This window comes from Pelmatolapia mariae, linkage group LG15, assembly GCF_036321145.2.
Source record: "Pelmatolapia mariae isolate MD_Pm_ZW linkage group LG15, Pm_UMD_F_2, whole genome shotgun sequence".
NCBI lineage: Eukaryota > Metazoa > Chordata > Actinopteri > Cichliformes > Cichlidae > Pelmatolapia > Pelmatolapia mariae.
This window is the reverse complement of record NC_086240.1, coordinates 12,230,774-12,519,131: the sequence shown is the minus strand read 5'-3', so window position 1 is coordinate 12,519,131 and position 288,358 is coordinate 12,230,774. Positions and strand designations below refer to the sequence as shown.

The 288,358-nt window shown below is 40.6% G+C and overlaps 14 protein-coding genes across 28 annotated transcripts in view; 7 read left to right on the top strand and 7 right to left on the bottom strand.

Moving 5' to 3' along the window:
- fam110c (family with sequence similarity 110 member C) overlaps positions 1-312 on the top strand; it is a 1,050-nt gene extending 738 nt beyond the window's left edge. Inside the window, exon 1 of the mRNA XM_063494799.1 lies at positions 1-312. This exon is cut by the window's left edge and continues 738 nt beyond it. Within this exon, the coding sequence (XP_063350869.1) occupies positions 1-312 (312 nt within the window).
- A 9,600-nt stretch (positions 313-9,912) lies between these two features.
- On the top strand, positions 9,913-27,143 carry fbxo25 (F-box protein 25). 3 transcript variants are annotated; one of them, XM_063495445.1, is made up of 11 exons: positions 9,913-10,014; positions 10,792-10,972; positions 18,603-18,706; positions 19,430-19,479; positions 19,599-19,691; positions 19,790-19,883; positions 20,465-20,646; positions 21,540-21,722; positions 22,180-22,323; positions 24,007-24,033; positions 24,680-27,143. In XM_063495445.1, exons 2-11 carry the CDS (start codon positions 10,845-10,847, stop codon positions 24,767-24,769), a joined length of 1,095 nt encoding a protein of 364 aa, XP_063351515.1. In that variant the 5' UTR covers positions 9,913-10,014; positions 10,792-10,844; the 3' UTR covers positions 24,770-27,143. The 3 variants fall into 3 exon arrangements, with proteins under 3 accessions (XP_063351515.1, XP_063351514.1, XP_063351516.1); XM_063495444.1 differs by having other exon boundaries at positions 9,926-10,014; positions 10,776-10,972; XM_063495446.1 differs by lacking the exon at positions 24,007-24,033 and having other exon boundaries at positions 9,926-10,014; positions 10,776-10,972.
- A 334-nt stretch (positions 27,144-27,477) lies between these two features.
- Positions 27,478-42,524, bottom strand: si:ch211-225h24.2 (uncharacterized protein LOC564539 homolog). Its single transcript, XM_063495502.1, has 4 exons — positions 42,154-42,524; positions 35,796-35,852; positions 30,789-30,904; positions 27,478-29,361 (listed from the first exon to the last, which is right to left on the bottom strand). The coding sequence occupies exons 1-4, from the start codon at positions 42,238-42,240 to the stop codon at positions 28,908-28,910; spliced, it is 714 nt and encodes a 237-aa protein (XP_063351572.1). The 5' UTR covers positions 42,241-42,524; the 3' UTR covers positions 27,478-28,907.
- Positions 42,525-59,252: 16,728 nt separating this feature from the next.
- Positions 59,253-73,066, top strand: cmtr1 (cap methyltransferase 1). Of its 3 annotated transcripts, none has more exons than XM_063495788.1 (24): positions 59,253-59,315; positions 61,413-61,517; positions 64,185-64,351; positions 64,512-64,670; positions 64,794-64,886; positions 64,974-65,045; positions 65,185-65,279; positions 65,487-65,559; positions 65,662-65,860; positions 65,965-66,083; positions 66,198-66,294; positions 66,417-66,549; positions 66,850-67,029; positions 67,117-67,173; positions 67,273-67,330; positions 67,443-67,511; positions 67,711-67,842; positions 69,709-69,834; positions 70,044-70,135; positions 70,299-70,367; positions 70,578-70,625; positions 70,762-70,874; positions 70,989-71,097; positions 71,960-73,066. In XM_063495788.1, exons 2-24 carry the CDS (start codon positions 61,418-61,420, stop codon positions 72,093-72,095), a joined length of 2,496 nt encoding a protein of 831 aa, XP_063351858.1. In that variant the 5' UTR covers positions 59,253-59,315; positions 61,413-61,417; the 3' UTR covers positions 72,096-73,066. The 3 variants fall into 3 exon arrangements, with proteins under 3 accessions (XP_063351858.1, XP_063351857.1, XP_063351856.1); XM_063495787.1 differs by lacking the exon at positions 59,253-59,315 and adding an exon at positions 59,322-59,767; XM_063495786.1 differs by lacking the exons at positions 59,253-59,315; positions 61,413-61,517 and adding an exon at positions 61,584-62,568.
- A 1,645-nt stretch (positions 73,067-74,711) lies between these two features.
- hebp2 (heme binding protein 2) lies at positions 74,712-79,478 on the top strand. Of its 2 annotated transcripts, none has more exons than XM_063496181.1 (5): positions 74,712-74,788; positions 74,979-75,115; positions 76,306-76,441; positions 77,063-77,243; positions 77,407-79,478. In XM_063496181.1, the coding sequence occupies exons 2-5, from the start codon at positions 75,041-75,043 to the stop codon at positions 77,591-77,593; spliced, it is 579 nt and encodes a 192-aa protein (XP_063352251.1). In that variant the 5' UTR covers positions 74,712-74,788; positions 74,979-75,040; the 3' UTR covers positions 77,594-79,478. The 2 variants fall into 2 exon arrangements, with proteins under 2 accessions (XP_063352251.1, XP_063352253.1); XM_063496183.1 differs by having other exon boundaries at positions 74,730-74,788; positions 75,022-75,115.
- A 1,965-nt stretch (positions 79,479-81,443) lies between these two features.
- Positions 81,444-183,733, bottom strand: nhsl1b (NHS-like 1b). Of its 8 annotated transcripts, none has more exons than XM_063496412.1 (9): positions 183,322-183,732; positions 101,768-101,920; positions 97,830-97,957; positions 95,325-95,529; positions 92,773-92,904; positions 87,777-91,091; positions 86,611-86,743; positions 84,824-84,853; positions 81,444-83,944 (listed from the first exon to the last, which is right to left on the bottom strand). In XM_063496412.1, the coding sequence occupies exons 1-9, from the start codon at positions 183,641-183,643 to the stop codon at positions 83,269-83,271; spliced, it is 5,094 nt and encodes a 1,697-aa protein (XP_063352482.1). In that variant the 5' UTR covers positions 183,644-183,732; the 3' UTR covers positions 81,444-83,268. The 8 variants fall into 8 exon arrangements, with proteins under 8 accessions (XP_063352482.1, XP_063352487.1, XP_063352483.1 ...); XM_063496417.1 differs by lacking the exon at positions 183,322-183,732 and adding an exon at positions 129,768-129,989; XM_063496413.1 differs by lacking the exon at positions 183,322-183,732 and adding an exon at positions 122,858-123,191.
- A 3,058-nt stretch (positions 183,734-186,791) lies between these two features.
- acbd3 (acyl-Coenzyme A binding domain containing 3) lies at positions 186,792-194,363 on the bottom strand. 2 transcript variants are annotated; one of them, XM_063495696.1, is made up of 8 exons: positions 194,064-194,363; positions 192,534-192,675; positions 192,152-192,292; positions 191,737-191,895; positions 191,321-191,495; positions 190,322-190,565; positions 189,455-189,742; positions 186,792-188,137 (listed from the first exon to the last, which is right to left on the bottom strand). In XM_063495696.1, the coding sequence occupies exons 1-8, from the start codon at positions 194,329-194,331 to the stop codon at positions 187,923-187,925; spliced, it is 1,632 nt and encodes a 543-aa protein (XP_063351766.1). In that variant the 5' UTR covers positions 194,332-194,363; the 3' UTR covers positions 186,792-187,922. The 2 variants fall into 2 exon arrangements, with proteins under 2 accessions (XP_063351766.1, XP_063351767.1); XM_063495697.1 differs by having other exon boundaries at positions 189,455-189,739.
- Positions 194,364-198,318: 3,955 nt separating this feature from the next.
- mixl1 (Mix paired-like homeobox) lies at positions 198,319-199,811 on the top strand. The gene is made up of 4 exons (XM_063496092.1): positions 198,319-198,415; positions 198,537-198,757; positions 198,931-199,057; positions 199,231-199,811. The coding sequence occupies exons 1-4, from the start codon at positions 198,319-198,321 to the stop codon at positions 199,809-199,811; spliced, it is 1,026 nt and encodes a 341-aa protein (XP_063352162.1).
- Positions 199,812-199,989: 178 nt separating this feature from the next.
- On the bottom strand, positions 199,990-209,590 carry lin9 (lin-9 DREAM MuvB core complex component). Its single transcript, XM_063495105.1, has 15 exons — positions 209,539-209,590; positions 208,599-208,631; positions 208,195-208,286; positions 206,248-206,361; positions 205,409-205,539; positions 205,094-205,219; positions 204,828-204,985; positions 203,712-203,845; positions 203,437-203,565; positions 202,982-203,083; positions 202,811-202,891; positions 202,588-202,713; positions 202,251-202,436; positions 201,890-201,987; positions 199,990-200,964 (listed from the first exon to the last, which is right to left on the bottom strand). The coding sequence occupies exons 1-15, from the start codon at positions 209,567-209,569 to the stop codon at positions 200,859-200,861; spliced, it is 1,647 nt and encodes a 548-aa protein (XP_063351175.1). The 5' UTR covers positions 209,570-209,590; the 3' UTR covers positions 199,990-200,858.
- Positions 209,591-210,457: 867 nt separating this feature from the next.
- On the bottom strand, positions 210,458-221,585 carry parp1 (poly (ADP-ribose) polymerase 1). Its single transcript, XM_063495850.1, has 23 exons — positions 221,354-221,585; positions 220,069-220,231; positions 219,397-219,512; positions 219,069-219,283; positions 217,176-217,266; positions 216,959-217,075; positions 216,630-216,806; positions 215,995-216,157; positions 215,715-215,855; positions 215,383-215,622; positions 215,212-215,277; positions 214,994-215,126; positions 214,669-214,864; positions 214,452-214,580; positions 213,683-213,766; positions 213,345-213,467; positions 213,106-213,234; positions 212,864-212,962; positions 212,572-212,724; positions 212,304-212,431; positions 212,144-212,205; positions 211,761-211,875; positions 210,458-211,163 (listed from the first exon to the last, which is right to left on the bottom strand). Exons 1-23 carry the CDS (start codon positions 221,474-221,476, stop codon positions 211,082-211,084), a joined length of 3,045 nt encoding a protein of 1,014 aa, XP_063351920.1. The 5' UTR covers positions 221,477-221,585; the 3' UTR covers positions 210,458-211,081.
- Positions 217,027-219,015, top strand: LOC134643504 (adenosine receptor A2a-like). The gene is made up of 2 exons (XM_063495906.1): positions 217,027-217,036; positions 218,084-219,015. The coding sequence occupies exon 2, from the start codon at positions 218,095-218,097 to the stop codon at positions 219,013-219,015; it is 921 nt and encodes a 306-aa protein (XP_063351976.1). The 5' UTR covers positions 217,027-217,036; positions 218,084-218,094.
- Positions 221,586-227,613: 6,028 nt separating the features above from the next.
- si:dkey-206f10.1 (adenylate cyclase type 8) lies at positions 227,614-240,213 on the bottom strand. The gene is made up of 21 exons (XM_063494821.1): positions 239,371-240,213; positions 237,703-237,914; positions 235,823-236,563; positions 235,093-235,242; positions 234,842-234,972; positions 234,550-234,661; positions 234,339-234,466; positions 233,731-233,889; positions 233,238-233,472; positions 232,914-233,084; positions 232,722-232,822; positions 232,146-232,347; positions 231,604-231,696; positions 231,268-231,428; positions 230,902-230,983; positions 230,583-230,741; positions 229,632-229,778; positions 229,323-229,415; positions 229,084-229,198; positions 228,780-228,982; positions 227,614-228,299 (listed from the first exon to the last, which is right to left on the bottom strand). The coding sequence occupies exons 1-21, from the start codon at positions 239,420-239,422 to the stop codon at positions 228,084-228,086; spliced, it is 3,663 nt and encodes a 1,220-aa protein (XP_063350891.1). The 5' UTR covers positions 239,423-240,213; the 3' UTR covers positions 227,614-228,083.
- Positions 240,214-246,516: 6,303 nt separating this feature from the next.
- LOC134643829 (protein EFR3 homolog B) lies at positions 246,517-279,400 on the top strand. 2 transcript variants are annotated; one of them, XM_063496410.1, is made up of 23 exons: positions 246,517-246,976; positions 259,508-259,584; positions 262,483-262,610; positions 263,277-263,427; positions 266,612-266,733; positions 267,088-267,237; positions 269,827-269,961; positions 270,991-271,069; positions 271,529-271,664; positions 271,755-271,916; positions 273,053-273,164; positions 273,244-273,295; positions 273,621-273,793; positions 273,908-273,980; positions 274,170-274,331; positions 274,624-274,755; positions 274,833-274,900; positions 275,009-275,136; positions 275,749-275,840; positions 275,933-275,981; positions 276,185-276,291; positions 276,405-276,454; positions 276,586-279,400. In XM_063496410.1, exons 1-23 carry the CDS (start codon positions 246,892-246,894, stop codon positions 276,689-276,691), a joined length of 2,529 nt encoding a protein of 842 aa, XP_063352480.1. In that variant the 5' UTR covers positions 246,517-246,891; the 3' UTR covers positions 276,692-279,400. The 2 variants fall into 2 exon arrangements, with proteins under 2 accessions (XP_063352480.1, XP_063352479.1); XM_063496409.1 differs by having other exon boundaries at positions 246,518-246,976; positions 273,905-273,980.
- Positions 279,401-281,147: 1,747 nt separating this feature from the next.
- LOC134643175 (pro-opiomelanocortin-like) lies at positions 281,148-287,657 on the bottom strand. Its single transcript, XM_063495437.1, has 3 exons — positions 287,525-287,657; positions 283,240-283,401; positions 281,148-282,275 (listed from the first exon to the last, which is right to left on the bottom strand). Exons 2-3 carry the CDS (start codon positions 283,357-283,359, stop codon positions 281,553-281,555), a joined length of 843 nt encoding a protein of 280 aa, XP_063351507.1. The 5' UTR covers positions 283,360-283,401; positions 287,525-287,657; the 3' UTR covers positions 281,148-281,552.
- Positions 287,658-288,358: the final 701 nt, after the last annotated feature.

Below are 288,358 nucleotides of genomic sequence, written 5' to 3'. Positions count from 1 at the left end.
AACTTTGCAGACTTTGATGGTTTTTTCAAGTACTGCGGGCTGGACGGTGAGGTCATTGAGTCTTTGGGGAAGGAGAACTTCTCGGCTCGCTCAGATGAAATTGCAATAATGGTTCGGAGTGTCAGTGTTTCCACGTCAGATGATGGCTTCTCCAGGAACAGTAGTGACAGCGATGCGCTCATGGAGGAAAAGCTGCACGAGAAGATACGTCAAGAGACCTCAGTTATTGAGCGCAACGCACGGATTATCAAATGGCTGTACAGCTGTAAAAATGCTAGTGACACTGGAAAAAAGTTACGAGATCTTCACTGATTGCGCTTTTTCTTTTTACCAAGTGATGTTACATAAAAGTTATATTTTGAGGACAAAGATGGAAGTAGTTTCTTGTTTTTGGCCTTAGAAAACATTGAATGATACCCTACTTGTCCAACTGTACCTAAATCTTAGGTTATGTATTGTGTATGCTGCACATGTGTGTGTCCTTTACTGATGACTTTTCTGAGAGTGATTTCTTATTTTTTTCTTTTTTTTTTGACTTGCACAGGACCATCTATGATCTCAGTTACACTGGAAACAGATGAAATACAAAGTCATAAAAGCTGTACAAAAACAAAAAGTATTTTCATTATTCAGCTTCAACATTTTTATGATTACTGGCTTATTTAATATAATACTTTTGCGTTCTATTCAGACTCTATAAAAAACATTTCTGTATTAAATATGGTCAAACGTGCATACAAGAAGGCAAGCAGTAATTCAAAAGAATTCAGTGAAGTGCTGTGATATGAAGCAAAAACATACTAGTATGAACTAGTTTGGGATTATTTTCTTTTTCTATAAAAACTAAAACACTTTTAAGTTCAGTGATTTTGGTTGTAAGCCTTTTTAAAGTAAATGGGCCACAGTCATATAGAATTACATTGTTTATAAAAACTATACTGTATTTTTATGCAACTATAATTTAAATCTTTTGAAAATGTACAAAATTTGTCAACATGACATACTTCCTGCTAATGATAAATCAACGTCTAACAATGCTGCAGCAATTCTAGCTGTAGCTTTTTGATGAGTTATCATCAATGTTACATAATTTATCTACAAAACATTAGTGCATTTATTTATTATTCATTAAAATGCAATTATTTTATACGATCGCTTATAAAATGTACTATTTGTAAAGAGTGGTACTATTATTTTAAGATAAAAGGCTCACAGCTCATGGCCTTTTGATTCTTCCCAGGAACATTAAAAGGAGTCTCACACTGATGCTCATAAATTCTGCTCCTCTGCGAATACCTTTAGGCCACCTCAAACATGAAAGCATCCCTAAATCAGAATTTGTACAACCTGCCTTTTAAGTTTATAATCCAATAATGTGCACTCCCATTTCTCTCAGGGTGAAAGGTATACATTCCATCACACCAACACACATGAAGACACACACACCCACACACAACCTGGAGACTTACTCTGAGTTTACCCATAACTACTGCCTGCCAAACTCTGACCATAACTTACCCTAATGTTAAAAGATAGCTTTACTTTAAATTTGAATGATTTAGATCATGAGGATTTGTTCCCTTGTCCACATACAAGAAAAATGTGCATGTAAGTGTGTAAACAAATTTAGGTCACCACAACAGGAGTAATAACTGCTACCCCTCAGACACTCAAATACAAGCCACAGCGACTGATACAAAAACATTTACATAAGGAAGATCTGCTTATATTTAACAGATGTATGAAAAAACATTTGAGGAAGTGCTTATTTTCCTCGCAAACTTTCCCTTAGATCTGTGTGAGGGGAATGTGCTTAATAATCTGATCGGCTTATGTCCAGTGACCCGTTGTTGTTGTATCTCTCTCCCAAGCTCCGTCTGCTTTGTCTCTTCATCGCTTTTTCTCTCTTTTTGTCTTTTAGCCAAGTTTTTTTTTATTCTTTGAAGCTCAGTGGCTGAACATGAGCTGGGGGAAAGCAATGGAAAGACTGTGCTTGACGCAATATGTTAAACGGTATTACCACCTATTCAGTTTCATTCATTCTCTTCTTACAGAGAAAGAAACAAATAATATACAAGTTTATGAGTGAGCACAAAGTAGTTAGCTGGTGCAGACACATGTTTCACTTCTCCAAATGCCTGACTGACTGTTTAGTACAAGCCTCCACTTGTTGGTTGCCAAAAGTAGAGGTTACCTGTTGATAATGATTTGTTGAGTGAAAAGGAAAAAAAGCAATTACTGTATGTATGTATATATATATATATATATATATATATATATATATATATATATATATATATATATACATAGATAGATAGATACAGATATGTATAAAGTAATACAGTTTTCCTTTCTCTGTGAGAAGAGAGATCTTTAGAAATCTTCATGATCTAAATCAAATCATCAATATGTGATTATTGATTGTGAATGTGAACTCACTATTGCTACAAGTTTGTATTTAATTTTGTTTTTTACATGTAAAACTTAAAATTTTTGTACTCCTAGATAATTTGTATATCTTTACCACCTTTTGCCCAGTTTTACTGTTACTGAAAATGTAAAACACAAATAAAACTGTTTTTACAAGTAAAATGTTGCATGAGTATACTCACAGAGGGTGGAGTGGAAATGTTTGCTAAAGTTTAAAAGTTTTAAGGGTGAAAATATTGTCTTTGAATTACTCCCCTGCGACCCTGATAAGCGGAAGGGAATGGATGGACTGATGGATTGATGTTAAACTACTTACTCTTTTATTAGTTGTTCTGTTGGTTATGAGAATTATCAATTACCTATACACTGCCACTTCATCAGTTACACATTGCTAACACTGGGTTACCTTCAGAGCTGCCTTAATTCTTCTTGGTGATGTGATATCATTATTATTATCATATCATTACATTACATTGCTGCTGATTTTTCAGCTGAAGATCAATTATGAGAATCTCCTGCTCCACCACATGCCAAAGGTACTCTAGGTGTCTATTAACTGTTTCTTATATTGTGTTTTTCCACTGTACTTGAGCCCTCCAACTGCTTTATATACAAACACACATTCATCAGTGGCATGCCGTGACTTTTACAGAAAGGCAAGCAGAGACAATCGTCATCCCTCACACCCACTACACACACAAACAAACACACCTTCTTCAAAAACACCAATTTAACAAGATAAACTGGATCAGATTAAAACATGCCATTTGTGCTGTCCATCTGCACATCTTCACGTTTCTACACTCCTTCCTGGCTGAAGAGATGTAAAATATTGCTAATAACTTAGTTAAATAAATATCTACCATATTCCCCCCACTTTTTTGTATTGTTAACTGACAATGACAAGTGGTGGAGGAACTTTTCAAACCAAAAAGCAATAAAACACTATGGAAAAATCCTTACTATACATAAAACTGTATTATTGAAACATTGTATATAAAGTATCAAAACTAAAACTATTCTGCAGAAAAATGTCACTAATCAGTGTTAAATATTATTTTATCACTGCTTCATATGTTTAAGGTTGATCACATTTTAAACACTGTATTTCTGTTTAATTTTCAGCATCAAATTCTATAAATCACACATTTGTCGAGGCTGTCCTGTGAGGACCGCATATCTATGAAAAAAAAAAATCATCTGTTCGTTGCCCATCTTTTCTACATCACAAATGTTCTCCAAGGTGGTCAGTAAGACAACACTCATATGTTACAATGCTACATTGCTGAAGCTCATTTACTTGCTAATGCTAGTTGTGTTTCCATACGAAGCATATTACTGATCTCAGAGCAATGAAAGCTCTCCTCAGCTTACCATGAAAGACCAGTGGTGTATCCAAAAAGGACATGCACAAATCACCTGAAAACAAACTGCTGGCCTCCTAGCTCCAGTCATTGTTAATAGGAGACAGACACGCCCTCAGAGATGGAAACAGCTACATGTTTCTGTGAGATGAAATAAGCACAGCTTTCAGCGACAATAGCCAACTGCGGTCACAAGATAGCAGTAATGTAAAGGACAGATTAACTGACAGGAGGAGCTTTATGATGAGGGATCACTTTACTTTGCTACATTATAATTTACGTTTATTTTTAGATTTGACAAGGCAAGCACTACTTGCTTTGCTTGTCCTGATGGAACATCACTGACACTACCAGTCTAAAGTTTGAACACACCTTCTCATGCAATGTTTTGTTTTTATTTTTGCTACTTTCTACATTGTAGATACATAAACAATGTGGGCTTTAAAGATAATTAAGAAACTTTCTGGAGGAAACATGGGCTTGTTAAGAGAGACGCCATCCATCCCACTTTGGATGGAGAAGCTCTCATTTCTAGGAATCTGGCCAAATATATTAGGCGCCCCAAAACGTGACGATCCAGAGTTGGGACCAGGAAGCAGAGTTGCAGTCTTACACGCCTCTCTGCAGCTTCTCTCCTCCCATTATCCCCCCAAAACCCCATCCCCTAAAGGTCTGTGTCAGCTCCCAAACAGACAAAAAAATAAACTAAAAACCGGCAAAAAACAACTGAAACATAAAAAAACACAAAGAAAGAACAATACAGTATCCTCAACAGCACCAAAGATTAAAACAGTGAAATGTGGATTGTTAAACAGGTCTCTCTCTCTTCCAAGTCTCTGTTAGTTCATGAGTTAATAATTATTCAACAAATCGATTTACTCTGCCTTACAGAAACCTGATTACAGCAGGATGATTGTTTTAGTTTAAATTAATCAACAACCCCGAGTCATTTTAACCATCAGAAACCTCGAGGATCAGGTTGAGTGGGCGGTGTGGCAGCAGTTTTCCACACCATCTTATTAATATATCAAAGACCAAGACAGACTTTTAATACGTTCGAAAGCCTGATGCTCAGCCTTGTCCACCCTAGCTGGAAAACTCAAAAACCAGTCTTATTTGTTATCATCTATCGTCCACCTGGGCCTTACACAGAGTCTCTGTCTGATTTCTCAGGCTTTTTATCTGATTTAGTGCTCAGCTCAGATAAAATAATTATTGTGAGTGATTTTAACACTCATGTCGATGCTAAAAATTGACAGCCTCAACACAGCATTTAATCTGTTATTAGACTCAATTTGCTTCTCTCAAAATGTAAAAAAACTCACAGACCGCTTTAATCACACTCTAGATCTTGTTTTAACATATGGCATAGAAACTGAACATCTAGCAGTGTTTCCCAAAAACGCTCTCTTGTCTGATCATTTCCTAATAACATTTAAATTTACAATAATTGATTATGATTATGACAGCACGGTGGCACGGTGGTTAGCACTGTTGCCGCACAGCAAGAAGGTCCTGAGTTCAATTCCAACATCAGGCCGGGGTCTTTCTGTGTGGAGTTCACATGTTCTCCCCGTGTTTGCGTGGGTTCCCTCCGGGTACTCCGGCTTCCTCCCACCGTCCAAAGACATGCAGCTTGTGGGGATAGGTTAATTGGATAATCCAAATTGCCACTAGGTGTAAATGTGCGAGTGAATGTGAGTGCGAATGGTTGTCTGTCCCTGTGTGTTAGCCCTGCGACAGACTGGCGTCCTGTCCAGGGCGTACCCCGCCTCTCGCCCTATGATAGCTGGGATAGGCTCCAGCGCCCCCCCGCGACCCTGAAAAGGATAAGCGGAAGCGAATGGATGGATGGATGATTATAGGTATACAGCAGATATACAACAGTGGGGGGGTAGATTTCATCACAGTCTTTCTGAAAGTGCTGTAACGAAGTTTAAGAATATAATTCACCCACTCTTATCATCTGCAATGCCCTGTACCAACACAGAGCAGAGCAGCTACCTGAACGCTGCTCCAACAGAGGTCCATTATCTTGTTAATAATTTTAGCTCTTCACAATGTAGGACTCTGGATACTGTAGCTGCTGTGAAAAAGAGAGGCTCAAATCAGAAGCACTAGCAAAGAAGAAATTGATAAATAATACAAAAATATATTTTAGATTCCTCAGAGTAGTTACTCTTTGCTTTGTTGACTTCACTGCAAACCCTCGGCTTTCTTTCAATGAGCTTCATGAAATGGTTTTGACTTCACAGTTGAGTCTTGTCAAGGTTCATTTGTGGAATTTCTTACTATCATAATGGGTTTGGCACCATCAATTTTGTTGTGCAGTAGTCAGGTTGGTGCACAGCTGACAGCCCTATTTGACAATTGTTAGAATTACTTTAAAAAGTGAAGGTCAGTCAGTCTGGAAAATTGCAAAAACTTTGAATGTGTCCTGACGTGCAGTCACATAAACCATTAAGCACTGGGATGGTACTGGCTCACATGAGGACTGCCCCAGGAAAGGAAGACCAAGAGTCACCTCTGCTGCTGAGGATACATTCATCCGAGTCACCAGCCTCAGAGTTAACAGCACCTCAGATCAGAGCTCAGATAAATGCCATACAGAGTTCCAGTAGCACACACATCTCTACATCAGCTGTTCAAAGGAGACTGTGCAAATCAGGTCTTTATGGTCAAATAGGTGCTAAGAAACCACTACTAAGGAAAAGCAACAATCAGAAGAGATTTGTTTGGGCAAACACATTGGGTCTAACCCACAACCCTGAGATTAATAATCTCGTAGTCTTGAGCTAATCAGTCTCCACAGTAAGCCTTCAGTTCATGTCATACCAACATTTAAGACAAGTTCTTCCTCTGACCTCTGATATAAATAAAGTATTTACACCCGGAAACTCTCACTGGATAGTTTCTCTTTTTCGAACCAGTCTCTGTAAACCCTAGAGATATTTCTGTGAGAAAATTCCAGTAGATCAGCAGTTTCTGAAATACTCAGACCAGTTTTTTCAAAGTGAATGACTGATTAACAGGTAAATATAATAAAGTGGATGTATATAAGTAGCAACAATGCCAGCAGATATGAGTGGGTATATATAGATTCTGGATAATGTTTGAGCTTATTGTATCCAGCTTATGGGAGGCAGTATCCAACAACAAGACCAAATTGTCAGTACCTGTTTTACTAATAATATAAAATTCCTAGTCAGTGCTCTCATGTCACTCATTTTTATTGCTTTGTCATAAATTACATAAAATGCTAATTGATTTCATTGTAAGACATATTTAATTATTCCAATATTTAATTAATTATTTCATAGTTCCTGTGCTGCAGTCTATGAATTTATTTTCCATGTCAATCTCACTGATCAAAATCAAGAACTATGTCTAACACTGATTTAATCAAAACCATTGCTTTGGTCTAAAGTCAGTTCTTTCAGTGAACACTTCTCAATACCAGTACACAGAGTTTGAACTTGCATGCTTCTAGTTCCTACTTAGCAAGTACACTCAAAAGTCAGGACTTCTGAGCATGGGAACATCCAGCTCACAGTGAGACAGCAGGATATTTGATGACATCAGCTCACTTTCACATTGTACTTTACTGCCTTTTAACCCTTATGGTTAATATTCACAATGAAAATAGCACATAATAGACCTAATTTCTTTTAAAATACATGTACAATTTTATAAGAAGTCTTCCAAGATACTTAGCTATATAAAGCCCATTCATGTTAAATTATATTGAAAGCTCATAAACACCCGACTAATTAGAAAAAATGTGATAAAGAACAGTACACCAGTATTAAATTAACTATTACTAAAATAATTAACATACTTCTCAGCAAAGCTGTGTTAAAAAATGTTATGCATGTGCTTCTACTGCTCATGGAACAAAAAAAAACCACACTGATCTTTTATTTTTTATTTTTTCTAGTTGACTTCTAAAATATAGAAAAGACAGCAGATTTTTAGAATGCAATAAAAAATATTAAAAACAGAACATTTTATCATTTCTGATGCAGACAGACGTCACTGTTCAGGATACCCAGCATCAACATACTGGTCCAGATGTTTCTGCTCCCACTGAAAGTGTGTTCAGTTTCCTCACTGTATTAAAATACTTTAAAAATCCTTTTAATGTTAGTTATAAATGAAAATATGCTTTTATAAACAAGTATAAAAAACCCCCCGTGAACATCAGGAAATAAAGACAAGAAAACGATACAGTTCAAAATATGCTGACAGCACTCACAAAGTGAGGCATTAAGGCTCACTAAAACTATCCAGTTATGAGGCTTGACTTTAATCTCCGCCAAACTGATTTAACAAATAAAACGCTGAAATAAATGAATCGTATCCCACGTAACCCCCCCACCAAGAGGTTAGGGTCAGCAGGTATTCTGAAAACAGTGTGCTGGGCACAGGCTATTCTTGGCGGGTATCATGAGCTTGGACTGCATGGTCAGCAGATAGCTGGTGAGGAGAGCTGGCTGTTACACCCGCAAGATCTCACATTTCTGAAAACGTTGGAGCACTTTTGTTAATAGGTTCAATCTAAACAGATCAGCCAGATGTGTGACATTTATTTCACACAAACACTCCCCACGAAAATAAAATGTAAGTGTATTTGGTAACAGAGAAGCATTAGTATTTCAAAAAATTTACTTACAGTTTGGGTCATTTTCATCCGCCATTGCTGAGTGTGATATAATTTTGAATCTATTCTGAAGATATCTAGCTGTCCCAATTCCATCATCATCATCAATCATCATGCATCAGTCCATTATCTGGGATGAATCTGTCCACTCTTGTTGTGCAGGGTAACCAGTCAGTTGTTATGGTCTGTTGACCATGCATTAAGTGACATTATTTTTCAATACACTGCAGCTCAGAAACTATGAAATAATTAAAAACGGAAATAATGAAATATATTTTTAAATAAAATGAATTGATATTTTAATTAGTTAACAACATTAATTTTTAAAATTATGCATTTAATAAATGTATATATTTCCAATTTTAATTAATAATTAAAGATTTAAGTACACGCGGTGTTTATTGAATTAATTATTCATTAGCAATTTTAATCAACTAAGGACACGTTTAATTATTGACATATTGATTTATTTCATTTTATTTTTTTCAAGGAGAGGGTAGAGCTGGGTGAATGGGTGGGTGCTTTCAGTCCTGCCACTGGCACGTTACGCGATTTTACATTGACGTGATGGCCAAATAGGTCCTGCAAGATAGAAGGGGTTGTTCAGTTGGTTGCATTCTCCAACCTTTACCACTAGATGCCACTAAATTACACACACATAATAAATAAATGAATACATATTAAATTCATATTTTAACCACAAAGAACCCCCACTGCAAACCATATAGGAAATTAGACTGTATTTTTAACCTCAAACAGGTGACGTGACAATAACAATAACATTTTTTGAGAGCCGGTGTACAATGAGTCAGGGCTGCTGAATCCGTACACAACTTTGAAAGAAACATGTTCAAACGGGGTGTCGTGGACATCCGAAATAGTTGCATTTTTTTTATTTGCATATACAGGCACAGTATGCAATTGATCTTGCTCAAAACGACTTGCGACTTAAATTCAAGAGAATAACGTCATGTGAAACAATCAAAAGTAAACTTATCTTTCACGTCAAGTTTGCAGCTTTACGCCGGCACATCAAAGCAGGAAGGTCCCAGAGTAATAAAACTGTGACCTAGATAACATGTCATAAAATATACGGCTTAAACTTAAACCATACAATTGATGTGAAAAAACAGTGGGTGGGGTGAGAAAAATAGTTATTCATTCAAGTTAAGTCTTTAAAGCGTTTCATAACATTTTCAGCATCAGTCAGTCAGTCAGTCACTCAACTGTCCAGCGGACTAGTTACCATCCCCCATCGCAAAATCAAAACACAAGTACATGTGTGCAGTCCGCTGTCACGTGTCGAAGAAAGCCCCCAACAAAACAAATGGGATTAAAAAAAAGCTGTTGAGTGACAGGAGTGATTATCCAATCGGCCTCCCGAATCTGGGTAGCAACAAGATAAATACAGTCCTTTTGACCAATCAGAGAGCAGCAGGGGGCGTGAATTGACGAATTCTCGCGCTTACTTCCGTCAATATTTCCAGCTCCGCAGGAGGGTAAGGCTAGAGACGGAAGCAGAGACGGGCAAAACAACCGAGGAGCTGCTTATCTTTAACGGTTTGTTTGGCCGTTTTTCAGAAATTCACAGTCTTATAGCAGCGTAGCGGAGATTCATTATTTTCTTCTTGTCGTCATTATTTGCTTTGGGTCGACTGACAGCTTCGTGTTTGATAGCTAAAACGACTTTAACAGCGCCCGCTAACGCTGTTATTGTCCAAATTCTAAAGGTAGAAAAATATATAATTGCGTCACGGATATTGCAAGGTATGTTATTTAAGCATGTTAAAACACTGTGGCTTAGTCTGGCCCTTTAAATACGAGTGTTAAATCTGTAAACGCGCTGTAACAGGGTAATTGAGAATGGCTGATGGCCCTCTGCTTTATGTGATATGCAGTTGAAAGGTAGCTGCAGGCTACAGTGTCTCTATGAACACTAAGAGAAACCATAATAATACTTTTTCTTCTCACCTTTTTTTAACCATTGCTGACATAAAATATAAGAATCTATGTGTGGTGGGATTAGTTACACTTAGGTGATTTAGTTTAAAAACAATCAGTTACAATTTGTAAGCTTTTAAAAAAAATCATCTCAGTGTTTTTGAACTGTCATTAAATTGGTGATATTTATAACTTGTTCACTTGTTTTTTTAGTAGAACCTAATGTGAACATAATGTGAATATAGCCGGTTAAATGCTTAAAACTGTTAGTGAAATTTTATTGTAGCATGCTGTATTTAATAAGGACAAATTAGATTTCAAAATTTCTCTCTTCTTTGCATGGTGGCATCAAGAATAAAAAAATCTTTTTCTAACAACAGCTGGTTAAACCTCCAGGTGTGAAGTAGCAGCGGCCCTCTCTGCTCACAGTCTCACACCTGCCAGACAAGATGCCTTTCTTGGGTAAGGATTGGAGATCACCGGGGTGGAGCTGGACAAAGACGGAAGATGGCTGGAAGAGGATCATCTTGTTCGGAGATGTTTTGGAGGACAACAACGGAGAGATTGATTTGAAAGAGTAAGTTCCCTTCACCTTTATCTACCTTTAATCAAATTTCTTTGGTTTAGTATCATCTCTGTCTGAGCTCTACATATTTAAGTAGTCAAAAATTCGCCCGATTTAAGTGCACTTTAGCTTTGTATCACATTGGTGACCTGTCCAGGGTCTACCCCACCTCTAGGATAGGCTTCAGCCCCCCTGAGACCCTCATAAGGGCGTGCAAAAGAGAATGCATAACAGTAGTATATTTAAAGTTTTGCTGCTCAAAATATTGATACAGCCTAAAATGTAATGGAAAAAAAAAAGAAATTGCTGGTCATCTTCCTTAAAAAAAACAAGGAGTTTAATCAGTTTTGAGTAAAAGTAGATCATAGTTTATTGGCTTACATTCATTGCCTTATATGGCAATATGTTTGTAGTAGCTTGTATGTACATTGTACTTTGACCATTTTTAGTTTGCTGACGACATTGTGGAGTGCTGTAAAATTTTATGAGTTATATTAAAAGTGTCATAATCAAAACAGATTGCTTTTATTGTATAATCCAACTGTGCCTTTAGAGGCCAAACTAGGTCTTCAGTGGATACTCTAAATTGGATTACATAATCACAGATTTCTTAGAAAATAGAAAAGGGGAAAAAAGTAAAAGGAGCAGTGGTGAATGATTTAATAAGGATACATGAGTGGACAGATATCCGCTGAACAACATTTCTCTGGATCTTTTTCACATTTTTAAACTTTGTAAGATCTACAAACTCTTTCAGGTTTCTTTTATATGTGTAAAATAAAAAAATGTAACCACAACAGTAGGCTAATTACATGTAATACCTGGCTTAACGGATCTAACGTCATGGGTTGCTGTTTGCTGTTACTGAAGAATTTTCTAAGCTATGATATGTGTTAATCCCTAACTGCAAGTTGACTCTCCTTCAGGATAATATTGAAGCTAAAGCTGAACTGGTGTAAAATGACCTGTTTACACAAGTCTGTTTTAGAGATACCTAATAGCCCAGGGTTAAAGGGTACTCACTAATCATTCAACCACTTATTATGAGGGCCATAGCACATACAGTTGTGCTCAGAGGTTTACATACACTCATTATGGGGATGAATGTTGTGGTAATTTGGGGTTTTTAATGATTTCTTTGAACTGTTCTTTTTCAGGGGTGGAATGATTGTACAGCATACATCTTTAATGACTTTAAAAACAGCAGGACTTTTACACAAATTGAATTTATGAGGAGTTTTAAGTTGCACAGGGTCAAAAGTATACATATGCGCCCACTAATATTTGGTTCAGTGTCCCATCTCATGCAGATGCTTTTGCTATCTGGCCCAGCTTCCTCTATTTTTGCTTTGAGGCAACAGTGATGCTCAAAGCGTTTTCTGTCCAACATTCACACCCATCCAGACTCTGATGAACACATCGGGAGCAACTCAGGTTCAGTATCTTGGATGGAAACTGGAGCAGGGATTGAACCTTTCAATTTTGTAGGTTACCTGCTTTTCCTTCTGAGCCACAGCCACCATCAGCAAACATAATGGCTTAACTCTTGGCTTGATATTTGACTGCTCTTCTTGACAGAAACAAGCCCAAAATTGCAATGACATTGGTTCTCATGATGACTGTATGTAAACTTTAGACCTTTTATGAGGTGATTATACTGTACATTCCCATAGTTTCAGCTTGTTGTTGCCAAAGAGTGTTGTTGCAGAAAAAATAATTGAGCATTGAGGTATAAGTCGACATATTTTAACATAGTTTTCAATGACATTGATTTGGCAGTGAATCCTGTAGTTCTGTAAGAACAAAGAGTGTTTGTAGTTGTGTTTATGTGAAAAAGAGTCTCCTAATTATGACCAATTATTTAATTGTGACAAACCTGAATGTGATATCTCATCAAGGTTTCTTAATGCTGCAGACTACTTGCACAGCAAGTGACAAAACACACAAACAGCTTGCTTTGAGAGTGGAGCGAATATTGATTAGATTCGATTTTCATCTGGTTCTGCGTATAAGTCACATTCTTTATTGATTATTCTTGTGATTCTTCCAGTTTTCCGTGTTAAAAGAAAGTAGGCCTACTTGAGCTTTCGGCGTAATTTCACCTTTTCCTTAATCATCTCTGAGTCTGAACACAGTGTGGAGACTTCGGGTAAAGGCTTGGATGTGACTCGTGTGAAAAAGCTCCACTGCTATGAGTTCAGAGTTCAGTTGCTTTGCTCTGTGGTTAACAATTTTAGCTAAAAAACCTCTTAAAGACACAAAATTCCAGCAGAAGGTCAGTTTAGGTCTGGAATAATGAAACAACAACCATGTGGTAATAATGACCGAGAGTTCACAGCCAACCTCAGCTGGAGAAAGCTGTTACCGTTTGGGAAAACTTTGAATTTTGGTTCGAAGAATTCTGGATTGTAGAAGGGTAATTATGCTGACTGCATAATGAATAAGGTAGTGGGAATTTGATTTGCTCAATTTAATACTGAGAAGTGTTACTCCATTTTCACACAGAGCCCTCAATCGGGGTTTTGAAATCCTACTAAATTCCTAATAAAATAACCGATTTGTTATGTGTGTATGTATGAAGGTCTTTGATCAAATTTATTTATGTTAAAATAAATCTACCTCTACAAGTAGTTATGTCTCGGGTTGCCGTCTTATGGATGTGGTGAAGTTTTAGAATAGTCTAAGCATGTGTGTTTTTGTTTGTTTATTTATTTTAAAATGTCAAAGTTTTTTGTTTTCGGTTTTTTGGCAAGTTTTCAAGATTTTAATCACAGCAAGTACAGCCGTGCTTCTCTCTCAGGGCATAAAGTATTACAAGATCATAACTTCTTCACTTAAGCATATTAAACTTTATTAGGGTGTTTTGGCTTGCTGTTTCTTACTAAACCAATGTTTCCAATAGTGGCTTAAATCTTAATATCCCTGCAACTCTTAGTATAAAGGTGGACTGACTACAGCTGACCGACTGCCAAGTCTCTCTCTAAATGTTGACATGACTGTCAGACACTGTCCAGCATCCGCAGAGCATTCTCAGAAGGTTGTCAAGTAAACAATTTTTATTTTTGTCCATTATTAAACAGAAAACAGTGGAGAGTTGACAGGAAATTAAAGGATAGGAATATAAAACAAAAGCTTAATGTTCCCAATTACATGGTCCGTCTCAAACCACCAGGACACAGTGGATTTTTCTTGGTCAAATTACAAGAATAAGACCAGAAGTGCTCACGAACCATTAAATCACTTAGAATTGGTGCCATAACATCTAGGCTTTTATGAGGTGATTTACATCCCACAGTTCAACTTTTTTTCTTTCTGACTACATAGTAATATCATACAAACAACTTCTGAATGTGACCTGTGTGCAGTATATACAGCTAATCCTAAACCTCTTTGCATATGACACTTTTTCTTTTTCACACACACTCATCGTGCATGCTGTTAGATTGTAATAAAATGAGTTGAAGTTAATGTGCTTGTGAGCAGGTTAGGTTTGAAGCATAAGTTGCCATGACTGAGCCTAAACCACGGAAAACTACAGGTTACACCTTAGGTTACCTCTCAGAATTGACATCATAACTATTTTACAAGCCTCGGCTTTTATGATAACAGTACATAATGATAACCTCCAATTTCAAACACCCTGGCTGTTGTGTGTTCAAATAATGGGGCTTAGTGGATTAAAGACTTTAATGGCAACAGCTTGTTGAGATCAGCTAAACCAAAAAAACATCTTCTGCTTTTCGTCTTTCTGGTTTATATTACACACTGCCCCTGTCTGCAGCTCGTGTGGCCTCCCACAGCAGAGCTCATGTTGTTCTCCACAGGAAACTTGTACTGTTTTGACATGTGCCAACTGGCAATGAGCAGTTGTATAAATGAGGAGACAAGAGGGGATTTTCTGTATTCATTCATTTCTTTTTGTATGTATTTTTTTTTCTGCTCCAGCTTCTTGTTCTGCTTGTGTTTTGGAGTTTTGTTGGATGGAGGATTATTAATTGCCTCATTGTATATGACTAGGCATTTATATGTTGGCACGTCCTTCTACATCTTGAATTTATCTGACTCCCTCACCTCTGTTGTTTAGAAATTTGTTGTTTATTTTGTTGCATTTTCATTAGAGTTTACTGAAAAGTGATCTTCTCAAGTCAACTGGTGACATCTCTGATCATTGTGAGGACTAGAGACTGTTGATATGGTGGACAATAGTTCATGAGGAAACCTCATGAAACATAACACACATGGAGGGTTTGGTTCGTGTCATGCTGGTACTGACAGGGTGGAATTGGTGGCATCTCAGCCGCAGTTGGTGACGTCCCCTTCAGGCCAGGGGCGTTTTCTGTCTAACTAACAGTACTTCCCGGTACCACAGTGACTCGTCAGCAGTCTTTAGCCTGTCATCAGACAATAACTAATTACATCATTTAGGCAAATTGGCTGCTCTCCAGACGCAGTCTCCCTCCACAAAGCCAGTGACTTCATGGCAACCGAGGTACGTTTGTCAGGCGACCACATGTAGGCCAGAGAGAAAGGAGACAATACACTGGGTGTGTACTAGAATGGTACACAGTGTTACAGAAGTACTTCAGATCACAGTGCGTGTAAATCTAAAACAAACTGTGGTCACTGATCTTCATGCTGTCAAGTATCAGTTGAGTGTTTGAACCTCAGTTTAATGCTCATTTCTCTTACAAGTAATTGTGTAAATTGATTGCACTTAATCAAATGTGTTTGTCTACTAAGAGACCAGAATATCAGCTAAAAGTCTTCATACTATATTTTGTACTCGGTTAGTTTCCTTTGGAACTACGTGCTCCCTTCAGAGCCCTGTTTATCTTTTATTTAAGGATTTTAAAATGTCCACAAATCCTTTTGAATAAGTTGTTCCTTTGTGATGTTTTTTATTGGCTCCTTGGAGACGGTTATTCCACGTGCAGCCTGTGTAAGAAAGTCACGCTATTGAATTCCACCTTTTTATAATTCACTTTGACAGATTACTGCGCTTGCAAGTGTGTTTGTGTTTATGCCTGTGCAGCTGGATAAATGGATAGAGACAAGGGATTACTGTGGAGCTCATTCACTCTGATCAGCTGACTCTGTAGTCAGACAAGCAAAGCCATGTCTTTACTTATGCTGGAGAAAATTTAAGTTGGTCTCTTATTCCAATAGCTACTCTAGCTTCTGGAAGTATATTAGATGTGATAATCAGTGTAATGTAGAACAGCTGTGGCTCAGGAGTTTATTAGATTGTTCATTAATCAGAAGCCTGGTGGTTTGATCCCTGGTTTGACTGTTTTACATGTCGAAGTGTCCTTGATCAGGAGACTGCATAACCAGTTCATCCACTGGTTTATTTGATCAATAAAGTCCACAGAATAATGGACTTAATGGTGTGGATATACGTGTGAATGGTGAAATGTGGCTTGCACCGTTAGTGTTTTGATAAGTTCAAAAGAAAGGACTGTATAAATACCTTCCATTGGCTCTAGGGTCTTATTTGGAGCTCTCCTCGAAGATGTTTTCCATGAAAAAATTCCCTTCGTGCCTTAACATGTATTAAATGTAACTCTACCTCTTTTCCTGATTGTTTGATTGTTAGCATGGACAGATCAATGAATATGCAAAGTTGTCCCTGTCTGACCCCTCCGTCTTCACTAGTCCACCCCCGCTATCTTTGTGCTTCTGCGAGGCCCCACTCATAAGATCTTGTTCTACATGGTGGGAGACAGGATTGGTCCAAACCAGCTTGTTTTGCAAAAGAAGAAAATCCAGTGCTTAAGAGCAGACAAAAGAGAGGAAAAAGTCACAAAACATATCAAATAAAGCCGCATGGGACCAACCGCACTGGACATTTTTGTCAATGCACCAAATATACAAGTTCTTTAACCTCTAGAAAGCAATCAGGTTAAAAAAAAAAGGAAAAAAGCATCCACTAGTTCCAAAAGTTGGCCGCATATGCTTGTCACACCATAGAGATATAGCAGCACAGAAGTTGGAGACACATTTTTAAAAGGTATGAGATTAAAAAACAAGTCTCTGTGTTATCAGCAGACTTTCCAACTGCTCGCTGAACACTTGTGGGAACTATTTAAAGACTACATGACCCATATGATGACCCTGAGTTGGAAACCCCCACTGACAGGACTCTGACTTACTCAAGGGCTATGGGTGCACCATGGTACATTGCACTATTGCCTCATAGAAAGAAGGTTCTGGGTTCTAATCCCGAGCCTGAGCGGAGTCGGTAGATGCTACCTTTCTGTGTGTAGTTTGCAAGTTCTCCTTGTACCTGTGTAGATGCATGTTAGGTTAACCGGTAATTCTGAATTGCCTTTAGATGTAAATATAAGCATGAATAGTTGTCTGTCTTGTCAGTCATGTCATGCGGGTGACATGGCCGATGAAGAACCCACGTCTCACCCTATGACACCCGGGGAGGGGTTAGCTTACCAAGAATTCTCTCTTAGCTGGCAGTGTTGCCATTTAATTTAACCAATGGATTATTAATGCAGTGTGTCAGCTACCAGCTCTGTTCAGTAATTTGATCTGTCTCACAATGCTCATTAGAAAATCAGCGAACCAGAACTCCATGATCACACTCTTATTCACGATTGAAGTTTTGCAGCTTGTTTTTGTTTTTTATTGTTTTTTCACACAGATTTATTTGTTGCACTTTGGTAGCATTTTGTCACTTACAGATTCAGAAAGCCGTTTTATTTTCTGCCCTGTGTAAGGAGGGGCTCAAATAACAGACACATATAGACACCAATGAGTATATCTTTTATGCCACGGAGATCGCAGCTTTTTGGCTTTGTAGATGTTCCCCTAGGTATAGAACATACTGAACACCAGTGTTTTACTGCATTTTAATTTGTTTGCACTCAACAAGTAATTTGTTTTGCGAGTATTGGTTAATATTTTGGCCTGAATTTAGTAAAGACATAGTAATAATTTACCTAATTGGCGGTTTAATTATGTGGGATCAGATTGAAAGAGTAGAGAACAGGCACAAAGTAAGCAACAAGTCTCTCGCACAACACAGGACTGTAATCTGAATTTGTTTAACCTTTTTATGCAGTAGAAATGGTAAGAAATTCTCACGTCTTCACAAACCCTGGGAACATCTGTATTCGCTATGTTGACTTGAATGTGACATGTTTTAATTCGCATTTCTGTTGGAGCTCGGCCTTTTTGAGTGTTCTCCGACAGCAATGTGAAGTTGAGGTCAACGACGAAAATGTTATCAAAAATAACACAGCCCTGAGGCCAGAAACAACAAAGATTAGATACAGCACGCTTAATGTTCTGAGACCTCTGTCTGACATGTTTGACCTTGGCCTGCATATCAGTGTAGCAGTAATACAACAGGTTTCCTTCAGTTTCTTTTTTTCCTCTGATCTTTAATTATATATTTCTCACACTGGTTTTCCCTGTAAGTTCAGTAACACAACACCACCTAACTTGGCTATGAGCCATCTTGCCGTGCAACTGTGACACACAGGCTATCAGTAAAAAGTCACTGATTTGCTTCAGGGCGACGCCACAGTGGAGTAGCTTCTTCGGTGGTTTGTAATTACATGGCGTTTTCAGACTTGCGTGGAAGTGTTATTAATGCATTACGCACATGTTTCCTCTGTCCAAACAGGCTCTGCAATGGCAACAATGAAAATCTGTTTGTTGGAGATGTGTGTGAGCTCTCCACCACAAAGAGGAAAAAGGACTTCTACAACAATAACACTAAATCCCAGTGTGAGTTTCAGCTGCACATAATCACTGTTTTGGCTCGGGGAACTTTTTGTGGCATGAAAATTAAAAGCAATGTGTACAAAAGTGCAAAAGTCAGTGAGACGGAAATAAAACTCTCAGGGATTTGGATTAAGGTTATGCTGCAAATGCTGTCTTTTTTTAACAATTTGTAGTGTCCTCCGTCTCCAGATGCAGTGCATCCATTATAATACTAATAAGCACATCAGCAGCTCTTGTGCACCTTTTGAGGTTGTCTAGCTTAGCTTACCTAAGTACTTTGCCTACATTAATTTGAAAGAAATGCTTGCATTCTGCATTTTATAGCAAAGATTTACATAGAAAATCTGAAGTGAAGTAACTTTTTATACTTTTAATAATAACTTGTCCTCAAATGATCTTGAAAGGTTTCGTAACTATCAGTTCTTCTAGAGAGCACAAATTGATTGTATTATATCAGTATCCTACTGTATCAGTAAGACTTGTAATGTAATCCATACAGAAACCCTTAAACAATTTCAGACTTTGGAAATGTTATGTTTACTGTTGACTCAAACTGTTGCAAATAAATAAATAAATAAATTTTTAAAAAGTCATCAAGTTTCAGGTGAAATATCTTGTCCCTCTCTACTTCAATCATAGAGGGGGAGTCATTAAAATATGTAAAATTCAGTGATGCTCAACTGTAAGAAAGCTTTCATTAAAATGTTTGTTTTTGCATTTTTTTAGTTGTTTTCACAGATAAATGGATCTACATTCAGAAAGGGAGCACAAAAGAAGTGAGTACTGAGGCTTTTCACACAAAGGAGCAATTGTCTTTTAATGGAAAATACACATCAGTCAGTTCGTTAATTAACAGAGCTTGTGTGTACATGTTCTTTCTGATGTGTACCTACAGCGACATGGATACTGCACACTTGGCGAAGCTCTCAACCGGCTAGACTTTTCCAGCGCTATTCAGGACTTGAGAAGATTTAATTACGTTGCAAAAGTGAGCATTGATGCTCGTACATGATGTTAAAAAAAACCTTTTAATTGTATGACTTGTATAGCGCATCTTAAGCTCCTTTTTATTTCTGCCACCAACAGCTTTTTCAGCTAATAGCCAGATCACAGCTGACGTCTTTGAGTGGAGCTGCCCAGAAAAACTATTTTAATATCTTGGAGAAGATTGTACGAAAGGGTGAGAAGACCTGACATGGGGTGTCTGAGGGATAAATTGCACAGACAGACTCTTTATTTTCATTGTTATTTTTGGTGTCAGTGGCTTTCAATGTCTCTCTAAACTCTAATTTAGTTTTTTTGGGGGCGTTTTGTGTTGGGAAAAGTAGCTTTTTATGTTAATAGATTTTTTTTTGTGTGTGCGTGTGTGTGAATGTGAAGCCTTTGAGCAATCAGAACATGCTTTCTCTCATCCTGCTGTTCAGTCTTTGCAGTCTCATGTTTAACCACAAAACCAATAGGGCTAGCATACTCCATCATTACAGGGTTACAAAGGACAGATCAGGACTGTATTATTTTTTTTCATCCTTCGGTGGTGTGTATATTTCTGGTAAACACATTTTAGTTCTTTTGCAAAGTTGAAGCTTTTTTTGTAAAAAGAAATATTAGTTTTCCATTTGTCTTTTTGTTATGTATATGGGGTGGTTAAAGGCAGGAGCCCGCACAACAAAAAAAAGATGTGTTATGATCCTTAAAAAAAAAATCCTCAATAGCCGTGGTGTTTTCCTTCATGTTTCTCTTTTGCTTGTATTTTTATTCCAGTTCTGGAGGACCACTATAACCCACGTCTCGTCAAAGAGCTTCTGCAAGACCTGAGCTCCACCCTGCACAGTCTGACCATCCATGGCAGGTGTGTCCTCGTGGGAAACGTCAACATCTGGTTGTGCCGTCTGGAAACCATTGTTAAATGGCAGCAGGAGCTGAACAACCTCCAGATCCCCAAGGTAGAAAGAAAATCTGTGTTGCGTGCATGTTTGGCAGAGTGTCTTAGACGAGGATATGCATGATGATTACTGGGTTACTCCACAATGTAAGGTGTGATTGAGACGTTCTGAGATCCATCTCAGAAAATAGTAGTCCATAAAAATAGCAATTACCTCATTTTAACTTTGTGCACCTTTAAACCTTTTTTCCACACTGCTGCTAACTCTCAGTTAGAGTCCCATTGTGTCCCCAAGTACTTCACCTGAAAAAAAGTGATCCTTCAACTTGATTTTCATCGTCAGAAAGCCAAACAGGTGGTGAGACAAGACTTTCTGTTCAGACAAGAAATTTGGAGCCAGCATCAAATGGCACCCTCCACACCTTAGATGATTCCCTGTAAATATCATCTCTCAGTCTAGTCAGTAGTTTACAGTAGAAGTCCACCCTGACATCATTCTTTTAATAACTGTTGGAAAAGAAATCACAAGCCATTTTCCTCTTCTTGCTACTCACCCGACGTGCTGCCTTTGGGCTTGTAAACTGTGCACTCTTCACAAGAAATTCGGGGAATTTGGAAACAGAAGTTAATGTTTGGTCTTGGTACACGTTTGTCATTTTTATTGAAATCACAGAGTAGGTGGACCGCAGAACTTCCAGATAGCAATCTAAAATAGCAGCCATGCTGGAAATCTGTCTGCGCTGACTTGTCATAAGAGTGCTGTTTAAAATAAGAAGTCGGCTAAAAATCTGCCTTTTTATTTACAGTGCTGTACATGTAGCTCCATTTGTACCTGCTTATGAAGTATGACTTATTGACAAACCAATTTACAAGCTGAATTTAATGTGGGAGACATGTGAAATACAGAAGTGTTGTTAGTCCACTATTTATTTTTGGTGATTCTTGTTTCCTCAGCAAATGTGCACTGGCATGTCATTCAGTGATTTGCCCCTACACATGCAAAACAAGATCCTCTATAAGTTCTCTGATGCCTGTGACATCATTAACTTGGGACAGGCCACACCGACATTGCACATCCTAAGTGAGAACAACACACTGTGGAAGAAACTCTGCCACTTTCACTTTTCGGACAGACCGGTGAGTATTACACTTAATCATTTGAGCTTGAGTCTAAGATTTTATTACTTTTAGTCATACATATATAGTCGAGTGTTGTAAAACTGGATTGCTTCAGAACTAGAAGTAGAGCCCATGTTAACCACTAGAGGGCAGAGTTGGCACAATTTATTCACAGCTCGCATATGAGCTTATCCTCTAGCTCTTACACACACACCCAAGCACACTATCTTAGACCTTTCGCACTCTTTCAGGATTGATGTTAATGAGGAATTGTTCTTGATTATATCTAAATACACACTGTTCTTGTTTTAATTGCATCTATCCCCAGAGTGTTTTAAATAGCTGGTAAAAGTTTCTTTCCATCCATTGTGTCTTTGTGTGTGTGTGTGTGTGTGTGTGTGTGTGTGTGTGTGTGTGTGTGTGTGTGTGTGTGTGTGTGTGTGTGTGTGTGTGTGTGTCCACTGCATTTTTGCAGTTCTGCAGGACTTTAGCCATAACCAGGAATGACAACGTGGACTGGAAACTGATGTATTTCACCTTGCAGAAACACTACCCCATGAAGGAGCAGTACGGCGACACGTTGCACTTTTGCAAACACTGTAGCATCCTCTTCTGGAAGGTAAACAACACAATGCAGCAGCAACAGTCTAAGCATGTTTCCTTATACTGATTTATTGATTTTGGTGGGAGATTTGGTGGGGATCAAGATAATCAAAACCTGTAGGCACATATGTAATGAATAAAATCTAACGTGACTTGTAGTCATGTAATAGTAATATGACTATTATATTATAAATTTAGTTCACCAGACTGCCATTCTGAAATAACCTAACAGGTTTAGTCCAAGTTTAACTGCTTGCTGTAGCTTTTGCTTGTATCCCCTTTCAGCAATGTGTTTATCCCTGAATAACCACAGCTTGGTGTTTACTCTAAATTAAACCTGGACTGCTTAATGCTACAGACACACAGAAACAGCAGCCTTTAACAACTGCACGACCAAAATTATTGCAATCATGTCCAGTGAAGTTAAAGACGGGGACTAGATCTGCAACCAGATTTTAAACCAACTTGTATTGAGGCGATGATAAAATGGCAATATGATGGAGTTAGTCTGCTAACAGTTTGAAATTGAATGGGGTCTACTTGAAAGTTCCATACAATCTGCTTTTGATAATGTGTCAACTGATAAGTTGGTGAAAATCTCAAATCCCTTATTGCTACATTGACTGAAATTAAAACAGAAATTCTCATTAAGTGCTTACATTCAGAGTCCAGAAAGAATTTGAAACAGAAATTCTGCCACAAATATTTGGGGGAAATATTTGTGGGGGAAATATTTGCCATCCAGTTTCTGCAGGATGGCAATTAAACTGCAAAGTGTAATATAGGTACTCTGCGACCTTGGTTTTTTATAGTAAGATAGCCAGAATAAAAACAAACCCTTTTAAAATGAAATGCATCGACTCAGATTGATGCCAACGTGTTGGTCATCTGCCTACTACAGCAGTTATTTGCAAACCTTTGCCAGTTTGTGTGAGGGTGGTTGCAGGCAGTCTGAGTCAGAATAGTTTGGACAGAGATTGCCTCCCATGAGGCAGCTGGTGCAGTAGTCTTGAGGATGTCGCACACTTAACCTCTGGCCAACCAGTTGGTTATCTTATTTTAAAAATTTGTCTCCTATGGCAAAGAGACAGAAAAGTCTTTACAGAAGTTTGATACTAAGGAAAAATCTCAAACGTGAAGTCATATCTTTATATTTTGAATAGTTTACCTTTCCATGGTATTGCTTTTGTATTTTTAACTTTAATTATTTAATATTCAGTTTACTCTAAATTCTTAAAGCCAGCAATAAAAAGGTTTGCTGAATCAAAAAAACAAACAAAACAAAAAAACGCATAAGCACTGCCTGTAGTGCGGATCCTTGTGGTTCACGATTACAATAACTTACAGTACAATAATTAAAAAAAAAAAATAGTGTGAAGCAAATTAACCGACTGGTTTGCTTTCAGCAACACAGAAAATCTGATCTTTTAACTAACTTTAAGACAGAGATCATGTTTTGGCAAGATCAGGGAACTTCTAGAGATACAGAAACTTAACAGTGCAGCACTTTTATTAAAAAGTATTCCTATACATTCAGTTTCCTCTGTTTGTTTCTTTATTTACTTCCCACAAACTCGTTATTATCCTTTCCTGGGTACCTAAATTATTTAACCTACTGCCTTCTCTGCATCCTTCTCCTTGCTTGGCACCCATCCTTCCTGCCTCTTCTCCTGGTTCTCCTTGTCCCTGATACCTTAAGGATTGCCATCTGGCTTTGTTACTGAAGGTACTTTATGTCCCATAATGCTTTTCTATTTCTTTGATTGCCATCTTGTCTCATTTCCCCGACGATTGCCCCGATGGTCCGATTTCATTTCCTTGTATTGAGTTTTGTCTTTTGCTGTCCTGTCATCGTGTTTTGCCAGCAGTGTTTAGTAAACTCTGACATTGTTTCCGCTGACTTCTCCTTTAACCTGCTCCAGTTAAAATAGTTTTTTTTTTTTCCCTGAATGTCAGCTGTCACTTTGTCCAACATAAATATTTGGACACTTCCATGTGCTATCATCCAGAACTTGCTCACCACATTTCTTTGTAAAATCCTTCCTAAGTTCTGTTTAGTTTTCAAAAGCTTATCTATCAAGTGTCACATCACATTTTATCTTTTATATGCACTTAAATAGGCCATGTGTTTTTACCACGAGTAAACAGTGACACATGGCCCTGAGAACTTTTAATTAAAACTGCCATAACCAGTGCTGTTATGTTCACAGTTTATGACATAATTACTAAATCACCCTTATGTAAGAGCTCGCTTCTGTGCTGTAATCAGTTTTAATTCTACTCTAAGTAAATGCTAGAATCATGACTGCGCCAACTCGGAGGTTTCCCAGTCTGCCTTCGTTCTACTGATTAAGCTGTTGACTTCCTTCCAGGACTTTGGCCACCCGTGCACAGCCAACGATCCAGACAGCTGCCTGATGCCCATCTCTCCGCAGCACTTTATCGACCTGTTCAAGTTTTAAACCCTCCATGCTGTTTTTCACCTGAAGCATCCATTTAGCGTCACTCCCACACCAAGAGGTGTGTACAAGAACTTGATGTCTTTAACCCAAATACAAAGGGCTTCAAAGAAATGTTTTCTTTATTTCTTTTACGTCTTTACTTCCTTACGCACAATTATTTCCGTAAATTGAGGGAAAATTAATTGAGTGGATTTCTCAGAATGCTGATAGAAGGTGAAATATAAGCGAGGGTTTCTCCTTTCGCACAAATGTTTGTCTTTTAAGACAAGAAAGGTTGCTCCTTACACAGGGAATAAAATATGATGTAAATGCAATATGAATATTTTGAAAGGAATTATATGTAAAGCAAATCTTAGCATGTTTATGTTAAGTACAAAGCCCCCTAAAGATCATGACTGGAGTTCTTTTCAGGTGGAATTTAAATTTAAATTAAACATTGAAGATATGACTTTCAGCCTTAAGGGGTTTAACAAATGCTGTAAACCTTAATTGGACACCACTTCTTTGTGAAAATCGATAGTCACCAAAAGCATACTGTAAAAGTAAACAAAAAAGAGTTTCTCAAGGCAAGGAAATGGGATATTCTTCAATGGGCAAGTCAGTAACCTGATCTCAACCCATCAGAGCATCAGAGCATGCTTTACATTTATTAAATGCAAAACTGAATGCAGAGACCTACAAACAAGAAGCCATTGAAGGTGGCTGCAGTAAAGGCCTGAGAGAGCAGGTCCAGGGAAAAAGCTCAAAGAATTTTCATCCAAGTATTAAAAACTATCCTCATACCTGAAATTATGTTAACTTGTCCAGTCGTTTTTGATCCTCTGAATTTGAGAAACTGTGTATAAAAATGGCTGTAATCCCCAAACAGTTAAAGCAAAATTTCTCTAAAACTGCTTAAATCAAAGCTGAAAGTCTGCACAAATTGTGAACCTAACTGCAGACATGTATTTTTATTTTATTTTTTAAATCACAAAGGTACATTTCTAACGGACCGTAAAATAGTCACATTGATGTGAACTTCCTTTCCCCTCACGAGTGGGAAAATGAAAGGATATGATTGCATCATTACAACAAGTGATCTACCACTATAATAAGATTTGTGTTCTGTCAATACCAAAAGCAGTCTGCCCTCCATTCGCTGTGATTGCATGCGTCGGTCCAGTTCAGTTACTCTTTAAAACTGATTGGAAAAAGATCTCTGAACTGGTTGGAAGCATTTCTTCTGCCATTAGCTGTTGCTGTGTGTTTAGTTACTGTTATTGCACCAGGTCTGTCATAATAGCACTTCACAATATTGATGTTATTGCACTACTACTATCTGCTCTATAGGCACACTATATATATTAAAATATTTGAGATGCATTTGACTTTTGTAGCAATAATGCTATCGGTCAAATTCATTTCTAATTTTGTTTTTTTGTGCTGTTTTGTTTTGTTTTTTGAATATATTAAAATCAGTTACCATAACTATAGAAAAAGACACGCCACAGTTATCGCCTTTAGAGAGTTATTGTAACCTCCCCAGCTTAGACTTTGCCCACTGCTGTGTTTCAGTCTGTGGTGCTATGGATGTCCAGCTGTAGCAGGCCTGGTACTTTTGGTATTTGTGGTGCTTCTGATATATGTATCAGCAACATGCAGTAGCATCAACACATTCCTGACCCAGTGCAAGTTTTACTCCCATTAAAAGCAACCATGTTCCAGCCATTATTGCTGCAGTGAAGGCACGGTTACCGCTAAAGTGACTTAAAGCTGTCTGCAGTCGTTTTCAGAGATCCAGTCTGTTTCTTTTGTATGATACAGCTCAACCTTAAATTCATCAGCCAGATAAAATGGAAAGGTTATTGCGAGGTAAATGTAGCCTGGCGAAATATTCTGTTGAGTGATCTTTAGGGGGTTTAGTATGTAAGCAATGGTAATGTGTTTATAAAAAAGAAAAAGTTTAAGATTTATAGTGTGGCAAAAAAAAGATGACTTGTGTTAATCTTTTATTTTTAATGGGGTTCAACAGCTTTTTGTTCTGTTTCATTTTGGTGGCATTTTCCTGCAATAACTGCATGCCATGTTTGCGTCTCCGTTATGTTGTCCTCTGTGAATACCTGCCGTGCTCTGTGTACATCAAAAGCGTCAATGCGAAACACACGCGCACACACACACACAAAAAAAGTAAAACCCCATCAGCTGATCAAGTTGTTCTACTTTTGTCAGAACTGTCATGTGACAGGTAAATTGTAAAGCATTATTTATGAAAAAAAAGAACATTTTGTATCCTTCCAACTTTTGTAATACCCCTCTACTGTTCCCATACTCTTGATGGTACTGTCATGATTTTTCTGGGGCAGGAAGTAGCTATTCAGTAATAAATATTTCTAAAAACCTGTTTGTACTCTGTTATTACTTGATTGATGAGACTATTTTCTGAAGCCATTGTAATCAAGTTAAAAAGGAGACTGGAAAACAAGAAGTGAAAGATCACATTTTGTCCATTTGTAATGGTTAGATTATGTTTTTAATTATTAACAGAACAATATATTTGCAGTATTCTTTCTATTTATATGGGTGTGTGAGAGAGAGAGGGGGGGGGGGGGGGGGGGGGATCAGAGTAGACCGTTTCTGTTTGGATCACTGAATTAGTCCAGATAGTTTCTAAAAGCAAAGTCCAGTGTGTTTACTTCACTCGCAAAGTGTTGAAAGAAGCAGAGGCAGCGTGTCAGTCTAGATCTTTATTCTGGAGAAAAATGAGTCCCAGCCTTTTAGTGAATAAATACAAGTCACAGGCATCCCGGCCAGTGGAGCTGCATATGTGTACACATCTGGTTGTGATGAAGCAGATTTCAGTATCAAACAAATAACCCATTTAAAAAGAAGAAAAGATGAGTACATATCAATGGAAAGCACGAAAACAAAAATCATCATAGGAAAAAAAAAGAATCTTCATTGTATGTGTTATAGCCAATATACATAATATATCACACAGCATTTAAGAATTAACAAAAACACTTCTGCTGCTCCTGCTGGTGAAGCTTATAGCATCCTGAGACACTGGTTTGTAACTGGAGACAGGAAGTGTGGTCGAGCACATACAGGTGCATCAATGAGCTCAGCGGATTGGTCGTTTACAGCAAACACATGATGTCATTTTAATGACAAGGCACAAGTGCACGGAGCTACTGCTTCTCATGAGAAATGGTCCTAGTATTAGTTTGGCGTTTACTTTTTCCATCATTAGCAAAATTACAAATATCCAGCATCAGATTTAAAAACATCCGTCCATGAAACCACCAGCAGAGCTGCTTTGCCATCATATGGGATAGATGCTACAGATGAGATCTTACAAATGTTCATGTCATAAAGATGGTGAGTTGATCACAAAGTTGGTCATTTGGGGATTAAAATGCAATGTATTGTCAGCATATTACAAAATCCATTGAGTTTTTAAATCACTTTTCAATTATTACATGCCAGAAGTTTAGTTTTCTCAGTTTTAATGTAGATTTTGACGTGAATGTTCATCAGAAATACTTATTATAAGTCTGATATGGCACGAGTGCAGCATCAGCCCCAATACGACAACAGAGCGTCAGATCTCAGAGCCGTGATGCCAGCTGTCTTCCCACAAAGTCATTTTCCGTCACTCTCAAACACACACGGGTATTTCACACGTAAATGCTATGTCATAAGCTGTTTCGTGATTGCACAGCCCATAATTAATATACAAGTTAAGGCTTAAGACATTCATCGCTCACATACTGCGACTGCATAGACAGGAAGGAAGTGAGAGCCAACAAAAACGTCTTCAGCAGGATATTCTTCATTGAGTCTCTACCAGTGACACCCCCAAAGATTAAATAAAAATCACTTTTCTTATTTCTTGGCAACATTATTGATCTAATTGCCATGCCAGTGAGTATTGCAGATAAAAATGTACAGCAGTTGAAGGTTTTCCTTTGTTCAGTTGTAGTTTTTGTGATTTAAAAGTCACAAATTCAGTCAGAATACTTTGTCTTATATTCTCAGATTCACTACAACATGTCAGCGTGATGTTGACATTAACATTGGTTGTGTCCAGAGCTAGATAGAAAGAAATATTTGGTTCAGATTGTCAGATTTATTGATAGTACAGAGGTATAAAGTGCTGCTATTTAAACCCCTCCCATACACTTGCACTCTCTGATACAATCCCTCTGCTCATCCTGCTGATGCCGGCCAGCTTGACTTTAGCACGGGCCGTCCACGTGACGGCAGCTGTTGAATCATTGGAGTCCAACAGGTTAGCGTAGCGGGAGGAGTCCTCCTCTTGACCCCGTCCACGCCAGGAGGGGAGCTCTAACGCCGTCGCCGGGATGCTCAGGGAGCTGGGGGATGACTCTGCCATGTCCCCATTTTGGCTCTTGCCTACCGGCGCTTCATCAGGAGCAGTCTCAGCGAAGTTCTCCAAGTGTGGCGGTTCCCAACCTTCTATCTTCTCCAGTTTTTTGGCAGGGGAGATTTGCCTCATCGTCATCGTAACACTCTCCCAGAAGCAGTTGGCCTTCTCTGGCTTGTCCTTCTTCTCTTTCTCCTTCTCCTCATCCTTGATTTTCTTGTGAGACCTTTGAGCAGGAAATAAATATACAGTTGTGGTCAGAAATTTGCATTCACTGACATTTTAATATCGAGGTCATTTTGGATTTTTTTTATCATTTTGAACTTTTTTTTCTGGGTTACTTGAAAGCACATTCCAGTTTATAGCAGATTTGAACTTTTTGAATGCTGAACATTTAATCAATTTTCTTTCATATGAGCGTGACAGTTTGGGGTTTCTTCCAAACCTTGGAAAAGTTATGGCACATCTGAAAAACATCTGATTACGCGCAGTTGTTTGAACTGATGATCTTGAAATATGGAGTTGTTTGGAAATGGCTAAATTTACAATTCTCTCCACGATAACTAACGAGGAGTAAATGGTAGAGATTTAAGTGAGTGTATGCAGATATTTTATGCAGATATTTGAGCCTATGGATTAGAAAAAAAAATACATTCACCCAATTCTTGATTTTTAAAGTCATTGCAGATGTTTGCTGTACAATCATTCCTGGTAGAAGAAAAGTTAAAAGAAATCATTCAAAGTACAAAATCACCATGACATTCCAATGATGAGCGTCTGTAAACTTATAACCATAACTGTAGTCTTAAACATTTTGATATACAACAGCCACTTACTAAGAACCACCCCTCCTCCATCCTCCTCCTCCTCCTCCTCCCCCCTGTCCTACATAAACAGGAGTGTCTGGGTGGGAAACACTTGAGACTTACAGTGAGCTATTATATAGGAATTCCTGTTGTTTATCAAAGCAAGTGAACTGATTAAGACTTCCACCGTCATACATGTTCCACTTCCTCAAGGGGTCTGAAAGTTAGCAACAGCTGGACAATAAAGCTTTGGCATGCATGCATATATATATATATATATATATATATATATATATATATATATATATATATATATATATATATATATATATATATATATATATATATATATATATATATATATATATATATTTATTTATTTATTTATTTATTGTGGGTAGCTGTGACATGACTAAATACACACACACACACACACACACACAAATACAAGTGGTTTTGACATGGATCCATTATATTTAGTGAGGAGTGTAAATGTTTGTACTTCACACACTTGACCAGTAATGGCTACTGAGTGCCTCTGTATAAACATGATGGAAACCAGAAATGTTGTGGGTAGCTGTGACATGACTGTGCATTTACTGCATGCTATTAACCAATATGTCTATATAGAACTGCTGATCGGTAATCAATAATTTCAGAAAGACCATTTCTTACAACATTGCCATCTACACCATGATAGAAGCGAAAACAGTGGAGCGGCTTCTTATTCTTATTATTCATTTGGACTTATTTTCTGTCAGATATTCTACTCTGTGTTAGCTCTGTTTTTCCCCCCAGTAAGAGAAATATTTGGAATATGATAAAGGTAATAAGCACATAACCTCACCCTTTGCGGTCAGCCAGCTTCTCTCCAGTCAGCAAGAAGCGCTCGTCATCTTTAGATGAGAACATCTTCTTCTCCCTCCTGTCTTTCTTGGACATGATCTTCTTCACTTTGGCCTCCTGAGAGACACCAGCAAGACAAGAGAGTGTTTTTGTGGTTTTGAAATGCCGATCTGACTCGATTTCACTCATCTGTTGCATGTTAGCTTGTTATCGCTGTATGTCTGTTTGTGAGTAATTGATACACCATGAAGACGAGGATTTCACAAAGTTGGCTTTGCAGGAATTGAGGGGAGCAGCATGTTCAGACTGATGAACGTGCAATTTTTATTTATTTTTTTGGATTGGGGAGGGGGGAATTTCTGTTATGGGCCTCACTGGCATAGAGCACATTCCACCGGGAGACCCTCCACTCCCTCTGAAAATCCCAGCCTCCCCGTCACATCAGAATTCCTCCCTGCCATGCCCTCACAGATTTCCGCCGAGCACTGACGCAGCCGTCCTTAGCGACCGCGGAACAAAGTTTTGGCTTTGTTTCTCGCCTGGGAAGAATTCCCAAGGTCAGCTATCAAGGTCTTGACTCCTACTCACATCCGTGCTCGCCTTTGCTTGAGTGTGCATTCTCAGTATACACAATATTACATGATTAATGAGCTTAACCCTGACATGACCTTTCAACTGCTTTTATTGTTCTCATACCTATGAAGGAGGACTTTAGTTCAGGGCTCTGTGTGCAGTACCTGCACAGATCTCTGACCAGAGGATGCCACCAGCAGCTACAACAAACAAACAATGAGCTGGATATGAAATCAGCTGTCTCCCAAAGCCAAACAGGAACACCTATGATAAGATCTGTCACCAACAGATAAAACAAACTTTACAAAACTACCACTACATAGGCTCCACCAGCTCTAAAACTACTGTAAACCCAGACACATGCAAATACTTAAGATACAGCTCATATCTGTGATGGATCTTTAAACACTTTTCTCAGTGAAAATGCATCATATCTCCCTGTGCATCTCACTCAGAGGAAGTCTCTTTGATTATAAGTAGAAAAAAAAAAAACCAAATATCCTCCACTCACTTCTCATCCTGAACATGCCTGCGGGCCAACTGCCCCCCTGCCAGTTTCCTGTTGTTTATTATCATCCAAAAACATTTACAAAACCTAATCTCAGCTGTTTCAGCACCCTGTCTCAACTCTTGACTGCCCAGCTCTTGTTCTCCGAGTGCCATCGAGTGTAAACTGGATAAGGTTTGCAGAAGCAGTTCAAGCTGTCCAGCAAAGAAACCAGAGATGCCGAAAGAGTTGGAGCCTTTCTGAATTGGACATGTATGAGTGTATGTGCTTGCATGAATGCCTGCACAAATAGAGGCCTGCCTATTCTGCCACTGTGCTCTTCGGCATTAACCTCTGGGTCTCTAGATCCAAAGCAGCTCAGTGACTGGCCAAGAAGGTAAAGCAAATGGCTCGCTGGCTCTCTGTGTGAGACAGCTTTACCTACAGCTTCATGCTTGGCAGAACAATGGAGGTGTTATGGACCAAATTCTTCTTTCCATACCTCTGATATTGGGGATAAATTCAGGGGGGTTTTAAGCTCACAATCAGGCCTTGGTTATGTGAAACCCTTAGCTTCGGTATTGATCATCCACATGTATATATTCACAGGTCCAGTTATGGTATTGTTGCTGGATGTCAACTTCTCTGCCTCTCTGCTACATGCAGTGTATTTGGGCTACATATGAACATTATTTATATCACCAATTAATTTCATAATTGATCAAAAAACTGTGCAGTGCACCAGAAGCAACCGTTTAAAGGGGTAGAACAACACAAAGGAGAAAAACAAAAAAAGATACTGAACTTTCATATGCAGGAATCAAACCACTGACCCTCCAATTAATAAACAACCCACTCTACGCCCTGTGCTACCTTTCCTCTGCAAGGTGAGAGTTGTCTTCTTAGCACATATCTTAACCCAATCTTGTTTTTATGCATAATTTACAATCTTTATATTCTGTAAACAGAGCCCAGCGAAAACACAGGACTATGGGTCAATTGCAATACCTTGAAAAGTTCTAGTGGATTTGCTTTTTCTAATGACACCAAAAACAGCTTTAAATAATAATTTAAAAAAAAAAACAACAAAAACAATAACAACAACAAAACAACATTTATGATATATGCTTGTTTGAATTTGATAAAGTGAATAATAACATGTTCCCATATTTCCCACGAAATTGAAGCCAGCAGCTGGTTGTTTTAGCTTAGCTTTGGACTGAAAGCACACAAGTGGTTTTAGAGGCCTCATGTGATAGTCATTGGGGTATATTTTTTGTTCATTAATTTGCAGTTTGACTCGTTAACCAATTCATTATTCAATTCATTATTTTTAGCATTAGATAAAATGTATAGAATAGAGTGGTAGTTCTGAAAGTAAAGAAGCATCTGCCCATGAAAGCCTATTTTTAAGTACAAAAGCATATTCATTAAGCTTAATGAAAATTGTTGAGGCATTGTAGAGCGAAACAGCAACAGGTAACCTCCACTTTCAGGGCTCCCTGTGCACTTAGTGAGTCCTAATATGAGCATGGAACAACAGAGGGTGAAAGAATTGCAGCCTTCCACAGTGTCTGTGGCTATTTTCAGCCTTGTTTTTCTTCCACACTGATTGTTCCACTCCAAAAAGCCCAGCTCCTAGAAAGAATGCTCAGTTTCCTTCCCTTCTCCAGCTCGGCCACCCTGTCCTCAAAAACAGGACGGTGTATGAAATATGTCCTGTGAACCAAGTCACATACAGTGGCTATACAATAAAGCGAGCGACCAGCCGGGGTTGAAAGACAATGAATCACCTGTGTGCGGTTTCAAATCAGGCTTAACAAGTTCACACACAGCACGCCTTTGAGTAAAGACCCGCCGTCAGCACAGATTATAAGATGAACAGAGCGCTGAGATAAAACTCACCTCCACAGACAAAGGACACATGTCCTCAAACCCTCATAATAAAACCATTGTTTATTATATTTACAGCAGTGATGGCCAAGCTGATTTAACTGATCAGGTATGAGCTTTCCTCCAGCACACTCACTTTCAGTTCAGCTAATTTGTGACTCCTTAAATCTTATATTAAATATTTTGGTCATTGTTTCTAAGAGCTGTGAGGATGCAGTACTGACTGACATAATTAGTGCTACATGTATCAGTGCCTGGACAAATTCAAATATAAGCAGTCAGACAGGTTTTAAGATCCTTGCTTATTAAACAGAAAAAATGTACACACGCATTAGAAGTTTCAAATGAACCAGGAAGGCCGTGTGCAAACTGTGATGGATGTTTACACACAGTCACTGTAATACATTTTAATCGTTGCTGCTTTCTCATGAACATGTTTGGCTAATTTTAGGGGTTTAAAATGTATGATCTTAATGAACTTCACTATGATTACACAACCTGTATGCAGTGTGGAGCAGGCCTGGTCTAACCTTGAACCACATCTTAACTGGATGTCCCAAAGCACTGGGTGGAGGTGGAATAAAGCCGTAAGAGAAATTGCCAAATGGACGGACTTCGAGTGGGTCAAAGCTAATAAACACCAGGCTGTCACCACTTGAGGCTATCAGCCTCCAAGGGAAGGGGACGTGGCTTCAAAGGCAACAACAACTGCCTGCCCCACATTTTGCACCACACCTCTAACTAGGAGATGCAACACTCCACCCAGATGTGATTCTCCTATCTAGGTGCACAAAAACCATCTTGCTAGTCAAACTTGTTGTGCCCCAGCAGGACACGCTGTCCATTTCTCATGATCTGAAGAAAGCCAAGTAGTAAAATCTGGCTGATGAGGCCTTTGTCAAAGAATGGCACGCAGTGTCATTTCCTGTCAAAGTTGGCTGTGAACAGTGCACAATTTCCTGCAGAAGATCAGCTAGGAAAGTAAAGAATTAAAGAGAGCCACTAGAGAGTTAGCAAGCCCAGTATTGTTATGGTTGATGAGAACTCGCAGGTGGAAGCCTTCTGCAAGTGAAGACTAACTTTATCTTCTCTGATCCACTGAGGCAAGGCATACAAGTTAAGGGGCAAAATGCTGGTGACCCTCAAGTACCTGCTGAAAAAAGAGAGGATTCCCAGAAAAGTGGCTACCGACCACCTTGCTACCAGACCATCACGGGAAGGCCACTACTTCCAGTCGCTTCAGGAGTTTCTGCTTGTAGTGAAGCATCTCTGGTGTTTACTTCACTTGAATATGATAAATACTGATTGTCAAAACTAAAAATATATTACACAAGTGGTATAAAATGACACTTTGTAATAACTCTACCTAAACCTTGCAGAGACTTTCCATTCAGAATATGGAAAAAAGCACTGAGTTAATTCTTTTGGTGATTACTGCGATCTTGAGCTACAAATGCACCTGCATCATGCTTTTGAATGGAAAATATTCCGATTTGTAATTTTGCTTTGCTCAAACTATTTACAAAACCATGTTGTGATATGACATCAGAGTTTTCCACAAAATAAAAACCGATGCCTTAGATGACTGAACTGATTTAAATAAAGGAAACAGTCCACTGAAAGATCAAAATGACCTAACTTTTTCTTTCTTGGGATAAGGCTGACAATACAAACGCACATAGTGACAAAACAACCCAGACAGTTTTCCAGCGATAAGGTTAAGGATAACACAGGGGATGATGGCTGACAGCTGGTGTGTTTACAGATAAACAGTGCAGTGACACTGAGCTTGTGCATGCGTGCGTGTGTGAACTGACAGAGCATTGGCCATTTAAAGCATCTGGATGTTTTGGGCGACATAAGATTGACTCTTTCAGGGTCGATTCCTGCGATGTTCTGAGCGTGTGCACAGAAAGATAAGCGTGGGTCGCCTGAGTGCATATCTTTGAGGGAACAACCGTCACGTGTAAAACTGTGTAAGCTGATGTATGTTTGGAAGCAGATAGTGTGTTTGCGTCTGTGTTCTGTCTGAATAGCTGTGAAGCTGCTGTTTACCTTGGAGACTGCAGTGACGGCTTCCTCATCCTCTTCCTCTCCTTGTATGTCTTTGTCCTAGGACACACACACAGCCACAGTGAGTTAAGACAAATAGCAACCTTTCCCCACCCCAAAACATAAACTCTCACATTTTAAAGCAGGGATTGTGTGTTTGCGGACTGTGCGCATGCCTTCCTGTAAAAAAAAAAAAAAAAAAAAAGGAGGCAACCGTTTTCAAGGGCTAACACAAACACACCGTGTTTGGAGTGCGAGATAGAGGGATGGAGGGAAGAATGGATGGATGGATAGAGAGCTGGGAGAGACGGGGGGGAAACCACTAAGCTCTGAGGGCAGATTTAAACAAAAGGGAGAGAAAACAAACCCATGACCTCTTCCCTTAATGGTCCTCAACAATATGTGGACTGAACAGAGCTATTTTGGTCTCATTGTGTTTCAGTCTGCAGACTTTGTTTTTAATATAGACGTTGTATAATATTTGTGTTATTTGTGTTATGTGACACCCTTTGTTTTGGCTTTTATATAATTGCCACTGGGCTTGTGCATTTTTTTTTAACCATGTAAATAACTCCATTCACCAATATTCTACCTCTTATTATTTATATAGCAATTTTTATGGTCTGCTTTAATACTTGCATGTTTATCCACTTTTATTCCACAATGACTCCTCAAGACTGTAGTAGGTTATATACATTGTTACTGGGATATTACAGTGATTAGAGCAAGCTGTAGGTAATAAAAGCAAGCTGTAGGTAATAAAAGCACTGCGCTGCAGTGGTTTGACTCATATCTATCTAATAGACTCCAATTTCTTCATGTAAATGGGGAGTCTTCTTCAAATACTTTAACTATGCAGTTCCACAGGGTTCTTTCCTAGAACCAATTCTGTTTACATTACATATGCTTCCCTTAGGCAGCATCCTTAGAAGGCATAGCATACATGTTTTCTAGAATATTTAAAAGCAGACTGGGATGCAGAGCCAGGCTCCCTGAGGGAGTTTTTCCTTTCCATTGTTGCCAAATCGCTTGCTCATAGGGGTTCATCTGATTGTTGGGGTTTTCTCTGTTTTCACTTTATTATTGTAGGGTTTAACTATAGTTGCACACTAACAAGAAATATGCAAGAAACAGAAAGAAGCAAACAATAACAGTTCCCTAAATTTTAATAATTTTTTCCAAGACCGTTATATTTGCACTTCCACAAAGCTCCTCTAGTCTACATGTTGAAGTATCCTTGGCAATCATCCCAAACCCAGAGTTGCCCCTGATGCGCGAACATTAGCTTAAAAGTGCTTAGGTATAGGAAAAAGGGCATTTGTGTGAAATGGATGAATTAGGCCCGCAGTAAGAAAGCACTTGCTCTGGAAGTAGAAGTTCTAAAGTTTACTGTAAACCTAATGGAGTTTTTATCAGAACAGTAATCATTTAGTTACATGCTACAAGAGTGTTTTCATTTGTTAGCATCATAAAACTACCACGATAACTGAATGAACAAGTATAGTTTAATATATTCAAACAGAGGTGGGTAAATTAAATCTGCATTTTTTCATATTAAATTTGAAATACACTTTATGTTTTTTGTGGAAGTACACTCCTAGTAAAACATCACAACTAAATACAAACCACTACAAAATATATTGATGATCATTATCTTTGTCACTACCTCAGTCATTCCCTTACGACACTTTTTCCACCTCACTTCTTCCTGGAATTCTTGTGGACATTTCCAGGTCCTTTTCTTTTACCACCTGCCCACCAGTTTCAGTCACCTGACACCTCTGTCATCTCTTCTAAATCATGGCCTAAGTATTTATACCAGCCATTATTTCGGCTTACAGATCGTCAGTGTTGTTTCACCCCATCATTTTATTTCAGTTGTATTTACATCTAACTTGTTTTTGATCCAGCCTGTTTTGCCATTATCTGTTAAATATCTCTTAAATAAATATCTCTTCTTAGATTCTGTCTCAACTTCTACACCAAGATGCCAAATGTGAAAATAAGCAAAAGCATTTTTCAAAAGCAATATTTGCACTTGAAAATATTTTACAGTTTGATAAACTTCAGACTCCTTCAGAATTTTTTTTCATCCATAACTTGCAGTTTGATTACTTAACTTGCCCCAGAAGACTTAAGGACATTAAATCATGATAAGTAGGTTGATTGAAGTCATTAATTGTGCAGCCAAGCCTCTATAGGAGCGGCGCCAGAATTCCTGCTAAATGATCAAAGCTGCATTAACTTTTAACATCTCCTAACTCTATGGGACAGAGGAGGAGAAATGGTGGTTGGACATGTCTGAGCAAAGTCTGCTGGGTCTCCGCCACCTGAGCTGATCAAAGATACAGTCTCACACAATCGCTGACTACTGTTTGAGCGTAAAAAGCATTAACAACTTCAGAACAGAGAGTGTGAGGGGGGAGGAGATTCAGGGCAAGTGGGAGTAGTGTTTTGGAAAAAAATCCTCCTAACAACAGAGATCAGGAGTTCTTATTTCGCACCCCCAGGGCGGCCTTTTTTGCATTCTCACTTTCCCTCTTTGTGTCTGCACACAAGTGTGTAAATGTAAGCGCAGTGTTTCACAACCGAGCTTGCCGGGCGATAAAGAACCACTCTGAATTCCAATACCAAAGAAGCAGTATTTACACTCCACATTCTCCAAACCCAGGGACACAGAAAGCATTTAAGGAAACAGTTTAATGTCTTGGGAAATATGCTTATTTACATTTTTGCCAAAGGTTAAATGAGAGCATGCATGCCAGTATCATGCCTGTAGACTGAATACCAAGCAAGTTAGCTCGGCTTAAAAGAAAGCCTGTAAATGGAGAGAAAGGCCACATGCTTGTTCATGGAAGCAGAATGAACAGAGCACCACTATTAACACTCTAGCCACATCATTTGAATTGATGTATACCTACATTTTTTGGGCTTATCATCATCTTCATTTTATCCCAGTTGTCATTACCCTTACTTTTCTCTTTGTTTGTGCTGTTGATTCCTTAACATGTACCTCTTTCAGTTTATTTCCTGTTTTATTTTGAAGGTTTGATCCTTTTGTGGCTTTTACTTCCCTCCTTTGGTCTTTTCCCACTCTCCCAAGTGTTGGATTAAACTCACCTGTTCCTTGTTATCCATCCATCCTAGTGAATGTGTAGTCTTTATCAGGTTGTTGTTGTAATCCCCATATTTTCTCTGCTGGCTCTCCTTCTTTCTAGATTCATCAAAAAACTAAATAACCATTCAACTAATATCCTTATACTAAACGGCTTCATTAAATAGACTCCCCCACTGAAACAAGCCATCTCCTGGCCCCTGTATTGAACAGCTAAATGTAGAAAGCATTCAGACAGATCCTATTTATCACATTTTTAGTGTTGGACTGAGGCAAACTTGTGAGACAAAACAAGTGTCTGAGGTCCAGGAACTCAACTCTCTTCCCTTCAGCAGGGGATCACATTTCCTTTACCTTTACTATCCTCTTTATGACTCAATGATTTAGAAGTGAGGTCTTCAAAGGTTCGCTAGACATGATGTATACTCTTATTACCCCACTTCACAGTCATGGTGGTTTTATATAAGCATTTAGGAGTGTTACTGCAGTAAGCCACAGACAAACAGGCAAACGCACCTTCTGCAAGCTGACAGCTGCTTGCAGCCTGTTGAACTTCAATAGAAGTGAGTGGCAAAAGCAAGCAAGCACAGGGCCTGCTGTCGCCCCGGTGCACTGTTCATAGACAAAAGGAATGACAGTGACTTCAGGCTATGCATTTCTCTGCTCTCGCTCTTTTCTCCCTCCCTATCTGTGTGTTTTACTTGTCTGTATCTGTCCGACTGCAGGTCTCTAACATACAGTTCCACTATTACACCCAAAGAGATCTGCTGTCTTGTGATGACGATAAGCAAAAATAAGATTTTGATCAGGAGATTTAAATACGTGGAAGTGTATTTGTCAGACAAAATAACAGAGGAAGAGGTGTGAGATATAACACAATGAAGGTCGCTGGCTGACTCCTGGGCCACCTGGATATATGTGGGTGGAGAAAGCTAAAGAGCAGGATTTCAGATTCTCCTGAGCAGAAACTTGACTCCTGATGGCTTGAGTGTAGGCGCACAGTAGCCAACAGATCAGACTATTGTTGTTCTGAGTAGTTTCCAGCTATGTTCTCTTTTTCAGGAAAGCTCCACTTAATACCGAAAAATGGTACAGAAAAAAAACAACTCTGAAATCCATACAGTGTGACTCAGCACAAAGTTCAGGACAGAGCTCAATCAAAAGCCTCAACAAGACCATTTTAGTTTTCTTCATGATTATCACTTAAATAGTCAGGTGTTTTTCCCATGTTGTGCTTACAGGCTGTCACCGCGTCTATTTTCTGTCCTCGATTTGTCAAGATAATTGGTAGATTTGGTACTTTTTGTACCTTTTGTAGCTTTAAAGTGGATTAATCCTTTTTGGGGGGTTCTTTCTTGTTTTTTGTTTAAAAAGTACAGAAGAATTCAAAAGGCTATCCCTGCAATTTCATTGTGATTCAAAAATGCTGCAGATTCGCTTCGCTCTCCTGTTCGGTGGCTCTGCATGTGGTAAATCAGACAGTGCAGCTACGTCAGTTTGAATAACTGGAAGGAAAAAAATCTTTCCTTTGCAGACTTTGTTATCATAACTTTAATCCTGACTTCATCCTGTTGGGTCTTTGCTGTGTTTACAGCATTTTATGATCTGACCCCTGACCCTTTTATGTACTTTACTGCCATGCAGACGGGACAAGACCCCCCCTCCACCCACCTCCTCCTTGATTGCTTTCCCAGGATCTCTAAAGAGCAGCTGCTGCTCTGATCCCAGGTCAGTTTATAGTTTTGTTTTTTTTGCGACCACTGGTGACAGAGACACAAACTGAACTCAGAGCAGCTCTGTCCCCTGCACATGTAAGGGACACATGCGTTATTTCCCAACTGGAGGTCGATAAAACTAAGCCAAGGGTCACAGATATCAGCACTGTCACAACAGCAGATGAAAAATGTTGGGAAATAGTGTTGGTGGATTTTCCCAATTGTGTACTGCATGACAAATGTATACATGTAGTCTGAGGTGTATACAGGGATGGAGGTGCAGGCAGTGAGTAAAATATGACACTGATATGATTAAGGAGAGCATTTTTATGTAATTGGTGTTGCAAATGTCCTTAAACATGTGAGTCACTACTCGCGCTACCAAAAAGAAACCTAAAATCATGGCTGGCCTTTTAAAGAAGCTTTGATCATGCATACAGTAAGCTGATTACATACCGCAAGCATGACAAAAGCACATTATTTTGTGACTCCAACCTTTATGAGGAATAAAATATCCCATGAGTTTTAACAGATTTATCTATGTATCCAGAGATTTGGAAGCTGCCCGTCCTCCTCCTCTTTCACTGGACCATCACTATTCAACTAGATGTGAGCACCTTATGCTCACTCAACGTAAGTTTTTACTCAAAACCTGATCCAAGTGGTTAAAAACACCACCACAAGAATCTCAACTGATAAACATGTCACCTTGCTATTTCTTATGAGCAATGAGTCGTGGCTGGCTATCCTTGTGTGTCTGTGGGTGCGTGTGCATCCTCCCCCATGCTCCCATCAGCATGACAGAGCCCAGCTGCTTACAAGTGCTGATAAAGAGGTTCTTTAGACCTCTCACACTCTCTTATTGTTTACCTGGAAAATATGGGTAACAAAAAAAGAAGAAAAAAACCCCACAACCCACAACAAACAGGCATTTGTGAACCATGACTTCCTAAGTACCAATCACACCTCTGACCTTTGCAAAAACTGCAAATAGATTCAAAGTTGCGTGTAAAACCTAACCTACTGTACATTAAATCATATCCATCTCTACAATAACATGCTGAATTTACCCTCCTGTGTTTTATTTTATTACGTTTTAATTTAAATTATATTTCTTATACTTGAGCAGTATTGTGCCAAAATTAGTCCACACACTCTAGCTCTTAGATTCAGGCTCCCTTCTTTGACCTCAAAGCTGCATTTTCTAACTTGAGTTTGAGCACTTGTGCACCTCCTCCATTTCTTTGTTTGAAGTCTATTTGGCAACTTTTATAAGAATAAAACATAAGAAATAGAAGAATTATGATTTGTCATTATTTAAACAGATGTATAATTATTCAGGCTACTTTATATTCTTATTTGTGTTTATTAAAGTAATTTTTAAAAAGCCTGAACAGGTGAAATCAATCATTTTGATACAGTTTTCGATGTTTGTATTGCTACAATTTTACAGCTTCCCGTGTTCATCAGAGTATAAGCGTACCATTATTAGCAGTGAATGCCTCTGTTTGCTTTTTATCCGTGTCATTACCTTGTAGGAGTGATGATAGTGCCAGGACATGTCGTCCTCCTCTGACGCGTAATCCACCAGCACTTTACTCTTGGTTTTCTTAAACATATCTCCACTTGTCGCTGAAATGGACCGTGTCGGTCCTATAGAGAAAAAAAAAAGTTGTATAAGAAACTCTGAAGTCGACCCCGCACTGTCTTGCGTCGCTTTGTCCCTGTTTTCTTGATAACTCTTTCAGCGACGCATCACCCTAGCCTTTGAACTCTTTCGGTGGTTTCTCCAGCCGAGAATCGAGACCGCTTTCTCCGTTAGCGGCTCATTCATAGACGTGCCAGGAGCTGGATGACGATCGCGATTCGTTTCGTAATAGTTTGTCGTGCGTTTTTACGCATTCTGCGCGACCACCTGGAGCTCAAACGCTCGCTCCTCCCATATCCCCCTGCTCCTCCGACTGCTTGAAGTTGCCATGGAAGACAGAGGAAGAGGTCACACGTTTCATCTCCAGCCAATAACAACGCAACTCACCTATAAATGAAGAGGAGATTCACAAGTATACGCCAAGAATAGCTGTTGTCACTCTCTCCCCCTCTTTTTTTTTATCTCTTACCAGGAAGTCAAAATGTATAAATAGCGACATCAGTCTGTTTTGTATTTGAATTAAAGGCGCAGAAAAAAATACAGTGTCAAAACTATTAGCTTCAACATGCTCGTATTAGTATGTTGCTGCGTTGTTTTTTCTGAAGTGGCACCAGTCATAATTTATTTGTCATTGGGGACATTAATTTATAACATTTTATTGGTCTTCATAAAGATGTGTTTTAAAAGTCGCATATGTAAAATTGTAAGCTGACGAAAATAACCAAGACTAACATTTATATGTGTATGTGTTTCTTATAAAGACGCAGCAACATGTAATACAGTCTAGGGTAAATTGACAGAAAATCGAGATACCTTAAGGTGCATGGAAACTGTAATTACTCGAGAAACGCTGGACATGCCTGTTGTGTCACATTTGCTGTCTTATCATTGTGGCATTGTATTTCCATAATCTGTTTCCCATTTGCAGCAAGACTCACTGGAAGATTGGGGAAATGATTATTTTGGTGTGTGTTTCAATCAAGTACAAAACAACTTGTGACACCTGCGCTATTTTCACCCTTAAGAGCACACAGTATTCTTTAATTTTTAAATATTTAGTTTAACATTGCACTTTACTTATCTTTTTAAAGAAAGTTTGGAGAATCACCAATTGACCTAATCCCTCACATGTTTTTGGATTGTAGAGGAAATCCATATTACCAGGAAGGAACACACGCAGACATGCAAACTCCTCATAGAGAGACCCCAGCCTGCATTTGAACCCAAGAACTTCTTGCTAAGCGGCAGGACCAATAACCACCAGACTACTGCACTGTCCCAAACTTTTGTTTTTATGTTTTAACTGAGCTTCTGTAACAAAGCAATTTCCCCCCTGGGATCCATAAAGTATTCTAATTCTGATGACCACACAGAAGAAAGAAAAATAAAATAACAACAACAATGTACTTCTGGGGGCATAGCTGTGATCCAGACCCTGTTTGATTTTTGTTTTTTCTCACAGCCATTGTTTAAATATTTTTAGCTACTCAGTTTCAGATCAGAGTGTCTCTCGTGTTAAAATGTGTTGAACTGTTCAAAGGATTTTTTTTCCTCTTGACTATTAGCAGTTAAACTTCAAATAAAAATATTCAGGCAACGATAAAAAGCAGCTGAGTCACTCCTTGACAAGAAAAAAACATGCACAAAATCTTTAACAGTCTGATCTCATGTTTACTATAGACAGCGACTGCTGGGTTAAGCATGAGCCACTGTGTATTCATTTAAAACTCTCTTTTTCAAAGACCTCTGGTGCCCGGGGAAACAAATGACACATTATGCTGGTGGGCTGGCCTCTTAAAATAGCTGCAGTTTAGCTTAGCTGTAGCTTAAGACCATTCACCTGATTCAAAGATCCGTAAATTCCTGTCTCAATGCCTCATTATACAGTAAGCCAGCTGGAAATGCAAGCCAGGTTGTAAGACGTGTAAGAGAGAAAAAACAAATGTTATCAGATTTATTTTTTTTTTTTAGAAAAGCACACACACACATAGAGTGAGTGTTTTTGTGGGTTTTATGGGTGTTTCTAACGCCTGGAATAGTGTATGTTTTTGGTCACAGGTGTTTTAACCCAAACAAGTTGTTGTGCAACACTTCACTAAGGTTGTGTTCTGAATTCATTAGTGGGGTAATTTTACTACTTCAGCCACAATAAGTTGCAAAACAAAATCATTACACGACCGACACCGAAAACAGTGTTACATCACAGACAAATGTCCCCAATAACCTCAGTTTATTCTATCGCTCGTATGTAAAGTTTAGTGTCAGCTGACGTAAGCCACGACTGGCCGTCAGGATCCATCTTCAGTCAGGTCAGTGACCTTTGATAATAAAGATAATCACAAGGTCAGCTGTTCACCTGAGACCATTTCTTGGAAATGCATCAACGCATTCTTACTGTATCAACGCAGAGGTTATTTACGGGCGAGGTGGCTCTGATGCAAACAGGCACATCCCTAATCAATCCCCTTAATTGTCTTTACCCAGACACAATTACCAGCCCCCCAAATTAGAAATTCAAAGGATGGAGTGACGTGTGTTCTTTCATACTTTACTGGGACCTCCTGATTGACATCTGTACATTTTTGTGTTCTGGAGTACAAACTAGTGGGAAACATAATGCATTCTTACTGAATTACAATCCTGTATTTAATGAATTTCCCCAAGGCTTTAGAAAGCACCTACAGTGTTTACTAATACTGAGTGTCTAATAGACTTTTAATGTTTCAGCAAAAATATCAGTGAATGCTATTCACTGTGGTCACTGACAGGAAACATGACAGCAATAATACTGTTTAACTGACACATTTACAATTCATTCTTTGAGAAGTGCTTGAAGGTAAAGTATTATAGTTACTAGAAACTAATTACTCATGTTGTGGTAACAATACCCATTAGTGAACTAACTGCTGCTGTACATAGTCACGTATGCGTCAGCTGCCCTGATTGTTGAGATAGTGGGTCAGGTATGATCAGTCGTGGCGGGACACAATGGGGATTATCCGGCCTGCTTTTAACATCTGACATCGACACACACGTACAGTAGAGCTTAAACAGGAGATTTGGGCCATTGTAGTGCTTGTTAAGCATGCTTAACCTGTTAATTGTTTACCTGTGCTTCACTAATACACTAAGACAATTACATGTAGTTTAAAAAGTGATGCAGCGGTGACGTTGCAGCTTCTTGTCATTTTAATGCTGCTTTAATAACCTCTCTGTACTACTGAGAGAATGAAAGTCTTGTAGCAGGGCATTTTGGTGTCATTCAGGTGTCATTCAAGCTTTGGTTCTGTTACCTTTGACCACCTTCACGTCATCATTTTGGCTTCAACAAAGAGGAAAACCTTTAAAAGTGAATTACATGCTCTCTTTCCAGCAGAGGATGACACATAGACAAAGTCAGCAACTGTTAAGTGAGTGTAATGCAGAATTTTGCAGTTAAAGAGCTGAACTTTTCTCTCAGGAACTGGCAGAGAATAGAAACATGAAATGAACAACAATGTTGCCTCATAATGCTTAATCATTAAATAAGCAACACTTAAACTTAGTTGACTTAAATAAATATGTCAGTGTCATCTTTGCAACTATTTCTGCTACCATCATGTGGTCAAAATTCAACATTCTGGGTTTACTTTAAACAAAGAAAAGGAAAATACTGATAATCTAAAGTTTCTTGATTTTTATTAGCATTTCAGCAACAAACCAAAACTGTTATTGTAGTCATTCATACTCATTGAGAGATTTTCACGATAGATCAGCCAGGAGGAAGGGAGGATAACCGCAGATGGATGTGGTGAAGGAGGACATACAGAGGGTTGATGGGACGGAAGAGGACACAAGGAATAGGGTGCAATGGATGATCCACTGCTGCAAAACCCTAAAAGGGAGCAGCTGAAAGAAGGAGAAGAAGATTAAATAGCAAAAAAACGCTGTGGATTATGCAATGTTAAAGGGAAAAAAGCCACAACATATCAGAGAAGAAATGTGTGATAGTTTGAAAATTATTTGATGGGGGTGTGCCACAGGGATCAGTCCTAGGACCTCTCCTACTGGAATGTCAAGAATGCAATGTTTCTTTTTTTATGTATCACTGTGCACCAGGCTCCAAGACTGAGTTAGTATCCCACAACAAATAGTGTGGAGTTATAATTGGTAAAAGTGTCAATTTTATGACTCACAGACAGCAACTGGTTTAAAAAAAAAAGTAAAGTTGGAGTCTGGGTTTTCTGTTTTAACCCTCTCGAGGCAGGCGTTGCCGATTTGCAACAGTTAAAAACTAACAACCTGATTACCCCACATACATATTTTATGAGTTTTTTTTACTCAGAAGTACCACTGAAGGACTTGGTTGTGCATTAGCAACAAAAACTTAATTTGAGCCTGAGAGGGTTAAAACTTTGTAATTAAATCAAATGCTTCCTTTAATTTGAGACAGGTACGAGATTTTTTGGTACCTCTTTTGAATTAGTGCAGGGTTATGCTGCTGTGCTATCTACTGAGCACTGAGATTCATCACAAATCTTAACCCTTGGATGCACAACCTACCAATACCTACACTCTTCCACGAGTGGGGTCAAAAATGACCCCAAATAGAAACAATGCATTTTGCTATAAATTCGGTTGTTATTCTTTAAAATCTTTAAAACAAAGAGTTGTAATATTTTCATATTTGAGGTATTCCTCATAAAACATGTTTGTGACATGAGGCCCTTTGCATTTTTATTTATTTTTTCATTAATTTTAAGAAATTGCAGTTTTTGTATCCTTGTATTACTTTTGTATGCTTGCTCGGCATATACTGCAGAAGCTGGGTCTTCCCTCTGAAAGGCACAAGTTGTTCATCCACTGTAACACAATCACTGAGGATGAATTTCTGCCTGCAGTTGACCAGGAACAGGCCCCATATGTAGCTGAAAGCTGCCATATTTTTTGTTTTCAGTCGGTAGGCTCTGGTCCTCTTGTCATCAAAGTGCAAGAAATGGCGAATATGTTCAAATCTTTGAATTGACATAGTGGCCTTGTACAATGGCTTATGCAGAGGACTCCCAAAAAACACACCGACTGGTACATCCCAGTTCTTCTCACTTCCTGCAAGAATGGTCAATCAAATGAAGGCCAGGAGCTTATGTTTGATTACATTTTTCCACTCTTTTCCCCTGTCTGTGGCTACTCTTCATGCCTCCATGTTTGTGCATGTCAGCACCTCTTCTATTATATTATCAGACATGAACATCTTCCATGCATCTATTGGGGAGACAGTACTAAACCCAGGTTCAAGCCCTGGCCAACTAATTCATAATATTGTGGCTAGAGCAGTAAGAGGGGCTCATTCTGTTAGACTCAGTAGCCATTTCCTCTTCAGAGGACTCATCAGAGGACTCCTCTGTATCTGACTGGCCTTGTTCAGTGGGGGGGGACAGTAGTCTGGGTCCTCTATATCTTAGATGTCAGATTCTGAGTCAATGCCTCTTATGGGCTCTTCATCCCATCCGTCCTGGATCATTTGTAGGGCAAGGAGGTCCACAGTGATCCTAGCTGGCCTCATAGCAGCGATGTTACTTTAGATATTAAAAAAAAACATCAGAAAGGACAATGTTTGAAATGCACAGGAAACTATAAACAGGGCTGCACATAAATGGTTCGCAGGTGCGCATTCGCTGTCAAAATAAAAGACACGCACCAGATAAGAAGTTGGAATGCGCGTTTGCGTACATAAGATATTCTGGAGGAGGACAGACATTTGTTCAGAACTCTTAAAGATGTCAAAAAAGCAAGCTCCATAAGCATTTACTTTGGTGTTCCTCCACCGCAAAAGAAGCGTGTATTCTCTGAATTTCAGGGAATACTTTTATTTTGACAGTGAATGTGCACCTGCGGACCACTTATGTGCAGCCATGACTATAAATCATGTATGTTATTGTGTAAAAATTAATTCTTGATCCATCAGAAGTGTAAGTGGGTCAGTCAAAGTTGATAAGAATGAAAGTTTCATAGAAGATTCCATAGGAACTGCTTGGGGTCATTTTTGACCCCACTTGTGGAAGAGTGGGGTAGTGATACAAAAACTGCATTCTTTTTAAATTAATGAAAAAATAAATAAAAATGCAAATGGCCTCATGTTACAAACATATTTTATGAGGAATACCTGGAATATGAATATATTACAACTTTTCATTTTAAAGATTTTGAAGAAAAACAACCCGTGGGGTCATTTTCTGTTTTTTTACATCAGCCTGAAAAAAACTGCTCGCTTTTTATTAAGGATTCAGTTCTGCCTCTGGGTCCACACCATAAACACACCGGCGATCCCCGACGTGACACAGTCACCTGTATATTCATTTCCACAAAGCAATTTTACATCTGCTCCAATCTTCCTTAATGTCCTACATACGTCAACAAAATTGTTTGAGTCATTCCCTCTGTCAATATCCGTAAAGCTACTTTCAGATACTCCCTTAAACAGAGAGACACCACAACATGTTTGCAAAGTTGAATCTGCTCCTGAGATCAAACCATGGGTCTTTTGCTTGTAAGGTGTGTAACCCACTACACTATGGAAGCACTATTTGTGTCTACAACACATACTGAATTTCACATTTGCTCCTCCATTCACTTACAGACTGCTGCTTATCCTAAAGTTTTAAGTTACCTTAGCTTTGTGGTTGATATTTGGGAATCTTTTTACTTTTCACTCTTTATCTTGGTTTACTTATTTTGTTTATTTTGCTGTGTGTACATTACAAATCGTTGTAACCACTGCTGATTGCTTATAGCCTGTCTTGAGCAGTGTGTTTTTGCAAAGAGAACTTTGCAAAAATCATCTTTCATATTTTCCCGGTCTGATAAATGTTGGAAAACAAGCTATTTTTAACACCTTATCTTCTATACACTGCATTTATGCTCACTGTGGTTGCTCAGCAAACAGAAGGAGACGGGCTGAGATTAACTGTGACTCAGCAACTATCTGATGAGATCCACAGGTCATTGCAGCAGAACTTGTTAGCCAAGAACAGAGATTAAAGCTTTAATTACTGTATGTCCACAGGCCAACTCACCAAGATGTTCCTAAGAGAATATCTGCTGAGCTGAGCTGTGCTTTAGTCACATAAAGAGTGACTTAAACTCGAATGTTTGCTCTCTGAACACTGCAGGACATTATATATATGTTTGATTTAAACATTAGGTAAGAGTAAAACCACCAAACACTTATGAAAATCAGGCAATATGTGCCTAAAGGTATCAATGGGCAAGAAATTAAAGGAAACACTGATGGGTGTGTTGCTGCCTGTATTTATGGGGCACTGAATGATCTCATGAAGATGAATATTACATGAATTAATGCCATGGCCTTAACAATCATCAGATCTCAGCCCAGCAGCCCTCTCCATCACCGTCATCAAAATACCAAATGAGTTTGTACATTCATGCCTCAAGTAAAGTTTCAGAATTCAAACCTAGACCATTCTTACTCAAATGCAGCCATTCCTTCTGTATATTCCAATAAACATTAAAGTCATTATAGTTTTCCTCCTCTCTTTCCTTACAGAAACCCTGCCTGTGTTTTCAAGGACTGTCAATGAAGGGCACGTTAAACACTGCTCCCAGTTAGAAAGGTGAAGACAGAAAAAAGGAAAGGTCAGAAACAGAAACCGTGAGGGTAAGTCAGTGAAACAGCAAGTTTTAAAGCTGTTTAGCAGGTTTGGGGGGTTTTGGACACCATCAGGGCCAGAGCTTGGAAAATGCATGCTTTTTCAATCCTGCATTTAGGATTTTAAACATAAATATAGATCATGTTTCCACTGGTCTCAGAGGCAATTGCACAAATTGTGCTGTATGTCTGAGGGCATTTCCCCTAAGATAGATGACTTGGCAGTAGCGATGTAGCTCAGCTGTACTGTTATATCTGCCAGAGGATTTTCTACAGAAGCGTTATCAAACACTTGTAACTCGCTGCTTCAGCACAAAGAGAGGAGACATTTACGTGATCACACCTCGTTAATTTTGAAGTGCAGGCCTAACACCGGTTAGATGTGTCTTTGCATATACAGCTCCTCCTTAGTGTTTGGGAACAATCACGCACCCACAAAGCTGCTGTTTCCTCTATAAGTCTATAAATAAGCCCAGGAAGGACAAAACATTACAAAAAATACATTTCTACAGAATTAAAGATCATTGATTGAATTTCTTTTTCTTTTTACTAATAAATCTGGGAGCATGTGACTGTATTTGCACTTCAAAAGATAATGAGCTGCTGCATTTTAATAAGGTTTATATTTTATTGTTCTATTCATTCTTTAAATTAGTGAATGTGCAAACTTTCCTTTTAGTATTTTTCTAGCAATTTATTCCTTTTAATAGTTCCATTCATTTACTGTTTAAACAAACAAATAAAATGAATGAATGAAAAAACTCAGAAAGCATTTTATTTTGTACTTTGTTTATTTTAAATGCGAAAAATATAACTTAAGAAAATAAAGCTCTTTTGTTGTTAATGAGGTATTTAAAAGAAGAAAGAACGTGTGAGTACAACAGGAAAAGTGCTTTTTCACATTAATCTGTTTATGCTTATATGTTTCTGTGTGTACATGGGAAACTGTGAGAAATATGAGTCTTTATTTCCCTCTTTATTCTTTACAAACTTGAATGTATGAAACAATGTGCTGGAAAGTTACATTTCAGCCTATAAATCAACTTTTAAAATCATAAATGGATGACAGTTCTAAAGTAAGAATAGAAACAGGAAAGTATATAATAAAGAATATTTGGAAAACCTACATTTTTAATTCTAGTTATCTTGGTGTATTTGAGGGGAAAAGACAGATTAGATATCTATGAGTAGCAACAGTTAAAGCGTAGGAGTCTCTCCCTGCTGATGCTGCTGTTGCTGGTGTTTGGCTATGTCTTGTGAAAGCCCTTGCATAACTGCTGACATTAGTGGGTCTCATTTTGGCACCACAATTTTACAAAACCACATTTTTTCTTTGATAACATGTGGAACTGATTTAAGAAGAGGCTATAAGCTATAAGAAAGGGACATACAGTGTGAGAAGAATGCTTGCTTTTCTTGTGGCCTGCTGTTGGTCAGAGGCTCTTTAATTTTTTCTTGTCTATATTGACAGACTGTTTCTTGTTACAAAGCCCACTGGAGGTGCCGCTGTACAATGCACATTATTAAGTCAGGCCACCCTGTTACAAGTTCCTTCTTTTCATGAACATGTGCTTGTATTAGGTGATTATAAGGGAGAAATAACTCTGAAAACACTTACACACAGATACAGTCTCACCAGCGGTATCAGGCTTATATCAGGTTTTGTGGATGTGCCCCTGATCCCCTCTCATCCATCGCTCTGGTAGAAAAGACATTCAGGTCTTTGTTGGTGGCTTTAAGGGACGTAACAAGAGCCTGCTGAGGTGACGGCTGTGAAACACAAAGGACCTCTGTGTGTGTGCGTGTGCGTGTGCGTGTGCGCGTGCGTGTGCGTGTGCGTGTGCGTGTGTGTGTGTGTGTGTGAGAGAGAGAGTTTTTGTGAACTTGAATGAGGCAGACTAAGAAAATGTCTCTCTGTCCTGATTCCTGATGTTTTTCTCTTCTTCTTTTGACTGCTGCCTTTAGGAGTCATCGCGGTGGTTCATCTGCTGCAGTCTCACCTCATCATGTGTGTGACACCAACCCTCTGCTTGTCCTTCACTGCATTCATGCATCCTCTCTGTGGTCTTTTCCTCATTTCTGGCAGCTTCATCTTCAACATCCTTCATCCATTGTATCCACTATCCCTCCTGTGCACATGTCTAAACTGTCTCAACCTTGCCTCTCTAATGTTTGCTCATTAGTAAGATTTCCTGATGCTCCACCCTGAGGAAACAGATTTTTCTTAAAACCCAGAAGAATAGGCGTGTTTAGCTGTGCCCACTGTGGCCACCACACTGGTGTGACTGTTGCCAACAAGTGGTTAAACCCCATTTTAATCACTGCAAGTATCACAAGTTCCCGGTATATTTCCACCCATTTTCCCTGTAAGTAGCACAACTGCAACCACGACTGGCTCCTACCGGCATGGACCAGGGCTTGTTCCCAAAGCAGCTCACATGTACATCTATAAGTGGGTCAGCCTTCACCACGACTTGTTAGCAGTTCAATGGAAATGTGACTTTCTGAAGAGTTTGTCAATTTGGCTGATTTAAAACAGCATGAATCGCCAGCTGTTAGAGAATAATATGTTATTTCCCTGCAGAAAGTGACTAACCAAAAACCTTAAAAAAGCAGAAAGCAAAACAAATGTCTGTTTAAATCACCAGATGTGATTTAAGCACATGCTCTGGGGATTTTTTTTTCTCTACTTTGTGAACTGAAGTGATTGACAAACCAGGTGGGACTGCAGTGGAAATTTATGAAATACCAGTATTCCTTAAAATATTTGTTTTGCTGATAATGTTCCCACAGCTTGTGTAAATGATGGGTCATTTCCTTTCCTCGCATATTGTCCAGGTTGTGCACTTGTTGCCTCCTGAGAAAATGGCGAAAAACAAGTATGCTGACATCTAGTGAGCACATAAAGCATTACCTTCTTTTCCTTTACATAGCAGGAAGTTGTTTTTCTTCAGATCAGGACTTTGAAATTTGCAGGATACACAAAAAAAGACCTTGTGTTGAATACTACTGATTTATTAGCACACATGAATACACTGAACAGTGCAAAATAATGCATTTTCAGAGGTGCTTATTTGTGTATTTAGAATGCTTCAGGTAAACCTTAACGATCCATGACACCACAGCTCAGTTTTACTACTTATAAATTAACAAATAATAATAATAATAACACAGAAGCACTCTAGTGGCATGCAAATAATCTCCTCTGGCCTTTTGTGACATCAAAAGGACCTAGTTAAATAAATAAAGGAATGATGATGGGCTTAAACATACACAGTTCTCATTACAAACTCAGATAATCAGCAGTATTTGAGACATTTTATGCCATTAGTCCACAAACACTAACAAGAAAGCTAAACGAGTAAAGCTTCAGCAATAATAAAGCATAACAACAGCACATTATTTAAAATCACCCTACGGTGACCCATTTGAATCTTTGCCATGCGGTTAACAGACATAAATAAGCACACTTCTTGAACTGCAAAGCTCATCTATATCTCTATTTCAGAAGCCTCTGACCTTTAAGTATAAGCTTATCTAAAAAAAGATGGGATTGCAGCATAACTGCACCTCCTCTGTGACCTGTTCACATGCTAAACTGCTTTAGCCAGGTGATTATAACGCAGTCATCTTCACAATTACAGTTTAACTGCTCAGTTTTATTCCCTGTAGGCGATACATTCATATGCTGTCAAAGTTCTTTTTCCATTGAAATTTATTGTGCGCAAAAGATACCCACCCCCACTCCCAGAAAAGGAGTCTACCTATGTTAAGAGACCGTAGTGGTCATTCATCTACATTCACTTTGATTTACAGTGGGGTGCAAATGGGGGAGATCTGGGTGGATTCACATGTCGGTCCAGGTGGTACCCAGGGTGGCTGTCCTGGTCCCTCTGCCTGACACCAACACAGCAGTGCTGTGTGTCAATCCAGCCAGACGTCCCCCAGTCCAGCTCACATCACAGGCTGGTAGCACGCCACGTCATAGGCTACTAATCTCATTCAGCATGCAAGTGATATGTACATGATTATATACAAAATATGTACACACAACAAAAAAAAGTGCAAAACAGCATTGCTCGCATCTCAAAGGCTTCACATATCTTATGTTTCTGTTAAAGCATTTTTCTTTGTGCTCTTCTGAGCAGCCGACTGTGAGCAGGCAGATTTTCTTCACTTCTCTGGCATTTTGATAGAGCGGAAAGAGATATCAGAAACCCACACTGTCAACTCTCGACAAGAATTGAGAGTGAAAGCAGACTTCAGTTACCCTGATTTAAATATGCTTCTAATTTGATCTCTCTGTTACACAAGAAATCCAAGAAGCACAAACAGGCCAAGACATCACAACGCTGGCTTTCCCCCTCCAGAAAGAAGAGGGAGCTGGGATCTCTGTGTTGCATCACGGAGTTTGCCAAAATGTCACAGATAAAGCAAGGAATGATTAAAAGATTGAGGATTTTGGAAGAGATTTCTTGAGGCTTGGCTAAGCTGTATTTAGTGTCTTTGAAGACCGCTGATGCATTTTGCTAAGTGCTTTAGCCTGTGAATCTGTTTCAAAGGCCAGCTCTGACTGAATACTCCCACAGTAAGGCACCAAACATGGGCTGGGACTGTGGCTCAAGTGCAGCATCAACAACGTTCAGCAGAAACATCAAAAGCTGCCTTTCTGTTTTACTGCATATAGGTTGAATTTTCTTTTTTTTTAAACGCACGGTACTTGAATTAAGAGGGATTTTTTTTTTAAATATGTGTTTTTCTGCTTTTTAACTGCACTATCTGAGCCTTAAGGCAACAATCTTGTCAACTCAAATACCACAACATTATAACAAATTAAAAACACAGAGGATATTGAACTTGAACCACATGAAGGGAATAATTAGTAGGTATGCACATAAGAAAAAATACAGAACAGAAACATACAATGTGGTAACATCACTTCAATCGGTAGTTTGAGTTTTTGGGAAATAGCCTTATTTATTATTTATCCCATCATTTTCACTTGTTTCTGCTTAATGTGAATTTTGAGCCAGCAGCAGAGCCTGAAAACAAACTTCATCAACATCCCTAAACCTCACAAAACTGGAAAGTGTATAAATCACTGTGAGGTATAGAGGTGTTAGACCGTTTCTTAACTACAAAAACAAACTTGCTGGAGTCCACATTTAATAAGCGTATTTCCCAAAAGAAAAAAGAAAAGTCTGTGTGTTCTCCATCCATTTCATCTGAAGAGGTGATTTGAGGGCTTGTAGTGCAGTGTGAGCTGGCGTGAGCTGTAGCCGGACATGCCGATACCCACGAGACCCAGCAGGAAAGCCATGCGCGGCGTAGCAGGGCCCTCCCGGCTCTGCACCACAGTCTGGGCTGCCTGGGTCTGAAAGAGAGAGCAGGGGTCACCACCACCACTCAGCAGCTGAGACAACCTCCACCACCGGGCACCGCCATCATCGCCAGGGACGGTGATCCTCCTGGCTTTGGCCGCGGTTGAATCTGTGAACAGGTGGCCCTGGTCGCACACCTGCTTCAGCCCAGCAATCGTCTTACCATAAGGGAACAGCCGCGCTAGAATCTCCACTTTTGTGAATATTAAGTATTTGTTCAAGCACCCCATACAGCTGACGCCGGTGTTTCAGTCCTCCGTGGGGGCTTTTGGAGGGGTCTCAGAATTTAGTGCCAATCCAACACATGCCCTGAAGTCAGACACAGATTCAGTTACTTTCTGAGGTCACCGCTGGTGTGCCAGTCACTATCCAGTGAAAACTAGGAGTCTCCAAATTTGTTGATTTTATTTTATTATTTTTAATTGAGAGATCAAGCGTTATATTATGAACAGTTTTTTATTTAAATCTATTCTTAGATGTCTGAAAAATGGACTTACACAGAGCTAAAAACATGAATATTCTTCTTATTTAGGAGATAAAGTTATAAACAGTTAGCAAAGGAGTACAGCTTTTTGTTATATTGCTCATAAAAAATGAAGTTCTGTTTACACAAATCACAATCCTGTTTTACTGGAGTACGAGTTAAGCTCCTGAACATGAGCTGGGATGAGCTGAGACACAGTAATAATCATTTTTAAAACAAACACAAACCATACTGGAGGTTTCTAAAACCAGTACAGTCCCATATACCCTCCAGGGTCGCATGCCATGCTTCTAGAGATCTAATTAGAGGGCATTAACCTGACCCTAGGAAGCGAAGGAATCTCTGACTCAAATCCATTTAAGACAGGCTGCTCTAATCCTCTATCCTCAATCCGACCATGACACACACTGAACCCAGCAGTTTGAGCACAGCGATGACTTAGTGGAATCATTTTCAAAAAGGATTTGTGGTGGTGGCCAGTGCAATACAATAAAAGAAACCTCATTTTTAACTATGTTATGGAAAATTCTTTGCTCAAATGGCTGCAAAAAGAAATATTACTGAGGTGAAATTTGTGGTGGCTTAGTTTAAAATCGACAGCCTTTTGTTTTTCTTTTACTGAAGCACAGTTAAATTTGTAGGGCCTCGGCTCCAGAGCTCAACAGTTGTTTATTGTTAGAGATGCTGCCTCCACTGTTTGTGCCACTGCAGATGTCCCCTGATGTCTACCCAAAGAAGAAAATTACCCCAAAGCATCTTACGTACCTGGAGGTATCTAATATATCCAGGGGTCAGTCGAGGGATGCGAAAAAACATTGTTGTTGTTGTTCTCGCTGATGCTTCACAGGTGAGACCGCAAAACCCCTCCGCGAGTTTCCCTCAGGACGTTCAGCCAGGCAACTGTTTCACTGGTTATCCCTCTGCTTCTTGGTGTTATGTGACTCTTTGGCCTCGGTTCTCTTCCCCAGCCTGAGTGTGGAAGCAACAGCAACTCTCCCCTGTGTCCAAAACACACACAAACACACCTCACTCACTCACTCACTCAGACACACAGCTGCACAGTGATGATCTCCCCTGAGGGAGTCCAGCCTCTGTAGGTAGTATATAAACCCTTGACCTAATTGCGTAAGCTGGTCACATGGTTTTGGACCGTGCTTGTGTCTTCATGTGGTTGTGCATTTGTGTCACTGATGGATTAGCAGAGCTATTGGAGGTGGAGTGAATTATTATTATACTTGTGAGCGATGTTCCAAGTCCAGTGGCCACCGAAACGTTCAATCAACCGACGACAAAGCAGCATGGGATGTCTGCAGTCTAGATCTGCTACCCATTGAAAGCATTTTGTTTATCAATGGAAATCTGTTCTGTCAAGGATGGGGAAACATTTTTCACACAGAAACATCAGTTTCTGAATGAGAACATATTATTCAAAATATTTCTAAATAACAATATATTATTTTTTAAAAAACATGTTTGTGTTCACCCTTTGGTAGAATACAGTGCTTAACAAATTTATAAGACAACCAGCCATAAAAATAAGAAAGCAAATCATTTTTAAGTCTCTCGAAAAAACCTCTTTAAACTATGTTTAAATTGTGGCAAAAAGAAAAAATTGAATTCATGTTTTTATTCCCCATAATTTGAGCTGGGACACTGGACACTGTGACAACTAAAACTAAAGTTCCTGTTCAGGAATGAATGTAAGTAACTATAAATAGGCATGTAAAGAATAATAATGTGCGCTACTGTTTTATTTTTCTTCAACATTCCAAACTGACCATACTTGTTCAGTCTTTTTCTAATTGAACTTTAACATGCAAACTGAGGCCTGTAGAGTTTGAGATGTAGCTCTTGGGGTTTTTGCAGGTTCTGTGAGCATTGCATGGTCTAACCTTGGGGTGAATTTGGTGGGACACATGCCTGAATGGTCCAGACCAGCAAACTACCAAACATCTGCTTTTAAAGAGGTGCTCACACTTGCTGATGATCAGTTAATCAAGTGCATTTAATTAGCAATGCCTGGCTGCTACTTTCCAGCTGATGGGGTGAGGCAGAATCAATAAATTTTTGTTCTAGCAATAAACATGCTTTACAATGGAAAAAGCCATCTTCACTGCTCAGTAGAAGTCAGGCCTGCTATGTAACAAAGGTGACAGTGTTATTGTACTACAGTTCAAAAATTGGAAAATAAAAAATGTAAGGAAGCAGGACTCTGTTTATGTGTTGGTGTCACGAAAGCGAGGATTTGACAGTTACTTCCAAGAAGGATTTCACAGACTCATTGGTGGCAGCATGTGACTGACAAGCTGCATCACAGAACAAAGAATGTGGAAACTTAATAACTCTCCACTATCCACAGTGCTTTGCTCAGAGCTCGGATTTTGAAAGTACACCAAAGGGAATATAAATTTAAGCTGTGGAAGAAAAATTATTTTCACTCCATGTGCAGACTGTCTGGAGCCACAAAGGTTATGCTCACTTGTTCCTGAGTGCCTTTCTTTCTCACAGGAAAGTATACAAGATACTTGTTTTTTTGCAAATGATTACAAAGTGCCACCAGGAAAAGTCTAATATTTGTCTTGAAGGGAGAACAGCTCAGGATGTCTTGAGTCACATGCCAGGAACAGATTAGCTCAATCTTATAGACATGCAAGTGTGATTAAAGGAGCCTCTAATCACTTAATCACTCAAAAACAATGCATTTGAAGTTTTATGTAAATTTGCCTTCACTATTATTAGGCACGGATAAATACAGATTCCTTGAATGCGACTTCAAGCTGCCTAAAGCCAGGATGTTGACCTTAGTGTGAGCAGGCAAACAAGCGAGTCATATGATTCTGCAGCAGACTGAACCACTGTAAGAGAAATCCATATAAAGTCTATCAATAATCTGTTACTCAGGAAAGTTGTGTGGTTTTAGGTGGGTACCTGAGAACCTGAGAAGTACATAAAGATTATTGGACATTATGGGCTTAGGAGTGGGTTGAACTGGGTAAACAAGTGCCTAGCAAGCGTGAGAGTGGCTCCTGAGAAACAGTGATACATGGCCAATAAATGAGAGCAGACGAGGAAGCGTCAAAATGTGTGTGTGTGTGTGTGTGTGTGTGGTTTTTTTTAAATAGTTTTATTTAACAAACACAAATACAATATGCAAAAAACAGGCCTTTTTCAATTACAAAAGAAGCATATGTAAGTTCATTAAGAAAATAATTCAGGGCATTTTTTGTCTATCATATAGCACTGAGATCTAAAAAAATAATAATAATAATAATCATTCCTCCATCCACTGATGTGGGGCTTGATCTGTATATGTTCACATTTATGAGCATTTTTTTTGCTAACATACTCAGATTATTTGTCAGAAAGTCTTTAAAATATGTTTAATTGTTAAAAGAAATAAAATTTAAAACAAAAAACAAACAGGAGAGGGCAGCAACACTCCAGTCTAGTCTGTCTGCCCCAGAAGTTGAAGTAGAAGAAGAAGAAGAAGAAGACGAAGAAGACGTCTTTACGCATCATTATTGCGCGTCCTCAGGTAAAGAAGGACCCACGAAGGCTCCAAAAACAACGCGGGCTAATGTAAACTTCGAAACCGTATAGTCACTACAAATTCTCCATATAAATAAACTGTAACTGGGAGAGCCCGAAGCATATACGGATGTTACGTTCTGTCGATGCTGTGTTACAACAGAGGAGTGAAGTTTTCCCTCCGAGCTGGTAAAAACGAGCCGGCTAACGGAGCTAGCTAACGACCAAAGCTGCTGTGGCTGCGCAGTTTCGTTTCAGCTGAACTCACCGAAAACACCCAGTAGATCTGCCTAGTCTGTTCACGTTAGCTGACCAAATATACTTTTTAAATCGACATGGGTCAGTCTGCAAGACACCTGCAGCGAAAGCAGTAGATAACGGGTCATATTTGAAGTTTTTTTTTCCTCACCTTTGAAGATTTAACGTTTTATGTCCAGTCCTGGTAACGCAGGCTAACAGGTAATCCTCGGGTTTCCTGTAACGTTAACTCTGTTCTGTTTATGCTCATTTTCAATGTAACTAAATAATTTGACCTGCTTATTATATTCTTAATTGATGGTTAGCTGTGCCTTATATCGGCTATCATAACAGGAAATACACAACACTAACTTTGCGCCTTATTACTACTGAAAAAAACCGGATTTGTGCTCTTTTTGTTGTCTTCATATTGAGCATTCATATTTTATAAAACATTTAAGGGTTACAGCAAAAGTTTGTTTCTGCCCTCAGCTTTTTAAAAATTGTTTTGACAGCCTAAAGTGACATCTCAACCATAATACAAAAATTGTCGAGGATGATTATTTAATATTTTAATTAAAGTGATAATGAAATAATCCACTTATTCTATATCAAAGTGATAAACTTGGATATAGATATAGATTCTTAATTTTGTAGTGAAATCACTGAGAATTACTGAGCCACTAGTCTTGAGCCGTCTCTCATTTCTTTATATTTTGCTAGAAAAATGGGATAAAACATCTGCGAACATAAATGGAAATACAGTTTAAAAGGCAAAGAGATAGTTTGTAAAATTCAAGAAAGCTTAAAAATGAATAATTAATATGATCACCTTTACTCTCAACATAGCTTTTGAACTCTAGTTCACACTAGTTTCTTTAAATAGCCTTCAGGAGTAGTTCTCCAGGACTTTTTTGAAGGAAATTCCAAAGCTCTTCTTTGGTTGTTGGCTGCCTTTTGTTCTGTTTTTTATCAAGACACACTGCTTGAGCAGTGTTGAGGTCTGGGCCTTGGGGAGGCCAATCCATGACTCATAGTGCTTTAGTGTGTGCTTTTACTGAATTGGCATTGCGTTTGGGATCATTGTCATGCTAAAAAAAATAAATGAAGCTGTTGTCAGTCAGATGTGTTTGAGATGGTATTGCGTGGTGGATCAGACTCTGGCAGGAGATTAATTTTGAACATGACAAAGTCTCCACCATGTCTTACAGATGGCTGTAGACACCCACTGTTGTACCTCTCTCCTGACCTCACTTCATACTGATTGACAGTTCAAAACAAAAAAATTTTATCCTCAAGTATGGCTTCTTGACAGCCAACCTTCCACTGAGACCATTTTTAATGAGGCTTAAGTGAACAGTAGATGGGTCAACTGAAGGGCTTGATGCATTTCTGAGGGCCCGTGTCAGGTCATGTGCTGTAGATAGTTTTTTAGGTCTGCTTTTTCTTCTTTTGTCCTCCTCGTGTCCAGTTTCCACAATTAGAAATAAATAAAGGAAAGAAAGTCTGGCTGTTCGGAAGCAAAATATGAATAAATGGATGTGGCTTAAAACTTTTTGCAGTCCTGTATAAATATTAATTTAGTCTTGTAAGGTCCTGTAAGGGCTTGTTTGACCAAATTTTTGGTATTTTGTGCTCTCGCTGTATGATAACCTTTGTTTTGTTTTTTAATCCATTCATTAGTTACTTAATTAAATCATTATTAAAGAGTTCATAAAATATAAGTCCATCTCATACATGTTTGCGTCATGTGCCTTGCATTGTAGTTGACATAAACTTGTGATATTTGTAATACTTATACTTAATACTTATAATCTGTATGCTGTTATTCTTATTTTTTTCTGTTGTCTTCTTGGCTCTTTTTCAGCCGTAATGAAGAGACGAGCCGATGTGTCTTTTGCATCACTTCATGGGACAAAGAGGCATCGTGATGACAGCAGTTCAGATGACGAGTCAAGACTATCCCGTCAAGGTAGATAATTAAAACGAACAAACAAAGACAACAACAGAAAATAGTCTTATATTTAGGTACAAACCCGAGCTTTTCTTACTATAGTTAAAACTGTAGCACCTACTAGAGATTTTCGGTTATACATGGGCCATTCATTCATTCATTCCTGCCTTCAACTGCCCAACCAGCTTTATTTTATATGTAGTCTGAAATTCTAAACTAAGGATGCCTCTTAAAAAGCCCCTGCCGCAGCAGCAGCATACAGATGATTATGTGGAGGAAAGTGCCACTGCAGACTCTGGGGAAGTCGACTTTCAGTTTGAAGTTAGCTCCAGTATGTCTGCTGAGCCTAATCTGGCCTCTTTGGCCAAGGCGTTTAAGACATTCATACAAATTCAAATGGAGAGAGATAAAAGACAGGAAAAGAAGGCCGCCAAGCAGGAGGAGAAACTGGGCGTACTGTCGCGTCAGGTCATGCAGCTTCAAATGGACCTTGAAGCCATCAGAGCTGGTCAGCCACCACGAGTTCCAGCCGGAGAACCCACGTTACAAAGGTTAGAAGAGTCTGACAACATTGAACATTACCTTTCCACCTTTGAAAGACTGGCAGAGGTCTATAACTGGCCACGGCAACAGTGGGCTGTCCGACTAATTCCACTGCTGACAGGGAAGGCGTTAACCGCTGTTCTGGCCATGGACCCAGCATACACGAAAGACTATTACCTGCTGCAGACTGTTATCCTGAAAAAGTATGAGATTAACAGAAATACTTACCGCCAGAGGTTCCGATCTTACAAGACACCTTCTAAAGAATCCCCCCAAGAATTATATGCACGTCTGAAGCATTTGTTTTGCAAGTGGGTGGCTTATGACACCTGCACAAAAGAAGACATTATGGAGAAGATGGTCCTTGAGCAATATCTTAAAGTGCTGTTCCCAAAGGTGAAGGCTTGGGTCAAAAGACACAACCCAAAGACTGCTAAGGAGGCTGCTGACCTGGTTGATGCCTACATGATTGGTCACAAGGGACCAAGGGTTAACTGCTATGCTGGCCTGCTCAGACCAACACGGGGTAAGTTTGTGGTAGGTTGCGGTTCAGCAAACTGTAGTAAACTGTATTAAACCCTTCTGCTTGGTAAAAGAAAAAACACACACACACACAAAGGTATACTCTGTTTAAAATCCTGTAATATTTTACACTCTTTGTCACTTTTAGTAAACATACTGATAAACGGGACATTGTATCCCAAATACATTCCTAAAGAACTGTGGGATGTAGAAGACAGTACCCACTGTGTGTGTACATAGATGTAGTTTGGATTTGCCCACTGTATAACTCTGCAGGCACATGAAGTACATAATTTACCACGACTTACAAAAGTAGCAGCAATTCCTCAGTTTCCATATCCTGTTCTTATTCTGTTAAATCTAATCCAACAGAGTAACACTGCATTGTGTGGGAACATCACCAGGGCTAGAAGAAGGTAATCAGAGGCTCCAGAAATTTTAGAAAACCAGTGTTAGTTCAGTTAGACCTCGTATGCTCAAATTCTGCCACGGGTTGTCTTGCTCGGGTCATATTCAGTCTCAGTCCACTTCTGGAGAAGCTACACCAATAACACACGCAAGCTAATACTATTCTACAACGTGGATTTCAAGGGCAGCATATGAAGAAAGGCTGGAGAGGTGCAGAGGCCAGTTTGGAGGAAATGCTGGTTCTGTCCTCAGTAAAGGAGTTACCTTTTCTCAAGTGGGATAAGTTGATGCCATCATATCTAAAGTCAAGTGATACTTGGACCTGTGGGTTGGTATAGAAAGTTCCTTCCTAGATTCTCTACACTCTATAACTTGACAAAGAAGAACCAGGCCAGTAGGGTTCAGTGGATTGTGTGGAGTGGAGTGTGAAGAGCCCTTTCAGACCCCTACTGAAGAGTTACAGCAGATATTCAGTGCTCAGGCTGATGCCTGTGCCCTGGGCTTTGGAGAAGCTCTGCTGCAGGTTGAACCAGGAAGCATGCATGCAAGTATTTGAGGATGCAGAATGAACGCCTTGGCATAAAGTGGGAATTGGACTTAAGTGTGACTTGTTGGAAAGAAAGTTCATCCTCTAGAATGGCAACCAAGCACTATAATCGCTGAAGAACATGAGGGATACCCCCTCCAAGATAACAAGGTGCTTCCTGGCTGTGCAACCCCTTTGACAATCTCTACAAGAGTGTAAAACAGAACTGCATAGCTGACTGCCTCTCCAGGATCCCAGAGGTGTTGTCTTCAGCAGGAGGAGGGGGAAATTGCAAGTCTAGAAAATTTACATTTTCAACACACTAGCAACTCAATTATATTATTCTGTTTCAACAAGCCAGCAAAATCTCATAAAAATATCAACTACATGGGAAAAATGAGTGCATGATTTGTTCCTGTAAGAGGAGCTAATCATAAGTGTGCTTCCTCCCCATTGAGCCAGTTCTCATTTACAAGTATATTAATGAAGATATGGTCAGCCATTGCAAAGAAGAATTTTGACCTAGTGAGAGTCCTTTCCAGGTGCAGTGGTATACCAGGAATGGACATGAGGCTCTAACTTTTAAATGTATTTTATAGATGCGTAAGATGGTCTAAGATTGTTACATTTGATGGATAATTCGTGTGTGTGTGTGTGCGTGCGCGTGTGTGTGTGTGTGTGTGTAGACTCTAGTCAAAATGACTCCCTTAGTGACCAGGAGGATCAAAGACCCGGGTTCTCGATGCCCTCCATATCATCATCATCATCATCCTTTGATACCCAGGACAATGACGCCCCCTCGCAGGCCTCCTCCAAGTTCGCTATGTACAACAGTGTGTCACAGAAGCTCATGGTAATGTAGCAAAACCCTCTCTAAGCTGAGGTGTTTGACAGTTTTTATGTATTATATTTTAAATTTTTTTTAAAAAAAAACATTTCAGAATATTTCCAAACAGCAAAGAAGTTTGCGTTTTATTAACTTACTTGTTTTTTGCTACTTCTTACACTTTCAGGCCAAAATGGGCTTCAGAGAGGGCGAGGGTTTGGGTAAGTTTAACCAAGGACGCAAGGAGATCGTGGAGGCTTCTACTCAGCGAGGGAGAAGAGGTCTGGGTCTCACGCTGCAGGGTTTCCAGGGAGAACTTAATGTTGACTGGCGCGATGAACCCGAGGTAGGCAGTAGTCCTTTTTGGCATTTGTGTTTTTTAATCTTTAGGTTTGAAATAATATATGTGAATGATCAATCAACTGTCCCTTGATCTCTGTTTTGTCTCTTTTCCTGTTTGTCTGCACAGCCCAGTGCTGTCGAGAAGGTTGATTGGTTCCCAGAATGCACCACAGAGATCCCAGACGCTGATGAGCTTAGCGACTGGATGATCCAGGGACCGGTAAAACCAGAAACTCAGATTCTCACAGATATGCATGCATCGCTTTTGCAGTCTATTTATATCATTCCTGATTTTCACTCTGGACAGAGAAAACTTAAAATTGAGGATGAGACTGAGTTTTGCACAGAAGATCTTTTGCACACTCTTCTACGATGCAAAGTGAGTTACATCAAGAATTTGCTTCTGTTAAATTTATTCCCACAAGGTATTTAAATTGTGGCAAGTGTACACTGGGAAAAAATGATGGAAAGGTCATATATTACACAAGTTTACATATTTTTTATATTGTGATGTTTAGTCAGTATTTGATGACCTGGAGGGCGAGGAGATGAGGAGAGCGCGGACACGCTCCAACCCTTATGAGACTATTAGAGGAGGTATCTTTCTCAACAGGTCAGTCTTTCGGTAGTAAAACACAGGCAGGATGAGTAGCCAGTGTCAATAATATATAAGTCATTTCCTTTTTTAATAGTAGTTTGCTGCTATGAGTATTAATTTAGGTTGCTTTTTACATTTTTTTTTAAATTTTGCACAGTATTCTATGGCCTGACAGTCATTTAAAGACAATGACGAGCTGTATTATGTGCGTTGTGTATTTAGAGCAGCTATGAAAATGGCCAACTTGGACTACTGTTTTGACCATATGTTCACCAACCCAAAGGATTCCCAAGGGGTGAGTGGGTCAGCTAATTAATACTGAACTTTTTTTGTTGTATCACAGCACAAAGTTCCATATAAACAGATGGCAACATAAAGCTTGTGTCTCATTATGCAGAGACCTCTGACGAAGGACCGCGAGGGCGAGCTTCTTTACTTTGGCGATGTGTGCGCAGGACCTGGAGGCTTTTCAGAATATGTGCTGTGGAGAAGACGCTGGCATGCCAAGGGCTTTGGCATGACGCTGAAAGGACCCTGCGACTTCAAGCTGGAAGATTTTTATGCAGCACCGAGCGAGCTGTTCGAGCCTTATTACGGTACGTTTACAAAACCCGCACGTCACACCCAGGGGACAAGAGACACGGCTTTGTGTTTCCAGTGATGAATGATTCAGTGAAATCGTCACCTCTCTGCATCCCAGGTGAGGGAGGTGTGGATGGTGACGGTGACATCACTCGGCCTGAAAATGTGACTGCCTTCCGAAACTTTGTCATGGAGAGCACGGAGAGGAGAGGGCTTCATTTCCTCATGGCAGATGGGGTAAGAGTAATATTTGTAGGATATGAGGATAAAATAAAGGTGGACAAACTTCACAAAGGGTTCTTGTGGCTTAATGTTTGGATCAGCTTCAGTATGGTCTCTGTTTTTTTCCAGGGCTTCTCCGTAGAAGGCCAAGAGAACCTCCAGGAGATCCTGAGCAAACAGCTGCTGCTTTGTCAATTCCTCACTGCAATTTCTACACTCAGGACGGGTATGCATGTCTCTTTAAACGCTTGTAAATTTACACACTCACTAGTGTTCCTAAAATTTCTCTTTAACCACCTGCCACAGTACAGTGAACATGTGCAGTAAGTCTCACTTTCTCTCCTCTAGGTGGCCATTTTGTCTGTAAGACTTTTGACCTCTTCACTCCCTTCAGCGTGGGTTTGGTGTACCTGCTCTACCTCTGCTTCGAGAGGATCTCGCTCTTCAAACCTGTCACCAGCAGGCCTGCAAACTCTGAGAGGTGAGCCCATGTTATAATGTGTCTTTGTACATGTGAGAATACGATGAGAGTGTGTTTGTAAAATAGCTACATTTTCTGCCACCTACACGCTACACTTCAGGAGCTTTTGCGGCATCCCATTCACCAAGATGGGCTTATAGGGATAGATCGCTATGGCAAATTGTGCTGCAAGTCTAAACTGCTGCAGATTAAATCTCTCAGCTCGCTGCAGGGAAAGTAGGATGATCTATAGATCCAATATAGGATTTATTAGGGGGTTTATGTGAGGTTATAGATCTCTTCTCACATTGTCATCCACAGGTACATTGTGTGCCGTGGCCTGAAACCCGGCTCAGACGCAGTCAGGGAATACATGTTCAGAGTCAACCTGAAGCTGAACCAGCTGAGGAACACGGACAGAGACGTTACAGAGGTGGTTCCGCTGAATATCATCAAGGATGACACTGACTTCTACCAGTTTATGGTGAACTCCAATGAGAGGTAGAACTACTCAGTATCCACAAAGCCTTCAATCACTGCTTATCAAACACAGTGACTGACAAAGATGGTGTTTAATTGTCTCTTCAGCCTTTGTGCAGTCCAGATCAAGGCCTTGGCTAAGATCCACGCTTTTGTTGTAGACTCGTGAGTGAACACTGTTGAACATTTATCTTTGCTGCTCTATAACCACGTGTTTGACATGGTGTTTTTGTCTGGAAACTGACTGGGTTACACTGTCCCTAGGAATCTCTCGGAGCCAAGGCAAGCTGACATCAGGAAGGAGTGTTTGAAGCTCTGGGCAGTGAGTACAGAAGCCGATATACATACCAAACTGAAAGAGAATTTTGAAAGAATGAATAGAAAAGAATACAAGTTTTTATGTACACTTTGTGTTTATTTATGTCAATTTTTAGGTCCCAGACAAGGCCAGAGTCGCTCCTACTTCGTCAGACCCAAAGTCAAAATTCTATGAGCTGATTAAGGTCAGTTAATAAATTTGGGTTTAAAGCAAATCCTACTGGGTACTGTACAGCGCTGATAAATGAGCTCTGACATATAGACGGTAGAAACTAATTAATAATTAAAAGACAAATGATTTTTTCATATGAAACAGTGTTATAAATAGGCTCATTAAACTTCTGAATGTGTCTCACTTTCTGCTCTTTTTCTGCTTCATATCAGAGCTCAGACGTGGAGTCGTTCCAGTGTAAGCCGACTTCTCTCAACTCCACCACACTCGAAAAGTTGCGCCATGTCCTGGACTACAGGTGCATTGTGGGAGGTGGAGAGCAGATCTTTCTTCTAGCGCTGGGGGTGAGTTGGATGAAAAAATGTGGGTCTTAAACTTGTGCTTTGTGTGACACGGAAAACAAAACATAACAAGAAGCACTCCAAGACCTCAAACCTCCACCAAGGCAGCTCCATCTGTGGGCTGTATTTAGTGCTAAGGGAATAGTTTTGTATTTTCTGTATGTTGTCAACACACACAACTAGGGATGGGTACCGGTTTCCGGTGCCATCATGGCACCGGTTCTGACATAAACGGTAGTAACCAGACCGAAAAGCAGTGCACATTTCGGTGCTTTATTTCGGTGCTTTTTTTTCCCTGAGATGTGATACACTTTAGATTCTAGCCAATCATTTTACCTTTGCAAGCGTAGTAGGCGGGCCCAGGTACGTATGTTCTTTTAGAGCAGAGCTACAGATTAAAAATGCCCAAGGCGAAACGGTCAAAGTCTGGCTGTACTTCACAGCAAAAGATGCAAACCCAGCAGCCTGCAACAAGTGCTTTAAGCTGATACTGTGATGCTGTGCAAAGGAGGTAACTCCTCGAATCTGATGAAACACCTGGCGGCGCATAGCGTTTTTTTAAAAGCTGAGAAATGCGCCGTATTTGATAGCTTGCTGCGAGACCTCACACCGTGCACATATACTGCGGGTGTGGTGCCTGTTATCGGACCCGGAGTTAGCAACATCCCCCAAAAACCCGAAGAGTAGAGTCCTGGCCCCTACTAGCCCTGCCAGTGTAGCAGAAATGATGACGGATGATGATGGCAGCAGCAGCCGTTCTTCTCTGCGTGAGTAGCTTAATGTTGTTCGTGTGTAATTTACGTTGAGTAGGCTAACCACGTTATTACATTAATGCATGTAAGGTGAACTAGCAAACACCGTCATAGTTAAATGCGGCTGTCTTCTTGTTTGATGGCAGATACTCCCTTCACTTGGGCCAAAAAGGCTAAAATGACCAAAGAAAAATTGGAAAACAGTTAAACATGAGAGGTTTTTGGACAAAGTTTGTGTTTTTTCCATTGATTAAGCACTGCTTCCAGCCAAGAGTGATACCATATATGCCCTATAGCTGCAGAAAAGGCTAACATTGTTATCTTTTTACAAAAAAACAGCTGAACATGAGAGGTTTCTGGACCAATTTTGTGTTCTCCATTCTTTAAGCACCGGTTCGAGCACCGTTTAAGCACCGGCACCGTTTCAAAAGTACCGGTTTGGTACTGGTATCGGATAAAACCTAAACGATACCCATCCCTACACACAACACTTGTAAGAATCATAGTTTGTAACTCATAAGGCTTTTTGTTAGTTCCAATAAAGGGTTAAGATGACCTTGAAGACCTTGCTGGATGTAAGCTAAATTTTAATACATTGTTAACACGACCCCACTCTACACTCCTGCAGTTTTATCAGCATTGCTTCAAAACCTTTGGAGCTATTGTGTTTACAGGCAGAAAGAATGACACACTCGCACAAACACTACCAAAAACACAACCTTGTTGGCAGAAGTAATGACTGAAACATGTAATATTATTATTAAAAATAAGGCATGGCTAAAGGTCAGCAGTGAATTCCTGGTAGTTAATGTGTTGGATGGAGGAGGAAACTGTCATGTCGCATATTGAGACGGGGTTTGATGGATGTGCCAGAACGAGTTTGATTCACTGCAGCTCAAAACCTGAAGGGGACTTGAAAGGATCTCTATTAAAGCCGGAGACCATGAGACCTTCAGAGATTGTGCATATTTGAGCTGTTTTGTCAGCATACAAAGAGCCAGCAGTGTCATAAATTCTGTTGTGTTTGCTCTTTGTTTTGATTGAACACTGTAACTACCCCAGAGACTTTACTCTCTATGCAACTTTGATCAAACCTGGTTTCCGATGACTTTTGCAGAAGTCTCAGATTTACACCTGGGATGGAAAAATGCCTGTGCGCTGGAGGAAAATGGAGAATTTCAAGCTGGAGCTGCCAAGAGATACACTTCTAAGTGTAGAGATTGTCCAAGAACTAAAGGGCGAGGTGAGAGAATGGACTGAAACTTTGTGACAGACTCAGGTTTTCTTATCACTTATTATTCTGATCCTCTTGGACTCCAATTTTCTGTTTAAACATTTTTTAAGGACCTTTTACAGCTAGCCTCAATCAGAATGCGTGACTTGCATTGCGGTTTACGTGCAGCTGAGTAGGATGCTTTCTGAGCTGTGTTACACTCTCCCTTCGGTCCTCAGGGCAAAGCTCAGCGCAGAATCAACGCAGTTCATGTAATGGATGCACTAATACTGAACGGCACTGATGTAAGAGATCAGCACTTCAACCAGCGGTGAGACATTTTTATCCAACTTAAAAATGGGTCTTTGTATGAGAAAAAAGTAGAAAATCATTAAAAAGACTAGTAAAATATTCCCTGTATATTCATTTTTATATTTTAATAGTTTCAGATAATCTTCATTGTATCTGCTAAATGATGTTTGTTATGTTTCCAGGATCCAGATGGCTGACAAGTTTGTGAAGGCGGTGGCTAAACCCAGCAGACCAGACATGAACCCCATCAGGTACTCCCATCTGCTTTCTTTTAATTTTATTTTCTTACTAACTAAATATTAGTTTATGCAATCTCACATGGGGTATAATACTTAAAAATAATGCTTACAAGTACTGCTGTGGTAGTTGTGATCGAACACTGAGCAAAATTGTGAAAGAAATCTTACATGCAGTTTGGTAAATTACAAAGATTACAAAGCATCATCTTTTTTTCCCTCCAGAGTGAAGGAAGTTTACAGGCTGGAAGAAATGGAGAAAATCTTTGTCAGGTATGGGAAGAGAACCCTCTGAGTAGCTGCCGTGTATATTTACTACTGCAGCTTCTTAGATTTGTCCTGTTTTTCAAGATCAAGGCTCCTTTTATGGCGCTTGTCAGAAAAACTTGTCATTTCCTTCCCCACCCAGACTAGAGATGAAAGTGACAAAGAGCTCAGGAGGTGTCCCGCGTCTGTCCTACACAGGAAGAGATGACAGACACTTCCTTCCCACGGGCCTCTACATCATCAAGACTGTCAATGGTCTGTATGTTGTGATTTGTTTTAACTGCGAGTGCAAACAATGCTGCGAGCAAAATTTATTTATTTATTAGTAAGTAAATAAATGCGGGATTTCTTTTCTCCTTCACCATTTAGAGCCGTGGACAATGGCGTACAGCAAAAACTCCAAGATGAAGTTCTTTTATAATAAAACAACCAAGGAGTCGACCTATGCAATGCCACCGAACTCTGCTGCTCCTTTCCAGTGTGTAGCGTCCTCTCAATTTCTCTCTTTATTCCAGAAATTCACATCTGAAAAAGTTCATCTGCTTATAAAAATAAAAATAATAACTGAATGTAAATATTTTAAGATCTCATAAGTAGGGCTGTTCGATATAACGATATATATCGGATGACGATATAAAAACGTCTATCGTTTCATTTTACGCTATCGTTTGTTTTGTGGTGTCGCAAAATAAACTGTTTATGGCAATATTTTTTTTATTGTTTTGATGGTCACTGTAGAATTTCTTAAAGTTCTCTCTTTCTCTTATATTTAGTAACCACATTTAGTAATAACCACACTACGGACGGACAAGCGACTGTTTTTATGCGTTGTCATTAGCAACAGTGATCGTGTGGCTCCCGCTTGTTTATTTTCCACATAAATCTTTCACAATAAAGCTGAAGATCCTGTTGAGATTTTTCAAAATAAACTGAATCACGTGACAGATGAGAGGCCAAAAAAAGCCGTCAGGTGCTAAAAAATAAACCTTAGAACAGGCTTTTCCCCGAAGCACACCGTGTAATAAATACTCACAAAGAAAATTGCGGCCGTTTCAACTTATGTAACACTCGACTCCAGGTGCACGACGCCCAGCTGAAAACACTTCACGCAAGTCGAGTTGCCCGAGATTCACAGAATTAGCTGAAAATGTAAAATTTTTGTGATATATATCGTCGGGACGATAAATGTCTTCTATCGGGAAATTAGATTTTGGTCATATCGCACAGCCCTACTTATTAGCTCATATTTTATTCACAATAGAACACAGGAAACGTGTTAAACAGCGTTTAAGCTGTTTCACTATTTCATGGAAAATATTGACAAATTCTTTTCCTTGCAGCGTATGCCACTCCGAGCGGCTCTTCTGGGCCTGGGTGGATGGGGTTATAGTTCATGATTCTCAGACCAGAGTGGACCCTGAGAAACTGTCCAAAGATGACGTGCTGTACTTCATACACCAGCATTACCAGCCCTGAAAGACTCCCAGTCACAGGGCTTCGTCAGCTGCAGACTGTATGCAGAGTGCGCTGGGTTGTGAAGCCTTGGCAAAGAGTACAATGCAGTTCACTAATCGTCATTTCATTTAACAATCAAAGGACGGTTATTAAAATGACTTTACAGCTGATTGTTTTTATGAATCCGTTGCTTACTGTCCCATTAAATATCAATAAACTGCTTTATGACCCTTTGGAAGGTACCTCCATGTTATCTTGTTATCAGGTTGGAGTTGTTTGCTGCTGTTTTTAGCAATGGCATGTCCTCGTAAAACTGATGTTTGACAGACCAGTCTATTTTTCAGTCTTTTCCACTTCCTCTGACTCAACCTTTGATTTTGAATTGTAATGAGTAGCATTGCCTTATAGGACAACATGGAGACAAAGGTGTTTGCTATGCCCTATAGATTCAGTTTCTCCAGTTCCTCCTCAATGCCACTCTTGTTTTTGTGCACACTGCATTAGCAGTGATAGATAGGGTCACAAGGTTAAACTATGAATCCACATCTGTAATTATTCTTTCTTCTCACTGCTGGAAGCATGACTGGTCTTCTAAAGAAAACACAAGAGTCTGTTTGCCTCATCTTTACACTAACAGTGTCGCGGTGCTTTCCCTTGAAAAACTGTGTAGCATGTAAATCACCCTTTAAGTCGTTCTCACAGTCATTTCAACGTGCATTCAGAGATGGAGCAGCTCTCTCCTTTCCACACTTCTCTGTCATCTAGACTGTGGGAGTGAAGTTTGGGAAGTGTCCCCTTTAGTTTTTAGGTTGTTTGTACCCCACCTGCTCTTTAAAATTGTGCCTCCATATCTTCTAGTTGTGTGTCTGGTTTTTGTTTTTGTTTTTTTAATGCTGCAAATGAGTTATTTTTCTGGTGTAAATTTAGCTTTCAATCTCTTTGATGTAAATATTAATAAGTAAATAAATGGGAGACGCTGTTCCCACAATATATGTTCAACTGCCTGGTGATATTGGGTGGAGACAGTAGTCAGAGTAAAGGCTGGATTAAGCTGTTAGAAGGCAATGGGCATGCTTATATACCAACCAAATTACACAAGTGCACACAACATGTTGTAGCTTAGCTGTTTCGCACACAGCTTTAGAAATGTGGTCGGACTGTGGGAATTTGTTATTGTAGATTCAGTAAAACCCAATTTGAGCCCAGTATAAAAGAAATAAAGCTTTGGGGATACTAATCTGTGCATTCTGGAAGAATGAACCATTATGAATCCATTTCACCTGCTGTGTGAGTACAGGCATTAACAAGTGGAAGTCAACCCTCAAGGAAAAGCAGTGGTTTTGCAGGTGGTTGCCACAGAACTTGCCTTCTCCTGATGACTACTGGGGTATTACCTGCAGCCTATTCAGGTTGCACAGGTCGTCCACACATATACGTGGTGGTCTGTGAGCACTGGCCCCACTAAAGAATGTCAGAAACTCATGCTGCTCCTTGTTTAGTCTGTTTCTGATGGTTTGGTCAGTAACACACAGGTGAGTAGCCTGCTGGACGTCATTGTGCAGGCCTCCAGCAATGCTCCTCCTGTTCCTCCTTGCACAATGGACCTGCTGGGTTGATGTTCAGCCTATCAGGTCTATCCATAGATTCCTCCACTATGGCACGTCCGCTGGTATCTCTGGATGTGCCATCCTAATAATAAAAGATCTGATCCTCTGGGTCATTTATTCCACATTAACTTTCTGAATCCTTTCAGTTTCACTGGCAACTCATAAGATTGAGAGTCACTTCTATTAACAGCAAATTGTCCTCGCAGTTCTGCTGCTTTTTACACATTACACAAGAGAAACATTGTGTTTTACTCAGTGAGCGTTACTCTTTTACCTTCAACTTTGAACACAATAAAATCCTATTTCACTGGAATTTTCAAACACGTTATCATTTCATTATCTTACATCAGAATAATAAATCCCAACCAATTAGAGTAGAAGGTTATTATAGATGACTAAAAGTAGACGTGAAAATTGTTGCTGTTAACTGAAATAAAGATAAAACTGGATATAAAACCTGTACTGGAATAAACGTATACAGGAAAACTCTTATGAGTTATGAAAGAAATAAACAGATGCAAAGTTTCAGTAACTGGTTTAAATATATATATATTTCTAGTAGAAGAATTGCTGTAAATGACTTCATATATAATTGATTTGTCATGATAAAAAGTCTAAATGATGTTAAGCAGAAATTGCAACAAATAAAACATAGTTCTATAAAAACGTTGTAAGTGGCTAGAAAGGACTGAGCTGATTACAATGTAGAGCACAGTATGTATAATAATAAGGACAGAGATACTTTCAAAACAGGTCGTTTCTTTATTTTACATATAACCCCTTTTATAAAGCCTGTTGACTACAGCCTGTATACTAATATAAGCAAAGACATTAGACATTAAATAACACACAAACACACATCGGAAATCACTTTTTGGTACGAAAGGGTGTACACATTCATACCAAACCGGTTTAAATTCAGGCTGAAGTTGAGCTTTCCAGGAGAAGGCTTGTATTTACTCGGGGGCGTGTCCTATTGTGACGAGACGAGTCCGCCAATCAAAATGCGCGTTTATGTAACAGGAAGAGATGTTACGAAAACAAGCGCTCGTCACAGCACACACCTTGCTCGCCCAGACATCGGTTACCAAACACTCGAGTTGACTGGTAATTATGTCTTTTTCTATCTTTATGTATTATTATTGTTATTTTACTGTCAAAATAATTTTGCTGTGTTTTGATAAAAAGCTACACATACACCGAAATAAGAAAAAAAGAAAAGAAAAGCGATTGCATTTGTAGAGAGTTGTTGAATAACCTAAGATGCGCGGTTTTACATCATTGTGTAACTTTGCAGCGGCTGGAAAGCTGAGTTTGCCTCTGTCTTGTCCTTGGAAAAGGAGGTTTGGATCATCAGTCATGCTGAAAGCTGTGGGACAAGTGTTGTTCTCAACTGGTCTGCAGAATCCGAAATTCACTGCAGAGGAGAAAAAGGTAAGTGCTCTGCAGTTTAGCTCATAAAACAGAATATTGGACCTTTGGTCTGAGTTTGTCCCCACTGTCACGGGACAACAGGGTGATGTGCATTAAATGAGTGCTTGATGTTCTGTTGACAGCAGAAGAAACCACAGTAAACTTGGTTAAACTATTAACCCCTGTGTCGTGTGTGCACTGCGTTATGCATATTTCCACTTTTTGAATTTTTAGTTCTTGTGATTTATCCAGTAGATCATCCAAATGTTTGTGCTAAATATAAACAAGAATAAAGACCAATTCGAGAAAGTCTTGTCTGATATAAGATTTTTAACTGATTAACAGCCCTTTTTTTGTTGCATTATTAATTTCATAACGAGCTAAATATTTTCAAGTGGTGAAATGTGTGAACTGCAGGCAGGTCAGTTCCACACCCAGACTCTCCTGTTATGAAGCTGTGCTATTGTAATAGATGGAGTATGTCGCTAAGCATAAATATAAAAGGCCTTCTTTGAGAAAGACGTCATCTGGATGCCAGCTGTATATGTTGATTAAGCTGTATGTCTTGTTCTAAAACCTGTATATACAGCAGGGGTGGAACTACAGGAGGGGGCAGACAAAAGAAATGTCTGAATCCAGAATTGATTTGGGGGCCTTTTCTCATGCGCATGGAGATTTCTCCAGATTCCGAGATTTTTTTGATATTATATATTGTAGATGATGAGATATTTAAAGTCTGAGATGTCCTTTTTATACTGTGTCATGTTACTGATGTGCTGACAGTTAACCTAATTAGTGCAAAATCTTCCTCCAGATGTTACTTTTTAACACCACCAACACCACCTTGAAACATGTTGCAGCCATCAAATTCAAAATTAGCCAATATTTTTCTTAAAAGTTTTATATTTTCTTGGTTTAAGCATTTGATATATTTTTTCTCTTCTATTGTGAATAGAATATACTTTTATGAGTTTTGCAGATCATTGGGTTATGTTTTATGTGAAATTTTCACACAGCAATTGTTTTCACACAACCCCAATTTTCTAGATTTGTGGCTAAATGAGTCATATTTTTGTTGTAACACACATTTGAAGAAAAAATGTGATTGTATTTATCACAGTTTTGAGGCATTTTGTATACAAAATATTGAATTTTTTTAATTGCTCAATAATAACCAATTTTCATCTTCACTGTGTGGCTGTGTGTGGCAGGGACAGGATTATGAAATCCGCACCTACCAGCCCACTAAGTGGGTGAGCACCTCTGTGAGCGGGATGCAGCTGGAAGCAGCCTTGTCTACTGGCTTCCGTAGACTCTTCAACTACATCCAAGGCAACAATAAAAACAGTGAGTTTCATGTTACTGCTATTACCTTCACGCAAGGTAAGCTGAGCCTGTGTTGCTGAGGCTGTGCGAGTTGTTTAAGGCTTTTATTTTGTGGCGCTGTGGCACATCGGTTACAAAACCTACACGTCACAATGGCAGTATTTTAATGTTGCACAATTAATTTACAGAGAACTGGGGTTCCAAGGAATCAATGGATGGAAAATTCAGAGAAAGTGCACTTTCGTTCCTGCTCAGCACTTTGCAACAGTTCCTCCTCTCTTACTTTTGCCTTGCTCAGCAGTTTGTAGCAATATTTATGAGAATATATATTGTTTGTGTTGCTGGCTCCTGAGGTCAGCAGCATAAGGAGATTGTGATCTGTAAACATGGCGTTTAATCCCATTCATCTGGCGCACATCGTGGTTACAGCCCAACCATCTGTACAGCTGTCACCATGCACCAAAGTTTCGATTCACCAGCTGGCGACTGATAGTTTGTTTAGGAAATTTAACATCTGTAAATCTTGCACAAGCTGGTTATATTTCAGCCCTATTATCATCATCATGATGTTTGGCATGTGCAGCTACTCTTTTTTTTTTTTTTTTTTCAACAAAAGAACCTCCTTTCTTGCTGGTTCTATAGAGGCCAAAGTGGAGATGACGGCCCCCGTGACGTGCCACGTGAAACCCGGGGCCGGCCCTGCGTGCGAATCTCAGTTCACCGTATCCTTCTACATCCCAGAGGAGCATCAGGCCACTCCACCCGAGCCCAACGAGCCCGAGGTGTTTATAGAGCACAGGAAGGAGTTGACGGTGTATGTCAGGTAGGGTACAAACAGAGCCGGCAGGTTAGACTTTGGATTGTTTATTTTGTGAAAGTCCAAAACAAATACAGTGATCAGCCATGAGTGGTTTAGTTTTTTTTTTCTTTAAAAGAAAGAAAGAAAGAAAGAAATCAATAAATCAATCTTTTGTCTATTCCTCCAGGACATACGGTGGTTTCTCCAATGATAACATGAAGCGTGAAGAGCTGCTGAAACTTATGGAAAGTCTGAAGAGGGATGGAGTCCAATACGTGGAGAAACCGTACTACGTAGCCGGGTACGACAGCCCTTTCAAACTGACCAACCGCAGGAATGAGGTCTGGATCCTCAAGAACGAAGAGGAGCAGTAGAGCGTTCCTGGGTCTCACACTATCCTATCAAAATGTTAGTGATGGGAATTTAAATGTGATGATTTGATACATTTCAGTTTGACCAGAAACAAAAGTTAGATTTGCTACTTCCATTAAAAGTTACTGATTACTCACTGAAAAACTTGATAAGGAGACTAATTACATGACAACTAGAGGTCCTGTCGGCCATATGAAGCAATATAACCAGCAGGTGGAGCCAAGTAGTCAAGAAAATGTTTCTTATGTTAACAGAAAACCCCACAAGTGCATCTTAATTAAAAAAAAAAAAAAGATTTACTGAATATTTTCAAAATACACTAATTTTAGGCTTTTGATTGTGCATGTTGCTAACCTCCTTTTTCACAGCAGATGTTTTAGCCTGACAGGGCAGGGACAGCACCCATGTGACCGATAACATTCACAGTGTGAGCCGGTTCCAGGGGGGCGGTGTAGGCTGGCTCACTGTGGGAGCACACTGTGTACCTTTCCTGTGTGCGACGGACACAAAGCTTCTTGCTTTTCATTTACACTCCCACACTAGCAGGTGAGAGCAGCCACGTGTCACTCAGGCGACGCTGCTTAGATTTGGCGTGTCATCAGATGTTTCCATCAACAAAGATCTGTTTAAGTCATGCTGACACCATAAATATATCTATTTTAGGATCACTGGCTGCACTCAGAATATGTGAGACTTGCAAAAGTAAACCAGAAGGCTACATGTGTGTTGTGCACCCTCTCCCTCTTGAGGTAGTCTTTCCTGCAGGTCTTATTGGAAAACTTAGTGAAAACAATTAACCCATAATCATGAAACACAATTTCAAACAAACAGTTTCAGCTGCTTTTTCCTGCAACGTCAAGTCGAAGCCTTTGCTGTGAAAAATATTCAAATAACATGGCAACTAACTATTACTTGTTTACATTCACATATTGATGTGACAGGACTGTGTGTAGGAAACAAAGAAAGCAAAGGAAATGTTCGTATTTGGTTTTTAAGTCAGTCCTAAAATAATACCAGTGCCTTTATGGACATTAAAACACGGATAAATCCAGTCATCGCTGTGTGTAAAAGTGCAGTCTGACGGCTATTAGATGCAACTGTGAGGCTTTGTCAGTCAGAGTTACGTGAATCAGCGGTCAAAATGGGGAAAAAAATAGTTTTTTGCAGTTTGGTGAGGACTCACAGTCCATAAAAAATCAGTGCATCTAAAAGTGCAGAAGCCTCATATTTGTTTTCACTGAACTTTGGAATATAATATTTGCACATGCCACGAGTTCAGCCTGTGAAAATGTGTCTCCTGGTACTTGGATTTGAGTCGCATTATAGAAAGGGATCGCATCAAATCCATTATGACCAGAGGGATCAAGTGCAAGGGATTAAGCATTAAACATATTTTGACTTTGTAGATCAGCTGCACAGTTTAGCAGAAGGTTTTTGTTGTCAGTCAGCTCTGGCGCTGGGAAGGTGACTCTGCCTGGCAGGCGGCCGAGCGTCGGTAAATCTCAGTTTATCTGAGACCTCACTTACTGCCACTGCGACCGCATCCATTGTGATGAATGGCTGGGCCCGTCACATCACACGTCTCATAAGCTGTCATTTTTGTCAATGAATATAAATGTGTGTTTAACCAGCTTTGTGCTCAATTGCTCAAACTGACCATTTTTGGTTTAATATTGGCAAAGAGAGCTAACAAAAATGTGCCTTTTTTCTTTTATATCTTCATATAATCATTAAGTGTGTGTGTTTATTACTCATAGTAGTACTTGGATGAAGAATGATGGCACGAGCACTGCACTGATAAGAATATTGGGAAATTTGAAAGTTTAAATAATGTAAATTTTCTTATCTAATCAATAACTCATGATTAAACCATAATTCTATCATAAATGTGCATTTAAGTATTTGTCATTTGTATTTCATGCTGGGCTTTTTCAGTCACTGAACACATGAAACTGTAATCTGTAACAGATAAAATCTGGATCGTCCTCGGCGCTCGTATCGATCGTTTGTCAGCCGCGGCTCACTTCGCCCTTCATCCTCACCTCACCTCACGTCTCCTCTCGCGCCCTCGTCGCTCTCAGCCCGATGTCTGCTGAGTCACTCATTTTATTTGTGGCAGAATTGTTCCCAATATCATGTTCACACACTCAGCAGAAATTATGTCTTTTTTTTTTATCCTCTGTGCATGCATACACACACACGCATCTTGATCTCATTGGCCGTGCTCAGCAAGGCGAAACATGCTGTGGAGGGGATCGGTATAATGAGGCTCACTGTTTTAATCTAAACGCCACAGTTTTGTATTTTAATTTTATCTTCTCCCCTCCAGCATGGCGGAGACTAGAGCTGATGATGTGAAAATACTTTCATTTTCTGGTGAGATTAACTGGAGAAATTTACTGTTGAGTTTGGACGCAACAGAAACTGTGTGGATGTAGTATTCATATCTCATAATGCACATGTAAGAACTCTTTGTCTTCTTTGACATTAATATAAGTCCTGCCATTCATTAACTATAGTACTTTGGCTTAGCTGACTGGTGAATGAATGCTAGAGTTTAACACAGTTCAGACAGAAACACCTAAACACCAGTATTGGAAAGGTTTGGGCGAAGGGAGTCTACATAGCTGCTGTAAGCGGGTCCCCAAAAACTGTTTTCTTCTGTGGTTTAAGCCCTTATGAGTTAAAGTGGATAAACTAAGTATTTAGCTTGATTAAAACACTTTCTTCTACTATTATGCTTTTTTTTAATAGCGTTCTTGTGTTGGAATCTTTAAATACTTTCACATTGTAAAATCTTATGCCCTCCAAATCAGTCCATCCACCTTTCTTTCACTTATCCAGACATGAGAAGGTGCTGGAGTCTATCCCAGCTGTCATATGACAAAAGCTGGGGGTACACACATAGGTCTAACACATTCAGTCACACCTATGGTCAGTTTAGACTAACCAAATTACCCAACATGCACGTCTTTGGACTGTGGGATGAAGCCAGAGTAACCGGAGAGAACACACTCCAACAACTCCACACAGAAAGGTGCCAACCTGGATTTGAATCCACATGAAAATTATTAGCATAAAAACGGTGGTTAGCACTATTGCCTCACAGCAAGAAGGTCCTGGTTTGATTCCCCCATCTGGCCGGAGTCTTTCTGTGTGGAATCAAGTGCAACAAAGCTAGCTGTTTAATAAGTGAAGCAGCACTGTTCACCAGCCTAAACACACGTGGTTACTATTCCTGGCCTCCCTGCAATCAGCCCTGTTTTATTTGCCATGCCTTATAAACACTCTCCATTGAGTGGTCTTGAATGTAAGAAGACGGGGGGAAGCGGTGAAGTGTCAATAGTGTGATTATAGCTGCGGGGAGTTCATATTGATTCCCGTCTCGCAGCCAGATGGACTCTGCGTCAGAGGGCAGGTGGCTGCTGAATCAGAGGTGACGGGGCTTCATTTAAAATACTAAGACACTGTCTGCGTTTCTGTTCCCCTGAGAAGACTGAACGGGCCAGTGGCGCAATGGTATTTATAGGTCTCTCTCTGCAGGACGTTGCTGCAGGAATATTGAGAAGTTGCAGCGTCCTGTCTGGATGGCTCAGCGCTAACTGGGAGTCACGCGAGAGGGCTCTAACCCAGTGTGTCCTAATAGGATGTCCAGAAGGAGATATAAGTGATGATCCCTGCAGAAGGAGGAGGGTGAATAACGGGAGTTTTCCAGATGACGGACGAGTGTGGGTGCCATGGCGACGGTGCTAATGAGGCTGTGATTTGGGGTGTTGAGCCGGCAGATGGCCGTGAATCACACACACACACACACACACACACACACACACACAGAAATGACACAGAGATGCGTTCTTTAAATATCACCTTGTTTTTATTACACAGACATACACGAGAGCGTTAGCAGCCTGCCTTCAGCTCCACTCCCACTACTTTGTCTTTTCACAAGCACAGATGCTTTCGCGAGCGCTCAATCACAGCCTGGCGGGCTCTGGGAGACACATTTTTTGGTCACAGGTGATTAACACACAGGCTGTTATGGCTGTTAGGAGGTTATGAAGTCTCACGACTGTCACCTAAAGAGACCACGTTTATTCAGCCGTGAGCACCAGTGTGGCATGACTTCAGATTAAAGGCTGGTTAAAATTGATATTATTATCTTTTTGATGCGTCTTTAACAGAATAACGGCTCACTGGGGTCAGCCAGCTAAATGTGGCTCTTTGATTTCTCTGCTTAACCCCTAACCTCTCTTTCCTGTGCCTCAACCACCCGTCAGCTGACTCTGACCAGTTAAACCATACCGACGCCCTCCTATGTGAAAATAAATAATCTACAAAAAAGGAAACCACTCCCTTTCAGCAAACAGAGGGTTCTAAAAAAATGTACAAAGTCTTTGAAAATAGGTCAAGTGTGACTTAAAACTCAATTCTCTATGTATTTACATACAGAACCATATAAAACTGCAAAAGGATAAACAGAAAGGTCAACAGCATTATAGAAATTATATAGAAATCTGCCCCCACAGGGTCTGGTGGATCTTCTCGGAGCGTATGCACGGGGGTGTCAGACTATCGGATTGCTGTCACGTCCAGCTCCGTTTCATTTTTCAAGCTCTTTGGTAACCCACACAATCACTAAAAGATAATAAAATATTCTTTTACTCTAATGTTATCGTTTCATACTTAACTTCCAAACACGTGACATGACATGATGTAACTGGTTTATTAAAACTTTTTTTTAAATTCACCAAGAGAAAAAAAAACCTGTGCACAGTGCAAATTCTACAAACTAACTTTTATGAGCCTTTTCAGAGAGTAATTTTGATGTTTTGGTTGAACCTTCGTATCCCCCAACTATTTTTCCACACTGTTCCCCGTCACTAGGTGGCAGCACTGAGCCCTCTGCACTTCCTATGGACCCCTGAACACACCAGCTCTGCAAACTAAAACCACCGATCAAAGAGCGGGAAAAACAAAAAACCCAGTTGGTAACCGTAGGTGAAGTTGTACCGCGCAGCCATCTGCTGTACCACCTCCTCGCGCCTGTTCCACGTATTGATTGGCTGTTTGAAGCTGACACTTGCAAGCCAAGGTGCTCTTAAACACTTCCCACAGCCAGCAGAGGAAAAGCAGAAACCGAAAACAGGCGAGCCTCCCGCACACTTTTACATTCCACTCTCTCCTAGCTACGTAGCACCACAGCAGCAAAGTTAAGCGAACAGTCAGTGACTTCTCCATTCCTTCAATTCACTTAAGTTTGCCATCTTAACTTTTAGTCCTTTGGTGAAACTAAAAGGACTCCTGCAGGATGAAGTTAGAAAGAAAACAGAAAAACAAATGGCAAACAAAACTAGGAACACCAGGTCTAAAAGAAACACTATTCTTTGAACAAAAAAAAGGTGAATCACCAAACGAAGGAAAGAATGAGAATCATGGCAGTCTTAAAAAGCTGGAGCAGGTCCACTTCTCTGCTTCAGACTGCGCTCTGTCTGGTCCGTGATGGAGCTGCATCCAGGCCCCGCATCAGGACCAGACATGTCCACTCCCTCAGAGGGGCAGGGGTGGAGCTCAGGAAGGTGTCTCTAGAGGGCCTTGTGTTGGACTCCTCTTCCAGCTCCCTGCCTGGTTACAACGAATAAGTTCAGCTCCCCAAAGCTAAGGGGCGGCTCTTGCTCTTTTAACTTCTGCTTTCTTCAGATAAAGTGCCATTGGAGTCTTTGAGCACAGGGACAGCCTGAGCCGCTGGCTGAGACAGACTTTCTGCCGTGTCTCCATACTCGCTCTCAGCCAGTTCCCCGTCCCGCTCGCAGATTACCGTCATCGGGCTGCTGAGGATTCGGCTGCGGGCGTTGTACTTGCTGCTGGCAGCTGAGGGCGGCGTCCGAGAGCGCCCGTACTTAAATCCGCCCATTGAAAAGGGCGACGAAGTCGGCGAGGACAGGGTAAAGGCATCATAACGGCCCCGCTCCTCAGCTGCCCTCTTACCCCGGCCCGGGGAACCGGCCGGGCTGTGCAGGGCCATCGGTGATGAGGGCGAAGCAGTGGGGGAGTCCAGTGCCGATTCGGAGCGCGTTCGCTGGGAGCGTGGGTCAGTGGAACGAAGCATTTCGGCGGCAGACATCCTGAAACTGGTCTCAGAGCGGCTTCCCTTTTTCAGGAGAAGTGCCTTGAAGGTGTCGCTGCTGGTGGAGGACTTGCGGAGGTTGCGCTGGATGGATCCCGACTGACGGGGCAACGACGACGTCATCCCTGGAGACAGGCTCGTCGGGGTGGTGGGTGGAGATTGCGAGTTGCTCCCAGGCCGGGTCTTGTCTTCCTCGGACTCCTTGCGACCCAGGACCTTGCGCTTTGACCTGTGGAAGAAAAGATGATTTTAAAATCGTCTTGAGGAATTCTGCTGAGTGAGCGAGCGGAAGCACGGCTGATCAAATTATTTCAGGGCAAATAAATGCTGACTCGACAGAGCAGAATACAGGACTAAGTTACTGGGGCAGTGTTGTCAGGGAGCAATGAGCTCAGATTTAACTATTCATCCACGGGATTTCACACATGTAAGCCCACTCTTGTTGATGTTTGTGCTGCAGCTTAAAAAAAAAAGATTACATTTAAAACTCTGCTGCCCACGTTCCACAAATCTTTGTCCCAAATTTGCCATATGTCAGCACTGCCCCCAGCAAACAAACATGGCGGCGTATCTCGGAAATAAACCAGGGCTAAGGAGCAGTGAGTGGCATGTCAACACAACAGAAGGATACGAAGAAGAAGAAGAGTTACACATTTCTGGTTAAAAGAAATTCGGTGAGGTTTTACAGCAGAAGCTGCAGAAGCTGCAACGCTGCATGAAAGCTCAGACGCGGCACAATAAAATTAATCAAAAACAAACTGAGGAAAGCGCCCAGAGCTGTTTTAATCACATGAGGACGAGGCGGCCTCCTCTCAGCAGGGGGCGGTTGGTGGTGGTTGTGGTCGGTATCGGCGTAGTCTGCTGCACCACTCATCCTTGAGTGTTGATAACTCCTGCACCAAAGCATGGCAATAAAAGCTGCAACTGGCAGAATTAGGAGGCGTTAGGGCTTGAGGCGAAAACAGCCTTATTAATCTGTGTCTGTGATACCGGGGGTGGCGGGTTGCACCGAGGGATTACTGCTGCTAATCCCAAGGCAGCATCAGCGTGGCGGTGGTGAAAACAAGGCTCGCTAATTAAAGGAAAGGGGCTACTTGCCACTACGCACCTCTCTAGAAACACTGCACCCATTCCCTCTCTGCACAGTGGAAGAAGAGAGGAGAAACATGATTAAAGGAATTACAACTACACATTCTGTGATAAGGGAGACAACATTTTTTAATCCTCAGATTAGATCGTTGGAGGGAAATCTTCCCTAAAGGGCAAATAACCTGTGGGGATGTACAGCGCTGTGTGAAGGTCAAAAAAGTGGGAGGGAGGACTGAAAGGATGGAAATGGTTTGTGTGAGAATCTAACGCTGCAAAATATGTCTGTGCCCTAAATTCAACCTCCATCTAGCGTCATCCCCTGTGAGCTCCCTTTCCACATTAGCCCATCAGCATTACATAAGACTTTTCTCACACACAATCCCACGTGCGTGCACTCAAACACACCTGAATTCAATGGCTCCGTTGTGAACTTGCAGTGGCAAACATACAAACAGAGAGCGCAGGTGCCAATCCCAGTTATAGAGGTAAACAAGGAGGCAATATAAGCATGGCAGCACTGGATCGATTTCTTTCTGCTGGCTGGATTACATTCGGTTTGGAGGATTTCTCTCACAACAAACTTGTGTTTTCGGCCGCTGCTGTGAAGGAATTTCAACTCGAGGCTTTTATTACTCTCTGATTTCACAGACAGCGAGAGAAAAAGGACGGGGGAACGTGAAGGTGAAAGAAAATAAAAACAAAAAGAACTGGGCAGGTGGTATTACAGGGGTGTTACAGTTAATACTCGGTGCTTCCACCCTTGAACAATTCTCGATTGAATTTACAGTTTAGGGCACTTTTTGCAGATTGAATTTGTGCGAGTTCATTCTTTTGTTTGAGGGATCTTCTTTAGTTTTAACAGCACCGCTGGGAAACGGTCATCACTTCCCAAATCTGTGAAATTATTCTATATCTCCCACGCTGTGAGGGTGCGATAGGAGGAGGAGGAGAGTGGTAAACAAATGCTGCCTTGACTGCAAACGCACACACGCTTACACAATATTCACGTTTAATTAGGCAGCGCAATAAATGATACATGCACACGTGACGTGGGGACCATAAATAAAGCAAAATGAAATCCTGGGACGCTTAAGAGAACTCCCCAATGCTGCTGCTGCTGCTGTTGTTGCACGTGACCGCGAAACCCAAACTGGCGGGCTGCATGAGAAATTTATGCCTGTGCCGCCTTCAGTCACAATAGCACGTATGCAGTATATGTCAGAGACAGCGGAGCACAGCGGCAGCGGCGTGTAGACGAAGAAACGGAGAATGAGAAATGTCTCCAGTGGCCTCTAACCCAGATTAGGACCAGGGGGTGTCGAGTAGTAAATTATGGATGAAGCAACAGCCTTTTTTTTTTTCCTTCTTTCTTTTTTTTTGCTAAAAATGAGCAATTCTAATCTAACTACACTCACAAACACTTAGTATACAAATTAACTGTTGCCTTCATGCTTCACAGCCCTTCACTGGCAAGAGATCAGCTTTCTGACAGATGTGTACTCTTCTGTATGGGATAATGCTGGATAAAGTTATGACTGAGAGGTGGAGAGCAGAGAGTCGGGGATGACTGAAAAACACAAATCAAGGGTGACACTGTGGTTTATGAGGATGTTGGAAAAGCAGGAATGACAGAGAGAGAGAAGGGCAGGTGGAGAGGAAAAAAAAGTAGGAATAGTAGGAAGCAGGACTAAATCGGGGAAATAAATTATGTATCCAGAGCCGAGGTGGGAGAGGAGAAAATAAGTTGCTGTGGTGCTCTAAAAACGAGCAGGGCGACAAGGACATTAGACGAGTGCATCGTCGTACCTGTGAATGGCGGCGAAGAGGTCCTCTGTGGTTCGGGGTCGCGTGGGAGTCGGGGTTACCATGTTCTTCACGGACGCCCCGTTTGCTGACGGGGCTGGAGACGACTCGGCCGTACTGGATTCAAAGACGTCACCTGGGTGGAGGGGGGATATACAAGTTACATCCAACACAGTCAGGAGAGAGCAGACTTTTAGGGTGCACACACTCCTACATCCATCCTGTCGCATTAACCTGGCCGCCTATGAAATCTGAAGTCGTACGGAGGAGATGCCCAACTGTCTTCTTACATTCTCGTCCCTCTCTAGATTTTCCTCTTCTTTCATTTCCTCTAGTTTAGCCTTTTTTCCCCCTCCTCCTCCTCTTCCTCTTAACCTCCGCGCTCACGTCTGAGCTTCGACTGCCTGAGCCGCTGCAGGCAGTCTCACTTTACGCTCTCCCCATCCTCCCCTTCATCCCCTTACCAGATCCGTTCCCCTCCCCTCCGATACGACCAAGCCCCTCCCCCCTGTCCCTCCAACCACATAAAGCATCTCCTTTGGGATACTTACCCCCCTTCCCTTAACTCAGAGAGGGAGTGGGACAGAAGGACAGCTGAGTAGGAAAAACACGGGCTGAGCGATTAACACAAAAAAAAGAGAGAGAGCAAGAGAAAAGGCAGAGAGGCAAAAATGAATATTTGGACAGAAGAGAAGGATGGATGGTGGAGAGGAGTCGAGTAGACGGCGGAGGCTGAGGTGTGTGTACGTGTGCAGCAATGCGGGGGGGGGGGGGGGGGGGGGGGGAACAAAAAAAAGAAGGGGGACAGCAGCCAAAAGAGATCTCTGCATATAAAATATAGAAGGAGGAGTAGAATAAAGAGTAAGCAGGGATGATTGCACGAGGCTGCAGAGCTGCTGTCCCAGTGATAAGCCGTCGCTCCCGCTTCGTTTTCACACTTTTTAAACCTTTAAAAGCTTCTGCCTTCAAGTTTAGCTCGCTTGCTCTGGAGGGCAAAAAGAATTTTACAGCAGCTCAAAGGAACCCATCGCACAACCCTCAGTCTGCTGGATCACTTCTAACCTCTTGGGATTTTGGCAAATAAGTACATTAAGGCTTTCTGCTTCCGTTTCTGCATTTCTGCGTTTGTTTTGTGGAAACATATTTAATAAACTACGAGTCAGACTCACCTGCCTCGTCGTCCTTGGAGCTGATGGACCCTGTGGTGCTGCTCGTCCCATCACAGTCCTCTTCCTCTTCTTCATCAGCCTCTCCGTTGGTATAAAGCCCAGAGGCATTACTCGTCTCCTTGCTAACAGATGTAGTGATACAAGACTCATATCGGGTTTCAGTGAATGCTCCTTTGCACTCTGCTAAATGCTCAGAGTTCTCTAAAGTGTCTTCTCTCTCCTCCTGATGCTCACCGTCCCCCTCTTTCACCTCTTCTTTTGTTTGTCTTCGCAGAGAATCTACTTGGTCTTCTGTTTGGGGGATGTTAGTCTCTTCCTGCTGAGATGGAAACAGTTTATTTATTGCTTGGGGGCTTACTGGTGGGACAAGGGAAAATCTGGGCTTCTTGGAGACTGCTGGGGGTGGGGCCTTCTGCTTGATGGGAGAGCTTTCGTGGCTCTGTGCAGGACTGGGCAACGCTAGTGCCTCCTCTTTTTCATTCCCATTCACAAGTGTGTAACTCTCATCATCAGCTTTTCCATTTACGATGGCAATGTCCGGTGAGTCCTCTGTGATGCTGTCATCCAGTGACAACTCTTCCAGGAGCTTTGACACAGGCGATGGTGAGGAATAATGGGAATCCGCTTCCAGAGAGCTGTTCAACAGGGGTAAGACAGTGGGATGCTCCTGAGAGTAACAGCTATCCAGGCTCAGAGGCTTTAGCCCCTGAAGGAGGTCCATCCCTGTTTTCTCAGCTCTGTTGTCATCTGTGATCTCCTTCTCTGGTCGCTTGACTGAACGAAGCTGAACGCTCTGCAGTGCAAATGGTGTGATGAGGGGCTTAGGTGAGTTTGTGGGACTGTTAGAAGGAGCTGCTTTAGGAGCATCATTTAGTGCCTTCTTAAAAGATGGGGAGGAGGAAGCTGTAACAGTAGCCGGAAGAGGAGGAGGAGGAGGTGGGGGTGGTGGAGGAGGAGGGGGACTGAAGCTCCCATTGGGAGATGAACTCGGGTGAATCAGCATCTCGGGGGATGGAGGTGGAGGGAATTCTGGGGAGGTGGAGCAAGTAGAGTTCAGGCTTAGAGAACCTCCCTGAGGAGTGGTTGGCAATGGGGGAGCTGGTGGAGGAGTCAGGGAAGCTGTGCTAGAGCTTGGCGGTAGAGGGGGAGGGAAGGGTGGAGGTGGGCTGAGAGGGGTGTTTGGAGTTGAGGCGGAGGAGAAGAGGAGAGGTGGTGGTGGTGGAGGAGGAGGACCGTTGCTCTTAAGTGAGTCTGAAGTGTTAGAGGAAAGGGAGGTAGAAGAAGAGGACATGGAAACTGATGAGAGGAGAGAGGACTTCCTCTCGGGGACTTTGGGTTTTGGCCGGCCGCCCGAGGGAGACATGGACCTGGCGAAGGCGGGCACTGGGGTTCCAGCTGTGGGAGTGTTGGACTGGCTGGAGTAGCCACTAGATGGCGAGGTGAGTCTATGCACCCGGTCTGGGGAGGAGGTGGAAGCTTTGGGCTTCGCCGACACCTCTCGCTCCTGACCTGGAGCTCCAGGGATCTGACTTTTGTGAATCCCTCCTCCATTCTGTAAGACTCCTGGGTGAACGCCGGCTGACATGTTATCTGCGGCATGGGCTGGGGGTGTCTGCTCCCCCTGGTCCGAGTTGTTACGAGGGTAGTCCATGTAGTAGCCCCAAGAGTCGGCGTAGTCAGAGCGCAGGCTGCTGGTGTCACTGTGGGCAGGTGTCACATGGCATAGAGAGTACACGCTAGACACGCCGCCGCAGTTTGCGTTAGCTGCTAGTGATGCTGCAGAGCTGCCTGCACTGATGCTGCTGTGACTGCGCGGCCTGAGGACCCAAGGGTCATCATAATCGCTGCTTGGGCTGTGAGAGGTTGATGATGGCGACGCACCCTTTCCCTTCCCTCCTCTCAACCCCATCTGCAGGCTCTGCTGCAAGCTTGCAATTAGAGTTTCATTAAGTGTTGTACCCCTTTCCCCGTTAGCACCGTTGATGGCGCTAACACCTCCGGGGGGCATTTTTGCAGCTGGCTTGCGTCTGAGAGAATCCGTCCGAGCTGGTGGCAGGGGAGGCTTCTTGGATTTGCGTAGGGAGATGCTGCGTGATAGCGAGCGGTCACTGTACAGGCTTCCAGAGTCCTCCTGATTGGCCATCTCGCGGCACTCGTACATGCTGTGTCTGGTGGCCCGGCCAGCTGCCACCCCGTGCCCGCTACCGTGACTGCGGGAGCGCAGGCCTGAGTCCAGGTGCATAGAGGTGTAGTATCCATCATTGTCCTGGGAGTAAAGAGAGCTGGAATCAGTAGTGGTCCTAGAGGACTGATCCAAGCTGCCATAGAGCTGGTTGATTGGAGTGGAGCAACTGGAGGTCAGAGTGCGGTGTGGAGCCACCACATTTTCTGGTGTGTCGTAGATCCAGTTCTCCTCCGGCAGACAAGATGGTGGAGTGGGGGCCAAGGTGCTGTGGCTGTGGGCGCTACTGTCAGAGTGACCTGACTCACTGGCAGGTGCTCTGACTTTCAGGCCACTATCCTGTGCTGTGTGAGTAGGAGTAGACGTGGCCAAGGCAGGGCAGGTGGAGCTGTGGGTGAAGGCTGCTGGACTAGAGATCAGCGGGTCAGCATTAGTTGGGGAAGCCAGACTGAGCGCTCGAGCTGCGGGGTAAGCTGAGACCGGGGACTGGGTGAGCTGGCTCAAGGTGTTAAGGGTAATAACCTCAGCAGAACTGGACATGGTGGCATTGGGGATGAATGAGGTGGAATAAGCAGCATGAGGGGAAACCACACATGCCGGACCCCCGCCCCACTCACTGGACTGTGTCCCCTTCACCTCCTGGGACTTGGGCCTGGGCAAAGTTCCTGTCCTCGGGGCGTTTCTCATGTGTACCACAGTATCGTCGACCTGAAGCTTTCCAATTTGCCTCTGCAGATGTTCCTCTGACTTGATGGGCGTGCTGCTATAGATGGGATCAGCACTGAGGGACACTCTTGCGCCCTGTCGGGGCAGACTGTGAAAACGCGACGGGTCTCCATTAAAATGCTGCGGCAGCATCAGTATTCCAGAGCTGTCGCTGCTGGAGATGGATATACTTCCTGTTGAAGAGGAAGCGGATATGCCAGCCATCTGAGCAGCGATTCCCTGTCCTCTCTGCGCTCGAATTCTTCTCATGGACGGGGGCACGATCTTTACTTCTTCTGTCTGACAGCTCGAGTCTCTGGTCACCGAACGTCGGAGTGTTGAGTTGACGCTCCCAGTACGGCCAAGTGTGGAGTACTGTCCAGGGAGGAACATAGAATGTGGCCGGAGATCTCCGCCGTGTCCTTTTGCTGTTGTCAAAAAAAAGAAACATATCAACATGTGATTCCTCTTCCTGCTACCCCCCCCCCCTTGCTATAACTTCTTCAGCCACAAACCTTTCTGCTCTTCTGGCTGGAATGTCAGATAAACTGTGGTCACATGGAAGCTAATTAATTTGATTTGGCGTAACCTGATTTACGTTAATAACTTCTGGTCTTCTTCATTATGGAGAAAAGGATATGAGGAGAGACAGAGAGAAGGAATAGAGCCTCTGCTACTACGCTTCTCCTACGCTGGCTACGTCAGATAGAAAAATGAAATAGTCTCCTCGGGTGCCAGGACAGGCAGCTGGTTAAGCGTTAGGCAGAAAAAAACCCCCCACAAAACACAAATAGGAACACAGGCATACAGGAAGACACGTGTGCATGCCAAGCCAGCCCTGTCATGCACAAGGACAAACATAAAATGCACATAACAGAAAGATGCACACTGAACATACCAGCTAATAAACAAACAGTTTGAAGATTGAGTTGTAAAACGAGAGAGGATGTCTACTGTGTCTCCCATCTGTGGTGGCTTCTACTGTTGATGCTCGGCTTCCAAAACATACACACTCTTGCGTCCTTTCTTCTCTCTCTCTCTCTCCATTCGCTCTGAACCACACATACACTCTCCTCCTCCTTTGCTAAAAGCTGGACTGACAGCTCGGCTGTTGCTGCTGCGATAGATTAAGCTGCAGGTCTACTTTGCAGGCAGCTCTGGTGCAAGGAGAGGGGAGGGATGGAGCACTGGGACAATTATCCCGGCCCAGTAATCATGACATTCAGAGGGTGTTGTCAGCTGGGCACTAACCAGACTTTAAAGCTCTTTTCCTATCAGCCTGGGCGATGTTATCGCACAGAGCAATGACATTTCCCTTAAATGGTGCTGTCATCCTGAAGCTCAATGACGTGTAAATAAACATTAGCCATGCGGTGCTGTCAGCAGAACATGGTGTCAGATTAGTGAGCTTAGTACTCGCTTAACACTGGGCTCAGCTGAGTAACTCTGAGGGGACCTCAGCATCTTTACATTTCTAATGTAGGATAGGATGATAAGCCTCAGAAAGTGATGGGAGCATGTGAAGGTGGCTTATCGATCTGAGATCAGGGCTTGTTGTCTCATAGATAGTTTATTAATAATCTTATGCTACCAGCATACACTAAGGCACAGATATACACACATCACAGACAAAAGGACAACAGAAAGTTGATCTAAATGATCAACCAATCAGAAGCAAAGTCTGACGTTACCTTCTACCATATGACAGAACTGGCAAACTCTGAAAACAGCTGCTGTTATGTTAGAAGTTTTTTAAGCAGTATAAAAAAAAGACAAGAAAAACAACAGAACTACAAAAAATGATTTCATAACTTGTTCTTGGCTGCAGATCCTCGGGTGGAGGAGAGTGAATGAGGACAAATGATAATGTAGACATCAGCTGTAGCAGCTGCACGTTCTTGATCCAACACTGTGAGCTCACATGAGTCAGTCTGACCCTCCCGGGCTCGCCAAGTTTCTAACTGTACATAGTTATGTGTGATAAAAGCATAAACCTATAGAGAACAAGGTTGCTGGCAGTAAAGAAAGGAAGAAGGGATGCTTGTCTAGCGTGTTGGTACAGGTCTGTGGACAGCAGAGGGCAACATGTAGCTCCACAGTGATCCATACCTAGCTCCAGGTTGATGTTGTCAGGCAGCCCTGATATAGTCTTTCTGCGTTTGACCTTCTTGGGCCGGCGGGACACGGTGTCAGTGTTAATGAGGGAGCGCCGGATGCTCGCCTGTCGGTCAAACACTGCCCCTGGTAGCCGGGAGGGCGAGAGCAAGGCAGGCGGACAAACAGGCAAACAGCAGTCGGTTAGTCAGAAGGAACAAACTCAACAGACATGCGGAGGGTTTTTGTTTTTTCCAAGTTGGACATGCAACGTCAACAGGGCAGGAAATATTAAGGTCAGTTCAACCAAATTACAAATCAGCATTTTCTTCCCTTGCTTTTATTTTAAGTCTCAAACTGATTTGTGCTTCTAAAAACTTAAGATTTTAGGTTTTTATTTGAATGTTTGTAACATGGATATTGTTGGATACGCTGTGAAGGATGAATGCATTGCTTTTTAAAAAAAAAAAAAGGATGATATTACTCAAGAGTGTCTTTGAGGATTTCTGTTATATTTATATTAAGGTGCAAAATCACATACTGGAAACCTCTCGTGTGGAACTGGAGACTGCTCTAAACAAACAATAAATGAGAATATAGTAAAATATGACAGGAGACATCACAAGTGTAAGTACAGACTACAACACCTATTCCCCTTATCAAGTTAATATGATAAGAGAGGCACCTGAATTTCAACTTTATTTATATTCATATTTATTTATTAGAGCCATTTTGTTATATTTTGTATTAATATTATATCATTTAATTCGTACTTTAATTGGTTAGTTACTGTCTTGTAGCAAATGTGAACAAAATTTCCTCTGGGATTAACAAATTATCTGATTCTGATTCTTCTGATTCAATTCTTGAGAAATGCTAAATATTAAATACCTAAAATCGTTCTTATGTCTGGATATCCAACATATCCAAACTACTAACTGGACTTGAAAAAAAGTTTGCATTTTTCTGAACTAAAGCTGGATTCAAATAGAAAGGTTTAACACTTTCTAGTTAAGTATGGCTATGCTCAGTGGTGGGATAAGAGTGATCCACAAAAACATCATGTTGTGCAGCAAGCATGTGAATCTTCCTCTTCAACATGAGAAAGTTTAGCCTAATTGAGAAAATGCATTGTGTTATTTGGGTGAACTGAACTTGAGTTAAACTTTTTCACCAACCAGCCAAAGTGTCTTTTACAACCCATGGAGAGAAAATGGTTGTGATGCTGATCAAAAACAAAAGGAAGGGGTCTGACAAAGAAAACCTTGGTTGGCCTTTATGCAAACTTCCATTACGGGGCATAAACATACATTGATGTAAGATGTGTGAGATGAGAAGTACATGCTCTTACCACAAAGCTCAACATGCAAAAGGACAGATATGGGATGAAAGGTGCTTTCAAACTCACACACGTACTCATGCAAACATGAACTGCTTCTCAATAACCTCCTAGCTCTGAGTCCGGTTTCCCTGAAGGAAGAGTGATATCTCGCTATGAACTGCTGCTCTTTCTGCTATCTCACTAGCTGGTGACAGCCTGCAGGCGTCAGGGAAATAGAAACCGATATAGGGGGAGATAGCCGCGATCACAAATTCCTCTCAAAGTGGCAAAGTCCCTGATCTCTCGGTGTGTGTTTTACTCCTTTTTTCCCACTAATTTGAAGTGACAACACTGATTTGTGTGGCGAGGGACCACGTTAAATGCTAATTAGTGTCAAAAGGCTGTAGACTGCAGATATATTAACTGTGACAATAAAATATAGATGTTGATGCTGAACTGAGAGTTCTGCGAGTCCATCCCACCGCTGGACTCCTTCCAAAAGAGTCTCATGAACAAATCTTAAGATAAGTGTACCTATGAGTGGCGGAAAACCTTGAAAGATGTGGCACGCTAACAGGGGAACTGAGTCGACACAAATTGGCTGTGTACGAGTGTTCATCTGTCAAACGGCCAGTGATCTGACACAAAGGCGATGAAAAGCCTTGACCCTGGCATAAGCTGTCAAAGGACTTTCAGGCATAAACACACGCTCACGCATGCATAAAGGAAGGCAAAGGTCAGTCTGCAAGAGGCATGATGAGAGGAGTGAAGGTAACATAGAGGAGGAAGACATGGTTGAGTGCCACGTGCAGGTTTGCCCCCGTCTGTGGATGACTGGATACAGTTCTCTATTATTCTGCAACCACTCATTCACAGAAGGTTGATTAAAGGAAATATCTGACTTTTTTTCTTTTTTGTAAACAGAAACAGTGAAAACTAACTAAACTAATAAACTGAAATGCAAATTTCTCATGACATGTCAGCGTGCTGACACTCTCTTTATCATCGGATACCTCAATCAAACTGCTAAAAAAGTCAGAAATTTCCCTTAAGAATAGCAAAAGGCCTGTCGGTGAGATGGTAATGCAAAATAAGAGACACCAGGGACGAATGAGGCCGATTAAACTGTACAAAAATGGAGCTACGGATGGATCGGGACATTGGTTCTCAACCTGGCGATGAAGAATGGTTGCTACTCGCTAGCAGTTGAGAGACAGACTGAATGAAGTCATGAGGTGTGACATACCTGTGACATTGATGGCAACTATGTCTGTGGGTACAGCCTGAGCTGCCTGCCTCATCTTCTCCTCTGGGGTGGGGAGGAGGGCAGCCTTGTTCCATACCACCTGTCTGTCAGCGTTGGACCCCTCCCCTCCTTCGTCCATGCCCTGTGGCGTCTGACACCTCATGGAGAGCTGAGATTTGTCATCCTCCAGCGATGAAGCGGTGGACTGATTGAGAGAAAGATAACATGTTAATGAAAAGGTAAAAGATGAAAAAAGAAATACTAGAAAAAGAGGAAAGGAAGGAAACAAGGAAAGAGGTAACATGATGCGACACAATGAAAGGCAATATATAAAAATACCATCAGAAGCATAAAAGTTATTAATAAGAATAAATGTCTATATAAATAAATATCATAGGATTTACTAGCCAGAACCATAAATGACTGATTGTGCCAATATGACCTGAACAAACTTTAATATATTACACTGCTGTGACCTTTAGAAGCTTGCGGCCCCGTAAACATCCTATCCAAATGGAAACGGTCAACCATGCACACACAATCACACAAATAAACACCCGCCACAGAGAACTGACAGAGCGGTCGGAGATGGGAGGATAAAAGCTACAGAGCAACAGCGCGGAGAGACACAGAGAGAGAATCACTCATGCAGTAAACTGTGCTGACACGCTAAGGGCCCTGGATTGTGAATTTACGGCAGAAAGCAACAGACAGCGGTGCTTTACCACAGCGTCCAGGCTTGAAGTTGAGCAGTTAGTCCAGAGCATGGCAGCAATGTTGTTTAGGTTGATGTGAGTGCCATTTGTTTCCATTCAGAGCAAAGAAAATCCAAATGATTCTAAATTGTAGCAATTATAGGTAGTTACAAAATCCAGATGATTGCCACCAATTATTACTGCATCACTCAAACTTTTCCTATCCCCTGACTGAGAGTGCATTCATACAAACAATGCACGGATGGATGGGTAAATATGGGGGCAGCAAAAAGGGGAGGTGAAGATATATAAATATATATATATAAAAACATCTCAGCAATAGTTTGGTTTCAAGCATGGCTTATTACTTTGCATAGCTGTGGCTCAAGCGGGAGCCCTGTTTCTTCTTTTGAAGCTGCTGTCAGGCAAAGTTAGGCTCAGCGGTCTCAGTACAACAGGAAGTGATGGGGAAGAGAGCAGGAGGGGGACAAACAGCAGAACAGTGGAAGAAGGGGCAAGGAAGGCAGGGCAGAGGGGGATTGGCTTGAGCTGAAGAGATGGGGTGAGTGTGCAGAAAACAGGAGGACAAACAAGAGATGGGAGGCGACAGTTTAGAAAGACAACATGGAAGTTAGGGGTCAAAGCGAGGATGAAACCGAGGGGCTCCAAGGGACAACACACTAACCCTTTCGAGTGCCCTTCACATCACACTGTGTGTGTTCGAGATAAAAATGAGGAGGAGATGAGGAATATGCAGCTTTCTGACCATTTACACTTCACTTCACACAAATTGTCTGTCAGATGAAAAGAGCAAGAAATAATAGTTTTTGTCTCTGATTCATTTTCTTGTCAATTTTTTTGTACCCGTCTTTATTTCTGCCTCAAATTTCTGTTTCTCTTCTTTAGTTTCTTTCTTGAAGTGTTTATAGACATCAGAAAAATCACAGGCCCCACAACTGTGGTCAACAAGTGTGCATTTCTTCTACAATGCTCTGCAAATGTTTAGAGGAACCCCTTGCTTAGTTATATTTTCCTGGGAAAAATATCAAGATGATCCCACATTGTTTCAATAATACTGAGGTCTGGGCTCATGACATGACTTTCAGATTTTGTTCATCTGCTGTAAATACTCTTTTTTTCTGCCACTTCTTCTTCTCCAGTATCCTCAAATTTCCTCACACCATGGTGAAATATGCCAAGTATTTTTGCTCTGTGTTATCTTTCATATTTTTCATAGATTCAACAAAAGACTTGGAAATAATTATGTATTTATGTATTAGCAAAGTTCTCTGTTATGTGAACACAGGCTTGGTGTCTTTTTAAATGCTTGAATGATTCACAGGTCAGAGTGACTGGGCTGGAATGAAAACAAGTAAAAAAGCAGCCAATTTCCTGAGAAAACCTTTGAAAGACCTTCAGAAAGCCTGGAGAACTATTGCTTAAGACCACTTCAAAACAATTACAAGAAAGTCTGGCACCTTAGAATAAAAAAATAAAGAAATGAGGGGTGGCTCAAGACTTTTCCACAGTACTGATCACGCTCACCTTATTTGAGAAATTAGACAGAAAAATGGAAAGAGCGAAAGCTACACAATGCGACAAGACTGAAACTTGGATAAAATGTAGCACTTCTTTTTCCAGCCACTAGAGGGGAGCCTAACACCATTTAAATTACTGCTGTTGACTCAACAGCGATGTGCACGTGTTCTGCACCTGTATGCAAATAGAATGTAGAGCCTGTTGTACCTGCTACATTTGAAAGCATACATTAAATTAGGTGGGTATGCATGCATACTGTGTTTATGTATACCTTCTTATCATTTTCATCATCCCCGTCATCCTGCAGGCTGCTGGTGGACTGAATGGGGTCAGAGAAGGTGGGACCCTGAGAGTAGTACTGGGAGCTCCGGAAACCATCTTTCCTCAACTTGTCACATTCTTAAGAACAAAGAAAGAGACAGAGAAACAGGTCTTAAACTTATTTGCTTTGGTGGCCTTTGATGAGAACTTTCTGATCCTGCTGAAAGGTGCAATTTTCACATAATGAAAGCGACATTTTATTTCGCACTATTTAAATACACTCAATACAAAGATTTGCTTCACTCATTTCCATGAATATACTACCAAATAATCCAAACAGATGCTATTAAATATTCAAACTTTCATCCCATAACACAACGATAAGAAGAATGTGTGAAATATTTATGGGACATAAACATAGTGTTGTATTATCAAATGTGTACTGTAAAATATACCATTTGCTGTCTGTGTGTGTGTTTTCGCTAAGTTCCCTGCTGGACTCTGCCAAGCGTGCCTCACACCTCTTCTCGTCACCACCTGCCGTGATGAGGTTGTGATGTATGTACGTCAAAGTGTGATAAGACGGCAAGTGTGTGCGTGTGTGTTTGTGTGTGTGTAACCAGAGGAGGGGGGTATCAGTTTCAGTCTGTCACACACAGATGGCAGAAGCGTCCCTCTCTCTCGCTCTCTCATCCTCCCCCTTTTCCTCTCAGGGGGGAATCTAGCACATCATCTCCCTCTTCCTCTCCCTCTGCAAATATCTACTAATGCATCCTTTGTTTGGTCTTTAGGAGGCAATTAAATTCACATACTTCTTAAACATCCTCAGAAAAAAGCCTCAAGAGTTGTTCATGCTTTTACTGATGAAGGATGAAATGACCAAACACACTATGAGGTTTCAACCTTATTTAAAATAAACATAAAATCCTAACCCTCTCCCTAAAATTAACGGCACTTTAAAATAAGCGTGTTTCTTTTTTGACACCTCATCTTTCCCTGTGAAGTAATCCTGATCGATACAAATGTAAAAACCCTCCTGTAAATGACTGTTTTTTTAAATCTTCCATCTTGGATATTTATTCAGTGTGTTTCGCACGATCAAACTCCCTTTTGGTGAATTAAACATGCGTGCGTGCTCACATCACTGTTAGCCCGCCACCTAAAACATGCTGCTCCTGATCCCTTTTACATCCTGTTTATTTCCACTGCTAATTACAGCCCATCTCTACACAGAGGCACACTGATGCATGTATAATGCTGTCAGTAAATGGATCCTGATGGGGCTCGCGTGCGTGGATACTGTAACAACAAGTTGATGCAGTGTAACGGTGGAAGATGGGATTCAGAAAGCAATGATAATGAGGACGATGACGGGAAGTGGAACTGCTCAGATGATTGGTGTTGCATGATTGGGGACGGTAAATGAAATAAATAAGCTCTGATGAGCTAAGTGTGGCTTGTTGCTAGGCAGAACTGAAAGGGGTGGGGGCGGGATAAGTAAGTGATATGAAAAGAAAAGCAGAAACTAGATGCGTCTCTCAGATACTTTTAACAGTGAAGGAACTCTTCTATTAAAAATGTGTTTTTCATTAGGTCTTAGTGACCCTGACCTTTGACCTGTGGAATTTAATTTGTGCCAGGTAAAGGTGTTATATTGTTTTCATGTGAATGGGCTAGATGCGGGTACAGATGTACAAAGAAAAAACCTAAAGACTGCATTCGTCCCACTGGTTTTACCACTAATGTGTCCCAATCTGAAGCTGATATAAATTGAAATAGAGGATAAAAAACACAAAGGTACAACTGTCAGGGCTACATGTAAAGCTGTGACAGCTGCAGGGAACTGATGACGTTGATTCTGGTCTAGGTACTGATGATGGTGCATAACTATGATATGACTGACTTTTTTCAGAGTTTTTTTTGGATGCAGGGGGAAAGTATTTAAACATTATTTTTCTTTTATTTCATCGTAAACACTGGCAAACAAAATGGATCCTGTAGTTATCACTCGATACCGTGTTATGTAACTTTAAAAATTTATTTCAGCCTGCTGGCACATTTTCAATAATCCACTAAACACACGCTGAAGCCCATGTGAGAGTTTTAGAAGGACAAAGAGGGGATGCACATTTCTATCCGACTGGATATTGATTATTAGGCTTTGCAAAGCATAAATCAGCCTCGTGGCACTGTGTAGTATATATGATTACAATACCCAGGGACTGATCCTCGTTTCACCTCCACATAAAACTTCTAAACTGTTAGTGTTGTGAGCCTAACGTTTACTTTGTGATTTATTTGCTATTGAGTTTTACACCAGATCCCTTTCCTTACGAAATAATAATATATAATTCCTTATGAAACCCCAACAACTTTTATAAAGTGAATGCCATATACACTACACCGGGAGTGTCAAATATAAGGTCAGGGGGCCTGAATCGGCCTGGCAAAGACTCCATCTGGCCCACTGGATGGCTTTGGAAAATAATGTAAATAAATGTTGGACTTTTAACTGTTTTACAGCTTGTCCTCATGATGAAGACGTCCCCCATGGCCATATGGACTGAAAGCTCCTATCGGCAAGTTTTTGTCACTATGGACTTTAGAAATGTTTCTGACAATGGGTTACAGTAAAATATAAATAAATAATTTTTAATCTAACCCAGTAACATCTCATTGTTTTGCCCTATACATGTATTTACCTACATATTGTTTCACTTCAAGGCTCATTTTCAATTAATTCATATCCAGGTTGAATAAAAAAATAACAACAACTGTACAAGTTTCAGGTTACAAATATGGCTGCACTAACATACGTTTCCTCTGTTGGCTGAGATGTACAGAACGAAGATCAGCCCGTAAAGACTTATCAATATATATTTGCATTCCCCTAATTAGACGTCTATAATCTATGTCACAGACTGATTGATTATTGCCCTGTGAGATAATGGCACAAACCTCATTAAATAAAAAAGATCACATATAAAGTACAGTACTAAAAGAAAAAAGAAAAAAAAAAGTCAAAGCTCACTGAAAGTCAGGTAAGCTCCGCTCTCCAACAAGGATAAAATCTAAAACAGTAAACGTTCTCTGCTTGTAAAGCGCACTGAGGCTTAAACAGACACCACAGGTGCTCGCTCACTGGACACCTGTTGTCTTGTCGTTAGGACCCCCGGGGATACGTGGTGTTGTCAGGTTGATAGGTCGGTGACAGGATGAGAGGGAGGGGGGCTGAATTTATCCCACCTACCAGGTGGTGTTTTGAGAACAGCAACAGTTCAGGGGTTTCAAAATTGGAAAGACAAAAGACAAAACAGGGTGTGTGCATTAGAACCGGTGATTAACCCACTAACAGTAAGCATCAGCTTTCAAACACTTTCCAGTTTATCTCTCTTTCTGCCTTTTATCTCTGTCTAATCAGCTGACACACAAGGCCGGCCCTTGTGAGCATGTAAACAAATGCAGTACAGTCATACACTCAGTCCTACACAGAAACTCGGAAATATGCACACATGTGAATTTTTCCCAAACTGTTATCTGTGAAATGCTTGAGGGGCAGCTTTCCCAGGAACAGGTGTCAGCATTTGCTGGTATTCCCACTTCCTGTTCCTGGGAAAGTTCTGAGCAGTTTAACTCACGAGTCGGGACATCTTTTTTGAGTTACAGGCAAATGTACACATTCTGGGTCGTCCACCTCAGTGTCACGAGCCACCTACCAACAGTCCCATGAGTGAGATTCATCAGTTTGTATCTGGTTTGGCTCACGTTCAGCATTTTCCCTTTGTTATTTGTGTAAATATATGCCATGTACATTTCTTCTTACTTAGATATTTTATTTACATATCTAACATTTTGGCAATTTTATCTATCATCCCATCTAAAACTGATTCCTTCATATGTCGCTCCGGTGTGTGGTGTATAACGTGCTCTATTTTGATTTGTCTTTACCTCGCAGGGCAGTTTTGAGGTTGACTTTGGCCTGGCGGTGGAGGTCTTCAACACAGGGCGGCCTGCTTCCCGGTAGGAAGACGTTCTCCTGCTGGTGCCACGGAGCTGTGTAGTGAACCGTCCACTTGCTCTCCTCATCCAGGTTAGACACCGCTGCAGAGATAAACAAAGCAGATTAAGGATCCATATAGTTCCCTCTTCATGATATAACAAAAAAACTCCATCAAATCTGACATAAATATGACGGACAGCGAAAATATTAATGAACTAAGCAAGTGTGGCCCTGCAAGTCTTCCAAAGAGCAGCATTGTTGGCCAACTTAAAAAAAAAGAATAAAGTAATAAAGAATTGGTGGAAAAATGTCCCCAAGTACTGATTAGTCAAAGTGTTTCATTGTATTTGCAGATGAAAAGGAAGGGGAAGGAGGCTTAAGTGTTTTGTATGAAGGTGGCAGACTTAACAGCCTTCAATCAACATGACACTTATCTGTGACATCACACACATACAGTAGGCCTCACAAGTCAAGAGGGGGAGGGAGAAGCTTACTGGGACAAGTTGGAGGGAATCGCTGATCAGTCGATACCAACTCAAAAAACCCGTAACTACTGGAAACTGATTCCATTAAACCACTTACCCTAACTGGAAAAATCCTTCCTCGAAAAAAATTAAATATGACAAAGACACCGATACCAAACAGGCCACATTGCTGGGCACTTTGGAAGCTTACTATTAACAAAGAGGCTTTGAGGTTACGCAACATACACCACTGTTTAGATTGAAAACACATTAATTAACAAGGTCAGGGAGAGGCACTTTTCATTATCCAAAACCCTTCTCTCAGTCATATCTGCTGATAAAGCGTTCACATCTTTTCTGTCCCACTAGTCCAGTCCCAGAAACAGAAGCTCATGAGGCCATCACAAGTCACTGTGTGAATAAAAATGCTGTCTAAATGTAAAAAAAACACACACTCTTCCTAATTCTTAAGCTTACCAAGTGAGCGTATCCAAGCCAAAGTGGGTGAACGCGGATGTAAAACTATCTCCATCGACGGAGACGTATGTAAGCAAAGACCTCTGAGTTTGTCCCTTTCTTTGCAAACACAACATGCCCAGCTGCCTGAGAGAATGGCTGAAGTTTGTGAGAACCAGGAGGAAGGGGAGGGATCATGGCAACGCCTGGGACTGTTTTGCTTCAGGGTTTCTTTCACAGGTGCAAATGAGCTGAAGTGTGTTGGGGGGGGGTGTTAGGGCAGGAGCCTACATCTGCAAATGGGCCCTTAATGACAGTGTGAGACACTGCAACTACTTTTATATATAGATAACTGCTAATACATGCCAATAATGACCACGTCAAAAGCACTGTTCTGTTAATCACCTAAAAAGTACAGAGTGGGTGTAAGTGGATTATTTCCACTGTTGAAATAAGCCAAGTGCATACAACTTAAGCCTGCTTTGTTGACCGTTGTGCAGGTTATGACCAATTCCACCTTAATATCTCTACTGAATGCTTCTGATGCTCTGGTTCATGCAAAGGCTGTCATTTTAACTCAAGTGCAAAAGGCCCAACTAACAAATCTCTAAATCATGTTTTTTGCTTTTATTTAAGCAGGAAATTCCACTTTGATTTTATTTTGAAAGTTACGATCAGGTTTAGGCTGAATTGACACTTGATATCAATGCCAGATGTAGTTCTTCTAAGCTATTTTTCATCCACCATGCTGTCATCTGTTTACAAAATAAGTTGCACCTCCCATGACGGTCATCCTTTTGCCTTTGCTGAGTAGGCTTCATGTGGGGTGGGAAAGTTTTAATGACGTGATCTTTGCAATTCATCTGAAAAGCAGTCCACCATACAAGATTGTCAGATTACCCACCCGTACATAAAAGTGTGTTATCTCAGTCGGATTGATCAATTTTAATGGAAGTTAATGAGAGGGGGAAAAAAAGATGTGGTGTATACATGTGATGGCAATCACTGCATATGGAGTTATGGAGCGTGGCTGAATACCTATCTGTAGTCATGCTGTTTTGCAGCGTGCTTGCACTGGTCAGACAGTCAAATGCATCACGAGGCAAAGCTGCTGACCACAAGACGGTCCCATGCTGCTCCCAGGCCCAGACGCACAAAAACACACAGATACCACATGCAGATACTTACACACCAGGGAGTGGCAGTGCAGACTGAAAAGTCAAGGTCACACCAACAGTTCAAAGTTATAACATGCCTTCGAGCAATTCACTGACGCCCCAGGCTGCACGTGAACGGGAGCTGTTCCCACATCAGCTTGTTTTATCAAGGGCTTTTTAAAAAAAATACAATTTGAAATTTCCTTGATCTCTCTCACACACTAAGCACAGGTAGCCCCTCCCCCACCCTCCTTTTAGACCATGGGGTTTGAATAGACCTCAGTGAGGCTATAGGCAAACCAAGGAGATGGGGACTAAGGACACAAAGCATTTATTGTCCCTCTGCATCAGTCTCCACATCAGGCCTTTCAATACCACAATGCCCCCAAGCTCCTCAACACACACACTCACACACGCACACACACAGTCTCACAAATAGTGGACTCTGGCGCGAAAGTCTTTCAGAAGTCCCCTAATCCCTCTGTCCATCGACATCCCAGCCCTGCCTGCGTTCTTTAACAAACACAGAAAGCAAAACGATGTAAATACTAAAAATGCAAAGGCTGCATAAAGTAATCCTTTTGAGATACATTCGCAGTCGCGAGCACACACACACATGCGCGCTGTGGAATTAACTGTGTGATCAATAACAGCAATAAAATTCCATTGGAGAGATCTATGTTAATCCTAAACTAGGTCCTCGATCACCCCCAAACACATGGCTCGACTTTCAAACATGACTTTTAATTTGTAAAAACTTTTATTTTTAATTTTTCAGAAAAAAGGAAACAGAGGTGACTCTAAAAACGCTGATATCTAAAATAATAAATAATAAAATTAAAATAAAAAAAGGCAACTAGCATCTTTTGTTTGTGTGTCTACAGCAAACAAGTTTTTGTGGACAACATTTAATCCAAAGTTTACACTGATAACTTCAACCATCTGAGGAGGTTTGCACTGATCTGCATATAAAAGCATTGGGATTGTCACGGTGCGCAGTTAAGTTGCAAAGTGCAGGCATGTGCAAGACAGTAGCACAGGACTTGTTGACTACAGAAATGCTGAGCTAATGATTAAGCGCATCACTCCAGCTTTAACTTCAGCACACACACACACACACACACACAGGCTATAAATAAACCACAAATCGGAGTCTTCACAAGCAGCTTGCTCTGCATCAACCACGTCTTTGTTACAGCCTCATCTGCTTAATACCAAACCATTGATAAAATAATAACTAATCGCCTTAAACAAAATCTAGTGCACACAAGTCGCACTTTAAAAAGTACTTCTCATGAGGTTGCTGTGGATTTAACTTCCTGCAGGTGTCACTGGGGTTGCAGCAGATTTTTCAAAGTACAATAATAAGAAACTACAACAGTTTCCAGGTAATACACAATTACTGTTAGTTCCACTGACCCTAAGTATCAACAAAACCTCATGTGATACAAGTCTGACAGACAATCGAGGTGGAAAAAAAATGACAATGCACACCATCATCCACTAACGGCAACTCTCACTGTCACCTTTAAACAAGCTGTTGGGTCATTTGGTGCTACAGTTGTGAAGTCCTGGCCCAGCGGTTACCTGGTAACGGGGTGCAACAGAGGGTTTTGTTTGTGCTTAGCTGAGGCAGCAGGGAAGCAGTTTGACCACAGGACACCATTAGTTCCGATCAAATCAGAAAGATCATTACGGCGGGTGTTTGTACACTTTTGACAGAGAATCCTTAATGAAGCTGTTAAATCTAAATCCGCTTCAATAAATGGAACGCCGTGGGAATTTCAGACACAAATGCATATCCTGTCAAAATGATTAAAACTGTCAAAATCTCTAACCAACCACATGCCGTATTGATAGGGAGATTATTCAAATGCACATTAATGATCAGTATGGAACAAAAAATGTCTTACCCTTCCTTTTGAAGTACTTAATTACAGATTTTAACGAGGTCCCGATAAACACCATTTTTCCAGATCAGCGTATATGTCTCCCTCTTAAAAAAATAATAATAATAAGTGCCTTTGTTGAGGCTTAAAAAACAACTAAAAAAATCCAAGGAATAACAGAGAAGACGGGATGAAGGCGTGCTGGTGCTCTTCCGCTCACATTCTCACGGCTTGGCTGCAAGTGTACGTGAGCGTCTACTACGCTGACAATAAGTCTCTACCCCTATCTGTCTCTCTGAACACACACACACACAAATCGTCCGCCACTCCCCCCCTCAGGCAGTTCAGTCCTCGGAGACAAACACACACACACACACAGCAGGAGGGGTGTAGGACCGGCCCCTCTGTTCCTCTGTGCTTTGGTTACCAAGGAGTTCTGGCTGCCTTTCCCTTTATTTTTCATCATCAGTCATTCTCCCGTGCTCTCTTTATTATCGCTCTACACTTTCATTGTACTTTGCTCAAAATATAGAAGTTTTTATTAGCATGTGCAGTCACTGTGTTGCTTTTTCGGTTTGTGCATCAATACTCTTATCGTTCTTCGCGCAGCTCTTTTTTCACACTTTCCACGGGTGCGCAGCCTCTCAGTGAGGGACTCATCTGCAGAAGAATATTTATGCATCTAATTAAACTTCGCGTTACCCCACAGAACAACCTTGCACATCGTCAGGAGGGGAAAAAAACATGTTGAGCTTTTCACAAGGTACTCTCAGGTGGATGGTGCTTCAAGCAAAGTGCAATGCAAACAGAAAATATAATTACCTACAGTAAATTACACTCATGCACTGACATTTAGCTCATCTGGTCTCATTTTGCATCTCTTTGAAAAACAATAATCCAAAAATGTGATCATCTATTAATAGGTCAATTTTGCCTTTCTTTAAATCAACATTTCCTCCTCTAATCATTCCCAACCTGCTGTGTATGGCAGTGAATCAGTGCTACATGAATACAGACTTCATACAATCCTCCCATTGTCGTATCTGCTCGCAATCTATCATGCACACACTCCAGCACCCAGCCATTCAAACACACACCCATGCACACACCCATAGGGGAAGGACAGCCCCGCCTTTTGCGACCGTATTTAATTTCAGCCCAAATGGCTGAAGAGCAGAGGGAGGGAGGGTGTGTGTAGGGGGCTCCAACAAGAGCTTGAATGGCACTGCAAATGATCCTTGAATTTATGGATAAAAAGGTTTTTCCCTCCTCGCTGTCGCCATCCCTTTTTAATCCAAACCTCTCAGTCCATATTTGTTCATGCTTGTTAACATCCACTGTTGCTGCACTCCTCTACATGCATGAAGCATATATGCGCACAATTTCTTCTGAATTGAAAGCATGCAATAGGTCTCTAAATATCATATTACGAGTTTAACATGTGTTTGACCTGCTCATGAAAATCACCTTCTATAAAGACATTATTATTGACCTACTTTAAAAACTGGAAAAATCCTGGCACAGTAAAGGTGTCAGGACAGGTGACCGTGTCAGCTTAAAAGTTCTTCTCCATGCGTCAAACATACAGCTTGCCACGTGTACAGTATTAGGATAATTTATGCGCGAGACTAAGCAGCATCTCTCATTAAAAAGCCTATTGTTGTCACACACACAAACGCCCACATGCGCGCACACAGTATAACAGATAGGTCACCATCTCTATATCCGCTGAAGGAGGTCTTCAAATGTAGGCCACCTCCAGGATTAGGGATATCAATTCAGCCATACGTCTGTCCACTCCTTCCCACTGAAGCCCCCTGCAACACCCCAGCCCAAACAATATTAATCTTTCATCCGTTCATACTCTAAGCAGCACATAAAGGAAGCACACAGAGTCGGTGGATAAAACGTGAGGCCAAAGTAAAAGTATATTTCAAATCAAAACCTAATTAGCTAACAAAGTAGCTTTGCAATTACAATCCTCACATTATTTAACTGTTGGTATTTTTTGCCTTGACAACCAGCCAAAACCCCAATTTACAAATGTGAGATTATTAACCTACTTATTCCAATTTATGCAAAAACTGATGACAACATCCAACAATTACTTGCACTGAATACAAAATCAAAACCCGTTTTTCATTAGTATTATTCCCGGCGGACAGACAACAATTACTTCCTCTTGTAATACAACCAGATGACTCATGTCAAAAGCTAATGATAGGAAGTAAAAGGATAAATTGGAAAGGGGAAGATGAGAGCTAGATGTTCTAATTAACACACACAGTGATGAATGTGGCAGGTTGAACAGAGAGATTGATGAGGGACTCCTGCTCTTCCTCTTGTCACTGCACTCCTGTTTTCTTTGTCCTGTTTTCACACCCCATTTGGAGCTCCCCGTCAACCTGGCAGAGGCAGCTGCACATTCCCTCTCACAATCATTATACTTTTTTTTATTTTATTCCAGACTTCTGAGCTTAGCCCCATTTCCCTCCAGATCCAATTCAATCATTTGATCAATCCCCAAAAGACAAACACACCTTCACCTTCTTTTTTCAATATAAAAGATCAAATAACCCCAAAATCAAACAGCATCTACGCACACACACGCACCTTCATCTGAGAGTACCCAGCTTTTATTTTTCTAATTGGCCCTATGAAGACAGAGCTAAGCAAACCACCTAAAACCCCTCCACTCTGCTTGATCTGCTGATGTCACATTTCTCTCGCCCCCAGTTTCCCCAATTTTCTTTTCCCTTCTTTCCTCTTTAATTTAGGCAACAGCGCTTTCACAGTTGCTAATATAATCAAGGCTGTATTGATTTTACACCACCCTCTTCCTCCCCTCTTTCATTTCTTGTGCTACTGTGTTCGAGCTGTAGCCTTGAGCACCTTTTGCTTGATAATGAGAAGAACTGTAAGGTGGAAATAAACAGGAAATATGAATTTTAACATACGAAAACAACACATTTAGCACATTTTGCATCCATGTGGGATTGATGAAGTGCACAACCTATCGTTTTGACAGGCAGCAGGATTTACCAGAGACGACCGAAGTGCTCATATCGCCTTAAACAATGAAGTGTAGCACTAAATCCTGCCTCCTTCACTGGATCAGTGCCATCCTAACTAAACTATCCTTATTTCTTTCCAGATTTGTGCCAAAGTTAGACAGGAAGTATTTTAAAATGTTAAATTTTTGCTTATAATTATCTGAAAATGCACAATTTGCAAACCTGCTAGCAGCAGTGGCAAATTTAAATCACTCAAACAAGAAAATATACCAAAACCCTTAAAAGACGAATACTCCTCTTTCACCCCCATCTACTTTTTTGTGAATGAAAATCTATTATTTATAGCATGTAGAGGAACACATTGCTTGCTCTCATCCTCCCCCATTACTTTTATCTTTACACCTCTCTGAATGAAAGCATAAAATCGGGGGTCAAAGGGAATCTGATTACTTTGGTCTTCCCAACACGGAAGAAGACATGAATAATCTCAAACCAACAAAGATTTGGAATGAGCAAGTGGGAAGATCAAAGCCGGGGGGTTGATACCTGTTATCGCTGCACTGGAGATATTTGTGTACAAAATGTGCCGCTTTAGCTGATTTGTCACCCTCATAAATCTTTACTTCACGAGTTTCCTAAACAAGGAATACGCTGAGTTGATGCTTAGCTGTAGATCTGCTTCTACAGCACTCGTAAAAAGGCAGTTAAATGATGTTAAACTTCAAACTTTCTCCTGAATAAACACCAATTCTCAGCTAAAGCATCACACACTGAAAGTGACGGACAGACTAGGCTGTGTAAACAAGTTAATAACTGTTTTTTCTCGCACTAATGATTCTGGCACGGGGTAAAGTTCCCATGCACGCTCACCCACACAAACACAGTTTTTCGTGTGTTTCGCCAGTTTTATGACACTGGCGAAACACACGAAAACTCCCGCGGTCTTTCTCTCCTTCATGCTTTCCCTGTACAGTCCTTTCCCCCAGCCATCCCTCTTCTGGTCTTCCCATCTGACCAACTCCTCTGACAGAAGGTTTTCCATCTCTCTCTTTAACATTTAAACTCTCTTCAGCCCACAACTGTTGTCAAAATAAGTAAAACGACTGAAGATCACCATGCAAATGTTCAAATCACTGCCACTCAGCCTGGCCCATCAGGAGAAAGTCAGTGCCTGCAAGGCTTTTCTTTCTGGAGGTTTTCAATTGGCCCATTAGCAGTGTTTGTTCAGGATGGCTGGGTTATAAACCCACTTAAGAGGCATCCTGCAAATATTTGGGACAAATGTACTTGAAAGTATTGGAGTAGCTCAAAAAATGTTAGTGCATTTGTTAAGTGGGGATTTAGACAGGTGCAATTAAATCATGCAAATAGGAGAGCGTGCAGTTTAAATTTAAAGTTCATTGAGCGCATCTGGGATGACATTTTACTCTAAATCAAGGTTCTTGCAACATAAATTGTGTGGGGGTTTTTCTTCGTTGTGAGCACAAGTTAGCAGTGTGTGTCTGTGCGAGTGTTTGATTATTCTCCTGAATGAAAAGCAGAGGGGGCCTCCTTCTATAGGCTTCTCCTTCTTTGTGATTCATGACACCCTGCAAAACAACGCCCTGAACTCGCACACATCGTCCCAAAACACATGCAAAACCTTGCCCTTTGTGTCTAAGGGCGTTTTCTGTTTCACGTGTGCGTATGCCAGCGTTGATGTGGTGACACACGCATGTTTCTGTTTTATGTTCAAACATCATGAAGCTGTTCTCACACAGAGTCGTGTGGGAACGTGCATCAATCAGAAATATGCCTTTGTAATACTGATGGAGATGGCATAAAAGGCATGTAGACTTTGAGAAGAAAGAGAATGAGGTGGAAAGCAAAGTTGAATCTGCAAAAAGCTGAAGCATGCTTTGATGTGGCAGAAGTGGAGCCATTTGATGGGAAGCGACGCAAGGGGAGAGAGAAAAGGAAGCGGTTAGAGGGGAAAAAAGAACAAAAAAAATAAGAGCCGAGGGAAAAGCTACAGGTGGAATCCAGGAGAACAGATGAAGACCGATAAGGAAAAGAAAGACAGACAAACATACACCAGAGCCCAGCAGTTTTTGGCAGTCACGTCTAATTTTCTCTCCCTTGGCGTCTGACCCGGTGCTCCCTACCGACCCCCCCACTTTGAAATTCAAGCCAGGATAAAAGAGAAAGACAGAGAAAACAGATAGAGGATACACAAATATACCTCTGTTTGAGCTTGTGGACAGGCAAAGTGCATTTGAATCTAGTCTCTGAAACCTTTGACATAGCAGCAAAATGAGAAATCCAAAATGAAGAAAGTGTGCAGCCATTAAAAAAACATCTTATACATTCCTTTAACAGGGAAACTTTTACACAAGCTTGGACACAAAAAAGCAGCTCACTCTTAAAGGGAGTTAAAACATTGTTATATTACACGAAGGCTGATTTGTACCCCTAAGCCTTTGGGATCTTTTGAGAAGGTGGCAGTTTTGTTGTTGATTTGAGACTTTTATGCCCACCGTCAGAGCGAATTTGTAGCTAACCGTGTGTTTCCTCCCTGGCAACAGAGTTTTAAATCTAATGAAATCCCCACCCCCCATCTTAAGTTAGCAGGACAATAAACTGAAGCTAAAACAGGCCCGTGACATGGTGGAAATCTTGCATGTTGATGTTTTTCCTGGTGCTTAGTTATATATATATATATATATATATATATATATATATATATATATATATATATATATATATATATATATATATATATATATATATATATATATATATATATATATATATATATTTATTTATTTGGGTTATTTAAAGTCTTACTTGTTAGATTAATACATTATGAAGCCACAACATGGAAAACCGCAAATAAAAAAAGCTTTTAAAAAATAGATTTAACTCATCGCACCACTGTGAAGGCCTAAGCTTTGGACTCGGTGTTTAGAGCTCGGCAGCTGAGAAGTGGAAAGGAGTGATAATTGTAGAAATACCCAAATGAAGATTTTTTTTTTTTTTTTTTTTGGCTGACCAAACAAATAAAAAACGGATTGTCTCCAACACCTGTTGTATGAACAGGACCAGGCTTTAACTACAGCCATGAAAAGGATAGACTCCTTTAACCAGGTAAAAGTCACCCAGATCCAGAAGATGACTATTGAACCTCTAAAAAAGCACCTTTAGGTGACTATTGTTGTGATTTGGCGCTACATATATAAAATTAAATTAAATTGAACTGAATGAATTGCAGACATGTAGAACTGTCAGCATGTCCACAAAGCTGTGACTATATTTCTCAAAACTATCTAGCTTTGCATGTGATACGCTGTGATTGTTCGTGCTTTGGAGCTGGAATAAAACTTGGTAGGCAACCAGTGCTAACCTTGACTTAAAGGACCAGTGCTTAGGATTTAGAGGGGTCTATGAGCAGAAATTGAATATAGAATTGGACAGTTTATGTTAACACAAGGATCAGTTCTTTTCTGTGGAGCAAACCATGGTGGACGGAAGATATTCAATAGGTTGATGCCACGAAATTATACATACTGTTCCTTCAAGAATTCAACTTAATGTGTGTTACTTCTCAGAATCGTGACCATGCGTGTGTATTACATGCCTGACATGCTATTGAAGAATAATTTCCCAGTGGAATCCCTTTCTAGTCACTGGTAGTGTAACATAAAGACAGCCCACCGATTACATTAGGACCCATTACCATCCAGCCATGCTGTCGCCACTCATATTGACTCCCGGCCCTTTTCACTGCCCTCTGAGGATCTGCCATATCAATAACCACAAAACCTAGGTGTGTCTTTGAGGAGCGTGGGTAAAGTTTTTGTCTGTTTGAGGCATTAGATGTCTGTCTAACTGCTTTTATTATAATGGTTTAAAGTATGCTGGATGGGTTTGTGTACCCACAGCAGGTCCACACCACTGAATTGAGACAGCTAACATTCTGGACATCACTCTTACTGCACTGAATCACTATATAACCTTCAACTGTTTGGTTTTTTTCTGTTTTTAATCAAGCATCTGCTCTTACAGATACAAGCCGTAAGACAATACATGTGCATGTGCCTGAATGCTATATGCACTCAAGCATGTAAGCATACACACATGCTTGCATGTAAAGATGCCTGCACAAAAAGAAGAGAATATGCTGGCTGCTGCACTGGTTTCCTGACCTACATTTCAACACCAGAGCTGTCTGCTCGTCTCTCTTAATGGTCTGTGTGTGTGTCAGTGTGTGTTGTTCCACCTTCATAGCAGCACACAATCATTAATCCAATTTCATAATTAACTTCACGCAGAAAACGCCATAAATCTGGCATTAAATACAGATATAGTGCACTGTGGGGAGCAGCAGCTGTAGGGGTCCACTGTGTCCTATATATCTATATAAACCTGTGTGTGTATGTGGGAGTGTGTGCGGCTGTCTTTACAATAGCAGACTTTCTACTTCATGACTCACTCAATAAAAAGTCTGGAGTGAATGATGGCCAGGCTGGGATAACTGCTAACGATCAATAGGTCACAGCTGGAATATGACATCATTTGCATTAACAGTATGATTCATTAGCATCAATATTTCACTGGTTTAAGATATTTAGCCAACACTCTTAAAATATATTCAGTCAAAGACAACACAATAGCAAAAATACGGCTCAGAGCTTTGGTCACACATCTTTTTTTTTTTTTGGCTGTTATCATGACCTCCACACTCAGCTCATGCTGCTGAGGCGAGGGTCTTGTCTGATTTAGGCACAGAGGCACAGAGAGAGACTGAGCTAATTTAGGTTAAGTGCCTCCAGTAGCTCAAGGGCACAAAACAACAAGCCACCTGGGGCTAGCTTGTTTTGCAGGGAGGAAAAAAACAAAAATCAAGAGTGTGCATATGTTATATCAGCAAAAACACAGGGAGACCAGTGGGAAGTGGGCTAAAGCCATATCAGCCACAATGTTTGCATGTGTTCATCTGCAGCACCTCCACAACTGGAGCAGTAATTGACGCTGTGGTGTTTGACCCATTTCCCACATTGCACCTCACTTCTCATCAACAGTAAGACTAGGTCAGTCGGGGTGAGTAGTGGGAGTGGGGGGGTGCGACACAAAAGCATCCAATCAACTATTAGAGACACAGCCAATTGACTAACAAATTAAGGAAGTGAGCAAGACAATCAACCTCGAGGATGTAGCACAAGTGGGGGGTTAGTTATAAAGTCGGATGCAAGTTCTGGTGGCCGACATTGATTACTGTTATTAACCGATACATTTAAAACGCATGACTGCTTTTGGCTCTGCTCATCCGGCCTATAACATCGATCCAATTAACATCTGCCTTTGCAGGATTGTCCCAGGATGTTTTACAGACTCCAGATTGCTTTTAGTCGAGTAAAATCTGTCTACAGACTAAAGTTAGTTCCCTCAGAGAGAAAGTCAAATCAAGTGCATTTAAATTCTGGAGAACACATGAGATGATTTCAAATTTAGAAATAAAATTCTGTTTCCTACATGAGTGGAATTATAATGGCATGGATAGGCAGAATAAGGATGGATTGAATGGATGGCAGCGGTGTGGCAGATAGATATAGTATAGTATTGTGATATTTTGTGTGGTGATACTGCATCATTCCAGGGACACCAAATATCTATGTTTTAAATAAATAAAGAGAGAGCTCATCGCATGCACCTTCATCCTGAGGTAACTTTAACTTTTGCAAGTGGTTTCTGAAAAACCACTTGCAAATCTGGACACACTTAGCTTGACAAAGCTACCACCTGATTCAGAGCAAGCTAATGGCTCAGTCACACAAGTAAAAATAGTACAAGAACATTTAGGCTGATTGCAGTCACTCTTCAAACAAACAGTTCCTGTCTAATTCATAAATGCAGTGAGATTACCGACATGTTGCCATCAGTCTGAATGAGTCTTGAATGAACAGGCTGCATGCTGGTTGTAATCTGGTTACATATATACATATATACTATGAATTTCTGTCTATGTAGACAGCAACATATGTGATTTTCAATAACTTACCACAGTTAATTGCTGTGCTATCAGAAAAAAATTGCACGTTATTGCCAGCATGACGCCATTCAGTTCCAAACTGATCACAGACTGACTCCGTCTCATGGTAACATTTTGAAAGGTTTTAGTGATAGCATTGACATGTTTGAAAATCTAATTTTGCAACAAAATTTAAAAATAAAGTGACAGAATTTTATCTTATTTGACAAAACAGATATTGGGGACATGTTAGGGACATAATTGACTTTACTTGTAACTGTTTCTCTTCTTCATCTCTCTATCAGCATTAATTCCTCTGCCAGCATTTAAGTCAGGTTACACCACGCACAATACCAGGACCCTGAAGCTGAAGCAGCTGACTAGATCCCAGCCAACATTAATTGCATTTTTCGCACCTCTGTCCCACCTACTTGACAAGTCCAAATGTCTTCTGTAAAACTCAGTATTGTGGTATGACATCAGCAACAGTCTGCAAGCTAATCATTAAAAGCACACTACAAACACAAAATGTTCTTAGCTGACTAGATGGTCTGAAGTCACACAATGCTTAGGTCAAAACCATAATTTTTGTGTTGTACATATGCATGTAATTTTTGCCACACAGTGGTGTAAGACTGCACTAACCCAGGGAGGGTTATACGTGCATTAGGATAAGCTCAGAGTTCACTGACTGACGTGTGTCAGTATTTGTAAAACACTTGTACACACCAAGAAGCTGCGATTGGTGGTTTCATGTGACTTATCGATCATATATGGGCATGAATTATGCAGGAGTTTATATGTGAGCGCACATGCGTGCATTAAGCCTGTGTTTCTCCACTGATAATCCTATGCTGAGACCTAGTCTGGGAAAAAGCACAACCCCAAATCCATTTAACCCCTCCTTTTCTCCATCTCTCCCCGTCCCTCCCCCTTCTGTCCCATCTGAGCAATAATGGAAAGAGGGATGGGGCCTTTAATAGAAAGAGTAGACCTCTCTTGCAGGGAGTGCACCCTCCTAATGGCCCACAAGGGAAACTAGTGTAGCTCCCTGATCAAATAATCCCAAAATTTAAAACCGCTATTATTCCAAATTAGATTCCTTGTGACACCTCATGTGTCTCTTTTTGTTGTAGATAAACACATGCACAGTGGCTAATAGGCAGATAATTGAATCCAAAGTCTTTCAGGCAATTGCAATAAAACCTTCAAATATTTTAATTTAGTCTCATAAATTAACAATTATATTGGGTATAAGTGACGCTGTGCAGATGAGCGACTAGGAAAACGAGGAAATAGTTGTAAATGCTGCCTGTTTTATCTTTAGTGCAGCTGTGTTATCACGCCACCTTGTGGTGAATGAAAGCAGCAACTGCACGCTTCTCTGGAAAAGTAACCACAATAGAGGAATTTAACTTCTGCTACAAACAAACAACATTAACGCCAAAAGCTCCCCTGTATTTTCACAAACAAGGAAAATAGCTGTAGCTTCCCGTTCCCTACATTCTTCTCTCTTTTTTGTCTCAACTCTAATCCTTCTATGCATGAGGCATGGAGAAAAAAAACCCTGAAAAGGAGACGTTGCCATGGTGAGGACAACTCATTAACAAGACATATTTAAAGAGGCTCTTAAAAATCACTTTCTCTCTTCCCTCTCCTTTTATAATCAGTCTCTTTGGGGGGACATGAGCTTTTCAGAGGCTCGGCTTTGCTCTCAGAGGCTTAATTGAACCTCCAGCTGACTGGGACACAAATAAGGTCTGGTGCTGTGGAGAAGGTAGGAAGAGGGAAGATTGGAGTTGGGGGTGAACAGCGGGGAAGCGAGGGGTCCGTGAGGCTGGTTAGACTATTGTCACCAGATTTCTCTTTTGTTTTGCTCACTGGTATCTTTACATGAGGTTGAATTTTTCATTTAAATTGGTTTTTAAATGCAACAGCAAGCGGCAGGAAAATCTTACAGGTAACAACTAAAAATCTACGTCTCGCTTTGTGGTAGCAATATTGAAGTAACTAGTAACCAAATATGCCCTTTTTTGTGGTTTACACAAACTGCATTTTAAAAACAAAGTAGTCAGGAATGTAACTGCATGTACAGAAGGGGGAGCAGACTGGTCAGTAGGGCAAATGGGGCCAGAAACCTCAGAGAGCCAGACTCGAATCAGCATGAGGTGGAAAAAAGCTCCTGCTAATAGCAGCTCTCATTAAAGAAATGAGCTGTGACCGAGGTCTGTACGGCCAAGCAGTGCTTAAACGCACTTATCCTGCACTACGGCTCAATTAGATTTTTCAATTACTAACAACAAGACCGCTATAGAACTGCACGAGCAGAAAGACGAGGGCAAAAGCTGTTGCCGAAGCAAACGGCCCAGATTAAAGTCTTGAAATCGCATTTGTTTCTAAGACCTGCGGGCATTTTTAGAATGTTAAGAAAAACTTCTGCGTTCACTATCAAATTGAGTTTTAGCCGTTTTGTAAATAGATTCTTATTTGTTTGCCAGTGAGCATGTGTTTTGTTTTACCGCACGCACAAGCCTGACTGAAATGAACTTAAACTTATCACCATGAATAATCAAAGGCCTGCAAATGTTTACATAGACTGCCTCACTAGATTTATTAAAACCTGGAGAGAAACATACACGGAAACAAATCATTCGTCTGTAAGGAGGATCGATATGGAGAGTGTGTCAGTGTACAATTAAACTCTGCAGAAGCAAAAAGGAGGAAAGAAGAAGAAGAGAGAGACAGAAAGACAAAGCAAAGTGCTAAAGATCTGCATGTATCATCTCAACAAGGGCAGGTGCAGAAGATGACACAACCACCAGGAGGCTCCATACGTCAACAGGGAAACAAGACACTTCTTGCTGTCTTGTCTTCTTCATTGAACCCACTACAGTAAGTGTAGGTTCACAGAATAACGGAAGGAATATAAGCAAGAAGAAAGTCCTAAAAGTAAATTAAATTCCCTGTAAATGATAGTAAGATTTAATATTTTCTATTAAAGCTAACCAAGCCCTCTGCTGTGTCACAGCTCCCACAGTTTCTCTGCTTTGACACATTTAGTCAATGAAAGGATAAATGTCTCCACAGACCCCAGTGATTATCCAGCCAATATGTCCTGATGTAATAATCAAGCCATTAAGTAAAACTCAGTTGTTACACATATGGGGCTCTGAGGCCCACTTACACCTGATCCCTCCTTCTCCATGACTCAGTCCTCTCCTCTCTTTCTCTCTCTCTCTCTCTTCTCCTGCATCGCTTTCAAGTCCTGCTGCACTATTAATCTCAGCCCTAACTGTGTGTGTGGAAGATCACAAAAGGCATGCTAGTTTACTACTGATCTCTAGTTTTGGTGATTTGCATGTGTGAGCTTTATTTGACAAATTATGATGTTCTGTATCATAAAACCAACTCTCCTACACTTTGTTTTCGTCAAAAAAACAAACAAAAATAAAATGCAAACACATCCATTTTAAGTCCTTCATTTAAATTTTATGTTTATTTAAGTAGAGATGCACAAACTGTAATTTTTCTTTTCCCACTTTTCCTTCTAAGAGCTTAAACTGACAGCAAATCAGAATTTCTTCAAAGCAAAATATTGTTTTCATAATAAAAAAAAATATTGAACTGCAATAAGTAAGCAGATTTTCTCTCACTTAAATGACTGAAAATGAGTTGCTATACACTCACCTTTACCTGACAGATTTTATAGTAAGCTTTCTCTTTTTCACTTGTCTTGTTCCCTCTAATTGCTGATTCTTTGCTAATACCGAGGCTGCTGGTTGGTGGTTGACTCAAAGCCCTTTGTTTGCCTCTTTAAAATGCCCATGTTCAGCTGCTAATGGCTGAGATTGTCTGATTAGTTTGGTTGCTATGAAAATTTTTGTGGTGGTCCTCCTAACAACAGGTTACTGTGTCTATGAATACGTACGTCACATATGCATGAAACGGACCGACGTGTAATCGGACACACGTGAGGCTAAGAGGCCAGTCACCGGTTTAGACTGAGCGCGCTGGAAATCATCTGATTCTGGCCCCCGGCTGGTCAATGGTGCATCTTTATATTTAAGTGTTTTTTAATGTATATGTCAACAAATACATTAATAAATATGGAACATAATAATAATTAATGGAACATAATAAAGTAAAACACAGCTGTAATAATAATAAATGTCTTCTTGTGAGAGTTACAAGGCTGCTGTAAACTATATTGTGCTCCGAGCCATTTTCTCTGTTTCCTCAGAGGTTGTGTGGTGAATAAAAGAAAGATTTTGGAGGGTAATTTGAGCAGACACAACCACCATGCTTGAGCAAATAAAGAACAGTACAAATCCAAATACACTTAATTGAGACAGTAACATCTGGAGACCACCGCCAGTGTCAAATAAGCGTCAAATACAAAAGGATGAGTAAAAAGAACTGGACAGGCAGGAGTCTCTGGATAAAGACGCAGACAAACCTCCACACAACTGAATTACCTCTCAATATATGTCAGTGATTACTTCATTAGCCCTCGGTCACATATAATGGAAGAGCACCTGTTTAACCAGTCATTGGAAAACCATTACCTATTAGGCCTTTAACAAGCTGAGAGGTCTCCATCTGTTAGATACACTGCATTAACTTAAACCTACTTCATGCCATACTCACATAAACATATACAGGGATATGAACAGGAAATATATGTGCTGGGATGCTCTAGCATTTATTTTCTAAGTGGGTAAATGGAAAAGAAAACATGCAGACACACAACCCTGTGCACAGACAGTAAACAGCATTAAAGACTTCATTAATGAAAGAGAGGAAAGTGGAGGTGAAGAAGATTGAGAAAAACAGAGCCTTAACCCATTTTTACAGTTGAATGACCCAAAGCAACCCCTGACCCCCAATTCCCAGAAGTCTGTGTGTGTGTGTGTTTATGTGTGTGTGTGTGTGTGTGTGTGTGTGTGTGTGTGTGTGCGAGATTGAGTGAGTGAGTGAGAGAAAAATCCCCCTCTTTTCTTTATCTCATTAGGCTGTGTGTGTCATGCTCCCTACTCCATTGTTCTGCTACCTCCTAACTGCTAGTGTGTGTGTGTGTGTGTGTGTGTGTGTGTGTGTGTGTCTCTGTGCTCAGGTTTTGAAATGGCCACAAAAAAAAAAAAAAATACCACTTGTGTTTTGTCACAAAACACAAAGAAATCCCAGAATCAAACAAGACCACATTGGGGCGTTAGTGTAGTGTAATTCCTACTCAAGAGTACACGACATCCAGAAGGTGCTTTTAAACCATCTTCTTTTAATAAGATTTATTATAAATCCCAATTATTTTGTTATTCAAGTATATTTAGTTCATTTCATTACCTACAGGCCTGGAAAAAACTAGCAGTAGGGTTAATAATAAGTAGTGAACTAAAGGTATAAATAAAAAGTTTTAAGTGAGGTGCTAGAAGTATCTAACACTACAGGTTAACATCTGGAACAGCAAAATAATGGTATTAAACAGGTGATAGCGACACATAATTAGTGGACAGGTGAAATCTGATGAGCTTTCCTGTACCCTTAATGATAAGTGTTTGACAGCTCAGTGTATATCAATAAAGATGTGGTTTGACAACCATGTGAGCAGTTTACTGTTTTTTCCACGGGTAGCTGTATAGGCAGAGACCACCACCATCAGGCAGTTTGTTCTACAAGCTGGCCTGAAACATGACAGAAGCTGCTTATTTTAGGGAAAAAAGCTTAAAGGGTTACTCTTAGCAGGCTTTCAAGGGGTCAAGAGTTAAAGAGAGATTAATGGTTGAAGCAGGAAGATAATAGTAATGAGCATTTAAAACACTTAAACATTTAGATTTTTAGAAATTGCGAGCTAAGAGTCGTCTTCACACCCAGGGGTTTTTGAGATTCAATTAAAGTTTAGGAACTACTTAGGTGCATTTTGAGTAGTTTTAGAAAAATGGAGGAGAATAATGACGAGAAGAGAAACACTCTTTTGCTTTTGTCTTTTGGTTCACTGAGCACTGGGAGCAGTGAAGGTGGGGGGTGGGCTGTTATTCATCTCAACTCATTGATGTTTTGATTCAGATGTGTCTCCAAACTCACGGGTTTCATATTCATCTAAAAGATGGGAAATGCGTGTGAATGTACCACATAAAGGAAGACAAGGATAAAGAGCTGAGGCTGAACCCAACCCTCCAGCTCCTACTGCCAAAAAGATATTTAACCTAACTGATTCTCAGCAGAGCTTCCCCTATAAACGTAGTCAATCCATTTCATTTGGCCTCATTCAGTTACTCTACAAGCATGGTTTCCCTCAGGTGCTCTTCCCTCAGGAGCCATTGGCAGTGACTGGTCGATAGTTGAATCTGACTTCCCACCAAGGGATTATGGGGCATCCGGTTGAACACCTGCTCCACTTCTAAACTGATAAAAATTTAAAAATAAATAAAGGGAGGGTTGGAGGAGAAGCCTTATAAAACATATGCAGGAAAAAAATGCTGGAATCACCCTTTGATTGCCCCTATACACAAAAAAACGTCATATTTATAAAAAGAACTGGAGAATCAAGTGTTAACAAAGGAAACAAAAAAAAAAATATCCCAGAACAACAACACAGCACACAGGGACAAAGACACAAACACACACACAAAAGGCATATTAGCCAAGTTCCAATTTGTGAGTAAGAGGGTTATCCGTTCAGCCGTGCATAAACACAGACGGGCAGGCTGATTCAACCTACAGAGCCCGGACAATACTGTACCGACGGCAGCAACATCTTGAGCTGTCACGGCGTGTTAGTCAAAGCAGGCGTGAGGAAGGGCCACAGTCCTGTGGAAGCATATTGTTATGCACACATATTGGAATAAATGGTTTAGTTTTAGCTGTGCATACATGGAGAAAAACTTTAAAAGAGTAATTGGAAGACCAGTGGATGGACAGAAAGACTCAAAATGGGCCAATAAAAACAACAAAAGTTATCAAAGTTGGACTCTAAGGAAGTCTCTGCCTTGCCTACTTCCCTCATGGCCTCTTCTGTTTTATATTCATAGATCCTTTAGATGTCACTGAGCTGCAGTTTTGGAAATGTGGACACAGGTCAGTCTTTTTGTTATCTTTTAACACTCTTTCCTGCCGTCCTGATGGCTCCTTTATGTAGTGCTGAGGTGAAAGTGGGTCACCTTCATAACCCCGTCAGTGTCACTTCCATCACCCCCTCATACTGTCAGCTCTCTTACATTTCCCTGAAGGCCTGGCCCATCACCTCCAGCTGCTAGCTATTATGTCTTGTTCCCAGGGGTGGCCACCCAGAGGAGCATCTTCAGTTATGTCTGTCCCAAATGACAGTGAAGCATAGTCTAGATGCAACCATGCACATGGGACCAAATGATCCATGCAAATATATGTGTGTGAATGAGTAAGTGTAGGCTCAAACTCATGCCCAAGGTTAGTAGGAAAGTCTTAAAGTATGCACACAAGCAACTAGAGATAACTCAAAGCATTTTACTTCCTGGAGAACCTGTCTCATACATGAAAGGTCAAAGGTCTTTTAGGTCACAAAAACACAACACACAAACACACAGAGATGCACATGCAAAACCAGATGGCACAGATCACTCAGATACAGCAGGATGGAAATACCCTAACAAGACGCGACAAAGCCTGGCTTTGTGGAAAAAGCTTCCATTGCATCTGCTGTGACCCTGGCACTCTTACATACAGCGTATCATTATCTCTAAAAACACTTCAGGTGACTTAAACTCTGAAGCAGGAGCCTGTTCTGCAGCCAAGTCAAACACCACAATCATTACAGTAGCAAAACAGCATTGTAGTGCTAACAGCAACTACTACCTGGACACTGTAATCACAGTAGATTTCAATTTAAGACTCATATCATCTTGGAAATATACCTAAATATCTTATAGATAATTAAAAATATCTATTTAGTATTTATTTAGAAACTACAAAATAAACAGCTTTCTAGTACAAACCAACAGTCATTTGTTGTTGTTGTTGTTTTTTTCCTCTCTAAAAAACACTAAAAGACAAACAAACTGCAGACTCTCTTTAATCTGTACCTTTGCCATCATGGTAGGGATGCTTTTTCCCTGGCGAGCCCTTAGCCACAGATCCAAGCAGTGGTTTTGGTGTCCAGAGCGAGTCCTGTTTCTGGTGGACTTTTGACACAGAGAGCAGACGTTTGTGCAGGCAGCCCTCTGGCCTGGTGGGCCTGGGGCTGGGGACGGCCGGATGCTGCAGGCTGTTCCCCATCTTGCTGGCGGGCTGGAAGGAGCGCAGAGTTCGTTTCTGGCCAGGGGAGTCCTCATAGCAGCCCCTGTGCAAGCAGTTGACCACCGGCTCCGAGGAGAGGCAGTGCACGTATGTGATCATCCCCTGCTAAGACCTAAAACCCCCCACTACCTGCCCTCCCCTGCTCTATCCAGGACCCAAAACCCCCCAACTACTCCTCCTTCGTCTTACACAACCCTCCTTCTCTGAAGCCCCCACTTGTAGTGTTGGGATGGACGGGTGAAGGGTGTATGTGTGTGTGTGGAGACGCCACCCCCCCTTCACTCCCAAACTCTCAATAGGCCCCCTCCTCTCTTTCTGGAAAGACAGGATGGACGTTTTTGCATCCCACAAGGGAGCCAGTGCTCCCTCTGTCTCCTCCTACTGTTTTTGTCTTTCCTGTCTTTCTCTCAGGGGATCCTATTGACTTACATTGATTTGCCTGACAAAGAAAGCAGCGCTCCGTGTTCGATTACAAGATTTATCTCCAAAACAAATATTTCACAGAAGCATTACAGAATAAAACTATTGAAAAACATGACTGTTGGTTGGCTGTCTTGAAGAAATGCTGGCAACTTTTGAAAAAACAATTCTGACCCTAAAATAAGACCACAATAACATTTCTAAATAATCCAAAGACGCAAAAACTAAGGTTTAGAAACTGAAAATGTCTGTGGTTAAAGCGTGTTTTCTTCTACAATGTGTGTCCTTTGCAGAAACCTAGAAGCATCACCACAAATTGTGCAAAAAAATCCACCAATTGTCAAGAAACTGGTTGAGGTCCAAAGACTAGAAAAAAAATCAGCCCATCCAAAAGGGTATTCAGCCAAGCTTTCAGCATAGAAGAGCATCCTCCTTCTTCTTTCTTCGATCTACAGGAGATAGAGCATCAGGACTGTCCAGTGGCGTCCACACGGTATGTCCTCTGGGCTCCTCCTCCCTCCTCGTTCCTCGGCGTTGCTGTTCTAATCTGTAAACCCAGATTATCCAGCCTCCAGGCCTCTGATTGTGACAGACACAAACCACAGATGGACACCAGGCTGCAGATAATGAAGTACATCACCTCAACTTGACAAATGTGTGGAAGTTCAGGAAGACCTGACGTGCTGGCGTGTCAGTAGGTTAAACTCGGATGACGCAAACTCAGATGTAAGACGCATGCATGTAGGCCACTTAAACTGCTGCCTCAGATTTAGCCCCACATGACTGCCGTTACTAAGCAGATATTCACCTGAAACCATCATAAAGCATGCACACACGAGGAAGGCGACAACTAAATGCAAAAGGATTTAAACTCAAGAGGAAGCTAAAGATGACCACAGATTGGGGATTTTTAGATAGCGGTGAAAAACAGTTCACTGTAAAGACGGCAGCGACAAGATTAAAAGATAAAAAACAAAGAAACAGATCGCAGATTAATAAACACGGCGAGCCACTTGCCTCCCAGGTGAGGGTGTGTATAATCTTTAATCTGCTTCACTGTGAGTGTGAGGTAGGCTAAAATATTTTGAGATGCTCAGATTAATTAACAGGAGGATGGAGTGACACTGAACTGAAGAGTGGGTAATAAACAAGTGTAAGAAAAGTGAATGAGAGCTCAAACACAATCTGGGCCAGTAAACTGAATAAAAATGGGGTCAAATGGAAAAGAGTAAAGTAAATAAAAAGGGAGAAATTCATTGAAAGCACCAAAGGTAAATGCCTCCCTCTGGTGGTGGCTTACACCTGTGCAGCACAACACATCTAAGCTATAATCATCAAAACCATTAAAGCTTTTTTTTCCAAAAAAAACTGTAAAAAAAGAAAAAAAAAAGAAACTAACTCTGTGGTTGAAGAGTCTCCCTCTGCAAGAATCTGCTGAATATATTTGTGGTTTGAGGACTTGAATCTCAGAAATTGGATTAGACACCTTTTACTATTTTCACGTTTTTAATAGATAACCTGAAAAATAATGTGCAGACTGATTCATGAGAGTTCTGTCAGTGCACAAATCTTATGCAACTTTGGTGAAACTGTGGCTGTGATCCTGCCAAAGCCACAGCAGAGAGCTAGAGGCTAAAACAGCCATTACTGATGGTTATCATTTCCAGCGCATGGTGAGGCAGCCAACACGCAAGCTGATTACAAAAACCAAAACCACTGTGAACACACACACACACACACACACACACAACATAATGAACAAACCACAGAATGCGTGCGCGCAGCCACAAAGCCGCTCGTATAAAACAGTTTGTAGACACACGTAGCCCAATGGGCAAGCCAAAAGATTCTGGCTGTGGCTGCACTTAAACTGCACTTAACGCCGTTGTTGCCCTGAATCCATACATGCATGGACACACAGTGTGTCACCCGGCCCATTGAGAGAACAACATCAGGGGGTGTGAAGTCATGTAGGCCAACACGAGCAACACAGTGAATGGGACCATCATCACAACAGGGGATGTTTCAGTTGTGACAAAGAAACATTACAACCCTTTTACAAACAGGTACAGTACATGTATGTGCGTGAGAAGAGATGTTTGCAAATATATGTGTGTATTGCCTGGCATGCACTGCGGTAAGTGTGTCACATTCCACTGATTATGAGCGCGTGTGTGTGTGTGCGTATGTGTGTGTGTGTGTGCGTGCGTGCGCACCTAGTTAGTGAACAATGTAAAAGTCACACTGGATGGGTTTGTGTGTAATAATAGATGCGCTACACGAGCGTGTATGTACACTAACTTTTGCACATAGATTCTATGTGTGTGTTTGCAGCCTCGGGGGGGGGGGTTGGACAAGAGGAAGGCTTTGGTAAGAGGACAATGGTAGCCATGGAGACGCAAAAGGTCTGAATGGAGTGAGAGAGCACCTGCATGCTGAGTTAGACTTCTGTCTGGGGAAGTCATCCACTTGCGGGTGAAGTTTGAAAAGACAATGGCCGACTCCCTGCGGACAACAAAACACTTCCAGCATTGTCCCAAGAAAAAAAAAAAACAACAACTTCCCATTAACACTCGCTCGCTAAGAAAGTTTTTCTGCATTACTATTGTCTCAAGCTAGAAAAAAGACACAATAAGACCCCGTTACTGACTCCTACAATTCCAAACCTCTAAACTTTGCCCCCAAAAAAGCTATTGTTTTGAAAACTCTTTTCAGAAGACAGAAGGCTCACTGGGTTCCTGGCAGATCCCATTCACAGGCCACTGGAACTTAACGCTCTATTGTTTACTTATCAAGACCAAGATCTCTTCTGCTACGACTTGTTTACAGAGGTCAACATCCCATTGTGAACTTCCTCTCAAACTCCCATGCTCATTTACATATTAACATGATTGATTTACGACCAAGTCATGTATCGATCACTGACAAAACCTGCAATAACTACCCGAACTTCCAAAGCCATCTACCCACGAGGCCATTTATCGCCAAGCTACATCTGTTTTCTTTTTAACTAAAGAAATTCTAGCTAAAGTCTAGCAGGCAGCACAAGTGGTCTGACTACATTTTCTTAAAGTGTGACTCACTTTAACAAACAGCTAGGCGTTGGTTTTAGATAACATTTAAAATCTGACTTTGTATTATAGCTCTTGACACACGATCCTTTTCTATCTACTTAGATTAAAATGCAGATGGGAACAAGCAGAAATATCTTCATGGTTACAACATGTTGTCGTTTTTCACATTAGTTTAAGTGCTATGTCACTAAACTGGCTTTAAAAAAGGTAGGTGAGATATCCTAAAGTCTTTCACAAGCCATGTTTTAAAAGCCAACTAACCCTCAAGGAATACAGACAAACTGTTGCCTACATGTTAACACCTCTCTCCTGTCCGCCTCTTTTTCCCCATCAACACTCCTACCCAGAAGGCCAGGGGGCAGGTAGTGGGTCAACCTCCGGTGAAGAGGTCACAATGTCTCAAGAAACACAGTACTGGTGGAGATGTTACTGGAGGACTGTCCTCTTACAAGTTCAAGCAAGTTCACAAGGGAGGCCGTTTAATGATTCTGGGAAATAAAGGTTGTGGACAAGAATCTCTTACTGAAAACACCAGTAAGAGCCTTCATGTGTTTCAACATGAAAATATTAACATAGAACTACAGTGCACGAGCTTAAGTAGGTCATTAATCTATTTTTCTCCTAGAGATCATTGTTTGCTGACATGTTTGTAGTTTTTAATGGTGATAATCTACAGTAAAGCGCTTGAATGCCTTAGACATGTGGGGCATGTGGGAAACCTGGAACTCAGTTTACACAAATTCTATACCAAAAAAATTCTCATCATTCATGCATGTGCTAACTCTTTACATGGTTAAACCAACGGCTCAAAATATGAGACTGAAAAAAGACCACTTGCAAAATATACTTTATTTTTGAGGCTGAAAAAAAATCCTCTGTGGAATTAAGAATAAAGTCATTGTAGTTTGAAAGCTGAATTTTCTGATGACTAACTTCAATGAAGTTTTGGTTAAAAGCTTGAAAGTATCTGAGTAACACTGCAGAGTCATACGGTCTATGATGACGGAATATTTGGTCATTAAATAAGCATCAGAATATGTCACAACTGCTGCCCATTATAAAAGAAAAACATATGAAGCATCTGTAATGAGTGAACTGCACACAGGAGAGCAAAATAAACCCCAGAAAAGTCAGGATCAAGAAGTGGACATGGACTGAGATGCCCACAACTGACCTTTCTCTGAAATTTCTGTGCTAATCAAGGCTTACATTCATCAACATGTAACTTTCTATATCCCCAACCCCCGGAAGGCTGCAGGAAACTTCCAATTTAAGTGAGAATGACATTTCCAGCTCAAACTAATCCCTGCTCATGTCCTATCTACTGACTGGGGCTCAAGTGCATAAATAACTTATGTAACATACCAAAATGCACACCAAGTCACAGAGCCTAATTCTGGCCTCGCAAATGGCTTACACTGCAACGCAAAGGTTTACTGCAGGGGTGGTAGTGGTGATTCACCCTGGCCACACAGCACAGCTGGCTGTGGAAGAACATGGGCTGAAATATGTCACATCTGTCTCAGAGCTGGCAACCTCGACTGAGCGAGGGGGGGTTAATATCATAACATTAGTGGACATTCTGTAACTGGCAGCCAATGTAGAGTAATCTACTGGTCGGATCATGGTATTTAATGTAATACTGAGTATTTGGGTCAGTTTGTCATCACTTGTGAAGCTAGAAACCCAAACTGGGAATCGTGCTTGTAGCTGATTAAAGTGAAGCAGCGTCTACATGTCAATAACCTGATCCTGGTGTGACAACTTTTAAACACTCAGCAATCTGAACATTAAATATTAATCCTCCTCTTGCTGTACGGTTAGTTAGTTACTGCTGACCACAGAAAAACATGAAAAAAAAACAAACAAACAAAAACTGGCAATCTCGTGTAAAAAATGGCTTCATCTAAAAAAGAAAAAAAAAAAACTGAATTCCTTCTCCAGCTCAACTCCCACAACATCTGTTTCTCTCCATTTTCCAAGCCGGACTCGAATCTCACAGTGTAACTGACAACATAAATTACTGCATACAGCTGATGAACTGGGAGACTGCCACGTATAGTTGATGTGTTCACTTTATATTACCTCATTTCTGGAAGCCATTAATCTGCAGGCTACAGAAAGAGAAAAAACAACCCTGGTTTAACAAGACAGATCATTTCCTCATTTCTGAAATAACAGCTGATTGGATCATTTACCAAGAAAAAACTCAGGGTTTCTTTTTTTTAAATATATATTTAACATCTTAACTTTCTTGCTTTTGACTGGGTATCGTTTGGCACTGCAACCCAAAACTAGGTCAAATGAGACTATAAAATGTTATTCTTCATAATAAAATAGCTCATGTGTTGTCAACATTAGTACATATTTAGCTGCATGTGATCCCTGTAACCATGACAGGTGAAGTCACCATCATGATGTTCTGGAATATGACTCAAGCAGCAGGACTAAAAGTTATGGAATGACAGGAGCGGGCAGGGAAGCGGGTTTTCCCTCTTTATCAGCAGCATTGTGTTGTCTCCCAAACAGCATATTGTGTCTATTCTTTGTAGCATAGTTTCCATGAGTGTTTAATAACAGAAAACAATGTCAAACGCAGTAAAAGACGAGCGAGTTTCCCCTTTATCTCATTTCAGCTGGTCAGTCAAGTAATAGCCAACACATGGCCCCCCACTCTGCAGGAAAGCAGACCAGCAACTGCTGCTCTGCCAGCTGTTACTGTGAACAACGTGCACACTGAATACACACCGATACGTACGGGTGTAAGCAGCTCTACACATCGCTCATCGCCCCTGAAACCCACACCAAAGTTACGAGAATGCAAACAGGATCACAGCCAGCAGCGTGCAGAGACACTCTGCTTAAAGTCGAGAATAATAAGAGTAAAATGAAAGGGAGGGGAATCAAACCGCAGTCAGGAAATAAAGCATGCTTGAATTCAAAGACCCTTAATTAATCAGAGACGGAACTAAAGAACAAAGGAAGAGATGATTAAAGTGGAACAGGAGTGTTTCCTTCACTGAAGGAAAAAAAGACACAAGGAAGGATATTGTGCAGAGGAGGCTGCTGTGAGAGAGATTAGTTTCCAAACAGGGGAGGGATGGAGTTTAACTTTTCTTTGTCTCACAAAAGTCCCGGGGAAAACTCCACACTCACACCGAGTCAGTGCCAGAGCTTTCATGCAATGAGCGGCTACACTCACCTTTCAGACAGAACATGGCTCTTCACTTATTTCCCCCAAACAAAACTGCAGTTTCTTCTTTTTTTCTTGCAGCTCACCATTTCCTCATAACCATCCTGCTTGTCCTCCTTTTCTCTTCCTCTCTCCCGGTTTCTCCACACCGCTCGCTCAAGCCGATCAAAAGCAGACACACTGATCCTGACACATACACTCCACTCTCCATCTCCCTCCCCTTCTTTCCCCTCTCACACATACATGCACACGCTCCGAGTGGCAGCTAGCCAACTTCTACACTGCAGGAAACTGCCTTGCAACCCCCCCTCACTTTGCTTCCCCTCTCTCTCTCCCTACATCCCTGGATATCTCTCTACCACACTGACACCCCCATACCTTCAACCCCACCCCATCTCCCCGCCCATCAGAGCTAGAAGCTCAGCCTGGATCTAAAACTCTTAAATCCACTGTCACCCACAAGCCCCCCGATTGGTCACCTTCACAGATACCCAAGTACACACATATATGTATACATATGTGGCATTTAGTCAAATACATGGTTTTAAAGAATACATTTGTTGCTTGGGAGGAGGCAAAAATAAAAACAATAATATATACACACACACGAATACGCACCGTGTGAAGCTTTTACTGGATAATGATGGCAGAGAATCTGGGCAGTCAGCAGTTCAGAGTGAGACAGGGGGCCCCGGCTTGAGGCCGATCCATTGTGCGCTGATCAAATATAATCGCTTTAATCCCCACAATTCAACTGCTTGTTATCAGACGCAGTTACAAGCGTGGTGCATCACAAACTCTCCAGGCAGGCCGATCCCAATCACCCTCAGCGTCGTGCCAGTCGCAGACAGAAATACAGGCTCACTTACAAGATTTTGGAAATACACATGAAAATACATTTGGTTTATGGGTGTTAAACTGATGTTTTTTTACCACCTTGTTCAGATGTGCAGCGAGAATAGCTTATGGATCTGATTCTGGGCCATTCCTCTATGACTTAAAGTGCTTTGTAAAGCTCACATGAGGTACGCTTTTCACAAAAGGAAGATTAGTTTTAGGTTTGCTGAAATGATAGTAATCAAAGACTTTGACTGTGCTTTCAAATCTAAAAAAAGAGGGGAAAATCATACTCTCTACAAACCCAGTAAATCAATATATGCAGCTAGACAACACAGTGCACATTGACAAGAGTAAATTAAAGAGTCAACATAACGTTTGGCTTAGTCCAGACTGGATAGCAGAATGCAAAATGGCATTGATTACCAATGATGCGCTGTAATGGCTTTCTCTTCCTCTGCAAAAACACATTTGGTGTGGCAGCCTTTGATCTTAAGTGATCTGTGGTAAGTTATGTAAAACCCAGAACCCTTAGCATTCATTTATAATCCAAAGCCCACACGTACAGTACGTAACAATGCGTGATGGCTAAACCCTGTTTGCTATGAATCTGCCCAGGGCTACTGGTGACTACTGAACTTTATCAGAAGATGAATAGAGCCGTCCAAAACAGAATGCCGCTGTGCTAGCTGATCCAAGAGGCAAAACCTGTAATTCAGGAGGTGATCTACCAACCCTCATCTATAGTTAGGGTTATTGTTTGACTTGGAAAGAGTGATAGCTTGGAACACAGACGCTGGTACTTTATATAGTAAGAAACCAGTTAGGTTGGTTCAGGCAACTAAAGACCCAGAACTCAGTAAAGACATTATTTATCTCTCTGTTATATGTAAGAAGATGGATGGATGGAAACTTTAATTGTTAGCTTTTCATTCTACATCAAGAGAAAATACCCAAGTAGACAACCTAGAATTGGTGCACTGTAAGCTGATCCAGTTTTGAATAATATGACAGTGATATTGTATAGCAGAGTGCTCACTTCTGTTGTATACTGTATAAACAGATGTTTAGCAGACACAAAACAGACAAAGGCTTACTTCGTGTCTTTAAGATGTTATGGTTCCACTACATAATTACAGCAACGGTGATTAACCTTGCATATAATTAATGCTGATATTTATGACTATTACCTACTTACTTGGCAGAGTGTACGCTCTGTGCAGATGTTCCAAAAGAGGATTAAAGTGGCACAATCATAATAAAACTATGACGTCCAAGCGTGATTGTTGCTTGCAGGCTATAACACATCTGTCTCGACCAGATGTGGCCAATTAGAGGCTGACTAGTGTGCAAATGTGTAAGTGTGACCTCGTGTGACGTGGAGCCTCAAGGAAAGCATGATTGACTGAAATGAGAAAGCCACAAAAACGCAGCCTTGGAAGAAAAACGCGCTGTTCAAAATACGCACAAATGCTTGAATAAACCCATCTAACCAAACAGTAAAATCTCACTTCATCAAACCTTCACCTTAATTGGCCAGAATGGCTTTAACTTTAACCTTCTCCTATAAAACCTTTGGCTTACAAGCAGCATTTTGAGGTATGCGTAATCACCGCTCTTGCAAAGCTGAAACTGTCAAAGCAGAGAGGTGGATTTCCTTTGCTTTTACACACAAACACAGTCTTGTTAAGATTAGTTTCAGAAGTCAGTGCGAGCCACTGGTCGGTATAGCAAAATTTTACAGTGTTCTTGTTTAAATCATCTACAAATAAAGAAATAAACTTAATTCCAAATATTTACTCAGTCTTCTTTTCTCACGTTTATAAATTATATATTTACTATTGCAATTTTGAAAATTCAGCCCATAGCATGCTCTAATTGAATCATTTCATTAAAGATTATCTTCTTCAAGTATATTTCTGCACATGGACTACATGGCAGCACACAGTGACAACCTCTTTCTGTGGGTGCAGGATGCAAACAGTACATACAGGAAGATTTCAGCTTCTACAATGCAGACTGTCTTCAGATTAAACACCGTTTTAGGACTTGAATCACGTCAAAGGGCCCGTATCAGAAACACAGACAGCATCTTATCTAGGTGTTCAGGACATCCTCTGTCACATCCACTGCTGTGCAAGTATGCAATGTTTTAACCGCGGCGCACTTTGCATTAGAGATAAGACTAAATAGCAAAGGCAGATAAAAACTAAGCTTGTTGTAGCTTCCACAGCTCAGATATTTAGACACGTGACGAGAAGGAATCTGAAAAAAAAAATCTGACTCTGCCATTTTAAAAAAAAGAAGCGATTAGTAGCAAAAACACAAAAAAATAAAGAAAGAAATAAAGAAAGAAATAAAAAAGAACACATGTAAGGATAAACATGAACATACTGGCTCTAAAATGACGGAAAAAGATCATTTCTGTTCGTATTACATCATTATAACTCACGCATTTGTCGTGAAGAGGTCTTTTTTTTTTTTACCTCACCACTGTGTTGGGACAATATCAGTTCATCCTATCAAACTAAACCCTGAGACCTCTATCCCCTTACAAGCTGCTAAAACCATGTTCACCAACATAATCACTTGTTTTTCCTCTACTTGCCCTTTTTTACCAGTGAATCTGGCCTTTTGTGGATTAGATCCCACAACACAGAGGTAATAGGATACATACAATATGAATCAAAAGGGTGAGTGAAAAAAAAAAATATCAGGTGGTGGAGGTGGTGGTGGTGGTGGTGGGGTGGGGTGGGGGGGGGGGGGTGACTTAATTTGAGCTAAAGCTGAACTCTTGTGTGTACCGGGATTAGGAGCATTTCAGCACACAATAAGACTGATCTGGGGTCAGCTGGAAAAGAGATACAAAGGAGGATCAGAGAGGAAGTTTGGACTTACCTGTGGATCAACACCGACAGCAGCATGTAGGAGAAAAGAGAAAAATGATTAGAAGCAGTTTATAAGTGTATAACACTTGTTATAGATATGCTTTTTTTAATGAATGTTTCGCGTGTTTCTATGTACAGCACTGGTGTGTTTACAAGCCCTGGGCTGTGGGCCACATCACCAGATTTCTGTGTCTGTCTTTTAATGAGGCCTTCCTGGTTTATACATCCATCTCCTCTCCCAACAGCAAATTATCATCTGCTAATCTGGATTTACACAACGACTACACGGTAATGATGAGTGTGTTTCTGTGTGTGCCTGTATAAAACCCTCCGCAAAAAAGACAGTTATGCAAGAGTTTGGTCTGTGAAGCCTCTCAAAAATTTCACCAAGCATCCCACAAAGAGAAATATGTCCTCAAAGACCCTTTTCTTACAGCCTGCCTTAATAAACACGTCTTCAATACTGTGGAACCTAATTCTGGTTCTGCCACAGCTGTGGCATGACAAGGTATGGTTAATATTTAGGTCACTGTGCTCCTGCCCCAAATATGTAACACAGTGACACGCTGTAGATACCAAAAACTACATCACACGTAAAACTCTGCTGAAGACTAATCCCCAAATCTCCAAACTTCCATGTTAACACGGTGCAGGCACACTTGCCAAAGGAAAACATCTGGATAAACAAGAAGACATTGAGTGCACCTTCATCTGGTGGTTTGATGATCTATAAATAACAACCAATAAGGAGTACAGTTAACAACTGAGACCTAGATTCCACTGTCTGATGGGGTCCCACCAGCTGCAGGTTGGTTCCTTATTTGAAATGTTGCCTTTTATGCTTTTCTATGACAGTAAATTGAATATCTAAATTTTGCGATGCTTCTCTGACACGGGTGCTCCCAACTGCCTCTTATCAAAAGGGGAAAAAAACAACAAAAAACAAATGGTGGTAAAACAGCTCACAGCTCACACAAAGAAGAATAGGAAAGCTCCTGGAAAACATTTAACTATCCCTTTATAAAGCTTAAATTAGCATTGTGATATTTTGTGACGTTTTGGAGATCAGGGGTCGGACTGATTTTGCAGTTGCTCCAAATCCACAGTTTCGTTTTTGCAAGATGGTTAAAATGACACTGTCTGGTACTGAGCTATTAAATCAAACAATGACATTATGTGAAAAAAAAAACAGTTAGATAATAAATACAGCAGTCGTATGCAGCCTAGAATTGGGACACAGCATGAGGATCCAACGGCACAGGTCAGGTGCCAGCTACAGGAGGAAATTTATTTAATGAACTGATTGTTTTTGTTTTACTTTTATTCCCTTAGAATTCTTGGTAATGATATATTTATCTACATTTGTTTAAATTAATTTGACATTACAACAGAACTGGGACTCTATCACCTGTATTTCAATTCCTAAAACAGGAAGGAATAGCCGTTACAAAATATAGCTATATGTTACACTTGCTCAAAGTTTTTTTAAGAATCTTAATAAAGTTAATAAATGTCAAATTGAGCCACACCAGGAGCACTTTTGCTATTTTCTGCCTTGTTTTTGTTTTGTTTTGTTTTGTTTTTTTAACTGAAACGTGCAGTTTTTTTGGTAACATGCTTTTTGGGCCACATTTCCTCTCATTTGGTGGGTGTGTTGGAGGTTTTAACCAATCAGCAGCGATCTGTATATAACCCATAACTATAAAGGCATTGCAGACAATGAATCGGTTGGATGTCTGACGAGCCACCGTTTCCGTCTGGAAAAAAAAAATATATATATACACATCAAACCAATAAATAAAACAACTTTTGCAACGTTTTGTCGGGGCTGCAACTGGCCCAGGAAGCACTCACTCACTCACACACCCGTTACCTCAACAACCGAGGCAAACACCCAACCAGCCGAGCTGGAGGCTACATCAAAATTGCAGGTTTTGCATCCCCAGGCACTCATTTTCGGGCTATATTTACACAGAGGCACAGTGCGTGGCTGCCCATATGCCTTGTAATGGGTCTTGGCAGGCGTGTGGAAGCAAGATCCAGATGTTAAAAATACTTAAGGTTCAAACTGGAGACTTATTCCCGAGACATTTCCTCTGTGTGCAGTGTGCATCTGTACACTACGTATATATGTGTGTGTGTGTGTGCACTGTAGATGGAGTAATTTTATACTGACCTGTCTATGACACTCTCTCTGGCCTGGAATTAGCTATAAAAAGATACAGTCTGTCTACAACAGAGGGAAAGAGAGAAACACTGAAAGAACGAGGCTGTAAAAAGAAACAGCAGGAGAAAGAGCATTAGCTTGTGAAAAACAAAAGTCTAATGCAATAAGTCTGATCAGTTCCTGTCTTGTTATTGTTTAAAATCACTTATTCACACTTGAATGCATCATCTCCATCTCCAAGCTTTGTAGTTGGAAAATATATCCCTTGGTAAATAAATTAGTCACCCTTATTTTTCTGAATATTTAATGGGAAAATGATTTGTTTCTTTAAAATGTGAGTGAAAATTTTAGATTTAAGATTTTGTAATTATTCCAAGAAAGGACTGAAAGAGATCTGTGAAGAAATAATGACAGCAAAGAGCTTTCCTGAGGGCAGCGTGAGGGGCAACCACGGATGAGATAGGCAGACTGCAAATAAGGTAGGATGATCTTCTTATGTAAGACAGATCAAACAGTGGAATCACATGCGGTGTAGTACATTCAGATAAAGATTTGGCTAGAATACAAAGACATTTTCTGCCACTGAACCACATGCGGGCAATAAAAGGGCGCATGCTTGGTTTGCAGATATAAAATCCATAAAGGTTTAGGCTGCGAAACAGCGCTGCAACACTTATCTCTAGAGTTAAGGGACACAAATAATATTATATGTAATCTCAAGTTCAAGATTATAACCAGGAAAAAAAACTATCCTTCAGTTAAAACTAAAAACAAAACACTACATACCAATATAGTTACCATATAAACTTTGACCGGCTTCTGCTTTAACCCTTTAACTATGAGAAAAATGTCAGGACCTTCAGCTATGTGCGTCTCTGAGCTGTTTTAGGAAGGGGCAGGTTCAGAGGTGATAGAGTGAGAAGGAAGGAAGGGCTGAAACATGCAAAAACTTGACAAGAGCAGCAACAAGCTCACTTTCCTGGAGCAACAAAATGTCATCATATATTGTCAGGTGACACTACTCCAGCCCTGACCACCAATAGGGACACCGATTCAAAATATGTTCTTAGCATTGACAGCAGACTGAGGCTACATGTGGCGCCTATGCTGCTAAATCATTGTTATTGCTCCATGTAAGTCTCCATGCTATTGTGACAATCTTACCCCAAGAAGCTTTGCACCGATTGGTTGGACACATTAAGATAAAGAAAGTTCCGATATGGAAGCAACTAGTCATCATGTTGCTGAACTGCTTTAAAAATAAAACGCAGAGCCAGGCAGAGAGACAACACATGTAATTTGCCTATTCAAGCTGATAACAACTTGTTATGTTACCGTTAGTGTAATAGCGAGGCAAACATGGGCAGATACTGATCCTGAATGTCTGAAACTTAGGCTACAATATCTGCTTTTTATTTGGTTTGTATTTTTGTCCCACCTGCCTCCCCAAAGCCTTTGTGTCCAAGCTTGTATGCATGTATAGCCTATCCCGCTCCAAGGGTATCTAAAGTATTGGCAATAATTTTAATGTTAATGTACAGTGTGAGTGAAACTACCAATGGCAGCAAGTCTCAGAGTTAATGCGAGTACCACTGGTGTCTTTTTCCATTCTCAGGCAAAGGTTAGGCTACAGTTACAACCACTCTCCCCAAAGTCAAACTGACACCTCTGACCGAGTATGCACAGATGCATGTACCCCGGCACACAACTAATGAACCAATCAATAAATAATGAGAAACTGGAAACTTAATACCCCTAAAATACTGCCAGGTTTAAATTTCATTCTTACCTCAGACAGAAAGACGTCCAATATTAAAACTCTAAACTAAAGAGCTGAATAAAAGAAACTATTATTTAGTTTCTTGGTCTCAGTGATGAGCTATCCAGGTCTAGACAAACACAAACACAAACACACCCTCTCCCTGGCACCAAATCCTACACTCACATTGGTACCAGCCTGTGACATCACCGCGCCCGCTTCCGGGGCTGATGTATCATTGCTGACTTATCACACAGGGACAAAGTGCCCTTTGACCAGCCACAAGTCCTGCTGACCACAAACACACACATCCAACTTAGTCTCTAAGGCAACCAGGAAGTGTGAGGGTTGTGGAGATTGAGAATAGGGTGCCATAAGAAAGAGAATGAAACAGTACTCGCTTTGCTTGTGCGTGTAAACACATCATTCGCCGTCTCCCTAACTGAGCTCGAGAACAAAGAACCATTCTAACAAGTTCAAGTTCAAAAGGTCAAAGAGACGTAGCCAACACACATGGTTAAGTAGGTGTGTGTCCAGTATAAAAATAAAATAATCACTGCTTTTCTTTTTGTTTCCCCACTCTCACCTATTTTGTGTTGAGGCCGGTACACCCAGTTATCGTCGTCCTCACCCTCGTCTCCGTCTGAGGTGTGAAGGTGACTGTGAGACTGAGAGTACGGGTGGCGGCTGTGAACCACGTTGAGCTCGTTTTGGCTCTGGAAGACGCGCCTGCTCTGGCGGGAGAGGTTGGACACGTTGAGCCAGCTGAGAGCCCGGGAAAGGCCCGCCGGTTTCCCCTTTCGGAATGATGCGGACCTCCTGTCTCCTCTCATTGTCGCTCAGAGAGGTCTTCTTTATAACTAAGCAAAAAAATATATATATATATCCCCAGCCGTAAATCCTTAGGTTGGTAGGTAGTCCAGATATTCACACTTACTAAACTGTTTCAGACTCTTCAGATTCAACGATAAGCACTGAATTAGTTCCAGCAGGACATTCACCCATATCCCGCTTTACTTTCCATTTGCTTAGCGCACTTCCACATCATGACTCTGACCCACACAGCCTCCTCCTTCACTTCATCTCTCTGCCGCAAAAACTTAAATCATCTTCTCCTTTCTTGTCCTCCTTTGTGCCTTAAAACTCCAGGCGTGATTCCCAAACCCAAAGGGGTAATTAAGCAATCCAGCAATCAGGAAAATCACCGCCCTTCCGCGGCGCACACTTCTCTGTGCACAGTCCCCTTTTTCTGTTATGTTCCTCAGTGGTGCATGACAGGGTGGAGAGAGGTTTCCAAATTACCCTACGATTCTTTTCAGTCTCAGCAAATCAGCGGTTGTTGTTTACGACCATGTGTGCCCCTGAGTGTTGTTATCTCCAGTTGTTAGCACGCGCCAGCTGAGTCGCACCATCTTAGAGCCAGGGCCTGACCAAGGGGTTAAGAGGTTCCCGGGTTTGTTGCCGTCCTGATGAAGTTACTTGCATGCTCACGCACTGGCATAGGCACACTCACATGTGATACTCCCTTTGCTGGGTGTGCAGCAGAAATGAGGATGCCTGTCGAGTTTTTCCAGAGAATTTAGAACCAACTTCTTGTGAATCCTCATTCGTTTTCCTCTCCGTCCTGTTTTGATCCCTTTTCCGCAAATATTACCGTCACTAGCGGTTGAGGAAAAGGCGTGCTAAGCAAAGGCTGTGATAAAAGGTCCCAGTGTTGACAAAGCTCTGGCTCTGGATCTCCAATCAGCTGATCTACACCAGTGATAAAGCAAGAATTGGGAAGGCAAGCCCACACCTGCTTATCGCACCCAGGTGAGTTAAAAAGAAAGGGTATGCTGGTGAGGATTGCCCAGACTCTGCTCTTCGTGACTCCTGAAGTCCTGCAAGTGCGTGACTACTAGAGTTGACAATTTGTGCTGTGAGTATAGGGTTAAGGTTACACCCAACCCTTCACACATGAAGCTGAAATACGAGTCAGCCCGTCCCTTCTTCCTTATTCCCTGCCTCTCTTCTTTCTGTTTTCTGCGCTCCCTGATCGCTGCTCTGCCCCGCCATTCATTTACTGGCATGGCAACCACTCCTCACACCCTCCTTATGTCCTTTCCTACCTCCTAAACACCTTTTTTCCACCCCACATACACTTCTATTTACATTCCCTGTTATCAATTTCCCACAAGTTCTTTTATTTTGAACACAACGGCTTTAACCCCAGCCTCAGCAGTACTAACCCTTAACTACTGTTGGGAAACATGCAGTGTGTGAGGAACACAAAGGCCCTCAGGGATAAAAACATGTATGTAGGGGGGTGGAGCCTTCCCACCTGAGTGTAAATGCATAGGGAGCACAATACCACTAAGGTGTGACAAAAAACTGAATGAGTGAGTACACAAACACACGTAGGCCTGGCTGAGAAACCTAATCAACTGTTCTCACTTTCTTGTTTACCCCAGAAAAGGAGGAAAATTTAGAGGATCGTCAGATCGTCAAGACAAAGATCTGGCACCGTAAGGTGTTTTTATGGATCCATTACTCTACTGAAAGACTATTCCAGATCTGTGACTGCGATGTAGTGTAAGCTTAGACTTAAACCCTTATTGCTCTCTCAGGTCCCCGACCTCATTTGAGGTTTCCCTTTAGAGAGAAAATCTACTACGTCGGCACTTGTTTGTGCACAAAGCCAGGTGCTCATTTCCAAGCCTAGCTTGGAATATACAAATATAGGCAATCAAGTACACACCACAGATATATTTTTGAAGACCTTCGGTCACAGTGGTGAGACATAGAGCCATAAGCCCTTTAATATTTAACCAACATTACTCTACTGTGCAGCAGTGATCAGTAAGACATGTCAATAAAGTGAGACATCAAAGTAGGTTTTATTACAGCAGAGGGAATGATGTGGGGGATAAGGACATAACTAATAGTTAACCAGGTGCTTTGTGACCTTGACCTGTAAAACAGCAGCAAACTATAATCAGTCCATCCTTGAGTTGAAGTAAAAGTTTCAGCCCGACGTGTAAAAAGATTTTTTCTTTTCTTCCCTAAGAAATCACAAGAAAAGAAACCAACGTCTGGTCACAGCAAGTGAACATTTCACCACCAAAATCTAAACTTTGGTGGCAAATTTGAAGGAATTTCTTTAAGGTTGTCAAGAGACATTACAGTCACAAGAACGCGATTAACGGACAACTCAAACACAGAGCATCTGGCTGCATTCAGGACTAATTTATTTTCTTTTTTGAGGAAGTGAAGCTTAATAACATGACCCATAAGTAGAGTCAAAATTTCATCACAGGTCAGCGTTGTGATTCAACCCCCCCCCCCTCATTTATATTTAATGAAGTGCACATGAAGGAGATAAAGCACTGACGATAATCAGTATATTAAACTGTAGATTATAGACAAGTGGACATTCAGCAGCTTCAGCTTGGTGGCGTGTCACCAAAAGAAGAGCGTAAACATCTCTGACTGCTTAGAAGCAGAAGCACAGCTTTCACGTGTCTAATCCATTAAAACCTTGATAATGTACACAATTAAATTTGAATAGAGCGACATGGAGAAGATGTTTTTTCCAGCTATGATCAAGGTCATTTTAGTTAACTAAAACTGGATGTGAAAACATATTTTGCTTAACTATAAATCAAATACAGACCATTTTCTTCCCTGTTGTTGGCATTAAATACAAAACACATTTTAAGCAGGCTTTAATCTTTCATCAGAGACATTACAGGCTCCAAAAAGAGTGTCACGTTACCTCAGAATGTAAACACGATTATACCATCAGAGCCGTGTGTCAGTGATTAGCTTTGAAAACGATGCCGACTCTAAACACACTGGTGTTTAAACAGGAAACCATGGGTCACTAATGTCATGTTGGGACACTCCTATCAGACGTGACAAGAGAGGACAAGAGGAAAAGCAAACAAAAATCCAGACAGTGAAGAAGTACAGGGCAATTAAAGCTAAATTACTCTAAATCTTATCAGAGTATTGACTGGATTCACACATTCCTGCATCAAAAAGACATGCGGTACAAAGTCAGAGTTGACCAGGTGGAAAAAGGAACAAAAAGAAAGAGACTGAATGGACATAACTGTGTACTCTGATAAGATTTTAAATGTATAGATTTTAAATATAAACACACGCTGCCACCGCTTGTGTGCCACAGACATAAAGCTGGGACATGAGGGCCAACCTGTTTGTCAGGTAACCCAATCAGACATTAGACTCTGGGTATACCTGACATTGATACACACTCACCACACAAAAGGTAAATACAGCAGATAAAGAAGCCCAGCTGGAAAAAGGGGGGGGGGGGGGGGGGGGGGGGGGGGAGCATTTAGTGCATCCAGCAGTGCACAACTGTCTTAAAAAGCCTTGGCTGAGTGTTTCTGCCAAGTTTCAAATTCCAGTATGTGCAGTTTCACAGTGTGTGCTTCTCAGTGGTAACACATTCACACAGGCAGTTAAACACAGGGGTTCAGCTCCACCACAGAGGAAGGCTTTTATTACACCAGAGCACCCCACATTTACTGGGACAGTTGGTGCCTTTGCGCATGTGTGTGTTTGTTTGTAAAAGACCACTTTTGGGCAACAAATTCTAAACTGTACGGTTTGACACCAGCTGATTAAAGTCGTATTTCTGGAACGCATTTGTTTCCCCAATTTGGTTCGACTGCAGTCACATTCAGTGTTTAGGAAATTTACATGCTTTACATTATGGTACATCCACAGGACGGTAATGTAAGTAAAGGAAAGCATGCTCGACTTCTATGTGCATGCGTGTGTTATATACTGTATGTTCTATATAAAGTTCCTCCTGGAGGTGTTGGAATCTTGCACACACAAGTGTCAGATTTACACCTGATGAAACTCAATTACAGCAAGAATATATCTACACCTGCAACTTACAGGAAGATCCGCCCACATTTCAAAAATTTCTACCTAAAGAGACGTCATTACTTATTTGTTGGTTGTCTTCTTTGTAAACAGGTGTTATTGCATCATATTGGATTTACACAATAATACTGTTAAGAGTTACGGGAGGTTGAAAGGCTGGTGTGTGAGAAAGACATTAATCATCAGCGTTGGCCGCCCCGATACGACACCTACGCAACACCTACACAGATAAAAGTCATACTCAATGTTCCTGCTTTGCTCCTTCTGGCAAAAACTGCATATTAAGAAATCACGACTGATAAAGGCAACCACAAACAAACCGCAGGCACACTGGGAACACGGGACAGGGAGTAAAGTGATTAACTCATGTGATAATAGACTACTAGGGAAGGAAAATGTGAGTCACACAGTATAAAGTGTCCTCTCAGGTTAGCTGCTGAGCAACTTCAGACCTCCAGGGGGAGAGGTAAGCCAGGCCTGGAAGCCCAGCAGCAGCCCACCACTAGAGGGCTGTTGCTGGGCTTCCAGGCCTGGCCCAGGCCCAGCAACAGCCCTCTAGTGGTGGGCTGCTGGACCTCTGGAGCATTGAAGTCCACTACCATGCTTTTTTTGTTGTTGTTTCATATAATCTGCATCACAATATTCATCTGTTTCCATGAAATATGGTGCAGTTTTTTGTTTTCTTTTTTAAGATTAAGTAGTTGATTCATTCAGAATGAACTGGCTTAAATCATTTGGAAAATAAAACACTCGCTTCGGTTGATTTTTTGATGAAAAACGACAAACATCGTGTGTGCTTTTGGTGGGAATCCAGTTACTTTGTGCTAAATAACAGTAGGTTTCGCACTGGAGAGGATGCAGAAAAGATGAATTTTTTAAGGCATCATTTTTGGGTTTTCTAGCAGATAAAAATAATCATCTATTATCTGAAAAAAGAGGAGATTAATCAGTCGTGAAGATGATCAGCTGTTGCACTCTCAATAGTATGTCTGTTATTTTGAAAACATTTTATTTGATACCCCATTTGTCACACTTCACACTGCATCTGGACACTTTTACACAGGCATAACTTACTGCAGAACTTGTTTAAATCTATTAGAAACTGTTAAACTTATGGTTTCCCACAAATTGGGGGAAAAAAGCCTGCCGCCTCACACATTTCATCACGTGAAACAAAGCTTGCTTTCTTTTCTGCAGCCTATATTGTGTGCAATTACCACTTCAAGCCACAGGAGGGGGCCATCAGACTGAAATTACTTTTATCCCTAAGACAAACTTTTAGCTGCGGGTCAGAGAAGCCTTGGCACTTCATCCAAAGGTTAAATCGTCCAGAAAATGTTGTATGTTTATGTGTCAGTTCATTTTTGTACGTGCCTAACAATTTACAATCAGATGACAGTCAGTAAACAACACTATCACAAGGCCTGGAGGGAATAAAGCATGTTTGTGTATTTATGGTTGCGCGTGCCTTTAAAGATAGCGATCTTTAATCAGGGATAACACAGCTATTTCAACAGTTCTTTCAAACATTATACAGTTTTTGGTCTCTATGGAATAAGTCTTTGATGACACACACACACACACACACACACAAAAAACAAAAAAAAAACAAAAAACAAAACACATACACACACACTCAAGTTTTTGTTGAGTTTTTCAAGATTAAACTCTCTCAAACCTTTGGAGTCAACTTTTGTCACTTCCCCCTGGAAGAAGACAAATCCCACATCCCGCTGCCCACGTGCTCCATCATTCCACAGTCCAATTTTCCAGCTGAAAGTACTTGTATACTGTCATTGTTGTGTGTGTCTGTGTGTGTTATACTGTGCTCCTGAATTCTCTTACTTCTTGGTAAAAAAGTTGCAGGCTTAACTAGGAGCACCATTCTTCTGCGGCCATCCCGTGTCAGCCCGTCACCGTGTCTAAGACTCATGTGTGAGTGCAGATTATCCATAGAGATAAAGGCAAAAGCGCAAAGCAGGTAATGACCTCTGACCTTTCACCCCTGAACCCGAAGCAGCAGCTGCTGACTCAACACTCTTAAAAGTGTGCTTATAAGTCTGCCTGTGCGCTCTAGCATATGCACACACGCACTGTGTGAGCAAATACATATCACTGGGACAAAGAACAAGGAAGCTCAGACTGGGTGTGCATCCGAGCCACATCTGTGAAGCAGATAAATTCAGCATGAGAGGCTGCATCGAGTTCAACGATACGTCTACAGGCTCCCTGTGCTCATGCCGCAGATTTACGATGTGAAAGGCTTTGTTTCTGTTCATCTTTCTGACCAACCAGTCTGAAGTGGACAGACAAAGAAAGCCAAAAGAGCAAACAGGAAAGGAGAGGGGGCCGACGAGGTGATACTTTAGCATGAAAAGAATAAAAAGGAGTGGCACCAGAGCTTACAAGACAAATGAACTCCGGTAATCTGAGTAGGGCATTCACACACTCAAGCACAGACAGACAGACACACACACACACACACCCAGCAGGCCTGCGTCCAGTGGTTGAAGGGGAGAAAGGGTGCGGTCGACTGTGCATTCCTGATCAGTCATGCCTGAGCAGAGAAGTGAGTCCAGCAGACCTGGGGCCAGATGTGGTTTGCATGTGCATTGTACTTTTCATGCAGAATATGGAATTTGCAAAATTGTGCACAGATTCCATTCCAAAGGAGAAGAACTGGTGTGTTAGTGATATCTGAACAACTCCAGCTGAAATCTGAATACCTTAAAGATATGTCTTTCTCTAGTACACTATGACATCGAAAATCTGGCACAAAGCACATTTCTAGTCCAAAAACTGTTCCCTCATGCACTCCTGAACCGCAGGGCAGCATGTTTGTCATTGCTACAGTAATTAAAGTCAGCTTGTGTAAAGTTGAAATGTGGTTGAACCAGATGTGAAACGTAACAGGTAGGACTGTGCTTGTTGGAGAGAGCGTGTGTTTGGGCTCATGTTTTTTTCCCCTTAAACCCAAGTGGTGACAGCAATTTCACAACAGCTGTTTAAAAGGGAAGCACCCGTCACGACAGAACAATGTTCAGTTTATTACCACATGCTGATACATGAATCTTAAATGAAACTTAAATATTGTAAGCATGCCAACATGTATATACGCATATAGTAAACTAAGAGCGAAACATACAGGGGAGAAAACAATGCCATCATGAACCGTCAAAATAGCAGTTCCCGAAACGACTGCTTAAGGCGACTATATAGTTGCTCAACTGATCGTATAGGGGTTACCAAATGTGCCGTCACCACAACCCCATCGCTATTTAGGGGTCGCCACGCTAGGATCATCTGCCTCCACCTTCCCTATCCGTAAGTTTCCCCCTCCATTACACCAACCCTCTTCTCATGCGCCATGAGGAGAGTGTTGTTGCAATTTGTTGTTGTGCTAAAAATAAAAATGAATTGAAAATTGACAATCCTGTCATCTTTCTCTTTTCCTCCTGCCTGGCAGCTCCAAATCCATCCTACATTTAAAGTCCCTACTCTCATCTCTACTCTCCTACCTTTCCTTCTCTCTCACTGCCTCCTAACATGCCTTCCCCCTTTCCTCTTCCTTTGTTTTTAAACAACAGTAGCACAGTTTCCACTGGCACCCTGTTGGTCAACAGCACTGTAGGCAATCATTAACCAAGACCCAACCAATCCTGTATGAAAATATTATTGAAAATAATGTTGTTTCTATCCGTATGGATAGAAAAGAATAACAGCAGTGTCAGCAGTGCATCTCCCGAGACTTCACAAGACCTGCTGCACTTTTAAATGTTCTCCAATTGCCTTAGGAGTTTGAAAATGACAACAGCTGGACTTCTTTCAGTTTGTGGAGACTTTTTACCCCTCATCCAAGAGGCTTCTTCGGTTCTTAAACCACTGGAAGTCCCAGGTAATGAACCCTTAGTGCAGATGGTCTTGAGGGTCATTAATCCACTACTTGTCATCGCATAAGCCACGGTGTGAAAAAAAAAAGTGTGGGTCATTACTACAACTGAGACCACCAGGTAAAACCTCTATGAGACATAGCACCACCCCACTATCAGGTGAGATATTGAGGTCACCTGAGGCCAGGTGTGAGTAGGGGTTGAAATGCCTGGGAAGGAATCTCAAGACTGTAGGTGGCCGGTAGCTGGCATCGTAAGCAACAACCTCTGTTCAACAATCATCATTCATAACTAAGGTATACGACCTCCTTTAGTCCTTACAAATCACCTGTCTTCTCAGTCCAAAATGTGAACAGATGTTCCCACAGTTCCAGATGTACTGCTGAGTCTTGTCCCGTTGAGGTGGCTTTCCTGTGTTGTGCTATGCATTTGTGGAGTCGCCGTTTGGTTTCTTCTATGCAGAAACCAAACCAGTGCACACCTCTGAGCACTGCACCTAATACACAATGTTGTTTAGCTCGTTTTGGGGTATTTTGTCTTTGGGATGAACCAGTTTTTGCCTAAGGGTGTTGCTACGTCTGAATCTCCCGTATATGTTATTGTTTCAAAGTTGAACTGTCTAGCAGGGTCATATGAATGTCACTTTTAAAATAAATGCAGTTTCTTATTCGACACTTTGTTTTAGTGCCAATCCCAGTGATTCCTTTTGTCAGTGGTAGTGATCTTGAAAAGGAAAAAAACTGGGTAGGGACAATGACGAAAATATTCAAATGTTCATCACATTTGAATATTAACTAGTGCAACAAATCATTTACTCTAGACTTCAGTCATATTAAAGTACAACAATTTTGAGCTTCACTCCCAAAAGAGGAATGTCAAAAATAAAAGGGTCAGAGCTGGATATTTAGTCAGAGGCAAAGTTCAGCTCATCTGCTGACAGCCAATCTGGCAACCCACCAGGATTCCAGTCTGGCAAGACGCCCATCAAACCCCACCGGGACCTGCTCACTACAGGTGCCGCAGACCACTGCTGAAACTGCTGTCTTTGTGTGTGTGTGTGTGTGTGTGTGTGTGTGTGTGTGTGTGTGTGTGTGTGTGTGTGTGTGTGTCAGAGGGAGAGGGTGTGAGTTAAAAACAACACAGCAGATAATTACGCCATGTGTTTACATATATAAAGCCTTTTTAACAAGCGCACAAGTGGAACACCGTGAGAGGAAAACTCTAATAAAAGCCAGGATGTGTGAAATAGCAGTAGCAGCAGCCTCGCAGCTCAGCCATTCAAGCGCGTGTGTGGCCCTCACCCACAACAAGACTGGTGCGTGTGTGTGACTGTGTGTGTAAATGTGTGTGCACAGAAACTCATATGAGCTGCAGCTCTTCTAGAGACACTCAGCGGTGGCATTAACGCTGATTTAGAGTGGGGGGCGATGTGGAGGGATAAAAGAAGACATAAAAGTAGAAAAGAAAGACAGATGAGGGCTAGATGATAAAGAAAAGCAAGGCACAGAGAGATGGAGAGATAAACAGACAGAGAGAGAGAGAATGTGATTGAGACAGGATGAAAGACAAAGACTGAGAGGCAGAATTATGCTGATTAAGCAGACGGTAGGCCGACCGTTATCATGACAATAGAGGCTGACTCTGGGTCTGGCTTTTTGCCCTCTACAGCTGTGAGCTGTCTGACACACACACACACACACACACACACACACACACACACACACACCCACCCACACCCAAAGAGGGAGGCAAAAATGTTCGTTATTCTGAGCTCATCCCTCTTATCCAGGCTCGTAGCAATACATCAACCCGACGCAAACCTCCTCTAAATGCTGGACTGGGACCAGCTTTAATTTAGCAACAACACACACGCACACATTTGCAGAGATTCTCGTCTGCAGCCTCTTTTCGCGCTGGCTTTACTTTCCTTACTCCTGATCCAAGTACAGCTCCCTAAGCAAGTCATCCTGTTAGACATGGATTTAAGAGCAGAATCCAGATCAGCAGTTGCCGGCCAGACCTGCTGGCTGCTCTGCCTTCCAGCCGTTACACGCCGCCGTCTCAAGGCACTTTAGAGACAAGCCACGGAGGAAATGGGGAGGACACACACGAAGTCACACAATAGATCGACTCAAAAATAGAGCGTCCGAATTGAATACACCCACACGGAGTAATATAAACAAAGAGAGAGTTCATATTTGCTGTGCTATGATTAACCATCCAACACGGTACGGCTGTCAAAAACACACACACCAATCAGAAAAAGAGTTCCCCAAAGATATTCCTCCCACGGGCTGTCACAAGTTTCAGAGCAGAGTTCCATCTGGCTACCCTCTACTTCTCCCTCCTTCCTTCCTTCTTCTCCATCTGTCTTTCTCCGGCTCTCCTCATCCCTTTTGTGTCATCTTCCTCTGTCTCAGGCTCATCTTCCCTCCTCAGCTTGCTTTTCTTTGTTTGTCCATCTCAAATCTCTCTGAAGCATTCCAGAAATCACTCAACATTTTTCCAGCACCCCCACCACCCCATTTCTCTAGACCTCTCTCCACCTTATCATACCTTCACTCTTTTCTTAAACACAGTGGCTCTTTGTGTTTCTCCACCAAGGGGGTTGGGTGGAACACAAACTCTCAGCCCACCTTGGACTCGAAGCCAAAGGCCACTGCTGGTCGCGGCCACCCACCCGCAGCACACCGCTGCAGCAGGGACTTTCCCTCTGTGTGTGTGTGTGCGTCTGTGTGCAGCTGTGAGCACGTCTTACCGGTGAAAATATGCATCTGCATCCAGGCGTCCATAAGTCTGGGTATGTGTTTGCCGGTGTCTTCTCTGTTTATTTGTTTGCATACGCTTGGTTAACACTTCACGCCGACTGTGATAGCACACATGTATTTGTAAGTGCTGCCACAGGCTCTGAGAAGATTGTGTTTCCAGAAAATAAGATAAATAAAAGAAGATTAAAAACTGGAATTACAGCCCCGTCCAGGACAGGTACTGTGTGTATTTTTCCACTGCATCTCAGGTTTCACCTGATCGTTCTCTTCCTGCAGGGCTCCAAAATATTTTCAAACCGGCTTATATTCCTGGGAAGAAAAACTCCAGTGCAGCTGGGCTCTGTGATATTTTTTATTTCTGTGTGTGTTTTGCTTTACAGTATCATTCATCTTACAACTTAAAGGATAGTCAACAAATGTAATGATTTTGAAAAAAGGCTAAAACAAAGCTAACCATGTACAAAACTTAAAAAAAACTGCTAAAAATCACATTATGTTATTATGACACATTCGGATCTTTCTGGTCAACTTGTGTGTTTGCTTTGTTTTACTCAAAATACAGAAAATTGTTGCAATTACCCTTTAATAAACTATAAATGAAGTATATAGCAGGCATGTCCCATCATTTCGCACATGGACCTTTGGTGGTCCGATTCTGGCCCTCGGGCCATATGTTTACTACACAGTTAAGTTAAGAATAACCCATAAGAAAAAAATCTGTCTTTAAAAAAATGGCAAAAAACAGAAAAAGAAAAAAAATCAAAGCTAAGAAATCCCGACTGTAAGTATTTGATATGGGTCAAATTCCTAAAATACTGAATCTTGAGGTAAGAGTTGAGGCACTCTGAAAGCCAGGGAAAAGTCTTCAGCATTAGTTTCTGGCTACAAGTGACACACTGCTGCAGCCAAAAACAACTTGGAGAGCAGAAGATGAACTGCTGGTTTTCTGTAGGAGGCAGAGCGAAGTAAATGTGTCCACTGGCAACACATACAAACACAAATTCTTCAAAGCTGACAATAAAAAAAAAAAAAGCAGGAAAAGAACTAGATTGGAATAAAGTAGTGTTTATAGTTTTCTGGAAAGTGTGGGGAGACTCCAAAGGATTTTTTTTAACATGACAGAAGGAGTCAGACAGCTGATGTTTTTACAAACTCCTTACAGCTTCCAGTAGCCTCCACAGCCTCAATAAAACAGAGCCGTAAAGTCAGCAGACCATAAGGTGGCCTTTCTCCAGCCGAGTTATCCACTGATGCTATACTCCATTATTGTGGGTGATTGCTCTACCTCCCACTTGTCTAGACAACTGTCACCCTCATTTGCTTTACACTTTTCTGACTATTGCGTAATGAAGTGTAGTGTTGGTTAAGACAAAGAAAAAGTCAGCTGTGATCCTGGCCGATCTCAGCTGATGACAGTGCCAGCCCACATCAGCTGACGGCTCAGCTGATTCCCCTTTATACAGCTGTTTATTTAAGCTACATAAACCAACCTAAAGTGGCTGGACATTCCCAAGCCGCTTTGAAACACTTGTCCATGCCTACTCATTTTCATGCTCTATATATGGTACTGCAATTGTGTCCTTTTGTGTAGAGCCTACCGAGAGGGTTTTTCAACCACAGACCGGTCGTTTGTGACGCTTTAGTGACACCGCTAGACATGCAGACGAGGGTCTGCATAGCTGTCCGTAGGCTGGGCGTAAAGACCATCGCAGTAGCACGTTTTACCCATTAATCAATGTCACGTCCACTCAACAGCCACTTCATTAGTCACACCTTGCTAATGTGGCGTTGGACCCCCCTTTTGGATTCAGAGCTACCTTAATTCTTTGTGGCACAGATTCAACAAAGTGCTGGAAACATTTCTCAATGAATGTCCTGAGTTACTGTCATGTGACTGACAGATTAGATCACAGATGTCAAACTCATTCTGCATCGCAGCCCACATATGATTTTATGTTGAACAGACCAGTGAAAGTCCCCTTTCTGTCAGTGTAAAGAAATTTAACTACACATTTTATCTCTGATAACAAGATGTCTCAGTTTTTCTGCATTATAAAGAAATCGTGGTGTAGTAAATTAAAGAAATCTGTCAGCATGACTCTTTAGGCTTAAATTCTATGAAGTAAGGCAATGTATCATTTAATTATTTTGGTTTATTGTTAATGGAGATTGAGGAGGTCTTTGGGGAGGCCGTAGCCAAGCTGAATATGTTTGGATGGATTAGACAATTGTATTCTCAATTAATTAATGAAGTGGGTGGTGAGCATATGTCCTTACTGGTACCTGTTCTGTTCTATGCTAGGGGCATGGTGCTGCCCGCCCTGCCTCCACCTTTCCTTAGACAAACAGACAATCAGGTGCCATAACAGAGCCACACTCCCAAATATACACTCTCAAGTACCGCAGATGGAAATAACAATCATGCGTTGAATGTAGTAATCCTGGCGATCTTTAGCTTTTTTTAAGCACTAAGAGAGGGTTACATTTTATAAGATGAGCTGAGCTGCCTCAAAACATCAGAAATCCAACATATTTAAAGACACTCTAAATGACCGAACTGTAAGGTGGCATAAAAATTCATCCATCCGTAAGGAGGGAGTCATAATGTGGTCAAGCAAGGGGATAACACCACATTTACTTTCAGTAATGCCCGGCTTACCCTCTCACCCTGCACAGCTGGCTAAACATGCAGTTAAGCAGGTGTTGGATTGTTAATGCTTTTTCACAAAAATGGTCCGACACTGCGATCTGAAATTAGAAAGTTGTTTGGGGGGGGGGGGGGGGGGGGGGTGTGTGTGATGTGGGCTGGCACTGTCATCAGCTGAGATCGGCCAGGATCACAGCTGACTTTTTCTTTGTCTTAACCAACACTACACTTCATTACGCAATAGTCAGAAAAGTGTAAAGCAAATGAGGGTGTCTAAAGTGATATGACCCTCGGAGGAACAGCTCGGGCAAGATTATAGTGTCAAAACAGCTTTGCAAAAATATATAAAAAAAATATCCCCCATCTTTATATGCCTTAATCAGAATCCAGGAATATTTGAAAACAAAATCTATCCAGTCTTATCAAAAGATTTAATTAAAAAAAAAAAAACATGATATGCATGGTATAGACAAATCTTTCACAACACTTTAAAAATTTAAATGTAAGTTTTCGGGGCTTTAAGATTCACTGATTGAAAAATTGTGATGTGAGACATACTAACAGCACAAAGAGATTCTCTCTACTGCAGAGTCAAATATTTTATACTCCTGCAAGAGAAGATAGGAGGGTGGTAGAGAACAGATAGTTCATCTATCTTTTTTTGCCCAAAGGCTCAGATAATGAGTTGAGAATAGCAGAGTTAATAACCTTTAGAGACACACAAGCTCCAGTGTCGCCTACAGCTCTTCATAACACATGCACCTACATGTACACATAACCTCATTTCAGGAGAAGCAAGCTCGGGAGACACCGTACAGTCCAACGCATAAATGTTATCTACATCTGGACACAGTCAGATATCTTCAAAAGAATCTCTAACATAATGTACCTTTATAACAGGCAATAAACTTTAGCCATTTCCATGCATGTTTACCAACTGATTAACCGAGCCAAAGGAAAAGAAAGGGAGCGAAATACTTTAAACTGAGCTAAAGCAAACTGTAATGGATCATTAGAAACTTGAAATGGCATGCAATTCATGTTCCATTGACTGAACACTAATTTAGTCCTATCAAGATGTCAACACAGAGGTTTTTAAACAGCAGCCACTCTTATTTCTAAAGGCCATCTTTTCCCACATTTAATGTTTCCACAATTTAAAGGTGCAATCAGTCATTTGATGTTACTTAATAGAAAAAAAGAATATTTTACTACTAATGAATTATTAGAGTATTAAAAGTGATGCATTCTCATAAACTTAGTATTATTGTATTAAAAATGCGTCAGGTCGTAAAAGGCGCCATGTTCCCGCCCCATTTCGAATAAAGTGGCCAACATGGACATTGGTGTGTTGCGTAATTGAAATTTATGTATGTGGCTAGAGAACAGCCAAATTCTAAGGTTTGGCGATTGTACGAATATATCAACTATCAACAATATGGTGAGTCTTTCACCGATCGTTTTTACAAAAGCGATTTATTTATTCGCCCAAGAGTAAGTTTGCTAATAATTTTGGTTGAAGCTAAGAGAAGCAGTCAACGGAAAAAAATAATAGCTCTGTTTTAACAGCACTGTTTTCCAGCTGCAAACAAATGCACCCTTCTCAGAAAGCGCCCAAATGCAGTGATTCATTTACTCAAACTCATAACAGAAAGAAAGAAAGGCAGTAGCCGATGTTCAGAAAAAAACTAAAACATTTTATTTAAATAAAAAAACACAATGGTGGGGAGGGAAACAAAGAGAAACTGGCTTCTTTTTTCCACTATAACTTTGTTTACAGGTCATTCCAGCGTTTATCTGTCTTGCACACTCGGCCAAACAACAAATACAAAATTAAACAGAAAGTAAGTTAAAAATGAAAATGTCTCTTCTAGCGAACATAAAAAAAAAAATCTATCTATCTACATATATATCTATCTAGTCTTTGGTGCAATTTGGTGCATCTCAAATAAATAAATAAATGAATAATCCAAAAAGTAGCTATATTAATACTGAAGCAAACAAGAAAAGAAGGTAAAATATTCCCTCCAAACAAAACTTCTAAATTCTTAATGTGCAAATCAGTCTGTGCATGATTACATTGCTCTGCCCATCGAAAAGTCTGCGCCTGCGCGAATATATCACCCATCATCGCGTATTGGACTGAGGATTGTCGGTTGGAAATTTTTTACATATCGCCCAACCTTACCACATAGTACATCAAAGGTGGAGAAGAAGAGAACAAATTTAAATTTAAATTTGTGCCTGCACCTTCATACTCAAGATACGAAGCATCATACCTATGTTTTATCATCTGAGAAGGTGTCCCTTTCATTAAAGAAGCAAAAAAGGAAGAGAGGAAAGAGACAATGCGACAGCATAAAGATAAAGTAAGTAAATTCGAAAAGTACAACGAGATGTAATTTTGGCAAATAAGAGTGTGAAAAAAGTAAAAAGTTTGTCTTCCTTTTTTTAGTTGCTTGTCCTACAGCAGCCACCGTAGCTAGGTTTACGTACAGACAGAATTGACTGTAATCTGCAATCTACTGACACCTAGTGGTGAGATTTTCCACACTGTACCTTAAAAGACTTTAACGAGAGACAACAGGTTATATAACACAGTCCATGATCTCCAAATATCCTTTTTTTTTTTTTGGATAATAGTCAACATTTTAATAGTTGCTTCAAAAGCCATGTTAATTATACCTGTAAAAAGTCAACTGACAAGACTACCTAAGTACACAACTTCAACAACCACGAACTGGGTGAAATCCCTTGTGGCACCTTTGTAACCTTCTGTGTCCCAGAAAGGGCAGTTCCGCTTCTTTACAAAAACCTTTTTTTCCCCCCCATGTTAAAACAATACAAATGCTTTTAAATCATCAGCTCTAAGTGGCTGACAAGCCAGCTGTAGCTACAGGCTGTTGGCAGGACAGAAAGACGACCAGTGGGAAAAGAAGTGATATGGGTCAGCGGGGTGTGAGAGTAGGTCAGAGCACTACAGTGAGAGAAAACATTTTACGGCTGGGCAGAAGAAGTGGAGTTTGTGTGGATGGTTACCAAAAGCGCTGCTTGCGAGCGTGCATGACTATGGATTCATGCGTGTGTGAATTATGCAGAGGGGAAAACAGAACGGTGCCTGCGGGCTCTGCATGGTATAGCATTGACAAAACACTGAGGTTAATGATCTCAGAGGCATTATTTCACTTTCTGTTCCCACGTCAGGGAGGAGGAGACGGTTAGAGGGCTTTTCGACTTTTGTGTTTTACCCACTCTAAACACAGAACACCATTATTTGAATGTGAGTGTATTCATATTGTACAGAGCTTCACACATTTCTGAGGTTTATTTTAAGAAATCAGGCCTATATTCTGGTTCATCATTGTCAATATGTGTCTCAGGGGAGTTTCTAGTATTACAAAACATCATTAAAAAATGGCAAAAAACAAAACAAAAAACACTTACCTGTGGAGTTACATGTTGAGTGGTAAAGTGGTTGGATAGATGTTGAAGGGCAATCGCAAAACATGTGGAGAGAAGAGAAACATGACATTAGATTCATTCGGCAGATGCTTTTGTCCATACAAACATACCATAAATGCACTCAAACTCAGATCTCGAGAAATGAATTGCCTCCATGTTCAATAAAAATTAAAGGCATGCTCAGTGATACATGCAGGTGCAAAAGGTCTTTTCACCATTCCTAATCAGAGTATGAAAGAGGAGGTTTTTAGCCTTCAGAGGAGGATGATAGCAATTGTGTTGACCTCAACTGAGTGAGTAGCATAATGCAGCAACGTCAAACATGAAGAGAGATTAGACTTGATCAAAAAAAGAAAGAGAGCTGGTGTGTCTAAATAAGGGGTGTCAAACTTAATGTCCCAGAGCCAGAATCGGCCTGGAAAAGACTCTAATCCGACAAGCTGGATGAAACTGTGAATAGTTGCATAGATTTTGGACTTTAAAATGTATTTTCACAAGCTTCACAATTTTACCAATAAGGGACCTCACAATTTTAATTCATACTACAATAAATTAATTAATTAAGTCAAGAGGTAAATATTAACAAAAATCAGCATCAGCATTTCACCATCAGCTATAAAATTTTTATTTGCGGAGCAGTGAGGTTTTTCTGCAACTTTACACATGCTAACATAGATGTCGTTCATTTACTGCACCAGCATTTCTTTATCATGGAGAAAAACCGAGACGTGCCGCTGAATTTGCACTTCTTTTTATTCTTATATTAAATGGAATTAAATGTGCAGTTAAAAAAAAAAAAAAAAAAAAAAAATGGAGTTGAGCAGGTTCGGTCCAATTCAGATCAAAGTGGGCTGTGTGTGACCCATGATGTAAAATGAGCTCGAAATCATTGGCTCAGATTTACATTTGACTGTCAAAACAGCTGAATCATTGCATTCCCGATCTGAGCCCACTGAGACTGGGAAATCGCAGCAGTGACTCGTTCCTGTACATCCATGCAGGTTTTGAATATGTCTGCGATTCTTTTCACTTCCCATTTCCCACTGACAAAACCAAATCCTTCCTATTGCTTTGAGCACATCCCAGTTAGTTGCAGAACAAGTTAGAACCAGTAAGACAAAATAAAAATGGGAATTTATTCACCACAGTGGTACGCTACTAATGGGCTTCTGCTCCTATCTGGAGTTCTCTTAATTATTATGTGCAAGTCGCAAGCTGTGCAACGGTAAACGCCTAATAACAAAAAAATTCCCCCATGAGAGTTTCATTCACGCGGCTCAGTCCTTCTGTGAACTGAGGACGACCCCGAAAGCTGTGTTACGACACGTTTGAGACGTGATTCAGAATGAGTGAACATAGATAATGGAGCTGCAAAGACACAGCAAAATAAAGACGCAACAACAACTGACAGGCACTCAATTACCCCGTGATTAATGCCTGAGAGAAAGAGGAAATGTTTGTTTACTGGCACAGAGACCCAACATGGTTCCTCGAAGTCACATTAGACGTTATTCGCACTCGTGTGACCGTTTGTTACTTTCCATGTTTAAGCTTCCATGCTGTCCGTCTGACCTAACCTGCATTCATTTCAGATGCTTTTCCAGAAGCAACATAGAAAAATATTTAAAGGTTTGAAAAGTGAACAAGAAACACACAGTGTACTCGACTCTGTGCGTGTCTTAGAAGGAACCTTATGTTCACAATTGCTCTATATGACTCAGCGCTCATCAAGGCCACTAAGGCTGATGTGAGGAGGTGGAAGAGACAGAGGAGGAGGGACGGCATGAAGGGGCAAGAGGGTGGGAGGTGCAGGAGCTGAAGCTATAACATAACAAAGATAGAGATTCAAAAGGAGGACATGACTTCAGATTTTTCTTCTTGAGCCAAACCTATGATTTCAGTTCTGTGTCAGAAAAAGCAAATACGAGACAGTTTCATTTAGATACTTTTTTTTTTTTTTTAAGAGAATTGGATTCATGATGTTTCAAATGCACTCGTTAACCATCAGCACTCCATAAATCCATAAACGGGAACAAAGGTGATGTTTAAAAAAAAGGTAGACGGTTAAAGGAATCATTAAATATGACATTCTTACACGAAGGCTGAAACGTGTTGATGACAGAATATTAAATAAAATTAAACTATATGGTGCATAGCAACTAATAATATGAGTAAAAAAAGAGCAGTATGTGACAATGTATGTCAATGAGTACTTGGATCAGTGATTACTGGAAGGGTGGAGGGTGGTGTTGCATGGTGAGGGTGTACGTGTACATGCGTGGTGGGAGGCTGAAGGAGGCAGAAGGAGTAAGAAAGTGTCTGCTGTGTGATACAGATCAATAAAATCTCTCCTGCTGCTACGCAAAAAATGACCAGACAGTCACTATCACTCAGTCAAGCTGTCTCTGCAAATTACTTTATTTTTCACATTTAATTAAATACAAATTATTATTTCTGAAAACATTTTATATGCTATGCTATATACCAGCGGTCCCCAACCTTTTTGCCTCACGGACCGGTTTATGCCCGACAATATTTTCATGGACCGGCCTTTAAGGTGTCGCGGATAAATATAACAAAATAAAACTAGTACCGGTACCGAAAAAAAGAAGATTTATTCATAACACACGTGAAAAGACCCAGGAAAATCGAGTTAACGATAAAAACGATAACAAAATAACGCTGAAAACCGATAAAAACCCTGAAAACCATACATTTCACACCTGAGCCTCAACTCTCGCGGCCCGGTACCAAACGACTCACGGACCGGTACCGGTCCGAGGCCCGGGGGTTGGGGACCGCTGCTATATACTAAAGAAGAACTGGTTATTCTGGAGATTAATCTGAAATGCTGTTGAACTGAACTCTAATTAATAAATACTTGTTATTGCTTACCTTAATACTGGACCTATTGCAGGACTGCTTAGACTGTATTAGTGCTGGCCTGTTGTACTTAACTAGCTGGCAACTAAGCACAACACTGCCAAACATTGCTATCGGCCAATAAAAACCTTGTTGATTGTCATCAGCCTATCAGTGGCTGACATTTATCTGTCATGTCATATTAGTTATGCACTAGCTAACGCTATCGCTGAGAAACTGGCATGGTTCGGTGAACGGCCCAATATTTGTGTTGCGCAAAGTTTTTCTGTGGATAAGAGACTCATTTTGTGCCTTCACATAGTAGACAAATAGCAAAGATAGCACAGTTTTGCCAGTATAAAAGGAGCAATTTTTGCACCTTTAAGGTGATTTCCAAAGAGCTATTAGTCAAAAAAACTTGCCATACCTACATGGTGTGCATTGTTTCCTTAAAATTGAGGAAACTGGACCATTGGAGCACAAAAGGATGAAATCACAGGCCTAAAAACTATCCACAATAGATTAATATTATCTGAATGTCATATACTTAAGAAAAAAGAACAAACTGAACCTAATTTGACATTTTTGGCTTAACTGTCATCAATATTTATAGAGGGGGTCAGAAGAGAGGTACAGCAATAAGTGTTTACCATCTTTAAAACACTGTGGAGGCTCTGTTGTAGTTTGGGGCTAAATTTCAGCCAGTGGTGTTGGAGATCTCATCAAAATCGATGCAATTATAAACATAGAAATGTAACAATAAGTTCTGGACTGGCTTCCTCAGACCCGGACCTCAGCATTACTAAAGCAGAGAATAGAACAAAAGGCAGAAACATCCAAAGAAGAGCGCTGAATTTCCATTCATGTGTGCACACCCTTCAATAAACCACTGCATCTATTTCCTATTTTCCAAGCAAAACATAAAGGAATGAAGCGTGACTCAAGATTTTTGCATGTCAAAGCATATGTATACAATGTACAGGGTCTTCTTTTTCTATTGTACACAGTTCAATGGAGAAATTTAATTAAAAAATTCCAGAGTTCCCACATCATTAGGTACACAATCTGAGTAAATTTAATAAAAATCAAATTTTATGGAATTATATTAAAAGGTGTTTTAAATCAAACTGAACTACAGCCTTCAAAACATTTGCAGATACAGACAGTGTTAACATAGGCTTTAACAGGACTCAGTTTATTGCTGCAGTATCTAAATCATGACAATTTTGTGAATTGTTAGCCACACAGAACAAGTGTTTCATCATCAGTGCTCAAAGGTATCATATGCTGATGAAATTCCTGATTAATAACACAGTAAAAAAGGGTAAATTAAAAAAATATATCAAATTATATGCAACACTATTACCGAGTAACGCCGCTATTGTTAAAGCTGCATCAAAGGCTGCAACCTCTGACCTCTAAAAAGAAGCAACCTGCCTAGCTGTCTCGCTCAATAATCCCTTACAATCATCCCCAGTTTAACTAATCATTCAAGTTCACAGCAGTAGTGACCGATAACATAACCTAAATACTGTGTAAATAGAAAGAAAATAGATCAAATTCACCTGCAATGACAAGTGCATCTGTATCTCTGTCTTTTTCCATTCACTCTTCTGTCCACTTTTCAACTTAGTCTCAGAATCTAGCTTCTCTTTACCCATCCCAGAAAACCAACAGTCTGAACAAAGGAAGCTCTCAGCCTACACTGCACTGTTTGCTGATTACCACCAGCTTTGTATCTCTCCCCCACCTTTCTTTTTCCAATTCACACTCTTCACACCTTTATTTTCCTATTTTAGCTCCCAGTCTCTCCCTCGACTCCTTTAATTCTGCCTCTGACTTCACACCATCTTCTTGCAAATTTTTGAAGACAATTCCATTAAAAGTCTGCTGAGTTTTTAAACACAACTGCGGTTCTTGAATTTGTTCCTATGTGTGTACAAACAATTTGTCTCTACACATACACTCCAAAACTATCAAACACACATACCTGCATAGGGGTTCCTCCTTTGCTTCCGGGCCCAAATCCCAATCCCTTTAACAGGCATGATGCTATCTAATAACTACACAGCTAATATGCTACATATTTTGGCCTCTGTGCAGCATCAAAAAGTCCAATTTCACTTCTAACGTCAATTCAAAGACTTGTATACACTCACATGCTCAAATCACATACTCCGGTGTCTGTACCGCCTCGCTGCATGCGTGGAGAGCACACACACGCGATGGCCAATCAAAAACCTGTCATGAAGAAAAAGGGGTGTGTGAGGGGAGTGATGTATTCAAAGGAGCTCCTAAGTGGTGACCCCCCCTGAACCCCAAGGTTGCTACGGTGATGCAGTTGTTATCTGCCAGAGGCTGCTGTTACCAGGGCAATGAAGCATGGTCCACACTCTCTTCTAACGGGTCCTCGGGCCCCTTTGAGTATCAAGTTGGGGGTCAGTGGCACATACGCCGTGAAGAACACACACTTGTGAAATAGGTTCTTTGTGCGTTTAAGCTGCTGAGCAATCAAGCTTGAAGAATGGGCAGGTTTCATTTGATCTGAGCCACCAATGAGAAAGCGAGCTTGTACGGGACTCCAAGTTCCCAACTACCTGTCTCGCCTTCCGAACTTTTATGTCTTAGAGGGGTGTCAAACATAAGGCCCGGGGTCCAAAATCAGCCCAGCGAAGAATTGAAAATGTGCTTTAGAAAATGTGAAGGAGTGCATAGAGTTTGAACTTTTAACTGTACACCCCTACTGCTATTCACAGTACACCAAAGTAATTAATTAACTTATAAACAATTAAATAACAGGAAGTTCCTGTTTTTTCACTATTAAAAACTTTATATTTTATAATTACAGGACAGTCTGTTTAATTACATGGCAGAACCTTTTCTGTAATTTTACACATTTATCATGTTGTTTCATTGGTCCAGCCACAATGTAAAATAACTCTTACATCCCCCTCTACACTTCTAAAACAACCTTCTTCACCTCTTCAGCAGCATCTTGACTTTTACCCTCTGCTCCCAAGTGTCCCATCATCCTGTCACCATTTTCCTTCTCTGCCTCCTGGCCCGTTTCCTCATCCCCTCCACTGGTACACAAAGAGGTCCTCTAAACCTGATGCAATTACAGACACCACTTACAATTAAGAAGAGAAAAGGCCGGGACTCTACCAAACCAATTTTGATTATTGAGACAGACTTAAATGTGGTTACTTTTTGCACCTATTATGTTTTTCCGTTGTCTGTTCTATGCACAAAATTTTAGGTTGGTCTCCATATAAAATAAACTCTGCCCTATATTTAAAGCCATTTAAAAAAAGAAAAGAAAAGGTAATTATGTGTGTGAACAACTTTCCGCACCGGTGCTTACATTGTTTGCTTTAATCATAACCTGCAGAGCATGCGGAAACCTTTTTGGCTAACCCTTTCCGCAGACAAATTCAACACTGCTGCTCTACTTTTCCAATGCAGCAGGAAACAACGGCGAGAGACGTGTCACATCCTGTGGCTGGACTGGGAAACAATCGCAAAGAACAAGCTAAGGGAAGCGACTGGATGAGACGGTTGTCCTAATAAAAGCATTTTTCCTCTGCGTTCTGAGTGTGCTGTCGAGGGTCTGGGGTGTAGGGAGAATGGTTACGGGGTCAGGAAATGGAACAGGATGTAGTTGACAGTGGCATCTCCCACAGGATGCTGAGAAATGTATGGCTATCAAAGGGTTAGCTCATGGTTCACGGTCTGAAATGTGATCAGGGAGGAGGTGGTTAACCTAAATGCCAAGGCAAGGTAGCAGGGAGAGTTGAATAAAACTGAGCAACGGAGTCACGTGCAGACTATCTGCATATTCACAGCATCCGTTGTCTGACTCCCTTCACTCCACACTTTTTCTATCTCTGTTCATCGCTGAATTTATCATTCTTCTTCCTCCCACACATCACTGCAACTTCTTCTGCCTGGCAGAGTGTACATATCAACAATCTGGTACGTGCAAAAAGCCGGAGAGCTGTTGCCACAACTGCGAACAACTGAGCATTCGGAGAAACACAAAAGCATGTAAACATGCACGTTTCCATAAAGCAAAGATTTCTATTTCCAAGCTCCCTGCATTTCCTCTTCCTCCTCTTCTTCTTCTTCTTCCTGTCTCTAAAACATCCAGAATTTGGAAAAGTGGCCCTTACCAGAAGGCAAATATGACAACGAACACTGAGAAGGAAAAGACACAAAGGCGATAAAGTCAGTGTGTGAAACCGTAACAACACGAACACCTTAGGACCTTCAGAAATTCTGAACAGACCCACTGATGTTAGGGATGTGTTTTAAATATAAAAGAGCACACACATACAAACGTGCAGATTCATATTGTGCTTCAGCGGCTTTGGTCTGAGCCGACACGCAGGACTGAAAACACTGCCACATGAGCCGCTGAGGGCTTTAACTCTTATCTTAACACTCAGAGTGTGTGTCTGTGTGAGTGTGTGTGTTTGTGTGTGTCGCAAGTGTCCGTGAGACCAGACTTTTTCTCACACTCCTCAGCATTTAATGCTTAATTCACACTTATTATCAGCATGGGAAAAAATTGACAAGGGTTTCAATTATGGACACAACCACACACAAACAGACACACACATGTATTTACCATAAATCAAGCTGCGCTGTCTTTCCACTGATTGAGCTTAAAAACATTTGGTCATGCTGTATCCCATCACTGCTACAGCTTAGCGAAATAAAGAGACAGGTGAAGGAATAAGCAGACAGAAGGCAAAAATATGAAGATGTTAAAGGAAGTACAGACTTCTTTAATACTGGGCACTAGCTTTGAGACAGCTGAGCTATCATGAGGCAGCAATGTGTGTGCCTGAGAGTGTGTGTGTCTGGACAGCATCAGTGGAGGGCTGCAGCAGAGGAAAGACAGCAACATAAAGCCTATCACTAAATGTCACCACCACACAGTAGCGGGGCACACCAACCGCAGTTCAGAGCTACAGGCTTGGAAACACAATAACCAGTAGCAGTGAGTGCATGTGAGGCTGTGTCCATGAATGAAGTAAACATTATCCCCTAAAATCATCAATGCATCCTGTAAGGACACAAACTGGACTTTCCACCTTGGGTCTTATTCTCACAGATACCCAAATTAGGCCAGGCTAATTATGTACTCAGTACAAACATCATAGAGATCTGGGAAAGCTGATTTCTGGAAAATTAGCAGTCTCCTAAGTGCCCCACTAAAACACTACAGCCACTGAGGAGTCCTATAATTAGAGCCCAGGGGACTAATTTCTGTGTTTACGTTTAGTTGGACAGAGAAACCAGCTTTTAAAACTGTTTATGAAAACCAAAGTTTACAAGCCACACACGAGCCACACACAGCCTGACCCAAAAGATCATGTTTGCAAGAGTCCATGTTTTGAAAAATCTCCATTAAAGTAGAAGAAACATATTTAGGCTGAACCATAGTTAGAAATGTATCAACAGGCAGAGGACAGGGAGCATTTGAACTGCAGGGTGGGTGGTGCAGAGTGTTGTCAAACTGTCGTTGGTTACTGAATAGAACAAAGCCATCTTTAAAGTTACCAGTAACACCGGTGATTTTCTACCTCAAATTGTCTCCTATTATAAGATTAAGACCGGGGTTTAAACATCAACGTATCATTGGCAACTTAATTGCAATAGCTACTTGCGTCACTTCAGCAGGATTTGCTGTAAATAAAAGTTTCTTTTAAGCTGATCACAGACATTTATAAAGAGAAAGACACCTCCACATCGCCCGATTAGTTTCCGATGGATTTGTTTTTCCTCTTTCCTTTTCTTTAAAAATATAATAAAATACCTGGAAAAATTACATTGTCAGCCTAAGCTAAGTTGTGCTGGAGGTAAACAGCAATCTCTGTGTTGGATGCCATCACAAAGCAATCATTTCCACCGATGAGATCATAGCCGTTAGCCTAACTAATGAAAAACAGCTCAGTGATTACAAGTCAGCTCAATACAGTGTCTTCACAATGCTGACGCGAACTGCAGACAGTGCGAAAGCAGCGGATTGGGTGTGACTATGATACTAATAACTGTGTTTTAATAATGCTGACCATAAATTTACAACTGTTTGCTATCATTATCAGTCATATTGATAAGAAACTAAATTAATAAAGAGACAGGAAGAACAAATTAATTCCAGTTGTGCTGCAAGAGATATGGAGTGCAAAAGACTCCACTGGTCTGTCTCTGTGTTGCCCAGAGACTAGTTATGAAATTCCCATCAAGGTGTTTCCAGTTTGGAAATCTAAAAGTGTTACAGCACCAGTCCACACATACAAATGTCACCACTTTCCATTTACAGTGTCCCAATGACCCACAAAAAAAAAAGCCAGCCAGAGAAAAGTAGTGCATTAGTGTGTGTGGGTGCATGCATGTGTCCATGTGACTTATGGTGTTACTACATTTCAAGCTGTCTACGCTGGTCGGTAGTAGATGTGAGCTCATACAATGGGCTTCTTTGTGGGATTGGGTGATGGGGGGAAGAGATTAAGTAATATGTGAGAGAGGCTGAGCTTGGCAGACTTTAGTAGCTCCACACAATTCAAAATTCAGTGGGTTAATCTGTCAGTGCAAAAGGATTATTATTTGCAAAAACAGCTTTTTTAAGGGTATATTTGTCATGCTGTAGATGTAGTTATGGGATATTTATAAGTCAGATGATTAATTCTAGCATTACTCAATCTCTACGTGCATGCATCACATCAGTGTTTAGACAAAGTGTGCAAGAAAAAAAAGACTTTCTCAGAGTATTGGGGTGCGACCTTTAATTGCCTAACCACACATGTGGCAAAACTTAGTCAACTACACCCAAAGCACTCCGCCCAAACTCTGGCAGCAACAGGAAAACTGTTGGGGTCGAGTCCAAACCGCGAACCGCTGTGTCACTGCAAGCCCCTGAAAAATATGAACCCCGACTTCTCAAAGTGTTTGGCTGAAACAAAGAGATGAGACAAGGAGGAGAGGAGAGGAGGAGAACTGCTCAGACCTCGTGTGTCACCTCCCTGCTCCTGAAACCGCTTCCCTTCCCATCCACTCCCTGAGCCCGCAACCACATGAAAAGCCTACTGGGCTGGGTTCCCATCTGGTGAAGAGACAGGGGTGTGTGTGTTTAGACGGTTTAGCCAGTTAAGGGGGCTCCATCCGACCTAATGCCCCCAGCCTTAAGAAGCCACTCAGACAGCTGTTTTCCTGAAGAGCCTCACTCTCTCTCCCCAATACACACATACATGAACAATGCACACTCATCCCTGACCAATTAGGACACCCAGTTATGCTATTAGGCCTGTTTACCATAAACTCCCTGCTAGTCCCTCCCTTTCACCCTTCCCACTTTCCCCCCTCTCCTTCTTGCTTCCATCAACAAAAAATGTTTAAAATCCTAAATTCCTACATAGTTTAATCCCACAAGTAAAACAATGTGAAAAAAGAAACAAGGCAGCTAAAATTGTGCTCATAAATCCAAAAAACAAGGGGCTCATAGCTGCGGTGTATAGTTATAAAGTGTAGCATGGCTGCAACGATAGCAGTTTTATAAATAGCGTGTAAATGTTTTCCAAGTTTCCAAATGTGTCCAAAAAAGTAAAATAAAATGCCTTCACTAGTTCCTTTTTGTGTGTCTGTGTTGTCATGTGTGTGTTAAAAGCCTCCAATTCCCCCATTTTTGCTAATTTCTTCGTCTTCTTTTTTTAGTCCTCTTGCATTTCACCATCCTCTCGCCTTTTCAACTCCTCTCTGTTACCCTCTCGTTTCCGCTCACTCCCTGTCACAGCTCCCCCTCCGTCTATGGAGCCACTGAGTTGGAACTGTTGTCGAACGGTCAGCATGCTGGGAGAGATCGAGACTGGCCAAGAATGCCTGCGTTTGTGCGCAACTTCACTGGTCTTGCCAGGGGGAATTAGCCTCTTTTTTTTCCCCCTCGCTGTTGTGTATAGCCCTGTCTGACTTGTCAGCCTCAACGGCACGGAGATCAGTCCAGAAAAAACACTTTAAGAAAAGATGCACAAAACAAGAGAAGAGGGAAGAGGAAGAGGGAGGATGATGAGAGGACAAGGAGGAGAAGGAGGAGGAGATGTGCTAAATACCGTAAGCCTGACTGACTGGTTTGGAAAGTTCAGTCAAAGGGAGTGAGCAGTGGACAAAGAAGAGGACATAACAGTGATATTACAATGCAATACAGTACACACTGAGTGCCTGCACACACCCCACAATTACAGTGTGAGTACAAGCTTGTTTGCATCAGCGCTCAGGGTTTGTCCAGGAGTACGATCAGGAATAAATGTTTCTCCAACTTGAAAGACAAAGCGAGAAATGAAGACAGAAACACTGACAGAAGCAGATATTAAAGCAAAAGACAAGGCAGCAAACAGGGTGATAGAATGCCGAACAAAGACCAGACTTCTTCATGAATGATTTAAAAAAAAAAAAAAAAGAGAGAGAGAAAGATTGAGGGATTTCCCTGTTTTTTTTCTTCCAGCCCTAGGGGATCTGCAATTTCCATCGAGACCACTCATCACTGCCTCAGTCTTCCCACAACAAAGATCCTCATCTCTCATCTCCAAACATCCAGGGGGCTCAGGGACTCAGGGTCTGGTCCCTCAAGGGCAACAGTCCTTACCGGCCCCATTAACCTGCCTCGCCGCTCCAGCTTCATTCAGGACCTTTGGGCCTCTAGACCCAAGTTTTTCCAAGAGGTTGGGGGTGGGGTGGAGAAGAGGCCCTGACAGTACGAGAGGCAGCCAATTGGGTGAAATCATCTCAATCCCAGCAGAGAGTAGAAGCACACTGTTGGGGTTGAGGGTACTTAACTGAAGAGAGGAGGGGGTTTTCTTTTATGTGGTGCCGCCCTTTTAGCTACTGTGGGCCCCACCGAGGCTAACGGATCAAACGAAGAAGGAATGTGTGGGTTTGTGTGTGCGTGTGTTAGAGTGCAATAGATGGAGAGATCTAAGGATCACAGGAGGCAAACAGGCAGACTGTGGGTGCTTTTCATTATGCAAACTTATTCTTCTTTGAGTCCTCTCTCCACCTGTGACCCGGAAATCTTTCCCACTCATTTAGGATTTTCCAGTTCCATAAATGCATCACATGGAAACTACTTCTGTGTTACAAGCAAGTGATGCTGCTTAAAACCTAAGGAGTACTCATTTGCCCAACCCCTCACATTCTCACTAAGAACCGAGAAAGAGATGCAAGCGAGGAAAAAGAAATTAAACATTTGCACACAAATAAGCACAGAAAGTAATTTAAAAAGGTGAAACATCCTCTCTCTCTTCTCAGTCTTGTTATATGCTGATGCATTTTCTCACAGGCAGTCAAAAAGTTAACCGTTTTAGATATCAAAAACACAATACAACCTGCACTGGAACCATATGTGATCAAGTTAAAGAAAACAAGAGGAGGGGATTAAAATGACACAAAAACACCGCGTCTGTGTACACTTACAGCACAACCTGAAACATGCACACACTGAACAAACAAAAGCGCTCTGAGGTAGGAACCAGATCCCTCTCGATCACCAATGAACTCAACACGAGTGAAACTGGGCTACAGTGACTTCAGCCCTTATGATACCACTGACAGGCGCACAATAACAGTTACCTGATACACCGGTACCACAAGTCTGCTTCATAACCTACAGCTGGGACCACGGTGCCTCCAGACTCTTTCAGTATGAAAACATTTGTTACTCTGCAGGATTCTGTATGAAAACACGCCTGACAGGCAACTTATCAGACGTCTGTTTTTTCACATTCTGCTTTCCTTCATGTACAGAAACGGGATACAGCACCACCAACTTTCATTTTATTGGTATTACTTTTTGTAGGAATTTTTAAATTGCACCAAGCATTTTCCATTACTGGCTGACGTGTTTTGAACATAAACTAATTTAAAATACATTTATGGCAATTAAAAGAACCAATTACATACTTCCTGTCTTCAGGAACAGAAAAAGACAAAGAACTCAGATTTCTCAGATTATACTGATTATATAATTTGCTTTGTGCTAGTTTCCATCATATTCACCAAAATCTGCAAATTTGGGAGTTTTTTTTAATTGTAACCTTCCCTGATGAGTAGAGGATCTTCTGACTGTAATTAAAAGACTTCCCTTCATATATATCGAGTAAAAGCCAGACTTTAGAAAAGTGGAGAACCAGTCAAAATGTGGGACATTATCTCAAGATGTAGGACAGGAGGGCAAGGAATAAAATCCAGTTCACTCCCACATAAAGAGGGACATCTGGTCACATTAAGTACAGAACAAAAAATTAGTTTTTCACTTTTGATGGTGAAATTCTAGTGTTTTATTAGTCTCTTATTTGGCAGAAATATTAGTCTGTTAATTGGCATATTTTATACCGTCTATGTTTTTAACCATAATTAACTTACTATTTGCTATTATAACAGTTGACATGTTTACAGTCGTTTTCCACAGACACTTCTCCTGCAGGCAGATCAGGGATACAGCTGAATTAACTAAAGTGAAATGTGTGAGTGGTGTCCACTCTCTGGAAGCTACGTCAGTGGCTATTTGGCAACCTGTGTATAATAATAACTCCCAAAAAAAGAAAAAAAAAAAAGAAAAAAAAAAAAAGAAAACACCTGACACTAGGGAACACACCAAATCAAACAGCTATGACGGTGACAGCCTGTCTCACTGAAGCACACGCACAAACACACACACTCCTTTCACACACAGAGACAGAAGGTCAAAAACACAGCTGAGTCAATATACCAGGACGTTAGCTGGCAGCAGCCTCCAAAACACATATCAATGCCTAAAAGGTTTGACCATTCAAGTCCAAGAGGCTTTCACTTCATTGCATAGCTGTTTGAGCAGGGCACTTTTGGATTAGGAGGCAAATTTGAGTCTAAGAATCTTATTAGAAAGCAAAAAAAGCAGGTTTGTATTCATAATCTGCCCCCTTCTGAAGCCAGCGTAAACCTCAGAGTGTGGGACAGAGAAAAGCCTGAGCCAACAGCAACAGCGCCTGAATGACAATGTGGCTGAAATACATGAGAGAAAGCCATTCACATGACCTCACAAGAACTTTAAGATAACTACTATTGTATTAAAAACAAGCTCAAATATCAACATAATTAAAAGGATCCTTTAATTAATGTTATCCATAATTTCATGTTTCTAACCATCTTTCAACATTTATAAACCAACAAGTATTTTATAGACACACACACACGCACACACACACACACACACACACACACACCCTTGTTTCCTGGTCTTTTCAGCTTCACATGGAGCCTCCGTTAATGGGCAGTAACTGGAATGGGTGTGCAGACTCCAGCAGAGCTTAAGGAGATTAACCATTCTGTAGCCATATGAAATAATATTCCCCATAATCCCCGTCACCGACTCCAAAAAAATCCCTTCTCACTGTTCGGCAAGGGAGGGCCTCGATTACTGTCCTCTCTTGTTCTTTTGAACACACACACACACACTCAACAGTTTTCTTGTAAAGTAAATCAATAAATTTGGTCCCTTGCTCTCTCAGCGGCTCTCTCTGTCAATAATGCAACAATCCTGAAACATATTTAATCGGACCGTTGAAGCAAGCCGTGTCCTTTACTCTATCCACTTTCACTTAACAGGTGTTTTGACTCGAGGAAGTTCTGCTGCTGTGTGTGGCCAACCACGCTAAGAACAAATCTGTGCACTGGCTAATCACAATTAGAACCTTGTTTTGTCTCCAAGCAACTTATCAACAAACTCGTGAATGTGTGATCGAGTCAAACACAACAGCACCAATAAAAACCAGAATAAATACATCATCTCATAATCATCAAGTATTAACATTAATAAAGCTGAGTGTTCTGACATGCTGAGGTTTACTGAGGAACAGTGAATCCCTATGCCCAAGGACGATCACTGTGCATGTCTAGCACTAGTTTTATTTCCTCTTTGTGTGAGTTATGATCCACAAACCATGCACTGAAAAGCACAATTGAGAGCCCACATTACCACTTCAAGGCCAGTGACTTATTGTTTACATGTGTTTATCCAAGTTATTATTCTTCTCTGAGTGTTGATAGATGTCAGCACATGTTGCAACCAGTCCCTGAACCTCATTTTCCCCCCTTAGGCAAGTTTCATGTTTAACAGACAAAATCACAACAATAAACAAAATTCTGTTGCTGTTTGTTGGGCCACAGTTATTCAGCCCGAGACACTGATCGGCGACCCCTGGAAACCATCAGCTGCAAGAAGAAAAAAAAAGCGTATTCCCTGACAGGTTGGCAAGTGGTTGGTGGAGGTTGTTGGCAGTCATTATGAAGTTGTTTGCCTAAGACGAGGCTTAGAGATTCTTCACCGACTCCTTGGCAACCACAAGTTGTAAGGAAACTGGTTGCAAAGAGGTATACAGTGCTAAAAAGAAAACATCCATAGTAGTTTGTATAGAAGATGTCAACTTGTCTGCAGACACTTGCCAACTACTCTAAGAGTGGTAGTAACAGTGGATTTCAGTTGAAGTCAGAAGTCATAATTTCCAAGTTCTCAGTTGGAACTTTCAGCTGCAACACCCTCTCAAGTCAGACTTTCAACTCTGAAGGTCAGAGCAGCGCCACCAACCCTGACTTAACAATCCGAGCTGGCGGCTGTGAAAGTAAAAATTAGTAAAACTGTAACAAAAATAAATCTAGCACAAATAAATAAGGCACATGAAGAACACTGACAAGGCACTATCAGTGAATGTGCTCCAGCTATGTTTTTAGGGGCAAAAAAATTGCCATGTGATGTGTCAGTGACTCAACCGACATTGGCATTTAAAATAAATCGTTCAAACAACATCTGAAACAGGTGTGGGGAAAAAAGAAAAATGAGAGAACTAACACAGAGTAAACAGGCTAAAGAAAAGGAAAGAGTGGAGAGACATAAACAGTATTCTGTTGTTGTAATAGCTACATCCTCTGGCTATACTGGGTCAAACATAGGCAAAAATGCCACAACACACAGTTCACACATGTCACTGGTAATGTAAATAACACTCAGGCAGTAGTAGCCTTGGTAAAACAGAGAATTTACTGTAAATGTACTCAAATTTATATAGTGCTTCTCAATTCTCATTAACAAAGCACTTCACATAAAAAGTCACATTTTATCCATACATTCATACAGCATTTTATTTTGTTCTGTTCAAACGTGTACCTACTGCACATCAACAGCCAGTTTAGAACAATATTAGCCTAAAATCCATGGAAAGAGCTCTGGGAAAAAGTACCCAGAGGATGTACTCAAAGCAGAAAGCCACCAGCCAGCATTCGAACCAGTAACTTTCTTGTTGTGAAGTGACAGTGTTAACCACTCCATCACTAGGCCACCCTAATACTGATGAATGGAAGACTGGAAGAGCACAAATAAGTTTAAGTGAAGGCACACACGCAGACACAGATACACACACACACACACATATATGCACAATGAGGTCTCTGTGGATGAGGCAGACAGCTAAAGCTGCTACAGAGGAAGATTCAGTAGTCAATGGGGATTCCTTTATGGAGTATGTCATATTTCACAGTGACACACACTTTCTCAGACACACATGCAAACACCATGGAGCCTTCTGCAGCGAGACAGTGATTAATGATGAGCCGAGAAAGTGCTTCAGGCAAAAGAAGGAAAAACAAAAGCATCATACTGATGCCCATTTGAGTAATTAATTGAAAAGAAATTACCGAAGTAAACAAAACAACTCAAAACTCTCACTATGCATCTTTACACCTGTTGCACTCGCAGGAATTTTTCTTCTAACTGTTTGAGAGTTTGAGCTTGCAGTCTGAGAGGACTTCCAAACCAAATACTTAATTATCTGAGAGGGAATAGGAAACTTCACTGAAAATGGAAAAAACAGGACTCTTCATCCTCCCTCCTATCTCTTATTCAGTAGTCATGCATCTGCCACAGTTGTGATGTTATCATATCGACAAAATCAGTCCAGACTTGCAGTGTAAACACCTGTCAAAGTTCTCAGTCCTACATTTGTCGCAATTTCCACTACAGTAGGCATCCCTGGGAAAAAATTTTACTACGATGACACACACAAGGTGAAAAAACAAAAAAAACACCAGACACGCCACTGCAACTAACAATACAGATGATCGAAACAGAGACAGAGAGAGAGAGAGAGAGAACAGTCTCATGTTAAGTCACATACATCTTAGTGACTAATCAGACAGAAAGAGAAACAATTCTGGCGAATTTGTGGGTCGTTGAAAATGAGCCAGTAGAGCTGGGCGATATATCGAGTTTTTTAAAAATATCGATATATTTTCATACGAGATATAAGATGTGACAATATCGTTTATATCGATATAGTATATGTTACTTTATAATTATACTTGTGGAGCCGCAAGTTTGCCTCTCTTTCGTCCATTTTTGTCTCTACGCTGCGTTACTGGGCCTCGCCTCTCCTTCACTGAACACAACTCCTCCTCCCCCATAGCTTCACCTGCAGGCAACGACAAGATGAACACGGCAAATCTCCGTTAACGAGTTACCGCGGATCGCCCCGTGCGTGGGGCTGGACGGCGTCAACGTGTTAGCGAGCTAACCGCGCTAACGAGCTAACCGCGCTAACGACATGCAGCCCACAGGGGCTGCATGACCTAAAATCCTTTCATTTTCTCAAAAATCGACAGTGCACCTTATGTATGAATTCTGGTTGTGCTTACTGACCGCGAACCGTTTTTATGTGGTACAGGGCGCTCAGCAATCTGTCAAAAAATGTTTTAGTACGACTTTGGTAAGCTACGGAGCCGCACCGCTTGATGGATTGTCGGAGCATTACGGCTACCATAGTGGAGCCTCGCGGAGTGATACATACTGTGCTTCAACGTAATATTACCGTATTGTGTGTGTATAAGAACCATAAATGGCACCTGTTAAGAGACGTGGTTACAAAGAGGATTTCAAACTCAAGGCTGTCAGTAACGCAGTAGAACTTGGGAATAGAGCAGCTGTGAAATCTGTCTCTTTGTTATTATGCTCAGTGTCTTTTAGTTTACATTTTGACTGCACAATTGTAAGCTTTTTGTTATGCACAAAAACAACATTGTGTTTCTTTTATTTATGGAGCATTATTATTTAATAAATGCTGATAATTTATTTTTGAGTAATTTCTTCATGTACATCTACGCTGTATGTTAATAAAAGTGCCTGTGTGACATCTGGGACACAGCTTTGACTAAACTCTCTTTTTGTTCTTACCTTATGGCTTAAAAAAAAATATCGAGATATATATCGTATATCGCCATCCAGCTAAAAAATATCGAGATATGAATTTTGGGTCATATCGCCCAGCTCTATGAGCCAGTAAAATTTGTCAGGGTGAGCTTAGATATTTATGGTGATGAGTCAAGACAGTTACTGTTCAGTCTAACAGGGCAAGGTGAAGATTTTTTATGATCTTTACCAACATTAAGCTGACATACTTTAGGTTTACTCAAAGAAATATGGGTAAACCTAAAGTATGCTGGTATCCACCAGGTAATGGCTGCACAATACGTCTTGAATTTTGTTTACTTCAACTTCTCTTTAAGGTGACGGCAAAGGCATCAGGAAAGTCAAGCGTTAAAGAGTTTAAAGCCAAAAAACAAGGGAAAAAAAACAACAAGTCAAAGTGATCAGCAGATTCTACTAAACTCTGCAGTTCAGCAAGCCTCTTCGCTCCATTGTGCTCTGATGTTAATATAGGTCTAATGGAAACAGTGACGAGTAAGGTGGCACAGGCCATTGTTTACCATACAATCACCAGACAAACATGCAATAACCAAAGCCACATAATGTAATCACTAAAGGGAGCCATAAAGTAGGGAGTGGGGTATGTATATTGTATTAAATAACCTAGGTCAAGAGGATGACAATGAACCTCCTGACCACTGCCAGGAAGGTGGCAGATTATGTTACAGCTCTGACAAAAAGAAAAGAAAAATAAACATTTTTGAAAAAAAAAAAAAATCAAGAGAAAAGTTCCTGATGAAATACATAATTAAGACTTTTTTATACAAATAATTAGAGATCGCAGGCATAATGAAACTGAAGGCCATTATATGGAATGATTCCCCAAGGCAGACTAATGTAATGTATAATTGAATGTACTTATGTAGCGCCAAATCACAACAGCTGCTTCAAGGCACTTTATTTTGTAAAGTAAAGATCGTGCAACAATACAGAGAAAATCCCAACAATCACACAACCTCCTGTTAGCAAGTATCAAGTAACCTCCGACTCAGAGAGGGCAAGCCATCTGCCGTGACAGGTTAGGGATGAGGGTCAAGGGGGGATAGACACCGTGGAAGAGACCGAGATTAATAATAACTAATGATTAAATGCAAAGTGGTGCATAAACACAACCTCTGGGCCACGGACCGGTACTGGTTCGTGAGCAGTCTGGTTCTGGCCCACAAGAGTTGAGGCTCGGGTGTGAAATTTATGGTTTACAGGGTTTTTATCGTTAACTCGGTTCCCCTGTGTCTTTTCCCGTGTTGTAGTTGTGTGTCTTATTTTGAAAGAAATATTTAAGTGTTACCATAGCAACCAGAGAGCGTTAAGGGGCAGAGAGGAGGATGTTACTCTCAACGTTGTTGGCGCATTTCAGGAGGACGCTGCTAATAAAGTTACACAATTACACAGTGAATTTGCATTTATTATTATATTTACAAAATACCACCGTTTTTGTGTGGGTCATATCACTTTATTTTGTTGTATTTATCCGCGACACCTTAAAGGCCGGTCCGTGAAAATATTGTCTGATATTAAACCGGTCCATGGCGCAAAAAAGGTTGGGAACTGCTGACATAGTGAGTGAAAAGAGGTGTGTGAAGATGAAACACTCAGTGCATCATGGGAAACCCCCAGTAGCCTAGGCCTATTAGAGCATAACTAAGAGAGAGTTCAGGGTTACCTGATCCAGTTTTTTAAAAAACTATGGCTCCTTCAGGATACATAGTGATTTTACCATTCTAACAATCTTCCCAGCAGCATCAGTAAACACAAGGACCCTGTCCTAGCTTACATATGACAAATAAAACTGAGGGTGAAACTACAAAGCTTACCCAACAACTTCCCTCAGACCGTCATCACCTCAAACCAACATAGCTGACACTTGATGCATGCCTGAAACGTTTCCATCACACAGCTGGTGAAACCTAAGCTTATATTGTTTTTGTAAACCACATACTTTTAAGACCGTCAACTGATTTTTCTATTGCCGGACTATAAATTACAAGCAACGGGTTCAACCAGAAGTGTCAGTTGCAAAATGCACATGTCTGAATAAACAAATCCTGAGATGTTCATCAAGTATTAAACATTACATCTGCTAGTCTACAAAGAAAGAAAAAAAAAAAAAAAAAACCTTGATGACCCTCTTGTCCCGCAACTTGTTTATTCAGCGGAGGATATTCAAGTTGGCTAATGTCACCAGTGTTTACGGGACTAAAAATATGCCTGAAAAAAGCCAGCCAACAGCTGTTTCTGAAGACTTATCAGTCAGTCCAAATATAGCAGGAGGTTCACCCCAGCCTCTGCCGTTACAAGGTTTAAAATGCAAATATTTCAATTTACCCCAAAGTCATCTGTTGCATCTAATCTGAAGCCTTGGCTTCATGTGATCTATATTCTGCAGACAGTGTTATTTGCTGCCAAGTGGCCCATTACATTTCATTTCTTTTAATGATAGACACTACATACCACTAACAGAGTTGGAGTGCACGACCTGCGTGCTTCTGCCTGTGTGTTCCTGTGTGAGCTTTGGTTAAGTGGCACAAGTGACAGATGTGGCAGAAAATCCTTGTTTATTTTTCCTCAGGCAGCCATTCAGTCAGAGCGTACATGTGTGTATGGTGCGTTTCCAGGCCTTGAGTGCAGTTTTAGTGCAGATCCAGGATAACAATAGCCTTTATATTCCTGCTAGATGAGCTCCCACCTGCTGCAGTATGTCATTATGTACTGGATGGAATGGATGTGCCTCCCTGTCGGCCCATCTTCTTCCTTCCGTCTGCCTCTTGTACACATCACTGATAAACCATAATCTAATACTTGATAAAATCCATCCTTTATTTTGCTCCCAACAGATGTTTGTGTAGCTTTACGTGACACTTTTTTTTTACTCTTTAATGTCATAAAATAAACATGAAATGCTGCAGCAGGTTTGCCACCACTGTGCAGCTGTTGTCCCTTTTGCAAAAAAAGAAAAAAAGTCAAAGCAAGGTTGATAACCTCATAATATGCCCTGTTATGGATCACTTTATACCAACTGCAAACATGTTTTTCTCTACAGGTTGCTTTACAGTATATAATGTGTAATAACACATGCAAGATACAGTAGATAGCAGTGCACGGTATTACATAAATGTACGAGTCAAGATAAAAGATTTTAAAAAAGATGAAATCTAAAGATGCAACTTTTAGTAGGAAATTCACGCCTTCATCTTTGGATATCTTGTAGATTTTTCTGAATTAAGAATAACTCATCTCACTCATGCACAGCAATAAACTATATTGCTTCTCTCTTACTCTCACTGTTCTGCTATATCTACAAAAGGCTTCCCTGGACGCCAGACAAAAACATGTAGGACAACATTCCTGGAGTTTATTTTACTCACTGTGAAGGCTCTAACCAGATATATATGGACACAGCATATACACACATTCTTCCGGGTATTCATAAATCTTGTAAACTCAAGCTACTGTAAACACTGATAGCAGATGATCTGAAGATCAGTAAGTCCAGCTAGTCAGTCATGAGGCATGTAATAACAGCTGTTTAACTGCTATATAATATAAAATTACAACAATAAATTTAAAATAAAGACAAGAATGAGCATCAAACACATTTAAAAAGGAACACATGCTTTAAAGGGGAAAAAAGGATAGCTGGAGGAAAAACAGAAGATAAGAAGAGAGAAAAGAGCGTGACAAAAAGCGATTATAAAAAGAGAAAGTCGAGAGTGTGAGCGTGGTCCTTGTCTTTGTTGTGGTCAGCATGGCAGTATAAGGGTTGACATCAAAGTGTAGAGGATGGACAGAGATGAGAGAGGAAAGGTCTGGAAACCATATGAAACAACAGGAAAAGAAAGCGAGAGCAAGGGAGTGAGCGAGGAAGAGACTTTAAAACAGAGGAAGGGAAAGCTGAGGCAAAAAGGAGAGCCACTGAAAATTTGCTGAAATGTCATTTTACACTCACACAGAAGCTGTGAAAATGTTTTGCAATATTTCATGTTAAAAAAAAAAGGTATATTTGCATATATTTAGTTTCTGTGGTCTAGAGGCGAACACACGATTTCACTTGAGATCTGCTGACGGTTCAGCTTTTGTTTGTCTCTCCATAGGAAATACATTTGGGAACGAACATCAGGCTATTTGTGACACTTTTCCTCTAAAAACAATAGCTGTGTAAAAACCCGACCGTGACCTCGACTTGAATTTTCCAGCAGCAGTCCAAATGTAATGCATCTGTGTAAAGGCCTTTGAGTGTACAAATACACACATCAAAACAGATATTTGAAAAAAAAATGTACCACAAAAAACACACGCAGCCCTGAGGATGTCCCACTGCATCCTGTCTCTCAGGCAGAGGTCACGACAGTGGGGATTAAATCTTGTTCATCTCCCTGCATGCTGGTTAAACCCAGGATTACCCCACAGCACCCTCAATTGCCGACTTACTAACCTATAAGTCCATCATGTGGTGCTCTCTGACTGCGGAGATGTTCGCATGTTTGTGTGTCGACAGCAACAATGAAATCTCAACAGTAGGGAGACAGATTTATCTAATTAAGTTTACTGCCATCAGCATAAGGTGTCACGGATAAATACAACAAAACAAAACCAGTACCAGTACAGAAAAAAGATTTATTCATAACACACGGGAAAAGACCCAGGGAAACCGAGTTAACAATAAAAACGATTAAAACAAATACCCCCCCAAAAAAACAATAAAAGCCCTGAAAACCGTAAATTTCACACCCAAGCCTCAACTCTCACAGCCCAGTACCACATGACTCACGGACCAGTTACGGTCTGTGGCCCGGGGGTTGGGGACCGCTGCTCTACTGGACTGAGATCTGGTGACTGTGGAGATCATTCGAGTAGTCATTGTCATGTTCACCAAACCAGTTCGGGATTTTTTAATCTTTGTTACAAGTTATCCAATCAGTACACTGTGTCATAAAGAGATGGATGTGACCAGCAACAATACTCAGGTAGGCTGTGGCATTGGCACTGGAGTGGCACCCAGTGTGGTCTTCTGCTACTGTAGCCCATCTGCTTTGTGCGTTCAGAGATGCTCTTCTGCATAACTTCTTCAACAAGTGGTTATTTGACTTACTGTTGCCTTCCTATCAGCTTGAAGCAGTCTGGACGCTCTCCCGACATTAACAAGGCACTGCCACCCAGAAAAATTACACCCACTGGATTTTTCCTTTATTTGTGTGTTAACGAAAAGTTGAAAAGGTACATCTAGTGAATATTTGGGATCCAGCTTAGCAATTTGTTTAGTTAAGTTTATATTTAGAGACAGAAACGGAAACCAAAAAAAACCTTTAAACAAAAAAAAAAAAGAAAAAAAAAAAAGAAAAAAGTGCTATAATCAGCATCTGCTATTAGCAAAACTGTAATCGCAAACATATCCACCAATTCGAGGATATTTTTGGTCTTTCACAAGTGGAGATACAAATCAACCAAGATTATAAGGGCTTTCATCTGCTGCCATTCCAACACCGATGTGATATTTTTATTACTTTATATAAGTAAGGTCTCTCATGACATGTGGTTTGCTCAGGAAATCCCTAGATCTATTACAACTGCAGTTGAGTGACACAAGTGAGGAGGAGAAGCGGCCAGGAAATGGAGCCATGAACCAACCAGATTACCACAAAATGCGAAAACCAGCTTAGGCCTATCATCTTCTACTGGTGTAAAATAAGTGATAAAATACACTACTGTATACTGTAAGAATGATCTTGTGGCTCGAATCGGGGCTTACACACAGTCAGGGCAGCGCTCGCATATACACAAATCTAAATTTAGCTGTTTCCTTATTAACTTGACTGTCTCCCACCATCAACAGCAAATCTGTCTCTGACAGGTTATGTTTTAAGAAACTGCAAGACAGCACTGAGTAGAATCTGGTGTCAGGACATCATAAGTGATGATCAACAAGCATTTTATGCTAACGCAGCCCACTGAAGGAAATTCATGTGTTTACACAGGCAAAGACATATTTAAATCCTACAGTTAAGAAAACACTTTAAATTAGGAACAACTCTTTTTTCATCTTTAACACTTCCTCAGTGCCAGGGTGCCACAGCATGGATTTTACAGCACACTTAATACACACAGATGTTTTGATTTTAGCGCGTTTAAAGAGTGACCCAATGAACTACTATATTATTCAGACAGGTTATGCACAGGACACACTAACCACAAGGATGAATCTGGATGAACCCCTCTAACTAAGCACTCAAGGCTCTTTTTACACTATAAGGCAGCTCTATCCATTCATGCACACTCACAAGTTCATTAGAGACAATAAAACATACAACTATGATATAATGAATACTGTGATATAAATTTTAGGTCCTAAAGCTGACCCATGTTCTGTGCTCGGGACAGGGATGTATCTAAATCCTTTGGCGTCTGCTCGGAGCCGTGAGAGAGCACTGCCTGTAGATACAAACACACAAACTCATACACACAGTCCAAGTCAGATACAGTTCACTGGCAATATCCCTCCACTTCCACAGCCCCTTCCCACTCATTTTCTCTCACTTTTTCCCCTTCATTTCTTATACCCATCTCTTTTGTTCCTCATGGGAGAAGGTCGACCTCTAGAACCAGGCCAGGCTGCCGGCGTTGGAACGAGCGCTGTGGGAACTGACTTGTGGATTCTGGCTGCGTAATGACTGCTCTCTATCGATGAATGAAGAGGACCACAGTGGGCCAGAGTGAATAGTGACTAGGGAGAACTGGGGTAGGATAAACAGGGCTGTGCATGTGAGTGTGCATTTGTGTGGCAAACAGGAAAAGAGGGTTAAAAAAAAGCCACAAACACCAATTAGTTTATCCAGGCACGACTAATTTGTTGTTCGTTGGCTTTTGATATGGACGCAACTTTGATCTCAGTCAAGCAGTTCCACTGTTATTATCTGAATAACTGATTGCAGTCCCACTCTGAGGATGAACTCCCCCTCCCAACACAAGAAGAACCACTTGAACATAGCAACACACCCTAAACATGATAGCATACATTGCTACTCATGAAAGAGCATCAGGCAAAGACTATGCCTATAAATATCGGAGGGATAGGAGGAGGAATGTCCAGGCACTTAACATGTATGTCAGTGTGTGTATGGGAGACAAGATATACTGTAGACATTAGCAGGTCGGCTGGAAACATGCTTTTTTTATTCTGTGTGTGTGTGTGTGTGTGTGTGTGTGTGTGTGTGTGTGTGTGTGTGTGTGTGTGTGTGTGTGCGCGCGTCTGCTAGTGGGCATCAAGTTAACTGACAAAAGAAGGCCCCAAGTCTCTCCTTTCTCCAGTTAACCTTCAGTAGTATGACCTACTTTTAACATTAAAATAGCATACTCCCAAATCAACCCAGAGTTATATTTGGCAGAAAATAATACGTTTTTAATATATAGCTAAATTCACACTTCAAGTAAAAGTCAAGCTTGTGACATCGCAGCGATGGCTACTCGGTGTACAGAGGTGCGCAGACCTCTGGGGGAAGCAGAGCCTGGCGTGGTTCTCAAGGCCGAACTTTTCTCATGAGGAACAAAAGATGGGTTGTAGAGATGAAGGGGGAGAAATGACAGGAAATAGGTAGTGGAGGGATACTGTCAATGAACGGTGTCTGACTTGAACTGTATTTATGAGTCTGTGTATCAGCATGAGCTCCAAAAACATCAAGTGTTGATGAGAAAGCTAGAGAGATAGATGTTTGGATTAGTAAAAGCATAATAATACATCTTCATCTGGAACAAACAGCATGGTTAAGGGACTTGAAACTGCTTTTATTTCTAGTATCCATGGCATTAGCTTTATTAATATTATTAATACAATTGCACTTAATACAAGCAATACACCAGGGTGGAGCAAACGAGATCCATGTGCCAAACTTAGCAGGAGTGGCTGTTGTTGGCAGCCAGCAGAAATCCAAGCTAACCAAACTAGACTTTGTTTAAACTCTTGACTCTGAGTGTCAGGTGTTCCCCGCTGAGGCACGAGAGGATGACCTGTGACCTTTGCTCTGGGGCCCGCTCCTTCAGAACACATGGATCAACAGTGGAATAAAGCAGACAAAATACACACAATGAGGAAATCCCATTTTCCTATCATGTCTCTGTTCAAACTGCCACTGATTACATTGAGTGTAGAGATAGGAGTGCGCGAACGTACACACTCTTACTTCGCCCTTCTTTCAATGTCAGTCTTTCAGTGCACAAGAGCCCCTCTTCTTGCCCCTCACCAGTAACATGATCTGACTCTGAGCTCTGAGGTTAGGGTAGGAACCCTGAGCCACAGGAGCAGAAGACAACAGGGTGACCAGCCGCAGATATTTACAAGCAGGCTGGTAAATTTATGTAATACAGTGCATTCCTCAGGGTTGGGTAGTCAGCACTACCCAACAAGCAACATACCATTATGTCTCATCAAGGATTTGAGGTAAACACCAACTCTAAACACTGTCATTTAGCAGCCGCTCCTCACTTTGTAAACCAGTGAGAAACAGCTGTAAAATAGCACAACATGGCAAAGAATGCTTTGTTTCCTGGAGTCATGCGCATGACACAGTAACTTTTATTCAAATACCAAATTCAAAGTAACTCTGCCAGGTGTTCTGGCATATTCAAATCCAGGACTCTTTTCATGGATTAACGCTGGAGGGCACTTAAAAAAAATGCAGGTGTTTCCATGTGTGGAAAAAGCTGGCGTTGAGCTTCAGTGTCTGCGTTGTAATAAATCTAGACTCAGCGCTTCCGTAAACCTAACACACGGCCTTGAGGGCGTGTGGGAACTGCAGATTGCGACGTAACACACCGCATTCCTGCCTACTCTCTCACACCTCGTCTTCGGCTTCCGATGAATCAGGTCTTTAAATGAGACAAACCCTTTCAGACAGAGCTCCCAGTCCCGCCTAAAACCGCATCAAAACTTCCAACAGGTACAGAAAATGGGAGCAGTCGAGTCATGACTGGGACTGGTTGCTGTCATGTAGTGGGCACCCCTACACCCATTCACCTCTGTCTGGGATCTGTCTGCCTGTTCGGCTTATCATTTCTCTGCAGTCACTTTTGAACCTGTGTGTGTTTGTGTGACAAAGGGTGAGTCATATTTAGACACAGGGCAGGATGGACAGACGCAGATCAAATGCAGGAGGAAGGACAGTAAAAAGGAAACAAAAGTGAGTGAGTCAGAGATGAAATCCTCCTCTTTCACTTGGGTTTAGAGGACTTTGCACCAGTCTTCCCAACACTACTTTGCAATACATTTCGGAAGCAAGTTAGATAAGAAAAAGAGGCAGGGACTCAATAGAAAACATGATCCCTTAACTGCTGGGTTTACACACATTACCACATAACAGAGTCTTAAATAGGTGTCGAGAGGCAGATATGCAGTCATTCAAAGGCTCTGCCTCAGGTCTGCAGCACAGCAGATAAAATGACAGGCCTATCTCTCAGTCTTGCTTGCACAGTCACCAGAGCATGAGTCAGTCTCAGTTAATATTTAACCCTCCTAAAGGAGGGAGCTTTAATAAAAGCAGGCTAAACAAATCACAAAACCTCAAAAGTAAAGAAATTGATTTTCCATTTGTCTGTGTGTTTATCAGCTTTATGGACATTAAGGAGAGATGAGGAAGGTGAGGGGTCTCCTGGGATCTCAGTGCCCTTTGAGGACCTGGATACAGATGGCCAGTATGTTGAGAGGATATCCATCATTTCTGACACAAGGCCCCTGTTAACATAAGTCCCAATCAGGCAAATAAAGCCATGTGGGCAGGAGTCAGTGGTCACTCCTCTTTGACTCTTTTAAAAAGACAAATCATGACAGTCACCTTGGACCTCTCCACACTACTGCACATGTTATCATAACAGGAAAAACTAGAAGGTAGACGCACCTCTCTCACACAGACATATTTAAACTCTTGAATCATACATAACATTCACAACATATCTACAAATATGAACTCACTGCATGCATTTTTGCATGTCTCTGGGTCTCATTTAGTGCTCTATAGTGGCTTGTAAGCATTTCATAAAAAGCTAAAGTGATTGGAGCCGAAAGATCAGTAGAGTAAGAGGGACAAAAACAAGTGGACTACAGTGCAGACTCACGGATTTTGATTTTCTTGGGATCAAGCTTGTGGGCTTCATCCTGCAGAATTTGCAGGCGCTCCTCGATCCTGCAGGATCTTCTAAACACCATCCCCGCCTCCATCTCGATGCCCAGGAAGATGTCGCTGGCATGTCGGGAAAGGTCGGAAAGTTGATGTATTACGTTAGTCAGCGTATGACAGCCAACCTCATCCAGCGATGAGAACAAAACGGGTTTTCGCAGTTTGCGTTTGCCGGCTTCTTCCCTAGGTTTCCAGCCATCCTTCTTCGCCGATAGCCTGCTCACACGGCGGGGCTCGATAGTCCTCTGGTGAAAGGGCATATTTATTTCATACCAATAACTCCAGCGGGACCGAAAAGTGTTCACGCCGAGAAAAACAAAGCTTTAAAACAAACCCAACACGAACTCCCTCCCCGCGGTTGAGGAATAATCCTTGAATCCCGCCATATTCTGATTTTCAAAGCATGGGGACTTTGTGCTGCTGTACACTGCAGACGTTGCCTCCTAAAGTCTATTCAAATTCAACCAGACACAGTGCAGGCTGAAAAGAAAAAAAAATCACAAGGAAAAGTAGGGAAAAGTACAAATAAAAACCCGGAAAATACTACAACCACCTGTAGCGAGTGGAGCCGGAGCCAGAAAGAAGCGCAGAGAGTTTACCTGCCTCCCTCCGGAGAGAGCGGCCTGTCACAAAACAAGGACCGGAGCTCTTCAGAAAACGGAACAAGGAAGGAAACGAGCAGGAAGCCTGGAAGCTGTAGATCCTGGATCATATTATTTATTTATTTATTTATTATCTGAAATCAAAATTAAAATCTTTCTCAAATGGTTTGACTTAATAATTCTAATAATTTGTCTTTTTATTATATATATATTTATATAGAGTTAGTAAGTCTCTCATCAACCCTAACCCTGACTTTACATAAGTACATTAACCCCCCAATAAATAAATAAATAACTGTCGGACACAAACATTCATTTTATTAATTTATTATTTTCGTTTTTCTGCAACTGAAAAAAATGCCATCCATAAATTAAAAAATTTGAGTCAGCTTAAATGGTCTTAGCATTTTAAGCTAGTACCTGTCACACTAATTTTGAGTACGTCGAGATTTTTTAAAAGGAAAAAAAAAAGAATTTTTACTGTCAGACACAAATGTAATTATATGTATTTTATTATTTCTAGAGTTTATTTCAATTTCTTACATTTTTAGCTATTTTGATTTAGTAAGTCTCAGATCGTTTCTCAGTTTCTCATATTCATGAAAGTCAGCTGAAAAAAAAATCATGGCGTTAACAAAATGATATGTAGGTAGCATAGTCTGGATACTTTGAGCTAGTCATGTTATTTTCTTGCTATTTCGCTAATGTTTCTCTTGTCTGTTGCACATTTATTTTTAAAGGGAAATTTGCCCACAGTTATTACAGAGCAAATAGACATAAGTTTTTTTCATACCATTTAAAATAACCTCATGGTAACACATTCTCTGAACACTTGTCTGTAATTTATGACCTCAGTGTGTGCACATGGCATGTTTGTCCAGCTCCTCTGTTCACCATCTGACATTCCCATATCTGCTCTTTAAATTCCTCACAGCTCTTTTCAAGGGCACACCATCCCCTCAACTCACTTTTAAAATTAACAGGCCACAAGTTCAGTGGATGAAGTCCTGTCTCTGCTCTGTAGCTATTAATGCGCCCCCTGGTGTCTTTTAGTGAATACTGCAACTTCCAGGATAGTTGCAAGCATTCCTGTCACTTTCACCGTTTTCTCATTACTCAATATGTTCTATGTGGCAATGGTTTAGTAGCACGTTGCTCAATATTTGCATGTGAAATGTTGGATTTATGCCCCCACCGCTCTGAATATTGAGACACCCTGCATACACAGAAAACACAAAGTTAAGTGGATTGTTCTCTCAGGCATGAGCAATATCCGCATTTGTCCTTCCCTCAGCACAAATTGTGTTTGACAGGAAAGCAGCGTGAGGATGACACATTTACAACTGGTGGAAAAAGGAACAAGCCTGACAGTGGCGTGTTGTTCCAAGGCCGTTTATTGGTGTCCTCACATTCCCCGCATCCTCTGTTTGTTTAAAATACAAATCTTCTCGCCACTTATCCGCTGGGAGGCAAGACCCATGAGCTTGTGTCGCTGCAAAGAAAGCACATGGGTAATCAACTGTGAGTGAACCGGCGCTGCCTTACTGTTAAATGAGTTACATCCACTTGTGCTTTTTCTGCTGACGCCTTGGTGCTGTAGAAACCAGAGCAAGCAGCAATAAGCAGACAATTATAGAGATGAAGATACGTTTAATCAAGATTAAATATATGCCCAAAAGATCTTGCAAATCATAAGAGATCCAAACATTAAAACAATACAAAAAAAATGAAATTTTATGTTAAGGGAGTCTCGTACTTCCTACAAGTTTTGGACTTTCATTCGGGGTAAAATGCACGTGTCATATTACAGTGCATTGATTCGCAAAAACCCACAGCCTTCTTCCACATTTAAAAACCCATACATAAACATCATTTATAGAATTATTTACATACAAGGCTTAAACATCTCAAATCAAACCCTTTGATGAGCCAAGAACTTAAGAAAAAAAAACAAAAAAACATCACATTTGAGGTTATGGGGACTTTCTTGAAGTTTAGGGCTTGTGTGAGCCGCAAGTAGTGACATTCTGTTGCACAAATCACTGAATGGATTTGGAGGCAGGAGTCATTAAATAATGATGCTCTGCAAACACTGGAGGGTTAACTGGCTTGCAAGATACTCCGCCTCTGTCTTTAAAGTTGCTTTGCATTTACACACACACACACACACACACACACACACACACACACACACACAAAAAAAAAAAAAAAAACCTAAAGTGTGATAAAGTGAAATCAAATGTCCTTGACGCCCACTTGCCATGTTCGACAATCACTTTGATTCAGAGAGCACAGTTCATACAGCAATTCTCACAACGCACTCAGATGTTGGGTACATATGTCATGCGTAGCTGAAGAACAGAATGAATCTAAATTACATTTTCAATAATAATAATCAAATAATAAAAAAAAAATTTAGATGTTAGTAAGCAACCATGTCACGCAGGACACAATTATAATCACCTCTTTTTTCCTTTTTTATTTTTTTTTAATTCATAATGCTTGAGATGACAACTCAAAGAGGAAGAAAGGAAAAAAGTAGACAAAACAGCGTTTTGTGTTATGGATTTTCTACACAGATGTAACAGTGTGTTATGACCTAAAAAAAAAAAGAAAGAAAAAAAAAAAGAAGAAGGATGGTTAGTTGAGTTTATTGTCACGTGCGTGTCAGAGCTCTGAACAGGAAGACAGGAATGATAAAACATAAATCCCCCTGCTAACATTGACAACACAAGCTCTTTCTTTTTTGTGAGTCTTTAATTAACAAGTGGTGAACAACATATATGATGAGGAACTGTCAACGAGCAAAAACTCAAACGGAAAAACATTTGTGGGAGAACGGAAATTACTCTTACACCGATGTGACTTTTATACTTCTTACACTGCGACGCTTCTGCAGGCGATAAGGCTCACAGCCATAAATTACCATGTGAATGATGTTTTGCACACCCTCCTTCAACACCCATGTTACTGAATGACTTCTTGCCGGTCCTTCATAAATGATGCAAGTTTAAAAAGACACACACTGCTGTTGTAACCTGACTCTCGAAATAAGTATAAGAAACAGAACGTTTGCGAGAAGAAGATGAAAAATACCACTCGTTCCACTTCACAATCCTCTCAGATCTTCATACAGGTACGGTGGCTTTGGAAAAGGGGTGCCAGACCACTGTGACAACAAAAAGGATGAGCAGGTTTGAGAACCCGGGCTGTTTAAATGAGTGAGAACACACTTGGCAAAGACCAGAAGATCTCTGAGTAAAAGGCATAGTGTTATGAAGCACATCTTTAATAATAAATGGATTTCTAACATTGTCCTCTGTGTTCTCGTGGGATAAACAACCACCTTTTCCACTCAAAAGCAAACAAACAGAAAAAGAAAAGAAAGAAAGGGAAACATAGGCTCGTGGAGCCGCCAAGTTTCCACTTGTTGTTATGATAGCATCACTCGGAGCACAAGCAGCCACAACGCCACCGTGTCGGACAGTGCTGGGCCGGGCTTTGGTGACTTAAGTGGAGCCCAGGGGGGGAAACTGGTGAAATATATCATGAGAGCAAAATCCTACAGCTTGGTGTGAATGCAGCAAGGACAGGTGGTGAATATACAACAGGTATACGCACTCCTCTTCCAAGGGCTCGATAACGGGATCTAGCATGGGTGCATCTTGGGTCACGCGTACACATACAGTAAATACATATTAGTCGAGTCTCCAGACTAGGACTCCAGATGTGTCTCTTTGTCTCCCTCTGGTGGTTTAATCCAGAATAAATCTGGTAGTTTCCTCCTTCGCACACACGCACACATACACACAAATACAGGCTGCCTTCACACAAATCTTCACCCTCCCCCCCTTACAAACACACACACACGTACATACATATATTTATATATACGAACATACACACTCCTTGGCTCCCCTTTTGTCTGTATTCAGGCTTATCTGGTGTAGTAGACTCTGTAGTAAACACTCTTGGAGCGCCAGAGTGAATAGGAGTTGTCGAACTTGAGCAGGTAGACTCCGCGACCTGGGTACTGGTGGCTGCCGGCGTACACCTCCTCATGACAGTCCCGCCGGTAAACCGGTACAATCTCATCCACCTGAGGCTTCCCTGCCTCCTTCTTGGCCTTCTCTTCCTCACTGGTTGGCTCACCTGCAGGTAAAAAACAAAACATAAACAAAAATACACACACAAAAAAAACAATACATTATTTGCGCAAACAAGAATAAATTTTGTGATGTATGATTTTTGCATTACATTCCAAGAAATGAGCCCAACAGTGGGTATTCCTTACAGGTTAAGAGGTAAAGAAAACACACTAGAACTTCAAGGTGACAAAGCATCCAAACATTTAATTGGACTGTTTTCAGCACAATATCAATATTAATAAAAAAGCCAATGTTGTTCAATAATTTGACTGCCAGTATTCAGTCATATGCTTTCCTGTATATGACAAAAGATAGGCAGGACTTTTGTTATAATGGGAAGAGTCAGTGGATAATTAATTATAAGTGTAGGATAAGAATATTAATGGAAAACTAGTTACTAATCTCTCAAACAGGCTTATAACTGAAGCCACAGAAATAAAGCACAAGACAACACTAATTAGAGCATTGACAGCCTTCATGCAGACTTTGTGTGTACATGTACAGAAGTGCATGAGCATCATGACAGACACTTTTTTTAAAAAAAAATTTCTCAGCAAATATTTTATTTTCCCAGTAGTTTTGTAACAAATAACTTAGCACTAAGTGATATAATCGCATGTCTCTCGTTCTGTGGACCGACTCCACCGTTCTGTTGTGCAGAGGGCAGCAGTAGTGTCACACACAGTTAACCAGTTCTCAGCCTATTCTGATACGACAAGCATTTGAACTGACGGTAGTTCTCTTAAGCAAAAGGATGACCACCATCGCCAGCTACAGTTCAAGATACTGGAACTGGAGCGCTGTTAACCATGGGACAAAGTGCTTTTTGGAGAGGGATGATCAACCTGACTAACAAGCAGGTGAGCAGGGAAAATACAGGAGGGGAACAGTCAGGGCTAACAGGTTAGAGGCAACTAAACTTTCAAAATAAGAGTTTAGGTGTTGCCACTAGAAAAACACTGGGAGAAGACATTCCCTTATAAATAATGTCAATATAATTCACTATTTAAATTCCCTATATACTATATATAAAAACCAAAAACAGCTGTACGGCTTATACCCAACAGTGAAAGGAAACAGTCACAGTAGTGGTTGACACAGTTGCCTAACCCTGGTTCGATCCTGGGGGGAGAACAAATCATTGTAGGGGTTGTGTGGGGGCATCCAGCATGAGTAATTAACCAAACCAATCATGGTATGATTAAGCGAGAAGCTTCAAGGCTGTAATGCATAACTGCTGTTTACATAATAATAAGAAGCTTAAAAAATGTGTTTAAGTACAGCAAGTAAAAAAAAAAAAAAAAAAAAAAACTACCCTCACCTTCATCATCTTCATCCTCTTCACTGGACTCTGACACGTGCACGCTGACTGAAGCAGAGGCTGCGTCTGTCCACTCAAAGAAGACCCCAAAGCCGATGTCGTAATAGTCTGTAGCAAACTCCCAGAACAGGTACGAGCCGTCTTCATGAGTGGGAACACGTACCGTCACCACCTCACCGCGCCCCACCGTGATCACGCTGTCTGCGTCCTGACGGATTTTCTCCTTGAAGTCCTTGATCTGTGGCCGTGTCCACATGGAAGGAGCAGCTATGACTGGTGGGGATTCTGCTGCAATCAAAAGGAAAGAGAAGACATTATCTATTTTGCTATTTTCTACCAGTTTTCTCACAAAACAAACAGTACATTTCCTAATAAGCGATTCCCTTCCAGCATATGCAGACCGAATCCCAAACAAGCTCAACTTGGAGGAAACCTGTGTGTCTCAGAACGATCAGAGAAAACCAGAATCCATGTGCACAATAGCAAAGATTTGTTTTTGCAGGCACAGCTACCCCAGCTTCATTTATCATTCCACTGAACAGGAAGAAGGAAGTCATTTGGAAAGGGATATGTGTTTTGGATTCACACCAAGGACTTTTGCATATCTACTGTGACGTCTTTTACTCCTGTAAGCGGAATATGTGACTGGATGAAACCTAAACCAACACATTATTGTGTGTCGCTTGTTCCAGCTCTGCTGCCCTCCAGGTTACATCAACAAGGGCACAGCAGATAAGCATCATGTTTCAGGCTTGGCAGACCGCTTCACTGCTCTGACAGAGAGCTTACCCTGTCTGACCCCTAGTCATTAGCTGCTCCAATATTTCATGCTTTTATTTTGAGATGGATATAGAGCAGCCCACCAACCTAATAAAGGCCCATTCTCTGAGACCTCTTCTGCCGGCTCAGGCTCTGGCTCTCGATCCATACTCTCTGAGTAAGAGTCTGACTGGCCTCCATTGATTGTTGGAGCTTCTTCTCCAGTCTGTGGTGAAGCAGCACACAACGGTCCTGCTGAGGAGGCGGGGATGGGTTCACCTGTGTGGAAGCTGCTAGATTCTAGGGTGCCCTGCACCATTGAATCAGACTGCTGCTGCTTCTGTAAGGCCGCCTAGGATGAAAAAGAGAAACCAAGAATCTAGTTTCACCAGGGCTGTGTTAGGGTTGGATAAGATTATTAACAATTAAATTTCCATCTTCTGGCAACATCCTATACAGCTCGAAAACCGAAGGGTCTGTTTTTCCACTTTGCTGTATACGAGTAGACCTAGGGCTAGGCTTTTGAACAACTGATTTGCTCAGGGATTTTTAATCTTAGTCTTTGTTTGAGGTTTTTGTTTACCACACCTGGCTGTTAAAAATGGTATAAAATAAAGTAATTCAAGTCAAAAGGTTTAAAACATTTTTGGCTATTTTTCAATAACTCCTTTGCAATTTAACAGTTCACTTGAGCTGGAAGGACTTTACAGGGAGGCCGATGTTTTACAGGAAGGTTTTATGCATCAGTCAGGATATTAAAGAGGACATGAATAAAGGTGTGTGCTGTCAAGACATATACCACCCAGTTAGGAAGGCTATTCATTAGCAAGGGATCTCTACACTAATTGAAAACAACACTAAATCTATCCTAGATAATACGGCTGCTAGGCTCTGACACACATTCCTTTCAGTCAGATAATGAAGAGTTAATTAAGGGACTAATCTCAGGGGTAAACTGATCAGATTGAATTTGGGGCCAAAGAAAGACCTGCAGGCAATCCTTCTAATCTATTCTAAGTACTCCCACATTAACTGCAAATCCTATATATTGAACAATAATACTCAATCAGTGAAAACTCTATGTTATGTTGGGATTCTGCATCCTACCTGTTGCTGGGCCAGCTGGACCTGGTAGAGCTGCTGCATGTACTGCTGATAGTGCTGCTCCTGCAGCTGACGGATGAGGCTCATCTGCTGCTCAGGGCTGTTTGGGTACTGCTGAGCAGCATACTGTTGGAACTGCACCGCTGTCTGCGCATTTAATGCTGCCATTATCTGTTGTCTGGTTACAGTAAAATGAATGACAATGGAAATACAGGAAAACAACAGGAAGTCAGACAGATTTGTAGTGACATTTTCATCTTTGGGCCAAGTGTCAGCACAGGACTAACCCTTGTTTTCGGTCTCACAATATACGTGGAAATAAAAAGTGATTTTAAAAAAAGCCTACAGATATAAATACAAAAGGAGAGGGATGCTTTTATATAAAATTAAAAAAGAAACAATATAAACACCACACATACTTCTGCTGCTCAATCCGTAGCCTCTCCTCTTCTGCCTGCCTCCTTTCTTCTTCCTCTCTTCTAAGCCTTTCCTCCTCCTCAAGCCTCCGTCTCTCTTCCTCCAGCCTCTGTCGCTCCCTTTCTTCCTCTTCCCGCCTTAGACGCTCTTCTTCTTCTTTCCTGAAGAAGAGAATTGAAAGATTTAAATAATGCAAATGGATAAAAATGCATAATTTACATGCAAACAAAAGCCCAAACTGTGAAATATACATGAATATCACGACATTCTAACAAGGTCAAATACTGTATAACCTATCCACCCAAACTAACCACAGCTTTCCAGCTTTTCTAGATAGAGAGCAAATTGAGGTAGAAACTAAATTTAAGACACACTAGCAGATGAATGTCCCTTGGACAAAGAAGCTGATCCTCCCACCTTTTCCTCTCCTGCTCCTCCCTTTCGATCTTGTGTGATGTGACGTATGGGGCAAAGAGGTTACAGCATTTGTTAAGTAGCTTGACAAACTCCACCATGGCATCGTCCTTCTCCATGTTACCCAGTGAAGCCCACTCTTTCCTGCACACAGGTCAAGATGTAGACAATAATAGGTGCATTATTTTTTTTAAATTTCATTCTGAACAGGATGATTTTCATCCATTGTCTGAATCCATTTTAAACTGTTAATGAGTGAAAATGCACGAGTGTCTATTTCCTGATACAAAGCAAAAATTACTGAGACGTCCACTACAATCCAAAGGTCACATGCATGAACACACACACACACACACACACACACAGAGAAGTAAGCTGGTGTTACCTGCGGTCGTTGCCCAGGACATCAAAGAAGCCGACCTCTGGTGAAGCATCGGGATTGTAAGGACCGAGTAACACCTGTTTGTGCAGAGCCACCAATCGAAGCTTCTCCTCATAGGTCGGGTGGAAGGCCTTTCCATCTTTATCTGAAGGCAGCAAAGTGGAAGCAATGAGTTTGCAGGCAATCCTGTTAATGTCCACCTGCAGTGAATACTACAGTGCAGCTTGTGTGCACAACAAGGTAGTAAAAACTCCCGCGTACAGGAGTGTTATGTTCTTGTGCCAAGACTGTAAAGCGCAGATAATTACTCCTAACTGTGCTCTCCCACTCTAAACTTTTCAAGCTTCTTTGTGGCTAAAATCATTAAGAATTAAACACTGAGATAACATTAGTCATAGCTAAAACTTGATTTAAGGTGAGGCAAGAGGGAGATTTAGGTAGTTGAGTTGAGCAAGTTGAGCAAGTAGACCTAACCCTGTCTGACACACTGACAAGAAATACAAAGCCCAGATTACTATCACACAGAGTGGCAGCCAGGCCCCAACCTGTTTGCACAGTCATCACAAGTGTTCTGCCATAATACAAACAGCACAAATGCCCAGTGTTCAATACAGCTTACACTTGTGTAGGGTGACTGGAAAGTATGGACACAGTATTTTGCAGGATTTGTGGCTTTTTGTAAAGCAGACATATAGAACTAGCTAGAATGGTCAGGCTGCAGAATAGCCACACATATCACAATTTTTTTCCAATTATTCAACTACTTAGGGTATTTCAGTATGCCTTAAATGCATCCCAGCATGTCCAGAAGGCCTAAAAATGGCTCCCAGAGCACACATAAAAGTAGTACTACAAGTAGTAGCAGCATAGGAGTGATTTGAAAAGGCAGGTGTCAGTCAAACTGTCACATAAACCCCCCATAGACTGAAAACGTGGTTAACTGCTTTTAGGGGTGGTGAGCTAAAACTATGCAGCAGTTGTATCCTCAGAATAATAATTCCTCCAGCACAGCAGGAACTTGTCATTGAGTACTTTGGGAGGAAAAAAAAAATCTTTGAGAGCAGCTGCCACCTTATGCAGTCCCGTTTCAGTCACAGCAGAGGGAGGGCGTGTTTAAAAGCTCCTGAACACATCCCAGAATAAGCTGTCATTCAATTTGAATGGAAATCTTCCTCATTTGGTGGAGGAAGGATGCATAGAAATATGCAAACTGGTAATAAGTATAGTCACTCCTCTTTGGTCCAAAGATAAAAACCCAGAAAGGAGACAACAGCGGCAAATCAGCTGACACAAAGGGGCTACTCACAAGTGCCGTGGTTGTTTTACCCTTTAACGGCCAGCAGCGTTAGATACTAGTTAGCCGTGAAGCTAATGTAACACCGAGGCTGACAGCAGTAGCACCAGTCCCGGTGGTGACAGCTAGCAGCTAGCAGCTAATGCTAGCAACCTGCTAGCCTGAACCAGCGAGCGCCACACTTTAAACTGTTCGAGCAGCTTTCTCACCGCTTGGCGATTGAAACAAACATGAAGTACCTTTAAAAAATTTAAGGGCCATTCCGTACAGCTCCAGCAGAGGAAAGCCCCATTTCCTCTCTATCGCACATTTAGCAGTCTCTCCATCTTCGCCTTCAGCGCCGCCCGGCTTATCTCTGCTGGGTTCCGTGGGTATGGACTCCGGTTCTTCGGCCTGGCTCTGCTCGCCCTCCGGGTCCGGAGTGAGGGTGAGGCCATCGATGGAAACTTCGAGCCGGCTAGAAGTAGCGCTGTCGAGGTCGCCGCTCTGAACCTCTGTCGCCATCATGTAGACTGTCAGCTGAAGCAGCCACGTACCTACTTCCGTTTCTATCTAGCGGAAGTTCCGGTTGTTTTTTCTCCCCTCACCGATGTAAATAATGACGAGGTCTTACCAACAGATAAAACGACTTGCCCAAAAACAAACAACCCCCCCCCCCAGCATTTTATTAACCGTCACGTACACTAACGGACACATATAAAAATTAACATGTATTTTAAAATATGCAATAGATAAATTGTCTTTTTTATCGATTTTCCATGTTTTCCATATAACGATTTTATCTGTAACAATATTTCCATGAATAAACAGTTAAAGAGAAAAAGAACAGTTTACCTGAAGGTACCTTTATTTAACATAAATATGCATGCTTCTATGGTTCTACAAATATGTTAAAGATAAAAACATCACTTAAAATATGATAAAATGCGATAAAACCCGAGATAAACAATTAAATCTTTTATTGTGTTTTTTATTATGCTTTTATAGAGCAAAAAACTATCTTCTCTGATATTATTTGATCAATTAGACACTTTTTATTATGTAAAACATGTTTCGCCTCAAAACGTGCTTTAAATACAATTTAAACTCTTGGAACACGTTTTTGTAAATACAAAGTAATGTACTGTGCAAAACAAAACAAAACAGAAAACAAAAAAACTTTAGCTACTCTTTAATTTTGCTAGGAAAATGGGAAATAGATGACTTGTTGAAACATTTCCAACGCTGAAATACAGTATGTAAAGCAACAGCAAAGTCTGTACAGCGCTAATGAGCTTGAATGTCAATAACCGGTATGATCATCCCTATTCTTCAACACATTTTGAACTCACTTTGTCAAGCTTTCTTGGAATGTCTTTAAAAAGTCTTTGGGAATAGTTCTCCAGGCTTCTTGAGGAACATTCAGATCTCTTCTTTGGATGTGAGGAGCTATCCGGGTATGCTTTTACTGCACTGGCAGTGTGTTTGGGATCATTATGCTGAAAAAATAAGCCATTGCCGATCGGATGCTTCCCAGTTTGTTTGTTTTTTAGTTTTTCGTTGTTGTTGGTTGTTGGTTTTTGTTTTGTTTTTGTTTGTTTTTCTCAAAACACACTGCACACCATGCTGAAATATGCCATATTTTCGGTTAATAGTTCTTTGGGAATGGTGCAATAATACTTGACTTAGGGGCCTTTTTATTATGTCGGAATGATTCACAGGTCAGTGTAAAGTGACTTAACAAACAAACCAAAAAACACTATCCCCCTGAAAATGATCAGTTACAAGGACTGGACAGAAAATTAATGAAAAAGCAGGCAATGTCCAAACAAAAACTTCAAAAAACCTTCATAAAGCCTGGAGAACTATATATACTATGCTATACTAATGTCACCAATGTTTATTTGTAATTAGCTAATGATGATTGCTGCATTTGCCCAGGTGAGTAATCAGTGGAGCTCTATGATGAAACACACCTTATTGCAGGTACATTGACAGTGAGACTTGGCCAATGCTTTGGATAATACTTATGCACATTTTGAATGAGCACATGCTCTCCAGCTCCTTAAATTATCCTTCAAATACACAAATATTGTACTGAAATACATTATAACAAGGGCCCATTAGACAGGTGACATTTTAACACATTGCTGAAAACCTGTGAGAATGCTTTGCCTGTCTGTCTGCAGGGTAAATGTATAGTGGCCAAGTCAGACTGTGCCCAGTCTGTTAGGTGTGAACTTGCTTTTGTTTGGGGGCTACAGGAGCAGCAGTATTAATCCCCCACAAGAATTTAGTCCTTCGTTTGTTTGTAGTCCAGCCTGATAACTACATCTTATCAGTATCAATCAAATTAGATCTGCTTTTTAACCTAATTACAGTGCCCAGTGTCTGTCATAGGCTGCCAAACTAAACAAACTATATAACATACCACAACAGCTAAGGTAAAGCTGCAAGGAATTTTCATGCAGTTGCTGTACTAGGTTAGCATTTTTAATCTACCATGGCTTGTCATCACAAATCAATGTAAAAAAAAAAAAAAAAAATTAACAATAAATAAATAAATAAATTGTCCATGCTATGATCTCCAGGTCCATCAGAAGAATGTCACAAAACATCAGGAACTTGAGGACCCAGATTTTTAGCATAGCAATCTGGTCTGTGCACAAGGTGCAATACCCAATTAGGGCCCCCAGACAAAGCACCCTATGAACTGTGCTTTAGCCAACAAGCAAATCCTATTTGAACAAAAGTAAGTGTCGAAGTACTGAGATCAAAAGGTTAAGATTACCGTTACGCTGCGGCAACAAAAAAAGACACACATTAAATATGCACACACAAGTAAACATGGACTTAAAACGATCAAAGTACATTTAAAAAAGGGAGTAGAGCATGTGTTATGTCAGAGTCCCCTGGTGGTCCGTCATTGTTCCAGATGTTCATTAATAAAAGACCCTGCACCTCCATCAAGAGTACGGATTAACACATGAAGAATCACCTAAAATTTTGGCCTGTCAAGGAGTGTTGTAGGTACTCCCCAAGAGTAAACAATGCATGCTGTATTTTAAACGCTGACAAACACATTGCCAAATTTGCACTACACTCCCCAGATGACTTAACCCAGTAAGCTCTCTATCCTGTAAAATCTGTGAGAGGAAATATTGCAAGGAATCTGGAAATTGTCGCATTGTCAGATCATAGCATAGTGCAGAATTCAATCTGCAGGCAAAAAAGTGGAACATGAGGCACAAAATTGTTTAGTCTGTCTTTGGGGAGTGAGGGCTTCCTGACCTCTTGACCCAGTTCCCCCCCCCCCCCTCTGAATCAAACGGAGGTGACATATTCAATAACACCTGCCCGCTCCCAAGTACTTTTTAACCATGGTTTGTGTATTGAAATCCACTTTGTTGACACTGATAAGGCTCAGGAAGCATCATTTCCCACAAAGTAAGGCTTGTGTGAGGGGGCAAGTCATGGAAAATTTATGCTTTCTTTTACCTCCAAACATAACTTATAACCTTCCTGACAGATGTGGACAATTCAATATTTTGTCAGTTATTAGGGTTTAAAAGTTGTTGTTGTTTAAAAAAAACAACTTGAAAAAGCCCCACAGTCTGTGGTTACACCATCTGATAACATGCAAAGGCTTAATGACTTGACAGTTCACAACATTCTAGGACTCCTTAAGGTTGAGATCAGGGCTCTATACTTGGACCAAAGGTTTGTTGCAGAACTGGTTGTTCTTACTGTAACTGAAGCAAAACTAATGTCACATATAACAGCAAATTCACTTCACTGAAGTTTACTGCCAGGAAAATTCTTCAATAGCAGTTATAGATGGCAATAAATGTTTTGCCATCTAACAAAAAGGTTTTTATATGGTGTAAGAAGTCATCCTTTTAACAGTCGTTTCTGCAGTTTCAGATTTTATTGACAGCTTTGTTTTGTTGTTGTTGGTTTTTAGGCTTTGGGATATTCTGGGATGCTGGCATGATGCAGAATAACCTGTATAAAGAGCCAGTCTTGTTGGGTATATATAATTATTAAATTATGCCCTGTTTTGAGTTAGATTAATAATAATAAAAACCTAACGCTTGCGCTTATATCTGTTTTCTCACAGCGTCCTGGTATAGTCCTTTGAACTCCTCCACCTTTTTTGGGAAATTGCCGTTTCCGTCTTTCTCCCTTTGAAGGCTGAGGGTCCATTATTGCTTCATCCATGCCAAAGCGGATAAATGTTTTCTCTGCCGATGTGTATTGAGCGTGCAGATTCCATTAAAACTCCTTTAAACAGACCTACGGCCGGACCATCGTTCCAGGTGTGATTGCTTCACACCTCTGCTGGCCCGCAGACGTCTGAAGTTGCTGCACGGCCGCTGCAGTGCCAGTCGGCCCCGATGGCAGACCCATTCACACATCTAGACAGCTTTACCTTTGATCACAGGAGGATTTAAATCCAGCGAGCGCACGGATCTCAAACTCAGTCAGTCAGTCACCGGGGATAAAGCGGAAAGGATGTCTGCAGTTCATGGGAATATGTGCGTCGGGGAGGCGAACCAGTTCCACATGTATCACGAAGGGCCTCTGCAGATGAACAACGCCGTGAATCCAGGTTGGTGGCTCTGGGATCATTAACCCCATCAAAAAGTTAATTTTCAAATACCGGCCTAACAGCTGCCTCAGAGCTCAACTTACGCAATGATAACTAAATTGCGCCTGCGTCTTCTTTTCAGAATGTGGACCCCCGGACGGTGGAAACTACTTCAACCCCGCAAATCCTGTTCCCAGGGCGGACAAATGCGTGGCGATGCTGACCCACAGGAGAAAGAGGACCAATTTCACCCAACAGCAAATCAAGGTGCTGGAGAAAGTTTACAACGACACTAAATATCCCGACATCTTCCTACGGGAGAGACTGGAGGCTCTGACTGGACTGCCGGAGTCCAGAATTCAGGTGAAGTCCGGTTTAAACGCCACACTTTGTTGAATTGGTTGATTTATTTTGCAGGGTCAAAGGGCAAACACAGTCACTTAAGATCACAGGAAACTCTTGGCTACTCCACACTTGTGGTCAAATTGGATTTATGGAGTGCTAAGATGTGAATTAACGGATTTCCCAAATTGTAGGTGTGGTTTCAGAACAGAAGGGCCAAGTCTCGTCGCCAGGTTAGCTCATCAACGTCCACAAAGGTCAGCAGCACGCCAGCAGCTGGTTCCTTTATCCAAGTCCAGAACAGGATGGCTCCGGAGAAAGGTAGCTATTAGCTTTACCCACTAGTTTTGTGATCACATCCTCACTCCCTCACTCTAGCGTCAGGGCAAGCCTGCTCAGTGTCACTCATTGTAGTTTTAACTTCAAGTTTGTGGCTTCTTTTTTCTACATTCTAAAACATGTTGCTCAGTAGTTTTCTTCCCTCTCCATTGCAGTTTGTGACAATCTTCACAGTGCTGAGGTACATCAGATGGGAGGTTTTGGACTAGAGGACAGTTTCAGGTCTACAATGCCCCTACAAGGCATCGAGGACACCCACAGGAACACTCTTCCAAGCAAACCCAGCAGCTATGCCCAAACATCTGCCTCCCGTGTCTACGACAAGGAGGGCGCCAGAATGAATCCAGAGCACATGCAGCGGCACAAGCAGAGTGCTGGCACCTCGAGCTGCAGTGTCCCTCTCTATCCCAGGAGAGAGCACCACACAAACATGGACACCAACATGGCCAACAGCCAAGCTCCAAAGGTTTTGGTGGAGTATGACAATTTCCCACCAAACAAAACCATTGGACCAGAGATGAAAGTTGTGATTCCTCCCATCCCAACGCAGAACACCTTCAGCACACCATCATCATCTAAGGATAACAGATGCCAAATGCAGTATCCGCAGGCGAGGGCCAGCGGGGACAGGTTCGATCACTTTTCCCAGATCCCCGCCAGAAAGATGCAGGACTTCTCCGACTCGGATTCTGATTGGGAAAATGAAGCAATGGCAAGCTTCAGTGGCTTTATGTGATGCATTACAAAAGCTACATGTATCATAAGAGGTGTGAGAGTGTATTTATTGTAAAACTATATATATATATATATATATATAAAAAAAAAAAGGACGTTTATTTGTTTCGTATGAATTTGTTTGTTTGTTAATAAATAAAACGATAAAGCCAAAACCTGCTTTTCAATATTATGTTTAATATAAAAAGACGAAAACATTTATATACAACTGCCCGGGGGCACTCTCATATACAACTTTACAAAAACTGGAAAAAAAGAAAAAAAAGGAGAATCTCTAGGAAAGAACTGTTGACGGGGTTTAAAGGTCAGTGATGCAGACTTAGTGTGGGGGGTGTTGCAGCAACAGCCGATGTAAAATATGGAAACACTTAAGATCAAAACCCCAGAGTTCTCCTTTATAAAAAAATACCAAAAAAAAAAAAATCTCTTTTCAGTGCGCACAAAATTACAAAAGCCATTTCAGAATACACAGCGGAAAGGCTGACAATATTCCTAATAATCAGATATTGTACAATTATCTACAATAACTTTTTTTTTTAATTATAAAACATTCCTTCGCTTTCCCCTGTACTTATCATTAAAGGAGCAACAGAACACACAACTTACAGAGGGAAACATCAAAAATAGCAAAATATTGTTGCATAACCATACACACCTACTCAAAAATAAATAAATACGGACAATAAAAACTGTTAAAACCTTATGTTTGGCACGTGAAACCAAATAAATAACAGTTTTAATATTTTGGAAATGTGGAGCGTGGCAAAAAGCTTTAAGACTCTTTTGGGTTTGTGTTCAGTTGGGTGCACAAACATTTTGATACAACAAAAGCTTGTGGGTAAAATATTCAGCATTCTTCTCTCCATTCCGATCAAAACTTGAGGAAATCTGGGAAGAACTCAAATTGAAGATCCACAGCATCGACATGAGCCTTCTTTGTAGTCTTTTAACAGTCCAGGTGAAAGCACCATTTCACAAGACAAACATGGATATACCGCACTTCCGTGTGTGTACATGCACCTGTGCGTGGGCGGGACGATGCAGGTACTCAGACTGCATTGGTGTTGTTGGCAGCGAATGCATGCAAATTGCCCAGCTGACTAAGGCCACTCTGGATGTGTGCCACATGGATCTCAACGTTATTCTGGAAGCAACTGGAAATGCAGAAAAATAACCAAAGTTATGAAGAACAGTTAACAACGGAACAACCAGGTGGTCCTGCAACATCAGCAAGTTTTGCTTGTTCAGCAAATGTATGAACCACTAAACAGATTGCAGATAATTCTAATATATTTCATCATATATCTTAGAAAGGAAAAATATATTTTAGCATCCACTAATAAGCAAATGATACAACAAACAATACCATAACACATCAAAATTATTTTGGAAATTTCGGAATACATGTTGTATTAGTTAAAATAAAGTGCGTATAAAAAGCATAGCCTCGCTGTGAAATTGACAGGTCACTGCCTACGTTTTAAACATACCTCGCAGCTAGCTAAAATAAACCAATTTTAGTAGATTAATTATTGTAAAAGAACTGCAGCCCCCCTCAGTTCTGCTCTCTTACTCTGACTTTTACTCTGTACTTGCTCTGAATGATTCTCTACACTCTAGACTCTGTGATCAGTTCAACTAAATGCTGCTCAGCACAGCCAGCAACCTGCCCGGTTCTCCACATGTCCTGACATACACTCAACATCCCACCCTGTTCAGCTCTGCTGTAAATATTTTTATCTAACCACGATGCCCTATATAGTTATCTGTCAATCACATGCAGCTAGCTCTGGCTCATGTTGTGTGTTGCTCAGAAACATGCAGCAGTTTACATAGACTTCAGTGGGAATCAAAATGACTCCAGTAAAACTAATCAGAAAGTTATTTATTTGTATTACCACATACCTGCATTATGAATAATCCTATTTTAGGAAAAGTCATGAAAAATGAGATTATAACAGTTTTGGGGAGTTTTAAGAGTCACAGATAATATAGGAGAAAAATATCCAGTTTTGTCTTAAAAACAGTCATTCTTGCTCTTTTGTTAGAAATGGATGGAAACAGTATTTGGTCCTTTACCTGAGGTTGGAGGGATCAATCGATGCTTTGATGTCATTGAGAGAGTCTGTTAGAGATTTAAACTCAAATGAATTCAGATCCCCGCCATCTGCCAAACACTGAGACAAGCCAGGAGAATGAATGATTAACAGGTGATCAAATCATAAGTCATGGACGCATTATATTATATTTACTGATTAATTGATAAAACATATATTGTATTATATACTTGAAGTTCAACATTTATTAACAAATTACTGCTGCGTAGCTCTAAATTTGTGCATTGAATTTCAAACAAATTGCTTTTTTGCACACACAGTGTGACATCCTAACATCCTCTCCTATCATCCTGACACACTTATGATAAAAATACATCTTCTACCTTGATCTGTAGGAGCAGAGCAGTGAGACGGGAGATGAGGTGTGTGAGGCTGGGATTTGACACACTCTGCTGCCCGTCCTTCATGGAGTTGATGCGCATTTGCACCATCTGCTGGGCCTCTTCTTCGCTACGCCTCCGCAGCTCTGTGGGATGGTCTGCTGGAACCATGCCCTGATCAGGAGCGAGCTGGAAAGATGTACACTCATGTTTAATACAAGGTTCTCTTACTCATTTGTTTCCTTACTCGTTCCTGACTAACAAGAAAAAACATGCTAGAATTATCAGATACTGCAATAAAATATTTCAAGTTTAAGTGTAAGTGTGCCTTTTCACTTACTTCACAGCAGTACTGCTGAACTTCATGAAGAACCTTGTTCAGATCCTTATTTAGCTGCTCCAGCTCAAGCACGGTGGTAGCATATCGCTTCTGGAAGTCCAGATCAATAGGCATCGAGTACGACTTCTGAACACAAAACACAAACATAGCTGAGGTAAGCTTGATGTGGGTATTTCAGAAGCATTTAACATGTTTTAAAGTAACTTAACTATAATGACTTTACCAGCTTCTCAGCTTCTGTATTCATTTCTTTCAAGTGCTTGATGTGCTCTTTCTTGATCATGAGGATTTTGGACAGCCTTGTCTAATAATGGACAGAAAAACAAGACAAAGCATTAGAACTACATTTAAGGATGTCACCTTTTTAGTTCTCAATTTGACAGGAATTCCTTACCACTTGGACCAGGAATTTAACAGGAAATCCTCCCAGTGTATCTCCTTCAGCACCGGGCAGTTTGTTCCTCCATGGTGACTGGGTGATAAGAGGGTCATTGTCCTGTTGTTTAAAAAAAGGCCAGTTAGGTCAACAATCTTCATGTGAAATCCGTTTTTAGATGGGCAAACAGATACACAGCTGTGAAAAAGGTGTCCGGCAAAGGTTTCACTGGCCTTTTTACAGGGGAATCAGCTTCTAAGGGGGAATTAAGTGATTGCGCCACTAGCCCACCTTGGAATTGTTCAGTCTACCCACTGATTAGCATTAATGTATAAAACGTATAGTGTATAGTAGGCCAAACACAGCAGTTATTTGAAAACAACAAAAAAAAGAAAAAAAGAAAAAAGAAAACTCGAATATGGCCAAATGTGTCAGCAAATCCACAAATGGCAGTAAATGTAGTTTCAGAATACCATATGGACAGGAGTGGTAGCGGAGGGATAGGGCCCTCTAGGCGGAGTCATGAGGCTTTGCATATAGCGTGCTGACCGATGCTTCTGGGCAAAGGCTGAAATGGGCATGGTCTCATTAGGTTCATTGCTCTGGAAAAGAAAATTACAATAAGATGGTTAATAATATGACCTGTGAAATTCCTAAGATACAGCTATTGGCATTTCTTCTTCTTCTCCTGAGTGTCAAAATCACACCGAGAGTGAAGCTTTAATGAGAGTTAAGTTAAAGTGTTTACCAGGACTTCATAATCAGGCACAGTGTGAGTTCCCAGGCCAGTGCGGTCAAAGGTGACACGATAGGTGGCGGCACTGGTGTCTACTGCATCAATCTGCCCTGTGAACAACCCATCATGGAGTCCTCGGAGACGAGCTGTAGAACAAAGATAAATGCACTTGATTTAAACCTAAATAAATAAATAACAAATAAATTAATTATTCACATATGGAGTCTGATACAGCCTACACCACACCATTAAAAGAATCTGACTTTTTACGAGTACAGATTCATGTGGTGTCTGAAATACCCAAGTAGACGCTTTGCTATTTGTCCTACCAAAGATGTTGTTGGCTTGATTTCTTGGTCCTTTAATTGTCCATAGTTTTGATCAAATTCATCTCCAGTACCATATTTTAAAATTATTGATTTGTTCAATGTCTTGTGCTCTTATTGCCCAACTTTCTCAACTCTAGGTGACTGTGGAAAAAAAATCAAACTGTGTGTGAGCCCTCTTTTTGTCGGCTGAAAAATGTCTTTATATTTGATATGAGACCTAAATGTCTTGTGTGTTGTTTATGTCCCTATTAAAACAGTATTTGTCAGGAAAGACTGCAGTCCTTCAACTTTGAAGGAATTTAGCAATTCCTTGTTTATGCTTGCCAATAAAGCTATACTACAAAAGATCTGTACAATCACCACAATTTCAAGGTGGGCACCTCAAATTAGCATCTGACCAGGTGTAAAATATGGACACACATTTTGTTTCATAGAAAATAACGTTTCTATGAAACGTCATCTCATCACAGTCGAGCTAACCATTGACCTTTTGGATACAAAAATCATTCAACTTGACCTTTGAGGGATCTGTGTTCATTTGTGCCATAATCAGCATATTAATTCTTAAATCATGACCAAACCTGTGTTTTGTGAGGTAAATCACAGTAAAATTAATCTAATTAGGTCATCCTTAAGTTCTCCCCAAAAACTGCTGATAGATCAGGGGACAGATAAAATAACTTCTCTCCCTCTTAAGTTCAATTCCGTGAATATATCTTTTGAAAGTGCAAAGCAGAAAAATGTAAAATGCAACACTGCAGCTCATTTGAAAATCATGCGCTCACTTCAGTCATCTTACCGGTGACTTTGGTTCCTATGATGAGAGGCAGAGGGATTTCATCAGGAAGATCTTTGCAGTTTGACACGTCAGTTAGTTTTCTTTGCTGCAGCAGCCGCATTTTCTGCCGTTTCTGCCTCAATGCTGTTCGCTCTTCAGCAAAGAATGCAGATGAACACCTTGAAGGGACAAAAGAGCACAGCAATGTAACGCCAGTTCTTTTTGTCCTGACACATCAAGTCCATAAGGAAACTGTTCCAAACACTTATGTAAAAATCACAGCGTACCGTCGAGGTTTCCCCATCAACCTCCTTATTGTACCCCACTCAACTCTGGTTAGCTTTCTTGTTTTCAGGTTGGGGAAAGTCTCCTTAAGACACAGGCAGAACTCATTGTCACCCTCAAAAAGAGGCCTGGAAGAAAGAGAAGCAACAGTAACAGTTTTATAATTACCAGTTTGCTTTGGACTAACGTGATAAGCTGAATTAAGACCAGTTATGGGTGGGTAACTTATTTTCTCTCTCATTTATTTATGTGTACTCATCAATCATTATTTTCTTCAGAAAGGGGAACAAAAATAAATTAAAAAAATCAGACTTTACCTGTCAATATTGGAATAAAACCATTCATAGATGCACCATTTGTGAGCTTTGGGCAGTTTCAGCAGGTTTCTTAATCTCAGCCCTATTTTCTGGGAAGCCTTCTTATCTGGTGTCACAATGTTAGAAAATTTCTGTGAAGAAAACCATTAAAACAACAGTCATTTCATAAAGAACAATATGGTAGGCAGTTTAAAGAACTCCTTTGGAAAGGGTTACACTAGACAAATCATATTCTGTTATGCTGTAGAGATATGATTAACTTATTCAATCTCAGGCACACCAACTTGGTCAGAAAGCATAACCTTTAAAACTCACATTACCCCGCAAGGAGGTCTTTTTAAAAAATTCTAGTTTAGATTTTATATATTTGTGTGTGTATATGTGTATGTTTATTCATATACACATATGGATATCTAAAGTTTAACTCTATCTTATTCTTTTGGCTATTGATGGATTTTTCTGTTAAATTTAAGTTATTAGTTATAATTTGGACTCACATTGTGTCTTATTTTAATGTTGACATGATGTTCAACTCTTTGAAGACACCCATACCAAAAACAGCTCAGGTATAAACAGATAATTTTTTGGACCAAAACAAACCTCAAACAAAGTTGAACTTTTATACTACGAAAACTTTCAAACACCCAAGTGTAATATATCTCATCACAAGTAATCCAAGTGGATGAGCACTTTTCGCACTTTTAATCTTGGGCCTCGTAAACTGCAGAGGTGAAACAATTATCTTAAAGTTTAATATGAACAGTGCTAAGTGGAGCATTACCAGGAAAACGTATTAACTTCAATATATACATGATCGTAAGGAAGAATGCAATCGTTACCTGTGGTGTGGTGGTGACTCTCTGGCTCCTCCGTGGAGATCTGGACGGAAGACGCTGCTGCGGTGGCTCATCTTCATCTCGAAACAAACGGCTCCGCTTCGAGCTCCGTGTAGGCTGCAAGAACAATGTAAATTCAAAATATTATCAACAATCTATAAATAACATTATTGCATTCTCCATATTAGGCGTCTATTAGCAGTAGAAATTCTGGCATGTTGTGTTATAAATAGCCTGGCTAAAACAAATGTTACTCTGGGAACTCTCATGTAGGGCTGTTCGATATAACGATATATATCGGATGACGATATAAAAACGTCTATCGTTTCATTTTACGCTATCGTTTGTTTCGTGGTGTCGCAAAATAAACTGTTTACGGCAATATTTTTTCATTATTTTGATGGTCACTGTAGTGGCTATATTAATTTCTTAAAGTTCTCTCTTTCTCTTATATTTAATATAACCACACTACAGACAGACAAGCGCTTGTTTTTATGCGTTGTCGTTAGCAACGACGGTAAAACCACCGCATGTCCGCTTGTTCCACATAAACCTTTCACAATAAAGCTCAAGATCCTGTTGAGACTTTTCAAAATAAACTGAATCACGTGAAAGATGCAGAGTGTTTACGGATGAGAAGCAAAAAAGAGCCGCCAGGTGCTAAAAAATAAACCTTACTCGAACGTTAGAACAGGCTTTTCCCCGCAGCACGCTGTGTAATAAATACTCACAAAGAAAACGGCGGCCGTTACAACCTATGTCTAAAAATGTATAGTTTCATGCATCACTTAAAACACTCGACTCCAGGTACGCGATGCCCAGCTGGAAACACTTCACGCAAGTCGAGCTGCCCGAGATTCACAGAATTTACAGAAAATGTTACATTTTTGTGATTTATATCGTTATCGGACGATAGATGTCTTAATATCGGGATATGAGATTTTGGTCATATCGCACAGCCCTACTCTCATGTATAATACACAGGTTCTGAAATAATATCTAAGTAAATGTAAAGACGCCCATTCATGCAAAATGAGATGAAATGCATTTTCCTTCCAGTTCCACATCTTCTCATTACACTGGCATGAAACAACTTAATGAGGTAAGAAAATCAACTCCTGAGATGTAAAAAAGAACTGCAAAAAACGTAACTATGCTGCTAAGATGAGCAAAGGGCAGTAACCATGCATACACACTAACGATATATCCATAGTGAGCAAGAACCACTTAATTTGTATAATATTCACAATGCTCACTGCCATCTATGAAAAAGACCCTGTTTAAATATCCCCTCCTTTAAGCTTTCTTTTGGTTCTATTGAGCTGTAATTCGACGTTGCACTTTTTTGAAAATTAATATCTGCAGCATATACACTACCATTTTTGGCCATGGCGCTCTCACATAAGATGAAGTGACTTTCTTTCTTTTCATTTTATGAAGAAATAATTGTGAATTTTTTTTTAATATCAAACACTGTATTACTGCATTGTAATATTTAACTTCTTGGTTGCTAAAAGGAAATAAAAGATACACTGAACTTCTCCCTTATTTCCCAACGGGTCACCACAGTGGATAGTACTTGATCTGGTGCAGCTTTGACATGATAGGTATTCTTTCACTGATAAATTCCAAAACGGTGGCAAAAAAGTAGCCGGAAATGCATCAGGAGGAATCAATGGTACTGAACAGGCCAATTACAATAGCTGCGGCTTACACTGACACCACATTTAGTTCCGTTTCAGTGGAGGTGTGCGTCATGTCATGCCTTAGGGTTTCATCATAGGATTTCAGAGGGATTTGCTGTTATGACATAGCTATGGCACAAATTTCCCACTGAAGCATAATATGTTAACCACTATACCATATTTTTCATATTAGTAATTAAAGCAACGTGTGTAACAGATTCTCTTTGTTTTCGAAGTTTTCATTGCTTTCATTGCATTCACTTACCGTGTCCATTGTGACAGAGGAATGCCGTCCCCTGGTGTTGTGAGCTCGTGGGAAGCTGTTTTTCTCATTCAGAGTGTTGGACAAACTGCCCTCTGTGAGAATACCAACATATTTATATACAAGAACACCAAAAACAGTTTCTAAATCAGTAATTATATCTTAACAACCCTTTGCCAACAAACAAAATCACATGCAAACAATAACAGGACCATTATGCCATGTAAGCTTGCAATTAGAAACTATTACAGAGCTCTGACCAACGTGATCTGACACAGGTCTAATCGATATAGTGAGGAATTCGAGTCAACGTTACAGAAGCACCCAGTATATTTGTAAACAGTAAAAAGCATAAATACAAGGGACTAATAAAGGTTATCTTATCTTATCTTATCTTGAATCCATACCTTTAAGACTGACGAGTGCCTCTGCTGAGGAACCTGAGGAAGAGAACAATTTAGGCTACATTACTGTAGAGCATTAAAAAGCATAAAAAAGCAACACCACATAGGCGAAATCTAAAACGGTGCAACTTTGATAAATATTATTTGCCAGTGTTCTCCTTTTTAAGTTACGATATGCTCATTTCGGCTGTCACAGAATCAGTAAGATGGTGCTTTAAACACTGACAGCAGCCAGGCAGGTGAACAGGAATTAAAAATAAAGCTAGCGGACTCGGTTAGGCCTTTACCCCCTAACTGGAGCTGTCAGACACGGGTGTAACATCAGCTGTGGGCAATTCGTATCTACACATGAGCCAGACAAGCTAAGCTATGAGCTGTAAAATAACGTTATTTACATTAGGTAAGTTCCCAGCGACCGTTTCAGGTGTAAACAGACAAATGAACTGGCAAGTTTCCCTTCACAAGATCAATAATGATACATAACGCTTAACTATAACCAGGGTGAAGGGACGCTGAAAATGAGGAAAGTGTCATGGAAAACTAAAATAAATCAATAAAATAGAAAATAAGTCCAGCAAAACAGATAGCTTGTTAGCAGCTAGTGGCGTAGCGGCAGTCTTTTTGTTCCTGCTATACGCGATCTAAGGTTAGCAGACGTTAGCTCGGGGCTAAGCTAACGTTATTTGTTCACCCAGTTGGGCTAGAGTAACTTGTTCAACTCCAACATTAGCCATGGTTAGCCTCTCGCGCTAACAAGCGTTAGCTGACTTGGACAGACCCGGTGTCTGTTTGCGTCTAAAATGAGCTTATGAAGTCCGCGCAGAACCTATGATAGTCATTACATGGTCAGCGATATCGGGTTTTGGCCAGTTATTTATTTTACCACTGCGGGACTGCTCCTTGTTTACAATGCAAAACTCCTTGAATTTGTGTTGTTACTCACTCTCGTCTAACAGCTGGTCCATCTCCGCCATCTTGAATTAGCCGCGCCGCTTTTTCAAAGACCTTGTCAAAATGCATTCTGGGTCGGGACTCTATCTGGAGGGCGATTTGAGAAATAAAAATCCCGTAATTTGCTTAAATGGTAGCTTAAGAACTGCTTCCAGTAGTTTGTTTATCTAAACAAATACATTCACTTTCTACACATCCAACTTTTACATGTTAAATGTGAAGTTAAATGCTTGGGAAATCGTTTCGTATCAAAAACTTGACTCGGAATGGGAGCATAGCAACCAGCCATTGTTTCATACGCCACATCAGTCATTTTATCGTTCATTTCTCCTTTACGTTTTAGTCATTGTTGGGAAAGTGTTGTGTTTGAAATGAAATGTTCTCTCTTGAGTAAATGCATTTATTTTTACATGCAGTTATACCTAGAAGGATTTTGTTTATACAATACGCAACATAAATCACAGCATATGGGGTACTATTTATCTATTAATTAGTAAATAACCAAATACATTTGAGATTTTCTTAGATGTGAGGAAAAAGTAGATGGAAAACTAAAAAAAAATTCATTTGTGCAAATATGAGTTTCTGATCTCACAGAATGTGTAAGTTTCTTCTTCCAATTTTTCCACTTTAGTAAGCTCATAAATTGTTACCATTAAATACAGAAAATCCTGTTGTTGTTTTTTGCATATTAACTCTTAATTTTGTTACCCTACAGTGCCGATGGGAAATGAGACAAGACAGTTTCTAATGCTTAAATGTCATGCCAAAATCAAGCCAAAGCCTGCTTTTTTCATCAAGGTTAGACCATTCCCAGGAGTGCTCCTTAGCAAATGACCTTGATTTTTGCCTTCTCCAACAAACTGAAAGAAACCCATCAGGAAGAAGAAGGAAAAACATGTAATTCTTCATGTCTAACGTTTTATTTGGGTTTGAGAGAAGCAAGAAAAAGACATTTAAAAAAAACTTCAACACTTAGTATGGCCTTTTTTATCTTTTACAGGGCGCCTTGCATAAACACTCATCACATTTTGTCTTTTTAGTGAGGAAGACAGCTAGAAGTGCGAACAAAACAAGTATATACATGTCAAAATGCTTACAGTATCTTAGTCTTCACTTTACTGTGGATTCACAGCAAATTATTGGTTTGTGTATGTTTGCAGACTGGCTCTTGAACACTCCTAAACTTGCAGGACTATACCTTATGAACTACAGGAAAATAAGATCCTTCTCCAGTGACAGATTACCAACACTTTCTGAAGTTATCACCAGACCTCTCCATGTACTGATGTATGCAATGTGAAGAAGCCAGTATTTAGGTACCTAATGTATTACTAAGGAAGTCTGCCACTTAATAAACCTGGCGAAAACACAATAAAGTGACAAGAGATTTCCAAGGATCCACCATGAAGGACGGTTTAGTATCACTCCTTTTTTAAACATCTTCGGTTGCAGAGAATGAAGCCCAAGCATTTTGGAGGCAACAGTGGTCTTTTTTTCCTTTCTCTATGAAGAAGGTTCGTGCGCAGCCCCTCTCACCACAGGGATGTCTGGTAGTTAAACTTGATCTTCAGAAGATACTTCAGATTTACCTGTGCTACATCATACACGATGTACCTGAGGGAGCACGGTTAAAGAAAACAGGTGGCACAGATGATCAAAAAATAAAAAGTTGCAAATTAAGCTGAAAACACAAATACCCTGACAATTTATTTTGTAGTGACTGCTGTTAGGACATAAACACAACCCTTCAACTGTCTCATCTTCAAGTCTTCACTGCTATAAGCAGTGCAAATGAGTCGATTTATGCATGACAGCTGGGTGAGCTACACAATGAAAAGTAGGTTAGACAATATTCACCTATTAAAAGATAGAAAGCTATAAAACTATGTTTCCATGGGTGAACTCACTGGTCTTTTACTTATTATACCTTACTTGTACTGCATGTTGAAAGTGACTTAACTTACCTTCCCTATTGTAAACCTCTCTTTGATCTTTGATGTGTAAATGCACCGAGTTGCTGCTATGTGACCGGATCATTAGATTTTGTATTAATGACAAATGAACAGTTACACCTAATGAAATGGCCGGTGACTGTAAGATAGAAATTTAACAAATTTTACTCACCTTTTAACTGCACAGATTATGTACAGACAAGCAGGTAAAAAAAAAATCATTACACATATAACCAAACAAACTAATATTAGAGGATACTCGTTGTACAGCAGACTTGTGTCATCAATATTAGTGTGGACTCCTTTTCCCAGAGGCACTTGCACTCCATTTAAAGTGACAGTGGCATTTGGATCGGGAGCAGTTCTACCCAAACCTGGAATAAAAAACCCCAAAGCGAATATTATTATATGCACGCACACACACACGCAGTTTTAAAAACTGACAGACAAAGGTAAATATTTCCTGCTGGGATGAATTTCATCGCGTTGTTAAGAACTACGCTGAAAAGCGTGGATCTAAATTACAGTTAGGGACACAGACTAAACAGAAATACAAAGCTTTAAGCACAATGTTTGCCATGTGAACCAAACACTTAGAAAAATAATACCAATTAAAATGCTGCAGCCCATTATGTCTCTCACCTTTAACACTGTGCTTGCCCTTAGGTAATTTTGTAATATGAGAAGCCTTCTTCAGTTCATGCCTGCATTAGTTAAAAAGGAGGTTGCATTTATTTACACAGTCAGGCCAACATTTCAAAGGATGAAATATATATTTTTTTGCATTCAGACCGTCACTTACATGTTTCCTAGAGCAACCTCGCCGAGCAGAATGAGGCCCACAGGATCTGACTGGGAGGTATGGCAGTAGTTTGCACTCTTGGACACCATGTCAGCAAAGTACACACCTTTGCCAAACATGTAACCAGTCTGGAGAAAATTAAGCAGGACTGTAATGTTATGCAGGACTAAAAACTAGAAACTATGGGTAAAGTTGGGGTATTTATTAGAAGGAGAGGTTTTTAATTCTTCACATCTTATCATCAACCTGGTTTCAAAACAACACTCACCACTGGGGCCTCTGGAGGGGCGATGCGGAGACCCTGAGACATAATACCGGCATAGTTGGTGGTTCGAGAGCCGTGCCACAATAGCTGGCGATTGTGCAGCTCCTCGAATGGACGGTATCGCTGGTGCTCTCCCTCTCTGACAATTTTAAATATCTAAAATACAGAAACACAATCAGAAGACAAACTAAGATTCCAAATCTAACCATTAAAATGAAGCGGTTGTCCTGCTTAAACCCGTTTTTACCAAGTTGATCAATCAATAAATTAATAAAAAAAAAAGAAAAAGACTTGCCTCTTGTACTTCCAGTGTGTACGTGTTGTGTGTAGCAGCGTGGGTGTTCTTAACGTATTGCAAGATGATCTCAGCTTCACTTGTGGTCTTGTCAACAACCTGTAAAACAACAGATGTGTCACATGCATTTTTTTGTTTTTAAATGTCAAAACTTAAATCAATCATCAGGGAAAAAATGAAATCTTGCAGACCGTTGATGATTAAGAATAAAACTTTACTCTCTAAAGAGCTGTACTCCTTACCTCAATCTTCGTCTTGAGCTTCTCATAGTTTATGTCGATGGGGTCTTTCTCATTGTCCTGGGCTCCTCCTCTCAGTAAGCTGTAAGCCACTTCAATATCCAACAGGTTGTCCAACATCTGAACTTTAGCCTAAACAGTGATGCATTTAAAGATCAACCTTTTTAAACTCTGCATTAGGCTTAGCAGCGACATGACAAAGAAAGGTCAAACTCTAGATTGGGCAGTTTATGAGTCCTTACTTGAATATAGTCCAGGTTGTTGAGCAGTGGAGGCTTCTTCATGCCAAAGTCATGAGGTATTAGGGTATAAAAGCGATTGGAGAGATCCAGTATCTGCGCCTCAGACACACACTCTGACACAGCCTTTAACAAAAGTAAGTTAAAAATGTAAACGTTGCATGATCAGGAGCTGCACAGATCTCATCCAACCACTGGTACAGAAGGACTAGTTGTTATGTCCAAAATTCATGCCAAACGATAGTATTAAAATGGATTTCAAAGCATTACAGAGTTATATAAAGAGGAATCCAACATAAATACTGATGCAACTCTCAGAGGAGCTGTTGACTGTCACTGACCTGCTGTACTTCAGTGAGGAGAGCATAGGCACTCTGGATTTGCCTTTTGCTCAGCTTACCGAGTGGCATCTTCTGGAGGTCAATCTGCAGACAGAAGAAGAATAAATGAGCCTGTCAAGTGCAAAAATACTGGTGGATGCCAGTGCTACCCCTCAGCATTCTAGTAGGTCCAGTATGGTATCAGTTTCAAAATCCTATGTTGCCTTGTTCTCGAGTTCTCACATTCACAACCTTGCGTTTCTATGCCAGCGGGCCCCCCCAGCAGGGTCAGCCTTTTACAGCTGAGGGGTAATAATAATAAGTAGTAATGCTCACAGAGCACTTAACATCATTATAAATTAACTAATTGCATTAGAAGAGTTATCTAATCTGCTGCTAAAATAAAAAGCACTTAAAATGTTCTCTTTGTGAATGAAGACGAGTATTCTCCTGAAATTGTTTAATTTCTTAAACATCAGTGAATTATTTTGATGTCTGTGACAACAGCCTAAAAAGTCAAAAACTAAAACACATTTATATTTATCCAGACGTTAATCCACAGCATCAGATGGGATTTATATATATATATATATATATATATATATACACATACTTCTTAAATTTGTACTTCTAAGTCAAAATATTACTGTATACTGTATATGTTTTATCCATCTGACTTGAATGAATGAACTTGCGAAAATGTGAAGTAAATACCACATCAAGCAAAATGGTAAAAATAACCTAAAGAACTGGAAGATCCTGATTTCAGTGTGTGGTAGGCAAGTCTTACCTCAAACTCGACCATGGCCTTCTTCATGCTCTCTACATCAAAGATCATCTTGATTAGCTCCTGGACAGGTTTGGCCAGCTTTGACTTGGTGCCAGCCGTGGCTGTCAGCCTCTTCACTGCCTCCTCATCCTGCACAGAAACACAAGGGGTCACTAAGAATTTAAAAATCCACAACATGTCAGACGAGATGTCGACTTATTACTGTGTGTGTGTGTACCTGTCCGTAGTCAATCTCCAGCGGGTAGAACTTATTGGGATATTTGGTGAAGTTGGACGAGCCCCAGTCATTGCCCGTCTTCTCCTTGTACACACCCAGGAAATTATCCAGAGCAGAGTTCTTGTCATGGAATTTGTCCAACTTGTTTCCTCCGATAGTGGTACCCACTCTGCCCCATGACCTGAACACCCAGTACCTACACATATGTCACAGAGGGAAGAGATACATGAGTTAGTGTCTGGATAGATAACATTTCCACGAATGGGGGGAAATGGTAAAGAATAGGCAAAACCTAACTGCAGCCAACACAAAGAGGTCCGATTACCGTTTCTGTACATCATCCTCAAGCAGCTGCAGTTTATAGTAAGAGTTAGTTCCTCTGACAATATCCACAAGACCGAGTGTAGCACTGTACATCTTCCCATTCTGTTCCAAGACATGGGCACTGTTCTCCAGACCTGGGAAAAAAATAATAATTAATTAAAATTGTGGGGAAAAAAAAAGAGAAATGAAGCATTTTCAGTCCATGGTACTAATGACTACCTGAGTCTGGATCCACAGCAGCTCCACCTTTGACTGTGAGTTTCATCTTCTTGGATTTGCTACCACCTGTAATGGCACAACTGTTTAATGTATGCACTAAATGTCACATTGTATACCGCCGCAATTGTTCTAATGCATTCATTCAGTATTTCCACATTAAGTGCCCTTTACCTTCCTCCTCCTTCACCCTCCCTGTGCTCTTAGTAGCCTGTGTTCCAGACTTGGAGGCCACAGATGGAGCCTGAGTTTCGACTTTAACCTCTGCCCCCCAGGGGGAGATGGCGTGCAGGGAGACCAGCTCCTGGAGGGCTTTGCCTGATGACTTGATGTCAGTGAGGAAATCCTCAGAGACCACACGCACGCCAGCGTCCCTTACTTCCTCCATCTTCTTACTCATCTTCTCCACCTCCTCTGTCAATACATGGCAAAGTTTGATGTTATATCATTCCTTTTCTTACTGTGAGTACTTGTGATAATTCTCTCTTTAACAAATCGTTACTCACTCTTGGTGCTTATACACAATGAGGCCTTGTTGACTGTGCCGGTAATCTTTCCACCGAGCTCTTCCACAACAGCTTTCAGATCATCCTTGTTCTTAGTCAGCTTGCCCACAGTCAGCAGCTTCATGCCAGTAAGAGGCTTGTCTAAGGGACAAAACACACAGAATAAAACATTTTGTTAATAACAAGAAAACTGTTAATAATTTTTTCATTGCATTTTGTCCGTGGTACCAAGAGGAAGGAAGATTTTTATTGTTTTAACACAGTTTTAAGTTTTTCTCACCTGAAGGTGCTCCCTGTGGCAGTGTCTCGGTCGGAGCGCTGGATGCACTCGGTAGTGGTTCTGATTTGGCCGCTGTCAGGGTTTTTGTGGGAGCCTCTTTGGGGTAAACCCTGTCCTGTCGCTTGAATTTGAATTTTTTCAGAAAAGAAACTTCGTGGAATTCCTAAAATGGAAAGAGAGGATATTTCAGAGACACAGAGCAAACAAGTAACTACAAATTAGTTTTATATAGCAGTTTAATTTATCTTCCTCAGTCCTGCTCATTGGCTAAGGCCACCTCATTTATTTACTTTTCATTTTCCCATTGGTGCCAGTACGTATTCTAGAAAGTTTCACAAACTCCACCAGGAAAGACTGTTGTTGGTGTCAAAAAGCTAAGACAGTACCACCACAGAAAACTTAGGATGACTCAGTGACTAGGGGAGGGGCTACTGCAAGAAATATAATACAGACTGACACATGCAGCCCACAGATTTTGTCCAGGGCAGTTATCCAGCCATAGTATTTGCTCCAGCTTGTGCTGTGCAGTGCTAACAGGAATGTGGACTAGTTGTTAAAAGGTAACAAAGACAAACTTGTTCTGCAACTGTGGAAAAGACGTCTACATATAGTTAGAATGAGATGAGGTGACCAACCTTGGGAATGACCCAGTCTTTGCGTAGGGGTGTTGTGGTTTTGAACACACACTTTGTCCAGGCAGAAATGTTTCCTGTGCAGTAATAGGCGTCACCCTTAAACACCAGCTGGCCCAGGCACTCCTTACAGGCCTCGAGAGCACCAAAGGCCATACCATCAGCCAGGCTGTCAACCACCTGCAAGTCCAAAAACAGTCGTCATCAAACAGAAGAACAGCAGCACTCCTCAGAAAATTTTAAGCCTCAACTGTATTCATGAGCAGTAAATGTAGAATCATCTCCTTTCCAATATGCTACGTTAGACACATAATAAAACAAGCTTCTCTTACATTGGTCTCTCCAGAGGGAACTTCCTGGCCATTTGCAATCAGCAACTCCTTCATATCATTGGCTGAACAATATTTTCGCAGCTTGTCCTTAATTCCCCAAATAAGCTGGCTTTGATTCTGCAGAGAAGTGCAGCCATGACACACACAAACAAATTAATGCAACATTGGAAATGATCAAAGTTTACTCTAACACGTGAGAAGTAACATTAAAAAGTACCTTTAACTGTTCTTCTAGCTTTTTCTTCTCGTCGTCTTCTTCTCTCTTCTGTTTTTTTGACGCTCCATCAACATCATCAGTTTTCCGCTTTCTGTGAGGACAAACATAACATTTCTTTAAAACTTTTTTTTTCCAGTTAGTTCAACAAGGACAAAAGGAAGGTGAAAAAACACCCAAATTAGCTCCCTAAATGAGCCTCAGAGGAACACAGGATAGCAGTCAAGATGAGGAACAACAAGCCTGAATCTGACACCTTCAGTCATTAAGCAGATCCAATTGGGCCTAATCAGTTAATGGACACACATAAACGCAAGTTGGTACATGTCTGCACAGTCCCAGGTGTCAGTGTTGATATCGTGCATTCTGCTCTGACGAGGAAAATGCTTTTAGCATCCTGGGAGACCAGACATGCACACGTGTTTCAGTTAATGACCATCCAAGTCTCAGACAAACCTCACTCATCAGACGACAGCTGAATCTATGGGGAGGAGGAGGATGGGGGTGGGGCTGCATATAAATCAATGTGGGAATGCATTTCAGCAACAGTCTGTTTGCTTTTTTTCTGAGTGAAGACGGCCAGTGTAAGAATAATACTGAAGAAGCTTTTAGATTCTCTGCTAAAATCATTGTAAACAGATCCGAGCTGCTGCAGACGGGTGAGTAATTTTCCTTCTTTAATGCATTTTATTACCACTCCAAGTTTGGTTTGCACCTTATTTCTCTTTTTAGGATAAACATGGAGGCCACCACAGCATTGTTCCAACTCTACACTTTCCAAAAAACAACAAGCAACTCCTCCCATCTGTTGTCCCCTTTTCTAAAAGCTTTCCAGAACTTTTCATCTGCTTCCGTTTCTAATGCCTCCTCTTCAGTGTTGCCTCCACCTGACGACTTGGTGATTTCCCCCAACGTGGCGTACATGGCGGCTGAGCTCGTCATCGCCTTTTTCTCCACTACAGGAAATCTACTGGTCTGTGTCGCTGTGGGCCTCAACCGTAAATTGCGCACCGTCACCAACTACTTCCTGGTCTCGCTCGCAGTTGCTGACATTTGCGTGGGCGCAATCGCCATTCCCTGTGCCATCCTGACCGACATTGGCATGCCGCGCCACAATCTCTACCTGTGTCTTCTCATGCTCAGCGTTTTGATCATGTTCACCCAGAGCTCCATCTTCAGCCTGCTGGCAGTGGCTGTGGAGCGCTACATCGCCATCTTCATGCCTTTCCGATACCAGGTCCTGATGACGCCTCGCAACGCTGTGCTGGTGATCCTCGCCACATGGATTCTGGCGTTTCTCATCGGACTTGTGCCTCTGATGGGCTGGCACAAGACGCCGCCTGACACGGGCTACTGTTTCTTCGTCCTGGTGGTGGACATGACCTACATGGTCTACTTCAATTTCTTCGCTTGCGTGCTCACTCCTCTGGTGATCATGTTCCTCATCTACGCCCAAATCTTTGTCACGGTTAAGCGGCAAGTACGGCGCATCACATCTGAGCAAAGCGGCAGAGGTGACGGACAAATCAGGACCGCGGCCAGCATGCGACGAGAGATGAAGACGGCTACTTCTCTCTTTCTGGTTCTTTTCCTCTTTACGGTCTGCTGGATCCCACTTCACATAATCAACTGCTTCCTGCTTCTCTGTCCGCGCTGCTATGTACCTCTTGAGCTTCTGCTCACAGCCATCATCCTGTCACACGCAAACTCTGCTGTCAACCCTTTCCTTTATGCCTACACCATGACGGCTTTCAGGGACACATTTAAAGCTATTTTTATGTGCTGCAGGACAGTGGTGGACAGAGAGGCTTTAAATGAGACCAACAGCGGGGATCAACGCTAGACCTGATCATAACTTTAATCCCAGGCTTCAAACCGAATAAATGATTGGCTCACCCCTCAGATTTGACAGCAGGGAGCCTCTTCTTGAGCTCTTCTTTGTCCTCTGCCCGCAGTGCATTGAATCCCTTCAGCTGAGCGGCGCTATACTCGGGCTTGAAAACCAGCTCCTCCCTGCGGCTCACGAAACACGCCGTGTGGTACCAGCGGTCAATAAGACCCAGCTGTGGCTTCTCGGGGTCCACAGTTTTCTTAGACACACGAATCTGATCCTGGAGGTTCAAATGGATCAAATATTTATGGGAAAATGACAAAGTTAACCCACCAGATAATTAAATAATTAAATTTAAACAACAGTTTTCAGACAATAAAAGCAGTCCCAAACCTTTTCTATTTTCTGCTCACAGCCTTTGCATGTGCTGCGGTTTGACTTGGCGTATTCCACAGCAAAGTCATTCAGCGTCTTCTCGCCTTTAGCGCCACCCTTCTGGTCACCTTTCCCTACAAGATCAAAAGTTTAACATATATATCTTTTTATAGCTGGTTCAGTTATATGTGATAAAACATATATCGTGATGAGTCTACAGACGTATAGATATATGCATAGGTTAAATCTGAGTTATGTCAGACCAACTACAATTGAAACAGCTGTCAGTTGTTTTCATTCAAATGGCTGACAGACTCAGTGTTCAGCTCTAAATAAGCCTACCAAAGCTTCACCTATAGTCTAGTCATCAGGAAACCCTTTAAAATATATAATACAGTGTTTGATTTTCTTTCCAAAGTCAACAACTGCTATAAATCCTTGTGACTGAGCAGGTAATTATGCTATCCTCTCATGATAAGGGCATTTACACTAAAGAATGAAATTACTTTATGATTTTTCTTTGCTGCTGCACTGATTGATTCTTTGATGAGGCAATGTTTAACCGCTGCTTAGTAACATTGTTACTCCTCCGATTGCCTATAATAACTAAAAGAAGCTTAAGATAACATTAATTAAGTCGTCCAACCATTTCCACGAGGGGTCACAGCCTAATAAAACTTAAGTACTGACCTCCTGCGGCGCCACCGCTTTCAATGGCCTTTTTCACCTTCTGTTGGTCATCCCAGCGGAGATCAGAAAACCCAGCGATATCAGCGGTGGACTGAGCTGATGCTCGCTGCCAGAAGCAGGAGAAGTGGTGCCAGTGGGGGACCTTCCCATCAAACATGGGAGACTGGAGAACAAAAAACAAACACAGATGTTTTACTTTACAGTGTAAAGCGTCTCTAATTGCTTCTTCCAGCTCGATGGTTATATGATGCCTCAGAAGGGTAATATTTTCCTGCCAGACTTATTTAATCATCTCTTTTCTTTACCAATGCCATGTTATGTTGGGCATTCAATCCATTTATTGCATGACACAAAGATACTTTGGAACTACTCTTAAGTTAAATCCAGGTTGTGCAAAATTTTCACAAACAGCCCATGGCTTTGAGACATGTTTTATGGACATCAGTATAAAAAAAATAAGATGTAAACATGCTGTTTTCTAGCAATGATAGTCCCTGGGCAGGTAACAAAAAAGAAAGCACGTATAGCAATGAAAATTAAATAAATATTGTATATTTAGGACAACACATTTTTAAGGTTTATATACAAAGATTCAAAAAATATTTTTTTTCTTTTACTAAGGCATACTTTATACAATGTGTAAACTAAAGTGGCTCAAGAATAGAGCCCTGTGTGACCCCTACATTCACAAAAAAGGTGCATGAAGTGCTCAAAAAGTACTTTACTGATTTGTATGAATTACACAGACTGAATGTGGCAGGTCTTTAGAGAGAAAAGTTGAGTGACCTGAGAATCTGGAGCTGTTCCATCAACAATGAGTAAACAGGCAGCCACATAAGCAGCTCTCCGACTCTTTAAGTGATTACCTCTCTGTGGGGCAGCAGCAGTTTCTACGCAGTGGTATTTCTGCTTCTGTGTGCTGTGATTTTGTTTCCCTATTATTTGTCTTCTGGGGTAGACAAACTCTGAATATCTGCAGCCTTCAAGCATAAATTAAATTAGCTCATGAACTGCAAGATGCATAATAGCCAGACAGAGACAAAAAGGCTCCGCGGCTCTTTGTGATGGACAGGAGTGCACAGACAATGTCAGCCATTTAAATGCTAACGAGGGCCTGATTCGGCGCAACTGAAACCACACCATAAGCTATATTTTCCTACTCTCCAGTCTGCTCCTACCCATCCACTACACCCGTACAACAGCCCGCATGCTTTACTCAGATAGCAGCACCCAGATAGCAAGCCAGTTAACGGAGCAGCTTTGGCTCCACACGTCGCCACCTTACCTGCACCATGATAGCCATCCTCAGCGAGTCTTTAGCTATGTTTTCTTTGCATTTTTTGCACGACGCGCGGCCACTTTTGGCGTATTCTGCCCTGTACAGCTTGTCCTCTTGTGAGTCAGCCATAGTTGATTTATTTCTTAATACTAAAACAGAACTACGCAAATTCACCACGAGCCGAACAACTTTCTTCGGGTGACGAGGAATCGCAACAATCAACGCACTGGCAGAGAGAAGCCCGCGTGCCTGCAGAGAGAAGAGTCACGTGGAGAGTTCTCACTCTGTCTCTGTTTCCCACCGCACCAGCGGCTCTCTCATCTGGGAAAACTACAGCTCTAAACTCGCAATCTCATTCTTCCTGAGTGAGATACGAGCGAGTGAAGGTGACAGTATGCTGCACATGCATACATCTTAAAGTGTGATTTTTAAGATTTAGACATTGAAATTTGGAGTTTAGCCTCTGAAGTAGAGTTTGTGATGCATAGTGTGCTACATGTGCTGCAGATAATATCGGTAATAAAGAGGCTATATCATTTTTTTTTAAATCACTGTGTATGCATACAAAATGTTTGCCCTGTGTCACATTAAGGCCTTCACTCCGGACCTGTGGTACCGGAACTGTGTGGTACAATGATGTTTTCATTGTTTTCATACATGTTTTAAATTCTTTTTCCTGCAGTAATGTCCCTTTTGGCATTAATAAAGTACCTACCTACACTAAAGACCAGAAGTGAATTAAGATCTAAAGGAAAATAATTCAAAACTTTATCAAAATGACACAAAATCCATTAACACATACCTTAAACATTAAATTACTAAAATATGCAACTGAATTGTGTAAAAACAACAACAACAACAAAACCTTTACAGCTTTGCTTAGATTTGCATCTCGACTTAACTTGCTCTAAAACACAGAAATTCTCTTCAGTACTCAAATCCAACAGATACATGAAAAACATTGTGACTATTAACATTATTATGATTAATGTATTATTATTATGTTTATTATATGATTATTATGATTATATTATTATTATATGATTATATTACTGTTATGCTTAAAGCTTTTATAAAGGCTCTTTTATAGACCATATATTTATATTTGATTAATTTTAGACAAAAATGTAAAACTAAACATATTTCTGTCCTGTGACAACAGTGAAACAGCATTCAGAGAGATGATGTTATAGAACCTTAATCGAAAAATTTAATGGAAAATAAAACCAGTATGTGATTGCAATCTACAATGTTTGTCAGGAAACCTTTGTTTATGTCTAGAAAAGGAGTGTTAGATACTAGATGAGCTAACTTCTGTAGAGATTATTTTATTCTTTTCGAGCTTTCTGTGAACCTTCCGGGTGAACCATCTTTCAAAATAGAGCATCAGTGAGCCGGCTGCAGAAGACCCGCGCTGGCTGCAGACAGAACTAATGGAGTCAAGAGCAATCGTCGTGAATATCAAAGAACGGAAGACACACCTCCAAGAAGAATACACCTTCCAAAAAAATAGTTTAATAGGAGTATCATGTCATTAACAATTAATAATACAGAGTTAAAAAAAATTAAAAGCACCCAGCTTTATGGTAATAATTGATTTTATTAGAAGAAACTGGACTGGTTTGAATGTTTTTGTAAAAATTATATTAAAAAAATGAAGTAAAAAGTTTTGCTGATACAGACGTACTATTCGCTGTGAACATTCCTATACTGTAACAACAATTAAACATGTCTTTGTTATCTATTTAAAAACTGCACAAAGTCCCATAGAGGAGCTTAACATTAATATTTGAAGTTAAAAGACAAACAAAATAAAGACTGACGTGAATTTGTGTCAGTTTGAATCAGACCTGCAATGTAAAACATTCCTACATCAAGAGAAATAAAGCATCTTTGTTTGATTTTAATAAATGATCAAGGTAAAAAAAGAAAATAAAAAGAAAAAAGAAAGTACACCATTTTACATATCTGGACATAATCCCTCTGGTTCTTAGTTAGGACCGAAACTTCAGTTGAACAACAAAATAACATCAACATGTGACATATTACACAGTGTCGTCCACAAAAACTAAGCCAAAGTGCAGAAGCAGAGTGTGAAAAACTAAGTGCACTCTTACTGTTTCCATAGGAATTAACAGAGTAAGTAGCAGACAGGTCTTGCTAATTAAATGCACTTGATTAATTGCTTGTCAGTGAGTATGAAGTAGAACCTTTGGCAGTTTGATGGTCTGCTGCATTCAGGTGTGTGTTAACACAATGCCAAGGAGCAAAGGCTGCCTATCAGTCCAGGAAGGTTTATAAAGAAACTTCCAAACAATTTGATGTCCATCATTCTATAGTGAGAAAGCTTATTCTCACTATTATATTATATATCTCACTATTATAATATCTTTTACTATAATGCACAGCATCATATTTGGCGAAAACATAGCATATCAGCACATGCACCTCATACTAGCTCTCAAGCATGGTGGTGGAATTGTTATACTTTGGGCTTGTTTTGCAGCAACAGGGCCTTGCAGTCATTCCTCTGTATACCAAAGTATTCTAGAGTCACATGTGAAGCCACCTTTGTGACAGGGAAAAATTGTAATTAAGTCATTGAACAGGAAAATGATCCCAAGCACAGAAGCAAATCTACAAACAGAATGGTTGAAAAAGAAAAGAATCAAGGTGTTGCAATGGCTCGGTCAAAGACCAAACCTTAACTGACTGAAATGCTGAAAGAGAGCTGTGCATAAATGATTGCCTGCAAACAATATTACAAAGACTGGCTGGCCAGTTTATTAGGGCTTAAATATGGGACTCTCCACCAATTGATCTTAGAAATGAAGAAGCTTCACGGATGAGAGGTGAAAAAGGAGTCCACTCGCTTTTCTTTCCAAGGCCCTTGGATTACCATGACCTGGATGACTGAGGACCTTCACATCGATAAAGTTTTACAGGAAACATTTACATCAAGCTATTGCTGCTAAATGTGGTTCCACAAGCTACGGATATAAGCGATCATCTTCCTGTTTTTGCAATTTTTCAAAATTATTTTGGGATTAAAACTAAAAAAAAGAATCAAACATTTGATATGATACGACATAGAACAACAAGAGCCATTGCTGCCCTCCAGGTGGACTTAAAGGAACACAATTGGAATGAGGTTTTTGCAAATGAAGATTCAAGTAGTGCATATGATGCATTCCTATCAACTGTAATTTTACTATATGAAAAACATTGTCCTTTAATGAAAATCACTAGAAAGCATCACAGATCAAATAAGCCATGGATCACAAAGGGGATAGAAGATGCATGTAAAATGAAAAATAATCTATATAAGAGATTTATAAAACTGAGGACAAAAGATGCTGAAATAAAGTACAAGTTATATAAAAATAGATTAGTAAATATTATAAGAACAAGTAAGAAAGAATATTACCACACATTATTGGAGCAAAGCAGAAGTAACACACAAGAAACATGGAGGATATTAAATAGTATAATCAAAAAGGGCTCAAAAAATAAGAATTATCCAGACTATTTTAAAAAAGATAAAGATATTGTGCTTGATAAAACTAAAGACATTGTAAATGAATTTAATGATTTCTTTGTAAATGTTGGCTTTAATTTAGCAAAAGAAATTCCAGAGTCAAGAAATAATAATGACCTAAATAAACATATTACTCCATGTTTATTGGTGCTGTAACTCATAGAGAAATAATTAACATTGTGAAGACATTTAAAAATAAAAAGTCCACCGACTGTTTTGGTATTGACATGAAATTAGTTAAGAGTATTATAGAATATATAGTGCAACCTTTCGCATACATTTGTAATCTGTCCTTTCGAACTGGTGTGTTTCCCTCACAAATGAAAATAGCAAAAGTTATTCCAATCCATAAAAACGGAGAGAGATGTCAGTTTACCAATTACAGACCTATATCACTACTCCCACAGTTCTCAAAAATTTTAGAAAAGTTATTTGTTAATAGACTTGATAAATATATAGAGAAGCATAATCTCCTAAGTGATAACCAATATGGCTTTAGAGCGAAAAAGTCCACTTTGATGGCAGTGATGGAACTTGTAGAAGGGATATCTAATGCAATAGATAATAAGGAATATACTGTTGGTGTTTTTATAGACTTACAAAAGGCATTTGATACAATTGATCATTCTATATTAATGAATAAACTAGAGAGATATGGCATAAGAGGGATAGCATATAAGTGGATGAAAAGTTACCTGGATGACAGATATCAATATGTTGAAATCAATAATGTAAAATCTAATCAGTTGAAGGTAACTTGTGGTGTTCCTCAGGGCTCTGTGCTGGGCCCTAAATTATTCATATCATATATAAATGACATATGTAGTGTTTCCAAAATGTTAAAATGTGTATTGTTTGCTGATGATACCACTCTGTATTGCTCAGGTAAAGACCTAGAACAGCTTCTGACTACAGTGGAAAAGGAGTTAAATATATTAAAAAACTGGTTTGATGTAAATAAGTTATCATTAAATATAAAGAAAACAAAATTGATTATTTTTGGCACTAGACAAATGAAAAATGTATCTAAAATCAGGGTTAATGGAATTGAAATTGAAAGAGTGTATGAAAATAAATTTCTTGGAGTGATAATTGATGATAAGCTGAGCTGGAAGTCTCATATAAATCATGTGACAACAGAAATGTCAAAAACCATTGCTATTCTCTACAAAACAAAGCATGTCCTGAACAAAAAATCATTATACACACTTTATTGTTCTCTGTTGCTTCCATATATGACTTATTGTCTGGAGATATGGGGTAATGCATATGAAACAAATACACTTCCTATTTTCAAGTTACAAAAAAGAGCTATAAGAATTATAAATCAATCAAACTATATAGAACCAACTAACATTTTGTTTATTAATCTGAATACCCTAAAATTTTATGATTTAGTCGAATATAAAATGGCACAGATAATGTATAAAGCACAAAATAACTTGCTTTGCCGCAGTATTCAGAAGCTGTTTAAAGTCAGAGAGAGTCAATATGACTTAAGGGGAACAGATGTCTTTAAAAAAAACAAGATAAGGACAAACATAAAGCAGAGATGTGTTTCTGTTAGAGGAGTTAACCTGTGGAATAGTTATGACAGTGATTTAAAAAGGTGTAGTTCATTTTCCTTGTTTAAAAACATATTTAAAAATAGAGTATTAGAAAAATATATTAATCAAGAATGAAAAGAGCAAAAATAATAATTCTGAAACTCTTGATTGTTTTGCTTTGATGTAGTTATCTAAGGTGGAAAGTTTTTTTGTTTGTTTGTTTGTTTGTTTGTTTTTGCTTTGCTTTGTTTTATTCTTTGCTTCGAGCCCTGTGTACAGGAGCTGCATGCAAAAGATTCTTTGTTAAAAGGGTTGGCGTAATAAGCAAATGCTTCAGCCAATACCTTTTGATTAGCCTTGTCTCATGATTTTTTGCTTTGTGGTAATCTTTATTTTGTATTCTGTATTCACTGAGATATTTGAATGCTAATCAATAAAATCAAAAATCAAAAGGTGGACTTAGTGTACCTAGTCTTTCACACACTGCTTCTACATGTGGTGTTATTCATCTGAGGTTGTATTTCAATGCTTTTAAATGCTTTTAAATCCTTAAGATCTTGTAAGGATGAATTTTTTTTAGGTCCTAACACAAAGAATCTTAGTACTGACAGAGGTTGTGCTTTCTTTTTTACCATGACAGTAAGAGGAATACAGTGATATGTGTGGTTTTTTGGCATTAAAATAGTTTCAGTGTTCATCTTCTGAATCTCATAAATCCAGAACAACACTGACTCTGACAAGTTAGAAAACAAGAAATAGTGGCTCAGTGGAAACTATGCAAATACAGTATTTACAAAAGTAAACCAAGCAGCAATCACTTTATAAATAAAGGGATTTTTTTCTTTTTGGATTATGTTGCATGAGTGAATTATAGTGACCAAAATGTCTTTAACACATATGAAATTATTGGATATAAAGTAGAAATAATGCTTGACTTCACAACATAAATGTACTAATTAAGATAATACAAACAAACAAAAAACAAACAAAAACAAACAAACAAACAAACAACATTCTATATTGGCCATTTGTAGTCTAGGAGAATTTGTACTAAGAGGTATCGTTTTGCTTGGAGGTCTGGAGTCTTGCTGATGTGTTATCCCAGCAAACATAAAGACATGTTGGCTTTTTCTTTCTTTCTTTTTCATTTTTCTTTCTTTCTTTTTTTTTTTTTTTTTTTTTTTTTTTTTTTACAAAACAACCTTAAAATCAGTGCTTATAGTGTATAGATATGGCAATAATAGTGATGAAAAAGCACTTTGCACTGCTTACAACATACTTATGAAACGTAAGAGGCCAGAACTTTGATTAAATAGCACAGTTAACTCCTAACCAACTAAAGTTCAGATCACATACCACTCGGTGTGTCATGCAAGATGAATGTTTTGGTCCAGAAGTCAAGAAATATGAGCATGGATGATTTCCTATAAATTCCTATTAACTTGTCCAAAATTTGCTTGAGATGCCAAAAAAGATGGGTATGATGCAGTCTTGGAAGAAACTAGAATAAAGGCTTAAACAGGATTGGGCTCCTGCCACAGGTAGCTCAGTATTTTGTCTGTGAAGCTAATTCAGTTATGGCAAAGCATTAAAGGAATATGGCTGCAGTGTGTCCTGGCCTACGTGCAGCCATTTGACCCTGACAGTCTCCTCAGCGCTGCAGTCTGGAGGGAGTCCGATTGAACCTCCTGTTGCCTTCTCTCATCTTCTCCTTGTGTCTGGCCTGGACGAGACTGAACACCACCTCTGCCAGCGTCATGCGTCCTCCTGTCTGCCCTGCCAGGCTGCCATCTGTCCCATCGTTGGCCATCTTACTGCGCACGGTCCTGATGAAATAGGTGCGCACTTTCCCCTGGTGCTCACTTACCTACAATGAAAAACATAGATCAAAAAGTGAAGATGTGTGTATTGTCACAGTTATGCTAAACACAGAGGTTATTCTACAAAATTTGTATGATAATGAAGACTTTCTGAACATAAATTCGCTGCTGGCAACATGTTTTTATGCTTGCTGGATAACTGAGATGGTTTACTGAACCGAACCATCTAGAGCAGCTAGTAGGATCCAGCCATCACCATCACTCGATAGCAACACATTATGGATCACCTTAAACTGTGAGGTTTTTGGATAAAATGCTTCTCCCACCCTTAAAAAAATGCAACATAATAAAATCAAAGGAGATCAAATAATCCCCCCCCTACTGGAAGTCAGAATAAAGTTCCTAACTCCGAAGATGTCATTCATTGATTTAAGAACCATACCTTATAGTCCACAATGCTGTGGCGTTTTAAAAATAAACAACATTTGTTTAAGCTCAACTACTCTTCATAGACAGTCTCCACTCACCCCTTTGACAAATATTTCTCCACGCAGCTCCAGGATGAAGCCCCAATCTGTCAGGATCCTTCGGGTGGCTTCGGGTACTTGGATGCGTCCGCTCACACCTGTGCTGTCCATGCGGCTGGCTAAGTTCACTGTGGAGCCCCAGATATCGTACTGCGGTTTGGTGGCACCGATCACCCCAGCGACCACAGGCCCGTGAGCAATACCTGTATGAGTCCAAACCCAGACAATAATCTCAGATATTTGCTACAACACTAGAAATTGTGCGTGTGTGCTTTTGTGGGGCTGTGGCAGGGCAGCTTCTTACCCACACGCAGCTGAAAGCGTTGAGTAGAGTTCCTAATAATCTCTTTCAAGGTCTCCTGCATCGCCAACGCAAACAAAACCAGCTCGCTCAGGTGGTTCCATTCATCCATTGATTTCTGGAGGAGACAAAGATAAATATACAGTTTCATGCAAGGAGATAATATCATAATAAGTACCACAAATCAAAGCAAAGCTAATAAGACAAAAGGAAATAAGACCACATCCAGAAAAATCCCCCACCTGTTTATCTGGAGCTAAACCCGATGCCGCCATGTAGCAGCTCCCAATTGTCTTAATCTTCTCCACATGGTGAAAATACGGCTCCTCAAACAGCTTGTTAGAAGATAAGATTAAATTACACATCAAGTTTAGCAGCTGACTTATGCAATTAGATGCTATCCTATTTATCAAACCGGGACTTGTGTCAACTCAAAGCCTGGATTGAACTACACTGTCTCTGTTTTATTTTTAACCGATAAATAATTGGTCCAAAAAGGATAATCCATAAATAAACCACTGTCATGTGATCATTTTTAGTCCAACACTCACCTCATCAAAGCCGGCAATTATCTCATTGAGTAGGCGGAGGCATTCCACTCCTTCATGCTTGATCTCTTTCTCCTCGAAGTACTCATCGAACCCAGCGATGGAGGCAAACATGACGCCCACTTCATCATAGGACTGGGAGTAAAGATCCTAAAAGAAGAGTCATGATGGGTGATTTCTTAAAATCCTCTTTGTTTGAGTCAGGTAAGGTACTGTGCAAAAGTCTTGAGCCACCCAACGCTATAAAACCACATCATTTGTTCCAATTTGTTTAGTTGAATCGATGAAAAATGCGAAGTATAACACAGTTTGACAGTCATAAAATAGTATTTTTGCACCAAGAACGCATGCATGTGCATGGTGTGTCTTAAAACTGGACAAGTGGACGACAAAAGAAGAAACAGGACCTGAGAGATGCACCTGGCCCTCAGTTGATCCAGCTACTGTTCACTGAAGCCTGATCAAAAATGGTGTCAGTGGAAGGGTGGCTGTCAAGAAGCCATTAATAAGTAAGGGAAACAGGGAGGAAAGTAACTGAATATACATGGCAACAAGTCTTATAAAGTGGTGAATCCAAATGGGAAATTATGTTAAAATCGCCGTCGCTATGTACTGAGGAGGTAAAGAGGTATAACATTGAGTGTCTACAGCCATGTGTAAAACACAGTGGAGGTTTTGTCATGGTTTGGGGCTGCATATCACCCAGTGGGGTTGGAGATCTTTTAAAAAATGATCGGATTATAAATAAAGGAAAGTGCCAGATTTTAAAAAGTACTACATAACGTTAATTTTAATTGTACAATTTCAATATAAGGAAACCCGTAGACAGAGGTTGCTATTCATTGGTCCAATCAGTATTTTCGAAGCACTGATGGTCACTCAGACTGATTCTGCTGTGGACCAGACTATCAGTCAAAAGAAGTGAGGCTAAAGGTTTTGGGGTGTTTCAGCTACCTCATCATGCTTGCTCCGGTCCAAGAAATGTTGAGCTACATGAACTGGTAGGATGTTGTATAGCAGACACTCATTGTGTTCCCGCAACTCCCTCATGTCTGCCACCTCCTGCTGGGCCTGCAGACGCCACAGGAAGTCCAGTCTGGCAGTAGCCTCCCACTGGATAGAAAAGATACAGCGAGATAGAACATCATCTACCTGCAACACAGTCCTGTGTGACAGAAAACAGTTTTAGTTTCAATAACACAGACCAGAAAGTGTTGCTATAGTGACAGGATCATCTATAACTTCAATCTGGGAAAATGAAGTGTATGAGCACCTGACGTCCATTATAGAAGACGGCAACAATAAACATGGCCATGAGAAGGAAGGAAATTCCATTTCTTCTGACATAGTGAGACCTGTAACAAAGTATATTAGGAAAATCGATACACTCTGTGGGCAAAAATATACCTACACATTACACTTAAAGGAGATGCTCAGCTTTGGAACGCATGGCATGAAGCTCCCAGTGCACAGTTTTTGTGCTGATGTTAATGTCAGATGAGGTTGGCTCAACTAACTGGTGTGGCCCAAAACTTTTGATCATAAATTGTGTATAGAGGCGAATATTTAAATATAGCACTGTGTAGTAAAACTACAGCAGCTGTGCAGTTTGTATGCTGCTCGCTGCTCATACACTGACCTGTGCAGCATATCATGGCGCGTGAGTGAGACAAAGGCAAGGTGGCTGAGGTAGGAGTAGACAGCCACTGCTAGCAGCAGCGTTGCCAGCTTCAGCAGAGAGTTCAGACGCAAAAACACCGCACACGTCACCATGGCAATCACCCCGCTCAACACGAAAATCTAAAGGGAACAAATTGGGAAAGATGAAACAAGCCGTAATGACCTCATTTTATTGAAACCCAATGTGATTTATTGTTATTATTTTTAATACAAGACAGACATTTGGATAAATCAACAGGAAATCACATAAAATCTATATAATAATTGTCCCAAATTTAAACTACTGTTTGCTTGCCTCAGGGTAAGTGCAGACAGTGAGTGGACGTGAGACTGTGCCAGTCTTCTCAGTTATGTCAGCCTCTCCTGTGTTCATGAGGATGCACCACACCTGCAAGCAGCACAAAATGTTCCAACCTGGTTCTGCATCATAGAGTATAACAAATATAAACCGGAGGTTTTGCTTAATTTTGCACTCTTTTCTAATAAAAAGAAGGTTTACTAAATAATTTTATCACTGCAAAAGACCCCTTTTACCTTCTTATATTTAAATGGGCTTTTTACATCACACAAAAGACCCCTGTGCTTACTACATTTTTTAACTTGTTGCACTCCTCTGTCCTGTTTGCATGCCAAGTGTGCTATAAATATCAGCAGGGAAGTGCAACTTTCTTCTTTTTGCATATGCATTTCAGAGAAGATTATGCAAATTAATGTGCATTTGGTTTACAAGGGTCAGTTACCAGGTGCAATACTGCAGACATACAAAGGAAAAAGTCGTGTTGATGAACATGGCAGTTTATGTAAATTATTCTTCTCTTGTGTTATTCAGACTCTTACCATGTCAGTAGAGGCCAACCCAAAGTTGATGAAGATCGCTATGAGGGTAAACAGGTTACGGGCACTGTTGTTTTCATGAATCCAGCAACAGAAGTGCTGCAGTGATGAAGGAGTCCACTTGAACTCTTCGGCAAGGGCAACCAGTAGCAGCAGCATGTGGGCAAGCAGAAAGACTGAAAACTGGAGGACAGCAGGGAACAGTCTACGATTGGGGAGGGAAGAGGGGGTTAAGAAAAAGAAGAAAGTGAGTGAAGTCATGAATATTAACACATTAATACAGTGTAGAACAGAAAAAAAGAAGTGCAGGTATCCAGTGTGACTGCATGGTTCAGTGAATTCTTTTAAATACCAGCAGGTGGCACCAAAGTAAAGAAAAACAAAAACTTAAGCACAGTAGCAGTAAAGTCTGGCAAAAACACTACAGGGAGCTCTTTTTATAATACTGGTTATACTGATGTGAAAATTGATATTTATTTAAAATGCTATAAGCTGAATTGAAGTACAAAATTACTTAATGGAATCATAATAAGTGGAATTAACAGTGAGGACTGATTGTAACATATTGGAGTTTACTACCTGGGGGTGGGGATGAGGGCCTGGGCAGCCATGAGAAACAGAAGCAGGATGAAGGAGCAGACCAGATTGGAGTTGAACATTTCATCTCTCATCTGGGAGAACTGGATGGGCCAAAAGCGAGAAAAATAAATGTCACTTTTAGCTACGTCTTTAAAAATCAGCTTGGATCTCTACCTTTTCTTTACAGTCTACCTTGTCCTCGATGTTTGTGTCCTTGAAGACAAGGGTCAGTGGTGTGATGTGCTCTCTGTGCATACGCTCACTACTTCGAAGCTCAATGGCATGCTTGATGCGTTTGTTAATCTCTCTCGAGTTGGACTGCCAAAGGGTGGGCATTGAGCCATTTGTAAAAGCAGCTAGAATCTAAAAGAAAAGAATAGAAATGACTGATTAGGTGAGTACAGGTGAGTCTCAGATGTGCCGAGCTCTTCAGATAATACGATTCAAATTCTTCACCACCTGACCAAAGGCACCAAATTCAGCACCTTCATTTCTGTTTGGTATTTGCGCACTTACGCTGTTCATGTCAATGACAGTCCTAAAAGGTATGTCCGGACTCCAGGTTTGAATTGGTTTTTGAACTTTGGGGGGCTTGATGTGGTTAACTTTGTCTCTGTCCTGCTGAGGGCAGATGAGGAAGGTGTCAATATTATATTTTCGTAGGAAAGCGTTCCTATCACGACCATGGCCCTCTTCTGTCTTGTAGGTGCCTTCTAGACAATCGAGAGTTGCCCTTGAGATGTGGATGCGTCTGTTTCAGGGAGAAAGCAAAATTGATGCAGAAAGAAATTAAAAAATATTGTGGATGATGTAAGACAAGAGATCATCATTAATGCATCACCAGATGAAAATATATACCCCCTCCAAATGTACCTATTAAGAAATTAAATAGCATGTTTTTTATTCTTTTCTTAAACATTTTCTTACAGAAAGCCTGGAAACCTGTCAGGCACATCTTTGTCAGGTAACATACTTGACAGGAGTTTCTCTAATGGTTGCTGGTGCTCACCCAGGTATGCCCCCCGCTTCCAGCATGTTGGCGATGCCCACGTCCCAGGACCAGACATCAAACTGCCATTTCTGCAGACCCAATACCCCACAGAGGACAGAGCCCGAGTGGATGCCGATCCTCATGTCCATGTCGAAGTTCAGCTGCTTCCGTACATACCTGGTGAGGGTAAAGTGATCGTGTCTTACAAACAAAAATAGGATCTTATACTCTCATATGGATACCTATAGACCCATATGAAAAAGAAGGTGGACCCTTTTTCAAGGTTGAAGCAGAAGCATTGTGTTACACAATGTATTGATACACACCTGAATGCTGCACACCAGCAAACTGCCCAGACCTCTGCTTTTACGGAGGTGCTCACACTTGTTGATCATCAATTAATCAAGTGCACTTAATTAGCAGGATCTGGATGCTACTTACCTGCTTAATTCATGTGGAAGCAGTAAAGGAGTACTTAAAATTTTCACACAGTGCTTCTGCATTTCAGCTTTGTTTTTTGTTAATCTTTTGTTATTTAGCAGAGGTTATATTTACATAATTTTAAAACCACGTAATTTTGTTTTTTAAATTAACTTGTGTTTGTGTCTTTAAATATGATGACTGACCGTATAGTATTGATCATAGCCAGACCCATCTCAACACAATAACGGGCATGGGCACGCTGGGGCTTGGGAACCCCTGACACACAGTAGTAACAGTCTCCTAGTATCTTTATCCGCAAGCAGTGGTGTTCCTGTGATAAAAGAAGAAGAAGAAGGACATTAGAAGCTGGAAGATGTTTTACATCAACCAAAAAGGGCTTGCTCAGGCCCTCACCTCTGCCAGTCGGTCAAAACGTCCAAAGAGCTCATTGAGGGTTCGAACCAGATCCTGGGCCGACAGGTTCATAGACAACAAAGTGAAGCCCTTAATGTCTGCAAAAAGGATGCTACAAGAAGGAGAGAAGGACTAAAAAGTCTGAAATGACATAGCAAACACTTACTATTGGCATTAGGTTTGCCTGCAACTTGATAATCAGAGTGAAAACCCACTTGGCTTATAAATCTTACAAGTCAAGGTTACAAGGTTACAAATTTAACTACTAACATACTAACTCGTGCATGTATACCTGACATCTTTGTACTGGTGGATATAGATCTTGTGAAACTCTTGAGGGTTTAGATCATCTTCCATAGCACTCATGTCAGCAATCATCTCCAAGGCAACAAAGCGAGGCAGGATCGACAAAACTAGGCGGTCCTGTGAAGAAGTGTAACAATGTGAGAGTCAAGGAAGTGAGTTAATACAACCAAAGCTTTCATCATAACACAGATAATTCTCTGGCTTTAAATTTCAGGACAGCTCCCATCTTCATTGTACCTGTCTTTGATTCTCTTGCTCTAATTTGAGGCGTCCTTCAATGCAACGTCGGGTCTCCAGAAAAACCTGGCGCTGGGCGTGGTCTGTCAGGTAGTGGATGAACAAGCCAGCTGTGTTCATCCCCAGGTACAGCAGGCCTTTGGCAAACACCTGCATCGAAAGAGTGTGAATACTACATTAATTCATAGAAAAAAAGCTTTAAAAAAAGTTTGAAGGGGAAATTGGGGAACCAGTACTGGACTGAAGCTTGGGGGGAGGGTTTCTAATTCCTTTAAGAATTGTTTGTTGATTAATATGTCAATAGAGACCCATGAGCTTTCAAGAAGTACAATGAAATATTTTTTTTTCTCCAAAAAAAATAAGATTCATGCCGTAGGTGACAAGATTAAAAAATAATAATAACGAGATCATACCAGTGTGCTTTAAAGCCAGGGTAAGTAATGTGTAAATGAAATTCAAGTGAACTGAGTGACTTACATAAGCGGTCATCGGCTTAGTTTTTTGAAACCACACATAACAAGCAAAGGCTGGATCCTACTGAAAAACTTAGGACAGTGTTTGCTTTCAAATTCCAACATTTCTTTTGTAGATTTGTGCCTAACGCTGCTGTAAAGTCTAAGAAATCAAACTTTCCATAAGCCTTAACAGTGTATCACTGATTTATCGGCATGATACACATTTTAAAAATGTAACAGTAGGAAAGGAAATTCAAAGGGGACTTTTTTTTCACCTTTCTCAGAAGCAAAGCATCACTGTAGCAGCATACTATCTCCACCAGAATGTGCAGCATTGAGGAGAGGGTGCCCGCACATATGGCCCACAGCAGAGGTAATGGCAGCAGTGTGTATGTTGCGAACAAAGTGAACAAAAGGTACCACGATGGGTCTTTTTCTAGTCCGTACACCAGACCCCCCAGCACCTGTGTGGTCTGTGACAACCAGCTGGCGAGGCCGGCGTAGTGAAGCCACTGTGGGGACACGGAGTCTTTGTGGGTTAACACTATGACGCACAGAACTGTTGCTAACGCCATGAACATGCCCGTCAGGCAGCCACGCAAAGTGTCTGTGGAAGCTTCCGGCGCCAATGCCAGGTACAGAACCAACATGTGCAGCTTGGCCACCACGTCTATCACATTGGTGATGGCCAGAGAATTACGTCTTTGGGTGGAAGAGTGCTGCTGGTAGAGTTTCTCCAGGTCGTGGGACTTGAAGGTGTGCAACAGCGTGGGTATGTAGACACCACAGACAGTTCGACCCCAGTGGACGAAGAAGTCGGCGTCGCTGGAGTAGTCGTTAAAAGCACCCCCGGTGCTGCTGTGTGTGCTGGTGGAATCGCGAACCAAGGGCTGGACTCTGAACGTGGAAGAACGGCGTTTTGTTACCCCACGTGAGGCTTTGCTGCGGATTTGCCTGTTGATCTCCTCTATGTAGGTATCTGTCACAAAGATTTTGCGTGCTGGTTCAACACCCAACTGTCAAAGGATAAAAACAGGATCCTTCATTCAAAAAAGTTACAAGGCTATTATATCTTATTTGGCAAATCAGGGTAGACAAGATTCAGCATGCAAAAATAGCAATTACACTTACATGGATAGTCTAAAAACAGCCACATTCACACACAAAGAGGATTAATAGTCAGCAGCCACTCTTACTGGCCTTTAAAACCGAGGTCACTGGCATCAGGCCAATGCCAAGGTAAGGGCAGCGCTCACTTATTTAGCCAAGTCAACAAATCCTTTTGAAGCAGGGGAAACATTAATTCATTGTTGCATATCTTTCTAATACTCTTTTACTTTTACCCCTATTATGATGTAGAAATAATAATAAAACAGCAGTGCTGCTTCATGCCTTTAGGCTGCTGGTTACTAAAGTATCTGTCTGTGAAATTAAGAGGCACAGGGTTGAGACACTCCTTTCAAACCATGTACAGGTTAAAAAAAAAAAACAAGGCCTAAAAGGCAAAGCAAGGTTGAGTCTGAAAGCAAGGAAGCTGAATCATCCCCCACCTGGCAGCAGGACCCCGAGGTGCTTCAGCAAACAAAAAAGGCAAAAAATGCTAAAAACCTAAATCCAGTTGTTTCTGAGTAGGTGTACAAAGCTGCTACACACCTGTCTCTTTTCACTTGTAACTTTCTTTATTTTGCTTTCGTCTCTTATTTGCCACATGGGGATAGAATGAGTCTGTGCGCAAAAGCATAACAGCAAGCAAGCCAAAATGAAGAAGTGTTACCATTATGGATGCTGAATTTTGAGACTTGCTTCTAGAAGGATCTTGTGAGGCTTGCTTTATTATCACATGTCTATTGTAAATGTGAATCATTTTTGAAATATAAATGCCAAAACCATTTCAACACACATTAGATATGCATAATGGTAAGAGCGCATTAGATTGTAATGGTAAGAGTAATAGCTTTATTTTGAAAAGAAACATAAATTTCACATGTGCTTGATAGCCATTAGTGAGGTACGCTTTTGAATGCAGTATAAAAAGTGCGTCATAAGGCCAGAGCTCCACACAGACAGACACAGCCTCTTCCAGTACACAATACTAGTGTGCAAAAAAAAAAAAAAAAAATCTGAACACATTTACAACAATCTAAAACTCAATCACCTGGGCACTGAGCTCCTGCTGGATAATGATGTGTTTTACTGCATTCTGCCACAGCATCTTTTTCCGCCGCAGGCCAGGGGACATGGTGGGGGTTACACAGGGCAGCTCACGCAGCCCCATGGGGGAGACCTGCGTTGTGTTAGCGAAGGTCACCATGGTGGCGACCTCAGCTGACCTCAGCTGTTGGTATCGGATCAGGAGCAGGTAGGAGCCTGGAACATGAAGGGAAAGGTGGAGTCAGTAAGGACCAGATTTGGTGTTATTGCTTAAAAAACATTATAGTTCATCAGTAAGTTTTATAATAATAATAATTACAACTTTATTTATATAGCAGATTTGGAAGCTGTTTTGACAGACAAGTCAAAGTAGAATACTAAATTCAAACAGATAACTGGACATTATGGCCAGTAATTAACATGTAAAGTAAGCCCACTTTAATTCATTTCAACTTTCATCTTTCATCTACCTAATTTTGCCTAATATGAATTTGTCTTACAGAAACATTTCACTATGAATGACCTGCAGTGTGAGTATTTGTTTGAATAAATGAGGAAAAGGGAATTTGATTGATAGACTTTTATACAGAGGAACTTTGGGTGGCTTTCTGTACCAAAGCCACTGGTGCAACTACTATCATAAAATGCTAAATATAAAGGATTTTTGCAGTTTGATGCATCTTAATACCCCGCGTGAAGGATTTAATAATCAAAGGTCTTTATGTACTATATAAATTGAGTAAAAAATCCCTCTGAGTTCCTAATTCTTTTAGATAAAATTTGTTATGCTGCACACATTCAACCATGCCAGAAAGGGCCACCTGGTCGGCTCCACGTGTTTACGCAGTGTGTGCCAGAAGAAAGGCAGCTTTCCAACGAATTATCTGGCCAGATTTAGACCTGAGCTGGTTAATGCTCAGAGTTAAACTCCTCCAGGTCCTTCTGGCTCTGGATGCTGTTGTCCCACCCACTCACAGTCTACTGCCACCGGGCTGATTCGCACCAAGATCATGTATCTGCACAGAACAGACTGGATATGCTAAAACACATCATATTAGATGAGTAATTAGGTACAGTATTTTTTTTTATTTTATTTTATTTTTTTTTTTATGTGTATATATCTATTTTTTTTATCTATATGTATTTTTTGTCTGCTTATTCTGTTGGTTTTTGTTTTTTGCCCTTTTTCCCCGTCCCTCTTCTCAGGTTTTTTTCTTTCCCTCTTTCTTTCTCCACATTCTCTCCTCCAGTCAAGTCTGTCCCGTATTCAGCAAGTGAAAATAAAATAAACAATAAAAAGTTGAATCAAATGGACCATTACGGCAAGGCTGGGATGGTCCATTTGGTAAAGTAAATCCGTTGGGCATCTTTCTTCGCCTTTAGACAATAATTCTGATGGCAAAAGAACCAAACGGGACAGGTTAAAAAAAAAAAAAAAAAAAAAAAAAAAAAAAAATTAGGTACAGTATTAAGTGTGCATCTTTATTTGTTTTTGATCATACAGCAAATATTACAGTTTCTCTGATGTAGAAGAATCCCTTTGTCATTCCTCTTTCAGCAGTTTCAGCTGTCAAAGCGGACAATAAGCTCCCCGTAAGCTACAATCTGTCAAAAAAAACAACCCCCCCCCCCCCAAAAAAAAGCAAAAAGGATTGTAAACCACACAACTGACCTGTAACATTTCCCGTAAAGTGCATCCACTGACAATACCTAGTTTCTGCCATTGTATACGTGCATCCAGCTCATCATAATCCATTTTTGTTGATTTCATCGGCTTTGATATTTAAGACACGCTATAAAGGGAAAAATGAAACTTGAAGCAGCCCTCGCTGTGATGCTGTATCCAACACTGATGCGGACAGCGACATACAGGCCTGGCGAGACTCGTGGAGTCGTTCTTTCAGGACTGCAGGTCACCATCTGGACTATTTTGAAATGATGTCAAGAACTGCCACAAAGCAGAGCTGCAGGAGTGAAGAGTGCAAAGAGGATTAATTAGTCAGCGGCCACTCTTACTGGCCTGTAAAACCGAGGTCACTGGCACCAGGACAACGCCAAGGTAAAGGCAGTGCTCTCTCATTTGGTCAAGTCAACAAATCTTATTGAAGCAGGGGAAACATTAATGCATTGATACACATCACTTTAATACACTCTTTGTTTTACTTTTGGTAATGTGCAAAAAATAATAATAAAACAGCAGTGCTGCCTCATGCCTTTGGGCTTCTGGTTACTAAACTACCTGTCTGTGAAATTACAGACACAGGGGTGACAAATTCCTTTCATACAGTGCACAGGCAAAAACAATGCCTAAAAGGCAAAGCCAGGTTGAATGTGAGAGCAAGGAAACTGAATCATCTCCCACCTGGCAGCAGGAGCCCAAGGTGCTTCAGCAAACAAAAGGCAATGAAGCTGCCTTTGCTAAACATTTTAATCCAAGTGTTTCTGAGTAGGTGTACAAAGTCACTGCACATCTGTCTAAATACAAATTTCAAGGCTCTTCTTTGTTTTTAACATTTCATTTGTAAGGTCCAGATTTTCATAACAAAACACAAACATACAAATTTCATGTTAATATCTTATGAATTACCAAAATTACCCATTTGAACAGAACAAGTTGTAGCTTTTAATACAAAATCATCAAATACTGTTTCCCATGATAACACAAACTCTGCTTGCTATGTGTGTGTCTGTGTGAAGATGAATAAAGGAGTCATTTCCACATTTAATGCTGAAGCTCAGTGTTGGAAATAGAGAGCTCTCCAGTTATCGTTTGTCTTCTAACCCTGAATTACTGACAATGCTTCTATATAAATACAATATTTCTTACAAACACTCCATCTGGTAAGACTTCAGTCAGCAAATCTTCTGTTGTTTTTCTTTCTTATGAAGTAAATTGTTAAATTATATTCTGATGGACGAACACATTGTTCCAAGAGCAATACCAACATAATATTTTGCTTGGATTTCTTGGTTGGATTTCTTATGTATTATCATATATGAGGTTTGTTATTGTTACACAATGGAAAGACTTGTTTTTGCACAATTCAATTCAGTTTTATTTATATAGCACCAATTCACAGCAACAGTTGCCTCAAGGTGCTTTATATTGTAAAACCTATAATATTAGAAAGAAAAAAGAAACAATTACACAACCACCTACGAAAAAGCATTTGGCAACAGAGGGAAGGAAAAACTCCCTTTTAATAGAAAGACAGCTTCAGCAGGGTCAGCATTGTGCCAAAAAGTGATCAACTGTCATAAGCTAATTTCCGGTATTTGTGAAGAATTGCCTGTATTTAAACTGTTGTAAATACTTGTTAGCTTATAAGTTGTCAAACATGTGTCAAATATATCTCTCATGAATAATATCGAGACATTTTGAGTCAGAAAGAACATCCCAATCGCAAATTAGAAGCTGCAAACAGTTTTTGGCAAAGTCAGTTGTAAATATCCTTCATTTACCTAGCTAAAAAGACATTAAATGTGTGTTTTTTAAGAGAGAGATGCCCAAGAGGGCAGAAGAAACTGCAACATATACAACATAATAGTTCTATCAGTAAATTAAGTGGCCAAAAGGACCGGATTGATTATAATGTTGGTACAATAATGCAGAGTTGTACAGATATTTGCAAAACAGGCAGTTTCTTTATTTGATATATAACTCTGTATTTTATGCAATATATTTTGTCACATATGCCAGTTGACACTATATGTATTTATTGCTTTTAACAGGTTTCATGGTAACATCCACACAAACTGTACAGGGTAATACTGACTGTGTAACAGATTAAAGAAGCAAAGAAAAGCACGAGATCTGCGATGATTGAATCCCTTACTGGGCTGATGTCTCCAGCTGGCTTATGGTCATTATTGTTGTAAGCTGGTTAAAGTTTTTCAGACTTGCTTTGCTAATTGTTTCCAGGCAACATGCAAAACCCCTAAGACTGATGTAATGAGTCCCCATCTGTCCCACTGTGACGCTGTGGCTCAGACCTTTCTTGCTGATTACGGTACAACTAAAAATAGCTGCCAGGTCTAAGGCAATTAGTACTGCTTTAACTGCTTCCTCATCAACAAAGCTCTCTGACACTTGAAATAAGGCACCTTTAAGTATGTTTGCTCCTCAAATGGCACAACAAACAACAAGGGGGAAGGAGTAAAGTGAAGATGAGTGCAGATCACCAGCTTTTGGTATTCTGTATAAACAAATGTCTGTGATTGTTAATCTACTTTACCTGTTCAGTCTGTGGTTTTCTTTTGTGACTCTGATTGAATTGAACTGTAAACTTGTTTACACCTAACAAGGAGTTAGTCCACTACGGGCAAAACCTCAGAATATAATTAGCATTACGACTAACATTTCTGGCTACACACTAATGAGATAACTAAAGCTAAACCAGCAACAGAACAGACCTAACAGCCTGACTGTGTGCCAAGGATCGCGCATATGTTGTACACTGAGCTATTTCTGTCCGTTGAAGTGTAGCTCTGACACGTGTGTGAAGTTCTGGCAGTTGTACAAACCTCTTTAACGTAAGGAAGTGTACAGGTCAGCAGGGGTCAAAGCATTACAGAGAGTACTCTAAAGTAGCATTTCACTGACATTTTACTATTTTCATCAACCACAGAAATCTGTTGAGAACGTAGCCTGCTTCTCAGAATACTGTTTGTCTCCAACTAAGAAGCCTGATATCCAGAGACTGAGGCATCATCATACCAAGCCCTTAACTCAAGTCCTTGAATTCTCTCTATGGCGGTGAAAAGTTCAAATGTTTTAGTATTTTATTAGGAATTTTATTTCTCAGCATGTCTAAAAAGATAGGCTGAGACCTATCCTTCACCCAGTAGGCCTGGCTGCATTAGACTAGTGTGTTAACTATGTTGCTCTACTCTTGCGTCTAAAATACACTAATTACTATCAGTTACAAGTGCTTACTGAAACGGCAACTTCATGAACCCATTTTGTTTTGGCGTCAGGATAAGTATACCTACTGCCCACTCACAAACAGCAGCTTGAAAACAAACAGATGTCGAGCAATACTTTGAGAAGGCGGCCACTTTTCTCAATGGATCTCCCCACCCCCAAAGATTGAGGGCTCATATGGCATAGCGAACCCAGTTCCTTATTACAAGTACCTGAATGTTTCACCTATAAGGTGAAAATAGTTGTCATCAGCAGGCAGCATAGGACCTCAGCACACACACTGCTTCAGGTAAGCCACCAGTATTTGCATCGATTTCACATGCTGTTTACATGCTTCCATGCTCAGACCTCAAGGCTATTGCTTCAAAAGCTGTACAAGCACCTAATCAAACGGTTTGGACTCACAACCTGCACTATGGCCATATCTTGCAGAGCATTTGAATAATTAAATGTAATTAAATTCATTTAAATGTTATTCAAAACTAACACCACAGAAAACACTGATGGCACAGTAGGGCTAAAAGATCCCGAGGAGTGAATGGCAGCACCAAGTTTTGACAAGGTGCCAGATAAAGTAACGTGTTAAATGTTCACTTCCTAATATTTTTCATGCAATGTTAAACTTAAAGTGAAAGAGTGATTATGGACGATAACAAGCTTTAAAATGTCTAAAAAAACTGATCTTGACTCAGTGCTTCCACCAACTGGTAGAATGAAAGACTATTGGAAAGCAGGATGCCCCATCCGCAGCTGGAAAATGCATCAAACACATAGCATCCACATTTAATTTCTTTAAAAGATTTTTTCTATATCTAAACGGAAAAGGTAAGATTAGGGAGCCTTTATCAGTCCCACTGTTGGTAAATTGACAGAAATTTACAAGGCAATTGCATAAGAAATTGCATAAGAAATAAGAAAGGTAGTGTATCCTCCAGTGGAGTCCAGCACTGAATAGAAAACCGTTTGATGAGTTGATTTAAACACTGTATGGCATTTGAATTTGTATTCAGATTATTTGTATTGGCATCTTCTCTGGAGACAAAAAGCCAATATTTGTCATGTACAATGACTAACAGTGTCCTCTTGACTTTTATAATCTTACCAGCTGCTTTGCAACATCAGTAACATTCACTAGACTAAATTAAATTAGGTTATTAGATTAAGTAACTTTACGCCTAGCACTGTATGTTTTTTTCTGTACTCCAATAAATCTGTATTATTTCTTATTATGTTTTCAGAATCTTACCCAATAGAGCTTTGTTTAAATATTATGTTTTTCCCTCTCAGTATTTATCCAGTGATGCAAAGGCAGGGGCAGGTCCTGTGTGAATTGTACATGTTCTAACATGACTAAAGGCTCAATCGAGTGGTGGGTTGTCACCATCTTTACGGCTAGCCAGGAGCAACTGCTCTGCTAGCCGTTTGGCTTAACTAAGTAAATGATGTCCCAGCGTAGCTAAACTTTAGTTAAGTTGTCCGCCGTTACCTGTCCGTATGCCCCATACTTTTGGGATTTAATTGTTTTTTAATTCATGGTAAGCAAAATATGTTTTCCGACATTAATAAATTCCGGGGGGCTAACGATGTAGTTAGCCACGTTAACGTTAGCATACTTAGCTAGGAGCTGGATACAGTTATGCCTACATTTGAATCGTAGGAGTTAGGCTTGTTACACCTAGGAGCGACAAGTTCGTGTCTAAACTTAAAAGAAATCAAGGAAATGTACTGGAGTGCTGTAGAAGAAAATGGTTGTTGAATGGGAATGCTAACGTGTTATTATTTAACCGGTAACTCTTGATTTCACATTTCTGTCCAGATGCTGGAGGATAATTTCACCATATTCTTGTCACTGGCTAGGAAAACGATGAGGGAAAATGATAGGTTCGGATATACTCGGTGTTAGCAGTAAATATTAGTGCTTCCGCTAATTTGGGCATTCCAACTTCAGCAGGCCGAAGACAATCCAGCGGCTTTCCTGATTTTCGAAGCAGTGGTGGAGATTCAGCTCAGGACTTAAGTACCACCCATCTGCCCTTGTCTTGGATCCTGGAAAAGCAACGCCTCCTTGTGACTGATATTCAGCATGTCAGGTGCGTTAACGGCAAGCTATTTTACACCTGCTCCATCACTGCCTAGAGTAATAAATCATGTCCTCCACATGAAGTTGAACCAAAAAAAGGAGCCCAAAATGCATACACCAATAAACATACACTCCACGATGAATATGGGCTCAAAATGTGGTCATAAATATTTTGTACTTGTAAATCAGGATTTGTATGTGTAAAAAGAATTTGTGTGTGTGTAAAAAAGATTTGTATGTGTAAAAAAGATTTGTGTGTGCGTAAAAAAGATTTGTATGTGTAAAAAAGATTTGTGTGTGCGTAAAAAAGATTTGTGTGTGGACTTAGCCAAAAACCCCCTGCAAGTTACACGTACGAATTTTGACCCTATTTTTCTTCCTTTCATCTGATTGGTCAATGTCATGTCAATCACAAATGTAATAATCCAATCAGAGAACAGATGGGTTTGGCTGTCGGAGGGGCACTTTTTTGAAATGCAGGTCCTTGAAGGGTAATACAGTTTGAAGCTGGAGGATCTCTATATAAATATCCGATAGCAGCTAGGTCCGCTAATTTTCAGCAATTTTCAGTTGTGGTATGTCAGTGGTTAGAAATACCATCATTACTTTAGGATTAGTTTAACACAAAGTCAGGGCTGACCCGGGACCATTGCTGTGAGTCACAGTGCGCAGCATAAAAGTCCTTTCACATCGGACGCAGGATGTGCTGCTAATGCTAACTGCTAACTAAAAGCAAAGGATCCAGAATTTGTTGCGCTGGCTGCTGGGCTCTGTGGGTTTTTGCAGCAGCTCTACCTGTACTAGCTGCACCTGCTCCTTGTCGTTTCTATCTCTGACTTTATGTCCTCTACAAGAGTTTGTTTTTTGTTTTTTTGCTAGTTCTTCAAATGTTCAATAAAAACATCTATGCTAATTCATAAGGAAGAAAGCTTTGTAATGAAGACTGTCATTTCCAAAACACTGCCCGCCCCCCGCGGTCCGCAGCGCTGTTGAAAAGGCTGTGGAAGTCCCTGTATTAAGCACATAGACCTGTGACACAAAAATCACCAAACTCAGACGACCACAGACTGTTTTCCTTCGTGGTGATGAAGGAAAACGCTGGGTTGGCATGTAAAAGGGCATTTATTCCCTTCAAAGACTTGCAGTTCAAAAAAAGCGTCCCTCCGACAGCCAAACCCATCTGTTCTCTGATTGGATTGTTACATTTGTGATTGACATGACATTGACCAATCAGATGAAAGGAAGAAAAATAGGGTCAAAATTCGTACGTGTAACTTGCAGGGGGTTTTTGGCTAAGTCCACACACAAATCTTTTTTACGCACACACAAATCTTTTTTACGCACACACAAATCTTTTTTTACGCACACACAAATCTTTTTTACACATACAAATCTTTTTTACACACACACAAATTCTTTTTACACATACAAATCCTGATTTACAAGTACAAAATATTTATGACCACATTTTGAGCCCATAGATGAACCACTGCTATCAGATAGAAGGAATGTTTTTGTTATAGAAGCTTCCCATTGTTGTTTCTCGGCTGGATGATCTATCTGGTCCTGAAGCCAAGTGTGTGAACTTGCACCAAAAATCCCCTGCAGACCTTTTGCCCGTGCTGGCATCCATAGCTGACATCCATGGCTGCATTCCTTGAATCTCAAGCCCACTCACTGAATGGCTATCCCACAGTGCCCCTTTTGCCCTGCTTCTCTCCACCCTACTCTTTCTTTCTCCCTCTCTCGCCCAGCGAGCAGTCCCGGCTGGATAGTGGGGTCCATTGTGTCAGTGAGATGTTTATTAATGAGAGGGATGCACACGGAGCAGAGCTGCTATAGAAGGACTAATCACTAATCTCTTCGTTAATGCGGACAACCTGTGTATGCAGTGGCATACATTACAAGGAAGCTGTGTGACAAGGACATACAAGCCGGTGTTCAGTGGGGTGTCTTGGTGAAGTTTATTTTTATTTTAAAGTTTTTGGAGAAGTTTTGTTTCTAGGCTTGAGTGTTTGTGTTGGGATGGAAGTTTAGCTTTTATGTGTAGGTGCAGAAACCAAGTTCTGTTAAACAAGAAACCAAGTTTTGTTTATATTATATACGTTTGGATTTAGGAAGAAAGGTTTTTGTATCTATGAAAGGAGTAGTGTTTGTCTGAGTGTGTGTGTGTGTGTCTGTTGCCTACCATGCCTTTGCCTCCGCCTGATGTCCCGGCCACTCAGAGGCTGGCACTGGACTGTCGTACCCTTCTGGACCATCGCGTTGGCAAGGGTAAGTGACAACATCACCTCCCCTGTGGTCTTTGGGACCCTGCTTAGTGTCGCTGAATAGCTGGTTTTTACCATACTTCCCAAATTCACATTACTTAAAAATAAATCATTGTGAAAATGGAAACTATTATTTGGCGTCTGCCTCTCTCAAAGTTGCTTGAGATTGTTCACAGTTAATAATACAAGGTGCTGCTAAACAGTGTTACCCAGTTACCAAGGCAGATTTTATTTATTACTACAGTCAGTTTATTGCCAACCTCAATTAATTGTACAACTGCTGATTTCATTGGCAATCAATGGTGCACTTTTGAGAATTGCAGAACTGAGCTTGATTGATGGATCTTTGCATTCTAAAACCCTGTGAGCTGCTACTATTTTACATAAGAGAGAAACACCTAACATGTTGTTATTTTAGATGTTTAGTTCATTATAAGATCGTCTTAGAAGACTGTGAAAACTGTGAACCAGAGAGACTGAGCACTTAATACATATTAAGTGCGCATTTGAGCTTTTATGAGTGCACTGCAGTATTGTGAGGTTTCTGATCAAACCGCTGCGAATTTGTGCATTAGAACAAATTACATGATGATCGTATCTCTTTTTAATGGCTTTGTGGTAATAGTTATAAAAACGTAGGATTCATTTAAAAGTTCTGCTTTTGTGGCGCATTCATGTTGCTCTGGTGATGAGCTTTGCCATTCGTGAGATGGAAGCGAGCACTGTTGCATAGAGCAGGGCGATATGACCAAAAATATTTATCACGATATACATTTGAAAATTTGCGATAATGATATAACTGACGATATAATTGGCTGTCTGAGTGGTGTCCCAGAAACGATGTGGGCTTCATAGATAATTGGCAAACCTTCTGGAGGAAACCTGGTCTTGTTAGGAGAGACGGCATCCATCCCACTTTGGATGGAGCAGCTCTCATTTCTAGAAATATGGACAAATTTATTAAACCCCCCAAAATCTGACTATCCAGAGTTGGGACCAGGAAGCAGAGTTGCAGTCTTACGCGCCTCTCTGCAGCTTCTCTCCTCCTGCTACCCCCCCAAAAAACCATCTCCATTGAGACTGTGTCAGCTCCCAAACAGACAAAAAACAAACCAAAAACCAGCAATAAAAAACTTAAACATAAAAAATCAAAAAGAAAGAACAATACAGAATCCACATCTGAACCAAAGAGTAAAACAGTGAAATGTGGATTATTAAATATTAGGTCTCTCTCCTCCAAGTCTCTGTTAGTACATGACTTAATAATTGACCAACAAATCGATTTACTCTGCCTTACAGAAACCTGGTTGCAGCAGGATGATTATGTTAGTTTAAATGAATCAACACCCCCGAATCATTCTAACTACCAGAAACCTCGAAGCACAGGCCGAGGGGGCGGTGTGGCAGCAATTTTTCACACCAGTCTATTAATTAACGAAAGACCAAGACAGACTTTTAATTCATTTGAAAGCCTGATGCTTAGCCTTGTCCACCCCAGCTGTAAAACTCAGAAACCAGTCTTACTTGTTATCATCTATCGTCCACCTGGGCCTTACACAGAGTTTCTCTCTGATTTCTCAGACTTTTTATCTGATTTAGTGCTCAACTCAGATAAAATAATTATTGTGGGTGATTTTAACATCCATGTAGATGCTAAAAATGACAGCCTCAAAATTGCATTTAATCTGTTATTAGACTCAATTGGCTTCTCTCAAAATGTAAAAGAACCCACCCACCACTTTAATCACACTCTAGATCTTGTTTTAACATATGGCATAGAAACTGAACATTTAACAGTGTTTCCTGAAAACCCTCTGCTGTCTGATCATTTCCTGATAACATTTACATTTACAATAATTGATTACACAGCAGTGGAGAGTAGACTTTATCAAACTAGATGTCTTTCTGAAAGTGCTGTAACTAAGTTTAAGAATATAATCCACCCACTGTTATCATCTTCAATGCCCTGTACCAACATAGAGCAGAGCAGCTATCTGAACGCTACTCCAACAGAGGTCGATTATCTTGTTAATAATTTTACCTCCTCACTACGTACGACTCTGGATACTGTAGCTCCAGTGAAAACTAAGGTCTCAAATCAGAAGTACCTGACTCCGTGGTATAATTCTCAAACACGTAGCCTAAAGCAGATAACTCGTAAGCTGGAGAGGAAATGGCGTGTCACAAATTTAGAGGATCATCATTTAGCCTGGAGAAATAGTTTGCTGCTTTATAAGAAAGCCCTCCGCAAAGCCAGAACATCTTACTATTCGTCACTGATTGAAGAAAATAAGAACAACCCCAGGTTTCTCTTCAGCACTGTAGCCAGGCTGACAAAAAGTCAGAGCTCTACTGAGCCAACCATCCCTTTAACGTTAACTAGTAATGACTTCATGAACTTCTTCAGAAATAAAATTTTTATCATTAGAGAAAAAATTACCAATAATCATCCCACAGATGTAATATTATCTACAGCTACTTTTAGTACCATTGATGTTAAGTTAGACTCTTTTTCTCCAATCGATCTTTCTGAGTTAACTTCAATAATTACTTCCTCCAAACCATCAACGTGTCTTTTAGACCCCATTCCTACAAAACTGCTCAAAGAAGTCCTGCCATTAATTAATTCTTCAATCTTAAATATGATCAATCTATCTCTAATAATTGGCTATGTACCACAGGCCTTCAAGGTGGCTGTAGTTAAACCCTTACTTAAAAAGCAATCTCTAGACCCAGCTGTCTTAGCTAATTACAGGCCAATCTCCAACCTTCCTTTCATATCAAAAATCCTTGAAAGAGTAGTTGTCAAACAGCTAACAGATCATCTGCAGAGGAATGGCTTATTTGAAGAGTTTCAGTCAGGTTTCAGAGCTCATCACAGCACAGAAACAGCTTTAGTGAAGGTTACAAATGATCTTCTTATGGCCTCTGACAGTGGACTCATCTCCGTGCTTGTCCTGCTAGACCTCAGTGCAGCGTTTGATACTGTCGACCATAATATCCTATTAGAGCGATTAGAACATGCTGTAGGTATTACAGGTACTGCACTGCAGTGGTTTGTATCATATCTATCTAATAGACTCCAATTTGTTCAAGTAAATGGAGAGTCTTCTTCACATGCTGAGGTTAATTATGGAGTTCCACAGGGTTCAGTGCTAGGACCAATTCTATTTACATTATACATGCTTCCCCTAGGTAGCATCATTAGAAGACATAGCATAAATTTTCACTGCTATGCAGATGATACGCAGCTCTATCTATCCATGAAGCCAGGTAACACACACCAATTAGTTAAACTGCAGGAATGTCTTAAAGACATAAAGACCTGGATGGCCGCTAACTTCCTGCTTCTTAATTCAGATAAAACTGAGGTTATTGTACTCGGCCCTGAAAATCTTAGAAATATGGTATCTAAGCAGATCCTTACTCTGGATGGCATTACCTTGGCCTCCAGTAATGCTGTGAGGAACCTTGGAGTCATTTTTGACCAGGACATGTCCTTCAAGGCACATATTAAACAAATATGTAAGACTGCTTTCTTCCATTTGCGCAACATCTCTAAAATTAGAAATATCCTGTCTCAGAGTGATGCTGAAAAACTAGTTCATGCCTTCATTACTTCCAGGCTGGACTACTGTAACTCATTATTATCAGGATGTCCTAAAAACTCCCTGAAAAGTCTTCAGTTAATCCAAAATGCTGCAGCAAGAGTACTGACAGGGACTAGAAAGAGAGAGCATATTTCTCCTGTTTTGGCTTCCCTTCATTGGCTTCCTGTTAAATCCAGAATTGAATTCAAAATCCTGCTCCTCACATACAAGGTCTTAAATAATCAGGCCCCATCTTATCTTAATGACCTTGTAGTACCATATCACCCTATTAGAGCACTTCGCTCTCGCTCTGCAGGCTTACTTGTTGTTCCTAGAGTATTTAAAAGTAGAATGGGAGGGAGAGCCTTCAGTTTTCAGGCCCCTCTTCTGTGGAACCAGCTTCCAGTTTGGATTCAGGAGACAGACACTATCTCTACTTTCAAGGTTAGGCTTAAAACTTTCCTTTTTGCTAAAGCATATAGTTAGGGCTGGACCAGGTGACCCTGAATCCTCCCTTAGTTATGCTGCAATAGACGTAGGCTGCCGGGGATTCCCATGATGCATTGAGTTTTTCCTTTCCAGTCACCTTCTCACTCACTATGTGTTAATAGACCTCTCTGCATCGAATCATATCTGTTATTAATCTCTGTCTCTCTTCCACAGCATGTCTTTCATCCTGTTTTCCTTCTTTCACCCCAACCGGTCGCAGCAGATGGCCGCCCCTCCCTGAGCCTGGTTCTGCCGGAGGTTTCTTCCTGTTAAAAGGGAGTTTTTCCTTCCCACTGTCGCCAAAGTGCTTGCTCATAGGGGGTCATATGATATGATTGTTGGGTTTTTCTCTTTTTCTCTGTATTTATTATTGTGCTATCTACTGTACAAAATAAAGCGCCTTGAGGCGACTTTTGTTGTGATTTGGCGCTATATAAATAAAATTGAATTGAATTGAATTGAATTGAATTGAATTGAATTGAATTGAATTGAACTAGACAAATTACTTTACAACTCCACAACTTTATTAGTGCAAAAAAAAAACAAAACATCAATGCATTTTCACTTAAACAAGCAGCTGTTTTTTATGTGCATTAAAGTTATATAAAAATGTAACAGTGCAAATGCTAATTCCTTGCTGACAGTTTAATCAAAAGGCATTTCCAGTGGAAATTGGCCGACATATCCTCAGCATAACCATGTATAATATCCACAAAACTTAAAAAGAGGTTATACACACACAATACGGTAATATTATGTTGAAGCACAGTACGCATCACTCCGCGAGGCTCCTGACTACGTTAGCCGTAATGCTCCGACAATCCATCAAGCGGTGCGGGTTCGTAGCTTAGCAAAGTCGTACTAAAACATTTGACAGATTTTCGAGCGCCGTGTAACACATAAAATCGTTTCGAGGTCAGTAAACACAACCAGAATTCATACATAAGGCACACGGGATTATAAGGGGCACTGCTGATTTTCAGAAAAATCAAAGGATTGATTTTAAGTGTGCCGTATTTTCCAAAAAACACGGTAATAACGACGGCCCGCTAGCATGCTCTACCAAAAATAGTGCTTTGGTGTGTATTTGACGGACAAAAGCTAAACCAGTTCCACCACTGAAGTTGCAGCATTTTTACAAACCAATTCTGGTTCATCCGTTTCATTCAACGATCCGCTTTCGCCCTTCTCATTCTCCGTCGCCGCCGTGCTTTTTCCGCCATGTGCATATGAAAACAAAGGCACTGCGCATGCGTGTTTTACCCATATTCAATCGCGATATTTCATTTTCTTATCGTTGCCCAACATTATACCGGTATTACCATGAATGGTATGATATGGCCCAGCCCTACTGTTGAATTTATCTGCTGTTTTTTTTTTTCTTTTTAGAAAATGAAACCTGGAAGAGAAAACGTAAACTCTCACTTCATTAGAAGGAATGGTTATTTGCTTTTGTTTATGCAAATATCAGTACACATGGTTATGTAATCGCACATTTCCTACTGTAAGGAAGTGTGGCAGAAGGTTGCATAAGTGCAGAAGGAAAAGCTGAATTTAAGTAAAGCGGAAAAGAGGGGAAGATTAATGATGAGAGGAGGGCAAGAGTGATGCTGGCAGGGGGTGGAGAGAGGGAGACAAGAGGGTTGTGTGGGAAGGAGGTATTCTCCCTTTTCATCTTTGTGGTGCACATTTCGCTCTTATTCTGTCACTCCTTGCCTTTTTTTTCCCTCTGCAATTGAGAGCTAGATTATAAGTGAGTTTGGTGTGCTTGTGTGCACGCTTGCATGTCAAAATCTGCACTGCCCCCGTTGAGAAGGAGCACTGTTGCAGAAGAATGGGAAAATCCAAGGTCATCACGGCACGCTTTCCTCTGACGTTGCCTCTCAGCCCCTTTTTGTGCGCAAGTGTGTGAATGACTGTGTGTGTGCCTGCATGGCAGGGAGACTGTGTGTGTGCGTGTGTAACTCATAGCAGCGAGCCAGCCTCTGCACCAATCACGGTGCACATTCATATGCCTTTTAGCTCCAAGCACACGTGCAGACATTTATCCCAGGGTGAGCGGTGCGTGTGTTTGTGTGCATTTTCAGTGCCTCTAGGCACAGCAGTGTGTCTGCATGAGGAACTGAAGCTGCATTAAGAAAACATAAACGGCCGTAGTGAGCGACTTCCACATCACGACTAATGTACGGTAAGGTTAACAATCCTTTTTCCATTGCGTATTGGTCTGTGCATTCTGGGCTGTGTAAACATGTGAGTAATATCAGGCATCCGCCGTTTAGCCTGTTTTCCTACATTCTACAAAGACGTTTCCTTCTCGGCTTTCTTGCGATAAAAAGCAGTTCTGACTAGAGTGTAGCAGCTCCTGAAAGCGCGTTATGAGAACTTGGACACTTAAAAGGATACTCACTGTTACATTACAGTAATAGATTACTCGGGGACTCTGCTTTGAAGATGTTTATATTTGGTAATAGACACTTATTTACTCCTAACTATCACTGATAATGTTTCCTTCTGTTATAGTTGGTGTTAACAGGGTGTGTTCTCTGTCAGTGTATTATGTATTTGCTAACTCTGGTTAACTTTGGGTGTTTGTGTTATAACCTTGTGTTCATATATTTATGATTCTTCAGTATTTTAGATACTATGCGTTAAGTTATGTTTCTTTAAAAACAGAAAAGCTCTGATAAGATCATTTTTAGATTCGATGAAATCCCCCAGATGGTTTTTGACATTTATTTTGGCTCTGATGTTACTGGGGCATGTTGATATATAGTTAATTGATTAGTGTTAATTAAAAATGTAGCCAGCTTTGCTTTGAATTGCAGACTGTTGATGGAGTAAGGTTTTGGTTTGGAGTGGATTTTTAACACAGGCGCTTCAAACTGAAGGCTGTACAGTGTGCTCAGCTTATAGCGTCTGTGCAGGTTTAAGTGATTCATAGTGTGTTGGACCAGGCTTGTGTTATATAGATTTGTTGGCAGCGGGGTCTGGGCATCAGTGTGTTGGTCGGATTACACCAGCCATGTTTGCTTCCACCCACACTGATCGAATGTGTGCTGTGAATCTGGCTCATGGCTTAATTGGCTGAAAAACTGATGTATATGATGTTTTCCTTATGAAATTCCATATGCAAGATATATTTTCCAGTACCTCAAACATACCTAAGCGATATGGTGGGCAGGTATGGTGGAGTGTTATGGTTATATATAAGCAGGACATTTGAGTAGTTTTCATGTCATCCCCAAATATTTTTATTCCCTGTCAGACTTCCCAAAAGGCTGTCACCCTCTCCTCTATGATATGTACTCTGCTCCTCTCCTCATCTGCTGTACAGTATTCCCAAACTCAGTGACAGCGTCTGTGGATACTGGTTAGCTGTTGAAATGGGCTTGCTCATTATTTGTTATTTGCTTACGCTCTCCTCGTTTCTCGTTTGCTCTCCATGTTGCCAGATTCTGCTGTGTGCTTGCATTTCTTTGTGTGAGTACAACGTTTGAAGATGTTTGCTGATGTAAAAATAGCAGGACTTTGTCTCTCTCCCCCCTCCCTCTTATGTAATGACACCCCTGAAGGGCAGCTTGCTTTGTAACCCTCATGAGAAGTGATGTGTTTCTTGGGGAAGTATGTATATTTACAGCAAGGTCACTGTATGCCTGTGTGTCAGCGTTGGCCTTCCAAACCACCGCTTTGCATGACCCTAGGTGAAGGTGAGGTCTGAATATGCACCTGCAGTTCTGTTTCCCAAGTATACGCACACCTCCATACACACAGGCAGATATTAAGTGTGTTAAATATTGTTGTTGCTGGGTGCCAGGACTGTATTTATTCTCTCTTATCCACCATGTGACTTCAGGCACAACAGAGCAGATTTGGGACAGCAGGTGCAGATGACACTGCAAGATGCGTAAAGCGTCATGCACCACCTTGTGCATTCACATGTATGTTTTTGTAGCATCCTTTGAGATAATTTCTTTTGTTTTAGGCAATATTTATTTTTTTATTTAGCACTAGTGTCTACAGCTGATACGTGGGACCCACAGTGCAGTTATTAACACCTCATGGTGTTTGTGTAAGTGGGTGGAGGATTTTTTTCCTTTTTTCTGTTTTTTTTTTAATTGTTATTATCATGCAAAAACATGTCTTCTGTAGCTATGTATTTTTGCTTGCCTCTATTTTTCTCACTTCCGCGTGCAGTTTTTTCCTCCCTTCTCTCCATTTCTCTCTCACCCTAATGTGGAAATGTTAAGCTGATATCCTGGGGGAAATGGAGAGTGTAATCTGTTAATGTACCGGCCCATTGTTACGAGGATAAAAATAGATTGCGATTGGCTGGCTTCTTCCTGTGGCCATTTGAAGGATGGAGACCCCCCACCCCCCCACCCTTACATGTGTGTATACCCACTCATAACTTCATGCTGGAAGATTGTGTAGCTTAACATCCAATTAGTAGCGATAGATGTTCACCTTGTCGTTGTATTAGTGTTAGATCTACAAGTGATTTATTGTTCCTGTGTTTCAAGCTCGTCAGTGTGTTGCTCACAGTGTTTGCTGTGTAGGTTTTATTCCTTATTTGAGTCTGTGTGGAGGAGCTCTGTGTCCAGCCCATAAATGTGTTGTCACCTTGCAGCGCAGAGTGGGTGGATGTCGTGAGACCCCCTGCTTTGTGCTTTTCACCACTGTCGACCAAATCATTGTGCACCCACTTTGTTTTGCCTTCTAAGTTTTTTTTCTCCCTAACTAACCCATCATTAGCAGAAGCACAAAACAGCCCTCATTCCTTATAACAGAAACTGAGCACAACTCTGAAACATCACAGGAATTTCTGTGCCAGTGAATCAGCTGGAGAAATTTCCTCAGAGAAGTGGTATTGCAGTACACACATTACAATTAGAGTGCAAGCAGAATATGTAAATGTTTTAAATGGCGGTAGTTTAATTTTGTGTTATAAAGACCTGTGGGTGTAATCGGCCCCTTTGAGCCACTTTCATCAAGTTTGTTGAGTTGTAGAAACAAATATGCTGTTTGGTGTCGTTACAAAAAACTGTTCAGCTGTCAGTTGATCTAACACTGAGGTAAAGAGAACTGGTTACAATTTTTTAAAAAGGAGGGAAAAGGCAGGATATATCCAAATGCTGCACCACAAGTGTGTGAAATAGCATGCAAATATATTACATAATTTAGTTTATTTAGAAATGACTTTCCCAAAAAAAATTTATGTGCAGCTGACAGAGAGGACAGGACAGATTTGTCCTGGACAGAGCAGATGCAATAAGTAGCACTAATCTGTGACTCATTCAGCACATCTCATTTCACCTCCCCCATCACACTCCCATCTCTGTATGTCTTTCTCTCATTCTCCTGCCCATTCTCTGTCTGTCCGGTACCCTTTCTTCTCGAGACTGGGGACCCACTGTATTTTTTTTATTAATTCAGTGTTGACTCCTACACTCATGCCCTGAGCCAATACAGCAAGGATGTGAACAGGAGGTGGATGGAGTTTAGGTGGGTGCAGGAAGGGAGGGAGAGTTGCAGAGGCCTCATTAGGCCTCTGAAGTGATAGAGGAAAGAGAAGAAGTGCTACGAGTAGACTCACACTTCTCTGAGATGAGCACAGGGATGACAACTCCTACCAAGTTCAACATAACTTTTAGAGAGCAGACATGAGTCTTGAAAAACGTGCTTTTAGTACTCAAGGTGATAACTTTATTAAAAGGTCTTTTAGGGACATCTTATCTGTTCTTGCAGCTGCCTTGCCAGGCGTGGGTCACTGATATTGTAGCAGAAGGCTACTAAATGTTGATACACAGCCTTGTTGCTCGGTCTAAATGACGATCTCTATAGCAGCAGTGCTCAGAAGTCTAAATAGTCTCAACACTCATTTTCTTTTCTTTCTTTTTTTTTTTTTAAATACTGGGAATTAATTTAAAATGTTAAATGTGTGTTTGTTTTCAAAAGTTGGTTGGCCAAAAAAGCAAGATAAGACAAAGTGTGTGAAAATATTTAGTTTTTAATTTTTCTGTTGTTATACTATGTGACTCTGTTTGTGCTTGTGCTTTGAAAAAAAACCCCTCATGCATGCACATCTCTTGGAAATAAATCATTTTCCACCTAAAACTTTGCTTTTGTCTTGAGAAGGGAACAGGGTTAGGGATAGCATCAGTGACTCAGGCGCATTGGCTGATGTTTGTTTCCTTGATTTTTACAGTTTGATGATTTATTGTTGAGGGTGGACTGTGCATTTTGTTATTTTTGCCACCTGTTGTGCCAATTAAGCGCTAGATTGGATAGTCCTGTTTCTGTGGGAGTGCAGGTGTCTCACATTTCAGGCTTGAAAGGTGTCCATTTATAATTAACTTTGTTAATGCATGACCTCTTCTCATACATTTCTGACTTCCAGCAACTTCTTGTGATGGGAAGTTAAGAAAAGTTCAGTTTTTCAAGCAGCAACACATGTCCCAATGAAGACGATTGCTTACACAATTAGGTATCATTTCCTGTCATGATTGTACTAACAAAGACACTAGGGATGAGGGAAAAAATTGATACAACATGGTATTGCGATATCGTGTGTGGTTATATTGTGGGTGTTACACACTCATGGTTTGATATCAGTGTTTGATATTTACCAAGTAATATCTTAATACGTTACTATACAGATATGACTCGTTATGAACAAATATTGAAGAGTGCATAAAATCTTTACATTTCCTGTCTTTGTCTTAATAGATATGTTGCTAACACCAATGCATGGTGATTATAATCACTTACCATTTATTTAACAAGGGGAAATGTTGTCACGTCCAAATAAATAGGCTTTTCTTATTTATTGGATTTCACAAAGTATTTTGCAAGTCATATTTGTCAGTTCTGGCATAGCGTGAGCAGTGTTGATGATGGTGTTGTTAGAAGAACAGAAAATAGCTTTTTTTGGTAGTAGTTTAAAAAAAATGTATTACCTTGGTGTTGAGTTGGGAGATGGTCTGTAAATGGAATGGAAGCCATTATTGCAAAGGTGTAGCAAATAGACCGCTAATAATGTTGTCTGTGTGCTCAGAATGGTTTTTTTACTGCCATTTCATGAGACGTTGCTCAGTCTGTGTAACAGCAGCGACAATAATGATTAATAAACCACTTTTTAATTTAAGTTAAGAAAAGGGAAGAAGATGACGTTGGGAGAAAGGAAGGGCAGATGAAAATCTTTCTTAGTGCACTGATTTTCTTTTCTTTTAATAAACGTTAAATACCTCCTGTCTCTATTTGTGTCAGAGAACCATTCATTACTTGCCTGCAATGCTGACTGCATTATGACCTACTTTTTTCGTCCAGCTTTATGACTCTAAAATTCACACGGTGAGTTTAAAGGAAGTAAGATGGGGGGGGAAAATGCACGTATGCTTCAAAGGTAAAAGCGTAATTTGGGAATTTTGGAGGGTGTCCCTTTTTCATTTTCACAGGGCCCCCCTTATGACTCATCACTGCTGAATTCCCTCAACCAATCATGTCAGCTCTCTGCCTCTCTGCCTGGCTTGCTTTCTCCTCAGTGCAAAGTCAGAAAAAAATCACTGTTCACAGTTCGTACTTCGTGCTGCATCATTCTCTTTTTAAGGCTGTCTTGACTGAGAGAAAGCGAGGTGTGTGTGTGTGTGTGCGTGTGCGTGTGTGTGCCTGTTTCATCTCAGTGGCATTGCTGTCACTGTAATTGTCTGGTGACCACATTCCTTCCATATGTTGGTGTCCTGAAGTGTCTTTGCACAGAATCGCCTTGATTTGACATGTGTTTTGTGACATAAAGGTTCGGTTTGATAAATCTTTTTAATGCTAAAAACAAAAGTTTGAGTGAATATGTCATACCCGTACTGCATGACGCAGGCGTATTGTGTGTGTATAGGAATTTCTTTAAAAGCTGACATGAAGTCACCTTCTACTGTACACATTTTTTTTTTATTTGTCTCAGGCTATATGCATTTGTAAGTTCATGCGTTTATATTTATGTATGCTGCTAAATTAATGATATTACAGCCTGACTATTGTCAGTTGACAAAAATGAACAAATCCATTTTGTCCATTTTCCTGGCTGCAGTTGTGTTTTTTTTTCTTGCTGACAGGTCAGTTTGACTTCTGTTAAAGTTAATGTTTATTTTCTGTAACTTATTTTTCTCCAGCATTCAACCATTACTTCTGTTGTGAGAGCAATAATGTGAAGTCATTAGTTGCTGAACTGGAATGACTTTTTTATTGCCCATTTGTTGCAGTGTTCATTGAATCGGTACCGAAATGTGGCTGATTTGAGACTACCTCATTACTTTGGCTGACAGAGTGCAGACTAATACTACTACCAGAAAAAGAAAAAAGGAAAAAGACCTGATTTATTGTATTTCTATCAGTCATACTGCACAAGCCTAATTGAGCACTTCTCTCTTGTTTTTGTTTTTCCTCTCCATTTTCTCCTTCCTCAGGGGTTTGTGGCTGTTGCGGGGCACTCAGGCCTCGGTACAAGAGACTGGTAGACAACATCTTCCCAGAAGATCCAGAGGTGAGAAGTGACTCTTTCTGTTTTTTTATTAATACCTCATGTTGTTCTCTTTCATGTTCAAAGTCAAATACCATTCTTCTACATAGTGTAGAGTTACATATAGAAATCACTTGGCGCTTTCGTATCTGTGGATAAAAAATAACTGGGGTCATTGTACATTAAGGATAAAAATTGAGCTTTTCCAGGTTTAGCTGGTAGGATCCATCTGTGGTCGCTTTGCTTGCAAATATAAATAGTTATGACAATTTATATTTAGGAGGATTTATATTGAGCTACATAACTGCCTTCTTCAAAGCTCATTTTTCCTACCATTTTTCTGATTTACTGAGATCTGATGCAGATGACTCATAAAGGGAATTAATCTGGGCTGAGACGAAGAAGCTGATTTGCTCTTCATTGCTGCCTCAATGCTGCTGCAGTAACCCACTTTACCTTTTAGATCTATGGTCTGCAGTACAGGGGCATGCTTATACTTAACTCTTTTTCCCCCCCTGCTTTTTGTCTCTGTGCACCTGCTTATTGTGCTCCAAAATGAAACCTGCAGTGGCTGAGTCTGTAACTAATGGTGCTCCAGCAGATTAGGCATAATTAAGACGTCCGATAATGTTGACTCGAAATTGTGTCACATCGTGTGAGCATGTGAATGTGTGTATATATGCATTTATGGAAATACTTGATGGTAAAGAAGTTAAATATAGCAATGTATTCTTAGGTTTGTATGTATATGTTTTCTTTTTTACTTGTCTTCGCTAAAAAATAAATTTGGAAAAGAATTGAGGTCCTATTTAATTTGTAAATGTGCAGTGGCTGGGTAGTGAAACTGGAAAATTCTGAAATGTAGCGACCAAAAAAAGGTACTAATTTCACTGGTGCTTTTTCTGTCTTCTCTTAAAAATTGTGTTGATGGTTTGGATGAGAAGCCACGTTTGTAGCTAAACTTAACAGTCAAACTGGTTATTGGTCATTAAACTAATTTCAAGAAGATGGTAGTTGGTAGCGCCTTCTTCGTACACAGGTATGACGGCAGATGTGCTCTCTTAGATGAGAATTCAGATATATAAAAACAATGACTGCACCCTGTTTTTGTGCATGCTGTGACATTACCACTTAGGCACTTACATTAAAAGGGGCATTGTTATTGTTCATCCTGCTAAAATGTGTCCCTTGGTTAGAGACACATCCCCAGCTAACTGTGAGTGAGTTGTTTTGAACATATTTTGATGTGCTATTTTTTTGTGCGTGTAAATGGCAAATTATATGCATAACTTATAACAATAAAAGGAACATTTATGTACAGGATGCTTGGATTGTATAAGTAGTTCCGCTGGTGCTCATGTCTTCATCACAAGATTTATCATTTTACAGAGAGTTACCCATTTTCATTTATACAGTGTCTATGAAAATAACTTTTTTTTCCTGTTAATACGGGTACAATATTGAGAAAAACAAAGTACACCTTCTTCCAGTTCTAAGGTTTTATGTATCAAGACAATAAAAATCATGTTGTCTTAAGTTTTGGAAATTTGCTAACACAAAGCAAAGAAAGAAAGACACCAGCAATTACCTTGGAGAAGTAATGAGAATGAAGCCATTTGCCAACAGTTGGAACTTCATCATTCTACAGGGAGAAAGATTATTCGCAAGTGGAAAGCTTTCAGGGTGGTTTCCAATCTTGTCAGCAGTGGATATCCCATCATCTCAAAGTCAGACTGTGCAATGCTCAGAGTAACTGACCCCCCCCCCCCGACATCTCAGACTCTAGCAAATTTAAATGTTAAAGTTCACGACAGTACAATTAGTAAAAGGTTGAACAAGTATGGCTTGTTTGGCAGGGTTACCAGGAAAAAGCTTGGTAACCCTCTCTAAAAAGGACATGACAGAACAGCTTATGTTTGCGGAACTGGATGTGAACAAACCATGAGACTTCTGGGACATGACCTTTGGACAGACAAGACCAAAATCAAGATGTTTGGCAAAACCAAATGCAGCATATCAGCACAAACACCTCATACCAACTATCAAGTGCAGTGGTGGAGGGGTGAAGATTTTGGCTTGTTTTGCGGCCAAAGGACCTCTGCAGCAGTCATTGAGTCAACCATGAACTATAGTATAGCAACTAAGTATTCTAGAGTCGAATATGAGGCCATATGTCTGACAGCTAAAGCTTGAATAAAACTGGGTCGTTCATCAGGACAATACTCTCAAGCACAGCAGCAAATCTGCAGCAGAATGGAGGAAAAGGAAAAGAATCAAGGTGTTGCAGTAGCCCAGTATAAGTTCAAAGCTCAACCTGATTGAAATGTTTTGATGGGACCATAACAGATCTGCGCTTTTATAAAGACAAGTGGGCCAAAATTCTTCCATAAGGTTGTCAGAGACTAAAAACAGCTGTGACTTTTAAAAGCTACAGAAACATGGGGTGTACTCTTTTTTATAACACACCGCTCGTGTCACTCCTTTCTTTTTCTTTTTTTGGTCTTGTCCGAATGTAAGTGAGATCTCAGTGGACTGTTGGTGTTTTTAGCTCTCTCTTCCCCCAGACCAAACTGAAGAGCAGTAAAGTAGGTCAAGGGGAAAAGTAGGAGTTAAAACCTGATGATCTAGTTATACTCGTTGATTTGGGGTTTTTAGAAATGAATAGATTTATATTTGTCACTAAACACACACAGTTGCATTACAGAAATATTTCTGGAACAACAATTTTATAAATTATTATCCCCCTTGACATAAAAAAAAGCTGTAAAAGTAAACCGAGCCAAAGCCTGTTAGTGAACATTAACCCATGTATATATATCCCATCTGACAACTTTCTTTTTTTTTTTAAATTCTGGGTTAACTGATCCTTTGGATTATTGCAAAGTGTCCCACTTTTGCCGTCTCCCTCTGTCACCCACCTAGGATGGTCTGGTCAAGGCCAACATGGAAAAGCTGACATTCTACGCCTTGTCAGCTCCAGAGAAGCTGGACCGTATCGGAGCCTACCTGTCTGAGAGACTGTCAAGGGATGTGGCTCGGCATAGATACGGGTGAGCTTCAACTGTAGTCTCTTAAACATTTGCTGTTTGTGCATCTTTTGTGTTTATTCTTTGCCACATATCAATTTATTTAAATCTAGCACAACTGAAGCTGTAACATAAAAATTCTGGGAAGATTTTGAGGTGGCTTTGCTGTTGGTAATAGGAAAAGTGGTGCTTGTAATATCCTTTCATCAAAGAGATTTGTTCTGATCTCTGCACAAGATCTGAGCTTATCAAAGCGCTTAAGACTGTGCTGTAAAAATCCTTCTTTGTATTCTGTGTGCGTGTTCTTGACCCTGTTTCTTCGTTACATTCGAAACTCACTGTCACTATGTTCGCAATATAACCAACAAGACATGGAGGAAAATTGGTCTGTTTTTAATAAAAAGAACACGATTGGTTTGGGTTATGCGGTGTGATGTGTTTGTTCAGTCTGCACTTACTTTATATTCCAGTGAAGTTGTTTTTCTCTGAGCACCCTGCAATGATTCTCACAAATGCAAACAGCCTGTACAGATTATATTTACACTTGGCAGAGTCCAGCTGAATATGCTCAGTATGCCTGTCTCCAGAGTTTGTCTGGGAAAGCTTATCTTATTTTGATTTCTTGCAGGCACAGACTACATTTATCTGCAGGGTTAAAGTGACTCTCTTTTCTCTCTTTTGCCATTCCAGGTATGTGTGCATAGCCATGGAAGCCCTGGACCAGCTGCTGATGGCATGTCACTGCCAAAGCATCAACCTGTTTGTGGAGAGCTTTCTGAAGATGGTGCGCAAGCTTCTGGAGTCAGACAAACCCAGCCTGCAGATCCTAGGAACCAACTCAGTGAGTTTCCAGGATTTCACTATTGAATTATATCAGTTGATGACTCCCATTGTTTATAATGAACCACCAAAAACAAACAAACATTCAAAAAAAGAAGACTGGTAGTTGCATTTCTCTGTCAATTTTGCTTTGTGGAAAAATAGGTTTGCATACTTGTCTTATATCTACAACAGAATTAAGTGCCTGTAATATAAAATAGTAAAAGTATGGAAAACAAATCAAGGGGTGCAATGTTGCTGGATGTTAGTCCTTGCATTCAGATTATATTATTGGATTTTAAACATAGACACTTCTTTAGTTGATTACAATTTAATAATCAAGAAAACTTGCCTAGCTATAATGTGTTCTATCTTTTCAGACACAAGTGGGCTGTTTTAGTGATATAAATTTACAGAAATGCTCTCACACCCAAGCTGTTGGCTGTTAATGTGTCTTAGTTTCTAAGCTTTCCTGCTGCAGCAAATACTGCCCATTTGAGTGGATTTAGAGGTATTATCTGAAATTGACAGGGTGCATTTACTTTGCATTTACTTCCCTAACGCGATGGTAAAAGCCGAAAGATGTTAACCTTGAGAGAATACTGTGTTGAGAAAGATCAGAGCTCAGGGACGGAGTGGTAGGCAGAGAGAAGTGATGAGTATCTTCTGATGTGGACAGCAGCTATCAGCACTGTCTGCTGGGTCAGGAGAGGACACGTAAAGGAAACCAGATTAGCTTTAGACTATATGGCCGCTGCTCTGCAGTCATCTGTGCAGGCTGATGAGACATGCTAGCCTCTCGCTGTCATTCTGTCTTGCACACATTTATAAACACAAAACACAAATACAAAGCCTGATGCATTCAGCAAGTAAAAGAAATTTACATATACACAGAAAATAAAATTATATAATGTGTGTGTGTGTGTGTGTGTGTGTGTGTGTGTGTCTGTATGTAGAGCACATGCCTATGGGACAAAATCAGGCCCTTCTTAAAATTTAATCTGGCTGCCAGGTTGTAGCTGTGACCTGCATAGCCCTGTGCACACGACAAACTAAACAGACCTCCTCTGCACTTGCAAGTTAAAAAGCTGCATATGGTAGAATGTAATAAAATGGAAAATTTAATCTAAAGACAGTTTCAAGTGAGGCCAGAGACTGAGTAGCTTACCTCTTTACTGAGTTTAAAAAGGCCCATGTATTAATTTATCGTGAGACAATTTCTGTTACCAAATAATATAATTTGCAATGTCATTTGATGTTTGAATTCACACACCAGCAAAGACATGAAGACACAGAACAGAGGATTCAGAAAGTCACTGAACTGAAAAGTGCTTTGAAACTCCTCCATGATATGTTTTGAGTACAATCTCAAAGTGATGAGGCTTGAAAGGGAAGTCTAAACTGTATGGCGCAGGTAAACTGTGCAATCAAAGATCTTTTCTTTATTATTTTAATTAAACTTCCTATCCACCTGTCAAGCTGTGGTCTTCAGACCTGTGAACTAATCTAGGTAAGACACCCTGACATATGTGCAAAAACAAAATAAAAGTTTTATTGCATCAGGATGTATTTTGTTGTATTAAATGTGCTCAGTACTGCCAGTAGGTGTCAAATTCAGGCTTGTGAAACAGGTTTTTGTTAGTTGGCTGTATGGTACCGTTCTTATAGAGCCATAAAGCTGCGTCCACACTCATCACACAAGGCTTTGTGACTAAAGGCTGGTCAATTGTGGACATTCCTGGTTCTGGTTGCCTAGGTAACTATAATTTATTTACTACGAGGTCGTATGTCACTCATTGGTAGCAGCTTCAGTCACTCCTCTGGGAATAAAAATGTTTATCTCTGTGCCCCCCTCTTTTCACACACACACACGCTTTGCATCTCCAGAGGTTGTTTTGCCTGTAGTTGCTTGAAGTCGCCAAATGCCCTTGACTTTCTGTGACGCCTCCAGTGTGGACATTGCTTGAGATCTTCAGTTGTTCATTCAAGACTATATTCCAGTACATAAATGACGCTATACCTCTGCATGGTATACTAAGCACGAGGGCCCCGAGCATGTAAAATTTCCTGCCCTAGTCCTGTGTGAATCACACATAAGTGACACCATGTGTACAAACTGTAAACTACATTGAATTGACATAAATTACACAAATATTAAGACCAGCCAAAACCATGAGCAGCTGCCATACAGCTTCTGACTGTCTTTGTGTGCACAGTGTAGCTCATCAGAAGCAGATCAGAGTCAGAGAGAAATGAATTAAAAAGAAGATTACAGAGGTTATTACAACAGGACTCAAACTTGGCCAGATATTGTTGCACTCTGTTTCTCTGACTAAAACCTTCACTAAACCTTGTACTCCTGAGAAATCTCTAACACAGCCCTGAGCACCAGACCTATTGATTATGTCAGCCTGCTTTTGTTTCTTTGGAATCTGTGATTGAGATGAGGGAGGTTTTCTCTGTTTTCTATTGCCTCTGGTTTTGGACACTATGCTAAAATTCTACAACTAACTGAAAGCAATAAGAAGAGTTTCAGCATAGTTGATACATTAATACCTGGAAGCTGCTCAGCATTACTGCCAGTAACACTGGGCAGCTTCCAGGAATCAACTGTGGCAGTAAATTGCTGCAGCAGCTGAGCGGCTTCACAGGAACTGTTATCGGCTCGCTTCATTTAATTTGCTCAAGGATACTTCATTAAATTTCAAAAACCACTCCATGCACTCATTCTCTACACAGGAAATGATTCAGCAAGTACGTCATTAGATGCTAATTTTCTTTGTGAGAGCTACACTTCTGTGTTACTTTGCATGGCATAATTATGATTTTCTGTATTGACTTTTTATGGTGTAATTCTTGATTCACATAGTATCATGATCTGGCTTGATTCTAAAGAAATTCACTTCATAATCTATTAATTGGAGAGTCGTGTGAAGCCAAATGTCAGCCTGTTTACTTGGTGACATTTTCTTGCCCAGTGGGAAAGCCTCCCTCTGCCCTGTGTTTTTAACTTTTAATCCTGTGTTAAGAGAGCTCTAGTTTGGCTTTAATTTAGCAGATATGCACCACTCAGATCTCAGGTTATTGGGCTTGGGCTTTTTAAGGAATGGGCGTATTATTGTAAATCTTTTGGGCTGAAGTGTCTCTGTGTGCGATTAAAACTGGATGTCTTTTTCCCCCTCTGTCTTACCTTCTTCTGTTGTTAGTTTGTAAAATTTGCCAACATAGAAGAAGATACGCCATCGTACCACCGCAGTTATGACTTTTTCGTGTCCCGCTTCAGTGAGATGTGCCATTCAGGCTATGAGGACCCAGACATCCGCACCAAGTACGTAACAGAGACGCTCGACTGCTGTAGAGATGGAGTTGTTAAATAAGTGCTATTCTTAGTCTACATGGGTAGTGTTTATTTTTAGTTTTTATTCCTTTTTTGGACATTTTCTTTTGTGCACTTAAAAAAAATAAAAGAAATCTTAAGTCATTGCTTTCTGTTGCTGAAAATAGACTGTAAAATCGTTTGACAAATCAAATATAGCTTTGACATGGAAAAAAAAAGAATAAAACAGAGCAATTCAAACAACAAAGCTAGGTACAAATATAATTTCCTAAATATGGTTACCTATTTATAGACCGAGTAACCAGTCAGATGATTTCTGTGTGCGTGTGTGATTGTGGCTGTAAGGATCCGCATGGCAGGTATCAAGGGTCTGCAGGGTGTGGTGAGAAAGACAGTCAATGATGAACTGCAGGCCAATATCTGGGACCCTCAGCACATGGACAAGATTGTCCCCTCTCTGCTTTTCAACCTGCAGAGTGGAGAGCGTACCGAGAGGTGAGTGCAAACAATAAAATGCAAATGTGGATTACATATGCAGCAGAACAGATGTGCTCCATTAGCTTTTCAGTGTAACATATTATATTAAACATTAAACAGCTTAAATTTTGCAGCATAACCCTGTGGTATAATAACTACAGATGAGGCTTTTCATAGTGCTTAACTGGACATGTGGACTTCAGTGTAAGCATTTCATAAAAATCATCTGGTCCATACCACTTCTGAAAATTGAGTATATGCAACCTCAGATGAACAATAATATATGACATATTACAGTGTGCTATTGTTTATTTAATAGCACACTGTATTAAATACATTTTGGCTTTAAAAAGCCAAAATGCAGAAGCATTGCGTGAAAAGCACCCTTATTGCTTTCATAACAGTTAAGAGGGTAAGTAGCAACTAGCTCCTGCTAATAAATTTGATTAATTGCTCATCAGTGAATTTGAGAACCTCTATAAAGGCAGTGGTTTTGGCAGTCTGCAGGACTGAAGCGTTTGGCCAAGAGGGGAAGTTTTTAGCAGTGATCTTAGATAAGTAATTGCTGCCACCCATCAATAAGGCCATATCCAATCAATTTGAAGTCCATCCTTCCACAGTGAGAAAGATTATTCACAAGTGGAAAACATTGAGGACAGTGGCCAATCGTCCCAGGAGTGGACCTCCCACCAATTTATTCAGCCAAGCTCAGAAAATCTGCAAAAAACCCCTAAAGCTTAAATGTTGAATTTCATGACAGTGCAAGGGTTACCAGGAGAAAGTCTTTTCTGTCTAAGTTGCTCACAAAGGAGCTTAAACACACCATTTAACGTGTGGAGAGAAATTTGTTGAGTTAACAGCAGCTAGTGTTGACCTGCCTGCCTTAGATAAAACAATCCAGATACACTGTAGCCAACTGGTGTTGTTTGTCTCACATTAGGCCATATTTGTCCTGGCTGTCTAGCCAGCCATCACCCATGTCATTCATCATCACTGTCATCACCGACAGCTCTGTTTCCCCTTTTGGACATCTGGTAACCCACCCAGAGCAGCCAAGAACAAGGAAACCAAGACACGTGGTTCAAATTCCAAAGAGAAAAGGAGTGAATGTGAAAGGAGGAAAAAGCATGCACAATAATATTGCAATGGGTGAAGAGTTAGAGCTCACAAACACAGAGGTAGATGCCAGCAGCAGTCTGGAGTTTCTCTCTCTTGGCTGTATTCCACATACTCAAATTCACTTTGACGTCAATGCCGAGATCTGAAAGTTATGAAAGCAAAGAGGGAGGGCAGCAAAAAGAACATTGGGAGATCTGGTGAAGGATAGATAATGGAAATTAGAGTGATAGAAATGGGAGAGTTATTCAAAGACGGAGACAGACAGATTTAATGCAACAGGGAGTCACATTTCATTCTCAGCTTCTCTCTGCTCTGTGTGTTATCCCCCCGCTGTGCATCCTCATTTCCTCTCACACTGGGTCTAGCTTGTCATTACCCACAGCAATCAGTACAGAGCCTAATTACCTTACAGATGGTGCATTTTCAAATCATGTAAAGATCAGCTTTAGTCAACCTTCTGACAGCTGGGACTTAGATCGGAAAGTTTATTGATGCAGATGACAGAAGCTCTCTGGACTTTGTTTTGTGTTTAAACTTCAAGAACACATGAGAATTGTTTTTAATGTATGTAGTTGCCTAAAAAAAAAGAAGCTTGTTGTTCATCTGAGGTATTTTTCACATAGACTCACAAACAGCACATCTGAGATCAGGTAGCTATAGCTAAGTTCGCTTTTTCAAATACTGGTGATGCAAATTTGTCCTCACAGCAGATGTTTACTTGAGAGAGATTGCGCGGGATGAAACAACCTTTTTCTGCCACAATGCTTTGTAACCACTGAACAAATAAAGAAACTTTAAACAGCATGATATTATTTTTTTTTCTGCAGCTGACAGAAAATATCACTGAAAAAACTCACTGACATCAGCTTGTGTGCTCTTGCTAGTTTAGTGTGTTTTACTTTATTTAATTTTTTTAATTTTTGCGTATTTTAGTTTTGAATACAAAAGATGGGGCAGGAACTCACATTTGCTCCACGGAAACAGCAGGCAAGATGAAAGAGTTAGGCTTTTAATAAATAATGTCATCATTGGTGGACTACCCGAGGCTAGTCAAGACCAAGATGGAGCTATGGCGGATGTTTTTAACTATGCATGAGAATGAAAAAGGGCTGGACACGAGAGCGAGAGACCACACGATTGACATGAAACGTTTGCGTGTACAAATTTGGACACAGACACGCAGTACGTAAATGCGTACAAATGCGTCTGATTTTCACTGCAGACAAACTGCAGAGGGTAAAGTCAGCTCAGAAGCACAGCTGCAGTGATTCAGCCGTACAGACTGTGTTTGTGTAAGAAATAGAGCATTTGTTAAAATGTTATTCTATTAAGTTAATTTCAGTGCCTTGCCTGTTCTCTGTTCTCTCTCTCTCTGTCTGCACCCTCCCAATTTGCCTTCCTCTGCCTCTCTCTGCTTGTCTCCTCCCTGCTTTTTTCCCCCCCTCTCCTCTCCTTTTCTGCTTCCTCACCCTCATCGCTCCCTGCCAGCCGCTCTCCCTCTCCGCTGCAGGCATCAGAGAAGGAGAAGGAAAGCCCGGTGGAGCTGACGGAGCGCTGCTTCAGGGAGCTGCTTGGACGAGCCGCCTATGGCAACATCAAGAATGCCGTCACGCCCGTGCTGATGTGAGACAACCAAACAGTCTTCATAAGAAATAGCCTCTGTTTGTGATGTGTTCCTGCATGCGGTTGTGTGTTTTTTTTTGTTTTGTTTTTTTGTTTTTTTTTTTAAACATAGTGAGTAAACTTGAAGACAACGCTGCATGTCAGGGTTCTGTTGGCGCATCTTAATCTTGACACTAATGGGCGTGTGGGGCTGTGACAAGGTCAATGCAAGGTTATGGAGTTGTTCTTGAATCGATGTGACTGCATGATTTGCAGATGGGACATTTAAATTCTATATTACTGCATTTATTTTTGCAAGATGTGATCTTATTTAAGTTTTTCTTTTTTGTTCTACCAATACAGTTCTGATTTTTTTTTTTTTTGTATTTGAATTTATCCATCTTGGTTGTTCCTCCTGAAATTAAGTATTTTATCTGTCTTAGCCTTTTCCTGTCCCCACATGTGCCAGTGTGCGGGGGCTAAGCAGGGGTGTTTTGGAAGTTGTGGCTGACTTTTTAGTTGGCAAGTACATAAGTTAATAGATTGGATATAACTAGCCAGTATGAATATTTCAGGCCCTTGCAAATAGAGGTAAATGTTGACTACATTATGGGTTTTAAAAATGCCCAGTTTTACGTACTTTGTAGTGCCTCAATGCCTTTTTCTTCATTTCTGTTCCCATGTCCTACACACATTTTCCTTGCACAGTTATATTTTACATTTATATTGTTAAGCAAATCTGTTTTGAGTTATCTGTCAGTTTTAGTCTCAGCAGCTGTGTGCTCAGTTCTATCAATGTCAGATTGAGAGAATGTTTTTAATTACTTACTGTAAAGTGAACCGTATGTCATAGTAAGTATTTATCTGTGCACTGCTAACTCCTTTTTTCAGTTTTACATTCATTCTTAAATGTGGCAAACCCAGACATGATGTATGCTGTGTGGACTAAATGCGGTCTTTATGCCTTACTGCTCTCCATCATCCCTACTGCTGTGTTATTACATCCTGTGTATCCAACCTGTTTCTCTTCCTCTGTTCATAACCCCACAGGCACTTAGATAACCACTCTCTATGGGAGGGAAAGACCTTTGCAGTGCGTTGCTTCAAGATCATAATGTACTCCATTCAGGTGAGTGATATAGTGCCATGATATCCTTCACAGCCTTACCCTCGCCTCTTTTCTCTGTCTCACACTCTGCTGACTTCATTACTAGGAATCTGGAAACATTTTGTATGAATTTTTTACCACCATGTTTTTTATCTTTGCAAGTGGTTATTGCACATTTTAGTGGTGCAAAGAAGAAATGTGCTTCAATATTCATGAAGTTCTCACTGATTTCAATTTGGGCTTCAGCCTATTTGCTCACAGCTGTGGTTCATTTTGGGCCTGAATGAAAAATGCAAATGCAGTAATGCACTTTATCACCAATATCCAGTTTTTAGTTTGCCATTTAATTAAGCGTATTACTTCAATACAACAGTTTTCTGTCACTTTCTCTCTCACTCTTTTTTCTTTTCTGTATTTTTCTTTTTTTCAAGACAGGTCAGTAATTTCCTCTGTTCTTTGTTTTTTTTTTTTTTCTTTCAGTCCCAGCACTCGCACTTGGTAATCCAGCAACTTCTCGGTCACCTGGATGCGAACAGCAAGAATTCGGCCACGGTGCGAGCTGGGATAGTGGAAGTCTTGCTGGAAGCAGCTGCAATTGCAGCCAGTGGTTCTGTAGGTAAGTTGCAATCCTCCAAGGTCATGTCAAGTCATAAACACATAGAGATGTGAATGGGTTTTTTTAAAACTATAAACTGTGTATTTGCAGGTCCCACAGTGCTAGAGGTGTTCAACACCCTGCTGCGGCAACTTCGTCTGAGTGTAGACTACGAGCTAACCGGCTCATATGACGGCAGCACCAACATCGGCACTAAGATCATCAAAGCTCACGAGGAGAGGCAGCTGCAGGAGGCTGTAATCAGGACCATTGGTGAGTCTGAGTGCTTTGTATTTGTTAGTGAGGGAGTGTTTAGTAGATGTATGTGCAAGTAGTAATTGTTATTACTAGGTATGTGTGTGACTATATGTGTGTGGATTGCTGCAGATGCTATTTGGCAACAGAATATTAGTTGGTTATATTATTATTCAACTAGTATGTTCCCATGCTCCAGCATGGTTTGGCCTGTTTTTGCTGTTATTAAATAATAGGATGCTTTTATAATGCGTTGTGTGTAGGTGCATTAAAGCAAAAAAAAACAAAAACAAAAAAATCACAGCCCATTTTAGCCTGTTGTTGCATGGTTGCCAGGCAACCTTATAGCGTCATAATATATCACGCATAGTTTCTGGATATAAACTAGATGTTACTGCTGTAAAATAAAAATGATGTAATACTTGTAAAAGTTGTTACAGGAGCATAAATGCTAAGAACAGGTCATTTTAGCCCATTGCTAGGTGGTTGGTTGGTAGGTAGAAAATATCTGGTATACATAAGAACCTTCAGGAGCCTGAAATATATCTGTAAGCTGACCCTAGCACTGCTGACATTAGCAAACAATCAGAATCAAAATACTTTAATAATCCCTAAGAAAAGTATGTAAAGATATCCACATGATTGAAAAGAAAGCTATTAAAACAGGCGAACACTCTTAAGTACAAAGTAAAGGATAAAGAAATAAGTAAGAAAAAAATTAAAGTAAAGAGAAAAAACAGGAGCAACTGAAACAGGCTGCATGCTGGTTGATGCATGCTCACTGAGTTTCAAATAATCTGATATTGTGTGCATGGATTGTTCTGGTTGGCTACACATTTCAGTGACATTTAGAGTGCTTCTCGATTATTGGAGTGACTAACAGTTTCAAATGGTGTTTAAATTACCTAGGTAATATTTGTATAGGCAGTGTTTAATGTCGCCTATTTAATTAAACTCACTTTGAACTCTTCTGAGTGTTTTCCTATATCCAGGCTACTCCACTAGTCTTGTTCTTTTTCTCCTGTTTGAACAAATAGTAAATGAGTCCCTTGGAGGATTCCTAATTACTAATATAGATTTTTTTTCTTTTCTTTTTTCTTTTGTTGAACATTTTATTTCATTTGGTACAAACTGTCTGGTTCTGTCCCTTTCAGGTTCATTTGCCAACACTCTACCAACTTACCAGAGATCAGAGGTCATGCTCTTCATTATGGGAAAGATCCCTGTTCCTGGAATTCACCTTACTTTGCCCTCCTCGGACTCTGGGTAAGTTGACTCAAACAGTATTCACCTGTATGTTGGTAAACTTAAGGGCACAGTCTTTATTTGCTGTTTGTAATTCCAGGCCTGAGGGTACCAGGATGATTCAGGTTATGTTACTCAAGTCCTTGGTCCAGGTAAGTTATCATTTCTCAATGATTTAATTTTTAAGAAACTTGTGGATCCTAATGAATTTATAAAGACTGACACGAAATGCGTATTTTTATCAATTTAAAATCTGCATGAATGTGAAATCAGTGGCCTTGTAAGTTCTTGATCTTTGCTAATGAAAGTCTCAGAAGTGTCACTTAAACTAAGATAGTTTGTGACACTGTCACAGCATAAGAGTCTCTCAAGTTATTGCTAACTTGTGAAATTATAACCACACTGCAGTCACCTTGATGTTCCAGTGCATGTTCAGTTTTGTAAACTATGTGTGGGATTTGATCATCCCCCTCGTAGGTAACGGCAGGTTTCCAGACTACCAACATGCTGACAGCGCTGCCCAGCTCTTTCTTGGAGCCCCTGCTGTCCTTCTCTCTAACCGAGGATCCAGAGGTCCGTCTGTTGGTGCTCCAAATCCTCCTCAGTCTCATTGACAGGCATGAAAACAGGCCCAAGTTTGCCAATATGAGGTGTGTGATTGTGTATGCAGGAAGATTGAAGGGCTGAAGTGTTTTTGTACTTCCCTTATAAACCCGTACTTCAGTTACAGTTTGTGTCTCTTTGGTCTTCTTTCTGTGTAGCAGCATCTCGGACATCTCTGTACTGAAGCTCAAAGTTGACAAGTGCTCCAGGCAGGACAATTTATTCATGAAGAAGGTAATTTTTAAAATTTATTTAGTTGACAACCTGTTCCGCCTGCTGAACAACATCCCTGTGAATTATGTAAATTCACATAAACATTAAATATTTATTTTAAAATAATTTTGACAATAAATCTTTACACCTACAATGTATCTGCGCTAGACATTTCGAGTTCCATTTACCCTGCGCTTCATCCATTCACAGCATGGCCAGCAGCTATATCGCCACATCTACCTGGGCTGCAAGGAGGAGAGCAGTGGCCGGGAGCACTACGAGACCCTCTTTGCCCTGTTAGGTCTTCTCAGTGTAGAGCTGGCCAATGAAGAGGTGGTGGTGGACCTGATTCGCCTCGCACTTGCCTTGCAGGTATAAATGTAGAGTTTTAAGTAGCCTGTTTATTCCCTGAGCTGCATTTATCTACTACATTTGTACTACAAGATGAAAAATATCCTAATCGCGGCTTAGAAAGCGTCAGTTTCACATATATCATTTCACAAATGACACTGACCATCAGCTGTAACACTGGAACAGTGTCATAGCTGATGGTTTAAAATCAAAAACAAATAAAACGACCAAACATTACAAGATGAGAACAAATCCCTCCATCCTTCTGAGGTAGGGTGTTTCACAGTGCGGTGTCTCTCTGTTTCCTTTCCAGGATCTGGCTCTGTCCACCGACGAGGCTCTGCCTGTTTATAACCGCTGTGCTGTTCATGCCCTTGTCGCCACCTACCTCAACCTCATTTGCCAGCTCACCACCGTCCCAGCCTTCTGCCAGCACATTCACGAGGTGCGTGTCTGAGCCTCTTTGCGTGTCTGTGTTTTAATGCTAACTGTTTGTTTATGCCCTGACTCTCTGCCTTTCAGGTAATTGAGGTGAGACAGAAAGAAAGTCCTTACCTTTTGCCTGAGGCCGTCTTTGTTGACAGTCCAAAGTATGTACCAGCGGTGTACTGCAATCCACAAGTGTTTAATTTGATATTCACATACACAGTAATAATTTTAAATTCCTGCTATTGAATGCAGTTTATTTTTATTCCTAGATTGCATTCTTCACTGGACAAAGTAGAAGGAAGTGTTTTGTTCCTCCAGTCAAAGATCACAGAGAGCCTTGGAGGAAGTGGTTATAATACAGAGAGACTCGCCACACCTTATGTCCCTCAGTATACTGGTAAGGAGTCTAAAACTAGTCGTTCGGACGCAAAGGTCTTAATTTCTCTGTTTTTTTTGTTTATATTTCTTCTTTTTTTCATGTCACTGTGCCAGCAGCAGCTGAGATTGTGAGCATTTTGTTTTCAGGTTGATGATGAATTATCTTTCCATTTGTTCATCCCTTCTATTCTTGAGGAAATTGCTTTAAAATTTGGTTGTCAAAGTTATCCGCTTGGACTTAAAGATGGACCCAATACATTCTGGTGTTTCCTGAGGATCACTGTGACCTCACAAAAAGAGGTTTTTAGCCATAACTCATGAATTCATGTAACGATTATTAGAAACATTCACAAAGATGTCTTGTAGGAAAAGTGATGAAGTCATGACATTTTTTATTCTAAAGGTCAGCCTTACTGTAATATAATACTCTTCTATTATTTAAGAGAAGGGAGATTGTTACCATATTTCATATTTGGTCAGATGGTCTGAGTTGGTGCCATCAATCCTCGGTACCCACCTTGAAGCTGTATTACCACTGTGCAGAGTATGGACAGCATGACTCGGGCGGTTTGCAGAGGCATATGAACAGGGGGTGAAAAAACTCAATACATTTTCTGCACTCTGCTTCCAGATGAGGACCGGCTGTCCAAGAGAAAGAGCATCGGTGAGACCATCTCACTTCAGGTGGAGGTTGAGTCCCGAAATAGCCCAGAGAAAGAAGAGGTAAAAAAAAAGACTTCACAACCTTGTACCCTGTACCCTCAAATGTACCCTGTACAAAGAAGTTTAACATAGATTCTTGTTGTGGTCTGCAGAGGACTCCAGCAGAGGAGATCACATTTGAAACCTTGAAAAATGCCATTGGTAAATCCACTCTCTTCATTTGCAAAGCCCTTTTTATTAGTTTACATTGATGGATTGATGTTCTAAATGTTGACGTAATTTACCAAAGCATGACAGCAGGGAAAAAATACAAACTACTTTTGTATAAAGTGTCCGTGAACTTTGCCTTGATGTTTTCACTTTGAGGCACACGCTACATTAAATTGCTTTTTGTCTCCCTCTAGTGGACAGTGTGGGTATGGAGGAGCAGGAGAGGGAGCGGAGGAGACAAGTGGTGGAGAAGTTCCAGAAGGCCCCCTTTGAGGAGATAGCTGCCCACTGTGGTGCCAGGGTATAGACCCCTACCCTGTTGAAAAATAAAAAAACTGCTTGTGTATGTGTGTGTGTGTTTTTTTTTAATAAGGTCTTAAATGTATTGTTTTTGATGTGTTCTGTCCCTTATAGGCCACACAACTGCAGAGCAAACTAAATCAAATCTTTGAGATCACTATCAGGTAAGGGACAGAGCTTTGGGATGGGAGTAGTCAATAATAATATGGATGGCAGTCATTCTGACTAACAGGATAATACCTGCATTTTTATTTTTTGGAACTAACTGCTTTGTTTTCTTCCTTTTTCTGTTCAGACCCCCTCCCAGCCCATCTGGAACCATTTCATCAGGTTACGGCCAAAGCCAGAGTCGATCTGTACCCATTTACGAGATGAAGTTTCCTGACCTATGTGTTTACTAAACCACAAAGTCTTCAGCAACGTAAGCGTACAGTAGAGCCTTCAAGGACAGAGAAAAGATTTGAAAGGGCAACCGATCCTCACTGTAAAATCGTCTAGACCGTGGAATCAAACGGCCACAGTGCACGTGGGACAAACTCAGCTGTAACTAAAGAACACCTCTTAGCTGTCTGAGATTTTATTTTAGCCTCTGATTGCAACAAAAACAAGCTCACCAGTGTCTATATTGAGCAGGAAAACGAACGTATTTCACTCACTTCTACTGCATCAGTCACTCATCCCTAGAGACTGGTTAGGGACCCCTGGCAGCCACCAGCCTATTGGGAATGATATGTAATCCCTGATCGGCTGGCGAGTGGTTGCTGGAAATTGATGGCACTTGCCTGGTGAAATTGGTTGCAAAGAGAGTTCACCTTCAAATAAAAGTTGTGCCTAAGCGCTGAAGCCAACATGTTTCAAAAGGTGCAGCTTTTACTTTGAAGACAATTTCATAGCTGCTTAGTAAGTAGTTGGCGAGTGTTTGCAGATAAGCTGGTGTCTTCTGTGCAAACTAAAGACAACCTCCTGCAACTGCCACCAACTACTTGCTGGCAGTTTGCTGGCATATTCATATCTCCCTAGCAGCCGGTGGTCTCCAGGTGGTCTCAAGATGGTCTCCAGGTGGTCTCCAACCAGTCTCTAGGCCTGTGTGACTGGGGACTGGGATGTCTGTAGAAACTCCACTGGTTGGATTTTCAAATTAGAAATTGTCAAGAACTGTGAGGGGAAAACTTGACCGACTGGATGTTATTTATTGTCTTGAGAATGAGTTGAGTAGTCGCATGCCTGCGACTGGAAACTTTTTGATAGCACTATTATTCTTGTGCATTTTTTTTTAACTTGTTTGTCCCTTCCAGGGTGCCATACTACCTTTGATCACAAAATTAGATTGCTAGACTGCTTATTAATATTATTATTATTTTTATTTTTTTCAATTGTTTTGATGACCAGAAAGAGTGTTTGTGGAAACTGAAACATTTTAATTTACTTGATTGTATTTGTGTGTATGTCTGATTGTTGTATAGACATAAAGGTAATTATCCTCATCTCCCATGCCACTTAGCTGCTGAGCATCCATCTTTTAGGCTTTATTGTAGCTTGGTTTTGCCTTCTTAGTGTTACCCAGAAGTGCTTTTTTGCCTCTTTCTGTTTCTTTTACCTAAATATTAATCTATTTAGTTAAAACACATTGCACCAGTCATGACCACACTAAAGGATTTACAGCAATGTTTACCAGATCAAATGCTAAAAAACCTTTTATTTTTCTCCCCTTTCCATATAAATGTGTACATACAGAGGAATATATAAATCTTTAAGCTGATGTACAGCATAAGGATGTTAATGTGCGTGTGTATATATACTGTATATTCTGATTTTAGACTGACTCTGCACTGGTTGTGTTCATAGATAAAAGAGAAATCCACTTAGTATTTAGATACACAATGTTAAAATCTCCAATAAGTAACCAGCAGCACGTGAAATCCAAACATCTGAGCAGCCCACAGGAGAAATTTGCATCATCTCAAGGCCAGTATGTCACAGCGACTAATAAAGGGTTACCGAGGCAATGCTGGAAAAAAATAATTTTCAGCTTTACTCAAACAGGTTTCATTACCATCACCCTGACCTGCATTGTTACCATTTACATTCTCAGTCCTGCTGGAATGAGTTTGCACTATGATTTTCTACTATACCGCAGCTTTTTCAGCTGCATGTCTCAGCAAGATTCAAAAACATCTAAAAGCCCAGTGTGTGCACGAACACACACGGGTATAACCACAAGTATGATGGCAATAATTTGTCAAGAGTCTGGCTAACACGGTCCAACTGTAGGTAGCAGATCATGTTTGTGCGTTTTTAAATTGTGCCTGCTGTTGTTGTGGTGCTGTGATGGTTCAGTTTTGTGGCATTTTTAAGAGACCGACCCTCACTCTCTCTCCCTCTGTGCTGCTTCTGTGATTGAACCACACCCGTTCCAGCCATTTTGCAACCATCTTGTTCAGGACAGAAGACGGTGTCTAGTTCATCCCTGTCATGAGCATTTCGACTGGCTCTTCTTTTGTTTTTTCTGTTTTTAAATGTCATGTCCTGTGTATATCCGTGTCAGCACATGCCAGTGTATGTGATCGTCTGTTCACGTTTACCCCCTTTTGATCAGTGCGTGAGTGAGCGTATTTATGTGTCTGTGCTAACGCTCGTACAGGTGTGTGCGTGTCTGTGTCATCATTACCGAAGACCAAGCTCTCCAGACGTGGTTTACAGTTCTGTCCAGTGACTCTTTCCACCACGTTAATGCAGAAAAAGCTACTTAAGAGCCGTGTGCAGCTGTCTAAACCTTCCAGTTACACCTTGTAAAATTGTGTTTTCAGCATCTTGAACTTGGCAGTGAAGACCTGTAAACCTATCAGTCAGCGTGTCGTCATTGCATCGCGTAATGTAATATTAACTGACAGTAATCCAAACTTACTTTTTGTCATTACATGTCTGGTTAATAGCTCTGTTTACAATGTAGTGCTGTAGGTCAAATCTATTCTGTGAACTTTGCACTTTAAAAACTGGAATACCTAGTGAGAAAGGCAGCTTTTACATGGAGAAAATGCCTTATGCGTGTCATACCTGACTTTGCATGCTAGTTGATGTTACCGTGTTGTACAATAAATTTATCTCTAACCATGAAAGGTCTGTCCTCATTTTAATTTGCCTTCTAATGGAAACTCTCTGAGACGAAGAAGGGGATCATCGTTTGGTAAAAACCATGTTGACTCATTAAATCCGGCACCACTGTTCATCGAGTCGCAGTGTTCAAAGTAATGTTTAATTCAATTACCTCCTGTTGAGGTCATCTGAGTACGTGATCCATCTCCCAGCACATGAGTAGCACATTTTTCCTGTAGTGTAACATTTTCAAGGATCTGAACTTACAAGCTCAAATTCACGTCACACTATTATGTATTCTGAGCCTGATGTCACAGTCAGCTATGAAATTAAACGGTCTAAGAATTAATTAAGCAGCTGAAGCTCAGAGTAGTGCTGATTTTCTGTGGTTATGCTTCAGGTCCAGTGGGTGGCAGTCTCAGTCTGGCTGCATTTTCATTAAACTTACGCATAATCATTCATGGGTCCCTAGAGAGTGAATTGTAATAACTTTTTAAGTAATAATAAGACTTGCGAGTCTTGGATCAGGTTTGTGATTTGTGTTTATGTAGCATGCATGGTTCAGTTTCTCAAGATTTGGATTAAGACTGGTCATAGATTAGGATGTATAGAAGTGAACATCTGACTTTTTTCCCCTCTTAGTCTTGGATTAGGTTTAACATGCTGCTAAACACCCGCATGTCAAAATGGGTATGTTGGCATTTATCTCAAACTACCACTTCAAGCTTGGCTTTGGACTCTCTAAGTCCTAAAAAAATAAGAAATTATTAATCTCATTCTATTATAATGGGTTAATGCAGATGGTATGAAGGATTTCATGTATCCATACTGGTGACAGTGGAGCTGAATGAGTCTGGTAGAGAAGGTGCTCCACTGCTGTCCAGTAAAAGATGCTCAAATCATTACCACTGAATAAAGGATACTCCACCATACCCACACCATATCCACAAGTTTAAAAGAAACTAAAACTCACCTTGTTGTTAAAAACTTTTAGATCCTGTTTGTAGTATTTTATCAGTCTTAATATTCAGAATTCTGTCCATTCTGCTTCCCCTAAATCCTCAGATTTGTCTAAAGACACAGTACTGGGTAAAAGTATTGAGTCACCCCTCGTGTCTTCATAGTTTATTTGTTTGTTTGTTTTTAAGTGACCTTGAGCAACAGTTCTCCAGGCTTTCTGAAGATCTTATTTATTTATTTATTTATTTATTTATTTATTATTTTTTCCTTGTTAAATTGGGTTCCAGTTTGTTCAATGTATTAAAAATGCCCTATAACGCAGTTTGACAGACATAAAATAATATTTTCGGACCAACATGGTGAAGAGCTATTCGGTAAAAACCTGGCTTATCTCGGCATGATGTGCAGTGTGTCCTTAAAAAATTTTGAGGAAACTGGACAGGTGGTGGGACAAAATACCATCTGGAAAACATCTGATTCATAGTGGTTTTTCAGCGTGATGAATGATCCCAAATACAATGCTAAAACAGTAAAACACCACCAGTGATTGATTGGACTTTTGCAGAGTACGGCACTGAGAATGAAGCTGATTGGCTAATCACGCTTTTGCTAATACCATCACCTCGTTATGCTTATAGCACCTTTTAACATTAGCTGTTGTACAAAGGGCCTTCCGGTGTTTCCCATTTACAATTTTGCACACCATCTGTGGAGCGGTGCTATCAGGAGCAGCTTGGGGCCAATTTCGCACAACTTGTCAGCTCTCATCAAGGTTTTGCTTAATAAATGACCTTAGGCAGAAAATTCCATGTATTGTTTGCCACAAACAGGATCTTTAATATTATTTTTTATTTACATAAAGACATGACTTTTTAAAAACGGTCTCAATAATTTATTTCCTTACAGTCACCTTTGACCTCGCTGTGACGGTCACTGTTCAGCTTGATTCTTCATAAAGTTAAGATGAGTACGCTCTAAGAATGCTTTGGATTCAAGGCCAAGAAGTTGAAGGCAGTCAGTGTTTTTATTCAGCACAACACTGCCTAGCTTAGGTTTTAATGAGAGAAACTCTGGCCCGGGAAAAACATTCAACAACATGCCAAAAGATAGCAACGAGTTTGTGTAATTTAAAATTAAGACATGTGGTTACTAACATGCAATGGCTATTTGACTCTCTGAGCTATCCGCCTCCCCTGCTGAATCTTCCATTCATCCCATTATTCTCTTCACATCTTTGACTAAAATGTTCCTGAAGAACTTGGCCAGCTGCCCCTGAGGTTTCTCCTCCCACGGCTTCATAAAGCCGCCGTTACGTTTGGATGCAGGTGGGCTGCCCCATCTGAAGTGACTCATCTTATAGGTCCTATCTTTCCTCTCCTGCAAGCTCAAGGGGCTTTGTGATTTGGAGCTGTCCCTGGCCCTCAGCAATCCCTGATTTTCATTACTTCCTCCATCAATGTCCCCCTCCGCTTCATCTTCGCTACTGCTCAGCTGTCTGCGAGCCTGAAAGGGAAAACGGCCCTCAGAGGAGCTCCCTCCTTCCAGAGAAGAGGCAAAGACTTTAACGGGTCGGCGTTTACGGCCCGAGGGCTTCCCCCAGCGGAAGTGCTCCATTGAATAGGAGCGCCTCTCATCGCTGCGGGCCTTCAGCTTTGGCTCTCGTATCTTAAGTCCTGCTGGTTTGCCCCAGCGGAAGTGCTCCATTCTGTAGGAGCGCCGCTCGTCGCTGCGGGCTTTCAGATCTGACTCGGATATTTTGTCATGGGAAGCCAGTGTGGCTAGAATAACTCTGAGTAAGAGGTCATCATCATCATCATAATCATCACCACCACCACCATCACCAGCATCAGCATCACTGTCAACCTTCAGGGCCAATGCACTGAGCTCTGGGATTTCAGTCTGGCTCACAGACATGCAGAGGTGAACACAGTCCTGTGTGGAAGAAATGGCAAAGATAATGTCATACAGAGCAGGAAGACTTGACGGGTATTTATTCTGGTCGGATGCCTGAATTAGGCTATACAACAAAAAATCTAATCACGTTTTATAACACAATTTGCTTATATGTATCTAGATGTTTCAGATTCATGCTCTATACACCAATGATTTAAAGAGTGAAGAAGAATAAGCAAAGTTTAGGTGCTCATCCTGACTGTATGTTAAAAGGAAATATCCAGATCACAAATCTAACATTACTCACTTTAGCAATTTGGACAACTGCAACGAGAATTACTTAAAAAACAAAACAAAAACAACTCCCAGACAGCTGCTGGTGAAGTCATAAGACTTGGCATGATAGAAAAAAAAATCCCCAAAACAAACAACAAACAAACAAACAAAAATTCCCCTTACTGCTTACGGGTGTCAAAAATTACAGATGGCTTTTCTAGGTTTTAAATTAAGTGTTGCATCCATAAAATAAATGCAGCTTGTTCTGTATCCAAACACACCCACTTTAGGCTATTATCACATGGACAACCCAAGAAACAAGAAATGTCTTACATTTAAGGACTGTGTTGACTAATCTTTTCAGCTTTCACATTAACTTATTTGTCAAAGAATGAAATTGTTCACTATCACCACAGATCTCCTGGCTTTGCCGGGGGAAAAGGAAGTAATGTTATATGCTCTGAGTTTTAAATTTCCATTTTCTAAGTACTTCTAAGTACTCATCACCTTGTCACTAACAAAAAAAAAAAAGATTTCGTAGAAGCGATAATTTTGATTAAAATGTAAGGTTTACTTACATTTAATTTGACCAGATTCCATTAAATATAATGGTTTACATTGCACTTATGGATGAGATGAAAATGTGCAACATAGGGCTCCGATAAGTTTTCTTGGCCAGTGATGATGATCTAAAAGAAGAGAAATGAGGCAGGGCTGTTCGACCTACCAGTATCCTCGCCTTGCTGCTCAGGTCCTTGCAGATCGAGTTGTCCCAGCATACTGACTCAAACCCGGGGATGCACACAAATGCCATCACCGCCACCAACAACCAGCACTGGCACACCATCTTCAGCCCGGTGCACAGGACACCAACTCGACTGGGGTGGAGCTGCAGAAGTGAAGCCACAGTGGGGAAAGCTTTGAGTCTCAGCAGACAAAAATATTCATTAGTCATCTTGAAATGTTATTTTGTGAAGAAATACAGTAGGTGTCTCTTAATAATTGCGCTTGCGTAACACTTTCCGCCCGTCCTTATGTAACGTGACGTGTTTGAACACTACCTTCGAAATAGCCAGAGAGCCGAGCTTTTGTAGCTGGTGTGTCATGAACTTAAACACGTGAACTTAAACACCAATGGTCTCTTTTTGGTGTTTGTTTATCAGGAGCACATGCATTTTATTTTGAAGGTGTCAAACATGTGGCAGTATTTTTATTTGTATTTTTCAAAGGATGAACCTTTAGCACTGAGGACTGTGTGAAAATGATCAGCAGGACTGATGAGGTTCAAAACAGAGGAGGGACAGGGCAGGGTCTTTTGTTCCTTTGATGGGTTCATTTCATGTGAGATTTAGACTGAAAATATATGAAGATAATAGATTTGAAGATTATTTTTTTTTTAAATGATGATTTAATTTATTTACAGCCAATGTTCCCTCTAAGCTGCGCACGTGCGCAATTGCGCACTGTTGGCACGGTCTCTGCGCAGAGAAAATCTGCGTTGCGCACACAAACAAAAATTCTAACCTGAATTGAAATTAAAGTAAATATGTGCTGACACTGGTGTTTTAGCTAGCAAATTGGCGTGGCTGATGTGGAGTGAAGCCACGTTATTGACAACGTGTACAACCCTTGGAGATGTGAGCAGGACAGACGGAAGAATTAACGGAAAAAGTGTGGACTTTATACCAGTTTATAAATTGTGTTGATAGGCCACGTAAAACCAGAGTTATGACAAAAAAATATCTGCAATGTTTGGTTTTCTTCCTGAATACTATCGTTGTTTATATATACTGCGGGAAGAAACGGTAAAAACGGTTTTATAAGGAAAACGCTCGAAAGCACTCTCCGCCTGTGAGCATAGACGAAACCAAAACACCCCAACCTTTCCCATTGGTCGAAAAATGTACCATGTCGACCAATCAAAACATGGCATTTAGTTGTTAAGAAACGTGAGGAAGTTTTAGGAGTGAGAGATTTGCAACGTTTAGCGCAAATCTTGTGTAGTTAGTGTGTAGTGTAGTCAATAGTTTTGTTGTGTGTGTCAGAACAATGAGGCGACTACTGAATGTTACAGGTGTTACAGGAGTGATACATCTCCTGTTGTCAGGCCTGCAGGTATCAGGCTGTTGTTCTCCTTTATCTCATAGTGGACAGAAATTATTTTTGGAGTGGCACAAATAATTTGTGTGGCATCAAATTTGATGCAGAACAGCTGATTGTTCTGTAAATAGTTTGAAATGTTTATTTTAAAAAAGGCCTTGGCTGCATTTTTAGGTAAACAGCTGCAAAAAACTTTGTTGTTTGCAAAACTCAGTTACTTTTTTGAAGAAGTAACTATATAATTAATTGCCCAGCATTGGTCATTATATACTGTATTTTGCAGACAGAGTTACAGGACTCTCTCCCAGACCACAGACTCATAATACAAGTCAGAGCTTTATGAAAAAAACGTTGTGTTTTCAAAATTGGAGTTCAAGTTATTTTTACTTCCAATAGTGTTAACATACTACACAGGTCATGAACAAGATTTTTTTTTTTTAATTTTTATTGTAAGTGGGCTAAAGCAGTTAATTAAACGTAGTCTAACAGAAATGTAAATGCTGTAATTTGATTATTTTAATAAACCATGTAACTTGGATGGATTTGACGCTGGCGTGACCACAGTGCACACGTCTGATGTCGCTCACAGTGGTCCACGAGATCGCTCAGGGAGTTTGTGTGTTCGCTCAGACACATGAAAAATTAGAGGGAACATTGTCTACAGCTAAGGCCCTGTATGAAAAAGTAATTGCCCCCTAATCTTAATAACTGGTGTACCACCCTTGGCAGCAAGCGAAGCATGAACTAGCAACGAGCCTTTCAAGTCACTGTGGAGGAATTTTGGTCCACTCTTCTTTGCAGAATTGTTTTAAATCAGACACATTAGAGGGTTTGCCTAAACAGTCTTTTTAAAGTCATGCCAAAGCATCTTAGTCTTAGTCTTCTTTCTTAGTCTAAGTCCAGGCGCTGACTAGGCCACCCAAAAAACCCTTCCTTTAGGTTTTTTTCAGAGGTGGACTTGCTGGTGTGTTTAACTCAAGTGTGGTTGGGTTTCAAGACATGAACTGATGGCCTGACATTCACCTTCAGGATTTTATGTTCGGGAAGCAGAATTCATGGTTTTATCAATTTTCCAGATCCTGAAGCAGCAAAAACCATCACGCTACCACCACCATGTTTGTCTGCTGATATGATTTTCTTTTTATTTAATGTTGTGTTAGTTTTACACCCCACATAACGGGACTCTAACCTTCCCAAAAACAAAGTCTTTTCAGTCCACAAAATATTTTCCCAGAATTCTTTGGGATCATCAAGATGTTTTTGGGGAAATGTGAGGCGAGCCTTTGTGTTCTTTTTGGTCAGCAGTGGTTTTACTCTCTCTTTCTCTCTTTGATTTTACATCATCTATTCATGATTTCCAACAATGCATTTTTATATTAATGTGGGTTATATTTGTCCAATATTAAAATATATGTGATGTTGTGAAAGTGTGACAAATATGCAAAAACAAAAAACTGAATGAAAAATACAAAATCAGGCAGGGGGGCAAATACTTTTTCAGAGCACTGTGCACTGTTCTCTGTGTGCAGAGAGCAACCAGCTGTGATCCTGATATCACTGCTGTGTTATTCTACTGTTTTTCTATAAATTTAAGCTTCCTTTTTTGAAAACACAAGGAACTATGAAGCAACTTATGTCATTCAGCAACAGGACTGCAATGTTTTTTTCAGTCTTGACTGTGTATTGAAGACAGATGTAGCTACTTTGACATCACCCAATGGGTTGTGAAGTTCTGCCTTGAAGCTTTCAGATGAGCATTTTTCTGTCATCATCTTAGTTTTGAAATCAGATGCAATAAATAAAAATGGATTTGACCAAACTGCATGCTAAGACATTAGGGAGCTGTCTGTCTTTCTTTCTTTCTCTCAGCCTGTTGCAGCGTACAGACTATAACTGGGTTGAGAGAATAGAGAGAACAGTATTGCTGCTTGTGTTCAGGGACAGCCAAAGGAAATATTAATAATTCTGATAAAGGACTTCCTTTCAGACATAAATTTCTCCCTGTTGCCAGCAGGGATTTCACAATAGACCCCTAAAATTCTTTCATTTTCCGAGCCCAGAGTTGTTTTCCTGCCTGGAAACCAAGCAGGAAAAATTGTCCCAATAAAACTTAACAAAAATACACAACAATGACAACAATAAGTACTTTTAGAAGTGCGCTACTTTATTGAAAATGAAATTTGGTTCATTTTCAATAACTTGAAATTCATGACTTGAAATTTGGTTATTCAAGTCATGAGGATGAATATCCTCTCATGCTTCTTATTGCTTTTTCTCTTTTTTATACTCTCCCACTTCCAATCAGTCTTGAGGACAGCTTTCTTATTATAAAAAGGTAATATCTATAATATGAAACCGAAGTGCAGTATATAAACCCCATGTTCACTGCTTTTGGTTAAATCTGACACACTGCCAGTCATCTGATGCTTCACAGATGTTGAGAAAAATCCTGTCTCACTTTTCAAACTTTTAAAGATGTAAACAATCTCTTTTCTTGGATTTTTCTCGCTTCCTCCTTCATTATTCTAAAGAGTGAGTCCTCGGTGGGCCATTGTCTTTGAGACTTTGGCAGAGACTCGTCTTCCTACTGAATGACTCACAGCTGAGCTGTGCTCTCCACAGACAGACTCCGATAAAAGAGGCATGAGCGCTGCAATCAAAATAAATTCAAAATTGTACGTGTCAAATGATTTCTACTGTTTTGTAACTTAGATCACCTTTTGTTTACATTAAAGGAAAGCTGAATTCATCATAACTGTGTATCCTTTGCTGCAAGCACATCATATAAAATAGTAGAAATTCCCAAATCCATGAATAAGAGAGTTTAGCAAATAAGTGAATTTGAGCTCATCCAACAAGTCACGCCAAACAAGCAAGTTTTAAAAAAAAAATCATATAAATATATTTGTTACCTTTTTCAGATGCTTTCTCTCCTCTTGCTTTTGTCACTCCTTTTGTCCACAGATCCTCCAGACTGGCGACTCTAAACTGTGGTCCCTCTCCTCCTCTCCTGCTTTCTCTCTGCTCTTTGAGAAATGCTCAGTAGGAGAGGGTCTGCTGTTGCTTCCTTAAGGGAGGAAAGCTCTTTTTATAGACACGTGAAGTAAAGCGTCTCAAGGCCTTGGGGTGTGATTGAGGTAAAGGGTCTCTTGCTCCTTCTCTTGATGGGGAGGAGTCGTGCATTCGTGGAGTTTTGCGTATGGTATGTTTAAAGGCTTCCCACACACTTTTTAATCAATAGCGCAGCTCGCTTCATCAGCCGGGTGATGAGGCTGTGGTTAACTGGTTAACTTGCCACCCTCTTTGTAATCCTCCTCTGATTGCGACGCAGTCTTGAAACCCTACAAGTATCCTGGATTTCTTGAAAGCATGTTTACGTTATCGTATACTGATTAAAAAGAAACACAACTGCTGTTCATTAGCGGACTCATGTCCACGCTTTAAATCCCTCAAAGGTCAGCCCTAATCACTGACATCATTACCCTCTGAGCAACAGTGAAGGGTGCCAATCGATTTGACTGATTGGATCGTTTCTCTGTGGTTCTCGTTTTGACAAGGTGTGCATGTATCCCTGCGTGGAAACTTCATTATGAGGACCTGACTCACTGTTTGGACGTCACAAGTGGACCTCAAGTGCGGATGATACACACAAACAAAGAAATAAACACACGTGGTGCTTTTAAAACGGAAATATTGTGCAGCTGAAGCTCTCCTTTCATGCAGTTTTAGTGCCAGTGCCAAACACA

Excerpts from the sequence above, each read along its gene's own strand:
- fbxo25 (XM_063495445.1), top strand. The coding sequence starts at position 10,845 with ATGCCTTTCTTGGGTAAGGATTGGAGATCACCGGGGTGGAGCTGGACA. Across the intron at positions 10,973-18,602 it reads GGAGAGATTGATTTGAAAGA|GCTCTGCAATGGCAACAATG; the intron begins GTAAGTTCCCTT and ends CTGTCCAAACAG. Across the intron at positions 24,034-24,679 it reads ATCTGGCTTTGTTACTGAAG|GACTTTGGCCACCCGTGCAC; the intron begins GTACTTTATGTC and ends ACTTCCTTCCAG.
- si:ch211-225h24.2 (XM_063495502.1), bottom strand. The coding sequence starts at position 42,240 with ATGTTTAAGAAAACCAAGAGTAAAGTGCTGGTGGATTACGCGTCAGAG. Across the intron at positions 30,905-35,795 it reads CCGTCACTGCAGTCTCCAAG|GAGGCCAAAGTGAAGAAGAT; the intron begins GTAAACAGCAGC and ends GGTGTCTCTCAG. Across the intron at positions 29,362-30,788 it reads AAGCTGGCTGACCGCAAAGG|GTCTCACAAGAAAATCAAGG; the intron begins GTGAGGTTATGT and ends TCCTGCTCAAAG.
- hebp2 (XM_063496181.1), top strand. The coding sequence starts at position 75,041 with ATGCTGAAAGCTGTGGGACAAGTGTTGTTCTCAACTGGTCTGCAGAAT. Across the intron at positions 75,116-76,305 it reads TCACTGCAGAGGAGAAAAAG|GGACAGGATTATGAAATCCG; the intron begins GTAAGTGCTCTG and ends TGTGTGTGGCAG. Across the intron at positions 76,442-77,062 it reads CCAAGGCAACAATAAAAACA|AGGCCAAAGTGGAGATGACG; the intron begins GTGAGTTTCATG and ends CTGGTTCTATAG.
- nhsl1b (XM_063496412.1), bottom strand. The coding sequence starts at position 183,643 with ATGCCCTTTCACCAGAGGACTATCGAGCCCCGCCGTGTGAGCAGGCTA. Across the intron at positions 92,905-95,324 it reads AGTTGCCATCAATGTCACAG|GGGCAGTGTTTGACCGACAG; the intron begins GTATGTCACACC and ends CCCGGCTACCAG. Across the intron at positions 86,744-87,776 it reads CTCCAAGGACGACGAGGCAG|GTGACGTCTTTGAATCCAGT; the intron begins GTGAGTCTGACT and ends CCCTCCACCCAG.
- mixl1 (XM_063496092.1), top strand. The coding sequence starts at position 198,319 with ATGTCTGCAGTTCATGGGAATATGTGCGTCGGGGAGGCGAACCAGTTC. Across the intron at positions 198,416-198,536 it reads GAACAACGCCGTGAATCCAG|AATGTGGACCCCCGGACGGT; the intron begins GTTGGTGGCTCT and ends TCTTCTTTTCAG. Across the intron at positions 199,058-199,230 it reads CAGGATGGCTCCGGAGAAAG|TTTGTGACAATCTTCACAGT; the intron begins GTAGCTATTAGC and ends TCTCCATTGCAG.
- LOC134643504 (XM_063495906.1), top strand. The coding sequence starts at position 218,095 with ATGGCGGCTGAGCTCGTCATCGCCTTTTTCTCCACTACAGGAAATCTA.
- LOC134643829 (XM_063496409.1), top strand. The coding sequence starts at position 246,892 with ATGCCTTTGCCTCCGCCTGATGTCCCGGCCACTCAGAGGCTGGCACTG. Across the intron at positions 273,794-273,904 it reads CCCAAGTTTGCCAATATGAG|CAGCATCTCGGACATCTCTG; the intron begins GTGTGTGATTGT and ends CTTTCTGTGTAG. Across the intron at positions 275,982-276,184 it reads AACCTTGAAAAATGCCATTG|TGGACAGTGTGGGTATGGAG; the intron begins GTAAATCCACTC and ends GTCTCCCTCTAG.
- cmtr1 (XM_063495786.1), top strand. The coding sequence starts at position 61,722 with ATGCCTCTTAAAAAGCCCCTGCCGCAGCAGCAGCATACAGATGATTAT. Across the intron at positions 64,352-64,511 it reads GTGTGTCACAGAAGCTCATG|GCCAAAATGGGCTTCAGAGA; the intron begins GTAATGTAGCAA and ends TTACACTTTCAG. Across the intron at positions 64,887-64,973 it reads ACTGGATGATCCAGGGACCG|AGAAAACTTAAAATTGAGGA; the intron begins GTAAAACCAGAA and ends CACTCTGGACAG.
- parp1 (XM_063495850.1), bottom strand. The coding sequence starts at position 221,476 with ATGGCTGACTCACAAGAGGACAAGCTGTACAGGGCAGAATACGCCAAA. Across the intron at positions 220,232-221,353 it reads GGATGGCTATCATGGTGCAG|TCTCCCATGTTTGATGGGAA; the intron begins GTAAGGTGGCGA and ends TTTGTTCTCCAG. Across the intron at positions 212,206-212,303 it reads GAGGTTGCTCTAGGAAACAT|GCATGAACTGAAGAAGGCTT; the intron begins GTAAGTGACGGT and ends TAACTAATGCAG.
- LOC134643175 (XM_063495437.1), bottom strand. The coding sequence starts at position 283,359 with ATGGTGTGCCAGTGCTGGTTGTTGGTGGCGGTGATGGCATTTGTGTGC. Across the intron at positions 282,276-283,239 it reads GCAGCAAGGCGAGGATACTG|GACTGTGTTCACCTCTGCAT; the intron begins GTAGGTCGAACA and ends TCTTCCACACAG.
- acbd3 (XM_063495696.1), bottom strand. The coding sequence starts at position 194,331 with ATGATGGCGACAGAGGTTCAGAGCGGCGACCTCGACAGCGCTACTTCT. Across the intron at positions 192,676-194,063 it reads GGCCCTTAAATTTTTTAAAG|ATAAAGATGGAAAGGCCTTC; the intron begins GTACTTCATGTT and ends TGCTGCCTTCAG. Across the intron at positions 191,496-191,736 it reads CTACGGATTGAGCAGCAGAA|ACAACAGATAATGGCAGCAT; the intron begins GTATGTGTGGTG and ends TACTGTAACCAG.
- si:dkey-206f10.1 (XM_063494821.1), bottom strand. The coding sequence starts at position 239,422 with ATGGCAGAAACTAGGTATTGTCAGTGGATGCACTTTACGGGAAATGTT. Across the intron at positions 237,915-239,370 it reads CTTTACGGGAAATGTTACAG|GCTCCTACCTGCTCCTGATC; the intron begins GTCAGTTGTGTG and ends TTCATGTTCCAG. Across the intron at positions 229,199-229,322 it reads GTTTAGCTCCAGATAAACAG|AAATCAATGGATGAATGGAA; the intron begins GTGGGGGATTTT and ends TGTCTCCTCCAG.
- lin9 (XM_063495105.1), bottom strand. The coding sequence starts at position 209,569 with ATGGCGGAGATGGACCAGCTGTTAGACGAGA. Across the intron at positions 202,892-202,981 it reads TTAAATTCCTGGTCCAAGTG|ACAAGGCTGTCCAAAATCCT; the intron begins GTAAGGAATTCC and ends GTCCATTATTAG. Across the intron at positions 200,965-201,889 it reads ATTGATCCCTCCAACCTCAG|TTGCTTCCAGAATAACGTTG; the intron begins GTAAAGGACCAA and ends CTGCATTTCCAG.